The sequence below is a fragment of the Malaclemys terrapin genome, chromosome 5 (assembly GCF_027887155.1).
Source record: "Malaclemys terrapin pileata isolate rMalTer1 chromosome 5, rMalTer1.hap1, whole genome shotgun sequence".
Classification (NCBI taxonomy): Eukaryota; Metazoa; Chordata; order Testudines; family Emydidae; genus Malaclemys; species Malaclemys terrapin.
Window position 1 is genome coordinate 132,229,243 of NC_071509.1, and position 288,358 is coordinate 132,517,600.

Here is a 288,358-nt window from a genome sequence, read left to right on the forward strand (position 1 = left end):
TTCAACTTGCTGAGCTTCTTGCATCATTTTCACCCTTCTATTAACTTCCATGATCAGGTACGAGTGTTGTTTGTTTGTTTGTTTGTTTGTTTTTAAAGCTATTGTTAGGCTCTCGGTCCAGTAAAGCACTTAATCACGTGCTGAATTTCTGAACTTTAAGCCCTGGAGTAACCCATTGACGTCAATAGGCCTACTCCTATGTTTTAAATTAAGCGCATGCTTAAGTGCTTTGCTGGATCAGATCCTTATCTTGGTTCTGATTCTGTACTTCACACACACACACACACACACACACACACTCTGATGCTATGTCTACAACTGGAGCTAGAGGTGTGATTCCCCAGCTCTCATCCAGGTAGCGTGCTAAAAACAGTAGTGTAAGCACACGGGCAGTGGTGAGCAGTGGCCGTGCTAGCTGGCTCATGTACAAACCCACCAGGTAAGTACTCAGGACAGCTAGCTCGGACCACTGCTACCCATGTTACCATGGTGACACTGCTATTTTCAGTGCACTAGCTCAATGAGAGCTTGTAGGAGTTTGTCTATGTGAGCTGGGAATCGCACCCCAGCTTCAAAAGTCAACGTAGCCTAAATGTGGAGTTCTCCAATCTTCCTTTTATTGCTGTTTCATGGTGAAGTGAAACATGTTCACGCTACTAGCATTGCCTGCATTACAAATTCTACAAAGTTACTCACCCAGAGGCAGACCCGTGGCTTGTGCACAACACCCACACACTGCATAGTACTGGGATGAATTGCATGTATCAAGCACATCTTCACCTGCCCTCTGCCTATCTCTGCTGAGATTTTTGTCTAACATTCCAAACCTCTAAGCAGCTTCCAAGAACCACCACTTAAAATCAACAGAGAAGTGTTTCCTTCTTCCCCCCTGAATTATCTTGGTTTGAGGTGCTGACCTGTTGCATCCTGTCTGACATGCAGATTGTGAGCTCTCTGGGTCTTAGACTGTCTTCCCCTTTGTTTTTTGTACAGTGCCTAGGCCCCACTGTGCTATGTCCGTGACTGGTAGCACCTAGGTACTCCATAGTAACTCCTGTTACTAAAAATGCAATACTTTTGGCTTTGGGTGGTGTTTCAAGGAAATAAAAATCTCATCAGCTGTCACCCTTATGTAATCTTATTTCGGGATGGTAGAGAAGGTTCTGGTGAGACAGGTCTGGGTCTGTTTAGAGGACCCAGGTTTTCCTGATCCCTTCCAATGTGGTTTGCGAGGCAGCACGGTCTAGTGGGTAGGGCCACTGGATCAGGACTCAGGAGATCAGAGCTCTGTTCCCAGCTTTGCCACTCACCTGCTCTGTGACCTTGGGTGAATCGCCTTATTTCTCTTATCTCTATTTCTTATTTCTCGGTATCTCTATTTTCACCTTTTATCTGTCTTGTCTATTTAAAGGGAGATTGTAACTCTTCAGGACAGGCATGGGCTTTTACTATGCGTTTGTACAGCCCCTGACTCACTGGGGCCCTGATCTCAGTGTTGGCTTCTACTGGAATACAAATAAATGATATTTATAATAATTCACTATCTTGGACAATTGGTACCAAATAAGGGTTGTCTCTTAAAAAAAGAAAAAGAAAAGGAGACAGTCGTTCATATTGTCAAGGCTAGAAATGGAAGACTCCCACTGAGGAATAAATCATCCAGTGAATTTCTGAATAATTTAAACAAACTATTCAAAAACTATGCTTTATTAAAAAAATTATTCACCCAGCTCCAGTCCTGAGGTATCGGACTGTAGGACAGTGATCTTATTACAGACCAATTTTAAGCTATGCTAAACTATTTTAGGTCATATTTAGAAGTTTCTAAAATGTATTGTTCTCTTCCTTCACCATTTGGTGCAATGTGACCATTAAAACTCATGATAAAAAGTATTTGCCAAACTGTCATGTATTTTTATGCCACATATTTTACACATCATCCACTATGCTACATACAGTCTTTGCTTATTCATGGGGATTTATATTGCAATAGAAACATATTGAATATTGCAATTCAAATGAAATACAAGGGTATGAAGGGGGACACTCACCATTTCAGTGCCTCCTGTCAGCTGGGTGTAGCGCTTCAATCTTTTGTTCCTTCTTCTGGTGCCCCCTGTAGGTTGCCACCCACACTGCAAAAGTCTTCAGTGGCTCAGGCTCCCGCCAAGTCACACAGTCAAATGTATGAACCTCTTCCAGGATGCAAAGAGTTCAACACGCTGTCTGCCCTCACCGGGATCTACTGCCCTCGCTCTGGCCCTTTAGAAGCCCGAGTGCAGGGCTAAATTGAAACAAGTCTTGTCCCCTTCTCAGGGCTTAGGCTGCTTTCCCAGTGACTGGTGGGGAAACCCAGGCCCACCCACTACTCTGGGTCCCAACCCTGGGACCCAATAAACAGCAACCACATACCACTGCCTCCAGTTTGCTGCTGTTATTCCCTGGGCCTTTTCCCACATAGTCCCCTTCTCTTCACCTCGATCAGGACTGAAGTTCTCAGATCCTCACTGCATGACAATGCCACCAAAACCCATCTTGTAGTTCTGTTGAGCTCCTGTGACCAGTTAGGAGCACCCTTCCTTGTTCCTCTGGGTCCCAGCCAGTAACTGACCTGCTCAGGCCCTTGCAGCTCCTTTTATCTGAGCCTGCTGGGCTCTGATTGGCAATTTTATATGCATCCTTTCTAGGTAGGCCTGGGGGAGCCACCTTCACAGCTCCTTCCTGGGGCGGGCTGTAGGGCCTCCAGCAGTGGACCATGAAGGGCCAGGTACACCCTGTCACAAAGGGCTATTATATAAAACTAAAACAAAGCCGATTCCCTCACCCATACCAAGATCTCTATGCCTGGGGGAAAAAATTCATCTGCCATTAAATTTTCTGCACGTTTTACTTCTTTAATTAAAAAGTGTGAGAGAGAGGTTAAAACATAAACGTTCCTGTATTGTAGCTATAGAAGGCGCAGATCCAGCAAAGAGCACATGCATAACTTTAAGTATGTGAATTGTGCCATTAAAGTCAATGAGACTACTCAAGAACTTAAAGATATCCATGTGCTTAAGTGCTTTCTGGATCAGGGCCAAATTTCTCCATACATAGATTAAGAAGATGCATCTCACACTGGTTTTTAGAGTAATTTGAGAGTTTAAGTTTGCAAAATTGGTGGTGGTGGTGGTGAAATTCAGATTTTCCAACAAGTATGCCTGATCAGTTTTTATATCTACATAATATCTTTCATGTAATGCTCAACTAGGTATATCAGAAGGTTTCATTCTCCTCAACTAATGGCTAAAGCTATCTTGAACCAACTGACATATTAGGCTTATAAGAAAGCCATTATTGTACTATCTAGTGCAACCACCAAGTGGCTAAATGGATCCACAATGCTTTTCCTTTCCAACTGCATGCAGACTGAAAGGAACAATAAATGAGAATGACCCTGCAATATTACACTGAGAGGAATGATTGAAGTAATTTAGAGTACAGTCCATAATTTATACCCCAGCACTATGAAAAGATGAGAAGTGCTGATACAGAAAGCATTTTACACACTACAGTTGCATAGATTCAGCTATTTCACTGATTTCTTCCTTCAAAGCCAGGGAGCAATTTGTCAGAAAGAGCTTACAGTTCTGAATATAGTTATATTACATCAGGGTCCCATTTCCACCACCCCCCTTTTTGTTTTGTTTTGCTTCTTTCAACAACTGGATGCCTAGAGACTAAGGCCTTGTCTACGCTACGGGGTGTCGGGGGGATTGATCTCAGTTATGCAACTTCAGCTATGTGAATAACGTAGCTGAAGTCAACATACTTAGATCTACTTACCGCGGGGTCCACACTACGTGATGTCGACTGCAGAGGCTCTCCCATAGACTCCCCTTGTGTTTCTCGTTCAGGTGGAGCACAAGAGTCGACGGGAGAGCCATCAGCGGTCGATTTAGCGGGTCTTCACTAGACCCACTAAATCAGGGGTTCTCAAACTGGGGGTCACGAGGTTATTACCTGGGGGGGTGTCACAAGCTGCCAGCCTTCGCCCCAAACCCCACTTTGCCTCCAGCTTTTATAATGGTGTTAAATATATTAAAAAGTTTTTTTAATTTATAAGGAGGGTTGCACTCAGGGGCTTGCTGTGTAAAAGGGGTCACCAGTACAAAAGTTTTGAGAACCATTGCGCTAAATCGACCACGAGTGCATCAGTCGCCACACGTCAAACCCCTGGTAAGTGTAGACAAGGCCTAACTATTTATTTATACCTATCTTGGCTTTCCTCAACCTAGTTGAATAATGTATTTAGTTAATAAGGACTTGATTTAACTTGCCTTAAAATGAACTGAAATTCAAACAGTGATGGCTATGCTTACGGGGAAAACTAGTGAGTAAAAAGGGAATTATCTAGGGGCAATTATCCTCATCTCCTGGAACTTGCTTCTATAAGGAAAACTCAGGGTGATCTTGTGGTTAAAGCACTATAATGACTTGGGAAATTGGAAGAACTAGGAAATGAACCCACAGAATTCCTATGACACCTTGGGCAAGTCTTAAGAAGCTATGTCTATTTAGCACATCAAAGATAAGGTTAAGAAATAACTTAATCCCAGTCTATAAGTACTTGCCTGGGGAGAAGATTTTTGATAGTAGAGAATTCTTTAGACAAAGGTAGAACAAGGTCCAAAAGCTGAAGCTTGACAAATTCAGACTAGAAATCAAGTGCATATTTTTAACAATGGCAGTAATTAACCATTTACCAAGGGATGTGGTGGAATCTCCCTCACTTTAAGTCTTTAAATCAACATGGGATGGCTTTCTAAAAGTTAACTTCTGATTGAGCTAGGGCATATGAGTTTGATGCAGGAATTACTAGATGAAACTCTCTGCTACGCGGCAGGTCAGATTAGATCATCAGAATGGTCCTTTCTACCTTAAAATCTATAAATCTCTTAATCTTACTGTACCTGAGTCACCTCCAATTTCTAAGATGTTTCTCTACACCACAGGGATGCTGTGAAGATAGGTTCATTAGTGTCTGTGAGATGCTCAGAGTTCAAAGTGATGGGAACCATCTAAGTACCTAGAGAGATCCTGTACACAAGAGTCAGTCATTGTCTAAAATGGCTATTGTATTACAGAGCTGCAGGGTGAAGTATTCCACTCTGCATTCTCCAGATCTCCTGCAATTCAAAATAGCAAGGAGGGTTATTTTCAGCAGGTTGGGGTGTGTGTGAAGGAGGGGAAGAAATGTTGTATTCATCAATGACTGGTTGGTGCTTTTGTCCTGGTTTGTTAGAGGCTTCAGTCTTCCAATTTATATTTTGTGTAAAGAAATTTCTGTGGTAATGCTCTACATTGCCATGTGGGACACACAGATTTGGTATCTGGTCCAACAGTTTCTCTCTTGGGAGCGAATTTAGCTCTGCCCCATTTCATGTACGTGTTATACAGGGTGCCATTTATATGTGATCATACCGTTCAGACATCCTGAAATAGAAATATGGCCAAATGGTAACTAAATGAGTGAGAAGGGGCCTTAAAATGAAAGTGTGTTCAAGTGTATAGAGAGTATTAAACATCAAGGCCAGATAGGAATCATTTAGGGTTGTCAAGCGTGTTACAAAGTAGGAGTAATAGGATGAAACCAGTAAAACCTCTGAGTGAACTATTTATACTAAGGAGACTTACTGAACAGAGTAGAGTCAGAAAGTCTCCTTAGCGAAGTGGTGAGATCCCATTGTGTGGGGGCATTCAAACTGAACATAAAAACGGCCATACTGGGTCAGACCAAAGATCCATCTAGCCCAGTTTCCTGTCCTCTGATGTGGCCAATGCCAGGTGCCCCAGAGGGAATGAACAGAACAGGGAATCATCAAGTGATCCATCCCGTTATCCATTTCTAGCCTCTGGCAAACAGAGGTTAGGGGCACCATCCCTGCCCATCCTGGCTAATAGCCATTGATAGACCTATCCTCCATGAATTTATCTAGTTCTTTCTTGAACCCTGTTATAGTCTTAGCCTTCACAACACCCTCTGGCAAGGAGTCCAGAGGTTGACTGTGTGTTGTGTGAAAAAAATACTTCATTTTGTTTTAAACCTGATGCCTATTAATTTCATTTGGTGGCCCCTAGTTCTTGTGTTATGAAGAGGAGTAAATAACACTTCCTTATTTACTTTCTCCACACCAGTCATGATTTTATAGACCTCAATCGTATCTCCCCTTAGTCATCTCTTTTCCAAGCTGAAAAGTCCCAGTCTTATTAATCTGTCCTTATATGGCAGCTGTTCCATACTCCTAATAATTTTTGTTGCCTTTTTCTGAACCTTTTCTAATGCCAATGCATCTTTTTTGAGATGGGGTGACCACATCTGCAGGCAGTATTCAAGATGTAGGCGTACCATGGATTTATAGAGCGGCAATATGGTATTTTCTGTCTTATTATCTATCCCTTTCTTAATGATTCCCAACATTGTTCACTTTTTTGACGGCCGCTGCACATTGAATGGATGTTTTCAGAGAACTCTCCACAATGACTCCAAGATCTTTTTTCAGTGGTAACAGCTGATTTAGAACCCATCATTTTATATGTATAGTTGGGATTATGTTTTCCAATGTGCATTACTTTGCATTTATCAATCATATTATTTATCTATCAATTATGGATCAGAAATTGGTGAATATAATGGCAGGAATAATCGAACACTAGCAAATGGCCAGATCTGCCTTTTATTTCTCTGTTTTTAGCGTTGTTATAGCTGTGTTGGTCTAAGCAAGACAAGGTACATGGGACCATCTTTTGTTGGTGGAAGGGACAAGCTTTCAAGCTTCACAGAGCTGCTCTTCAGGTCTAGGGAATGTGACCAGAGTGTCACAGCTTGTGACGTTCTGTACCTCGGGGTCGGGGGGGGGGGGGACTTGCACCTCCATGTTCATCCTTATAATATGATTGTGTGGTATCCAATGCAAAGTTTGTCATATCAAGTGTCTTCGGAAAGCTGATGATGAACTGAGCATTGTTATGTAATGTTATAGTAATGTTATAGGTTGTAATTTCATGTATAGTTACGAGGATGAAAATGTGTCTCATAGCTTAAAGCAAGCTGAGGCAAAAACTCTCCAAGAGCAAAGGGGTAGTTCACACCTCATCAGGGCACGTATGGGACAAACCCAGCCCAGTCGCACAGGAATAAAGGACACTGGCCTAGGCAACAACAAAGGATCTGTTGGACTCTCGAGTGAGTCACCCCCCTTCCTTTGGTTAGTTTGGGACTGCAATGAGGTAATGCTCACCTGACTCTGAAGGAGGGGGTGGCAAAGCCAAGAGAGAAGAAAGAACATGATGAAAGGGAGAGATGTTTGCCATGCTCTCTCTACCACCTCCATCTACAGACATCACCACCAAGTGACTGAAGCGCTGATCAAATGGGAGAGCCTGACTGACGAGCAACCAGCCAGCCTGTGGTGAGAAGCATCTAAGTTTGTAAGAGCACTGAAAGTGTTAAGAGCAGCTTAGAATGCGTTTTGCTTTTATTTCATTTGACCAAATCAGACGTGTTGTGCTTTGACTTATAATCACTTAAAATCTATCTTTTATAGTTAATACATTTTTGTTTGTTTATTCTACCTGGAGCAGTGCATTTTGTTTTGAAGTATGTCAGAGATTCCCCTTGGGATAACAAGGCTGGTATATATCAATTTCTTTGTTAAATTGATAAACTCATATAAGCTTGCAGCATCCAGTGGGCATAACTGGATGCTGCAAGATGGAGGTTCCTAGGGTTGTATCTGGGACCGGAGATATTGGCTAGTATCATTTGGTTGCACAATCAAAGGAGCAGCTTACATGCCAGAGGCTGTGCGTGAACAGCCCAGGAGCGGAGGTTCTCACAGCAGAGCAGGGTAAGGCTGGCTCCCAGAGTCAAGGATTGGAGTGACCTAGCAGATCACCGGTCCAGATAACACCAGAGGGGAATGTCACACAGCTAAATAAAAGTTAGGACAGATTGTTAAGCAGGAGGCATTCACGCATGCTGTAGGAGACCACTTAAAAAGAAGTAGGTAAATAAGGGTTAGCAAGCAGTGGGCTGTGTTACGAATTGTTGTAATGAGCCATAATACCAGTGTCTTTAAGTCCATGGTTTTTAGTGTCTAGTAGAATATGAATTTAAGCTCCCAGGTTCATCTGTTGAAGGTGTTGTGCAGGTTTCCTTTGGGAACAAGGACTGGGAGGTCAGATATGCAGCGATTGCTTGGTGAAAAGTGTTCACTAGGGATGATGTGGTGTTTTTGTCTTTCATCATTTTTCTGTGACTGTTCATTTGAGAGCATAGTGATTGTCTGGTTTCACCCACACAGTTGTTGTGGAAGCATTTGATGCACTGGATGAGGTACACCACGCGTTGGGATAGGCAAGTGTAGGACCCATGGATTTGGGGGGGGGGGGCGGTATTGATCATCATAGCAGTTGGAGACATGTCTGCAGGTTTTGCATCTGTTCAGGCAGGGTCTGATGCTGCTTGGAGTTGATGGCTCCTGGTCTGTGGGGAGCTTGTTTCTAACTATGAGCTTGGCAAAGGTGGAGGAATTGTTTGAAGCCCAGAGGAAGGCGGTTTGGGAAAGAGTTCTTTCAGAATGTGGTCCTCATCAATTATGGGTTGTCCAGACCCTGGGAACAGCCTCTTCATGGGCCAAAGAAGAACATAATAAAAATAGGCAAATGTGCTAATTTATCATTGAAAAACTCTGTTGTAAAGTACCCATAAATCCCATAACCAGCTTCAAAATAAAGTACCACCTAAAAGAAAATTGCTATAGACAACTGAATAGTTTAAAGCAGTCCTGAGGCTCCTTCTAATGTACACAATAGGCAAGAGCCTGCCTCAGGATCAGGGACCAGGGGGAGGGCACAAAGGATTCTGTTACACGTGTTCTGTCTCTTGGTCATTGCTTTCTTTGTACTTTCATCATAGAAATGTAGGGCTGGAAGAGACCTTGAGCGTACATCTAGACTATCACCTGGTGCTGAGGCAGGCCCAAGTATGCTGTGTATGTCTAATGTAGGCTGTAAACTATTCAAGGCAAGGTCTGGTGCTTTCATTACTTCTCTGAAAAGAACCATGAGGAGTTAGTAGCAGTAGTAGGAGTCTATAGGATGGCTTTCCTGGCATGCCTCTGAGAAACATCCCCAGCTTGCAGGGAAATGGCCAGAAATATTGCTGGAAACATGCTCTTAGGGCAGCTCAGACGTAATCTCAACTCTTTCAGGTACATCCTTATTGTCCAGGGTGGCTCACTTTATCGCTTGGCATGCTGTTCATGGCTTTGCTTCACCTTATGGCGCCACTCTCTCCTTTCTTGGAGGATTCATGCTACAGGGCGTGGAGAGAAGTGAGGGGTTTGTTATAATGGGGAAAGCTGAGACTTCAAGTAAAGCATCCATTTGAAAAAGAAGAAATCTACCCAAGTGGTTGCGTGGCCTTCATCACTGTAGTGCTCAGTGCCTCATAAGCACTCATGAATTCTCTCCTCCCAACACGCGTGTGAGATAGGAGAGTATTATCCCTTTCACTTATGGGGAACTGAGGCACAGGGTAGATTAACTGACTTGGCCAAAGTCACACATCAGGTCTGTGGCAGAGCCAGGAACACAGCCGAGGTCTCCTGAGTTGCAGTCCAGTGCTCTATCCACTGGACCAACCTTCCTACCCCAGACGCCTTTGGATGTTCCTACAAAACAGAAAACTTCTCTGATGACTACAGTTCATTTGCCTACAAGGAAGTGTTCAATCATCATGTTTGATCACATTCCAGATGAGCTGCATCATGTAGTGGGTGGTGTCAAATACAAATGGACACTACTTGGACAGAGATTATTGCTTTATTTTCTACGTACAGGGGAAGGGGAAACCAATCCCGAATGAGAGACTGAAAGGTGATAAACTCCTGTCGAATATGTTCAGAGAAAGTTTTATGGGATCCAAAAACCTTAAAGCCCTTAATATTCTCTTGCAGCACTGCAAGCGTTATAGCTTCACCAAGAATTATAATAGCAAAACCACCCAGCAGAGTCCCTTCAGACAATCTGGGCTGTGCGATAGTCACAGGTTGATGCAGTTCAGCTGTGCTTAATGAGATGTGACTCTTCTTAAGCAAGGACTCGCATACAAAGATTCCTTTTCCATACTGGAGCATAGAAAAATATCTATTTGCTTTCAGCCAATCACCCTCCAGAAAGCTCCTATCTTGATTAAAATAATATATTCCTTCTGATGGAGCCTCTTTTCCTCTGACATCCAGAGAGCACAGCAAAGGAAGGAGCACCATGCCCCTGCAAGCTGATATTTTTACACAGACGTTTTCTGATAAAGCCGGTCTGTCCCCTAAATTATAGATTGATCCTGCAGGCTGATGAAAAGGGTGTGGAAAGCCAAAGCATTCAGGTCTCAATGTTCACTCTGCATTCCTGCAGAGCGGCTTTGGCACAGTGTGGAGAAATGTACGCACTGCTCAGCAACAGGACCAAAGCTAGAGGAGAGTGAGCTACTTGGAGTTTGGCACTGGAGAGCAGAGGCGGGAAGGAGGGCAGGGCCAACGATGGCAAGAGAGGGCGTAGGTGTTTCACAGCAATCCAGTGAATGGAAATGGTGTGTGCAGGCCAGCTGACGTTCTACCTGCCCTGCCGAGTGAGTTCCTCTGAAAAAGCTTCACCCATCCTGCAAGGGGTGTGTGTGTGTGGATTTTAAGTCTCCTGAGACCATGTTAGGCAGAGGATTCTTGCCATGTCACCTGCCTGCAATACCCATGCCCTTCAGTTTAATGGATGGTAACAAAGCACCACGTTAGGCAGCTGTACAAGTGTCTCACCACTGCTCTCAAGTCCTGCAAGATGGAGTCTTAAATTAGCATATCTGGCATGATCACTCTCAGAAGTGTAAACCCAGCGTGACTCCACTGAAGTCAGCAGTCACACCGCAGTTATACTGGTGCAAGTGAAATCCGTGCCCTTGGCCTCAGCAGCAGCTGTTCTGCCTAGTTCTGTATTTTCACAGCCTGATGACATGGATTTTTATCAACACTTGGTGCCTTTACAATATTGCTAGTTAGTCTAATAAACCCACTTGGTTCTGACACTGCACTTCTTCACTTTAATAATCTCTGATCGTAGCTTTTTACATGGAACTTAAAGCTTTTGTTCTTCCTTTCACTATGATTCAAGGGGCCAATTCATATGAAACCCTGTGATCCTAGAGAAAGGCTACTTGGGAAAATATAGGAAATGTATTTTCTTTGGGAAAAACAGGACTTTACATCCTTATATAGCTTCACAGCTACCTAAGGCTGGACATGCTCTATGTAGCTTTAAAATCCTAAAGTGAAAGGATTCTTCCTAAATTAGCCCTAAATGGTGCCCTGGTACCTTCCTAGGGAACCACTTAAGCTTTAGGGCATTCTGCTTACATAACCAGAGGGGAGCATGTGATCCAGGGGTTTAGTTTCATGAATTTCTCTCTACTGCTCTTCAGGGGCCAAAAGCTAATATATCTATCCCAAGGGAAACTGCCTGCTGTCTTGCTGGAACTGTGACAATTTAAGAAGATACTGTGTGGTAATGCCTTGAGGTTGCAAGAGACATGTTACGATTTATATTTTCCAATTAAGAAAGATGACCATTCCCAGCTATCACTCGGTTGCAGTCTCCACAATTGGAAAGAATTTACCACCCTTGTTATTGCTAATTGCAGGTAATTTATCCTAACAGTTTGAATGCTGGACTTTGATTAATCAGGCTTTTTAACATTCAAGTGAGGTATTTAACAAGTGTGAATCCTTTAAAAATAAATCCTTGTTTATGCAATTGTAAATTCATTACTCTCTGCGGAATTTTAATTCTAATTTGATGCTTAGTTCAGACTTATTTGCATTGGCTTAAAACCATCAGGATCATATTTAAGAACTATCATTCATGGTTGAATACAGTAGCAAATGACTTTCCCAGGTGATTATATGTTGAAGTGACTATAAATACATAAATCCAATGGTTTTAAGACTAAACCATTGCTAGTATACAACTAATACACTGACTAAGAGACATGGCCTCTTGATAGTTGCTTTTTTCTGATTTTGGCTTTTGGTAAGAAAAATCAGAATAAATAATTATAACCCAAATATTCCCCAGTAGAGCTAGTAAAATCAGGTGCAGATCAGTCAAGCCGCTCACCCTCTTTAATATATTCACAACAGAAACGTAAGGGAATTGTCAGCTGATCTCACTGCTTACATGCAGTCTTGCAACAGCCAGGAGCCGTCTCCTGAGGTTTGGGATGCAGTTCAAGACTTTCCCATTGGACCATGTTACACCACACATGGCTTGAGTTGTGTCTGCATTGCAGCCTATCCCGCTCACAAGCTTGGCTGCGTCCACACCTCTCATGCTGCCTAACCAGGTTTGTTTGAGTGCATCCTGCAGAAACTCAGGCAACTGTCTGCTCAGAGGCGGCACCTATGGAACACTCGTGGCACACCAGGTAATCTCTATTTGGGAAAAACTACATGTTAAATGAAATGCTGATTAGATGCCACACTAATGTTGAACTCATGACTTTAGAAGTGAACATAGTTGTGAAGGATCATCAGAATTTTGCAGGATCCTATTGGAATGGCATAATTTTAGGAAATTATATGACTTTTTTTCCCCATAGTTCATCAATCTAAACTCTAACAGCAAAGGAAATCTTTACCTCTGCAGTACCACAGGGTGCATACAGCAGTAACTATTCAAGTTTACATCTACTGCTTCCATGTTACGTTAAAGCCCCCACTGTGTTATCTGAGTACCTGTATTATTCATCACTGTCACTAATGAATGTACCCTCACTGCATTACTGTAAAGCACGGAAGTATTATCCACATTTTAAAAGGTGAAGAAGTGAGCAGCACAGAGAATTCACAATTGCAGTTATAAATCTTTACCTGTCAACTTAGAAAGTTGAGGATTATAACATCTAAAAAGCCTCTGATCATAACCCTTTTTTATTGAAAGTATAAAAAAGGGAGAAGTGCCAGAAGGCTGAAACCCACAAATGTACTTAGTAAAAAAAATGTTTTTGGGGGGGCAGGAACTGTTGTGGTGCAAACTTAGAAGCTCTACCTGGCCAGCTGAGAATTGTTCTGGCAGGGGATGGGTGGAGTAAGTTTAGAGGGCATGTCATAGTGGTAGGGGTGGTACATTAGTGCTTTCCACAGATTCTCAGCTGGTATATGGCCTAGGCCAGTGGTTCCCAAACTTTAACAACCCGTGAAATCTTGTGAACCCCCGCCTAAAAATGAATATTTCCAGGGATTTAAGTTTAAATCTCCTCAGTGTGATGCTAACAACCAACAAACTAGAGAATGAGACGATTCACTCACCTCTCACTGAAGCAAAACAGAAAATGAGTTAGTATTGAATTACTGAGGCACCTTAACGCTGCCAGCCCCTCCGCTGATTGGGGCTCGGCTGCGCACTCCATGGGGCTCAGGCTGCCAGCCCCAACTGCTCGGCGCTCGGGCTGCCGGCCGCTCTGTTGACCGGGGCTCGGCTGCCCACTCAGCACTCCACGGGGCTCGGGCTGTCTCCTCTGCAACTGGATCCCACCTGCTGCCTCCCATGCCTGGGGTCCTCTGGCCGCCATTAAGGAAATGTTTCTGGCGACTCCCCAGTAACATTGTGCAAACCCCAGTGTGGGAACCACTGGCTATGGTGACAGTGCAAAAAAACAAACAAAAACCAAACCAAACCAAACAGTGTCAGCAAGTCTCAGAGCCCAGGTCAACTGGCTCGCAGGACTCAGGCTACAGGGCTAAAAAGAGCAGTGATGTTTGGTGTCAGAGCTCTGAAACCCAGCAAGGGGGGGCCGGGTAGGTTTCCAGCCTGAGCCCATGCTATTTTCAGCTCTGTAGAACAAGCTCAACTCAGTTGATCCAGGTTCTGAGACATGCTGCAGTGGGTCTTTTTTTGCAGTGCAGCTGTACCCTTAGAGACCATACCTGGCTACTTAAGACTAGGCTCCTCTAACTTGCATAGGGGCTGGTACCTGTTGACCTATAGAGCCAGGGAGCCACACGCAGCCTCGTTCCCTCCTCTGATGAGCGGATCTTTGGACTGGAGAGGATCTGGCCTGACATCTTTTGTGACTGCTGTCTAGTTCAAGGTAGCCCAGGAGGCTGGCTGTGTTTTTGAATAGATTTAAATAAAATAAGTTCAAATTTGTATTTTACAAGAAGACAAAGAGCTTGATAAGGAAGTAAATCTGCCTCCACTTTGTGGGGAGGAAGCTTAAGCCAAAAACCAAACCACAGTACAGAGTGGCATGTTAAAGTTTTTATTGCTAGGTGCTCCCCAATACAACAAACAGTATCAGTAGTGTACACTTTAATGAAAGAGAAATTAGCTTGGTAGAAAAGAAAGCAAAAAGGTACAAGGAGTATCTACATCCATATTGTATATATGTGAAAGATAAAGAGAGAGAGAATTTGACTTCTGGGGAATTCCAAGGAAGCAAATACATATCCTATTGGTCTGTTTGAGTCTCAGGGATTGTCTGTACACAATCTATATAATGCTAATTTCTTTAGACCTTCAAAAGCCTTGCATAAAAGTAGCAGCAATTCTTTAGAGGCATCGAGTCAATACTTCAGTGGATTAGATTACAAACATCATAATGCAAGACAGCCGTGATCCTATTCTCTTTTGAGGGTTAATTTACTTACATTCTAGTTGACATTACGGTTTCCTGAAAGATTTGCATTCTAACGTCAGCTCAGCAATCCCACAAAATTACTACACACATTTCTTAGTCTGTTTCCAAAATGTGATCCATGGAGTCCTAATATATTTCATAGTGTTTTTAATGCTACAAATTCACTGTTTTATTAAACAGTTTGCTCAGACAGGACAAAAATTGCACATCAAACTTTAGTAAACTATTAAAAAACCTAAAGCTGTTTGTAATTGACAATGGCTTTAAGATTTTTTTAAAAAAGAAATTAGACCAACAATTCATCTACAGTAGTTTAGTTAGCTTCAATTTCTGTTCTATGCATATGATATAGCATGTACATGTATCTAATTACATCTCTCTATTTTATCTTGGCGAAAAAGTCACTGCTATTAGTGTAAATATTTCGTACATAAAATACTATCAAGAATTCAACTTTTAATAAATATCTTTAGTTCTCAATCCTATATACAAGTACTTTACAGCAACACGCAGGAGAGAGCATGACTGGATGAACTGAGAAAGATGGTTATTGACATAAATTACTAGCAATTATTGCAGTCAGATGCATTGTGGTTGTGGAGATTTCAAGGTGAACCATGCTGAAAAATAAATATCTCTCTTGCCTTTAAATCAATGCTTTAATCAGGAAAAACATCCATTTTAAATCTTGCCACAGCTACTTCTTATTAGTGCCTACTCTAGCTCTGTGATGCTCTTTCAGATTCAGAAGCAAACAGCTCATCCAGAAAACACAACTCACATTTGTCTTGTGAACAGTACAGTACTTATAACATATACAGAGTTACTTTTCTCACTTAGTACACTAGTCTGTCCCTCTTAGGCAAAAGGAGAATTCAGAGAAGGCACTGCTAGTTCTAGACCTAAACAATGCCTGCTACGTAGAGGGTAGGGGTGTTAGCATTGATTTCACTGGCACGTTTCGTCAGTTTCTTCTACCTGTGATTAAAATTGTTATGCTGCTGAACAGATTTTTTAATTGGTAGGTGATGAGTAGGTTTGGACCAGTAAGATGGCAGTTCCCCCTCTCCCCCCAAAAAGAAAGCATCACATTGTTGATATTAAAAATAAAGATCTTCCTAAGGTCAGTAGCTGTAATCTATATTAAAATGGAGCTCCTCTTTTAATTAAAATGCTGCTTTGAAAATCAACTCCTGGAATGTAAGGAAGGCAGTACTCAATGGCAGGCACCTAGTAAATGTCCAGAAATGTAACATAAGTAAACAATTGTTTGACAGCACAAAACTCTTAAAAATAATACTGATTTTTTCTGCAATATACAGTATATACATAACAGCTGAAAATTTGCTCATACAATATTTGTTTATATAGATAAATTAGCAATACAAGTCTTATGGATTCTGTTGTTCCACTGCAAAAATATTTTGTAAAAGTGTAAACTTTTGGTACCTCTTCTGGTGGTGGTGTCCCCCCCCCCCCCACATGTGATCTTTTAAAAATAAAAACAATTAGCTGATGTGCAAAATAGGCTCTGGCCACTTTTCCTATACTAGAGAATGACCACCACACTCGGCAACTTTCTTTCATTGATGTGAATATTCTTTGGTGCTTTCCTCCCATGCATTCAAGCTAACCAGATAATGAAGTGTAGGAGGATGGCAGCAACTAGAAAGTGAACCAGCACTTTGTTTTTTATTTACAACTAAAATGACCTGTAGAGAGTTCTGCTTCTGGAAAGCCGCATGCACCATGGTGTCCTGAACAAAAGATTTCTGTTACTATCCTCCTTTTTGCATTCACTTTTATCTTTCCACCGTGGACGATCTCAAAGCACGTCTCTTTTCAACATGCTGCTTATTTTTCCTTGAGGTTCTAGCTGGAGAAAGAGCACCTGCAGAAGTGTTGTTAACCGCTACCCTGGGAACAATGGCTGCCAAGGCTGATGCATTACGGGGACAGATTGCCAGTCTTGGTAGGTGATTGATATGGCATTGCAATCAGCCTAGAAGTCTGACTTCCTGCTTGGTAAGCTCTCCTCTGGGGTAACTCAGCACCTTTGGACTTACTATTTGATGTAGAAACAGGTACATCTATGTCCTCTTCCCTAGGAGGCACCCTGCCTACAGAACTTCTGTTCTCATCAGCGACATCTGCGTGCTGAGGTACTAAAGATGTCGGCATCGCCAAGGCCCTAGGTAGGTCACTAGGATGGAACATCACTTCCTCTTTGGTTTCAGCAGCTTCAGTAAGGTAAGGAGGCGGGAGGGTGCTGCTGCGCTTGCTGCAAGACTCACAGCATAGCTTGTTATAGGCAGGGATGGAGCAATAGCGTGCGAGCACTTCCATTTGACAGAATATTGACTTGTCTCTCAGGCAGGGCTCATCTGCAAAACAAGCACAATATTGACTGTAAACCTGGGGGAAGCATGCAGGGCAGCCTTTCGAAAGTTCAGAGTCCAAAGCCTATATTTTGAAAACTGCCTGATGACCGGGGGCCCAATCTGAGATGCTGGAGGGGGGGACCTGATTCTCGGAAAGTGTTCAACACCTGCCCTCTGAGAATCGGACCCTTTAAAGGGTCTCTAGTTGGCATGAAACTAGAGGGGCCAAACTGAGGGGCCAAAATCACGGGACACCTTTGAAAGTGTTGGCTCCCTTGCGCAGGAAACAGATTTCTCTGCATGTAGAAAAGTATGACCCATTCTTGGGGAAGACCAGATCCAGTACATGCAGAATATGCTAGTGTATAAAATTTGGCAGCTCTTCCACACCTTAGCAGATGCAGTCCTACACATCATCATAATTAGACTTGAAATGATCCCTTCTGGTTTTGCCCTCTATCAACAAGACTGGGCCCAGAATTGACTCTCTCTCGAAGGAAAGGAAATCCCAGGTAGTATCTCTGAAAGATTCTTTTCAGGTGTTCTTTAAAAATAATTGTTGGCAGTTAAATGAACCATGTTTTTGAGGTTTCAGTGACCTAAACATAACTGATAACCCAAGCAATCTTTTACCAGACATAAGTTTCCTCTAGGGTTGGTGCATGGGACGTACGTTCCTGGGAGGGCTCAGACAAGATGCCAGTTTTCCTTTGAGCATGCATGAGATATCTTATCAACAGAACAGGATTATTTAGCTAAAAGTGTAGAGGCTGTAGATACACTGGACAAAAATCGCATGATGGTTTGAAATTAGTGGAGGTCATTTTTTGTTTTGGCTGTTAGAAAGCAATCTCAATCTAAGACCCTGATCCTGGAAACTCGCATGCGCTTTTTGAGTGTGAATAATCCAACTGAATTCAAAGAACGTTCAGCGTTTGCAGACCTGGGACTAATCCTGAGAGGTATTAAATGTTGCAGTCTGGCATAATCAACCATATCAAGGTACAAGCAGCTCAGTAATTCTGTTAAGCTGAACCAAAATGCGACCATTAATTAACCTTTTAAAATGTTTGTCCTGTCTAGGGGCAGGAGCCAAATTCTTCCTTGGCTTATGCCTCTGGCAAATCTCTGTGAACATGAGACGGATAGCAGGGCAGAATTTGGCCCTAGGAATTTGAAATTAACAGTACTCCTTGGGGAGCTCAAAAATAAGGAGATGGGTAATTCTGCCCCCTCCCCCTGTATATCAGTCTAACACATTGGTAATTTCTACTCTACTGAATTGATATATAACAACTCAGAATTTCATAGGCATTGATCGCATTAATATTTAGCTTACGTGTAGGTGTGCTGTGAAATTCCAGCCTTTTTACCATGCTGATATTATAAAATGTTGTCCTCTGTAGCCAGAAAAATTATTTGAATTACACACTGCTGAATAGGCACTGGAAGCCACAATCCTGCATTGAGAATTATAGACCCTCGGCAGCCACTGGCTTCAATGGAACACCATATAGGCCTGGGTGCAGCTCACTGGGTCTAAGCCTGCAGGGTGCCGAGCATCTTCAGCTCCCACTGACTTCACAATGAGGGCACTCAGCAGGAGGAGTCCAGCACCTTGCAGGATTGGATCCCCTTAGGCTGAGAACTTACAAACTTACTACTGTTCTCGTGAACTATTTTAATGGAGAGACAAATGAGTTGCTTGGTGCCCTAAACGACGATTCCAATGTTGTGAGTGTTACCAGCACACAGTGTACGTTAACAGACTGCTTCTGATGTGCTGTAGTTTATTTGAAATGGTAGCGACAGATTTTGTTTAAATAGCAGAAGGCATAATTATAAGCTAGAGAGGTGACAAAGATAAAATTAAAAACCAAACTATCAAAAAGGCGTGTTAGCTTTTGGTCTGACAGTCGTAGTTAGTATTTATGTAGTTGGCATTTTAATAAGCAACAGATGGGGTATACAATCACTACTTAAATTTGCTGGCTGCACTGCGGTATTTTTTCATGAGCCTGTGGAAGTTACCTCACCTCATGTCAACAGGGTGCTGAACAGCCATATTTAAATTCAAAATACAAACTGTGGGCCAGATTCTCAGCTGGCTTGTAAATTAGTTTAGTTCCATTGACTCCAGTTCTGGTCTGCCCACACTTACAACAGCTGAGGAGCCGGCTTATACGAAGTCATGCCATTGACAAATTGTGCCAATATTAGCATTTTCATTATTCACTAGGCCCAATCCTGACATCCTTCCTTGATTAAAAACTTCCTTGCTTCCAGGCAAACCTACTGTTAAATCTACAATTCTAGCAGTGAACAATAACCCTGTCTGTGAAGCAGCATCATGCCTCTGTAAAAAAATTTTGAGGAGGACATCAGCATGGGAAATTAAAAGACCTTCTTCATAATTCAAACTAGAACACTAAAATCAAAACACAAATCTTTGCATGTACACAAGTAATTATTGATCTATGTATGCTACACTAAACAGCTTGTGCTTCCATATTATTAAAAGCACTTGCTTTGGAAAATATAGCAAAGTTTATGTTAAGAATACATTTATAATTTATGCACTTATTTACATCTAGTTTAAGTGCAAGTTCCACAGATACCCTTGAAGAAGTTGCCAAATACATCAAAAAGTACCAAGCAATTAATTTGTTTTTTAGCTGTAGACAATGCACTCGATCTGTTCCAATTTCTGACAACTGATGTAGGTTTTAGAGGGCTTGAATTTATCACATCCATGGTATAGTGCAAAGATTTGATTTTGTACTTATCTACTTCCAGTGAAATAAGTACAATCTTTGTGCTGTGTACTCACATAGTCCCTTTCTTTTACTTTCTAGGTTAATTCTGCACCACCTAGTCAACCATTTCTTATTCAGTATATAGGCTGTTGTATCCTTCTGCTGGTTTTCATGGTAAAAATTCTCCTTTTCACATTTTATTTGTTTCATGGTAACTAGGGGAGGAAGACGTGAGAAAGCATATCGGCTCTCTAAGGAATCTTTATCGCTACTATAGGATACTTTTAGTAGAGCCTAACAATTACCATAGAAGTCTTATTGGGAATGCTACAGGTATGTTGCAGATCAGTGAAAAGGCAGCATTGTCACAGTATATATAATACTCAAAGTTTGTACAGTACTTGCAGACAGTGTTCCCACAGGAAAATCTAACTAAATTCAGAAATAGGCCAGAGGGTATTTAAAGACCCTGAAAGGAGAAAGTTGATGGCAGATGTCTTAAATTATAAAATACAGAGGAAGAGAAATCAAAATGTGTTACATATAGCACTTAGGTGTGTAAACAAAATGGTAAGTTTTCTATGTTACACCAAAAAATCTTGAAGGGAACCCTCTGAAGGCAAGAGTTTTTAATGCTCAGAAAAAGGCGACTACTCCAATTTTAATTTTGATGGAATTATCTGATATTTACATAATAATTCAATATATCAAATGGCAGGAGTATAAAGAGTTTATCACATTCTATTATAAAATAACTGTAGTGCACAGAAACATAGCTATATAATGATTTGTAAACCATATTTAGAACTGGAGTGGAAAGCAGAGATGCTATTTGAATATTTGACCCAGAGGAATAATGAGAACTACCTACTATGGCTGAATGGAAATTGGGCACTTAACTCCATTTTGAACCTTTGAAAATCTTCCCCCTAGTAAAAATTATGGTCCACATTTTTGAGCTGGGTACACAGGCAGAATACGTTCCTGGGCACTCAGAGAAATGCAGCACACGCAGGGCTGAGGAATAGAATCTATACCAGCTGCTTCACTTTTGCTACAGAAGGGCATGATTTGGCTGCATATAATTATATATGCCCTACCACTGTATAATACCTTCCTATAGCTCAGTGCTTAGTGTAGATCTGCTTAAAACTGTAACGCTGCCCTATAGTTTTCTTTGCTAGTTAAGTTTTTGTTTAATAGGTGTTTCATCATGTTTTAATATATGTTCTGTCTATTCTACCTGGAGCATCAATCTAGGGATTTGTAAGCCCCCCAGTGACTAACCCAGACATGCTTCATATACTCAGACACCTGAGTGATGGGTGTATTTTAAACATTTATAAAATAAAAACAGAAAGAACTTTAAGCTGGGGTGAATTTCACCCCTGCACAGATGGTCACTACAGGGGCCATTCAAGTCCCACATAAGCCCATTTATGGGGACTTACGTAACACATAGGCCTTGTGCTGGGGATCTGCACAGAAGTGAAGTTCAACTTTGGGATTTAATTCTCCCAAGCACTGTATTGTATACATCAATCAGGATATCATACTGTGGTGGAGGTTCAATAATTTATAAGGCTGTGATGATTAACTGTTTCTGATGGATCAGATTTCATCATGGAGATGTACCGTAACAATAGAAATAAGAAGTAATCATCCTGCAGGGAAACTTTACAGCCTAGAAATGTTGCACCCTCTTATTACTGTTCAGGGGATTTAACTCTGAGAGGTTCCTGGAGGCTTCTATGGCTTTACCTTACATAATATTTTGAGAAGAAATATTCGGATTATACAAATTTCCTGGCCTGACATCTCCTCTGGGATTTTAGAGACTAGGCCAGGGCAGAAATGTAGGTGCTGATCCTCATTCTGCTGCTACTGGTTTCTCAATGGTTACAATGCTGGGTTGTATTTGAAATAAATGGCTGGAATGTTCAAAGGAAGTGAGATGCCCAAATCCCTCTGCCACCTAACTCACTTCAGTGCCTTTGAAAATCCCAGCCTACATTACGTAAGTCTATAATCACAAATCCAGGTACTCTCCCAAAATGGTAACATGTCGATCTCAGCCTCCCCTTAGAATACAAAGCTTTTTGCCTCCACATTTGCATGTCTGACTCTTACACTTTAAATGATCCACTTCAGAAACAGAAATGTGGCCCCCTACGCTGCAGTTACTCACATGTTTAAGAAGTCACTGGGACTACTCTTGTGTAAGTTTAAGCACATGCTTAAGAATTTACAGGATCAAAGCTTCATTCTTTTATTTTGGAAGTCTCAGTCTTTAAAGAAAAAAAAAAGTCACTTCATAAAGAAATATCTTTTCCTTAAGATACAGAAGAATTGTAATACTGCTTCTCTGTAGAGTAGCTAAAGCTCTGCTTCCCCCTAGTGTTTAAAGCAGGATTCTTTCTGGGTTATCCGTGCTAAAGCTTCTGTAATGGAACTTAGGTCAAAATTTTCAAACTCAATATTTAGGCACCTTCAGAGATGAGCCTGATTTTCAGAGTCATTGAGCACCTGTAACTCTCTCTGACAAGAGATGAGAGTGCTCAACATTTTTTGCAAATTAGGCCAAACTTGTTGAGGAGGCTAGAAGTGGACTTTAGACACTGGTTACTGACGATCTCAGCCATGTTTTTCCATATGGTCAGTTTCACAGTTGAGCTGTTTTTATGTCAATTATGTACAGGATTAAAAAGTGAGATAGCAGGAAAAAAATTCTGGTCTAAAGCACAGGATATATTTTGTAGCATGAGACAATTGAAAGGCAAGGTGCTCATATCAGTTTGTAGCAGCACCACCACACTGTATAAGCGAGGTATTCACAAAATTATTCATCTATTTGCAGTACTTGTACTGCATCTTGTCTCCAAAGGCAATGTAGTGTACACAGTAGCCCAGAAAACATAGCTGTGAAATTAAAGCTCTGTTAGAACTTCAAAGATCATTATCTTCTTGTTTTGTTTTTTCAGTTAATCCTAAAAGAATGAGATCAGGCCCTGGCATCTCTGTCTGCATATGCCCCCCTTTGTAGTAAGTGGGTATCCTACACTGAAACAGGAATTGTTGCTCCCATTGCCAGTGCAGTTATTCAGGAAGTTTACTTACCATTACAGGGAGCAAGCTTACAAACCCGCACTGATTCAGGTTTTTCTCCATCACACTGGTCACCAGCACGGCATGTGACCTGCCTGGACTGAGTTCCTTCCCCACAGGACACAGAACACTACAGAACAGATACAAGGTATTTTACTACGTTATGCCTGGCCCCAGCACCATGCAATTATCTTACAGGTATGTCACAAAGGCGACATTGTCTGGAATAGCCTGATACGGGTGACCTTCAGGGTCTGCTGTAAATTCCTTTTTGAGAGGAGTTTTTGTAAAGGTTGACATTTGCCTCAGGGGCAGCAGTTGGGCAGAGTGGGGTGTTCCTCCTTTCCTGTAATGTTTAATTTTTTATTGTCACATATTCTGAAAATCCAAGCATTAAGGGCTGGGGTATGAGGCAGCACAGACCTGCACTGCCAAAGGAGCAGACCGGGGCCGAATTGTGATTCTCAGAGCGAGTCAATTTGATTTTCGGTTTCCCCCTTGCTCTGGGAGAAAATAACTTGTACCAGACTTCTACTTAGCACAGCTTTCTTCCCCATCTGTGCTAGCTACTATGCTGGGAGGTGGGGGAGGAGACATAACTCCCCCTTGTTCCTTGCCCCACTCCTCCCAGCATACAGGCGAGGGGGGAGTAGCAGCCCACGGAGGTTGCTATATGTATCTATGGTACTTATTTGGCCCTCATTACTGTAGTATCTGAGCATCTCCCAACCTGTAATGTAGGGCAGTGCTATTATCCCCATTGCACAGATGGGGAACAGAAGCACAGATAGACTAAGTGATTTGCCCAAGGTCAGACAGGAAATCTGTGGCAGAGCAGGGACTTGAACCCAGATCTCCCAAGTTCCTAGTTGGCACCATTACTAGCAGGCCTCCTCCTCATACTGGGAGTCTCAATGTGGGAAGTCCACAAAGAGGGTAAGGGGGCATTCCTTTCCCAGGCATCTATTTCCAGCAGAAATCTAACCTCCGTTCGGTACAAAGTATGAATGGAACAGTAACACTGTGACACGAGCACAGAAAAGTCAAAGATCAAGATTATTGCTACAGCCATTATCTACAGGGCTCAGTTGGTTTTTATAAACCAAAAACTTCCAGAAAGTCTTGCTGCAGGCAAAAAGCAACTAAAAACTTCTGCTGTCTCAAAAGCATTGCTGAGAAGTTGGAGAACATTTTTCTCCCATGAAAATTCATAATGAAATTTTTCACCTAGGTTTGCAGGCTTTGACATCTTGGGTTTTTTTTGTTAATTCCAGGAGGAGTGAGAGCCCTTTTGCTTTCCAGGATTATGGAGACCTCAAAGCCTGTGTGCTTCCAGGTCACTATTTAAGACTCTGAAGTTCAATAAAGTTGCAGCCAGAGGCCCTTAACCCCAAAGACAGTGCAGGCACCTGGTACTGGCAAAGGTACAGCTGTTCATTTACTGCTAAGGAAATGTCTGTCAGCTCCAAAGGTATATGGTCCAGAGTACAATACTGCTTGCCTACCTCAGCCCAGGGTCCAGCTTTCCACTGCGCAGGGCATGGCGTTCTGTTACATGGCCTGCGGCTCTCAGGGCGATCCCCACTACAGTACTTGATATGGACCGAACGGTTTGCGCCGTCGTGAAGAGGTTGAATGCAGCGCACAGTACGGATGTGGTAACCAGAACTCCCACAGGTTTTTGTGCAGTATTCCCATTCATCTGCTATCCAACTGAGGGGGTTAAAAAGAAAAGTGCCATCAGACATTTAATCTATTTATCTACTGCACTGTACAGTAACCAACTAGGGATTGTTTAAATTCTGCTCTGCTTGACTTACATACAAGTCACATTGCCTCAGGGGCATACACTGGAATACTAAGCAGCTCTTATGGAAAAATCCAATCGAATTTAATAGAGAATCTTTATATAGAATTGTTAAAACCAACCTTTGGAATTCTACAGCAGGAGCATAATTCTGTTCTACCTACTGCTGCTTTCTATTGGACATTTCATTTTAGATAAATTCTATGGGACTTTTCCATCAGCGTTAACACACCCATTATTGTACTCTGAGCAACAGAGAAATGAGTGCTGCCAAGACTAATTTCATTTTTCCAAGTGCTCATGAAAGAAATGAAACTGCCAGCAAGGTAGACTGCATGCATCTGTCTACGCACAGAGGATGCAACTCACCCATTGTCAGCCAGTAAGCACAAGACCTCTGTACCACATAAATCCCATTTAACCCCAGGCAGTGCCACTGAGGGGAATTTCATCCAGAATAAAGCTTTCCAAGGCTTCCCCACTAATTTTTCTTAATCTTGACTTCAAGGGAGCACCTCTAAATGGAAGAGGGTAGTTTAAACTCTGTGCCTATTCATCCTTTAGCCTCCGTACTGAGCACGCCCCATTAGTGACAAGTGTCCACTAACAACTGAAATAAGACAACCATCAAATTCTTGGCAGCAAACCTGCCATGAAATGGAAACAACCTTCTGTATCCCAGCAGCAGTCCCCAGGCCCCTGAGCCGGGCCTGGGCAAGCTTCTACCTCCATCATCTGCCAGCCAGTACGCAGGCGCACTTAGATGCCCTGGCGGGCACCATGGCATCCACAAGCACCGCGTTGGGGACCCCTGGTCTAGATCGTCCTGACAGGTGTTTGTCTAACCAGTTCTTAAAAATCTCCAATGATGGAGATTCCACAACCTCTCTAGGCAATTTATTCCAGTGCTTAACCACCCTGACAGTTAAGAAATTTTTCCTACTGTCTCCTTTGCTACAAGTGAAGACCATTACATCTTGTCCTATCATCAGTGGTTACAGAGAACAATTTATCGCCCTCCTCTTTATAACAATCTTTTATGTACCTGAAGAGTGTTCTCATGTCCCCCCTCAGTCTTCTCTTCTCCAGACTGAAAAAAACTGGGTTTGTTTAATCTTTCCCTGGAGGTCATGTTTTTTTAGACCTTTAATAATTTTTGTTGCTCTCCTCTAGACTTTCTTCAATTTGTTCACATCTTTCCCAAAGTGTGGTGCCCAGAACTGGACACAATATTCCAGTTGAGGCCTAATCAGTACTGAGTAGAGTGGAAGAATTACTTTTCATGTCTTGTTTACAACATTCCTGCCAATATATCCCAGAAAGATGTTTGCTTTTTTTGTGTGTGCGCGCAAGTCTTACATTCTTGACTCATATATAATTTTGTGATCCAGTAAAATCCGCAGATTCTTTTCTGCAGTACTTCTTCCTAGGCAGTCATTTCCCATTTTGTATTTGTCCAACTGATTATTCCTACCTCAGTGTACTACTTTTACTGAATTTCTTCCTATTTATTTCAGACCATTTTGCATTCTAATTCTAGCTTCCAAAGCACTTGCAACCTCTCCCAGCTTGATGGTATCTGTAAACTTTATAAATGTATTCTCTCCTTCAACAACCTGAAATTCAAGAAAATCTCCTGGTTAAGCCAGGCTTGTCTCTTACCATACTTCCTATCTATTCTACACGTTGGGATAGTTTGCTCTTGTGCCCTTAATGATGTCTTTAAAAAAATTTGCCAACTCTCCTGAGCGCTTTTTTTCCCTTAAGACTTGCGTCCACAGGATCTTCCCTACCAATTTTCTGCGTTTGCTAAAGTCTGCCTTCTTGAAGTCCATGGTCTTTATTCTCCTCTTTTCCCTCTGACCATTTCTTACAATCATGAACTCTCATTTGAGACCCACATTTCATCCATCCATACTTACAGTGGCTGTGTGCATTCCTGCAGATTGCACATTCTACGAATAGGCTTTGGTTTTTTGCTGGCTTCACAGAAGCTGCGGTGAACCATTTTGTTATCACTTTTCCTTCGGCACCCATATTTCGTGTATTGGAAACCTTGAAAATATTTCAGAAAGTAACTTTGTGTGAAAATTAGTAACAATGTCCTGCCCCTTCTTAAACACTTCTGTTTAAACACAATGTTTGTGGACTATTATATTTAAATACTATTGCCCTTTGTTACAATGTCAAGCACAAAATGGTTTGGGGATATAAAATTCTGAATTATCTGAAGTAACTCTACAGTATACTATAGCGATAATGATGCTATTATTTGCATAGATTAAGGCCAGAAGGAACCATTACAATCATCAAATTCTGACCACCTGAACAACTCAGGCAATAGAATTTTACCCAAGGGAAACTGAGGCACAGAAAGGACTTACCCAAGTTCACACAGCAGGTGAGTGGCTGACCTGGGAACAGCACCCAGGTTTCTTGAGTCTCAGTCCAGGGAACTATCCACTAGGCCACACTGTAGTAATTCAAGTTACTGTGACATTTATGATACTTCCCATTCGGACTGTCAGGAGTACCACAAATGCCACAGAAAGTTCATACTGTATTGAAATAAACATCAAGATCTACATTTCCAAAAGTGACTAGCTGATTTTGGGTACCAGCAGTTTTTTAGTGCCCAATTTAGACACTTTCACAGGATAGAGTGCAACACTTTCCAAAAACCAGACATTTCAAGTGTTTCAACTTGGGCAACCCACAACTCTTTTTCTTCCTCCTAATTTAATATGAATCACTAGAAGCTGCTGCATCTCTGTTTACCTCCAGCACAAGGTTTGGAGCACTGGGACCAGCTCTTCAAAGCCCACTCAAAAGTATCTATTTCATCCTGAAGAATGTTGTTACTGTTGACAGTGGGTACTGAATCCTCATGAATGATGTATTTATAAGTCAGGCTAGATCTTGTGTCGTTCTCTTGAGGAATGACCTATAAAAGATCCAGTAGAAATGGAGCACATATTTATTCTTTTCTGGGTCAACAAACCAATATCTGGAAATGTAGGCGGTGCTTAGTAGTTGAAAAACTTTATTGATCTTTACCTTCAAATTTAGTACAAAAATTAGTAAGATCAACATAGAAAAATATGCCTCTAATGAGTCTAAACTGGGAGAGTTTACATAAGACCAAATACTGACCCTTCCTAGCTCTGGATTGCTGAACTACACAGAGCTGGATAGACTGGCTATGCTGCGTGGTCACATTCCTACTCTGCTTGGGGGAGGGGCTGGTCCCAAACATGGTTCTGACTCATATGGGACCTGATCCAATGGCCCTTGATGTCAGCAGGCACTGTACTGGGCGTATGGTTAGCTCGTTACTGTTCTATGAATAAATGGTGACGTAGTAGTGTGGACACTGCACACTACCTCTGAAAGCGAATGTCAGTAAAATTACTCTTACTGCTAGTGTGGGCAGAGCTGCTGCTCATCAGCTCTCTCAAAAAAACTTTACACGCATGCGCATTTTCCAAGAGATTACAGACTTATCCCACTATAAGATTTAACATTTTTTAATAAAAATAAGTAGTTTGGCCACACAGAAACACAACAATAATAATAAAAACCCCAAGCCCTTGACATAACCTACCAATATAACAACAGCATCATGCAAAGGGCCATCAGTATGAAGAGTTTCTATGTCATCTTCTATGTTGTATTCCCACTCCACACCAAGTTCAATGAAGGACCGTGACTTGGCCTCCTCCCCTTTCCTGTTCAGAATATAGTGTCCAGTAGCCTGGTTCTTAATGGCTAAAAGGAATCGAAAACAGTGGCAATTGTGCTTCTTGTCATGTAATCTGCAGACATTGGGGTTCACATGAAATGAGACGAGTAGCATTCTATAAAGCCCTTTTCAAAAATCTCTTTTTGCTTACTATTTTAAATGTTGCGTTTTGCAGTGGGTCCTTGGGAATTGAGGAGATTTTGCTATTCCTAATCCAAAAACACTAAAAGTCCTGTCTCTTCCATTCAACACTCCTGAATCCATCTCTCTCTAGCATGCCTCCTCCTCCAACCCAAAGAGTAGAGGCTTTGCCAAAAACTCATCATAAATCCGTGCTCAGGGAATGGATGATACTCCTTTCAAGGATCTAAAGCAGATCACCTTTGGCAAGTGCTACAACTCCATCAGCTCAGGGACTGGAAGCTATACCCAAAGCTGCAATTGCTACATTAAACTCTTACTGCCACCAAACTACAGACTGAGGAGACAGAGGTTGACAATGTATATACTGCCAATATCTGTATCTCCTAATGCAGGTGGATCAGATGAAGTTAGATAGATGTAGATATACATTTTATTTTACATAAACTTTGGCTTAATTCTAGACTTAAGCCAAACCTTTAAAATGGCCAATCCTATTAGAAAGTTTTGGAGGTGGCCTAAACAAGTATTTTGGGCATTGTAGGGCATGTTAGCATAATAGTAACATTATACGTCTTTGTAGTGCCATGGTTGTGAAATCTTTGGGTTTTGCAGCACAGTGATTACTAGAAAGGAAAAGTCAATATTACTTTTTGAAAGGTTGTTTTCTTTTGTATACTTATATTCTACCCACACATGCTGACTTTACAAACACTTTCCGCCTGATTCTGGGGTTCAAGGATTAGAAAAAAGGTGCAACAATCGAACCACCATTACAAGGTAACGGAGAACAGATGACACAATAAAACATCTGATAACAAACAGCTAAGATATTCATGCACTTTGGGAGATAGGTTAGTTTCCTAGAGTGAGACATGAATCATGATGTGGATGTTATTGTTATCCTGGAAGTGTATCGCTTACAAATCATTAGTTGTTTAGAGTTTAAAAACTAATCAGAGAGAAAAAGACAAATCATTTTTCTAACCACACAACAAAACTAGGACATACAATTAGAGAAAAATCTTGTAAATTATCATGACTACAGTAAATAAAATGCAAAAGCCATGCATCACGTATTTATTAGCTCTATGGAGCCTATTTACTATAAAGGCAGAGTAGCTCTGTATTGAAAAGGTACATGGTCAGGTCACAGCTGATCCAAAATTTAAGGTTTCTACAAATAAGCTTTCACAAGCCCGAAAACCAACAGAAATGTTCCCGTTTTTGCTTTATTCCAATGCAAAAATTTTTTTTTTTTTTTTTTTTTTTTAAAACAAAACCTTCCCTGCAATGTTTGCAACCTGGACACTGCAGCACTGTGTTAGAACCCACTCCAGAAACCACTGAAGTCAATGGAAAATTCTGCCATTAACTTAACTGGGCCTTTGGATCAGTTCCCTAGTGCATGAGAAAGGGGCAAGTGACCAGACAAAAATGACTTGAAACAAAAGTTAAATTGGTAGTCTCGTTCATTGGCCGAGAGAAATGTAAATGTAAACCAACAGCAAAAATATTTGAGTTAAGACTTCTTTCCATGTAATGACATAAGGTGTTGCTTACAACCCACTGTAGGTAAGAAATTTATAAGTGTACTAAATTATATTAATATAGTAATATCCTATATACTTTTTAGCCTGACAGTGTCCCTTTAAATTTACTAATAATCCACTTTCAGTGTGATCGATAGCTCCTTGAAGTGCTGATCAGGATCAGTCTGAGTTTCTAGAAAATTCAGATGAGAAACAAACATAATTACTAAGTTTGTAGAGTAGGATTCAGCCTTGTGAATGCAATTGTCAATACACAAGGAAGCCAGCAAAGCCTTTAGCTTGTTGTTGTCTTACCGTGCAATAAACACAATTAATTTGATGGTTCTCATTTTTCAGGTTCTCCAATGCATGCCCAATTGTTTGACATTAGCTTTCATGCACAAGGGCCAAACCTGAGGCGAGAAACACTTACCAAGAATGTGAGGAGAAGCCTCGTCTTCTTGGATAAACACATGTCTAGCACCCGGGGGGATATCAAACATCTTAAGGTACCCTTTGGCATGTGTAGTAGTCATTGAAGAAAGTAAAGAAGAAAACAAAAAGTAATAGCGAGGGTTAGTAGGGCACTATATTATCGAGCTTCGACTTGCAGAGGAGGGTATCCATTAACCTACAAGCAGCTTCAGGTAGGTTTGTAACGGATTTGATTAGTGTGTCTTGCACTTTTTTCTCTTTTAGGGAAAAAAAGAGACTGTTACAAACCTTAGCCACTTACTTTGTTATGTTGTTTTCAGACCATAACAATTAACAAATTCAGGCAAAAATTTGTGTTTCCTATGTTTCTCAGAATTAAAACAGGCCTTTCTGATTGCTTTTCTTTGTCACCTTTCAGCCTTACGACTTAATGGACTATGAGGTGTTCAGGTTTCGTGTATTTGCTTAACTCTGTGAAACTTTAAAGAGTTTGTCTACCTGGCAGGGCAAAATGCACCAAAGCGGTGTGATTTGTAAAGCACTCTAAATTGCCCCAGGCAGAGCCCGCTAGCACACTCTAAAAGGTGCCTAGTTCACATTAATATAGCCCTGTTTCAAATGGGACTGCATCTCGAGATGAGAATTGAAAATGCGTAGATTAAAGCATGTTAATCCCAGTGTAGACACACTCATACAGAAGTAAAGTGGTCTTCGGTCAATTTAAAAATCACACCTTAATTTAAACTGGTGCAATTCCTCCCTTATTGGTATGCTACCTGATACTTAGAGTTAAAAATTCTTTCCAAAATGATCATTGATGTTCTAAACTAGAATTCCTAATTAAATCTAACCCCAAGTGAATTGTTTAGGACAGTGTTTCAACAGGAAGAGTAATATTCTCAGCTTTCCACCAAGGGGGAAAAAACAATAAAAGTTATGGCCATTTTTTTCTCTACCCATGATCAAGAAGTTATGTTGCACCAGGGTTCAAATGAGAACATGTTTATAAGAACTGAATGTGAACAAATTTTATCATGTTTAAAAATGTCAGCCTGTCAATGTTTTAATACATAGTATTTTCATATTTCTTTGCCTACAATTTGACTGAGAGTTTGAACAACTTTAAATGGTACACTTGTCTTGATGTACGTACATTTAACCAAGAAAATCTTCTTAGTGGTAACATACAGCATATCCCTAAAATGTATCCATGTTTATAAAATATGCCATATAAGTAAATCTCTCTCTTGCTCACGCTGATATGCTATGTTTCCAAATAAAGTATATAAACTCCAATCCTACTATAGAATCATTGTAGACAGATGGGGAAGGAGTTGAGTTCTTATTTGCACCGAGCAAATAAAAGCTTAACAATTCAAGTTTAACAATCGGGACTTTCGGACCAAAGTTCCACCCGTGCTCTTGGTTCATGTATCTGTAGCATACCACAGATATTTGGAAAACGGGTGAAGGAAATGAAGAGCTATGAATATATAAATTAACACTATAGGCTGATGGATGACTGGTTTATACTAATCTGCACAAGCAGAATATACCAATCCTTTTACTTATCAGTGATCAAGCATATGAAACATAAAGCTTTGCCTGTTCTTACAATACGTGTAAGTGACTAGCTGGAAATGAGAACCGTAGCAAGAGTATTGCAGTTGTCATGGATGCCCATCTTTCTGCAACCAGGAGAAACTTACCCAGAATATTTCTAGACTCCCTTGTTTCAGAGAGGGAAATATTGCGAGCTCCTTTGGGCAAAGTGAATGCTCCTCTTGTCTTCCCTTAAATAGAATGTCTTTAATTAGTGTTCTGGGAACTGAGTCTTGCTGTTTCATTGACTATAATGTCGGCCAGGTGCATTTTACAAATGCAGAATATAAATTACATGGTTACAGTATGTGCTGAAGTTCAAAATGCATTTAAAATATTGTTAGAAATATCCAGCAAATTTTAATAGTCAATGAAAGTGAGCCTAAGTTTGAATGAAAAAATCAGGTAGGTGATTTTAAGTTGGATACTTGCAGATTTCATTTTCCAGCAACTTGAATTCTCTTTGGCACCTCTTGCTTAAATGTTTCCCTGTTGGAAGAGTTTAATTAGTCTTTTAATGACTATATTGCCACAATTACTGTAAAGCAATAGATGTTATGCTAGCATTGAAACATCAGTTTGGAGTTGAATAATTAGCTGCCTTTTCCAAACAGCCTCTTAACAACATTGATCACCCACAAGATATTTGAGTTTGACATCTGGAAGACTGTTTATGCTTTCTCACACAAATCATACCGATGCCACAGAAAAGTAAGTTTTTAAATGAAAAAATTGGGAACATTTTGACCATCTCTATTTCTGATTATTAAGAACTTAACTGTGTCAGAAATCATGAACTACTGCTGATTCCAGAAATATAGAGGGTTTCTTATATGGCTCCAACGTGCTGTTTTCCATCCCATTCCAATACACATGTGTTTTTGGTCAGTGTATGTATATTCCCTATGTCAATACCTTACACAAAGATTTATTTCCCCACATAATCTGTCTTGGCTTGATTCATCCCAGCCAGCAAAAGAGGTGGAGAAAACAATCACATTTTTAAATAGCATGTGTTTTGTAAGGTGCTTTATTAACTCATCATTTGTTTAAAAAAAACCACTGTCTTGCCTCTCCATTGGTCTGGAGAACAGATAGCAATGAGAATATTCCAAATGGATGGTGATAGTTTATAAATATTCTGCAGTGGAATCCTTGTCCCATTTTACTGCCACATACTTATTTTCATCTAATTTTAAGTGGGCTGTCTAGCTATTGACCAAATTCTGCAAGCACGGACGCTGGTGCAAATCTGGCACAGTGTCACCGGCGTCACTTAACAACATTTACACCTATGCAAATTCAGACCGAGATACACTACTCCTCCCCCTCCTTCAGCTTCCTCCCTGCTCCTTCCCAAACCCCTCTGTGCTGCCGAACAGCCAACCCTTGCACAGCTGTGCTCCATGGCATGCTTAGGATACAGATCCCCGTGAGGCTTCTCTCTGACCAGGAAGGGATGGGCAGGGCTTACCATTAAAAGAAGAGGTCTTACTTCATTTTACTAAAATATAAACAGTTTGAAAAGCCTTAAAATGGCAAACAACGTGTTGCATAATATACAGGAATAAAACTAACAGTCCCTTCATTTCCTTGTTACTCATAGAACGTTTCCTCTTTTAATCTTTAAATTTGGTAACTTTAGGGTTGGAGCTTACAATTTCACTCCCATTTTTAACACCTGGTTACAAAAAGAACTGAACCGCTTGGAACTGACTTGATGTATCTATGTGCAGCTGAGCGTTCGGTAATACGGACTCATTTGTGCCGCAGTCATTACCATTTGCTATCTTTATGCTATGAAACATCCCAGTAAAGTGGCGGTCTCATTTAAATGCACTTAGATAAGTACAGCTCCCACTGGCTTTGGTATCAGGCATGAGTACTGGAGGACTGAATTTGGCCTATTTTATTAAGGGGAGTGTGTCTCAACCTTGACATCTTTTCTGTTCAGCTAAGTGATCATTACCATACACACACTCCACTTCGTCTCAATCCGCTGCCTTTAAACATAGCCCAAAAATTACAAAAAAGATGAAGGTGCCACTGAAAACTAGCACATTCAATTCAGAATTACTTCACTTCCCACACAAAAATGGGCATGGGAATTTTGATTGTATTCATTTTTTTCCCCTTGGCCAAGGCGTTGTAATTTGGGAGTTTACTACACAAAGCCAGCTTGACACCAAACACACACACGTATTGACAGACCTCTAGATTTGTACACATGCCATTAGAGAAGCTTGTGAAAAAATATAAGCCCGCCCAGTTTTTTTTAAATGGTTTTCTTTAGAGAGGCTAGAGGGAAGTGTGTGTAATAGAGTGTTCTGGGGGAAACAAGTGCAAAAGTCACATTGAATACAATAAATATTACTCATTAAATGGTATTTTTCATCCCTGAATAAATGTTCAGACTTAACATGCTAAAACACATGTCACATTAAGGTCCCAATCCTCTACTACTGAAATCATTTGGGCCTGATTCTCTCATACACTAAGACCGCTAAGAGGGTAAAGAGGTGCTAAAGCATGGATGATTATACCTATACCCCCCCTTTATGCTGCCAGAGCGTGTAACTGAGAAGCAGGCCCAACAGCTGGCAATGATCTGGCCCTAAATCTGCTAACCAGGGACTTGATCTTTTTTCCATGTCACACTATTAGCCTTACAGGTTATTTTTGTTTAGCAAAAATCATATTTTTACCACTGATCAGAGCCATCGTATGATTGACTGAAAAACAAAATATGCTCTACACAGGGATATTAGATATTCTAGTTTAGCCAAGTTGTCTTAACAGGTCCTTCAAAAAAACAAAAATAATTAATATTTAGTGTTTTTAAAATATATGTATTTTGCTGTCAAAGAACTTACTATTTTTGTATACAGTCTTGCAACTTTGTTTAAGCAGGTGAGGATACCTTTTTCTAACCAGTCTATATTCATAAACACTAATGACAAGATGGAATGTATCTGGGTGCATGAAAGTGCTCAGCCTACCGGGCTTTTTGGGAGTTCGGGTAAAGGTCCCTTTGACCGTTCGGCAATGAGAGTTATCTCCACCGCAGACCCCACATTTATCTTCAACTTTGTTGGAACCAATTTCCTTGTCACAGCCCACTTTCTGCAGAGAGGAGAGTAAGAGGAGCATTTTTTCCGCCCATTATAAATATCACAGTGGAAAGGAAAGTTCACCCAACAATTGATGTAATTAAATATAAAAATACTTGAAAGACTGCAATTGAATAACACAGTGACAGCTCTGAACTGATTCCTGTATTGATTACATTTAGGGATTGTAAAAAAAAGGAACAGGCAACAGAGAAATTCAGAATTTATTTTCACTTAGAATCATAGAAACACAGAGCTGGAAGGGACATCAAGTCCAGCCTCTACAATCTGGTGGGACCAAGTAAATCTTGACAGATGTTTGTCCAACATGCTCTTAAAAACCTTCAATGATGGGATTCCACAACCTCCCTTGGAAGCCTATTCCAGAGCTTAACTGCCCTGAGAATTAGAAAATTTTTCCTAATATCTAACCTAAATCTCCCTTGCTGCAGATTAAGCCCATTACTTCTTGTCCTACCTTCAGTGGACATGATGATTAATTGGTCTCTGTCCTCTTCATACGAGCCCTTAACATCTTTGAAGAGGACAGTGATCAATTAAGCTGTTATTACACAGAAAAATATCAAAAAAGCAGTAGAAGCAACTGGTTTAAAAAGAATTATTTAGACAATGACAGTATTTGTAAGAAATAAACCTATAGTATAACTATGATTTTAATTAAAATTGGGGGATGCTGGAAAATATGATTTGGTGAACGTTTCATGTTCATATGCTGTTTGCTGAATACTACAGTATTAGGCCAGCTCTAATTATGAGTGTACAGCATTGTTGGATAATCAGCAAAACCACCAGAAGTAAATGTCACTCACCACACACTCTCCACGCACACAAATGCTGTATGGATCTTTATAAGAACAGCGAGTCCCGTCATGTGCCAGTTGTTTCATATAAGCAATGTCTCCAGTTTCTTTGGACTGGCAGTATAAGTGGCATCTTTTGTTGGCTGAATAACAGGGAAATAGTGTTAACTGTGTATATTTCAATAACCCAAACATGCTTTAGAAAACAACCAAACCCCACAAAGTTTTAAATCAGTAACAACAGGAATGCTGTATGGTATAAATAAAAAGGAGCCTTAGTTGTGAAACCTTGTGCCTGAATTCAGATGCTTGGTGCTCAATTCTCCACTGGAGGTACACTAATTATTATTATTATTAGCTTTCAAATGCGTAATGTTCCTAGTCCTTTGAGAGGCTACGCACCCTCAATTCTCATGGAAATCAACTCCCTTTGAAAGGATTGCACAGAACTGGGCCTGAAACTATTCCAAAAGCAGCTATCCGCTCTGATCCTAACTGAAAGCCAGGGTCAGAATAAGATATTGCTGGGCCAGGATTTTCAAAAGAGCACCTAACTCCCTTAGGTTCCTTTGAAACCCCCAGCCCAAACCACATTTCTAGATCATGCCATCTAATTTCATATTAAAAATACTATAAAACTGTATTCTATGAGATAAAACATATAGAACAAAATGAGAGCAATTTTGACAGCAACCCAGAAAGTTCTGTGGTACCTTTTGCTGGTCTGACAATCCAATATTTATATTTGCATCTGCCATTGTTCACTATAGTTAACCAAAAGGGGAAAGATTAACTGGTGTTAATAATAGACAAGGTCTGCTAGGCTCCGGTTGGGGGAGTATAGAAAAGTGGAAAAAATACTGAAGAGATGTTAAAGCAGTGCCATTAGGACAGCACATTTGTTAATTTTAGCTGCAGTGGATGAGAGCAGCAGCAATGGTTAGACAACCTGTCACTCTCCTGTAGATGGGAGGGAGGGAGGCACATCGGTGCTAGGAAGAGCCCTCCAGCATCTGAGCAGAGCCTTGTTACGCCCTAACCCTAACCGGGCTTGTGCTGAGTGCAATCAATTCCCACTGGCTCGCACAGCAGGAGCTCAGAGCCTTCAGCACTGTGCAGAATCAAATCCATACCAAGGGGAAAGGTGGGGGTAGGTTGGGGGGTTACAGCAGTGTTGGTGTGGTTGCACCCATCATCACTTCATTCTGGACCATCATTTTTCCTCTTTTTATTCTCACCTCCTTGCATTTTAAACACTTCTTATTTCTGGAAGTGGCAGCGTCCCAACACCACCTTCAAATCCCCATGTGCTGTACAGCAGAACGAGATCCCTGCAGGCGATGGGGTTTAAACACAAAAGTGTAACTTACCATCAGGGTGCTCATAAGGCAGCCAGTGGTGTTTGCTCTTCTGATGTTCGAAATGGGAATTACGCTGCTGACACTGCTGTGCTCGGAAGTCCTCAAAGCGCTTTGGACATTCTTCGGTATTGCAAAGCTGATACTCAAAATTGACACTGGCGCAATCTTGACCACCATTGACTGGCCTAAGGGGGGAAAAAAGTTTAAAAGGCTTTTAAAATCCTGAACATCAGGAGTGGAGATTTTCTGATGGAATGCACTAGTGAAAAACAGCTACAGCAAGAGCAGAGGAGCTTCCCACAACAAAGGGTTAATCTTATTTTTCAGGGCCAAATTGTCAAAAAGGCAGGTGGAATGGGTGAGCTTGTAAAAACACTGGGAGAACAAATAAATTGCAAAGCTATGCATTTGCACTTGCAAAGCAACATGTGTGTGTGCTGATCGGGTAACTAGACATCCAGTCGGCCCATGTGCATGCCCAAGCAGGAACTTTTTCAGATGCAATGGTGTGTGCACACCAGTAATGGTTGATTTATAATCAGATAATGTCACTGAAACACAGAAAATTCTTGCATTAGGTGTCATCGAAGAATAGGTCTTTCAGGCTGTAGATGCAATACTCCACCTTCTCTCCACTCTTTCACATTTCCTAATATCGTATAGATGTTTTCGGCAGAGGTTTCTGGAAATTCTAGAATTCTCCAAAGATGATCCCATCCTCCCAGCCCCCCGCAGAGAGTCCAGCTGCGGGGGGGTTAGAGTCAATGGAATAAAACGTCCAGTTCTTTGCATGGGGTCTGTTGTAGCTTTATAACCCCTCTATGGTGCCCGTACAAATCACTGGAATAGCAGAAGTGCCACCCCCCCTGCACACCCTCTGTACAAAGCTCCAGGTAATCTCTGACCCAGTAGCCACAACCCTGTCACTCCCTATGCCCTCCCCACAATGCTCCACCCACTGTCTTGTGTGCAGAACTGGCATGGAGCCCAGCTCCCCCGAGTTCAGGTGTGCGGCGTCCCTGTGTGCCCAATCTGCAGGTGTCCACCACCCCATGTGCCGTAAAACCGCTGCACTGCAGAACTGTGGCAGTCCCTTTGCCCAGTGCAAATGTCATTCAAGTTGCATCCTACACCTATAAAAACTCCAGACCAATGGGAAATGCCAGTTCATTAGAGACTTCCAGACTTACATTGGATTGTTGCACTGGCGTGTTCTGAAGCGAACGCCGGTACCACAGGTCCGTGAGCAAGAGCCAAACTTTGTCCAGGATCCCCAGTTGCCATCCTGTTTCAGCTGGTTAGCATTCTTCCACATACAGTGACCTTTATAGCACCACTGAGGAGAACCGGGCGAGAAATAAAAAAGTGGAATTACAGTAACATTACAAACAATGCTCAGGGCTAGATTTTACTGTATCACCCATAGTAAACGGCAGCTTGTAGATGCACTGCCCTAGGCACAGACTAGGCCTCAGACTCACAATTCTCTGGTGGAGGAACAGGGTTGAGGAGGAGGGGAGTAGCAGACCTGTGGAGGCTGCTCACCCTTTGTGCTGTGACGCACAATACAGGTAGGCAGTGCAGGGCAGTGTGCGTGTGCTGTAAGCTTGTTTAGAACCATAGAATATCAGGGTTGGAAGGGACCTCAGGAGGTCATCTAGTCCAACCCCCTGCTCAAAGCAGGACCAATCCCCAACTAAATCATCCCAGCCAGGGCTTTGTCAAACCTGACCTTAAAAACCTCTAAGGAAGGAGATTCCACCCCCTCCCTAGGTAACCCATTCCAGTGTTTCCTCCAGCACATAACGCTGGATACAATCCAGCCCTTAATTAACCTGATTGCTCTTTGTTTGTTTCTTTTTGGCTCAATCCCAGCCTGCCTCCATTCAGCACCTTTTAATTTTTGTGTGTGCAAGATACAGTGCCAAAGAGCAGCGTAGGACCTTTTGCTCATACTGTACGGTTTCTAATGTCCATTTACACTCAGAGGGTTAGTCATCTGACAGTGCACTTTTTGCTGTTGGCTATGGCATATTTGGATGGCATAAGCAGCTTCTCTGTATCTCAAAGTACACAGAATTTGCTAACCAAACATTTATAGGTATGTTAGCTGCTAATTAAAAATCACAGTTAAAAGCAGGGACCTACCACTGGAGATATTAAAAGAAAAACAGTTAATCCAGGCACATTAGTAGTCCGTTAGGCACAGGATGTCTGGACCGCAAGCACCAAGCGTTTAAGAGTAACTACTTCAATCCTAGAGTAAGGGCAAAGTCTGATACAGTGGTTTCCCACTGCTACTTTCTGGGCAGTTTTCAGATGAAACGACTCCAATAACGTAACCCAAAGCCCACAAGATGGCACTGATGCAAGGTTAGCTCTAAGGCTGAGCTTCGATCGTCTGGCTTCCAACACCGTTTCGTAAAGTACACCACACTCTGACTTGCTCCTAAGATGAGCCCTGAACCGTGCACATTGTATAGTTCCTCCTCCTTCATGACCTTGGCCTCATTCTTCCCACTGAAGTCAGGAACTTCTGGGATTAAGCCCCCAAACGAGATCTATCCTGACATTTTAAAATAAAAAGATACTGAAAACATAATATACTCACTTTCCCTGGGGCACATTCTGTACCATCGAGTGGAGGCCCTTTCTTAGTTTTACAGAAGTATGGATTATCTGGATGGCTACACCACAGCTGCTTACATGGGTCAAAGGTTCGAAACTGAAATGTATTAACAAGACCAAGACATTTATTAAATGAAATTAACAATCATGTTATTGATACTGTTCATAGCAACAATCAGGGCATTAACCATCATCACATTTCACTAAACCATTTCACTGGTTAAAACGAAGTTGACTACAATACTATCACTATTTAAACACACCACACTGATGTTCCTCCATGAGAATTACTATCAATTTTGGTAAAACTATGCATTATAGGCTCCTACATTTTCATGAAACCCCGGAATGATCCTAAATGAGTCTGGATACATATTTTACTGGCACTTCGCACCTTTACGCTGTTTCAATACACTCAGCCTCTTGCATCCCTCAAAAAAAATTATGACTACTGAAAAGGGTTGAAAGCAACTAGATAAAATGTTTTTAATCTTTAGAACAACCACTGCAGACATACCGCTGTGCACATTTTGTAACCAACACCAAAATCAAAGCGGCATTGTTCATCCATGGAATAATTGATTCCTGGCAGTTCAGGAAGTTTGGGCCAATCATGTTCAAAGGGGTCATCAAGGAGACAGTCATAGGAGCTGTGGGAAGAGAAACACAGAAAGCCCATGAGAATACTCAGGGATATTTTCCGACCAACATAGTTATTTCTGCTTGTTCTCATCCATTAGAATGTGTGATCACCACAACACAGGACTCTAACTGAACAGGGGATAATAATATTGTGAGGGTTCTCGGGGTACCCAGGAATGGGAGTCTCCTTGTTACCCTGCTTTCAGCATGAGGGAGTCTTGCTTGGGCATGGCTGGGAGTTAGCTCCCTAACACTACCAGCCTTTCAAGCACTCTCCTCTGGGCTAGGTCTTTGGCTTGCAGGTTAACAAGAGGTGCATCCCAGTCCTCAAGTCCCTTTGAAACATTCCCCTGTGATATCCAGCCCCTGACACAGCGTACTCGAGCACTTAAAATAAAACAAAAGTAGGTTTATTTAAGAAAGACTAAAGGTTTAATTAGAAATCAGAGAAAGTGGTGGAAACAAATGGTTACAACAGAAAACAAAATCATAAAAGGTAAACCTGGGTCTACACTAATAATTACCTTTCTTATCTCATAAAGAAGGTTTTCCTCCCAGAAATGGTTGGTTCCCCAAGAACCAGGATTCAAACTTTCATGAAAACATCCCTGCTCCAGAATGGGTTTCCTCAGTGAATGGATACAGAGAGCTTTGCCCGCCTCTGTATTATACTAAAAGCAGCCTTTAGTTTCTATTCACAGACAGGGCCAACCCCAGTCTTGTTGTAAAGTTACTTTTTTTAATCTCCAAGTGGTTCTGATTGTTTGAAGTGGCCTCCAATGGTTTCTCATCAAAAGTCCTAGTATGTGCAAGGGTAAACAATTGAGCCTTGCACTGCATCACCAGCTAAACAGGCTGGGGTGACAACTCTCTCCTGCCTGAATGGGCCATCACCACAACACATTATCCCCTGGTGACTAATTTTTTACTCCCAAGTCCATACAGCATACTGCCAGTGTAAATACATTGTTCCTTAAATATTACCCATACCTACATCTCACAATGATTATGAATCTTGACAAGTTACAAGCTTTCAGTAGATACCTTACATGTTACTCTTTATAGATAAATATCTGTAAGATATATTTGGTTTAGTGAGTTTGTCATGTCTCAGGTGAGATGTATTTGCAAAGAACAAAGCAGTTTGTGAAGCCCTTATCCAGTTCTCTCTCAGGCAATACTCCCATTTAGATCAGCGAGTCAGGACTGAACGGAAATTGTGAGATGTCTCAGGTATGCAACAGGAGGAGGATTAGGAAAAAATGTCAAAATAGCAATAAAATCACTCTCCATCCAGCTGTGCTTTTATATATATTGTGACAAAGTTCCTCCTCTACCTTGGTGGGTCCTGCGCTTATTGGCGGATTTGCTCGCTTCACAGATTCACCCTGTGGGTCAGGAAACAGTCCAGAGACCTTCCCCTCTGGTAGAAGCTATAGTCCAGGTCAATTCCTCTTGTGTTTGATCAGGAGTTGGGAGGTATGGGGGGAACCCAGGCCCACCCTCTACTCTGGGTTCCAGCCCAGGGCCCTGTGGACTGCAGCTGTTTAGAGTACCTCCTGGTACAGTTGCACGACACCTACAACTCCCTGGGCTACTTCCCCATGGCCTCCTCCCAACACCTTCTTTGTCCTCACCACCGGACCTTCCTCCTGATGTCTGATAACGCTTGTACTCCTCAGTACGCCTACTCACTCTCAGCTTCTTGCACACCTCTTGCTCCCAGTTCCTCACACACACTTCCTCTCCCTGGCTTGACTGGAGTGAGCCCTTTTATAGCATCAGAGGGACCTTAATTAGAGTCAGGTGCTTAACTGCCTCACCTGTCTCTTAGCAGGTTAATTGGAGTCAGGTGGTCTATTAGCCTGGAGCAGCCCCTGCTCTGGTCACTCAGGGAACAGAAAACTACTTATCCAGTGGCCAGTATATCTCCCTTCTGCTACTCTGTGTTCCCAACTGGGCTGGGTCTATCACAATATACATATACACACACATATATATATACATACACACACACACACACACAAATATTTTCCTCTTTCTCCAGCCATTTTGCAATTCCCCTTTTCTGCTTTCAGGGCTCCATCCTGCCATCATTTCAAATACACAAATTCCCACTGAGTCAAAGGGAGTTTTGTATTCGCTAGAATTTCAGAGTTTGCAAAATCTAGGAGCCTGATTCAAAGTCCACTAAAGTCACTGGAAAGATTCCCACTGATTTCGGATCTGGCCCTATGAGAGGAACTGTTGCTGTTGACTTAGCACTTCTTTAAAAAAGTTAAGATGGAAGCGACGAGGCTGCCAGAAAGGAGATTTGGAAAGTGACTTTTTTTTTTGTAAGAGATTTTTTGTACCTTGAAATGCAACTGTTGTTTTGGTTGTTGGTGTTCTGTTAAAGTGCAGGAGTATTCATTTGCGGTGGTGCATTTTAAGATTGAATTCCTATTTAAATGTACAAATCATGAGCATGAATCCATCTCAAATCCACTTACTTATACACAACTGTAGGCCTGTTACTCCTCTCCCCAGCACAGAAAGGATCTAAAGGGCAGAAAAGGCACTGAATCTCTGGAAAGAGACAGCAGAGAGGATGCAGCACGCTCCCGACAGCCATGCTGCCATTAGCCATGTGCTCCTAGCCCTCGCTATGCCATTCAAGGGGGATTAATACCTCACAGGGGGAAGATGGCATTGCAATAAGCATATCAACCACGCAGAGTTGCTCCATCCTTCCAGTAGCCTGACATCTCTCCAAAATCTCAGAAGCCCCAGTTCCACTTGTGCTTGCGGAAAGGAGCTTTTGCAGCTCGCAGGGGTCAGGGGATCATGTTGCTCCCTGGTGGTATGGGCTGGGATTTCCCTCTTTCTTTCCTCTGCTGAGTACAGTGGAAGGAAGCATGTGAGCTGACGGCACAAAGTGCTATTTCATGGATAACTACACTAGACACCAACAGGTCCTTACTGTATGTATCTTTTCAGTTCTTGGCCACTGCACCGGGACCAGTGGTAACGATGAAATGCAGCCTGCACCAAAGGAGCCATGACACTCCCCATAGCCGTCTCATCCCCACATCTGTTCCCTTGCCCGTCATGCTCCATTCCCAGCCTGAAACAAAGAGCAGCAACAAAATCGGTGTTATTCCTACCAAAAAAAGGATGGGGGAGACGGGGTTTAAACAATTCACATTTTCCATAGTTTTGTTAAAAGGGGATTTAGTTTTCACGTCCTACAAATACCATTAAGTGGGACTCTGTACTAATGACAAAATACCCATGGATGGACATTAAAGAGCTCCTGAAAGATTGTTTCTTTAATGCATCTCTTCATTGATTTTATTTTTAATTAACTGAACAGAAACCAAAGGGCTTATCTACACCTGAAAGTTAATTCAGATTAAGGTAGGCTGTGAATTTAAAGCAAAATAAATATTCCTCAGTAACCCATGTGTGGACACGCTTATTCTGGAATAAGAGTATGTTATTCCAGTTTAGTTAAGCCACAATGGAATAGCTATTCCTGAATAACTCCATGAGCAGACAAACCCTACATTTAGGATGATCCAGGCTTATCTTCTTGATATTAAAACAAATAGGCAAATAGAGATAAATCTCCATTTACCACAAATAGAGGATCACTTGTTCACAAATTCATGTGTCCACTTTTGCACATTCATTTACCATATGAGTGAGGAACCTGGTCTACTAATTTTAAAAATCAGACCCTCAGTGACATTAATTCATCCAGCTGGCTAAAGGAGATATTTTGTTGAACGAACCATTCCCGACTTAATTCCCCGAAACATGCCACATCTGATAAATATACAATAGCATTTAGTGAAGCAACAGGTAGAAGTCCATGTCACTTGACAAACCATTGTCACTGTTGAATGCAATGCATCAAGACAGTATTCAATGCTTTCCATTTTTGACTTAGATATAAAAATCCACCACATGGAATTTTACAAGATAAGATTTTGCCCTGCATTTACTTCTTAAAGATCCTGTGAATGCCAAAGGAATAAGAAATATAAGGAGATTTGCCATGCACATAGCCCCCATGAGAATAAAACTGTTTTGTGCGAGCAGGAGAATAAGCCCCGTGCTTTATGTTGCTCAGGTTGTAATAGTAAGACTTACACATGACCAGTTTCATGGGCAACTACAAAAGCTGAAGAAAACCCATCCTCATGGTTGAGAGTGCAGCTTCTTACAGGGTGACACATGCCAGTGACGGGAGCGTATCCTGTTGAGAGCAATACAGTTTGGGTTTGTTTCCTTTAATTTTTTTTTATTAGATAACCCATAAGATTGACTGTTTTTGCCTATAAAAGCCCATCATGAAGGAGTAGTTAGCTATATGCTTCCCTACTGCAAGATGAGGCTGCAAACGTCCACCTCTATCTGAGTGGGAGAGGAGGTTGATGAACTTCCTTTGGAATGCAATGGTCTTGGATTTCTTCGTAGTTATTGTCTTGATGTCCAATTTCTCCACCCACTTTAAAGCAGCTTTTCTCATTAAAATGATTACCACACAGATTAAAGTGCTGTGACAAACCTAAAAGCCATGACTGGTTTATTAGCAATGTACATTATTCTCTAGACACTTACATTTTTACCACCAAAATTCATGAAATGATGTTCCAGTCTAACTTGGAGGTAAAGTTTTCAGCAATAGCTTTTTTGTCAAGCTGATATTAGTATTTTCAATTTTAGTCTAGGTCCCTTTTCGTGTAGTCTATCTTTTTGTCAGCATCATGTGAAGTTTTCCTCAAGGGAGAAAATCTCCACCTTCATCTATTAGGATAGGCGTACACACTTAGGTCAAATTTTTCAAAAGCACCTATTAGTTTTGGGTCTTCCAGTTTTGGGGAGTCTGACTTGTGACACCTTAGTCTTGGTCGGGAGAAGTGGTGAGCACTCAACTCCAACTAAGGAGAAGGGCAGATGTTCAGCTCCTTTGAAAATAAAGCCAATCGTTTCTCAAGTTGGGCACTTTTCATGAACAGCTATGGGTACTGGAAGTGTATTTCAATTCCTATGGGTTTGTGGTCGCGGATAATGTGAATTTTACAAAGGAATGTACAATTGACACCACAGTGGTCAATTACATAAACCACATGAAGTTGGTCTTGCTCCATGACTGGTTAACATATGTAACTAATACCTTGTCTACAAGAGAAAGTTGCACTGTTAACTTGAGGAGTGATTTTAAACAGATTTAGTTGAACTGATGCAAACCCCACCATGGAAAATCTTATTTCTATTTAAGTGTGGTTTGTTACCATTTAGCTTAAGGTGGTATTGATGTTAAACTGGAATATGAGTGTCTTACAGGGGTTTGCACTGTTTTAACTAAATTAGTTCAAAACCCAATTTAAGTTAAACCAATGCAAATTTTTCACACATGCAAGGCCTAAGCAACAGGGATCATATTTCTCATTGGTATTCAAGTGTAAAATTCACAATTCACACTATTTACAATGCAATGCACAACTTAAAACTTGCTCAGTCAGTTATGTGCGTCAACCAACTGGGGAACAGAAACACCACCAGGTGTTATATACAGTAGCTAACTGAAGCAGTGCAAACTGTGTATCTGATGACAACATTCACAATATTACCATTTAACAGTCTGCCAAGCAAGAATCAGAGCTTGTTGGGAATTCTCCAATGGAACATTTTCTTGTCAGACAATGCCAATCTGGTGAAATGGATACATTCCGTGGAGTCAGTTCCATTTCAATGACGTTGCGACAAAACCCAGGCATGGTTCTGATGTTACCCTGCCTGAAAGTGCCTGATTTCCAGCCAGCTTGTCTGCCTGGGTCCACAGCAGCCCGCTGAGGCTCCTGGCTCCGTGGGGAGGCAGGAGCCTGGATACACCGGGGCAGCCCGACCCAGAGCCAAGTCTCCATTCCCTTGTGCGGAGCATTTCGAAAAGGGTGGTTTTCATTCCAAATACGAATGAAGCCAAATTTTTGAAGCCTGAAAATCCTCCACGATATGGAATCGCCCATCTTTACACAACTCTTTCAAGAGTTATTTGCTGAAGAAATTAATAAAATAGATCAAACAAGCAGCCTGCTTGAGAATTTCACGATCTGTCAGCAGACAATTTGTCAAAAGGCAAAGTTTACTGCCAGCTACTTTGTGGCTTCTAAGCAACTCGGCTGCACAGCTGTTGTGAGCAAATGCCCCATGCCAGGAAGGGCACTAGAAATACTGTGCCCTGGCATGCTGCAGATGGCTTCTTTCCTTTGCTGGAGTACAGCTCCACAGGCCAGTGCTACAGGTAGTCCATGCTCCCACCTTTTCCACACCCATTTTTAGCTTTCAGCTCCCCAGTGGACAGCAGAAAACATGCTCCCCAGACCACAGGCAGCACAGGAACTGCTACTGTGAGTGGTCCTTGAGTAGCATTCAAGGGGGACAAGGAACTTCTTGCTTGTCCCACGCAGCCACCCCAGGACCACTCATATTCTGGCCTTGAATAAATTATTCTACTAAAAACCCTTCACCCAGCTCTAGTGCTGACTACAGTGCAAGAGGTATCAATGAATGCTTGGACTGGATCGAAAGTTCGAGAAAAGATTCTGCATTATCAGTGCACATAGACTGAGGGAAGGAGAGACAAATTCATCACATTTGCACAGAGTGGCCCATTTTCAGGTCTTCTCATCATGACTTGTAGTTACTGGCAGTCACGTGGATTAAATCCTATACTGCCATTTTACTGCCAATTACCTCGACTGTTAGCTCCTAGAGGAATAATGAAAACCAGCACATGCATTAACTCATTGACAGGTAGTCTATAAAAAGGCTTCTACAGTTAATGACATGACAACAAAAAAACAAAGCTAAATGCGAAGTGCGTTAAGATTTCCTGTTTTTCCACATCAAGCAAGTGGATTGCTAATTACTAGAAACTGAAAACTCGTTGGAGAGTAACTTTACCATGATCCAGTTTGACAAGGGCTATCATTCCTCATTTTTCAGGACACAAACTGATCAGATGAAATCAGGAAGTAATTTCTCCCCATGGTACAGTAGTGCACACTCAGCAATTTGAGGGTTTTATACCTTCCTCTGAAGAATCTAGCCTTGGCCATTGCTGAAGACTAGATGAACAACTAGCCGGCTGCACAATAGTGCACACTCACACTTCTGTACATGCTTTTCTGAACAGGGATTAACTTAAGCAAGTGTTTAACTTGAGCGTGTGCCTAAGTGCTTTGCTGAATCATAACCTATGCTCATTTTTTTTTTTTTTAAGATCAATTAACACAACTTTCAAATCTTTTCCCTTTCTTTCATGCATTATTAAAAAACAAATAATTCTGCTACAGACTGGTTGCTTTACCTTGCATTCCAGCAGGCCCAAAATCTTGCCTGGTTAAAAAAATGGCATGATCATGGTGCTCAGAATGATTGGGATCCGATTTCTGTTGCTGGTAGGCCCAGCGGCAAACATTCTCCAGGCTTCTTGAGGGGTTTCCCCTTTCAATCAAGCTGACGGACTAGAAGAGAGTAATAAATTAGAATCAAGAGCTTAGTGGTGCATTCCCTGAACTTGGCATCAGGACATTTAAAACAATTATTTTCTCTTAAGATTTGCCTATGAGGTGAGTTAGTGAATGGCAAGCCAGGGTGCAAACCTATGGCACACTAGCTTGTTATGCACTAACTCACCATTTGGACTGTGCTACAGTGCACTAAAAGGTCTGTAGTGTATCAAAGCGCACCTTGGAGCTTTTAGTGCACTACAGCAAGGGCCAGACACCGAGTTAGTCTGCGGCAAGCTAGTGTGCTGTAGATTCACAGTCTGGCTCGTCACACACCATTTGGACAAGCCCTCAAGGAGCTCCTCTCTGAGCACTGAGCAATCACTCTTTTCACTCCTCCCCAGCTCATGCCAGCCTTTTGCCCTATCAAGTTGCTCCACAACTCACGTACACTATTCCCCATGGGCTCGATTCACCACTGTCTGCAACGCTTGTGCCGTCATTTGCCCCTGAGCAAAGTGGGTGCAAAAAGCCACCACATCAGAACAATGGCATTTTACAAGGACTCTGCACAAGTGATAATGACTACACAAAAACCAAGGTCCTGGGGAATCAGAGCAGCCAGAGAGAATCATTAGTAAGGTGTTTCCTCCCAGCTGCTAGTACCCCTGATTTGGTTGCAGGCAATCAGGCCAGTTTGTTGGTTTGCACGTAAGGGACTTTCCAGAAAACACCACAAGGGTTTATATGCTTTATAAAAATAACGGCATTTTTGTATAAAATGTAATGTGGAGGGAAAACACTCAACAAATGATACAGCTACTACAGCAGGACAATTTTAATCACACAGCTGGGAGCTGCTTATAGTTTAAGCCGCTGGAAGAGAATGTGCCATTTGGTTAAGATAAGCCAGAGTGCTGTGACATACTCAGTCTACGGTAATCTGCTAAGAAAGGCTGAAATAACAACGTACGGGACAGATCTTCAGCTGGGGCAAACCAATGTAGCTCCAGTGGACCTGCGCTGATGTACACCAGATGAAGATCGGGTCCCTCTGTGTCCTGTCTGGCTCCTGCTACACTATATACACAAACTCTGTATATTCGGAGTAATAATATTTAACCATTAAGGAAACACTGAAATGGCCTTTTTACCTACCTAAGTTTAATGTCCCATTGAAATGGAAGGATGTGAACTTTACCAAACATGGAATAGACCCGGATGCTTCCTTTCGGTCTTTGAATAATGTGATAAGCATTTGTTGCAAAGCCCTCTAAGTACTTTTTAAGAGGAAAAAAATGGAAAATATATTAAGATTACCCAGGGCAGACCATGGGGGAGCTCAGCATGATCCGGGAGAGGTGGAGGGGGCACAAACTGTTCTTGTAAAAAGGAAATAACTTCCTAATTATCAGCATGGCGGAGATATGCTGGCATGCTGCAACTGGCAAACAAGACATCATTTGCTTTGACAGCAATTGGCTTGATTCACTAAGGTCTTCTGCTGGCAGAAACTCAGTGTAATGGCATGGCACCTACATCTCGCACGTGCCCCTTCTGGTCGAGTGTGTCTCTGCAGTCTTTAAACAGTCCCAGCTCTGGTGTTGGGCCATACCCTGAGGGCTTCCTCCCTGGAGGCAATGGTTTTCCCCTCTTGGTCTGTTCTGGCCACAACTCTGGGCCACTTAACAGATCAGTTCCCCTTCTGGGGGTTTATCACTGTCCGATTATAGGCCACTTCCCCAGTTGCCTATGGGGGGCGGGGGACCCAGGCCTACACACTACTCTGGGTCCCAGCCAAGGGACCCTAAGAATAGCAGCCATGCACCACCGTGGCCTGTTAACTAAGCTGTTTTCAGTTCCCTGGGCCACTTCCCCATAGCCCCAGCCTTCACTGATGCTTCACCCTTGGCTCAGGGCTCCTCTGTGTTCAGGCCCAGCAGTCAGCCAGGAGCTCTTTCTCGCTCCCCCAGTCCCTGCCAGCACTGAGCTGTCCATGGTGCTGCAGTTCCCTCTCCCCAGCCAGGGACTGGCTCTGGCTCTGCAGCTCCTTTTTATAGGCCCTCCTGGGTCCTGACTGGTTACTCCCTACAGCCTCTCTGATTGGATAGCCTTTTGCAGCCTCCTCCTGATTGGCCTCCCCCGTCTCTCTAGGCTGCTCAGAGGACTTTGCTCCACTGCTCCTTTTCTGGGCTGGGTGTGGCAGGTCCCTGAGGCCTCCAGCAGGGGGCCTCTGGTTGTAGTCCACCCCATCACACTCGGGCGGCATACTCTGATGAAACAAAGTCTTCCCAGAGGGGGGGTTTGCAATGGTACAAGGCATATGCAACCCATTCTGCCAAGGGCGCTCTTGTACCCATCCCTAAAGTAGGTGGCACTGGCAAGGGAAGCACATAGACAGAACACATATTAGGAGAATCTCCCATGCAGCTTGGCTCCCATAAAGACTGTTCTCTCCTGGGGGCATATCTCTTTAGTCATAGCTGCCACCCAAGTATTAAGGAGGATGCAGACTAAAACCCCCAGCACCATGTAGGCCAAATCAAGCCCAGCATATGTAGCGTGAAGCAGAATTTAAACAAAGCGGATTGGTATCATAGGAGAGGGATATACTTCATAAGGAGCATTTCATTGGCTTATATCCTCCCAGCTTGGTAGAGACAAAAAGTTACCCGCATCTTCCAGCTGTTGGCGTTTGGTGAGAAATGAGTCAGGAAGGGGCACCAAGGACAGTTGTGTCAGCATCACAACAGGTGCTCTTGTACGCAGCCTCAGAGAAGGGCATTCACCAGATTTGGGCGGAGCTCTCAGAAACTGCCCTGCTACTGCCTGCGGTGCAGGACCCCCGTCTCCACTGCTGCCAGTCCAGCAGCACCCACCAGTACCAAATTAACTGACACTGAAATATAATTGTGAAGATTAAGATGCAGAACTCATTGAAATGCCTTTTTACCTTTGCATATCCCAGCATTATCATTCGCACCAGCACCACATTTATGTGGACACCAAGGGATTCATCGTGGTAAATTTCGTTCACCTAAGAATGAGGGGAAAATAAAAGATAGATAAAAAAAATCATAGAGAGAATATTAAAGTGTATATAGAGTTATATTTCCTCATAAGGAAGTAGAATTCAAGTCTTAAAATGTTTCTATGCACATTACAATTCCAGTTGTAACAAACCTTCTCATAGAGAACTTGATCAAAACCAACTGATGTCAATGGGATGGCTACAGTTGACTTTAATGGACTTTGTGGCCCATAGTGAAATTGTTCTTGAAGAAGAAAAAAAAAAGACTTTACTAAGTTCTGAACCTGCAAACACTTAAGCACATGCTTAACTTTACTCATGTGAGTAGTCCTATGGAAGTAAATGAGATTATTCACATGAGAAAAATTAGGCATGTGCAGGATTGGGGCCTATCAGAGGGTAGCACCGAGGATATTTTTTATTTTCTTTATTTTGATTTAAAACTCACTGATGGATTTTAAAACAAGTTTGCAATGATATAAAACAGTTACAGTCCACTGCCATAAAAATGGTTCATGTCACTCATCACTCACCAGTGAAAAAAATCCATCAACTGTACCTTATATCCCACAACCACTTGGTCCCCAAGCATCTTATAGAATAGACTGTGTATAATTCATATGGCACAAAACACCCCTAGGTATATTTATTGTTATTTCCTGGGGCTTTCCATCATTGTCAGTGTGGCTCTTCCGCTGCCCCAAGATTTCTTTCCCCTTCCAGTCCACATGGAGATCTCAAGCGTGCCATTTGTACTGAGGATGAGTTCCAGCCTCTGTCCCCAATTGCTTTGTCTAGCAAATGTCTAACAAATTAGGACATATGCTTTGGATTACTACATGAATTGGGAAAAAGCTTGCGTGTTTTTCATTTATTTAAAAAAATGCACTTTATTAAAATTCTACACCCAATGGGCCAAACCCCACAAACCTCACCCAAGCAAATCCTGTTAATATCTGCGTGAGGTTTTCCCTCAGAAAATACTTCAGGATTCAGCTTACTATCTGCTTCTGTCTGGAGAAAGACATGAAAAACTAGGCAGCAGCCCTACACACACTTATGCCTGTGCTTAATTTGAAGGGTCTGAGGAGTCCTGCTGACTGCAAACTAAGCTTAAATGCAGTGGGAAAAGGACTTCCAAATCCCCTAAGTGGCTTTGAAATTCTCAGCTGGAAGTTTTAAAGTCAACAGCATTGCCGAGAGAGAGAGAGAGAGAGAGAGAGAGAGAGAGAGAGGCATAAGCACTGCACCACAGCTGGTTTATCACTGATACCCTCAAATATCCTCCATTTCACTAAGTCACGTGTTCCATTTAAAAATCCTTTAATAGTATGAAAACATACAACATCTAAGCATTTTAGTTGGGGTTGGTTCTGCTTTGAGCAGAGGGTTGGACTAGATGACCTCCTGAGGTCCCTTCCAACCCTGATATTCTCTGATTCTATGATTTTGGAAGATGAGTTACTATATAAAAACATCCTCTGTCAATCTATGCAAACACCATAGGCATCAACTCTGTAGATGCCCTGGGACTGGAACAGCCATGGAAAAAAATAGCGGGCGCTCTGCACTCACCAGCCACCCGCCGATCAGCTGTTCGGTTGGCCCCGCCAATCAGCTGTTCGGCAGCAAGCACTCGGGGGAGGAGGCAGAGCAGGGGCAAGAAGAGGCGGAGTGAGGGTGGGGCCTTGGGGGAAGGGGCAGAGTGGGGGCAGACCCTCGGGGCAGAGTGGGGACAGAGCATCCACCTGGAAAAATGGAAGTCGGCACCTGTGGCAAACACCCATCCAAAAGTGAATCTCCTGATACCACAAGACTCCAGTTCCAAAGGGCAGTAGAAATTACACAGGGAAGAAGTAGTTGCATTGCTCTTAAGCACCCTTTGCAAAGCAATTTATGAATCTGCACAAAATGCCAAATTTTGCTCTTGGAGGACTCTAGTGGGAGCTGCACTCAAGGGCGGGATTTTGCCCTAATCATTTCTTTAGAAAGCTCATGCTCCAATATGTCTGTTAGTCTATAAGGTGCCACAGGACTTTTTGCTGCTTTTAAAAGAAACACTCCTGTCCATGGTTAAAGGTAAAAGAGGACAAAAATTTGGGGATGTGTCATGAACGGGATCGAGAATTATATAGGTGGGTCAACATTTTCTTTTTTCCTGAACCAATGGTATGTCTGGGAGTGTGGGGGGAGGAGGTCAAAGGAAGTCTTCTCCCACAGGTACAAATTATGGGTTAGAACATCTGCAGATCATAAATAAAGTTACTCATCCCCCTCAAATGAAATACATAATATGTTATGGACTAATTGATGCAAAATAAATAGCAGCACTCAGAAGGAGATTGGTATAGGTGTTCATAATTAAAGAGGTTTTTTATAGTCAGGCTAAAAAGAGACATTCCTTGCACAGGGGAAAAGAGTGCCATTCAGCATTGTCCCATCTGTGGGACCTGGCTCAAATATACAGTATGTGGTTCTAAAAAGCAAGACCTTTTAGGACCAGCTGAGAATGAATTGTTGGCAATGCACACAACTCACATCACCTGCCTTATGAAGCAGTTATTGAGGAGTTCAGGGATTTATTTCTCATATTCTCTCTCCTGCACGATGCAATATTATAACTTCCACAATGGATTTTTGTAGTGGAACAAAGAAAGTGTCCTAGTTTCACAATCACTGATAAGTGCACCAGCTGATGAACATTCAAGGGATCAACAAACAAAAAGTGACTCATGCCCTTATGCCAGGAGGTACAGGACTCCCTTCGCTGACTCTAGTACTGGTGAAAAGTTCTGGATTGACCTGGAGATGCAAGACCTGTATTTATCTACAATATAGATTTAGCACAGCCTGCGATAGTGCAAGATCTCCTCCCGTGTCCCTCTAAATGTACATTAAACTAACCTGAAGACACACCTGGAAGGCTGAGAGATTAGTTTGAGTGCCTGACCTTTCTGCTGAGTCTTTCAACAAGAGTAATAACCAGTGCCAAGCATGGCAGTGGTTTTGGTCATGTAAAACCAGTTCTCTAGGAAGTGGAGTTTTTTCACAGGCCACCAAACACCCGGGAGAGACTAATCTCTTTCTAAAATTACTGTTGGGGATGAGAGATAACCTAGACACCTACAGATGAGAGACTGCTTTGTCCCGTCACTAATTCTTGGATGCATCATCCATGTCCCTAGAGCTTGGGAAATGTTAAAGCCTTTAAAATGTATGCCGTGCTGTTGTAGCTGGGTTGGCCCAGGATATTAGAGAGACAAGGTGGGTGAAGTTATACCTTTTATTGGACCAACTTCTGTTGGTGAGAGAGACAAGCCTTCGAGCTTATTCACAGAGCTTTTCTTCAGGTCTGAGAAATGTACTCATTTTAAAATGGGGCACTTTAACCTGTGGAGGATCCTTCTGACATATTCCTAAAGAAATGTCATACATACATCACTTCACACTGATTTTCCTGGTTTCCTCTCACAGTTATTTTCCCTGTGCAGCGGTATCTTAGTCCACGAGCTGTCTCATTGAAATCATTGGGTGAAGTATTACTCCACATAAGCCAGAATGGCAGAATCTGGCCCCTAGAAGCTTAGCAATAAAGAGCCAGGTTGAACCTTTATAATGTGTGCTTATCTCAGGGCAGCAGTAGTTCTCTCCCCAGGAGCAGAGCAGGGAGGAAGCTGTGATTTGCCACATGAGTTGCAGATTACTCCCCCTCTGCTTTTGTTCAAGTATTTAAAAACAAAACAGGTTAGACGGATTGTAGCAGCAATATAAAGGGTCCTCCCAAAGCACTCCTTGCTGCTCAGTACTGGGCCCAATACCGGGACCAGAACCGGGCAGTGCCTGGATGTCCCATGCCTCTCATGTCTGACTTAGAAACCAGTGGGAGATTCCAAAAAGGCCACTGGACTAGTGGTGGGCCCCAGTGACTCCCTGACCATCCACAGGAACGTACTCCCACCGAACGTTCCTTAGCGGGGTAGTAGTGCCTTAGTGGAGAGTAGTGAGAGTTGCCACACGGCTGGGAAACACAGGCCCCAAACTGATTGAGAGTCGGATGACTCTCCGTCCACTGACCCAGGAGGGGCTGCTCCTGACAGTGCTCGAGACCGGTGCGGAGTTGCAGAAGGATGCAGTGCAGCCAAGATTGCAGGCTTTCCCCTCACCCATACCAACGGACGTGCAGTTTGAGGCAATGGAGGTTGACATGGTACCAAGCGCTGCACAGATGTTGCTGGCGCCCCGTCTGCTGGTACCGAGAGCGTGGTCTCCTGCACCCCTTTTGACACTGGCACTGAAAGGCTCAGCAGATCTCTTGCTGCCACAAGCACCTCCGGCGTGGTCAGTACCGAGATGGTCTCGGGACCATATTGTGCCACAGACGTAGAAGATGCTCCCTCAGGTTCTGGACTCACTGCCACCTGCCTGGGTGCCGGGGTCAATGGTGCCAACTTCTGCGGTGCCACACAATAGGAGTGCTTAAATCTCAACTGCAGTCTACTCTTATCCCAGGCCTCAATGACTTTAGTGTGGTGACCCTCACCCCTGGGTGGTTTACTTAGCGGTCTTATGCCTCTTCTGAGGCACTGCGGAGGGTGAGCGGTGTCAGAACTCAGAAGCAGCTTGAAGATGACATGTTCCACTTGCAGCGGTGACATTAACACCATGGACACAGAAGGTAAGCAAGAGGGGACTGAATACAAGATCCTGTCTTTGATCAGTGCCATCAATTCCTGTGCTAAGCTTTGTACAGTAAATTGGGATAATTGTTAATCTGTTGATTAGATTTTAACGTCCAAAAGTATTTAATAAATTTCAATTGGTATTCTATTGTTATAAGTGTGTTCATCGCGATTAATTTTTTTGAGTTAAGTACGATTAATTGACAGCCCCAGCATATATTTATCTGGAATCCACTTTGAGATGCCCATTTCCCTCTGTATGAGCTGAACTTTGCTAAATTAAAGCTGACTTTTTTCATAGTTATCATGGTACAAACACTCTGAAAGCTTGGAAATATACGACCAGCCTGGTGGTCCCCAAACTTTTTAGGGCCACACCTGCCCTTACCTCTGTCCTTGCCCCCAGAGCCGTGGCTCCTGGGGGAGGGGAATGTGAATGGGGTAAGAAGGCCAAGGTTGGGGGCAGGGCTGGGAGCCATGGCCATGGGCAGGGCTGGAGCAGAGCTGGGAGCAGAGCAGGGCTGGGTGGTTCCTTCCTGTCCCCTGTGGCAGCGCCCGAACAGGAGATGCCTCAAAGTTTGGGAACCTCGGGACTAGCCAGGCTTCATGAGAATATTACAGAGAACTTCTGGTGCTGCTTGACATGAATGCATCTTGGTCTGAGCTGTGCCCAACAAGCACGTTCAATTAAAAAATGGCAGATAAGCACCCCAAATGCCTAGTTTACCACCTCTGTACTCTAAGAATAGTTTATGGCCATAATTTCAAGAATGCAACATATGACTTAAAAGTGCTGCCTTACCAGGATTTTCCCTACCATGCTACTAGGAGCTCACATTCTCAGAAAAGGCTTCTCCAATTAAAGTGCTGGATTGTCATGTGAACTCTACACTAGCTGTTGAGGAGGGAAGCAGACTGTTGACAGAGAAATGCTTAAAAAAATTAGGGAAATCCTAGTATCAGTGGTACAGGGACTGATCTCCACGGCCTTGCATTTGTGTAGTCATTTAGAGCAGTGTAAAGAGAGAGTAAAATACTCGGTGTTTTACATGCACTTTGCACAGGTGAACGACAGGTGCAAAGCAGCAGGAAAAATCAGCCCCACCGTATTTTGTTATCAGCTACTACTCTGAGTAATGCAGACTACCCCCAAATATAATCCATATAGAGGCCCTGAATCTCTGGAGTTGGAAGAGTGAAGGGTTCAGCCACCTGAGTGTCTCTTGAATGCTCAGCAGTGCCCGGCCCTTAACATGGATTACAGCAGCATCAGGGCTGCCCGAACTTTCACTGCTATGACCCCCCAGGGACTGTCTGCCAGCTGAGAAAAGCGGGAGGAGAGTGAGTTCTGGTTTTGCCCCTTCTTATTCCTGGCAAACCCCCTAAACTGGGGGCTCGGAAGTGGGCCTGAGCAGAGACACTTCAAGAGCTTTACACCAGCAAGGGAGTTCCCCTTACACCAGGGTCCATTTCCAGTCCCTTTACACTGCTGGAGCAATAAAGGAGCTAGGGTGGCAGAGAGAACCAAGCTCCTAGTACATCTCCATTACTGACCACCTCCTTGCCCACTACTCTTTTGGCTTACAAGTCCCGCTGTGTACCCACAGTTTTCCTGGCACTGAATTCACAAGTCTAATCTCCTTATATCTCACCTCAATAGTTTGGGCCACCTCCAAATTATCAAAGAGGTGGGTGACAGCTCCCAGTCCCCAGCTTTCACATTCCTCCCAGGTGAAGCAAGGCTACACTGATAAGACAGGTAAGGCTCTCGAAGAACAAATGCCTATCAGTGGTATCTAACATTGCATTAACCTAACACTCCTCTTTCTGTCTTCACTATACCTGTTAGGGGGCGTGGATCTGTCTTTAATCCTCTGTGCCCCCAAACGAAGATGTGGCCTAGCACCTAGAGCACTAGATTGGGGCTCAGGAGAGCTGGGATCTATTCCTGGCTCTGCCACTGGCCTGGTGGGTGACCTTGAGCAAATCACGTCCCTGCTCTGTGCCTCAGTTTCCCCAGCTGTAAAAAGGAGGGAATGATACTGGCCTTTGCAAAGTGCTCTAAGATTGACTGATGCAAAGCACTCAATAAGAGCTAGATATAATTAACTACCAGCCCTTCATCCCTTTCTGCTGTGCACTCACACTCTGATTACTTTTCCAATAATCAACTTACTCTGAGGTTACATTCTTCCCCTTTCTGACTGACTATACAGAAGTAATTTACAAAAGTAACTGTGTTGAAGCATTCCTACTTCTGTGCACTTACGACCAATTCCACTCTGGTTCAACCACCTGTTTCCTTTGGCAGCTTTTTGTCTGACGACTTGGGAAAACCCAGTGTTAATGACTTTCAGTTCTTGAACTGTAAAAGCTATTGGCATTTCCTCCATATCCTCAGATTCCTTTCAGATAAAATACTGACGATCTCGCACAGAAAGCTACGGTTATTAATTAATAGGGTTAACTACAGGATAGTTGGTGATTCATAAATTGATTGATACCATCATTTAACTGCCTCCGTACAGCTCATGGCATGATGACATTTTTAAGAGGTTTTGACCTAATGTTCCTCTCCCACCATCCCTACTTGACAGTTATTAATCACCGAATTAATACAAAAGGTCAAAGTTGACTCTCCGTTACACCCACACAATGCCACTGGCTTCCATGACTATGAAACTGACGGCAGAACTGGGTCCACAAATATTTAACTCAAGAGTTTCCACAGGGTGATGGATCATGCATTGTACATGGGTGAAAAACCAGTGAGATGACCCTGGGACTCACACTCCCTTTACCATGCTGTTCTAGTACTTGTACAGGACAACACGGTCCATTTTTAGAAAGTTGGCTCTGAACCTGGGAGAGCTGCACAACATAAAGTACATTAGCAACAGCAACCCCCACGCATCACCAGACGGGATGAAGATATGATTACAATGATCGGGATTAAACTTCTGCTTCTATAAGACATTCCACTTGGTTGTAAGTCTGCCCATGTGTCAAATTCAGAGTACAATACCCCACAGTGTTGATCAAGATGTGGAACTATGAAAAGCAAAAGCAGAGAGTTTTTTCTAAAATATTACATAATATCTATCCATCTCGTGCTTACGAAAAGCCTGGCTGAGACACAATATTTCAAGGACTTTTAGTTACTGAACACAAATGCCTTCCTTTTCAAATTGCTATACTTTTAGGGCTTTAACCAAAGACTATTGAAGGCCATGAAAAAACTCCCATTGAGATTTGACTTCAATGAGGATCAGGCCATCAGATGCTGATACTACAAACACTTACACATATATGCTTAACTTTAAGACACAAGTAAATCCCACTGAAATCAATTATGCACATGCATAAGTGTTTGCAGAAATGGGCTTTCGTTTGGTTAAAATGTTGCAGTCTTAACTAAATTATGAAGGAAAAAATGGAAGTTTACCTGGGCAATTAAAAATGACAGAAAGCTACACTGGTGTCCTTATATGCATTATTTTCAACACTAGAGTCTATTGTATGTGAAGTTTTTATTGCAATTTCCAGTTTCACCAGCAAGTTGATTAAAAGATTCTTGTAACACTATTGTATCTTGACCTATCAAAATCTGGACTTCAAAGACAAGACTATTTAAAAACTTTTTTTATATTATAAGACAGTGCAGAGTCACAATATTTTGTATTATTTACGTAAAACTTTAGGGCAATGGTAAACATTTTAGTTAGCTGTATTCTGTATTAAAAGTATATTACCAGCAGATGGAGCTATCTACATTATAGAAAAGATGAAACTTGAAACTGTTTTGGGATATTAAAATCTGTTTACAAAAAGTTAAATATGTTTGGTTTAGAACTAAAAGTCAATGTTCTGAAGGCATCTCAAATTAATATTTACTATGGAAAACAACAGAACAGAGATTAGTTTCTGGAGTTCATTTGTGCCAACAATGCACTGCTATGATTGTTGCTGTAAACAAAAAGAATAAAATGAAAAGATTCCTTAAAACACTTTATATTTAATAATTAACTTCACAATATCATCTAACTAGCAGCTGAAATTAAGAAGCAGAAGAGATGCCAAGGTCTAAAAATGCAACTTATCAATATTGCTTATTTCAGGAATCCATATCTGGTAACATAACCAGAATAAAACTCAATCACCCATCAGGCAAATTCACATTAAGGATACCTAAACCACTTGATGGTAAAAATTAACCCAGGCAAGCATTGTAGGTTCTGCTAATTTAAGGAAAAACTTTGTTACTCACTAGACAAATGCACTAGTTTTTTATCTCAGGAGACCCAAATCCTAATTTGGTCATACATGTGGCAAACTCTTCCTAGTTCTTGTGATGCATTTCTCTGCATCACAAAATACCCACATACGTCAGCATGACTGGGAGTTGCTCCTCAGGAGAAGTCTGGGATTGGAATTTCAGAACGGTTTCAGCTCTGGTACACTGGCAGAGCTGTGAGGAAAAGCTTGGATTGTACCTGCCTGCCTGATGTCTGGCTTTACCCATTCACTACCATTAGACCTTACTTTCACAAGCAGCAAATGTATACAAAATTCCATATAAAGGAATGAGTGCTGAATGGAATACTACCCTTTAACTCAGGAGCAAGTGGGCAAGAGAACATATCAAGGGCACTTGTCCTCCATGGCGGGATGCTGAACCAAAGAGGGAAAGGTAGAACTGAAAGTATTTATTGGACAGGGTCTGGAAGTATTGGGCAGTAACTAAGGGAGAGGTGCCTTAGGTTGGGGGACCCCCTTCTGCAAGGATATCAAGCACTGAAAGAACACAGGCTACCATCCCGGTTCTGATTTAGTTACATGGGCTCCTGTGACATGTTGCTATTCTGCAGAACACAAGGTAATCCAGGTTTTCCCAACCACTGTTCTGTAGATACAAACTTAGAAAGCCAATTGTCCTATCTTACAAATAAAAGGGCAGAAGAGTTGCAAGTGTACATGACTGTCTCAACACAAAGCAAATAGATGGCAGAAAATTTCAAATACATCTGACAACAGGAATATTATTCTTTAAAACCTATGTATTGAAGTGTGGGAAACTGTCCAATGAGGTGTCACAAGGATTAATTACCCTTTTTAAGCCTGGTTTTAATTACTTCTATATTATCTGATTTTTTTTAAAGTACATTAAATTCAAGGTTGTCCCTTTTCCACTGTAACACAACAAGCTGTGGTGACACTTGACAGTGAAGAAAGGAATCATCAGTAAGGGCAAAATAATAATTCAAAGAGACCTAAGGCGGGATTTTCAAAAGCACCCAGTGTTGATCAGTTTCCACTGACTTCATTAGGAACAGAGCTGAACCCACACTGAGTACATCTGACAATCCCAACTCTAGAAATGAGAAAAGTATTTGCGCAGGAGATACAATTAAACTGAGCACAGGAAAAAAGTCCTTGCTAATACATCTATGGAACAGTAACCAACAGTTATTCAGGAGGAAGGAGATACTTGGAATGCAGCAAAGCTGATAAGGACCCAAAGTTGATAATTACCACCAAAATGGGGAAACTGGCACACACAAAAAAGAGCCCATGTGATTTTGGTCCGAGTACACAGAAGGTCACACCACTGACCAAGGAGTTAGTGCAAAAAATGTGCAAAATAATATAAACCCAGACAAGTCAAAATCTACTCAAAGGTTGCTCTCTACAACTTGAAACCCTGAATGTATATCGTTCTGATCAGTTACTTTAATACAGTGATACTTATCTTAAGTAACCAACCACAGAGTAGCAAGTATCAGTTGCCTAATTACATATCAAACAAAGTTGTATTGAAAACCTTAAGCTACTTCAAAGTGCTTACTTAAGATAACTGCATTTGCTGGTTGCTGGAAGTGATCATTAACGAAGGTTTCCCTGTTCTGTATTTCATTAACTACAAAACAAACTCTTACTCATTTCAACATTTAAAATGTACCCGATACCCTAAAGATCTTTTTCCGGTTGTTAACAGGGTTCTCCTATGTGGTGTGACGGGAGAGATCAGCAATGTAAACCAAGCTTCCCCCTTCATAACATTTCTGAGACATACTAGAATATCAACGAAGAAGTAATTATGAAGCATCTGGAGCACTGACCAAATCACAAAGTCTTGTCATAAAGCATTAAACAAACTAAAGTTAGTGAAACAGCTAATATGGACCGTGTTTCTCCTCGTTCAAAAAGCCACTTCTTAGGGATGTGCAAGATCATAAGGTCCATAAAGTTAAATCAATTAACAGTGTACTTGGCAGAATATCTGTTAAAGACTGTCAAACAATACATCCTTCAGCATAGCTCCTAGTCTTGCTTCCCATGTCAGTCTCATGCTTAAATGCAGCCATCACCCGTTCAAGTGCTGTGCAATGTCTGGATCCAACGGCCTTGGATCAGCCCCTTACTGCACGAGTGCCCTAGGAGGGAAGAGCTTCCTCTCCCTGCTCCACAAAGCAAGGCATGTCTGGATCCAACGGCCTTGGATCAGCCCCTTACTGCACGAGTGCCCTAGGAGGGAAGAGCTTCCTCTCCCTGCTCCACAAAGCAAGGCAGTACAACACCATCAACTCTCTGAGGGACAGTGAAGCTGGCCAATTCACTCCTGCACCAGACAGCACACTATGGGCCCGGGGAAGGTGTGATCTGAAGGTTAAAAGGTGTGACCCTCATCCCCAGCCAGTAAGTCTGTAAATTGCTGTCTGCAGTGGACAGTAGCTAGGGTGACCAATGCTGCGTTTCAAAGGAGCAGGAAGAAGCACTTCATCATGTAGCTAGGGCTGCCGACACTGAGCCGTCCGGACTCTATATAATTCTGCTCTACTCACTCTCACACGCTCATTATGGCTCCTACCGCGAGGGGGGGATTTTGCCGGTCAGAGGTAGCAAAGACAACTGTACCAGTCCAATTAAAATATCTTGCAGGTGTGTCCAGTTCACTTTTAAACACTTCATGAGAACCACACATGCAATATGGGCCTGATTCTCCTCTCACTCGGCGTACATATACTTTATGTAATCCCATTGGCTTCTGCGGATTTGTACCAGTGTAAGAGAGAGGAGAATCTGGCTTAAAGGCCTTCAATACAAATTTTGTACCAATTTTTGATGAGTATATTATTATATAAGAAATAATATTAAGAATTGTTATTTACTATGAGAGAATATTAATACATTCAGGGGGAAATTTGGGTGTTTCAGTGTCTCTAAAAACCAGGCTGTATAATACTTGCCACTGCTAACATAGTGAGTCGATGGCAGAGCCTAGATTAGAACCTAGAGACCAAATTCTTTGCATCGACTTTACACCAGCAGATCATTTGGCCCCAGAGCTTTTGACTCCCAGCCCTGTGCCCAATGCCACTTTTTTGTGAACACATCTGTTCCCGAGAGACTTCCAATCTAGTTTCTAAGCAAAGAGGTTTGTAGAAACTTCAGATAAACATCCAACCTTCTAAAGGTTCCTTTAGCTGAACTGAATCTTCAGATCCTTGGGCATTATTGGTCGTGGGGCCCACTACTGAGAAGTCTGTTGATTCCCCTCCTTCGGAGGGAAGGCTCCCAACCATTTTATAAGCAAGCTGTGGTCAGGCCTTACTCAGATAAACATTTCTGAACTCTAATCACATCACCAATTCTTTCCTTCACTTGCACTTCCCATTTTTAAGGAGGGTCATTGGAAAGGTGGTTAGAGGAGTGGATTTCACTGTTTCTTTGATCTCTTCTCAATTCTATTCACATCCGAGTATTAAAGTGATGGCCAAATTCATCTTTAGGGTAAGGCAGGTGCCGCTCCATTAAATCAATGAGGTTGTGCTTGTTTATTCCAATAGGGAAGATGTATTTTTCATAGGGTTAGAATGGTTCACCATCATAACCTGCCACCTGTTAAATAGAACACTCATTTGTTTAACATGTTTTATTGGGTTTTCCTTTAAAGATGTGTTGCTGGAAAGGACTTGTAGAGTCAAGTATAGTCATCATGACCTGTGGTAAATACGATAAATGAATCCTTACAATATTTATGGTAGTCCTATCAATGCGCATAATCGTGCTAGTTGTCAAAAGCTAGATTCCTCTTTGGACAGGTCAAAAGGGCACAGGATGGAGGATTTTCATAATTATTAATCTTATTCAATTTTTAAAAATGGCTATTTTCCTCCTAGATAAATTGATAGTAAAACCAGAGGGAAGTCCTGAGGTCCTTTGCTAGCTCTTACTCAGACAAAGCCCAACAAGACAGTGGGGACTTTTCTGAGGCTCTGCATTGGCACAGGGCGCTTCCTGCGTGAATTGATTTGTGGAATTAGGGCCCAATTGGTTATTTTGTGCATAGCAGACAGCTGCACGCAGGATCGATTTTCAGCAAGAGCCAAAGCTCAGAAATTCATGGAGACTTGGCAGAAGAGGTATATGCCTGTAGAAAAGTTTGTGATAAAAACGGATTAAAAGAAACTGAAAAAGGAACCAACATTTTTTTTTAAAAAGGCAATAGATTCTGATCATACAGCAGATACAAACGACCCCATAGAAGTCTGTGAAGCACCCTGCACAGTAAACCCCTGGTTCACAACTGGGATTCCTAGGTGCTACAGCAATACAAAGAATAAATAGATGAACACTGATAAATATTTTAAGGCTCATATTACATTTCAGAGGAAACAATGAGGACCTGTAATAGATACTCACTATGTTCATAAGGGTGAGGAGGTAGTTTTGAACATGTTCTTTGCCGTGGAATCGGACTACAGAATCGTCCACTCCTAGAAGCACCTCAATGTTGTAGTCATTGTCTCCTGCATGCCTGCGTCGTCTCAGCGTTTCATTTAGCTGCTGCTCCACGTTGCTGTACATGGAATCCAGACCATCCAGTCCGCCGAGAAGAGACGCTACAGAGAAACAATATGTTTTTAAGTATCAGGGGGTAGCCGTGTTAGTCTGTATCCACAAAAACAACAAGGGGTCCGGTGGCACCTTAAAGTCTAACAGATTTATTTGGGCATAAGCTTTTGTGGGTAAAAAAACCCACTTCTTCAGATGCAACCCATAAAAACTTATGCCCAAATCAATAAATTTTAAAAATCTTTGCCTGATAAGCACCCTCCTGTAAATGGGGGTACACAAATGTCATTCCTCTGGTTCGAATAAGTCCTGAGGAGGATGTAATTTCCAGCTCAAGTACACATACTTACGCTAACGTTCATCCAGTTACTGTGATAAAAACAGAGCAGCAGAAGGAGCCAGCTGCCCTATGTATGATCCCATCTGATACCCTAGGTATGTACTCGGGATGACAGCCTGTCCCCACTACCTGTGCTGCCATCGCTACACTGCTATTTTGAGTGCAGTAGCTTGATCAAAGCTATGGGTAGGTCTACACATGCTGGAAATTACACCTCTAATTCCAGTGTATCCTAGGTCCCAGGGGAGATGGATCAGTGGGCAGTGAGTTGGTGAAGTGATCAAAGGTACATGATAAATTCATCGGTCACGTGGCTCTGCAATTCGTCACATGGATCTCCCCTCCTCCCATCACCATGGTATCAGTGTGTGGCGTAAGTGAGAGGAGATTCAGGCCAATTTTTTTGTTTAAAAAACTCCGTAACCTGGAATCATTTTTCTGAAACATGAAAGCAACTCTCAGCACACGTGATGGTGCAGGGATGGTGTAATGGTTTGTTGGCACTAGTCTGGGGTGGTTTGCGCAACTCACTCGTGGCTTCCTCACGTGCGAGAAATGTGGTCATGCTGAAAAAAAAATTAATCACTCCATCGTGTATTCCCTTACACACACCGTCCCCTCCTGCATCTGAGGCAGAACCTTAACCCTGCATTGGAGCAGCACTGAATACCCCGTCCCAAATTTCAGAACTGTCAAATTAGAGGACAGGGGAAAGAAGGAAGCATTTTTCTGACAGGCTTGTTTTCTCTTTTTAAATAGCAGCTCTTTGAAACTGCCCTGAAGAACAGAGCATTGAAAGTGTTTCCGGAAGAGATGGGTTAGTGGGCAGAGGTTCAGGTGAAGCAGACAAAAATGCATGATAGAGTCCGCCATAAGGGCAGAACCACCACAGGTGGTATTATGTGCCTGGGCACCTACACACACAGGGACAGGTTTTCAAAGTGCTCCCACTCAGTAGCACCCACAGCACAGAGCTCTTCGGAAAATCCGATCCAGCAAGAGTAAAAAAATGCAAGGAATATGAAGACAGTAAGAGTTCAAGACCTCTACAAACACTGGCCACACAATATAGTATCAAATGACTGATGACTGGGACATTTCTGAAGTTAATAAACAGTAACACGCCTATTCTTTGTAGAGATTGTATATTTGCCAAAGTTGAATGTTTTTAACTCTATTGTTTAAGGCCCATACTTGTATGTTAGCCTTCTCAAAAAGAACAAAAGCTTCTACTTGATTTCTGAAGGAGGCATTGGTCTGAGCCAAGGTTTACAGAATCCTGTTGATTGAGGTTTTACAGAAGACATATGTTATAGTGCATCAGGCTTGCAGGTGCTTCAGCTAATGTCTGAAATCACCATAAAGGTATTTCTGCCCCCTCTTTATAGTAAAAAGAAACAACAATTGATTTTAGAAAGTTAAGGGAAGAACATGTCTTGGCTGACAACATAAAATATCAAGTTTTAGCCATATGACTCCACCAAAATCAACCCCAGCAAATCCCTAAGTAAGAAACAGACCTATAGCAACTTATCTGATATCTCACAATGCAAGTCATAGGCCAAATCTTGCAGTTCTTACTCAGGATTAGATTGTTCCTGGCTCTGTGGCTCTGGCACAGTGTCTCTCCTGCCCCCATCCCTGCACGTATGCACTCCAGACAATCAGAGTCCCTATGCTCTGGAGATGGCAGGGAAGGACTGCATCTTCTGAGAGTCCCCCAGGGGTGCAAACTCCCTAGAGTGGGTGGAGAGAAAGGAAGGGGCATGTCCCCTCAACTCTGGCCTGAATGTACAAGGGGAAGCCGAAGAAAGCAGGCTTTACTATCCCAAAAGATGGTACAGCTTTATGACCTATCTGTGTGCAAGGGACCGGAGAAGAGATTGTGCTTCCCTCCCCCATTAGACAAACAAGCTGGCCTTTCACATACTATTCAGGCAAGCCTTCCAATTAAGTCAATGGGAATTTTGCCTGAGTAAGGACTATGGGATTCAGGCCATTATTGCTAAATGTGCTGGACAAGTATACTGCAGTTCATCTTGAGCAGTCATTAGCTGAGAATTCTCTCCCTCCTAAGCATCACAGTGGTTCAAACAACACATAAATAACTCTCCCCACACCAAACAGCAAGGTTTCCCTTGAGCTGTTTTCAGAAGCTGTAAACCATCCCTGTGGGTGAAAGACCAGACCTGCAAACAGCTTTACAATTCAACCTCAAGTCCTTTCATTCTCAAGAATGCAAACACTGTGATAGCACACAAGTGGGAAATTCATACACGAACTCCAGTTCTAGAAATTGCTTCTGCTGGCAAAGCGGCCCGTGAAACATCCAATGGAAATATACTCAATGTCATCATATCATTACGCCGGCTGCATGAATGGAATAGTCTGAATAATCATTTCAGAAAGAACTTTCTGCACGGTACAGCACCTTGGTTTGGCTGCTACTTCCCTCCTTAAATAGGTGGTTTTGTGGTTAGGAGGAAGAGAATCCCTTTTTTGTGTGTATGTGAGCAAAAGGGCTGCTTTTCCCCCCTACTTTCCGTACAGTGGATATACAGTATGTGCCATTAGTCTCCTCATGGAGAATTTTCTTAGTTATGGAACCTCCTACAAAGCAAGAACAGACATCTCCCAGTCTAGAAAGACATCATCTTTGACAAGAATTGCAAAAGTGACCAGTGCTTTTGGGTTCCCAACATGAGACACTTAAAGGGCCTGATTCTCACAAAATGCTGAGCCTCCCACCCTTTGAAACAAAACAGTGCACGGTGTCTGTCTATATGTTTCTCTGTGCTTATTTGGTTCTGTCTTGTGAATATATTTTTTCCTGTCTCAGCGGGAGTCAGTATTTCTCACAGATCCTAGTTACTGCACGACTGCTCAACACAGGAAAACACCAGAAGGGAAAATAGTAGTCAATATGAAGGCTGAATTTGGCCATTCATCAGACAATAATGATGTAATTAGCATTGTGCTCTCTACTACACCCTCACCCTCCATCTCTGCGAAGCTTAAGACATGCATCCCCAGTGATGTCCTTAAATGCAGGCTCTGTAATTTGCCATATATTCTTTAAGATCCGCTGATGAAACATAAATCGTTTATACATTTTTCTCATTCGTTTCCCATGACACCGCATTTAATAACTCAGCAGACAAGAAATGAAAGCGAACTCAGAGCTCCATGTATTAAGGAAAACCCTGCGTTTACTAGCTTTGCGCACTACACTCATTGTCAATCTTACAAAAGACTGTTACGGCAAGTGTCACAGGAGCGTGATGTGTGAGCAGGGTGTCAGAGAGAGGGAGTATGTGACTGGGTATTCCATTCAGTAATTCTGTTTCTTCATGTCACAGGCCCTGATTCAACAAAGCACTTAGTCGCATGCTTAACTGTAGGCATGTTTGGAGAACCACTGAAGTTAATGCTTCAAGCTACTCACATGGTTAAAGTTAGACATATGCTTATATACTTTGCGGAGCTGGGGCCATATTTACTATCATTCACTTCTGCCCCCTTTGTTCAAGGCAATGAGTTCCTTCCAGGTCCACTGACTACAACAGGACTCGAGAGCACTCTGCACCTTGAAGGCCTGGGCCCTCTGTGGTCAGTCCAGGAGTGTAACTGATGGCATTCCATTCAGTAGATCACAATGACATTTTCACTACAATAAGTAGGAAATATCCAGGCTGCATTCTGAGCATTCTACACAGAAAGACACAGACAAGGGTTTGTATCCTGACTATTCCACTGAAAAAAAATGGCCAAGTTGCTTACATTTTGAACTATACATCATATTGGAAATAATGACAGCGCTTTGTGAGAGCTATGCTTATTTTGAAGCTAAAATGAAAAATATCTTCCACTTCACTTCTGTTTTGCCGCCTTCTCCCTTTATAAAGTTGGGATTTCCAAAAGACCACAGCATGTTGGGTTCCAAGCACTTTGGAAAATCTGGTCATAAACTGTCACAATGAGAGCCTGCTGGGTGCTGAGCACATGGGAAACCTGGCCCAGAATACTCCCTGCAAGACTTGAATTGGTACAACCAATAGAGTATGTAAACAGAATGAATTTTAATTCATGCAAATGTGGACATTTTTCACTTTTACAGATTACTGGTATTATTGACTATGTGTCCATTGTCAATAGCACTACTGGTATTCACACAATGAAAAGGGGCAAATTCAGTTTAGTATTTACTGCCCACAAACATTATTAATACGAGTTAAGGTTGACAGGCAGTGCCTCTCCAGAAGCTAGAAGGCAGCAGAAAACGGCAGCTATTAGCATGCTCCTCTCTTCTATGGGCTGAGGTCCAAGAGGAAATGCACAATAAGAACATAAGAACGGCCGTACCGGGTCAGACCAAAGGTCCATCTAGCCCAGTATCCTGTCTACCGACAGTGGCCAATGCCAGGTGCCCCAGAGGGAGTGACCCTAACAGGCAATGATCAAGTGATCTCTCTCCTGCCATCCATCTCCACCCTCTGACAGACAGAGGCTAGGGACACCATTCCTTACCCGTCCTGGCTAATAGCCATTAATGGACTTAACCACCATGAATTTATCCAGTTCTTTTTTAAACTTTGTTATAGTCCTAGCCTTCACAACCTCCTTACAGAGCTGTGGCAGAGCTAAGGAGCCTTAAAATGAGCATAAATGCCAAAGCAGCATAAAGGGAAGGGGTAAATGGCTGTGAAGGAGAATCAGGCACAGATTTTTTTTAAAGTATCCTATTACCTAAAAACAGGAGTTGTTTTACACCAGCTGTAAAGTAGCCCTGAACTTTACTATCAAACCTGTTAGACATTCCCCCACCAACTTTTTAATGCATCCTTTTAAACAGTGCAGGCAGATGGCACCAACCACCATAATAAAGTACAGATGAGGCACACTAACGGGATAAAAGTTGGAGTTTCAGGTCACTGTATGATACAGACAGAAGAGAAAATGTACTATAAGCAGTTTTCCCAGTCCTACTTCATTTTTATGTTAGACCAAATTCATGGCTATAAACTGAAAAAACTGAAACAATACATACATAATTTCCAAATTCTGTTCTCATTTGTACCTGCACAACCCCAGTAAAGGCATGGAGTCAAATTAGTACGTATTTGTTTCTCTGCCAAATAACTAGCTTAATCAATTGCTAGTGTCATAAAATGCACACCACAGAGCATCCAGGCTGTTTGATGCAGCCAAGCGAACGTTGCTGCTGGACCTGTAATGCTTGAGGAAAGGCAGACATTGTGACTTCAGCTGTGCACGAATGCCGGGTTTCACATTTAACAGACTTTAAAGAAAGCCATTGTCAAAGAGCAGAATGTCGCAGACAAGCCGGGCTGCCCCTGTAAGGGCTATGGAAAGCCCTAAATGCAATGGAACCAGTTACACTCCCCTGCGCAGACAGGGGGAAGGCTGCATGGAACATGCTTGTATCTGAACACAGAGGAGCTTTTGGTGGTGAGACAAGGGAGCTGGTTGTGCATCTGAGGCTATGCGGATTTACTGGCGAAGTCCTCCCACGGGAGTGTCCTACTGGCACCCAGAGGCTCTGGGAGTCTCTGTGGAACAGCCCAGCTATGGCTCTGCCACCAGGTAATGGTGGTGATGATCGGCAAATTCAGTTTCCCTCCAACACTCCAGCTGACCTCTCTGGACACCGTCCACATGCTTCAGATTCAGGCTGGAGGAAGGACTTGCCCCTTTTAGCACAAGAGTCACAGCAACTTACTCTAGGTGAACCATTCTAAATCAATCATCTTGATTGAAGTGTCCAAGTGGAAAAAACAAGGGAGTCCACAGAGCAGCTGAATGAATATTAAGTGCCTTTCTAAGGTAATGAAGTGAACTGGTTGCTGCCAGAGGGTATTTTTTATCACTTACCTGTAGAGAAGACTATTCTGTTGGTAGGCGGGTTTGCGGTAGACAGAGGAATCCCATATAACCTCATTCTGGAATTAGCTAGTTGATTATCTCTTGGTTTTTTGGATTCATCTGTCAATCAGGTGTAGCTGGGCTTTGTGTTTATGGACTGTTATCCATAAACAAACCAGGCAGACTCAAAGGACCAGCTTTAAAAATTCCAGTTCCCAGCCTCATTTACATAAAGATTGCCTCTGTCGGGGCAAGCTAGTCCCTGCTCTTTCATCTCTTTCCACCCTATGAAAGGGTTATACAAGCATTTTGATAAGGAGCTAATATACATCGCAATGTGTGCATACAAATCCAACTATCAATAGCACAGGGTAAAGTAAATGAGATTCTGTCTCCTCTGCACTGTGCAACAATTTGGTGGTGGTGGGGAATAGGAGGAGAACTGTCAGAAGCAGTAGAGCCAGAAATCCCATTCCCCTCCAATTCAGTTGAGGTTTCTCTGCTGGAAAAAGGCAGGCGGGACTCTGCGGGTTTAGGAAGTGAGGGCTGGAGGACAACCATTCTGCCATACAGAACATCATCCCCTGTCAAACCTGTGGTTGTTGACAGCATTCTGAACCACACCTAGGAACTTGGAAACTTGCTGCTGCAAAGTGGAGGGCAGGCAGCTTTCCCTTGGATGTCCAGACATCCGCAGCATTTCTCTGTGTGTGTGTTTAGAGAGCCATGACACCAGTCTCTCCTTCACGAGCCAATAAACTCTGCCTCCTCTTCACATGATTTGTTGGAAACATTGCCAGTTCCAACCCACCACCCATCAAGATTTGCAGCATAAATTCATCCCTCCTGTGGATTTTCTGCAGGAAGACATGTTTGCCACTAAGACTGTATCTGTTCTATTTCCTCTAGAATGTGAATTAAAAATTAGAGAAATTCAACCTCCCTGTCTATGATTATAGAAAAAACACAGATCTGATCAACCACCATGAGACATCACTGTAACTCCACTGACACGGTGATCAGTGGAGTTCTATGTGCTTAAAAAACCCCGAACCTTTCTTGTGTCATTAATCTCAGATTCGCAAAAATGGAAAATTTTAAAAATCTAAATTTACGTTTTACAATGTATGGGTCCAAATCTGCAACTCTTCCACCAATAGCACCATTGATTTCATTGGCATTACTTACATGAGTATGGAATACTTAAAGGGTTGTAAAATATAGATTCAAGTTGTTTCTTTGCTTTGTTTGAGATTCCCATTATCCTTACTCGACATCCATTATTTCATAAGAGTATCCTTAATTTCTGATGACAAAAAAGATAGTTGTGTTTTCAGAGAGAGGATTAATCAGGTTTTTTAATGTTACAGATGAATGCTTTATAATCCATTCACAAACCCCTGGGTTTACAACTGACCTATGAGTTCAGCCCACTACTGGAAAGTCTGAAATTTGTGGCTGCCTACTGTTCCGAAATCAGCTTTGGGCAGGAAAGATGCCAAATATGTAACACACGAGGTGTTTTCATAATTGCTGTTCAGTGCTGGAGTCCAGGCCAGCACTCAACTCAGCCATCATCACATTCCCTGATCAGGATAGATTCCATCATACACCTGTCTGCACCCAGTCACACTCCAACCGTATCTTCCTTCACGCAGGCATATAGTAATTTGACTTTCCATACAGCAGAACTCCAGCCTCCCTCTCTTCTGCGACCAGAAAACTGACCTCACCTTCCTCCCTTCGTACTTGGGGCCTTTTCTTAAAATGCAATTTGAGGGAATTTTGCAGAAATTAAAGATTTTTGTGTTTTCCACAAAAGCCCAGAATCTTGGCAACTTCTCCACTAGTTCTTAAGGGGAAGAGCATGATGTGCTGCCCCAGCAGGGAACTGCGGTTAATATTAGGCACTAGACGTACTACTTGGGTCTAAGTGACTTCTACTACTAGTAGAATTTCCAGCATTAGATGCTAAAACTGTTGTTAGACTCTAAATCTGCAAGTGCAGGAGGGTGAGTAGGAAGAAGCGGGGGACAGGTTTCTTTACTTCAGGTGATCAGCTCTTGGGAATTGAGCCTTAAGCAAACTAACATTCTGGCCTTTCTCTGCCATAGCAGGTTAATTCCTTTTGGACCATTTTTGCCTGTCATCCTCTAATCACTTTGCACCACTGAACCTCCACCTCTGTCAGAAGCTAGGATCAGAGAAGTAACTGCAGAGGAAACTGCCAAAATATGGGGTGCATAGAAATCACTGGGACACACATTTCCTAGTAACTGTTGTATTGAACTTAAGCATTCTTAGTGCTGATATAGCGCTCCTGCAATGCACTCAGTACGTGGGCTCTTACATCTGCAAGGTCCTGTGCAAACGCATATGAATGAGTAAATTAATATTTAGTATTTCTGCAATTAAACCACATAGTTTGCTAGCCTATTGCTTACATTTTTAAACTACAAATCAGAACCTATACAGAAGATTCTCTTCTGTGCCAACATCCAGTTGTCACAGAGGAAGTGGGGGGTGCAGATTTAGGGGAGCCAACTACGGCTGACTCTGAAGTTGCCCCAATCCCTGCTAGGTTGGAACATCCATGGGGCTGCTCTAACCTATGCCAGCTAGCTATGAAATCCAAGAGACGGTATGTCAGTTCAAAATAGATAAAGCTCGGGTACATTATTCTGTACAAACTGAGAAATTCCATAACAACAGTTCAAAGAAAAGATCCAGGCCAATTCATGATGTCACTTCTAAAGTTGCACTAAGTAACTGTTGTATTTTTCTACTTATTACCATTACACGATTCTGAGTTTCCATGATTGCTTTCTGCCCATTCTGGTTCCGTGATACTTCAGATTTTCTCAATTTTCAATAACTATGTTGGGGGGAGGGGGGAAGGCGGGGGATGCATGGGATTTCCATTAACGTTACCCTCTGCTTTCTTTGCAGTCTTAATGTTAGAAAGTTTAATGCTGGCTTAGGACCTATCCAAGGACATTCTTTTTTTGTCAGCAGTCAGAGTGTCTGAGTCTATTCTTTGGGAAAGGCGAAAAAGAGAACTTATTGAAGGCAGAAAATTAGGTTGCAAGCTGGTCCTGCAATCAAACGCTAGGAGGAAGGTTGGGGGGGGGGGAAGATGACTCACTTAGGAAAGGTAGATGTCAGTGCCAGTGGTTATGATATTACATACTGTAGATAATATGTTAACAAGTCGTGCAGACACCAAAATGCCTTGGGCATTCGGCAAGGTACAAGGTCAATGGCCAAGTGCATTCATCAAGTTGAACAGTGAAGGTACCTAGAGTAACGGCACATTATTTTTATAAAATATTTTTCTGTGACATACACTAGATACCTACACAATGGAGCTATCATGGAAAAAGAACATTTAAAATATACCGTACAGAACAATTCTGCAAGGCAAGACATTGGACTAGAGTACCTAAAAGAGTCTTTTAATCTCCGATTTCTATGATCATCAATAAATTGGGTTCCTTCTTTTATATAATATCCATTTTCTAATGAGACCTGATTTTCAAAGGTGCTCAGCACCCACTGTTTCCTGCTAACACCAATGGAAGCTGCAGCAATGGGAGATGCTCGTAACCTTTGAGTATAAGTTCAAAATGGATATGACAAAAGGCAGGAATGTGATTTACTGATGATTATAGAAATCAGATGGAAAAGTTCCTCTAGATCAGCTAGTCTCTGGAGTCAGATCAGTTAGCTACAGACCTCATATCAGTTATCAACCACACACATTCTATCTACCCCACATGGCAACTATTCCTAGCACTTACCACCACAGAATCTCTGCACTGACTAGAGAAAAAACAGAAACATAAGCAAGTGAGGTGATTTTAATAATTAAAAAAAAAAAAAAAAAAAGACCCAGGAAAAAGCAAGATACCTAACTACTCCACATTTTATCTATGCTACACATAGGGTCAGCTTTCCAAAAGTGCCCAGCACCCACACTTTAACCCAGATTCTCACATTTAGGTACCACAACACAATCTGGCAAGATTTCAGAAGAGCAGAGAGAACAATGGGAGCTGTTGGGTGCTGTGCACCTTTGAAAATGTGGTCCATGACAAATGTAAGGATTGTAGTGGGTTGTGTAGATATAACAAAGGTCAACATATTCACTGAAATAAATCTGTGAAAATGCTGAGAGTTTTTTCTTATGAGGCTTATGTGGACCCTTGAGTCTTAAAATCATTTGGGCCTTATTCTGATCCCACGGAAGTTAACACTCCCTTTTAATAAACTTCCTATTGACTTCAGTGAGAGCAAAATTTTGATGTTGGTGTCCAACTAGCAGCAATCAAAATTTGCAAAATAATAATAATGATAATAAAAAAGCCACCCCCAGTTGGCTATCTGGAAGGTGTTACTACAGGTATGTTCTGTTTTCTTATTAGTGAACCTGTGCTCCTAAATCTCTTAGGTGCTTTCCAAAAATCTTCTCTAGGAGTTAAGCTTTCTCTTGTTGTGCCTCCCTGGAGATTTGCAGGACACTGCGCATTACTGGAGAAATACCATAATGAATTTCTAAAAGCATCTCCACTGTTGGCTGCTTAATCAGAATGTGTTACTTTACTGATAACTTGTAAAGTTTTGATAATGCCATGGTATCTCTGATAGTACTTAAATTGCTTTCCCCATCCCACTGTTGTTTCCTCTTGGAAACTGAAAGCCAATTCCTTGCTGAATTTTTATTTTCCTTAATGGCATGTGATTACATGTTTGTTGCTGTTCTTCATTACTCAGCTCCTGCCAACAGGAGGTTGGGTTTAGCGGTTTGTTTTATAAACAAAGAAAAAGCTCTTGTTTTGAAGCTCCAATCACCAAAGGAAGGGATATCAAAAAAATGAGGTGTGAACACATCATGAGATCTTACTACACCCCTCAAAGGCATGAAGGTGCAGGTCCAGAACCAAAGGGGCACCTAAGGGGGCCCCCACATGATACGTCACCATACGCAAATCCTAACTGTAAAACAGAGATTGCTTAATACTTAAACAATACGGAGATTTTTTCAATTCATAGAAATATATTGCTATTATCAGGGCCGGCTCTGGCTTTTTTGCTGCCCCAGGCAAAAAAGCCTCCTGCCGCTCCCCGCCCCCTGGCGGGGAGCGCAGCAGGGGAGGGCGCCGAGCGCAGCAGGGGAGGGCGCCGAGCCCGGCCGCGGCCCCGCTCTCCCCAACCGGACGGAGCGCTGCGGGGAGGGCGGCGAGCCCGGCCACAGGCCCGCTCTCCCTGGCTGGCCGAAGCGCCGGGAGGAGGGTGGCGAGCCTGGCCGGGGCCCCGCTCTTGCTGACTGGCCGAAGCGCCGGGAGGAGGGTGGCGAGCCCAGTCGCTGCCCCACTCTCAGCCGGAGCGCCGCCGGGCGCCCCAACAGCCCCAGTATATTAAAAAAAAACCCCAACCCTGAGTGCCGCCCCCCTCCAGGTGCCGCCCCAAGCACATGCTTGGTAGGGTGGTGTCTGGAGCCGGCCCTGGCTATTATGTAAAGGGTGGCTGATAGAGAGGAAGCTGCGCACTCTCTCCTCCCCAAATAGTGCCACAGACAGGCTCCAGGAGGACCACTGTAGGCCTGGGAAAAAACCAAGCTGTCAAGACGGTGCAGGGCACGACTGCACTGACTGTGCTTTTTATAAAGCCTGGTCCAAAGCTTATAAGATCTGGGACAACACAAAAGGTAAGAAGACAGTGGGGAAAACGTGTTGGGTGAATTCTAGAATAAAGAAGGAACCGAACAGTGGAAGTGAGCCAGCCTCTCCCAATATACAGCAGGAGTACCTGAGTTTGCTAGGTAAGTCTGACTGCACCTAGTCTGAGAAATAAAAATGATGTCTGACAGGCCTGGACACACAACTCCACTTTGGCAGTATAATAAGCATGGATTGGGAATTCAGAGGAAAGAGGAATTTTCTTGAGGATAACTCCAGATAAATTTAGGCTCATACTATGTATCTAGGGTTGCCAACTTTCTAATTGCACAAAACCAAACACCCTTGCCCCGCCCCTTCCCCATCCTCTCTCTTAGGCTCCTCCACTCACTCCAGCCCCCCTCACTCTGTCACTCGCTCTCCCCCACCCTCACTTTCACTGCGTTGGGGCAGGGATATGGGTGGGGGTGATGGCTCCAGCTGGGGGTGCAGGCTGGGGCTCCAGGCTGGGACAGGGGGTTGGAGTTCAGGCTCCGGCTGGGGTGTGGGCTCTGGGAGGGGGCTCAGGCCTGGGGTAGGGAGTTGGGTGAGGGAGAGGGCTCCGACCTGGGGCAGGGGATTGGGGTTCGGGCTCCGGCTGGGGTGTGGGCTCTGGGGTGGGGCTAGGGATGAGGAGTTTGGGATGCAGGAGGAAGCTCTGGGAGGGGGCAGAGGGTTGAGGTGTGGGAGGGGGCTCAGGCCTGGGATAGGGAGTTGGGTGAGGGAGGGGTTTCCAACCTGGGGCAGGGGCTTCGGGGTGCGGGAGGGGGCTCAGGGTAGGGGCTCTGGGAGGGGGCTCAGGCCTGGGATAGGGAGTTGGGTGAGGGAGGGGTTTCCGACCTGGGGCAGGGGGCTCGGGGTATGGGCTCCGGCTGGGTGATGCTTACCTCAGGTGGCTCCCGGTCGGTGGCGCAGCGGAGCTAAGGCAGGCTCCCTGCCTGCCCTGGCTCCACACTGCTCCCAGAAATGGCCGCCGTGTCCAGCCCCTAGACGGAGATGAGGCCAGGCGGCTCTGTACTGTGCGTGATACCGGAGTCACCACCGCTGTGGGTGGGGGCAGCATGCCACCGCGCCTAGGGGCCAGACATGCTGGCTGCTTCCAGGGAGCTGCACAGATCCAGGGCAGGCAGGGAGCCTGCTTTAGGCTCAGCTGCGCCGCTGACTAGACTTTTAATGGCCTGGTCAGCGGTGCTGACTGGAACCACCAGGGTCCCTTTTCCACCTGGCGTTCTGGTCGAAAACCAGATGCCTGGGAACCCTCTGTGTATCTTTCATCTTATCTGGAGGATTAGTTAGTTAATTACTGCTTAGAACCTTATCTCTGTTGTTAGCCCTGCTCCTGTAGACCTGCTGCAATTGTCAGAGTTCAGAATACACTTCTACATCTGATTAAAAGAGGGTTTGAAGTGCTGTTTGTAGAAATAAAGGCCAGTGTGCTAATCCAATGGGCCATCTAAACACAAATATTATGTTACTTTACAACAGTGAGGGTTTACTCTGAAACGTGACTACAGCATGTGAAAATGGACCCTTCTTCCCTAGGAGATTTGCTCCCTGTGTAGTAAGAGTTTACTATCTTATACTCCCAAACAGCTCTGGAGAGCCAATACAGCTCAGAAAAAACAAGGATACTATTTTTCTGTACCATCAGCAGAATTGTTTGCTCAATTTCATTATATGGCCAGTTAGTTACATCTGTTCAAACCCAATGAATACAATATTGCTTCAGGTATAACTGAAGGCATAATTTGGCATACAGAACCTTCATTCCCAGTGATGATGGGTGAAAAGGAAAGACCACAGCTTGATTTTCAGGTCTTATGTTGCAGGCCTGGTAGTTAGAAAAAAAATTAACTTGTGAACTTAATATATTTTATAATGAAATCAATGAGAAACAACTAACATAGAACCCCTCGAAGCCACTTTCACAGAGCAGCTTTTCAGAACAGAATTACACTTGCAATTCATCAGAAGCAATTTTGGTCATTCAGGATGGATCTCTTTGGAATCAAGTCTAATTTTCATCAAAAAAATGTCAGGAATTATTCAAGAAACTAATGTGCTTAAGTTCGCAAATTTATTGAGACCCGTTCTAGGGCCAGGTACCCACTTGAGTCAAATTATCCAAAGTGGACGGCTAAAGTTATGCCCCATAATCTATATTTATGCACCCAAACAGCTGATATGTTTTTTCCCACACTGCTCCCACTGGTGAGTTCAGCACCTCTGAAAAATCAACGCAGTCATTATGGTGCTTAAATATAGACTTAGGGGCTTAACTTTAACCAGCCATGATTGATCAGTTCAGCCTTGGTGTTTGTGGTTAAATTTTGAATGTTCCTTTTCCTTCCAATATGCAGACTGGCAATACAAAAAGCCAAAGAAAAACTTCACCCACATCCAGAAGTCTGACTATTACAGATAGGTCATGTGTGAGCACTTGTCCTTTATGTGCAAAGATGCTTGTTAGTTTCTCCTATGGTACTGCTACAGTCAGACAATTCATAATAAAAGCAATTTTAGATTTATCTATAACGTAGCAATGTCCATGTCCTATAGTGATTCCCTAGATAGCATGTGAAAGATTGTTGGAAGTGTGAATGCCATAGGGAACAGCAGTAGATGAATCAATGCTAAAATTGGAAGCTTCATAGAAGATTTGTGGGTGGGGAGTATTATGAGGCACAATACCACTGTAAATAAGTGGATATAAAAGTCACTAAATAAATCTGCAGCCGTTACCTTCCAAACGCAGTGTGGGTCTGGTTAATGTAGACCTAGCAGGAGGAGTATGTGTGGGACATGCCAGTGTTAAAGACGGGAGTTGTTTTTAGAAAAGAATGAAGCACAGAGTATGTGCCAGATCTACGACAAAGAATGCCTATGAGATCATTTCTCAAAGGCCTGCTTCCATACCCCTGACATGATATAAACGGGTTTGTTATTTATGCCTGTTGGAAACTCCTTTGGTACATTTTATAGCTCGAAGTAAAAACAGCTAGCACCACTGCCAACCTGCAATCCGAAATACAACAAAAGATTTGTATAAGGCGCTTTTCAGGTTCTCTTTCTCTCTTCCACACACACACACAGCTCCAGGCGCATTCTGAATTAAAATACCAGTAGTCTCAGATACCGGAGGTTTAGTTAATGGCAGTCAGAAGCATGACAAATGAGCAGTGGGGTTTAACAATCTTGTTTGCTAGTATGTCATCATCCTTTATTCAAAGGGTACAGACCTCTCCTCTGACAGCCTGGTGGAGACTCCAAAATCACAAGAGAACAGTAAGCAAACTCTTCTGAGCTCAGAGTGCAGAAAAAAGGGGAGACAGACAGCAAAAGTGAAACCATCCATTTCCTGACTGATAGAAATGTGTGTATGATACACATGAAGTGCCTGTGCCCAAGTTATTCATAGATTCATAGATTATAGGACTGGAAGGGACCTCGAGAGGTCATCGAGTCCAGTCCCCTGCCCGCATGGCAGGACCAAATACTGTCTAGACCATCCCTGATAGACATTTATCTAACCTACTCTTAAATATCTCCAGTTCAAAGTTCCTACTTAAGAGATCGTGTCTGCTGATAATGAATGAATCTCTCTGTCCACAGCAAGATCCTTGCTGCCCCCCGTAAAAAAGCAGCTCTCTAAATCAGACGCATGCAGGAATCGTTCCACAAAGAACAGCTCTCTTCTTGCTTTCAGACACCAAGCTCCCCTACCAAAAGGCAGCTTTGCGCACAGAGACATCCATCACAACTGTGCTCTTTGGCTTATTGGCAAGCTCCTCCTGGTCTCATCCACTGGAAGAGAGACCTTCCCCCAAGTCAGGCGGTTGAGCCTCCTTTTGAACTGCAGGAATTAAGATGTAAGTGAAAGATGTATTCCTTGCAAAGATAAACATAATTTGTTATTGTTTCCTATTTACAATATAGAAACCATAAATAAGATAAGGAATACAGTTGCTTTTCATTTATTTTACAAGACAACTCTTTTCTGGAATAGGTAAAAGGACACCAGGAGAGAAACCAGCACACAGCATCACATTGTGACTAACAATAGCATTGACTTTGCTGTGACAGAACAGAGCCCACAAGAACCAGACTATTTCACTTGGGTAACTAGATATTACTTAGAAGCAGCTTGGAGATGACATGTTCCACTTGCAGCGGTGACATTAACACAGTAGATGCAGAAGGTAAGTAAGAGGGGACTGAATACAAGATCCTGTCTTTGATCAGTGCCATCAATTCCTGTGCTAAGCTTTGTATAGTAAATTGGGATAATTGTTAATCCGTTGATTAGATTTTTTTAATGGCCCCGAACAATAAATGTAATGGTTTTATCAGCTTAATGCAATGAACTGGATTTATTGCCTGTAGTAACTAGTAAATTGGAGCACTCATAATTTATGCAGCAGAGGACCACATTAACAGCCTGCCAGGTCCAGACTGCTACACTTTATGTGCACAAAGTGAAAGAGATTACTTACATTTTCTTTGTAGGTTTTCAAGTGATGGAACTATACAATATTCATCACATTGTGTTGTGGAATCTCAGAGGAATTCACACAAATCCGAGCATTGTGTTTGTTACTCGCAGACATCAAGCGCACAATTTTCCAAGGTATTGTCTGCAGTGTCTTTGTTCTAGAAATCTATACAGTGTTCTACATGTCCTACTATTCTCTCTGCAGGTTACACACTAATACAGTAAAGGTCAGAGTGGCAGTTAGGAACATTGACTGTAGAGGCTTGCAGGCTGTGCATTAGATATACATAAAGATTTTTTTTTTACGTTATGCAACATTATAACTTTATCATTTAGAAATTAATGAATTACAGTGATGTTACATGTTAGCTTATTACTGGAAGTGGAGCTAAGTAGTTGCACACAACCACTGCACACGCAAAACAAGCTGCTGATGGCACAGTCCATCTCTGTGTTTGCAGAACACCTAGCCTTAGCTTGGTTGGTAACCCCAGGTGGAACTATAATCCAAGTTGAAAAATAATAAAACCCCACGTGATGCACACAAATCAGGTGAGTGCATAGCTAAAAGTACATCTACATGCACAATTATCTGATGCGTACAAATATGCACAAAAGCACAAGTCAGTGACTTTTTGTGGGCCTTGATCTGTGTCGTAACGTGTAACAAACTGTGTTGGAATGTGTGTAGGATGCACTAATAAGTTTTCTCAGTACAAAGTGGTGAACTCCTAATGCGAAAGTGTTGGACTATTCAAAGCATAGTGTAGAGTGCATGACTTTAGAAGTGAGACACTCTCGTTAACGATGACGGCAGTACTCATGGCTTCACGCATCAGTGAAGCCATTTAAACATCTCATTTTTTGTTTTAAAAGATCATATTTGAACAAAGATATAAGAGTACTTGGATTTCCATATTTTAATAATACAGGAGGCTTCAAAAAAGGACAGTGCCTCTCATAATGTGGACTCCCTTTAAGACTGCTACACTTAAGGTGTAGGTGCTCTACATATATAATTCACGAAATCAAAAATATTCAGAAGCGCTCACGATTTTGGGTGCTCTCCATTTTTGCACTCTTATCTTGAGATACCCATGGTCAGGGACTCTGGGTTCTCAAGTTGGTCACTCAAAATCTCAGGCACAGAACAGCAGTCTCTACTTCTGAAAGTTTGGCTGCATGACAATAATTTGTGTCTTCAACAACGTGCAAATAGTATCACAGCCAGTACAAATCATTGTGCCTTATATTTAGAGTTACTCTGAAAAGTAACTCTGTAAAAAGAGCATTAAGGGGTTCCATGTTTATTGTGTCTCAGTGATTCCGGATTAAAAAAAAAAAAGTAGGGTATGTTTGTTTTTTTCTTACTGTCAGCCTTCCAACCTCAGCCAGGGTTCTGAGAGTTAAGCTGGGTTCTCTTCTTCTCCTCATACACTTCCCTATTAAATGAAAGATTTTGTGGGCCAAATTATGACCTCAGTTACCGCTTCATTGGAATTGCACAGCAAACTGATTTGGCAATGGGGAACAAGTCTGTTGGGACAGATAAGAATAGATTAAATCCATTTGTTGTGAGTAAGGTCAGAGTACAGTGGAGATGCTGACAGACTACTATTACTACTGAGTGCTGAAGTGCTGCTATCATAGGAGCGACCAAGACAAAGCAGCGTGGAGTTAGATTCATTCTGTAACATCATTTTAAAATGGCTTTCAATCACTGTTTGGAGGAGCTACTCTTGCGTACCCTATACAATTTCTGCTAGCTGTTAAAAAAATGCAGATAAACATGACCTCAAACATCTTAAAAGAAAAATTTGTACAACCAATTTGCTATTTACCTTAAATTGGTTGGAAAACCTGCTATTCCTTTCTTGCACTGATCTCGAGCACAAAGACCCCAACTTATGCAAAGTTTTATAACAAATGAATGCCTCCCGCTATTATCTGGCTCACCATCCTGATATCAGAGTTTCTTTCACGGTCACTAAAGCACATTTGTTTGTTTTTAAGCACCTGTTTCCTGACAGATGATGGATTTCTCAGCTCAGTCCAAGTCAGTCTTTCAGTCAGTATTTTTCATGTATTAAACTTCTGTTTGCTAGCTGGTTTGTTTTAAGGAAAGCATTGGCAAGGGTCCCTACAATATACAAATTGTTTCCATTTCCTCAAAAAGGACACCTCTTTCATTAGCTGTGGGCCACAGAGAATTCTCCAAGCAAATCAAGTGTAGCATCTCTGAAGCAGTGACAGTTGGCTGTTTTCCATTCTATTGTTTAAAACGATCTCCAACAAGTCAAAATGTCCTTTTAGTATGATGTTATGAGATCTAAACTTCGCTGCCGCCACACCCTCCACTTAGATGGACATCCATAGCTGCACATTTTGTGCACCTGGAAAAGATGATGAACACACTCAGTTACCAGATATGCCCAGAACAAGGTGGTGTGCAGCCATAATATTGGAAGGACACAATGAGTCCTCTTTTAGGCTCACTATTAGTCTTGAAGTTTGTGAGCTAGCTGAGTTTCTGGGCTTCAAATGGTTGTACTCTCAGATATGGCAGGAGTGGTGAAGCAACACAAGAAAATTCTCTACCAGACAATAATTGAAATTCTAAGCAGCACAGAGAAGTGGATAACTCTAGGTGGCAAGAGAAAGGGGAAAGCTAACGTTAGGAATATAAGACTTTGTTAATCTTAAACTACCAAAGTGTAAAAAAAAAAAAAAAATCTTGGCATGGATGTTCCTGATATTTTTTCCTTATGCATCATTTTCTCCCATTGGTGTGGTTCTTCCACGCTCTGTTTTGCTGCACTCATCACACGTCTTCAGTTATTCTCTTTGCTCAAATGGGGTGACTGATGTGTTTACGTACAGTTGCTTAACATGCTGTGAGAGGGGTTTGTTTCTGAACATGTGGAACCTGTTACTACAATATTAAATATATAACAGTGGTATGGAATGGAGGGACTGTCTTGATCTGTGCTACTAATCACAGTCATTATCTTTAAGGAGAGGCTCATTGTCTACCCTCAACTGCATTTTTTTTCCTAATCATCTCTTTATCTGCCCTAAGCCTCTAAGATGCTGCAAAGCCAACCAAACTGTCCAGACATAACAGCAAGATAGAATGTAACTACACTGGACTTTTAAATGTTTAGAACAGGGAGATTTACTTGGCCAAAAGCAGAAGAATAGTAAATAAGACAAAAAGCTGTTCAGGTCTTGTTCTGCAAGATCTTATGATTTGATAAGCACCTTTCACCACTTTTGTATTCTATAATTTTGATATTTAGCTTTCCCTCTAGAAATAAACATCTTAAAAATCTCTACTTTGGGCTGGATCCACAAATGGTGTACATTTATTGCAAAGGGACTCCACAGATCTAAAGCACCTCTGGATCTGGCCTTTCATGGTCAAAATCTACCATCATCAGTTCAGGAAAGGTTGGGGACCTTTTACAGCACAGTTTGTATGACACCCTTCCACATTTGGAGAAACAGAATAAATGTACTTTTGTTGTGGCAGCCTCAGCCTATGCATTTCTGCCACAGACTGAGCCAAAATCCTGTACTTTGCTATCTAGTTGCAGAGAGGAGTTGTGAAAAGCTGAGATAGCATGACTAGGTTTTTCCATTAATGTAATTGTGAATAGCGAAAACACAAAAAAGAACCCCAAGAGAAAAAAAGAAGTCAAATTGTGAAGAAGTGAAGCAAGGTAACAGGAAAATCTATATTTCTAAGAATTCCAAAGCACAAGGACATTTAATTTGACAACATATTTGAAACCCAGAAAAGTACTTGTGTTGTGAGAGGAAACAAATATACCTGAACATACACGGTAATTTATACTGTTTAAAGTCAACTGCAAATACAACCTACGCCCAGATTACCTCGGAAAATACAATTAAAGCAATTCAGAAAATGCCAAGCTTTAAACATGCACATAGTTAATGTTGGCTATTATATATTTCCACATATCTTACAAGGCTTCTTCTGATGACCGTTGTCAAGTATTGTGGTTGAACAAAGAAAGGGCCAGATCCTTCACCAGCGAAATCAATGGGAGCACTCCTATTGACTTCTCCAAGCACAGGTTCAGACCCAGATCCTCAAAGATATTTTGGCTCCTAATTTCCATTGAAATCAGTGGAGCCTAAACACCTTTGAAGATCTGGGCCTTTCATCTTAATCATATCCTAAACAGGGATGTGTTTTAGAGCCAACCTCACAAGAAGTATAAGGATAAAAGAGGACATTCCATCCAGATCCCAGTTCACACATAATATTGAGGCTCATGGCTCTAATTGCAGTGAAAAAACTCAGATGCCTCTTTTGCAAGAACAGTACAACACACAGGAAGAGTTCTGAGAGACCAATGACTGATACAGCTGCCCAGATGGACAGGCTATATGGAGGAATTAAAAACAAGGAACTTAAAGGACTTGAAAGAAACTTTGACGCTCAGTGCTAGTGAAACGTAACTACTGCCATGCACGGAGAACAAGAAGAAATATTCTATAGCCCTAAATGTAACAGAAATTCGTCTTGCTACATAGAGATGCTGTAATTATCAAATTTTCCCTTTACATGGACACAAGTTTCTAGGAAGCAGCAGAAAAATTATAGAGATTAAAAATGAAATAACGTAGCAAGTTATGGCACTCCATCTGCCTTAAATGTAGAAATAACATGCCCAAGACTCTAGTTACTGCTATCCATGATTTTGGCTGAAATGTTTCCTGTCATCCAGTCAGAAAGAGAAAAAAAAATCTCCGTCAAGGTGTGCGTGCTAAAAGCTTTGCATACATCTCTCCAAATAATTTTTGTTGTTCCAGATTTGTGCCTTCATCTATCAAACAAGTACAATATGGGCAGTGGCTGGGTACGCTTCCCAACAATGACCTATGAACATGCTTCAGTTCTGTGCTGAGGGATCCCTCTTTAGGGGTAAGGGAGGAACTTAGTCTCCATGACCGTGGCCTCTTTTCTGACCTCGCTGTAACAGGTTACAATTATAACAGGTTTGCTGGCCAGAACCTGCCCAGTATCCAGCCGTACACAGTTGCAGTTACATGACATTCCAGCTACATTATTCAATAGAGTCTCCTGCTCTGCAAGCAAAGCCTATGTGGGGGCTGAAGACAACTGCCGTGGATCAAATCAGAGGTGCACATTAACTCTGTATATTTTATTTCTTATGTACCTTCTGAAGCAATGTTTGTATTATCTTGAATAATATCACTACAGAAAGTTAGTATTTACAACAGTAAGGTAGCTTCACTAATTAGCCGTTTTATTGGCAATACATATGGTAGTGATAATTATTCATAATGATGGTCGAGGATACCCTTCCGGACATCTAGCAAGCTGGGTATACCACTAGTTCAGTCATATCTAATCCTAACTAGTAGTGAATTTCTGCTTAACCAATATTGTTTCACCGGTAACTGGGTGCATGTAGATTTCACAGTCTAATCTGACCTCTCCCCCTTTTTTCCTCCTTACTATGGGATTTAATGTAACCAGTGCAGCCCCATTTCTTAGGAAAATTCTGTTTCTAAAAACAAAACACCACAACAACAACAAAACACCACACACAAAACCTTCATCAATAAGAAAAAAACAAACAAACAAACAAAGGGAAACATACAACTGAATTGGGTGACTGATAGAAAACATTTAACAAAGAAAAAGCAATGTTATCAGAAATCATGGGAGGGTGACCAGATGTCCCGATAAAATCGGGACTGTCCCGATATTTAACTCTTTGTCCCAGGTCCCGATCAATGTACGATGTACGATCGGGACGCCATTTGTCCCGATATTCAGGAAAGGAGGCGAGTGGGAGGGAGGTGCCAACTCCGTGGGTGCTTCAGGGTTGGAGCACCCAAGGGGAAAAATTGCAGCCAAGCTCCCCGCTTCTTGCCTCCTTCTCCCTCCCTCCCCCCAGCATGCCACATCCCTGCTCCTCCCCTCTCCCAGCGCTTCCTGCCGCCTAACAGCTGTTTCGCGGCGCTTATCGCTTTCCAGGAGGGAGGGGGGAGGAGCGGGCTCACAGTGTGCTCAGGGGAGGAGGTAGAGAAGAGGGGAAGGGGAGGGATAGCTCAGTGGTTTGCGCATTGGCCTGCTAAACCCAGGGTTGTGAGTTCAATCCTTGAGGGGGCCACTTGGGGATCTGGGGCAAAATCAGTACTTGGTCCTGCTAGTGAAGGCAGGGGGCTGGACTCGATGACCTTTCAAGGTCCCTTCCAGTTCTAGGAGATGGGATATCTCCATTAATTTCTATTTCTTAAGAGGCAGGGCAGGGGCGAGGACTTGGAGGAAGGGGGTGGAATGTGGGTGGAGTGAGGGCAGATGCTTGGGTGGGAAGAGGTGGTGGATGGGCAAGCACCCACCCGGCAGAGGGGAGTCGGCGCCGTAGGGGTGAGTGGCGGACAGGGGGGTGAAGAGGCGAGTGGCGGGCGGGGATGGTGAAGAGGTGAGTGAGCTGTGGGTGGGCGGGGTGAGGAAGCGAGCGGTGGGTGGGGGACTGAGGAGGGACGCAGGGAGCTGGGGGATGAGGAAGGGCGCGGAGGGGGAAGGAAGCTGAGTGGAGACGGGGCAAGACGCGGGGCAGAGAGGGGGCGGAGCCTGGGAGGAGCGGGGGTGGGCTGTGGGCGGGGCTGATGGCACCCCAATGTGTCCCGATATTTTAGTGTTGTGATTTGGTCACCCTAAATCATGGTACTGTACCACAATATTGTAGCTTAATAAAGGTTCCCAAAAAAGTCATTCTTGAGCCTTTTTTTAAAAAAATGGGAGGACCTTGACCTAATCACTAATACACCTTTGCAGATTTTCAGACTTTCAAAAACTTTTAGCAACTGCTTCATTCCAACCACTGTGAGTGAAGAATAAGATGAATATAAGAAAGTATCTAATTAAGAAAGTTTCTTCTCTGAACAAGTTAAAATAAGGATCCATTTGATCATTCCACTTGAAATATTCAATAGCACATTAGTCTTAAAAAAAGAAAAGACAAGGGAAAAAAGCCTTGTAAGACCCACCCAAAGTAAGTCATGGAATGATGACATGGAAAGTACATCAAAGGGTTTTATTAAAATTCATCATGTCCAATATGTTTTAACTTTCTCCTTGTATTTCACTTAATGACATAATTTTTGAGAAAAAGTTGGGTGTAAAGTAACTTAGTTGGAAAAGTCCAGGTCATATATCTGGATTTCATGCCTTGGTGAACTTTATTTTCAATGAGTCTGATTTACTACTTCATTACCAATCAAAACTCCATCCTAAGGAATACTTTTCCAGAGTAGATTTCATGTAAACTGGTATTTTCACGTCACGACTCCAAGCATGTTTTCCTACCATTGCCATGAGGGTAGCCTAAAGCCAAGAAAGGTGAATATAATGGGCAGACTCAGCTGTCAGATGGCTTAGGCAGAGATAAACATTTAAAGGAGACAGGAGAAAGGAATTCACAGTATTCAGTTACATAAAAGAAAGAACTGTGTGTGTAAAACTAGAAAAAAAACTGTAGGGAAATATTTCTGTCGCCCATATTACTGAAACAAAGAGAACTTCAAACACCCTTCCTATGATGCCATGACTCACAGCTTACTCCGGTGCTCAACGATGGCTCATTTCCTTCCAATGTCCCACTACTGAGCTCATCATTAGTGTAGTTGAAAGCGTCATTGTCCTTAATTGTTCAGTTGTCACTAAGTGGATTCCACCCTTCTGACATTCCAAAGCTCAAGAGACGTATTTTGGAGATTGGCCTTTCAATGAGCCCACGCACCTGCAGAGACACTGACCCAGCTCAAGATATGGGTTCCTCAATTTCTAACAACCAAGTGCCAGTCAGCATCAGGAACCAGCACTTCGATAAAAGTCTGCACACATGACAGGCCGTTGAAGATTACAAAGCTGTTTGCTCAGAACATGGACCCCAACATATGGCACTTAGAGTATTTTTGGCAACAACAAAAGCTAAAAATTTACTGAATAGCTGAAAATCAGTTTCTCGGCTGTTTAATCTGGGATGTGGTGATTTCTGCTTAACAGTCCCCAGCAAACGAAGGGCTAGATGAACTTTTAGGTCTGTGGCCTTACTCCAAAAATCTACTGAAGTCAATATAAAGCCACCTGCTGACTTTGGGCTTGTCTTCATGCACAGTACTCAAGCGACGCAGCTGCACTGGTGTAGCGCTTTGGTGAAGATGCTGCTGCGCCAACAGGAAAGCTGCCCTCGGTACAGTCAATCCACCTGCCCGAGAGGAGGTAGCTATGTTGACGGGAGAAGCCCTCCTGTCGACATAGTACTGCCTACACGGGGGTTTAGGTCAGTATAATTACATTGCTCAGGGGGGTGGATTTTTCATACCCGGGGGCGATACAGTTATACCAATATAGGTCTGCAGTGTAGACCTGGCCTTTGGATCAGGGCGTACATGGATGTATGTTGTAAGGTATAAGTGCTGTGTTCAGGGGCGCTGGAACCATTTTTATAGTGGGATGCTGAGAGCCATTTAACCAAACTGTAAACCCTGTATATGATGGAAACCACTTCAAGCCAGCACTCCCAGCAGCCCTAGTTCCAACACCTATACCCAATCCAAGCAGCTCTCATTTGCTACTAAATCCTGCATGTTGTCACTATTACTCCATTTTAAAGAAAGAAACGAGAGAGAGAGAGAGAGAGAGAGAGAGATCGTGTGTATATATGAAAAAATAAAATCTAGTCTACACCCCACCAATGGAGAGCAATGGTAATCTATATACACACACATGCACTCTTTTGGTTCTGTAGATGGTTTACATTTGTCCTTGAGTGCATTATGGATTCTAAACCCACCTTTGTCCTTTAAGTGTCAATAGCACCGACCAGAAAGTGCATACACAGTCTGACTTCCTTCTACACTACTGGACATGGGAATATCCCGCTGACATTATACACATATACACACACACACACACACACACACAGAGAAACATTAGAGCTGGCTCAAAAAACTTGCATGGAACCATTTTCTATTGTAGAAACCAGTTCTGTTAAAATTGAAACACTGTGAAATTGAAATACAGTTGCATCTGATGAAGTGGGCTATAGCTCACGAAAGCTTATGCTCAAATAAATTTGTTAGTCTCTAAGGTGCCACAAGTACTCCTGTTCTTTTTGCGGATACAGACTAACACGGCTGCTGCTCTGAAACCTGTGAAATAGTGTCATTTTTGCTGAAATTTTGTTTCAGAGAAAAGAGGGGGAAGTCCTGTTTTGCCCTTTTTAGAATGAAATGGGGTTTTTTGTTTTTGCTTTTTACAAAATCAGAAGTTTTGATCTATCCAAAACAAAACATTTTCTAAAGGTTCTTTTGTTTCAGGTTTTGTTTTGAATTGAACCAAAAAGGAATTCCACAATCTCAAAATCCTTTTTTGAAATGAAATTTCCATCCTCTGCACAGCATTAATATATATATATATAAAATGAGATAATATTTTTTCATATGTATGTTGTTATAGCCATATTATATACACACTGAGAGGCATGTTTATAAAACAAAATAACCAGTGGGGAAACAGAACAAATGTGCATAGTAGTCTTGGTTAAAACATTAAAGCACAGGTGTAATGTATTAGCAGACAAGAAACCAGCTCTATAGATAATAGATTCATAGAAAACTCTTTAGTAAGCAGATTTTTAAACAAACCAGTTCTCTATAAGTCTTAGTACTTTCTAGGGTGGGATAATCCACTAAAGGCCCCAAACCCCATTACTCACAGTGGGTACAAAAGGAATTATTTAAAATATGGGTTCATTACAAAATGGCATATTTTCTCCTCCATGATAGACTTTTACACAAGAAAGGCACTTTTCTGTCAACTCACCAAATTCCTCCGAGTGAGTCAACCTTGACTGAGCCTTGCACAGATGTGTTATGAATATAAATCACAGTGTTTCACACGGGATATTTTGATCAAAGCAGGCCCCCACTGCCCCTACCAAATGCACAGTAATAAATTCTCCCATTTCAATGTCCGTGTTTTCCTGGCCTGAAAGATGGTACCATTTAGGTTTGCTTGAGAAAACAATACATATGCACAGAGCCTATTTTCTGATATGCCTATATTATAGTCTGTGTGTTGTGCCTCTTGAGAGACATATAAAGTAGTGTCAACTGCAAAGAAATCTGTTAAGAACAATGATTTTAATACTGCATACGAAGATACATCTTTTATCCCCAGAATGAATTTTCTTCTCCTTTACTCTCTCAATTATTTTCCAATTAATAAGTTAATTTTAAGCACACTCAAAATTGCATATTTCTAACTAACTGTTATATTCAACCTAATAGCGGGAAATCTCACCACACCATGTGAATATCTGCTGTCACATTGGAATTTTGCTCATTTGTGGCACAACATTTTTAAAACTTTGCTTGCCCTACATGACACTTAAATAGTGCACGCTCTCGATGAAGCTGTTCCTCGAAGCCAAGGAATTTCCCTATTCGAGGATAACTGGCAACTTTCCCTGTTTGGCCAGGAAGGTCCCATTCTTGAGACTCCCTCTTGATTTCCTGTACAGTATTTTCTAATGAGAGCTCTAGTCTGGTGGAAAGCTGTCATACTGAAAAAAAGAATATCCTGGGATGGGAGGAGACTTGGGAGGAATTTTCCATGGAACACACAGTGGACACATTTATAAAAACAACAGAGAGGTACAGCCCTCGCCCCCCCCCCCCCCACACACACATGAAAAAGGAAGATTAAAGGCCAGAGGGAAACCACTCGTAAAACATACATGGGGTGCGGGGGGGGGGGGGGGGGGGAATTGGCAAGCATATTATAGAAACATGGGTTTTCAGGGTTTTTTTTAATGTACACTTAAAAAAAAGTACCTGAGGGACCAAATATACAGTAGCATTTTTTAAGCAAAGGCAGTTGGGTAAGAGAACCCTTTAATGAGTGAGAACTGTAAAATATGTTTTTCTAAAAGATATGCTGTAGGAATTATTTTGGAGAAGTTCCAAGGCCTGTTATACAGGAGGTTAGACTAGATGATCACAACGGTCCCTTCTGGCCTTGAAATCTAAGAATATGATGTTAAAAATTTACAGATCATCTCAAACTCAAAAAAGTACAGGTCCAGTTTAGGCATCATTTTAGCAAACACCACTTAATCATCTGGCTTTTTGTTACATTAATATATGAAGTATTAGACATATTGAAGAGTTTACTATTGTTAATTGACAATTAATTGTTGATGAAAGCAGGTGATCATCAGTCACCAGTAAACCTCACAGCAAAATTATGGAGAGAGAAAATTAATTAGTTGGATATTATTTATTTGTATTACAGTAGCACCTATCAGCCCCAATCGGAGACCAAGGCTTATTTCCGTATTGGGTGCTTTGGGGCCCCTGACCCCAAAGAACTTACGCTCTTGGTTAATGAAAAAGATGAAACAGGTGGAAGAAACACACAGATGGGAGAGGGAGGATGCGGTAATTGTGAAGTGACCAAGATCTGCAAAGCAAACAGTAATCAGAGCTCGCTGCCTGCCTAGCCATATTACAAACTGTAGAGTAAGTCCTGGCACCATGAGGCAGAGAGCAACAACCTGGTTTTCATTTTAGGTGTTTGTTTTTTAACATAGTTGCCCACTAGCTTTTTCAAATACAATGCAAGAAAAATCAAGATACAAATTCAGCCCTGTCTCAGGTGTCTAGAAGCAGTGAAACATTTGCCACATACAGGGTCTGATGTTGGGACCAGGTCTCCCAAACCAGCAGGGGCCTGGGAGTGCTGAGGGTGCAAAGTGCTTAATCTCTTAGGGGCACTGTCAAATAGCTTGAATACTGGCTATGATCATACATTAAGGGTAATGATCAATGGCAAGGCATCAACGCATCAGATTAAGGGGAGAGGGGATAGTGCAGGAATAAATGTTGGGACTTGTTTAACATCTATATGATCTGTACTCTCTGTGTATCCCTCATGCTTAAGTAAAGAGCAATAATGTGTTAGAATCTTGTGCAAAGTCGGTGTGTGTGTGTGCGCGCGCGCGCTATACCTACCATGTGCCTCTTGAAGAGGTACTCCAGAATTAGGGACGGCGTGTTTACAGTACTGGGAAGTTGGAGGGGGTCAGCATTATTTCTAGGCGCTGGGCAGGGGACTGCATGGCGTAAGCTCTCAAGAGGGCTGCTAGACAGAGGATCTGCACCCTGAGAATATGCCCAGGGATCCTAAGACAAGGACAGTGTCTGTGCTTTGTTCAGACTCCAGAAGCTTAAAAAGACAGGCAATTCAGTGGCTGGGTCCCCTTGTAGTACTCTGGGGAGCAGGCAGCAAGGGAAGTCCCACCGGATCCGTGACAAGGGCAAATAGCAGGTTAATAAAATTCAAAGGTAACCATACATTGGAAGCAGTTGAAAAGACCAGTGAGGACTGAGAAATAAAGAGACACTAGGGAAATTTGAAAAGGGGGCAGAAAATAAAAATGAAATTTATGCTAGAAAAATATAGGCTAATACGTCTGGCGAAATATATCTGAAGCATTTATACTCAGTGTGAGGGAGAGTCCTGGGACAAGTAATGGTGAAAGAAACCAAGAGGTGATGGTGGAAATGATCTAATTTATTTTCTTAGTTAGTCCACAACATAATGATCATAATTTTTTTAAAATTAGAAATCCAATTTCCTTCAAAATATTTATATGGGTTTTGGACAGTCTCAATGCGAACAGTAATTGTATTACAGCTTCTATAGCTTCATATATCATATTTAATGACAGATTGAAATGATCTCTAGTGTGTCACTGCTAAACATAATACACCTCTACCTCGATAGAACGCTGTCCTCGGGAGCCAAAAAGTCTTACCGTGTTAGAGGTGAAACCGCATTATATTGAACTTGCTTTGATCCACTGGAGTGCGCAGCCCCGCACCCCCCCACCCCCTGCCCCGGAGCACTGCTTTACCGCGTTATATCCGAATTCGTGTTATATCGGGTGACGTTATACCGAGATAGTGGTGTATATTACTGATGAGCATATACACCGAAATATTTCTGATGAGCCCAGAAATAGAACATTTCTCACTCAGCAATTCATGATGCACTTGCAAATTGCACACAAAGTATGGGCTAGGGGATGTTGAAGAATTCAACTCTGGTGACTTCTTTTAAACTCTTTTAACTCATCACTGAAGCGAGAGCGCTGAGCTGCTGTAGTATGGCCCCTCCACCCTTTGCCAGTCTTGTCTGTTTAAACGGGAAGGTCTTTAGGACAGATTGCCTCTCATAATGAGGCCATAAATCTTGATTGAGGCCTGTAGGTGCTATTGCAATACACATAATACTACTAATTTAAATCAGTTTAGTGTTCCCTTCAAGTAGCCCAGGGATACGGGACTAAGATATTTTTAATCCACTATTTCATCCTCCCAATTCTGGGCTGCTCCAGGGGTACTGAACCACCCTACAGCCCTGGGAGGCTGCAGAAGTTATGCCAGCTGCGCTGCTCAGAATCCCCACAGTATGAAGTGATGTAGCTCTTTCCCCTGGCACCTCCACAACAGCCCTCAGACCTGGGTTTGCATGGCAGTCCTGAAGACTGCCTGCATCTGTATTCCTTACTAGTTGTGCTGCAGTGATTTCTCTCATGGCTGGACCTGGGGCTTTCAGAGGCCTTTTACACTGCTGTGTCCTGCCATAAAAAGTCCACAGTGAGAGTAAGAATCTCACTCCTACTTTCTCTATTGAACATTTGTCCACATGACAACAGCACTGCTCATACTGTCATTTCAAACAGGAACACTTTGCTTAGGAGAAGTTTCATAGAATCATAAAAAGAAGAACAGGAGTACTTGTGGCACCTTAGAGACTAACTAATTTATTAGAGCATAGTCTCTAAGGTGCCACAAGTACTCCTGTTCTTTTTGCGGATACAGACTAACACGGCTGTTACTCTGAAACTTGTCATAGAATCATAGAATTTCAGGGTTGGAAGGGACCTCAGGAGGTCATCTAGTCCAGCCTCCTGCTCAAAGCAGGACCAATTCCCAACTAAATCATCCCAGCCAGGGCTTTGTCAAGCCTGACCTTAAAAACCTCTAAGGAAGGAGATTCCACCACCTCCCTAGGTAACCCATTCCAGTGCTTAAAGTTTAAGTGCTAATTGTGATCCTATACATCAGGAGAACGTACGTGCACAGACACAAATGTCTGTTTCACTATTTGGCTTTTGCCAGTTTTATCAGTTTGTCACTTTTTCAAAAGCATTGAGATGTAGCCAATAAAAAGCAAGGCATAGTATTAATTTGTTGGTAGCCAATAGAAGGCAAACTTTTCTGCTATTTTACAACAGAAGAAAATTGGCCAAATTTTTAATCTCAATTAAAATCTAAATCAGATTAATGAATTGTGAAACATCTCCTTTTTCAATCCATTACAGAACAGCATAGATACAAGCAACAATACTCAAATCATGTAAAAATACGTAAAGATGGCCCACAATTGGAATTTCAATTCTGTCTCAAAAGTTGCCAAAATCTTCTAACAGTTTACTTTTTGAGACTTCTACCATTCAAAGTGATGTAAAGGTAATGAACTCAGACAATATTGCAATTTTGCTGCTCGTTTGTGTAATACCTCACAAGATTTCAGCACTGTCAACTTCAAATTCAGATCCTAGCCCTGATTCACCTGCAAATTAAAACACTAGCCTAACCTTAATTTCTATCCGGATCTGAAAATCCACCCAATTTAGCCAGTCTCTAAAAGCAAGCTGAAAAACAGTTGAGTAAAATAATAGTGACAGCCACTGGCCCACTCTGCTAGAAGAAAAGCCTATTTAATTTGACCAAATAATGCAAGAAATCAAAGGAGGTAGAAGTGAAAAATAAAAAAGGTTGCACTGCAGCAGAGAATACTTGGTGGGGGTGGGGGAGCCCACATATTTAAGTGTTAGTCATCATATATAATAAGCCTCCCTCTGTCTCACACACACACCCATTCTAAGCCAATTTTTGTTTTGAAAAATTCCACTGGCATAAATCTAAAGGAAAAGCTCCAACGATGAACTATTACTGAAGGCTGCTGAATTCCGAGCCCTGCTTTTTTCCACAACTAAACTGTAAGTTAGCATTCCAAGACCAACAAAAGTCTCCAAACCTCAGCAATTTCCAAATCATGTATGTACTATGTTATCTTCCCAGATAATGGCAAAAATATGTAAAAAGCCATTTTTCTCCAACACCGAATAAGAAAAAGTCAGTGCATCAACAAAACATGTTGTTCAGTTCAAATAAGGTCTTGGTTTGAACAAATAAGGAAACAATAGACGCAGTAAAATGACTAAGCAATAAGTTAATTATATGTTTGAACTGAAAAATAAACACTGAGAATTACATTCTAACAGCGTACACACAAAGTAACTGTTAACTCCAATTAATCACATAGCAAGGTGCAGGTAATTACTCACCAGGTCCTACAAGATATCCTTTTCTTCATTTTCTCAGCAACAATGTGATAAGCTTTTCATGGGTTTCCTCATTTAATTGCATTTAATGTAATTAAATAGTGGCTGGAATCTCCTGCCCAGTTAATAGGAGTGTTACATTTTTTCCCCAGAGATCAGCACTAACTTATTCTAGAGTGAAATCCTTCATGCTACTTTTAAACAAACTATGCAGATTTATTTTATATCAGCATTGGAAATATAAATAAGCAAAATCAAATCAAAGTGCACACAGCACATGCAGACCCAATATGAAAGTATGATGATAAATGATTTTGGAGTGCACAGTGCATGGGATGTACCATGGCATCACAAATTATAGTTATGTCAATAGTAACTTGTAACTGGCTTTTATAGTTTTTTCTTCAAAGGACAACTTTTGTTTATTATAGGAATTACAGCAGCACGCAGTAACTGCAATCTGGGTCAGGGGGGCACTGTATAACCAAAGTAAAAGATGAGGCTGTGCATGAACAGGTGACCAATGCTTATACTAGGGCAATATTAGCTCCGGTGTACAAAACTGTAGAACGCTCTCAAAGTTTAAGGCATGATTTGAAAAAAAAAATTCAGCAAAGCAATTAAAATGGATAGGTATTCAACAGTAACAAAACCCCAATGGAATCAAAACCCATCCTTTTAAAAAGTCTCGAAACTGGCTTTAGATTTGTCCTTACAATGTCCATCGCAGAGATTCCAAGCACATCAGCAAAGTACCTTTAGCCTAGGCCCTAGTGCAACAAGGGGGAATTAGGAGTCCTTAAAACAACTGCAATATAACCCCTTTAGAGCACGATATGAGCACCTATGAGCATGTCTCAGATTTTATGAGCAAGGCGGCAAAGAAATCTTCAGAAAGTTGGAGAGGTTATGGGAAATCCTATGGGATATTATGAACAGCACCTGTGATATACCAGGGGAGGCTGTGTCACCCTTGCCCTGCAAACCCTTACAATGCCTTGCAGATGTAGCTCCCACCGGGACTGCTCACATTCTTCCACCATGCGAGCCACACCCTGAGTGTCTGTCTGTAACTGCAGCCTGTCAGCCACACCTGGGTTACACTCCGGCTCTCACCAGCCTTGGTTATACTGCAAGAGGATCCCACCACACACCCAGTCTCAGATTTCCCCCGAGAAATGTATGTCGTGTACTGCCCGACGCTCTCTTAAACAGTACATATATTTTAAGTCTGTTATTTCTTTAAGGGAATAACATGCCAGCTTATTATCTCAAATAGCTATTCAAACACTTCAATTTAAACACACTGGTTTAGATAAAACAGTAAAAGAAATTTAACTACAAAGTGAGAGATTTTAAGTGAGTACAAGTAATGAGGCATACAAGTCTGAAAAGGGGTGTTTGTCCCTCATTTTTACAATTTCAGGCCCTCGCTTGAAAAACATTTCCAGCTGGGCACTAGGAGACAAAGAATCTATGTGGAAGGATGTTCCCTGCTGCCTTTTTCCTCTGTCTGAGCTTTCTTTGTTTGTTTCCCTCCCTGCTTAAATGCAAATTAAGCAGAGCACACATTCCTTTATTTAGTTTCTTCTCTAGGGGGGGCCTGGGGTGTGCCCATGTCGTTGATCATCCTATGGTCTGAGATGACAGTGCATGGGCATCACAACCCCCAGCACATTCTGAACAGGTGATACAAGGGGCATTTCCTGGCACACACTCCCCAGCATGCAGAGGGCATTATCCCATTACAAGATATAGTGTGAAAATGTCACAAGTGCCATAGAAGTCTAACTCACATTGAAAGTCAATAGGATTTAAGCTCCTAATCACTTAAGTGCTTTTGAAAATTCCACACATAATACCTCCAGCCACTGCAATTATGCACCTCTTCTGCCTTCCCCTTAAAGCTGAGCCTTGAAAGAAGCTAAATTGACCTTTTCATCATACGGAAGGCCATGTGAATGTCTTTGCAAGGGCTACTGGTTGTCATACCAACTACCAGAAATACCAAAGCAACATACTAGATGATTACTGTGTCACAGGTATTCAGATTTATGGCCAACCCTGCAGCCCTACTCAAGTGAAACTTTCACTGAAGTCAAAAGGGTTGTGCCTGTGTAGGGACATCAGGAGGTTGCCTGGTTCTACTCTCACACTAAATTTGACACTGTTGTACTGCATTGCTTTCAGCTGAATTATTCCCAATTTACCCCAGTGTAACTAAGAGTAGCAACAGCCCAGTATATCTCTCTTATATGAGTGAACTATACTTGATTTTATTGCAACCCAAAGCACAAGATTAGATGAATCTCAACATTTCCCCACAAAAGTTCTCCAGTGATTTAAGGGCTTTTGTTTAGGACCTTCTTGTCCAACACTACTGTTCCAAGGAAAAGTGGAGAACTGAGTTTCCCTTCCTAGAGAAAGGAAAAAAAGACGATGTGGAATAGGCAAAAGTTGCTAAGAAGAAAATGATTAATATGTTCTCCTGGAGAGAGCTTTCCACCCATTAGCAAAGAAACTGGCTCTCTGTGTAGGAACTTAGCTTTCCTCCCCAAAGAAAGCCATCTGCTGCCTCAGTGTCCCCTACATTAGGGCCAGTGGAAAAAAACCCTCCACCTCCCACCCAAACACAGCAGCTTAAAATATGTCAATGAGCAAAGCAGCTCACCCTGTGAGAGACAGAGCTGATCAGGTTTGCACAACTTACTTCACGTGGCAATTTATATAAATTTTGAATGGGCTAATTTGCATAGTTCTGGCAGAGACTTTGTTCATCCTCTTGGTTATCTTATTTCTAAATGGAGAAGAATAGCAAATCTGGAGGTAGGGATAACAGGCACTGGTCAAGAATAAGGGTTGCGAACTGTAACAAAATGTGAATGCTAGTTAGAAGAGGTGAGGCCAGACTACATGGGTTCCCATCTCCTAATTCACTGCACCTTTCCCTAGGTTAAAGGGTATTCAGTGAAGGAGACTCTCTTCTTCCTCTCTCACTTCACCTTGGATAGGGACATACCTCTCAAATGTACCTCTATTTGAGGACCATCACTCATTCAAATCCCAAAGTCACCTATATTCCACAAAAAATTTGGTGTCCCTTTGCTTTTATTGTTGAACATCAGGAATGGAGAACCAGGGAATTAGAGATTATAAAAAAATTATTTACATTCACAGAATGAATCTCACAGTATTTTGATTTTGCTATGTGCCCTCTTCTTTGGGTCTTTGTCAGATACAATGTCTGAGACTTGGGATGAGACATGGGCAGGTGTGATAGGGCTGCCAAATGCAGACTTGTCACAAAAGATGCAATGCTGGTCAGGTGTAGAAATAAAGAAAGATGTAGCCACAATTATCCTCTGGTAAAAAGTGTCATCTACCTGGAATCACAGATTTTAATACTTCTCCTGGGGAGTCAGATGGAAATGTTATCATCAAACCACCAGAGAATCTCATATTCAAACATTTCGAAATCAGAATCAGTGCTATTCCGCGTGGTCAAAGCCAGTGTGGAAGATTCCATTCTTTAGAGCTGAAGAAAAACTGTAACCAATTATTCAGTCTATAATATGGAAAAATAATTAACAATAAACAGCAAAAGGAAAAAAACATAGTAATTGTCATAGAGTGGCTTCCCCTGTCAGGGGAAATGCGGCCAGCCCTGCCAGTGCTGTGATTAACTGCATCCCAGCGTGGGGGACTGGACTAATGGGGTCAGCTGTTAATACCCGAGTCTCATGATAAAAAGGCTTATGGGAACATATCCAGCGGAAGCCGTGATAGGAACCATAGGGAGCTGCTTAAAATCCTGTGGGAATCCCTAAGATAGGGCCTTTAAGAAACCAGAGAGTCCCTGGGAAAAGCTGTTGGAGTTCCTGGAGAGGGAAGCCACGGGAAACCTTCTAGGAGGAAAAGCGTTTCCAGGAAGAAGGCTCCAAAAGCAATGCTCAGTTAAAGAAGCAAAGAAGAACTCTGCAGGCCCACAGAAGCAGGGGCAAAGTGCAGGGAACTTTGGTAAACCATTGGCTGTGAGGAGGACTCCAGGGAATGCAGTTTGAGAGTTAGCTCTCTGTAACAGAGCTGGCTGGATGTAAAAGGTAGCCCAGAAGGGGCAAGAGCTGATCCCAGGAGATGGGCTGGAAAATAGCCCGAGAGGGACAAAAGCCTGGTTTGTCTGGATGTTCTGTTTGACGTTTAGTGGGACTTTTGTTATCTCAGAAGGGGACTGAACTTTAAGCGGGTATCTCTACCCAGTCCATGGCAGCAAGTTTGGACAGACTCTCGAGACCAGGGCTCACATCAGTGCTCTAGAAATAGCTGCAGAGACAGGGCTTTGAACTTGCAGCTGAGGCTGGAGCCTGAGCTCTGAAGTCTAGGGAGGAGGTTTAACCAGTGTGCGCTGGCCAGGGGGAGAAGCCTCCCAGAAGAGGAGCACGACAGAACCAGATCAGCCAACAAAAGGGACCTCTAGAAAGAATTCCTGCAGCACTGCATTCTGGCACAAGGGCACTCCAGTGGTGAGTCGCCCCAGGACACTATTTGGCAGAGCAGGAAATAAAAATTCTAGTGAAAAGTTCAAAGCCCTTGTTTGGAATAGATTCTTCTTTGGGGGAGAGAGCAGGGACAGAGCTGTTGCGTGATTTAAATTAAAGGCCAAACCCTGCAAGATTTGGCTGATAGTGTGGTTTCCCTGATAGAGAAGGGTGATCCTCCAGTAATAGGAATTAATGCTAAACAGCACCAAAGTAAATACTGAATTAAGAAATACTTAGTATGTTTGGTTTTAAAATAGACTATTGAATTTCTATGAAAAATATTAATACTTGAAACAAACACAAACAAACACACACACACACACACCAAAAAACAAACTTTGTATTTAATTATTTATGGCCCAGTCACTCTTTAAAAAACCAAACACTTACATTAACTTCAGTTAGAATTGAGATTGCACGCAAGAAATTCGGACTGGACTCTAACCATACAACTCTAAAATTCATCAATATTTCTATTAATCTAGTTGTTTTTTTCCACTTGCAATGTAAAATTCCACTTGCAATGTATTGCATAAGATGACGAACAATTAAGTCTTAAAAAGGCTAACGTAAGAGATGCTGTTGTGGAAGACAAACAAACAAACAAACAACAACAGAACCAGGTAAATGCTAAAATTAAAGTAGCAGAGATTTTAAAACTTCAGCCAAATAGTAAGTGATGATCTAAGGGCAGGTCTTCACTGCAGGGAGGGGGGCGTCAATTTAAGATACGCAAATTCAGCTACGCGAATAGCGTAGCTGAATTTGACCTATCGGAGCAGACTTACCCCGCTGTGAGGACGGCAGCAAAATCGACCTCCGCGGCTCCCCGTCGACGGCGCTTACTCCCACCTCCGCTGGTGGAGTAAGAGCGTCGATTTGGGGATCGATTGTCGCGTCCCGACGAGACACAATAATTCGATCCCCAAGAGATGGATTTCTACCCGCCGATTCAGGCGGGTAGTGTAGACCTAGCCTAAGTCGGTACTGTAAGCAGAAATCTACTTCCACATCTAAGGCTATGTCTACACTACCACCTAGGTCGGTATCACTTATGTCACTCAGGGGTGTGAATTAAGCCACCCTCCTGAGCAACAGAAGTGATACCAACCTAAGCACTGGTGTGGACAGCGTTACGTTGACGGGAGAACTTTTGCCGCACCCCACGCCCCACCTGGGGCCTTCCCATTTGCTGGTGCCTGTCCAGCTGCAAATCCCAGGAGACCCCTGGCAGATCTCCCTCCAATAAGCCCTCGTCAATTCGGGAGCAATGGATAATGTTATGGATGCAGCTACCACTCAGGCTCTAAATATTCCCTGCAACACAAGGCCATGCCAGACATGACAAACTATTGAGGCTCCCCACTATCTTGAGGTCCAGTTCTGGAGGAGACTGTCCCCCTGGAGGTCATTATTCAGGGACACAGAGAGATGATTCAGTTTGGCATGATCCATTACCCACATTTTTTCCTGATCCTCAGCATCTCCTGGCTAATCATTCGAGACCCTTTCATTCAGTGGCGGGAAAAGAAGATCATTTTCCCATTAAAATTCTGCCAATGGCATAGCCAGGGACCAATGAAGGTTGCACCCAGACCCTAGACGGACCAGACCCAAGTAGGTTTAGTCACCCGCATCGAAACTCTTACCGAGGAGACTATCGAACTGCCCCCACATACTGTGACTATGTGGACAGCTTTAAAAAGAAGAATACAGAGAGCCTCCCCCTACATCAGGACTATGATTGCCCCATAGAACTCCAGCCAGTTGGGAAGACACCATTTGGGCAGATCTATGTAATGTCAGAACCTGAACTGGCAGCATTGCGGGAATACCTCCAAGAAAACCTGTCCCAGGGTCCATCCACAGGTCAACCTCACCCGCCAGTGCCCTAGTTCTTTTTTACAAAAAGGAAGATGGCAGCCCCCATCTCTGCATTGATTACCAACCCATAAGCTAGGGAACTATCCAGAACCATTATCCACTACCCCTGTTCCCCAAGTTGTTGGACGGTGTGGGGGCCACCCGCATAGTCACTAAATTGGACGTCCAGGGAGCTCACAATCTCGTCTGTATCCGAGAAGGGGAGGAGAGGAAGACTGCCTTCTGAACCCACTATGGTCCTTTTGAATATTTAGTCATGCCATTCGGACTAACCAATGCCACAGCAACATTCCAGCACTTCATTAATGACTTACTACAAGGCCTACTGCACCAGTTTTTAGTGGCACACTTGGACGATGTATTGATCATCTCAGATAATCTGAACCAACACACACCACTCATGTCCGCACAGTCCTGGAGAGACTACAACAACATGGTCTCTACGCTAAACTCTAAATGTGGGCATTCAATCAGACTTCGACTGAGTTCTTGGGTTCCATCCTCTCCTGAAAGAAATCAAGATGGACCTGCACAAGGTCCAGGCTATCCGTGACTGGGCAGCCCCCTGAAATGTGTGCAACCTACAATGTTTTCTAGGCTTTGCAAATTTTTAATGAGAGAGTCATCTCAAATTTTTCAAAACAAACTGAGCCACTCACTGCCCTACTCTGGAAGCCACTCACTGCCCTACTCTGGAAGAATGCCCAATTCCACTGGTCACCAGAGGCACAGCACACACTCGAACAGCTAAAGCTTGTCTTCACCACTGCTCCAGTACTGGCCCACCCAGACATGACAAGTTTTCACTGTGGAGGCCAATGCCCCACGGATCCAAGCAAGTACTGCACTCCATTGCCTACTTCTCAAAGAAGCTTACCCCATCTGAGAGAAACTATGAAATTTTGGACAAAGTTCTTGGCAATCAAGATTGCCTTTGAAGAATTGTGACTCTACTTGGAAGAGGCCCATCATCTGGTCCAAAAGTTTACTGATCTCAAAAATCTTGAGTACCTGCATAAGGCCAAGGCACTAAACCAACGACAGCTTCAGTTGCGTCCTGTTCTTCTCCCCGTTTTACTTTACCTTGCCCTACCACCCTGGAACTAGAAACGGCAAGGCTGACACTCAAAAGTACGGCCCTGATCCACGGGGCCTCAGTCCAGAATCAGCTCATTCTCAAATCTCGTATCTTCCTCAGTGTGACTCACTGCCAGAATCTGCTCACACTAATCCACTCTGCCTCTGGGATTCCACCCAATGAGATGGCCATTATCAACCAAGAACCACGTGACACCTGGGAGGGGATCACGTTCATAATGGACTGCATCTATGCTCCCACCTCCCCGTCCTGCGAGATTGGCAGTTCTTTAACTGTGCCATTCATCCATCCTGGCCGGACACTTGAGGCAACATAAAACCTGACAATTAACATCCCAGTACTTATGGTGGCCCTGTATGCACCCACAATAAAGAGCTTTGTTGCTTCCTGCCAGGTGTGTGCCCACAACAAGCTGTCACATCAGAAACCCTGAAGCCTCCTTCTACCCCTAGGCATCCCATCTTGGCCCTGGGAGGCGATCTCCTTGGATTTTGTGGTGGAACTACCTGAATCCAGTGGTTTAACAGCCATCCTGACATTAGTGGATTGCTTTTCAAAGATGGCCCATTTCATTCCCTGCATGGGTCTACCCTATGCAAGGGAAACCACCTGGCTCTGGCTAACCAATGTAGTCCATCCTCAAGGCTTCCTGGATCACCTCACCGCTGACCAGGTACCCCAGTTCACTGCCGCTTTTGGAATGAGGCTCTACGCCTGTCTCTGTGCACCTGCCCTCAGCCTCTCACCCTCAGTCAAATGGCCAAATGGAAAGAATCAATGAAATCCTAGAGCAATAGCTACGATGCTACACCAACCATCACCAGGACAACTGATCTGCACTATCACCACATGCCGAGTTATTGTGTAATAATGCAGACCATGCAGGCACAGGCCACAGCCTCTTCTTTGTTAACTATGGATATAACCCCCGAATTCACCCACAACTACCGACATCTTCCCCCAACACGTCGGCCTTGGACTAGTACAGCACATCCATCACACTCAAGAAGAGGCGAAGGAACACCTTGAGAAAGCAAGGGAGGACTACACAAGGCAAGCGGACATGCATCGGCAACAAGGCCTGGCATACTCCGTGGAACAAAAGGTATGGCTTTCTACAGAACAGCTCCGCACAGACCGACCCTCTCGGAAACTAGATCACCGGTTCTTTGGCCCATATCAGATTAAGCGACAAATCAACCTGGTCACTTTGAGCTCTCACTCCTTTGATTCATTGGTCCACCCTGTATTCCATGTCTCACTCCCAAAACCCTACACTGAGAACACATTTCCCCATAAAGCCCAATCTCCAGCCCCACTAGTGCATGTACAAGGTCAGGAGGAATAAGATAGTCCATGAAGTCCTTGATTCCAAGGTCAAGCAGGGCAAACTGTGGAACCTGATTGATTGGGAATGTTACAACCCAGAGAAACGCACTTGGGAGCCAGCAGAAAATGTTCATGCTCCTGCTTTGGTTCAGGCCTTCCATAGGAGCCACCTTGAAAAACCTGCCCCCATGTTGCCCAGAGGGTGGCCCTAGGGGAGAGGATGATGTTATGACCCACATGCCTGGAACCTGGGTCCACAGGTTTATAGGAGGAGTCATGCTGCAATCCTCTATTTGGCTGCCTGCTGACAACTGCTAACCCAGGAAGCCCAGCCCTAGTTTGAGGCCCCGCCCCGACCTCCCATTGGCAGATTCCCTGAGGATCCAGTTGGACCACTGGCCCTACTTAAGCCAGGAACAGAAAACTATCTGAACAACTGGGATCCATCTTGCTCTGGACTGTGTATCTTGTGCTTCCTGCTCCTCCAGCTTGATTTCCCTGGCATCTTGACCTGGCTTGGCTCTGGACTTCTGTCCTCCTGGTATCCTGACCTGGCCTGATACTCGTTACTGACTTGTGGTTCTGATCTCCAGTCTGTCTCCTACTTCTGACCTTCTGGTATCCTGACCCAGCTGACTCCTGACTGTGGACTCCAGCTCATGACCCAGCCCAACACATGGGGACTGCAAAGGAGGTTACTTTTATCGTTATTTTGGTTGATACAGAGAAGAGAGACTATGGAACAGATTCTGATTTCACTTTTGCATTGTTGTGAGGGACACTAACCTCAGTGAAAATTCTCCTGATTTACACTGCTGAGAGATAAGAATCAGGCCCATACTGTTTAAAGTGCAGTTCTGTGCTGAAAAATAAAAATGGTTTTCATGAAGTTCTCTCTCTCTCTCAATGACTTCCAGACATAGTTTGCATCTTTTTCACTTGTAAAACTGAGTTTATTCTGACTGCCAGCCCTGCAAACTCAACCTGGATTCTTTCTGGTTCAAGCAGCATTAAACAATAAAGATTCTGATATTTGAACTGGGCTAACAATTTTGTTGATGATGTGGAAACCAGAATAGAATCCAGATCACTCTCCCATTGCTGTGCTGGCCCTGAAGTGCTGACAGGAGCGAAAAATAATGAAAACGTATTTTAGCCACTAGAATAAACAGGTAAGATTCTGAATATACACAAGGAATGGGGGTTCACTGAGTTAAGAAGTTTTCATTTGTTGACAATCACTTTTCAAGTTAAAACCACACTTTAAGCTTGCAATGGAATGGTAAATTATCACCTAAAAAGGGAACAGAATTTTTGTTTCTAGAGGTAAACCCAGTTAACTCAGGGCAGAAGAAAAGCAAAACACTTTACTAAAGAAAAATATTGATGAGGCTTCTTTTTTGTATTCTGTAAAATTGGATAATCATTACTTGGAGAAGTCTTGTATATATATTGAGATGAAACAGCAGTTAAAATATTTATAGAATAAATAAGGACAGGGAAATGTCTGGAGGGGGGAAGTCAGTGAAGACTCAGGTGGTTAACTCTTGATGCCAAGTAACTAAGAGAACAAATACTGAAAATACTTTCTCTTTATTTAAATATGGCATTCAGACTCATAGCCCAAGAATACTTCACTTAATTTAGGACATGATCCTGCAAATCATTACCCGTAGAAGTCCCATTGATATCCCATATGGGGCTGCAGAAGGACTGTTTCCCAGTAATACGGGTATGCAGGATCCAGTACTGAGGCCTCAATTCTGCTCCTCTAGAGTTTATAGGAGTGCAGGGCTGGCTCCAGACACCAGACGAGAAAGCACGTGCCTGGGGCCAGGGCCAGCTCCAGGGTTTTGGTCACCCCAAGCAGCCAAAAAAAAAAAAAAAAGCTTCGATCACGATCTGCGGTGGCAATTTGGCGGGAGGTCCTTCGCTCTGAGCAGGAGTGAGGGACTGTCCGCCAAATTGCCGCCGAATAGCTGGACGTGCCGCCCCACTCTGGAGTGGCCACCCCAAGCACCTGCTTGCCAGGCTGGTGCCTGGAGCGGCACATTGTAAGGGGCGGCATTCTGGCCAATTTTGGGGTGGCCAGCCCAGCCCTGCAGGGGCACAAACTAGCGATCCCCGCCGCTCACCGTGCCACCAGGCTCCCCAGGACGCACCACTCCCCACCGCCTGCACCGGCCTCTGCCTCCTGCGCCGCTCTGAGCCCAGCTCGGCCAGGAGAGGCACCCCAAGGCCGGAGGGCTGCCCATGGGTGGAGGGAGCAGGCGCCCTCCACCCCCCTGCAAGCTGCCTTGACCGCCCTCCACGCGCTCCCTGCAGCTGCCATTTTTTAATTTTGTTTTGGCAGTCCGGACGCCGTTTTTTTTTTTTTTTTTCCCCCGCCTGGGGCAGCAAAAAAGCTAGAGCCAGCCCTGTAGGAGTGTGACCGCTCAGTTCAATGGGAAGAATATCAGCCCCTTTGTTTGCAAAGTACCATGTAAATACAGGGTGCTAAGTAAGCAATTAATAATAAATACACCAACTATATTATTCATTGTGCTGTGTTCTTCTAAAGTTAAACTGGCATTTATCAAATATCTTCTTGTTGGTTTCAATGATCAATTCAGAAGCTTCAACCTGGTTCATTTTTAATAAGGCTCAGATTCAATGTGTAATACTTCTGAGATCAATGATGATTTTTTAGCTAGTGAGTACCAGTCTCCAGCTTCAGCAGTGAAGGAGCTACAGTCTGAGACCGAGAACCAATAACGAGGTTTAGACAGGGCTCCACATCTGAAGAATAATTTTGAACCAACCTGAGTGGTAAAGAGTCAAGAATATAAGTGGTTTGCTTTGTAAGTATAACATGCTTACTCGGTGAAGTAATAAAAACTCTGGAAAGCTAATTCAGACAAATTAAGATAAAGATGACCCATAACCTGAGGAAGAATGATGGCTTCATTCTACTTTTTAAATTTTTAAAATGAAAAAATACTCACAAAAGGATAAACTATAAGAACATTATAGATACGTGGCTAAAGAATATGATCAAAAACAGATATTTGACTTACAACATATCTAGAATTTACTTTACCACCACCAATTATAATTTTGCTCCCCCCACCCGGGGGGGGGAGGGCGGTTGTGGAGGGGAGGAGAGGAGGAAAGAGCATGCCTGCACATTTCAGCACCAGTAAGAGGTTCCTAATAATGATGTAGATGTTTCCAAACAGAAAATTGATTGGAAGCCCAGATGTGTTTTACTGTCATATTTTTCCAAGAAGCTCGATACATTTCAGTTTTTAAAAACGAATATAAATAATGATTGTGCTATGCCAGCAGAAATAAGAAGCATGTCTGACAAAATAGCGAACAGCATATCTACAGAGATAAGAGGTTTTCAGACTGTGTCTAATTAAGCTAGCACATAAGCAATCCTCCAACATGTAATGGCACTATAAGGAGTTCTTTGGGAATTTAACTATATATTAGTCTCCGTTAACGGATTTATTCCATCCTCTGGCTCCCTATTAAAAAGCAATTGTCAACTAAAAATAAACAAAATTAGTTCCAATAATTAATGTGTTGGGTACTATCAACTTGGAATCATTGAAGTGCTGGAAGCAGCGAAAGTTTATGTTACCATGATGCTTGTGTAGTTTTGCCAGGGAAAACTTTGCAATATGATTAGGACATGGACAGAGGCTCTTAAATGAGTCAAGATGTATCTGAGTGGGAGCAACTGAGGACTAAAGTTAAAAAACAGAGCAAATAGAAATGTAGACACTTGAGGGCATGTGTGTGAGAGAGAGAAAGACAGACAGACAGAACTGGATTGAGTTATGTGGGACACCGCATATAAGGTTTTTAGAGGACAAACTGTCTATCATTATAACTACAAATGAATTCTCATGTCCAAGTATTTTTTATGAATGCTCACAAAACAGTGGCTTGGTAAACTGAGTTTCAGCCTATATCATATCTTTTACAAAGAAAACTAGACCTTACAATAAAAACTAGCAGAACCTCGACTATTGTGTCAGTAGAATATATTCACTGAAATATCTGCCATTCATGCTGCATTATCATTTCTCTTATTTATTCAATTACACTGTATTTTTCACACATTTGCAAAGTGCCTCATACCTAAGGTTGAACTAAAGCAACAAATGTGCCTTAAAATTAGTCTAAGTTTGAATGTAGCAATTGGATCTGCTGCAGATGCACTATACTGGCCTTTGGTGAATAAAGTAAAGAAGATTTGAAACAAGCACAGGGCAGGTAAACAGAGAATAGAAAACACTATGGCAGAAAGGAAAAAAATGTAAGCAAAAGCTGCAAATACTGTATATTGAACCTGACACGAGGTGTATCTTGTTCTTTAAACGAAAGAGGATTAAACAAGTTTAAAGGAAGGCGCTGGACATCTAACTCAGGCTGCTGAGTTTTTTATCAACTGCAAAACCAGGAAGTATAAGAATAATCAAGCCAAAAGTGTGTTTCAATAGTCAAATAGTAGCACAACTTCAATTAAGCTGAAGTGCCCAGAAAACCCTATATATTTTAGGAATATTGAAATAATGAAGTTTAAAAGATTTCAACATAGATTTAGGCAAAGTCCTAATTTGATCTAAAATATAAAAACATAAAGAACTATTTATTTGGACAAAGCAACAGCATCTCCATACTGGGGTCCTGCAAAGATAGCATAACCACAGTGAGGAAAGAACCAGGACAATTCACCATATTGCAGCCCACATAAATTCCAGAGTAGGCAGTAGTCACATACTGTGACGTGCTGCACACCCTTATTCAGAGTGGAGAATGTCACATCTATGATGTTCAACTCCAATGATGGCACTGGGTATGAAGGACCAAAGATCACAAACTCATTACATAACACTGGTCTACAATTTTTGAGAAGTTGTCTGCTTCAGAAATAAAATGTGCTATTTATTATGTATTTTGATGTGCTGAATTCAAATATGACAATTAAAACAACTGATTGGCTACTGTTTCTAAGATATTTAAGTTTTTACATTTTATGTCTATGTATATTGTGTAGATAGTAGAGTTTTAATCATAAATTGTAAACCTAGCTCTTATCATGTGTTTATGGTTGCTTTACATGATAATATTTCACCTGTCCTGTTTATGTAACACTTTAAAAATCAGCAAAAGGGTTATATACATAAAATGTATTATGAAACAAAGGGCAAAAAACTTATGTACATAGTTTAGTCCTATTCAGTGTCTACTCGGCACTTCTTGGCTTGTCTCTTGTATTCATTAAATGGAGCATTTCTTGTCACTGTCCAGCACTAGTCTGCAAGCATTGATGGGCTCCATTTGCCCCGATAGCGTTTCTCCGTTGTTGCAATGTCCTCGTGAAATTGCTCGCCGTGCTCGTCGCTCACTGCTCCGCAGTTCGGTGGAAAAAAAAATCTAGAGAGTGCAAAACAATGTATCTTTAGTGACATGTTGCAACCAAGGCTTTTGTATGCCTTGAGGAGGTTTTCCACCGACAACCTGTAGTTGTCTGCCTTGTTGTTTCCGAGAAAATTTATTGCCACTAACTGGAAGGCTTTCCATGCCATCTTTTCCTTGCCATGCAGTGCATGGTCAAATGCATCATCTTGAAGAAGTTCACGAATCTGAGGACCAACAAAGACACCTTCCTTTATATTAGCTTCACTTAACCTTGGAAATTTTCCACGGAGGTACTTGAAAGCTGCTTGTGTTTTGTCAATGGCCTTGACAAAGTTCTTCATCAGACCCAGCTTGATGTGAAAGGGTGGTAACAAAATCTTCCTTGATTCAACAAGTGGTGGATGCTGAACACTTTTCCTCCCAGGCTCCAATGACTGTCGGAGTGGCCAATCTTTCTTGATGTAGTGGGAATCTCTTGCACGACTATCCCATTCGCAGAGAAAACAACAGTACTTTGTGTATCCAGTCTGCAGACCAAGCAAGAGAGCAACAACCTTCAAATTGCCACAAAGTTGCCACTGATGTTGGTCATAGTTTATGCACCTCAAAAATTGTTTCATATTGTCATAGGTTTCCTTCCTATGGACTGCATGACCAACTGGAATTGATGGCAAAACATTGCCATTATGCAGTAAAACAGCTTTAAGACTCGTCTTCGATGAATCAATGAACCAGTCTCACTCATCTGTATCGTGAACGATGTTGAGGGCTGCCATCACACCATCGATGTTGTTGCAGGCTACAAGATCACCTTCCATGAAGAAGAATGGGACAAGATTCTTTTGATGGTCACGGAACATGGAAACCCTAACATCACCTGCCAGGAGATTCCACTGCTGTAGTCTGGAGCCCAACAGCTCTGTCTTACTCTTCGGTAGTTCCAAATCCCTGACAAGGTCATTCAGTTCACCTTGTGTTATGAGGTGTGGTTCAGAGGAGGAGGATGGGAGAAAATGTGGGTCCTGTGACATTGATGGTTCAGGATCAGAAGTTTCATCCTCTTCCTCGTCTGACTCAAGTGAGAGTGATTCTGGTGCATCAGGAACTGGCAGTCCTTCTCCATGGGGTACTGAGCGTATAGCTGATGGAACGTTTGCACAGTCCACTTTTTCTTCTTTGACGCACCTTTCCCAACTGGAGGCACCATGCAGAAGTAACAATTGCTGGTATGATCTGTTGGCACTCTCCAAATCATTGGCACTGCAAAAGGCATAGGTTTCCTTTTCCCGTTCAACCACTGGCGAAGATTTGTTGCACAAGTGTTGCAGCACATGTGTGGGGCCCACCTCTTTCCCTGATCTCCAATTTCGCAGCCAAAATAAAGGTGATAGGCTTTCTTAACCATAGTGGTTATACTGCGCTTTTGTGATGCAAAAGTCACTTCACCACAAACATAGCAGAAGTTATCTGCACTGTTCACGCAAGTACGAGGCATCTCTGCTCACTTTGGCTAAACAGAAATGTGTCCCTTTGCAAAATCAAACACTGACAAATAAGAGAGCACCACACTATGATTTCTAGAGCTGATATAGGGCAATTTGTTCAGCAGAGTGATGTAAGCTTCATTATGATTGCATCATCCATGACTTCTAGGAATAACATGATGCAATTCATATCATGTATGACGCAATACCGGCTTCAGATTGCATCATTCATTGTTTTGCCTAAAAAGCAAGTACTGTCCAAACCCAGTCATAGATTTATTCATAGATCCAGTCAAAGATGTATTTTAGTCATTTCTGGTTTAAATTGAGATCCCTTCCCTTTATAACTCACTTATCCTCCGCCATTCCCAAGTCAAGGGTCGTATATACTGACCCAATAGCATATCTTGAAAATTAGAGCCAATCAACAATTTTAAGCATCATTTTTGTTCTCAGTGACCCAGAATTAGTAAAGTTTGACTACATTTATTTCAGAAGCATTTTGGCTGTTGAGCAGTGTAATAGGAAACATGTTGGCATAACATGAGCTTTTGTAGACTAAACTTGGCCAATTCCTTCAGTGCTGGAGAAAATCTTAAAGACATTAGGATTAGGATGAAATTATATGCAAGATTAAAATTGTTCTGAAGAGATAATGCAAGATTTTTGAGCGCAGAGAATGGCTTGTGTACTTGTCAGGCTAATATGTAACAAACCCCTGTTTTACTCAAAGGAAAGTAAACCCTCAATTGGGAACTGATCTTACAGAAAAGAGAGTTTCAAACCTAAGTAATCTCTCCCACTCTGGCTCCTTTTGCATCTAGGAAGCTAGGAGCAATCCTTAAAGCACAATATCTCAAAAAAAACTAGAGCAACCAGAAGACACTTCTTTTCTAGCTGAACTCAGTGAATCAGAGCTCAAACTGACAGACAAATAATATAAAGGAAGACAAAAAAAAAAGAAAGAGACAAAACATCATCCATATTATTATAAAGGTAAATTTTGAAACAGTTTGAAAGAGGGATCTATTCATCACAAAACACTCGTTGGAGTCATGAGAATCACAATCAAATATAAAGGAATCAAAACAGCCACAAAGGCATGATAGCTCATAAGAATTAATAAAAGGAATTAAGTGTTACCTTCACAACGCTCCTGAACAAACTAAAAGCACGCTGTCAATGAGCAGTTTTGAACAGCTCCGGAACCCCAGTGCAGGCCTTAAACTGGCAACTCTTCCATTTACTTTTATTCAGATATATAAATGCTGTTTCAGTATTTTACAACACATGGGGACATATACAGAGAGCAGTAAATACCTCATTTAAACTAAAAAATACACTTAGCTGAACGCACTTTACTGACAAAACACATACGCTCTAGTGATTTGCTGCCTCCTGTAACTAAAGATTAACACTTTCTGTTTGAGGAATAATAATAAATTATTATTATTATTATTCTATTTGTACATTTACCTTGTTAATCAGATTCCATAATTCTTAAAATATAACCTATTAGATTATAGGGGAGGGAGGAGGGAAAGCTCAGTGGTTTGAGCATTGACCTGCTAAACCCAGGGTTGTGAGTTCAATCCTTGAGGGGGCCACTTAGGGATCTAGGGCAAAATCTGTACTTGGTCCTGCTAGTGAAGGCAGGGGGCTGGACTCAATGACCTTTCAAGGTTCCTTCCAGTTCTAGGAGATAGGATATCTCCATTAATTTAATTTATTTAATTTAGATATTTTATACATATCTTGCTTCTGGTCTGCATGGATCAAATTTCTCAATAATCCTTCATTATAAGTGGCATTCTGAGTTGAGATTTTATCTTCCCTTCAACTCATGTAGGTCAGCTGTACTCATTTTTATTGCTGTAAACACAAACTAGAATTGCTAGATTTGTAAGATGTTACAGTCTATTTACATTAAAGAAATAAATCCCACAAAAATGCCAAGGTCTCCATGTTATTATTGTTCTCATGTCCTTGTTCTTCGGTCTTTGTCCCATATTTGGGAAGTTGAGACACATGGGACCGATGTCCACTTCCGTGGAATATCTGAAAACTGCATTTGATAAAAAGACAGTGTCATGGTTACAGGGCTAGCTACATCTCTGACCCTTTTCTGGGTCTTTCTAAGTGCATCATCTGAGATATCAGACCTGATGTCTTCACCTTTCCCAAGGTGGATTTCCACCTCTCTCCCAAATCCCAGTCTTAGAGCAGGGATCTACTTACCCAGGTCTGACTGAGTCTGGAGACCTGTGGTTCTTCCCTTTGGGACTTTGCAGCCAGTGGTATACCATGACCAGACAGCCTTCTTCAACCAAAATACTGATTATTTTGCAGTAAGAACAACGCATTAGAGACAAAAGTATTTTAAAACGAACAGTCTACATACACATCTGTCTTACCTAAAGGCTACCACGCCCTAATGGTCATCTGGTCAGGCCTAACTTCTTCAGACACCCTGAGTGGGTGTCTGTGTCTTAGTCTCGTTCCCCAGAACAACTTCCCCCCTCTTAAGAGAGAGACCCATTTTGAACTTGCCAAAATTCTTTGGAACTGTGTGCACAAGCCTTTTCCTGTTCTTGAATTGCCCCTTAACAATCCTCAAGTGTTCACTGAGAAGTGGCTTATTTTGAGCCATTCCTTTTCCTTTTTGTCCAGCTTTCCTTACAGTTCCCTACTAAACTAAACCAATATAGTCACACAGTAAACACCCCAATAACCAGGTCAACAAACACTATTTGTAAATTACAGAGCAGTTCCCATTCAACCACAGAAAGCACATGGGCATGATCCTGCCTTGAAGAGAATGGGCCCACTCTGGTCCCTATCAGTTACTGGCATGAGCAAAGACTAAGAAGGGGCACTAAAAAACTTATCTAGGGGAGTGTATGAACAGCAAACTTTTCCCCAGCCAAAGACACTCTAAAGCCACAATTTCCTCAGGGCAATGGACAGAGGACAGGCATTGCTACCCAGGCCTGGTCTACACTAACCCCCCAATTCGAACTAAGATACGCAACTTCAGCTACGTGAATAACATAGCTGAAGTCGACGTACCTTAGTTCGAACTTACCGCGGTCCAGACGTGGCAGGCAGGTTCCCCCGTCGACTCCGCATAATCCTCGCGCTGAGCAGGATTACCGGAGTCGACGGGGAGCACTTCTGGGTTCGATTTATCGCGTCCAGACAAGACGAGATAAATCGAACCCAGAAGTTCGATTGCTTACCGCCGAACCAGCGCGTAAGTATAGACAAGCCCCTAGAGTTCTCTGCCTTCCAGAGGTCTTTGACACTGCTGATCAGGAGGTGCTGCTGAGATGTCTGTATTAGTTGCTACAGAAAGTTAGAATGGTCTTAGAGTGGTTCTTCTCATGCTGTTACAGTTCCCAGAGAGTGTGATGGGTAATAAACTACCCCTCTTCTCCAAAGCCTTCTCAACTCTGAGCTCCTCTCACCTCTTCTGTCCCCCTCTCTACATAAAAGGTGCGGAGAGAGACTGGGAGTTGAGACGGGCTGAAGTGCCAGCAGCATGCTATTGATAGGGTAACCAGACAGCAAGTGTGAAAAATCAGGACGGGGTGGGGGGGGTAAAGAGGAGCCTATATAAGAAAAAGACCCCAAAATCGGGACTGTCCCTACAAAAATCAGAACATCTGGTCACCCTCAGCTCTGCATCTCCTTGTTATCCGACCCACACACTGCCTTTGCCAGGATCGCCTGGCAGCGATCAGGATCTGGTTGAAAGTTTAAAATCAGACAAGATGGAGATGACACGGATCAGCAGGGACAAACCATTTTGAGAGTCCAGCGTAATCTACAACTACCCCAACACCTGAGGCTCTACGAGGCCTATGAAGCCAATGCTTTCTTATGCAGATACCAGTGGGAGCCCATACTAACAAAGCAAGGGGTCAAACGGTAGCAGTAGAGTTAGGGAGGAGCCTGGAGTGCCAGTGAATGCACAAAAGATGACGAGGATCTGGAGGGCTTTGGCAGTCTTTATCCATGAATCCATAGCTTAAATCTGAATGATAAGATCATGCCCACTTCAATATGCTTTATCTCCTAATACAACCAAAAGAAAGAAGCAATGTAGTCACCCATCTTTCAAAAGCCCTGGATCTTTTAAAACAGGCTCTCCCATTTAGGCACAGCAGGATAGGATATTGTCCTAAGAGCTTAGCTATTGATCCCAAACAAGATTTGCATTGCTACACGACATGTTAAATCAGCTGTTGTACACTTGTATCTGTATTTAGTAGCATGAGGGTCAATTTTACAAGATGCATGGACGCGGCCATCTGTATTTTTTGGTCCTGGCTGAGCCCCAGAGAATTTTCATGAATTATTAGCTCACCCCCACTAGATCAACTGCAGCAAATAAAAGTGTTGAACTATGAAACTCAAGGGGAACTGACTACACAATAAACTGGTAAACTACTGCTACATTAACCTTCATCTGGCGGGGGGGGGAGGGCTTGGGAAGCTCAACATGAAGCCCAAAGGATTAATGAGTGCTGCAGGGTAGGAAACAACCTTAAATCTGTCATTGCCTATCACACCACTGTTCAAATTTCATAAATAATTAACAGAGTTACTACCATTGCGTTAAAATCTGTTTAGAGATTTATTGAAACCCATTTTTCTTCCTGAAGTTACAGCCTTTTCTTTTGCTGGAACATTTATTCTGCCCCAAGACAGCTGGCAATCAGATTGTACCAGCCCTGCAAGGGCATATACATGTTTATTAGAGGTCACACTGGTTATATGACCACTACACTTAACACTGCAAAACATTTTGATGGGCTCAGAACTTTCTTAAAACGGTTACCTTTTTAGCTAAAGCTTTCCATGCTTGTTGCCGGAGTAGCAGCTATTTTTCAAAAAAATCTGATCAAAATCTCTATGTATGAGAGGATAAAAAATAAATATTCCCATTGTAAATAATAACAATGCCTCCTGTTCATGTGACGAGCAAAAGACTACTAAAAGGACAGAGTCTGATGCCCTTACTTTGATTTAATACTTTGCTTCTCAACTAGTTCCACTGATGTCAGTGGGACTGCTCATGACTTAAGGGTATAAAAAGCTGACCCTACATTTGAAATTTCAAAATGAGGGACTAGAGTCTAGCCCTTCTACACATGCTGACCATACCTACCAGCAGGTACGGTCCCATGGAATTCAGGGAGGCTATTCATGGGGTGACTCAGTGTGTGAGTGCATGAACCGAAATCTGGGTCCTGGCTGGTAAATAGGTTTTAATGAGCTGCATGTTTTCTTCCAGGTTTTTTTTGTTTTACGTTTTAAAAGAAAACTCTGAACAGCACTGAGAGAGGCTAGCTTGCGACTTCAGCACAATCCTGCAGCATCCCAGAGACACAAACTGCATCAGAGGGGCATGTCGGAGTCACTGTTTCTCCCCTTTCCTTCTGCCCTGCTCCTGGTGGTGGGATAATACACTACTGTCCTGAACCAGCATCACATTGTACTGCTTGCTCTGGCTCAGATGGGTGAGCACACCTTAGAGGAGTATGTGGACAAACAAACCCAATTTGCTCCTATGTGCCTGGACCCAAAATTTAGGTAGCCCAGACAGGAGCATGGGGGAATCTTCCTCTCCCTTATGCCCTTTTGCGAACATGCAGTCCAAGCCACAATCCAGTGCAGAGTGAGCAGTAACTGCAGAAAACTCTTGCCTACACACTTAAGCCCTTATCCTGCAAGGCCTTGGATAGCGTAGAAGGTCGTTGCACCCCAGCACAAGGGAAACCCCAGCTGGCTATTTAATTCAGCTCTGGCAGTGCAAAGGGGATAGAGAAAGAGCAAAGATCTGGCCCAAGGACTGTCCTTTATTTTCCCACAGGAAACAGCATATTCAAGGAAAGATTCTTGTTTCAGTCACAAAGGCCTCTCGACTGGGCTGCAGTTTACATAGGAAACATTCACATAAATAAAAGTGTAAAAACCACAAAAGGACAAGAAAGATAAACACAACCAGACACCCTCCTCAGAACCTCTACTCACAGCTCTGCAAAGACTCTTTCAGGGAACTGTTTTAAATGCACTGTTGATCATATTACAGAAAGGAAAACAAGCAAAAAAGCCACCTCACATTTGTTTAATCTCTTGGGGGGGGGGGGGGGGGGGGGGCGAATGAAGTGGTTAATCTTCTGCCAGTCCATCTGAAGGAAATCGGATAAGAGCCACAAACCTCTCCATAACTCAACAGGGAGCAGCTAGCGCAGGGGTTCTCAAACTGGGGTTTGGGACCCCTCAGGGGGTCATGAGGTTATTACATGGTGGGGGAGGTTGCGAGCTGTCAGCCTCCACCCCAACCCCAACCCCGCTTTGCCTCCAGCATTTATAAAGGTGTTAAATATATAAAAACTTTTTTAATTTATAAGGGGGGAGGGTCGCACTCAGAGGCTTCCTATGTGGAAGGGGTCACCAGTACAAAAGTTTGAGAACCACCGAGCTAGTGTCTTTCTGACCATATCAAATTTGACAAAGAGACACGATGTTATCACGTTTCGGCTTTCCTTCTGCATTCTGAAGTAAGCACGATGGTAGTGATGTCCTGGTAGCTGCTTCACAAAGACGATGGGTCTCTCTCAGCCCACAAAGACGGCAGACTCAAATGCCTTCTGATAACCTTCAGCATACTAACCATCTTGACGGGATTACCCCACGTTATTAGAATACTTGGGAGAATTATCCAGTAAGGCATTCTGGCAAAAATCGCTATTTTCGTAGCAAACAACAGCTGGGTCACGTTGTTCCGCTGTCGTGTCTTACCCTTGCGTTTCAGAAAGATTTATGCACTTCTGTAACCTACAACACGGAGCTGCAGAAACAGCCCACTGGGAGCAAAATAAACTGCGGAGATGATGTTCTCACGTTAGTCATTTCCATATGGATTCCTATCGGATCGCATTGCTCAATACTGTGATATCCCACATAAGACAAATAAGATACATTTGCTCTTACTTATAAATACACAGCTTATAAACACAAATTGAAATGTCACAAGAATTCCAGGAGATAGCTTAGTGAAAAATGTACTGATCACAGTAAGCAATACTGTACAAGAATTCTGTGTGGCCCGTCCAGCAATAAAAACTGGATTACAGATTAGGGGCAAATCTCTTAAAATACCTAAACTGCTCATCTGCCAAGTATGAATAAGTACATCTTAAGAATCTAGGTACAAAACAACAAAAGACTATGGGGGGGAAAATAGAACAGAAGTGATTTTTCTAATGACTGATGTTAAGCACAGATTTTCAAAAGTACAAATGGAACTAAGGTGTCCATGGGAACTGGGTGCCTTTATAAAACTCCCTCTTTAATCTACATTGTCTATTGCACTATAAAATTATGTAGACAATAGCGCTGCAGGGGGGGAAAAATAGAAATTGCCACAGAATCACAAGTGTAGGGATAAAACTCCATGATATTGTTATTGTAATTTCTCCTAACACATGATGATCTCATGCTACTATATAAACAGCTACATTTTGTATAAATTTTCCATAAAAATGCTGCTCAGATGAAAATACTTGAACTGTAAAATAGAGAGTTTGACAAGACGACTGTTTTCTCTGTGTGGTATACATATATACAGGGCATATACACCTCTACCCCGATATAACACGAATTCGGATATAACACGGTAAAGCGGCACTCCATGGGGGCTGCGCGCTCCGGCGGATCAAAGCGAGTTTGATATAACGCGGTTTCACCTATAACGCGGTAAGATTTTTTTGGCTCCTGAGGACAGCGTTATATCGAGGTAGAGGTGCATAGGATTACCACATTTGAATATTAATGCATACAATGCCCTGTAAAGATATGAACAGCTAGTCATCATCCACAATCTGTTTGAGGCTTATTTTCTTATGTTTTGGACTGCTGGTTCAAATGCATTCATTTTGATAAAGAGTTTTATTTTTTCCTCCTTCTAATTTTTGTTTTCCCAGGAAGGCTCTGCATGGATACATGGTTTGGTTTTCAGCAAAGCCCTGCTTTTTGTCTTGAAGTGACTGAGGCACATGGGAGGTCAAATGACTGGCCTGAGGTTAAGGAATAAATCATTCCTTCAAGCATGATTGGAAGCCAGGATCCCCCTGACTCCCAGTCCTTTGCTCTCACTGCTATGTCACCCACCAAACTTCAAAGCATTTTCTACTTATTAAGCTCAGAGAGCAGAGGAAATATTTCTGGCTCTCAAACAGGGGTAGTGCTTTTTTGTCCAGAATATTTAATCTGACAGTTCAACTGCATTAATATCATCCCTCCATACAAGGCATATTAAAATAAGGAAGTAGTGTGTGTGTGTGTACATACACACACAATTGGAGTTGCACAGTATTCCCAACCAGAATTGTTCAAAAATCACAAGTCAGACACCCCAAAAAATAAAAGATTGGCTAAAAAAAAAAAGTCAGGAGATTTTTAAAATAGAACCAAATTATTTGCTTCCTGGCGTCTGAACTGTCAGAGTGTGTGCAGGCCACATTTTCAAGCCTCTCTTTACAATCAGAAGGGCTAGAAAGGTACTTTTTTTATTTGTAATGAAAGCTGAGGTTCTCATGTAATCACTTGCCTCCAAAAGCAGAGGGGCTTTAAAACACCAAATACTGCAAGACTTGCAATAAAATGACAGGAGTTGGCAAATGTGGGAACAGATTGTGACGAGCTCTTGTGAAGGTGCATGAGAAAGGGAAGGCTGCAGAACCCTCGTTTCCCGCAAAGCCTGTGTAAGAGCCAGTCGCAATCACAGAATCTGCTACCACCGTGCAACTGGGGCACACAGCACCCCAAAAGAAGCAGGAATGACTTGGGGCATGGATCTATAGTCCCCTGCACAGAAAAGTGGGACACTTTGGAAGGGATTCAACCTCTTCCCTTAGCAATCAACCTACCAGGTCTTAAGAATAACCATATGAATATCACATTGGGAATTACTATGCATTAATTCCAACAGAGTCCCCTCAGTAATTATCAAATATTGAGAACTGACACAGGTCAGGTGTGTGGTAGATTGTGTGGTTTCGGGGGAAAGCGTGAAATCACATTTAAGGTTTTGGAGCATACCGTGAGGAAGATCACCTATTGTGTGTACTAAGCAACAGAGAGTCTTGTGGCACCTTTAAGACTAACAGATGTATTGGATCATAAGCTTTCGTGAGTGAATACCCACTTTGTCAGACGTAGTGTACTGTTTCCTTATCAGTAGGGGGAAAAAGGAAGATGCTTGTGACCATGTGGAACCTGTCACAGTCAGTGAAAACATGCCGTGGGAGCACCAGGGTACAGCTAAGAGGTATCCCATAACTTGGCATTTCCTTGTTTATTAGGGTTTGTGTTGGAGGGATGTCACATTTAAATAAAAATTCCTTTTAAAAGGGAGTAAGTTTGGTTTATGGAATATTTTAACCACCCCCAATTCTTCAAATATTTTCTCTTTCTTTCTTATCTACTTTGGGAGTTTGAGGGATTTTATCAGAAACATTAACCCTAGAATTGCTGTTGCTGCATCTTTGCATTTGGCTTTTCACTTTTTGCCTCATACAGACTTCGCCTTTAAGTTTTTCAACTCTGGCTGTGGGTACCTGGGGCGGGGATCATGTCTTTATCCTTGGTCTTATTTAAGAATAATTTTCCTTTGTTATTGCCAAGAATTAAAGATGACTTAAACAGATGGAGCTCCCTATTTGTATCCTGGGGAGGTAGGATTAACCTATTTGAGATGGAGATGGCATCCCAGTCTCTTTCCAACACCTCTTGAGTCAGATCCACGCAACAGATTTTCTGAGTTTTTTTTTTTTTTTTTTAATTTTATTCTGCTATAAAGTCTGGATTTTCTGAGACTCCCATTGCCTTGAGTGGGAGCAGACTGACACAGAAGAGGGAGAAGATCTTATACTTATTGACAGTTTTATTACTGGGGTTTCTTATTAGGGTTCAGTGATGGTCTAACCAATACCTTATCATCAGCGTAGTCAAACTAGAGCCGTAACTCTGATGTGTTACGTCTGATTAATCTGATCCTTTTGGAGGAATCTGGTATATAATTTGTACATGTCTTAGTGTCTATAATACAGCTGTATACACTCAGTGATGTATTCTCTGGACTGAACAAGGAGCAATGGTCTCAAGTTGCAGTGGGGAAGGTCTAGGTTGGATATTAGGAAACACTATGTCACTAGGAGGGTGGTGAAGCACTGCAATGGGTTACCTAGGGAGGAGGTGGAATCTCCTTCCTTAGAGGTTTTTAAGGTCAGGCTTGACAAAGCCCTGGCTGGGATGATTTAGTTGGGAATTGGTCCTGCTTTGAGCAGGGGGTTGGACTAGATGACCTCCTGAGGTCCCGTCCAACCCTGATATTCTATGATTCAATTAACAGGATTCCATTCCACCTCTGACACCGACCTCCTAGGTGACCACGGGCAAGTCATTTACTCTGTGCCTACCAGCAATAGGCGGGGGTTTTTCAGCTACTTCTCCCACACAATGCACATTTATCCTTTCTGTGTGAATACTTTACAGTATTACTGAATGTTTCTTTTTAATGTGTACTCTTTTTGCCTTCAAAATTCAATTATTTTAAAAAAATGAATATGATGTGGTCTAGACTATGTTTAGCCCTGTTTGTGTGTGAAAGGTAATGACAAAAAGAGGGGTGCGGGTACAAGGTGTTTATCCACTTTGTGCCTCAGAGAGGGGCTAAACAAAATCCTGAGTCTTGTGCACGAATGGGGAGATTCCAGCATGAGCATGAGTGATGCCGGCTTCCCCATAGGGGCCAAGGAGGGGCAGGTAGGGAAGCATATACAGAACCCTTTCCTGGCTTCTCTTTCTGCTTTGAGAGAGAGTACCTGATTCAAGGACTACAGAGCTGGGCCTTCAAGCTTTTGTCTGTGTCTCAAACTTAGACTTATAAACGTAGGGCTTGGATTTTTTAAAAACTTAATTTAAGGAAGGTTTTAAGACATATTTTTGGAGTGTGTTTCTAAAAACATGGTAAATACCATGATACCAGGACTCATCATTAAATTATAGCTTCACTGAACTATGGCAAGTCAAGTCAGCACTACTAAGTCTGTCCCTCCAGTGGATCGAATATCAGATGGCAGGGAGAGCACCATATAACCAGTCTTTCATGGCCTAGTATCATAGTTCACACCCCTGGGCCTGACAACAGTTTTCTTTATTTCAGGTTTAGTCTTGTCTTGTTTGCTTTTCTAAGTGCTAAAAGTGAACTAAAAACTGCATGCCAAGTTCCAATCCAGAGCAAATGTGTAATGCCAAGCAATGAATTCTTAATGACAAATGATACAAGCCCATAACTGCAACACGGTGGGGAAAGATGCTGTATTCTTGACTTAAGTATGTTGCTGATTGTTAAGTGTTATGCATGTGCTTAAGCCCCAGTGTTAGTCCTCCACTTTAGTCAGTAATATTTTCTACCATACTTAAAGTTACACAAGTCCTTAAGTGCTTTCCTGGACTAGGATCTCACTGCATTTCCTTTTACCCCTATTGCTCTCATCTTCCCTTTCCCCCCCCATACATTCTGAATATACTTTTTGTCAATACACATTTTCCTTCTCACTGACTTGAGCTGCGCCTATCTGGAAAATCTCTCTGTTGCCCATCTTTCCTCTGATAAAGTAAATACTAAAAAAGCCAAAACACTAGACTAACAACCTCATTGTATCTTGTAATAAATGTTAAGCAAGGTTTATTTGTAAGCACCCTTGGAAGAATTAGATTTTGTTATTGGTAAATGTCTATTTCACCATACACAAACCAACAAAACTTATTTCCATCAATAATAATCTAAATTTACAGATAGGTTAAGTTAGAAAAATGCTGCTTGAGAACTTGTTAGAGCTTTCACTTTTTGAATCTCAACGTCTACTGACAATAATTATTTGCTGACACCCCCATAATGTTGCACACCTGAAAATTTAAAATCAATAACAGGATTTAAAATGCTTAACGATAAACAGATATTATCCACTGAAATTATATTAAAAAAAGAAAGTTGAATTCTGCCAAGTCTACTTATAAACAAAGTTCTAGCAGTTCTAGATAATGGGAAAACTAAATAAATTGGATCAATATCCTTTTCAAACAAAATTGTTTATAGTTTGTCACACCTACAATCATAAAGAACATGTGAAAAAGCATTTCATTGCCCACTACGCTGTGCTGAGTCCCTATAAGAATCAATTACATCTTCCCATTTACTGTTAATAATAATAATGGAGATATCCCATCTCCTAGAACTGGAAGGGACCTTGAAAGGTCATCGAGTCCAGCCCCCTGCCTTCACTAGCAGGACCAAGTACTGATTTTGCCCCAGATCCCCAAGTGGCCCCCTCAAGGATTGAACTCACAACCCTGGGTTTAGCAGGCCAATGCTCAAACCACTGAGCTATCCCTCCCCCCAAACCCCCCATAGTTACTCACTATTAAGTGGTATGCGGTGCTGTATCCAATACAAGTGTGTTCTCGAAACACAGGCCATGAAAAATTCGGCATAGAAAGAGTTAAGCCACCTACTGGCCAGGCTATTCCTTTAAGGAACATTGGTGTGCCTGAAAAGAGGACCTGAGGCTCTCAGAAATAGGCAATAGTCTTCCCATTCTTCCTACTTCTGTTCTATAGTTTCATTCCCCAGCAACCAGGAGCAACTCCCAAATCATTTCTTACTCCTACATGTTTCCCACCTGGACAAAGACATTTAACCCTACTGCCATAGCAACCACAACAACCACACAAGCACTTTCCGTTCTTTAGGGAAAATGAAAATCTTGAAAGGAAGCTGGGAGATAAAAGCTCCCAATTCCTTGTTCCTCATTTTAGGAAGTAATTACAAAAATTACTTCAATGCAAAGTGCTTTGTGGATGAACAGGTTGTGCTTTAACAAAAGAGAAAAAAAGACTGTGCAGAGGAGGGTAAAAATATGGAAGTAACTTTTACGGTGTTAACATGAGTTTCAAACTAAAGGTCAGAACCACCATTATTCTTATTAAAAAGAATCAGCACCCAAAAATGAATGAATCGTAGGAAATATAAATCAAACTCTCTGTGAGCAGCTCAAGGAAAGGATGACCCGAAGCCCACCTCCATAAGGGTTCAAAGCTCACTCCTTATTGGGAGTGGACCACATCTACCCTGACTGAATTGACCCGGTCCACACTGGTTCTCCCCTTGTAAGGTAACTCCCTTCTCTTCATGTGTCAGTATATTTATGCCCCTAACTGTAATTTTCACTCCATGCATCTGAAGAAGTGGGTTTTTTACCCACAAAAGCTCATGCCCAAATAAATCTGTTAGTCTTTAAGGTGCCACCGGACTCCTCATTGTTATTGACTCAATATGCCGTGGGTCAGGTCCCTAATTCCTGAAATATATTACTTGGATTTTGTTTTGTGAGACTACTGGTTTAGGTTCAGAAGAACTTATAAAAAAGGCTTTTATGGCTAAGCATCATGGATATTTATCCTTCCTGCATGGGTGTGAGACATTCTAAATCTTTGATTCTTGGCCACCCTCTGTTGTTTTTGATGTGGAAAACAACTAATACCCAATGAGGCAGAAAGAAAACAAATCTGCATATAATATAATAGGGTATGAACTTTCACTTAACCCTGAAATATAGACCTGGGAGAGCCAGAAGCCACAATTAAATGCTTCCAAAAGGAAGAGGTGAATAAGTTCATATATCGTAGTCATGTTTGTTTGTGTTTCAATGAAGAAGAGGATATTCCTTTCACCCGATCCTGGCAGAGTGATATTATCATTACTCTTTCAAACCTGCCAAACCTGCCAGGTCTGTAAACATTACTTTCTGTTCTCAACTGAAAAGCTGTTTTGCTGTCAAAATATTAAAGATTAATAATTTGAGGTTTAAGATTTTTTTTAATGCAGCAGCCTTATAAATTCTTGTCTGCTGCTTCCTTAATCTTTTTGTGCACAGACTATGAAAACAGCTGATATTCTCTCGATCTCTCTCTCTTCTTAGTTTCATATATTTTATAAATTTGGGGATTTAAAAAAAAAGATTTTGGAATACCTTTCCTGATATAAAACCAAGGGCCTGACCTTGGGAGGTGCTGAGCATCCACAAACACTGACCCCAAACAAGAGTTGCAAATAGTCAAGAGTCTCTTCGGATGAAGCCCTAAGTTGCTAAGAAAGTCGAGCATGCCTACACCATATCATCCTTGGACCCCTGCTATGGAAAGGCCAACAGGAGTAGAAAAATTCTTCTGCAAACTCTTCTCATGGAGTTTCCAAAATATATCACCTCCAAATGGAGAGCAGGTGGCCTGAAAGATCTACCAAGTATGGGGACCCACACAGTAAACAAAGCCCAGTGGCACAGATTTCCAGTCATCCACACTATGCTGAAGGCAGGGCCCCTCTTCTTCCCCACCGGCATGTGCTCAGTTCCCCCTGGACCTCTCACTAACCTGTCCCGGGGGGTACAGAAATTTGAGCTGAATAACACCTATTGGGTAATAGCTCATCCTGCAAGAATCTTTCTCAACTGAAGGATATATCATCCAAATACAGGATGCTTCTCATTTTAAAATATTACACTTTAACTATGTCATTGTTTTTTTTCACGTTAAAGCAGAGGTTGTTACACAAATTAAAAGCACTCTAAGTAGTTTTCTATCACATAGACACACAACTGTTCCAATGGCATCTTTTATTTTTAAATGCAATTCTATTTTATGAAAAAAATCGATGTTAAGTAAAAATAATGTTTACTCCCCAAAAGGATATATCTTTCCATATCAAGAATGGCTACAGCATTGAAAAGCAAAGCAAAGTTCTCATCCATCAATGTGTGGAACTATTCTGGAGGCTTCTTGCTTGATCGCTCCCAGCAGACTGACGACTGACTTTTTAGCACTACATTATACAACAGTATGCTTAGATGAATAAATATAGTATTTTTGGCACTCAGTCAATTGCTGAGCTGTTTTGATACAAGAGGGGAATCTTTATTGCAGATGTGGATTCTTGAACTGGCTTGAATTTAATACCAGGACTAAATGCGGGTTGGTTAGATTTACCAACAAGATTATTATCCTACTTTCTCTCTCCGGGATATATTCACATCATGCTGTACAGGGATTTAACAACCTGACTCCCACTGAGAATCAAGGCACTGTCTACTGTACACATTTCACCCAGGTTGTGGCTGATTCCACAAATGGTTAGTATGGTCCTTAACTGTGTGGCTTTGTGTTTCAATCCTGTTTGTGAGGGCTCTAAGATGAAGGTTCTAACTAGGGTCTTTCACTATGTGTATCAGACAGCCTAGCCATTTTGGTGTAACGGAGTTAACTATCTTCCAATCCTCTGGGACAACATCCAAAAATGCATCAATCTACTACTCATGGCTTCAGTTGTGGAGGAGGTAGGGGAAGGCCAGCTGCCTAGATTTCCCAGAATGCAAGGACATGCAAACGTGGCTGTGCATCAGGTTGGGTGTCAATGGACAAGCCCAGCTGACACGTGGATGAACTGAATGCTGTTCATCTCAGCCTTGTCCCATCCCGGTTACACTCAGGCTAGTTGTCTCTGTAGTGTAGGTGGCGGCCTGAGGGGGCTAGCTTCCCACAGACCGTAGTGAAAGTGCCCCCCTTAGAATCTCTGTTCTGAAGCAGGTTAGTCAATTGGAGCCTGTGAGGTTGTAAGGAAACCTCATTCTGGGTTGGCAGAGAATCACAGAAATCATGATTCACACAGTAAATTCACTTTAACCACAAGACAGACAGACCAAAATGACACATTTCAAATTCAGCCACTCACAGCTCATCACTTGAACTGAAGCTTTCTATGTACACATTCTATACAGTGCCTGAAAACAAAGTTCCATTAATCTCTCTTCCAGAGAGCCTCAGTGCCTGTGAAAGTCACAAGCTACCGTTTTGCTCTCCAGTCAGATGCTTTATAGCAGGGGTGGGCAAACTTTTTGGCCTGAGGGCCACATCCAGGTATGGAAATTGTATGGCGGGCCATGAATGCTCACAAAATTGGGGGTTGGGCTGAGTGCTTCGGCTGGGACGAAGGGGTTCGGAGGGAGGGAGGGGGATCAGGGCTGGGGCAGGAGGTTGGGGCGCAGAAGGGGGTCAGGGGTGCAGGCTCCGGGCGGCGCTTACTTCAAGCAGCTCCCGGAAGCAGCGGCACGTCCTCCCCTACAGCTCCTATGCGGAGGCTCAGCCAGGCAGCTCTGCCCTGTCTGCAGGCACCGCCCCTGCAGCTCCCACTGGCCGGGGTTACTGGCTAATGGGAGCTGAGGGGGCAGTGTGCGGAACCCCCTGGCTACCCCTACGTGTAGGAGATGGGGGGGGGGGTTGTGCTGCTGCTTCCAGGAGCCACGTGGAGTGGGGCAAGCCCCCGACCCCACTCCGTGGCTGGAGCTCGAGGGCCAGATTAAAATGTCTGAAGGGCCAGATACGGCCCGTGGGCCGTAGTTTGCCCACCTCTGCTTTATAGACAGTGAAGAATTCCCCTGAAATTTTGCACTTGGTGATACACACTCCACTTTTCCTAGAGATAAATTCAGCTAGCTGAAGCCATTTTTCTTCTGGCCATTTCTGTTTGGATCCCGCCCTTTTATAAAATGGGACTTCCCAGTTCTTCAGCCTTAGCTATCATCCTGCAGGGAAGGAAATTTCCTTCAAGGGCCCTGTTTCCTTACATGTGGATAAAGGGGTTTCTTTAGGCTGTTTTCCCTCCCTCTATTTCTCTGTTAGAAAGAACTCTCCTGATTTCCTGGCTCTGATCTGGCCAGTGTGGGTAGCAGGCAGCGATTCTCTTCCTAACCAGCTACTCCCCTGGGGAGCAGCCTAACCCAAAACAATGGAGACAGCAGGCTCTCTCTTTTTTTCTTTTTTGGTTAAATTTTAAAATGAATTTGTGCAGAGGGAAACCCTATCTGAGGTTTAGCTAGACTAGTGGGGGAAATAGCCCCATTGGTCCAGCAATGGTCAAGGACGTCCATCCACTGCAGTAAAACAGTATGTGGAAGACCGAGAATGGCTGGCCCGCTGAAGAACAGAAAACAAAGCCTGACATAACTAGAAGGATTAGCCATATGGTATCTAAGACCACACATGTACCCACAGGTAAAGGCAGCAGGACAGAAAAGCGTAGGGGGAAAGAGTTCTGTGGTGATCTGGTCATATTGCTTTTCACTTCACCCCTGCAGCACACTAGGAATTCTGCCTTACGACACCCAAAACATTCCTAAGAAGGAAGCTCAAGTCACAGGACCTCCATTCTGTGGCTGAACAGAGGCAAAAGGCTAACCCCCTTGCTGCTTGTATTCTAGGCCCCTAATTTATGCCAGCTTCACTCCCCCACAAAGAACTAATTTCTTCCTTCCATTTTACTTCTACTTAAAATAAAAACAGTTGAAGAGATATTTTGGCCAGAGACATTGAAATATACTTTTGGTCTAAGGCACCACTTAAATGTAGAGGGTGATATCCTGGCTCCACTGAAGTCAATGGCAAAACTCTGATTGACTTCAGTGTGGCCAGAATCCCATCCAGAATGTTCTCACACAGCAGCAAGGCCCCTGATTTGTAAAGTCTCATCTGGCAGTCCGACACCAAGTGAAATGCTCTGAGCTCAACATCTACCTCTGAAGGACAAAATACCTCAGGCAGAATTCAAACCTGGGGCCCTATGAAGTCTAAATTTTTCAAAATTGATTCTTAGAACACTAAATCCTCTCTCACCCATCCATATGCAAACAAACAGTTAAGTTGTAAAGTAAAATCTAATTTTTAAAATAAAATTAAATACAAATAATCACTCAACATCAATTTTTCCAAATAAAAAATAATATTTTGCATTTTTATATTTGAGGAGCTCAAAGCACTTTGCAAACAATAACCCATATCACATACCACAGGTAAATATTATTCTACCCATTTTACAAGTGGGTAAATGGAAGCACACAGAAATTAAATGATTTACCAAAGGTCACACAGTTCATCAGTGGCAGAGTTGGGGATGGAATCCAAGAGTACAGACTCTCAGTCCTCTACTTTATCTACTGGACATTATTGCCTTACTGCATTCAGAGATTTTATGTTATACATGTAAGTTATTAACTGGAAAGCATAAAAATAAAGTATGTAGGATACTGCCTAAAAATGTACAGCAAGGAAGACATCTATCTACTGTAGGAAAATTTGTATTTTTTATTACACTCTCTTAGAAGCGGGTATGCATAGTTTTAAAAAACAGTGTAAAGATCCAGCATTATTTTGATAGCTCTTCCAAACACTACCTTCATAAACATAATAAGAATATTGTTCTACAAATATAACTACTAGTCACAGGTTTAGGGGTAGGAGACTCCATCTGCCTAGTATAATCAACTTTCAGATGAGTAAACAGCTTTCCGAAATGCTCAGTACAAAACTCCCACTCATTCCTCCTCAGGTGACTTGACCGCCTTAACTGCAATGTCTATTACCGTAACCCAAAGCTGGACCAACCACTTGGCACTCTACCTAATAAATAAAAATCTGCTTATAATGGATTTACCCTGGGGACATTTCAAATGATTAAGGTAAATGCCAGTGCTGAGGAAGCCTATTTAATACATTCTTACCTTTTCACAGACTTGTTAGTTTTCAGTTGCTTCTGTAAGAGTACTGTCTCATGCATTTAAAATGAACTGAAACATTCAGAAGCAGCATGAACTACTCTAGATTCCAAAACTCCCCCCCCCCAAAAAACCCCTAGTTCAACAAAAGAAGCATTGGAATTTTCTTTAGGGTTGAAACACTAGTTTTGTAAAGCATTGGGCCCTGAATTTGAATTGGGGGGGTGAAGGAGGGGGGGGTTCCCAAGCTTTGAAAGTGAAACCAAAACATGCAATAACCTTAGAATAGGACGAGCTTGAATGATAAACTAGATGATTGAGAACTAATTGACACCAAAAGCCACAGTCCTGTGTTTGCGGCGGGTGTAGAGCTGTACCACCCCAGGGGGAGCACGGGAGGGCTTATGCACCAGGGAGGCACTCCCAGAGCTTCCCAGTTACAACGAGGGGGAAAATTTCCTACACCTCCTTGAAGAGTGCAGAATAATTCCTTGCACAACCAGTCATCTCTGCTGGCTGGTACGAAAGGGAGGACAGAGCCAGGATTCCAACTATGCCCCCACCATCCTCTTGTTCAGCCAGTTGGTCCCAAGGGGGCAATTGAGAAGCATTCCTGATCACAGAAGTTATACACTCCTTATGCCTTCCTTTCCCATTGTGAGCTTTACCCACGATCTAGGTTAAAAAAATATGCCTCTTACACTGCTAAAGTCACACTGGTATGCATATTACATTGTTTGCACAGCTCTCCCTGTAGGTTCTGGGGGAGGTGGCTGTGACAAGAAAGCCTAGGTTGCCTCCTCTTCAAGGGAAAAGCGAAGGAGTAAAGAATTTAGCAAAGATTTTCAACAGCAGCTAGTGATTTAGTTGCCCATTGGGACACATTAAAGAGGCCTGATTTTCAGAACATGGGTGCTCAGCTCTTTCTGAAAGCGAGGTCCCTTCACGGTGTCTCAAGGTGGACCCCCCAAAATGGAGGCATCAAAATAACTGGTCACTGTTAAAGTCTTGGCCTTTGTTTGTTCTCCTTTTCTCCCATTTTCACTCAAGAGAGGACCGGCTGGATAGAGGGAGCACAGTCCATTCTACCAGTTGCCACTTCTTTTCCCTGCTCTCTCTAGCGCAGGGATGCAGGAGAGGCCCACCTGAGAATTTAAACAGGTTTGTAACTCTAAGGCATTCAGCAAATGTTGAAACAGCAGTATCTTGGGGGTTTGATACAATTCAAAAGGAAAGGGATTTACAGGCAGAAAATAAGTGATCAAAATACTGTAATGTACAGCATATCCTGGCACCACTCCCCAAAGAGGCTATGAATAGCCAGGGACAGCGTAATCAGGAACCAGCACAGGGTATTGCTTCGATGCTTTACTGGTGCAAGAGTGCTCACAAACATTATCTATTAGCTTTAGACATCATTAGTTCTCCTGTAGAAATACATTTTGAATCTAAGGCGCCTACCTTTCTAAGACATCTGACAATTACAGCTGAAACCCAGTGTACCTGTAGTGACTGTCCAAAAGAATAGAGACACAGATACATCATGTATTTATGCCGACTAGGATGAGAACACTAGATATTGATAATTGCTAATATCATATACTCACAATCTCCTTGTGTACTTTGATTTATATAGCAGGCTATGCATTAAGCACCTTACCATTTGTCTTGTATTTACTTCATTATCAGAATAAAAACTAAAATGTAAAATTCTATATAATATAAATAGAATACTGTTTGCCCTGTGTCAGGTCTGGCAATTTATTTTAAGACATTTATGCTTCAATCCTGACCCTCCTCCCCCGAAATAAATGGTCCTTTTGCTGTTGACTTTATTAGGGTCAGTGTTTCACCTTTGGTCTCTTGATAGCTTCTAGGGATATACTATTCTAAATGGAAAACTTAAAGCTATTATGACAGCTGTTTTATGTTTAATCACCGGCACCTTAGTTAATCACCCTGCATCTTAATGAAAGCATTCACCCATCAGTTGGATATTCTCTAACACCTGCAGGGGGAGGAGGGGGTTTCCACAGGACCTTCACAAAAATTGTAAGGGTTTTCATTCTATTGTTTTTTAAAGCAGATTTGATATTTCTTTTCCTAGATTCCCTTAATCAAAAGGTTTTTATTTTCATTACTTTTCCAAAATGGAAAAACTTTCACATTTTGGAATACAGATTGGGGGGCGGGGGGGGGGGGGGGCAGGAGGGGAAGATCAGGTGGAAGTAAGAGGTCTGAGGAGGTTCTAAAATGACAAGTTTTGAGTTGAAAATATCCTTCCATGTGACCAAAGATGGCAGTGCAAAATCCAAACCCAGAAAATACCCCATCAATTGACAGTCTTCATTTTTTGCCAACAGTTTCCATAGAAAACTATCAAAAGCTTTTTAAAAAATCTTTAAAAAGTCTTTAAAATTAGAAAAAATTTGACCAGCCCTACCAGTATCTTTTATTTTGCACTTTTTATATGTTTAGATAAGTTGTATCATCTTCTTTAAAAAAAAAAAAAAAGATTATGGTAATTCGTCTGACAAAACCAATCAGTGGGAATGCAAGTATGTTAAAGGTTAAATTCTGCCTTCTGATGGATAGATCTGAGAAGCTTTTAAGGAAGTCAGTGGGAAATATGCGTGCATATCTTTGGGCAGAATTTGGCCATTACAGTTTAACTCCATGCTACAGTCTCTTAGGCCAATTTCACAGGTTTAGGGGTAGGAGACTCCATCTGCCTAGTATAATCAACTTTCAGATGAGTAAATGCTCAGTACAAAACTCCCACTCATTCCTGGCTCATTCTGGCAGCACCAGTCAATAGGCTTGGGAGAGTATTGCCACTTTCCCCCAGTTCCCAGTCAAGAAGGACTCAAACCGAAGGAACCTAACAGAGCCCCCTCACCCCAAAGGGGAACCAAGCTCAAGAAGCTCATTGGAACATGCCAGCCTCACTGAGGGGAAGAGGAGCACGAGGAGCTCAGTACAACCCACATGTGCATTCAGACCCTGCTGAGGAGAAGCGAAGTTCAATCAACGCAGATCGCACACGTGGTCATGTTTTGAACATCTGTGCAATCTACTGTGAGTAGCATCTCATGTGGACCGAGCTTATTTTGTGGGCGGAGCTTGGAGGAGCACTTTCCCTCCCCGTCACATCTGACCCCTAGATACTGCTTACACAATTGCCCAACTTTTCCCCTCCTATGGGAGCAAGTTTTCATTCCTTCCCAGCTGGGGACTGTGGGCTTCTGAGAAGTTCTGAACATACAAAGTAAGAACTTCAGGTCTGGGGGGAAAGGAAGGGATAGTGGTTTTCCCTGTCTGACTGACAGCCAGCTAGAGGAATCTTAAGTTAGGCAACCCCATCACCACCATCTGGCAGTCGGAAAGGAGACAGGCTGCAGTACACTACCCCCAGGTGTCCCTCACTGCCTCCAAATGAAGCAACCAATTTCCCAGTTTATTTAAAACAGAGGGACCCCAGTCTCTATCCCCATTTCCCCTCCTCTGGCAGCAGCTGCATGGAGTGGAGTTTACTGCACTCCTACTCTTGCAACAACCTGAGCTAGCACAGGACTTGTATGGATCATGCCTAGCATCCTAGGAGGGCTGCCTGGGGAATGCAATGCTGAGCCTGTTTCCATAAGCTCACCAGATGCAGCTGCTCCACATCTTGCTCCTTTAACATCAAGTATGCATTGGCTCTGACCCTCCTCAGATTCAGTCAGACTGGTTTGCAAATAGTTTACAATACAATGAGGTGCTGCTGAGCTCTGTGTAAATCAGCCTGTGATGCTGGCTAAGAGGTAAGGTGCTGTTCAACTTGGTAGAAACCAGCTGGGATTAGGTATAAAGCTGCTATCTTTTGGAGAGAAGCTGCCAACCCAAAATGAACAATTTAACTCTGTGACGACTTGTTGTGCAGCAGTGTTTGTTTTCTGCCTGCCAAAGATTTTACCTACCTTGGTTTTTCCATTTCCATAAACAGTACCTCTTATGGCTTCTTGGTTAATTACAAGCATGCCTTGTTATTGGGGTATGGGTGCATAGACAATTGGGGGAGGATGGAAAACTGAAAGATGGTGGGGAGAAAAGTTAGAGCATTGAAAGGGAACAAGTTTTCCCTACCCTTTAATAAGAAAACTGTGGTATCAAAATGAAAATAAGAATCTCTTGAAGTTTTCAAGAGGGTCAACTTGAGATCACCACTATCCTTCCATTCCGTCCATGAACATGTATTCCACAGCTAGACATTTTAACAACCGGTGGTTTAGAGCAGTGGGTCTCATCCTTTCCATACTGTACCACCACACAACTTACAACCGGAAAATGTCTGGGCCCCCCACCTTCCTCTAAACATTAAGAAAAAGTGAAGTCCCAACCCCTTGAAACCTGTTCTCTACCCCGCCCCCCACCCAGGTTGAGAAGCCCTGGATTAGACAGCTCACTAATATCAAAAAGCTGTTTCTCTGATACATCTGAAAAACAAAAGCCTTTTTTAAAATCTCCAGCCTGTGCTCCACCTCAATGTTTCCAGTCTTATTTGAAAAAAAGTTGCTATTTGCTCCTCTATGTCTTGGGCCCTCCAGCATTTGTAAAAAGTTAAAGAGAAAAAAACTCTAACGGACAAGACTGCACAATAATTATTTTCAGATGGACCAACCACATTGGCTTGAAAATTGAGGGCAACTCTTGGTTATGTAAAAACATATCCTATCAAACCAATTATTTTGAAATTGCATTAATCACATTCAGGAGAGGGTTTAAAAATCACAGCCATTTGTACAACATAGCCATCACTGGGAAAAGAAACAAAACCCCAAAAGTTTAAACAAAAGTTTTGTAAGCTGTGTGGGATATTCAATTTATGTGAGTGATCATTTCTAGTTACATGAAATATCCCACAAGATCTTCTCACGTTATGTAGAGCGCATTGCTGCTTCCGCTGAAGTCAATAGGAATTTTGCCATTGACTTTAATGAGAGCAGGATCAGGCTTCTAAAGAGCAAAGTATATTGCAACATTTCTTTTAAAAAAAATGCATGGCCAAGTTCTGCTGTCAAATATGCATGAACACCTGTTGTCGTCGTCATCAGGGCACACTGTGTATATGTAACCGAGGAAAGATTTCAGTGCCACATTATTTTATTTTTCATCTACCTTAGTCAAAATTGCTTTTTTCAAAGGTTAATGGAAGAAGCTATAGCTATCTGGAATAGATTTCTAAGCAACCATGGACATCTGCTGTACCTTCCGTATGGAAGTCTAGGAGCATGTCGCCGGGATCTTGTGTTACAGCTGATCTCTTGTAGACCACGTGAATTCTTCCTCTCTCTTCTTCCATTTGTTTGCCTCTTTCCAAAGGTTCAATGAAATATTCATCCTTATCAGTTCTTATCATTCCAGCCTGGTGAGGAGGGAGGAGAGGAAGAGCACAAAGTATGTCAAAAATCCATTTTCCTGACTCGATACATTGATAAGCGTCTACTGACATTTTAAAGATGTGTGAAGAGTACAACTGCCAGCAACTGAACGTAACACAGATAGATTACTGAGCCGTAAAATAAAATCATTGTTGGGTTTGTTTTTATTTGGGCTTTACACTGGATCCAGAATATTTCGACCTGTGCATAGACAAGCTCTCAAACACACACACACACACACACACACGCGCACGCTTAAGGCACAAGTTTTACAGGAATTCTAGCATTTGTATGCAATGAGTAAGACTGATATTTAATTAATACAGATATTTATGACTTGATGAATGCAGTGCCAAGTGTCTTCAATTCGTCTGTGCTCAGCATCCCACAGGAAGTGCTCAACACCTTACAGGATTGGGCCTTAATTTTACTGGACACTCCCCCTAAACAACTGCATGCCATTCAACCTCCTAATTATTGATTCCTGTGGATGAACAGGACATTCAAACCCCTCCTCTCTGTACCTTTCTCTTGGAAGGGCTGTGAACTGGACTTACAGGTGTAAGGCTTAACTCTGCTTTCACTGACACTAGTATTAACCGGGACTAAACTCACTGGAATCATTTACATCAGCATAAAACAGGAGTGAAAGGAGAATCAGGTTCATGATCACGTAGTAAAAAGTCATCTTCTGATAACTTGAATGTAAATCACAGCAACCAATGGTGAGAAAAGTAAGCAGTGTAATCAAGGGGAAGACAGTCTTTAAACAATCCTCTTAGGGGGAAAAAAAAAAGCCTTGAGCTTTCAAACTTCCTTTAGCTCAGAGAGTAGCAGCCTATATTCTGTTTGGCAGAGTGACTGGGCACAGTGAACATGTGGAAAAAACACATATGCAGACTATGTGTTTTTTCACTGGTATCACCAATGGGATATTATATTTTGAGCAATCTGCCACCTACTTTCAAAGGCATAATAAAAACCATCAACGCCCATATAAAAACGTATGTACCAGGCAAGAAGGTGACTATAAGCCATCATTATGCAACCAATCTTTCTTCAATGTTGTTCAATATTCTCTCCCCTATGGTACGATTTAGTCACTTTGCATCCAAGTATCTGAGTTACACAGAGACATCCCAATGTGGGAATACTGGGCAGGCCGTGCGCGCGCGCACACACACACACACACACACACACACACAGCCAAGTGCAGAGGGGCTCTCTGCTCCTGGATCACAGTGCTTCCTTGGGGAGTGAGGGGCAGAGGACAAACCAGCCACCTCAGCAGCACCATCTCCCCTCCCAGCTGAACTCAGCACAGCCCTCTCCCCATGTGGGCTGGGGGGGGGGGGCGGGGAAAATGGGCTCCAGATGAGGCAGGGTTCAGGTGGTAGGATGAGAGGGTTAGGAAAAGAATACAGGGAATACAGCCCCAAGTACAACCTTTTCTGCACAGCCTGCCCAGCGTCCCTGGGAGCTGCTGGGGCTGGTAGGTGTATGACCAGCAAACCCCTCGCTGCATTTCTGAGAGCTCCCCTCTACAAGTAAAGCCTAATATTAGGCGTGCACAGAAATGTACAGATAAGTACAGAAGCAAACAAGCAGCTGAGCAGAATCTCTTACATTAATTCCCAATCAGTCAACATGGGTGCAGCCTTCTGCATCAACTCCAGATACCAGATTCGGATGACAAGTAACCCAGTCTATAATGTGTAACATTGCTGTGATCCACACTGAACATATACTGTATGGAATAAGATGAGGTTTAGGGGCAGACTTTCAAAAGTGCTCAACACCCACAACTGGGTCCAGATACTCACAAGATCCTGGCGCATTGAATGGGAGCTGAACTCATAATCTGGGCTGAGAGCCTAACCCCCTGGTCCAAGTTGGGCAAAAGGACCAGAGCAGCATCAAGAGGCTACAAAAGCCCTAGTTCTCACCAGGGATCTGCTTACAAGGCCTGGTGTGAGAAGTCTGTCGGGACTGGTAGGTGCATTGAAGATTCCGGATCCCTTTAAGTTAGACAGGCCCCAGGGAGTTACATCAGGTGCCTCTTCAGCCGCCGGAGCAGCACAAGATCGGGAAGGCTCAAAGGCAGCCCCTCCCCATCTGTAATTTTGCAGACATGCATGGGGACAGAGTTCCAACGTAAACCAAAGCTTTGCATTTCAATTCTGAATCATAACGACACTATGGGCTTTTGTACGAAATAGAAAAATTATTTCAGCTCAGTCTCAATAGGTCAGATGTAAATGAACTGTGAAGGTTTAAAATGCAAAAGTTACAAATTTAAGAAGTCATCAAAAAAATTCCCTCAAAGTGTCATGAACACTATCACCTACCACTGCTTTTTTCCTTAGAATTTGAAGAATGGGAGGTGTACTGAAAAGTAGCATTCTTATATCCATAAGAATGTACAGCATGCTGGATCTCCTACTTGGTTTTCGCTGCTGTACCTTGAAATCAGTGGATTTGCCTTTAAACAGCAATACGTACTGTCTAGGGTCACCAACCCTCCAGGATTGTCCTGGAGTCTCCAGAAATTAAAGATTAATCTTTAATTAAAGATTATGTCATGTGATGAAACCTCCAGGAATACGTCCAATCAAAATTGGCAACCCTTGTGTCCAGTAGTATCAGGATTGGACCCTACGTTATAAATTACTGGAGAGAAATGTCTAAAGGAAATGAAAGGTGATATCAATTGCAATCATCAATAAAACTTATCTGAAATATCTATGATTCCCAATAGCATTCATACTGAGCAACAAAGTCATTGTGATTTTATTATTCTTATAGATAGCTTTAGTTTCCAAAATGCTTTACTGCATGAAGAATATTTACTTCAGTGGGGTCAGGAGCCAAACCACATATTTTGCCTACATCATTCTTTCGGAGGGGTGGGAGGGTGTTTGAAACAGTTTGACTGAATTCACTTAAATAATAAAATAATCTGTAACCATCATTTATTCATTTTGATGGTTAACACATTACTTAAATATTATGGAATTTAAGTAACTGTAAATACTACTGTTTCATTTTTCCTTTATTTTTATTATATGAGTGGCAGTAATCATTGTGATTTTTAGGCTGGAATAAGTCAAGTAACATCACACAGTTTTTTCCCTTTCTTGTGGATAACCAGCATTATTAGACTGGGAATGAACAAGTCCCTTTGCATGTTAATGGTTTATTTTCTTGCCATTTTTCTGGCCAAAAGTGAGTTTGTGCCTACAGTTGCTATGTTACTGGTGTAAGACCTTATTTTGGCACACACATTTTGTTTAAATAACCCAATTTCTACAAAGCTGTTTGCCTTCAGTTTGAAAGTAGCTATGTCCAAAGGCAGTGTGAAGTCCAGAAGGTAACTCTGGCTTCCCTTCCCTGCTTTAATATGTGTTTTTTCTTTTCTGTGTTAAGTCTACAAAAAAGAAAGGAGCCCATAATTATGTTATTCATAATGTGTGTGCCTTTTTGTACAAGGAATAGCAGAATAAGTTGCAAGAATTAAGTGAAATTTCCACGGTTTTTTATATGTACAGAATATAAACCATGTTTTTAAGACAGACCTACCACAAAAAACCCCAACTCATTTACTGTACCTAATAACACTCCCCTTAACTTAATCTTCTGCCACCCCAGTAACACTGCTATTTAAAGGGGGGGGGGGAAGGTTCATTTAAAACCAATTAATTACTCTAAAGCCAACAGTACCCAACGCAAGTGTCCGATTTCACACAAGCATGCAAAATTAAACTGAGTTGATATTATGAAATGCAAATTTAAATAGTATAAAACAGAGAGAAGAAAATGGCATAGGTTCAGGATGACTTGCCATGCAAAAATACCTGGCAAAGCAGAACAGCTCAATTTAGAAAGCATATTCTACTCTGACTGCATTATCATCAGGCACAAACTGTAGCACACATCAGATTTTCCATAAAAGATGTATAATAGTGTTCTTGCCTAGACATACATCTGGATTGCACACAAATAGTTAATGCAGTGTCCTTGATTTTGAGTTAGTAATGCAATCTTGATCAATGAGAACATGTTACCTTTTTATTATTAACATTTCCTGGCATTTAATGGCATCCTATGGATGTGTTCCTGATCTAACAGTTAATATTGAATTACAAAGTCACTGAACAACTGGAATGGGTGGCAATAAACACAGAACCTGGTAAGCCTTGTATGCATTCCTACCTTAACAGGTTCAGTATCCTGTTTTTATAACTTGATACTGTGTCAGTCCATGATTGTGTCACAGTATTGGTAATGGAATATGGAGCCTTTCCGCTCTGAATCACAGTTTCATATCCATTCTGGGTCAGTAGTGACTGAAAGCCATTACCATCTAATTACCTACGAGAAATGAGGTCACGGGCTCAATCCTGTTCCACATCAAAAAAACATCTTTGCAACCAGCACTCTTGCTGGGGACCTTGGCGGAGAGGCTAAGAACTGAATAGCCAGCCACGCATTCCAGATCATTCCAGAGAAGGTTTGAGGTACATTGATGGAGCCCATTGAAGAAGCTTATATACTGCTGCTACTTTTTCTGTGGATGAACAAAGGACTTCATTCTCCAGCATTTTTAAGTGTTTTAAATTCACTTTTTACATTTTTTAAAAGTGGAGGCAGACGCCTCCCATGCCAAAGCACTTCAGCCACCTCTACACTAGAGAATTCTGGGACGGCAAGCCTCTGCCCGGCTTGTTGTAACACACAACAGTGTTCTCCATCGTGCGATGGCCCACAGAGCCATTATAATGGTACTTTGGATCACTCGCAGCTTTGGGGGCAGAAGCAGACTGGTCATCAATGGCAGCATGGGAAACGTCCCACCTCTGAAGTTCCCAACAGCTCTAATACGGCTCCACAATAGAAGCCAGGCTCAATCAGACCTCTCTGTGGCAGAGCCTTTTCTGAGAGAAATTCTACTATTTTACTTCCAACTTCTAACAATTAATCTGAACAATCTGCCTGCCTCATTCCCAGTCATGTTACTGCATTTGCCTTTTAGGGGATTTTACTCCAAGGCACTGCAGAAGCTGCAGCTGGTGCCGAAAAAGCCAAAGGCCTAAGGAAATGTCTGTCGTCTCCTTCCTCCCCAATACAGTCTCTTATTGTAGAAATCAGCCTTCTCTGTGGGCAGAACACAGTTTCACCTTCATGGCCCAGTCCAGGTGGGGTCACCCCAGCCAACCTTCCCTCAGGAAAGGGAAGCCAGGCAGGACTGGAGAGTCCAGCTCTGGGGTGGCAGAACCCAGGAATGATTGTTTTTGTAATGGGAATTAAAAAATGTTAATTCATTTACCAAATTCTCTAAGGGAGATTGTACCAGTCTCTGTGTCTCTACAAATTTCAGGCTATATTACAAGAAATAGGGATTGAGAGACATGGTACCAAAGAGTACATATCCTAACGTCATCTTGCTGCCTAGCCCCTGTGGGGGAACTTGGGAGGAGGTCATGGGATTGCTTCAAGCAAAAATGAGGTGCAGGTGCTAGGTTGGAGACTAGCAGATTATATGGAAACCAGGATAAAAAGATGTGGTTCAGTATGGTCACGCAAGTTACCCCTCACAAAATCAGGACAGTCGAGGACCAATGGACCAATCAACTCAAACTAAACTGGGCATGTGTAGTCTTGAGTCAAGAAGCTTGAGGGGGTCCTCATAACAGCCTTCATGTATGTTAAGGGCTGTTATAAAGAGAACAGTGATCAATGGTTCTCCATGTCCACTGAAAGTAGAACAAGTAGTAATGGGCTTAATTTTCAGCAAAGGAGATTTAGAAAGTTTTTGTAATATCCAACTCCAAGGGTAGTTAAGATCTGGAATAGGCTTCCCAGGGGAGGCCGTGGAATCCCCGTCCTTAGAATTTTTTTAAGAACAGATTGAACAAACACCTATCAGGGATGGTCTAGGTTTACTTGGTCCTGCCACAGTGCATGGAACTGGTTTAGATGACCTCTTGAGGTCCCTTCTAGTCCTGTATTTCTAGGTTTCTATAATCCAGAGATAATGAAGGAATAAAAACTGAAAGCAAGACTCCCTATTGACTGAAATGGGAGCAGAACAAGGTCCTGAGTCAAAGTAAAAGGCCACTAGGAAAGTGGTCAGTTTTACTCTGGTACATACAGCATACAGAGGCATCTCTCACAGGCTTGAGCAAATGTACTACTAGTACTACATTGTTTGCTGGTAAACCTCAAACCTGGAATATTGTGCACTTTTTAACCCCAAAAAGACATTGAGGCAATAAAAAAACCCAACAAGAAAATCCAAAATGATACAAAGACTAGAGAAAATAACCTAACAAGGAAAGTTACACTAAGGAATTACATTTATTTAGCCAAAATCAACAGCATTTAAGGGGGAACATGATTCTATATAAATATGCAACGCATATTAATGTAAGAGAGGAAAGGGAATTGATTTGGAGCAGTAAAACAAGACGATATGGACTGAAGATTAAAAACAGATATGCTTAACTTGAATATTAGGGGAACTTTCTGCGTGGAACTTTCAAAGGCATTTGAGGAATTCTGATGTTCAACTCCCCTTGATTACAAAGACAGTTGGGAGCATAATTCTCTTTGAATTTTTACAAAAGCCCACCCTCCAGCCTCTGACGGTGAGGACAACCAGAGAGCAGAACAGCTCATGTAGCTAGCTAGCACAGTTATAGTGGCTACCATTATAAAGCCAAGATTTGCCAATGGTATCTATGATACCTGGTTTTCCCTAGCCTTAGAACGGGGAAAAAGCAAGAGTGGAGGGAGGTTGGCTTGAAGTGTGCATAATGTGTCCATTCCATGAGATAAAAGTTGTTTATTTCAGCTTATAGTGGAGAAAGTGTTTGTAAGTGTTGAATGTTTAATGGTGAGCATTGTACAGTATATCAAACTCATTCAAAGGTGCCCACGCTCAGATTACAGAAGATAGACATCAGCGGTCTTCCTGTTTGGATCAGTGAATTGGGCCTTCCAGCCTCAACCCTGTATGTGTAATAAGCTAAATTCAGAGAAGAATCTTAGGGTTTGGCTACACTTGCGAGTTACAGCATAGTAAAGGAGCGCCGGGCGCACTAGCTCACTACCCGTCCACACTGGCAAAGCATGTAGAGCGCTCTGACAACGCTGCTGGTACTCCACCTCGGCGAGAGGAATAACATCTGCTGTGTCTTGGCTACAACACCCGGGCATCAGTGTGAACGAGGTGTTGCGTTACTGCGCTCTGATCAGCCTCCGGAAACGTTCCATAATCCCCTTAAGTCAAGTGGCCACTCTTGTCATTGTTTTGAACTCCTGTAGGAATGCGGAAATGCCCTTTCAAAGCTCCGTTTCTGACAGCCGGCATGCAAGCCGTTACTGTGGAATGCTGAGAGAGAGAGAGAGGCCTGCTGCTGTCTGAACTTACAAGACAGCATGCTGACATGCTCTCAGCCCCCCCCCCTCAAACCCACTCTCTCTCCCCCCACATACACACAAAACACTCCCTGTCACACTCCACCCCACCCCTCCCATTTTAAAAGCACGTTGCTGTCACTTGCATGCTGGGATAGCTGCCCATAATGCACTGCTCCCAATGCCACTGCAAGTGCCGCAAATGTGGCCACGCCAGTGCACTTGCAGCTGTCAGTGCGGACAGTCTGCAGCGCTTTCCCTACTGTGCTCTCCAAAGGCTGGTTGAACTCAAAGCGCTCTACATCTGCAAGTGTAGCCATGCCCATGGAGTCCAAATGTGCAATCATTAATCGCATAGGTGAGTGTAGTATGCTGAGTGGGACTGGGAAAAGTCAGGATTCGGGAGAGACCAAGTTTGGTGTGATCTTGGGGGCTCAGCACTGCAAACTGGTGGCCAGTCTGCTAATGGACAAAAACAGGCCTCTTAGCATGCAACAATGGCCTCCATGCATGTTCTTCCTGCCTGCCACAGCACCTATTTCTAATAAAACAGCGAGCAGTCACATGAGCAGGGCTACCAAAGGCAAGAGGAGGGCTCATGTGAGTAAGAGCGCCTCAAAGTCAGAGGTGCACTATGTGACTGGGTCTCACACAGGCTTTTCCCGAGAGAGCATGAATCCTCCTCTTTCTCCAGGACCAGCCGACCAACCCTGTTGCCCAGGCTGGTTACTTCAATAGATGTTGTTTGTAGGAGTGCCACTGAGCAGTACCAAGGAAAGACAGCTAATTCTTAAGAGGTGCTAGATATAAACCACAAAGAACTGGGACGCAAGACAGAGATGGAGGCTAGAGGAGAATCAGAAGTGGTTTTTTGCTTTCTTATCACCCATGAATGCTGAAGTAAGCCTTGTCTGATGAAAATCCTGCTTTATTTTTATCATCAGTTCAGCTGAGGACAGTGTTGTTTTGGGGTTTTTGGTCTGTTTCTTTTTTGTTTACTGTGGATGAGAAAAGTCTTGTCTCTCTCTCTCTTTGGCTTTAAATGGACAAGATACTTTTCTATAACATATTATTTGTGAATTAAACTGCATCTCACCGCTGCTTAAATTCTATTCCATGAATACTGAGTCTCCTGCCTGCCTTAGCAAACACTGCACCAAAAAAGTCTATAAGAAAGATCCAATCTGAGCACTACCTCTATGCGTGGTGCTGATGTGCCACTGAATTCTGTATTGACATTTTCTATGAGCATCAGTTTCATGTCACTATGACAGCATACTGTCCAGACAACTGGAGTGCTCCAGAATTGTATTTAATGTATCATGTAATAAGAAACTACTTTCTGCAACTCTTTTCTCCTCAGAAATGAAATAAAAGACCGATCAAATAGGTGCATGATGTTGAAAATTATCTTCAGTGATAACAGCTAAATATTAGGGCTATCGATTAATTGCAGTTAACTCACATTAATAACTCAAAAAAATTAGTCACAATTAATCACAGTTTTAATCACACTTGTTAAACAAAATAGAATACCAGTTTAAATGTATTACATATTTTGGATGTTTTTCCTACATTTTCATATATATTGTAGTCTGTGTTGTAATTGAAATCAAAGTGTATATTATTTTTATTACAAATATTTGCACTGTAAAAATGATAAGCAAAATAAACAGCATTTTTAAAATTAACCTATTATAAGTACTGTAGTGAAATCTCTTTGTCCTGAAAGTGTAACTTACAAATGAAGGGGTTTTTTTTGTTACATAACTGCACTCAAAAACAAAACTATGTAAAATTTCAGAGCCTACAGTTCCACTCAAACAAGAAGTAGGCAGCATTATCTCCTGCAAATGTAAACAAACTTGTTTGTCTGAGCAATTGGCTAAACAAGAAGTAGGACTGAGTGGACTTACAGGCTCTAAAATTTTACATTGTTTTATTTTAGAATGCAGATTTTCTGTACATAATTCTACACTTGTAAATTCAACTTTCGTGATAAAGAGATTGCACTACAGTACTTTGTATTAGGTGAATTAAAAAAAAACTTAGGTTTTTTTTTGCAGTGCAAATACTTTTAATCAAAAATACATATAAAGTGAGCACTGTACACTTTGTATTCTGTGTTGTAACTGAAATATATTTGAAAATGTAGAAAACATCAAAAATTTTAAACAATAATATAATACCATTTATTTAAACAGTGCAATTAATGGTGATTAAAAATTAATTGCAATATTAAAAAAATTAATCACTTGACCACCCTACTAAATATGTACCTTCAGTAAAAATACCAGTAAAAGCCAAAGTAATCCAAATAAAAGCCATTTGGATCCCTAACAATGCTCATCTTCAACTGTTTTTTTGTTTTGTTTTTTGAAAAACCAACTTAACATTTTCCTGGAATCTTGGAGTCATCTGCGCTCTTGTGGGTTTTAATGAACCTGTCCCAAAGCCAGTGTTAAAGCCCAAGGAAGCTGCATGTCAGCTGTGTTCTTAAAACTGACCCTGTTCCTATATTACTGTATAGAAGCATACTCTGAAATTTAAAACAATCCTCAGTATCAAGTTCTACGGAACTGAGATGTTATTAATAGCCTTCAGTTACCATTCTTCAAAGCAGGCTCAGAAATAAAAGGAATGTTTATATATAAACCAGAAATACATTTATAAATTATGACATGGCAGGTCCCCAACATATATAGCATGCCTTGGGGTCAACTGCAAAGAGGTAAGGACTAAGATCAGCTCTGCAGCCAAGATGGTGCTACCTCCCAGTCACACAAGGTCTCTTCTTTTTCCTAAATCCCTTCATTGTTTTTCTCTATAAAAACAACAAAAATATGATTCCTTGCCATCAGGGTATTACACCCAAGACAGTATTTGTGCTCTCATTACCAGGGCTGGCTCCAGGGTTTTTGCTGCCCGAAGCGGCAGGGAAATAAAAAAATTTTTAAAAAGCTGCAATCGCGATCGGTGGCAGCTGCACCACACCGCTTCAGTCTTCGGCAGCAGGTTCTTCCCTCCGAGAGGGACTGAGGGACCCGCCGCCGAATTGTCAGACGTGCCGCCCCTTTCCATTGGCCACCCCAAGCACCTGTTTGCTGCGCTGCTGCCTGGAGCCGGCTCCACTCATCACTGCCTAACAGCCCTCCTGCTCCCTATGCTTCAAAGGATGTGTCAGAAAGAATAGTCTCCTTCCCATGCCAGACTTTGGACCCGGTGCATACTGCCTTACATGCCTGGAATGGGCAATACATTGATGAATGCCAAACCCCGACACTCTCCTAAAAAAGTGTGTGTATAGACTACATGGCACTTCATGCTTGTTATCTTTGTGTTGCACTATACAATACCAGCTCACACTCTTAGACTACAAACTCTGGGACATTATCACCATTTGGTTGCACGCAGATGCCTCTATAAGAGCACAGATCCATTGTGCGAGGGAATAGACAATAAATAGGAAGACACAGTCCCGGACATTTCTTGCTATTTTCATGGAAATGGAGCACATTTTAAAGATGTCACCATCATCAAATATGTACTCAACCTTTATAGGGACTCTGTGCTGGTGGATGTGAATGAAGAGGATTCAGTTTCAAAGTAAATTTATAGCATGCTCCCACATCTCTCAAGAGAGCCTCTATTTAATGTATAGAGTTTCTCATAAACAGCTCTGCAAAGCAAAGTTGATAGGTCCTCTCCTGGATGCACTGCAAATGAGACACCTTGTAATCCAAAGAGGTAATTTTGGGGCACCAGATAGAGTGCTTATCATATGAAGAACTGAAATATGGAATGACGAACAACTAATGAAACTCTAAAATTCAAATAAAAATGAAAGGTGCTCAGTCCCCAAAAACTAACCTTAAAATGGAACAGATTATTATTTTTTTTTATTGATGCACTAAAAACAGATTGACAAAGGAATAATACAAAAAGGGCCTAGAATCAGTCAGGAAAGTTAGGTAAATACAGCGCATTATGTATGAGGTTGAAGTGCAGGATCAGAAGAGATGGGGTGCCTTCTACCAAGAAGCCTACAAGCAGCTTAAATGAGGAGCCTTAACTTCCCGGGCCCAATTCCTCACAGAATCAAAGTCCTTGGACCTCTCTGACTACAGTTTTATGATTGGTCAGGTATCCAAGGAATACTACAGACGGTCATTCACTGGAGACAGGTGGAGAGAAATTGCATAAAACAATCTCCTGATTCATGCCAGAGGACACCATTTGGAGAAAGCCTGATATTTTGACTGAATGGCTGTTGGTAAATTTACATGAAAAATCTTTATGCTATAAGATTAACAACTAACTGCCTTTGTGAGATCACCGATGAACTGAGGATGGCTCCAGTGCCTGTCTGTGGAAAGCTGAGTCTATGAGCTAAAGCAATCAGAACATAATGAGACACGACAAGAGGGCTGGTGGTTGGAATCTGTGAAGGTGAGGGGGCAGGGAACCACAGTTCCATCAGATTGCAAAACCAGCTGTGAGTTGCCTGAGAAACCAGCAATTAGAGACAAGCCAGCATCGCTTGACATTCAAAGAGATGGCAAAGATCTGTGGAGGAGTGCTCCCCTATCTTGACATCAGGGCTTGGAACACAAAGAAGGAAGCTCTGTCCCCTGAGAGGAATGTACTATGACTCACACCATGCATGAGCCAATTTTTTCCCCGTTTGTGCGATGGCTGGTCCCCAGAGCAAGATTCTCTGACCAAGACAGTGGAGGCAAATGGACCCCAGAGGACTTTGGAGGTTTGGTTGCTGAGTTTTCTGACCCATGTGCTTTTCAGACAGGGAAGAAGAGAAGCAGGATACTGGAGCTGGCTGTGTGTAAATGACAGCATGACCGGGGACAAAGCATGATGTGGTATTTAAGCTTGCAATAAACTGTCGTATATGATTTTAAGGAGATTTTTTTCCAGAGGGTCCTCCAAGTCCCTCTATTCCCTCCCCCCCACACCCTTACAAGTTCTTGCTTTTTCGCCTGAGGGGGGCTGGACTTGGTTCTGTCTGGAGAGTATCCATAGCACAGTTTTGGTCACAAGGGTCATTAGATGGCAAAGGAAGGCACTCCTAAAGCCTGCACAGCACACACACTTTCTGCCAGACGAGAATGAGGAACCGAACCTGACTCCCAACATTCTGATTTCCCTATATGGTAATAAATGGTGATACTATCAGACCACTTCACCTGCCTTACAAATGAAAGAGAGATGAAGAAGATTACACATATTGCATGTATTTTACAGCATAAGCCTGACAGTTGGGAAATCTGGTAACTATTCTCACCTCCACAAACCACTTAGCTACCCCACGTCCCAAGCTGAGTGCCTGTAAAAGAGGCATGATGATAATAGGAGGTTGAAATCTCATACTGAAGTATACAAAGTGCTTTGAGATCTCTGGATGGATGGCGGGAACTAGGGAGCTGCAAAGCTTTGTTTTATAAAAGCCTGCTGAATACAGCTTAACTTTGTAAAACAGACGTACATTTTGGAACAGCACATTTTACATATCTTCTTTCCCAATATACGACAAGATAGAACTACAAAACTGGATTGTCTGAACTTAATTAGTTACACCCACTGCAATCATTTATTTCACCTTCTGCAGACACTGGGTGGAGCCAGAATACTGGCAAACAGATACCACAATAATGTAGATGGTCCAGCCTTTTAACAAAAATGTTGCTACTTCCCAAAAAGTGCTTCCCTCGACCATCGTTTAGGAAATTGAAAATGCTCTCGGGACTTTTTCCTCTTATTTCTCTCTTTTCCCTCCATTGGACAATTGCAGGTGGCTGACAGAACTCTATCCTGCCTCTAACTAAAAAGAAGCCCCAATGAAAAGCATTAAGAGCTCTGTGTTCCATCAATTTAATATCCCAACGCCAGCCAAGCAGACACTGCAGTCCTGCCAAGACAAACATATGGGACTTGGCAGAAGGGGGGGGCCAGTTTTTGGAGACAGCCCTCCAGTCTAAACTTCTTAAGGAGTTGGTATAAATGTGCTTTTATAGAAAAGGTGCTGCCTCGTCTAAAAACACAGATTCAGCTCAAAACACTACCACCTTTCACCCTCTGTTAGTTTAAGGTGTGTTCAGTTCAGTGACTGTGCAGAACCTGCGTCACGGCTACCTGCTGCTCGCTTTTTTAATCCAAAGACGAAAACTTTTTGGAGCCACACCGAACACTGGCTGATTTATTGAAAGAAAAATAAAAGCAAAGAAGGATGCTTTGCCTGCAGCACATTTCCCTCTGCCTGCCCCCACCAAAATAGAGCTCCAGTAAGTGAAAAATTGATTATAAGTTTCCTAAATTTGTACCTCCAGGGATGTATCTTAAATTCACTGTGTGGATATTATTTTTCACCCCACATGGATATATTTTGTCAAGAGTCAACTGTTTCTGCTAATTTCTTCTTTGAAAACACGGGGAATTTAAAGAAGAGCAAAATATTCGGAACTATTATTCCGGGAAATATTTTAAGCTGCGTGGTTTGTACCCATTAACTCATTAGTAAATAATTAACAAAAAAATTATATTTAAAGAAGCACTTTCCTGTAATAGGTAACTATAAAATATCTCCTCCAATTAATTTAGTCAGGAACACATTTGAAAAAGGAAACAAAATGTGTGATTTCTTTACCAGTAACCTCTAAATAGATTTATGATCTTTGGATGATTCTGTCCTCTCCGTTGTGAGGCATGGACAGGATGAAATATCAGCCACAGTGCACATCCTGCATATAAAATGTAAACCGTAGTATATTTTATGGCATACATTAACAAGGGGAAAAGCAATAGAAAAGGATATATGGGTCTGATCCAACGCCTAATGATGTCAATGGAAAGCCTATTACTGACTTAAATGAACTTTGGATCAGATCCTGTGTGTGCAATGTGGCTGAGTTAACATTGCTGAAGCAACTTTACATTTTGCAATCTCCTGTCTTTTGAGTACTTAATGCAGCATTTAGGTTATGAGATCAACTCTAGTTTTTTGCATTTAATTTGTAGTTATTTTATATTATTTTATTTTAAGGGGGGGGAGGGAAAGAGACTCGAAGCAATAAGCATTTGCAGCTGACAAGTACCACTGGCTTGACCAGCAGACCCTGTAAGTTCTTTCACTCAGCAAATGCACACCTAGGCCTGGTCTGCATTAGAAATTTAGGTTGACATAAACCACCTTGTGCTGACTTAGTTGTATGCATGTCTACACTTCAATTTGTCTCCCACCAATGAAAGAGCCCTGTTATGCCCACACAGCAACACCACGCCATTTCCAACAGTTGACAAGAAGGTGTGAGTATCAGCAAAAGGGAAAATTACTTTTTGTAGTGACCCATCCACTCCCAGTCTTTATTCAGGCCTAATTTGATGGTGTCCAGTTTGCAAATTAATTCCAGTTCTGCAGTTTCTTGTTGAAGTCTGCTTTTGAAGTTTTTTTGGTTGAAGAATAGCAACTTTTAAGTCTGGTATTGAGTGTCCAGGTAGATTGAAGTGCTCTCCTACTGGATTTTGAATGTTACAATTCTTGATGTCTGATTTGTGTCCATTTATTCTTTTGCATAGAGACAGTCCGGTTTGGCCAATGTACATGGCAGAGGGGCATTGCTGGCACATGATAGCATATTTCACAAGTTAGGCATCAATAAAGACTGGGAGTGGAAGGATCACTACAAAAAGTAATTTTCCCTCCACTGATACTCACACCTTCTTGTCAACTGTTGGAAATGGCCAACATCCACCTTGATTACATTGGCCTCATTAGCACTACAAAAGTAATTTTCCCTCTCTTGATATTCACCCCTTCTTGTCAATTTGCAATAACTCATGATTCTCCCAGTCCCCCAAAACAAAGTCCAGGCACCTATCCTCAATCCAAATTTAAAGTTGGAAACTTCATCGACTTTCGCTTGCTTAAAAAAATTAGTTAGAATCTTTACAGTGGGAACAGTGTACTTTCACCAAACTCTTCTGTAACCCCAAAAAGGCTGAAGCGATTTTGCTTAAAATTTCCCCATTAAAAATAATCACACCTGGGCTGAGACCAAACATGGAAAATTTCACCTCAAGAACGAACTTTTTAAAGACCATGTTGGAACATATAGTTATAAAGGAAACTGTACTGCAGCATCAGCAACTTGCAGGTGCCCAATTTCCAAACAAATGTAATTTCAGCGGTTGTATATAGGTTAACATTGAATGCACATTACAAATTTAGAATGTGTTGGCCTTAATATTCTCCTCTCCAGTTCTGTCCTTCCTTGCATACAGGGTAGCTTTCATTCCACAAAATCTCCCCTTCCAAGGTCACCATTAACCTCTTTCTGGCCAAATCTAAGGACATCCTTCCTCAACCTATCCATTGCCTTTGACACGGTTGATCACATATTCCTCTTGAGTTCCATCTCCTCCCTGGTTGCTGTGACTTATCCCAGTTCTCCTCCTCCAACTCCAGCTTCATTGCCACCTCCTCCACAGTAGTCCTGAAAAGTTCCAGTCTCTTCTCCCTAGGCAACATCTCCTCTTGTAACTGACCCTGCTTGGGCCAGGAGCAGGATTTAAAACCAGGACCTAAAATGCTACACGCATGAGGTTGAGCTAAAGGAGTAATTCCTTTCATTAACAGCTGTAGTAGACTATTAATCTCTTATGTGGACTAACCATTATAGGGAGACAAAGTCCAACACTCTCCTGGTGTGGGTTACACTCTCCTGGCTATCACCACCATTATGTTCAATATAGAGAGAGCCACCTCTCCACTCTTCACCTCACCCTTGCACATCTGATTCTCTGACATCTCATCCTGGATGTCCCACTGCCAACTCAGGTTGGACATGGCATAAAATAAATCTGTCTAGATACCTATATCACCATAGGGCATGTACCTCCAAGTTTCCGGTCACCTACTTGGGCTTTTCATCAATGAGTATACAAAGATGGCTCTGATATTTGCTTTATTCAAAACAAATGCACTTGTGTGAAATGGAACAGGACCAATTGGTGCAGACTGTAGCACAGTAAATGCTGCTCCGTTAGAGAAGCCCCAGTGTAGACATGCCAAATCTGTTTAGGAAAAGTTCCCTCCTTTATTATTAAATGGAGCAGGAGTAAAGGGAGTGAATAAACTGGCTTTTCAGAGCAGAAGTGCACTTTAATGCTTCTCACAAAAACTGAAGAAAGGGAGGTCCCCCCAAAAAATCAAACCACCCCCAATTCAATCTTGTAAGGTGGTGAGCAACCTGCTCCCAATCCAGCCAGGAAGTGCACAAACTTAAGCATGTGTTTCAAATGTTTTGTTGCATCAGGGACAGAGGGCTCAGCACCTTGCAGGATCAAGCTTTAAAAAGGGTTACAACTCAGGAACAACATAAGAGTGAAAGTGCAGCACTCAGATAAACCACTCACTATAACTAGAGGGAAAAGGAACTGACTTTTAACAAACAAAAACACCAGCAGCACCTCAAAGCGATAAAAACAAACAAAAATGCTACTAAAATAGGAAGAAACAAAGAAGAATGAATCCTTTCGGTCACAAATGTCAGAGAGAAATAGCAAGCAGGTGCGTTGTGGTGTTGGTGGTCTTGTGGATCTATACATTAATATGTGTTGAAGGACATACATGCATAGGTCTATAAAAAACGTACCCATGTTGTGTGTTACTGGATGAGCTCACGGAAATTAAAAGCCTTTGATAGAACATCCAGAAATGTATACATGTAGGATTTGACAGCCCAGCAATGTATATGTTCTTGTTGGATAAAAGACTTTTCTATATCACTTCAATGGAAAGAATTATGTTGCAGAAGAAAATAACTCTTCAAAAACACCTTTCAGATCTGGACAAAAATGAAGGGTCCTGTCATTCTCCGAGGATCAGCACATGGCAGAGACCTTCCATACACAGACCTCACCACTCCCGCATGGAAGGAGGTGTCAGACTCCTTTATATCATATAACCCCACCTTACACCTCAAAACGGGATGTCCACAGGTTCAGATGGTGAGACACACACCATTCTCCCAGCAGGGAATACTTGGGAAATTTAGTACAGCCAGAAGCTCTAACTTGCCTGCATGGCCTCTCTCGTGCTACCAGCTCTCTGTTCCCATGTGGGTCCTGAGACACTAACTGCAAATGTAGGGCAGGAGGAACCAGGGTATAAGACTTTACCACCGATGGCTGTGACTCACAGGAGCATCCTCGCTGACCTCTGAAATTTCTGAGGACAGATCACCTGCTTCTGACACTGAGGATCAAACCCTCTTACTTCCACTCCTGTCCCCTAATATAATAACTCAGAGGATGGCACGGAGAGCATATTGCTCTTCCACAAACTAGGGTGTTAACTGTGGTTAACATGGCTACGATCTCGGTTTTGCATCACAGATGACCACTGAGGTGAAACAACATTCTATTCATGCCTGATCCAAGTAAATGGACTTGCGGAAATCTGAACTGTGACTACAGTTAAACCCCCTAGTTCATCACAGCACTAAAGCATATGTTCAAGTCCCACTGAATCAGGGTCATATCATCTAATATATACATACATGATTCTATTATCTACTTTCAAAACAATGCTGGCAAACTAGGGAATGCTGCCCTCCTCCGAGTCATAATGATAGATGTATTTGTAATGCTCACCTAGTTTTTAAACTTTTTAAATACAGAATGTATTCTTTCCCTTTTGTCATTGCCTAATTTGTTCTAGTTTGTCCAGTTCTTGTTGCTTAATTTATCATTGGTCCATCTATATCAGTATTAGTAAAAACAAGTTGAAAGCAGTTACACAGCCAAAATCTATGATGACATTCCAGACAGGAGAATGCTGAATATTTTTGGACCGCTTACAGATAGCAGTACAATTGTACAGGTAAAGGTACGTTTGTCCATTTGCTGTGTTGGCTCACTGAGATGATACTCACACCTACTGGTACAAACAATACAGTCTTCTGTCTTTTGTAATGCACACCAAGAATACAGTGTTTGGCTAGGTCAGCTCTGTATTAATTTCACCTATGTTAGACAAATGCAATAAAGACATTTTAAAAATAGGAACTATGTAGCAGATATTGTAAAATTATAACATTTGAAATGTATGTCATTTACAGTGACATTATGAATTCAGACCACTTCCATAAATGACATTTGTTTGAAAGTGCAAGCAATTAGACACGCAAAACTCTAAATGCAGAAAATAGATGCAAAACCTTAATCTCATTAAAAAAAAATACTAGGTGGTATAATTCCCTTTTCTCTTGGAGAGAAGCCACACATTTAAAGAAAAGCAAACATCCAATTTAATAGAGATAACTAGTCATCGTATTGTTCTCCGAATTCCAGTCCAGGCAGTAGAGTTTATCTTGTATACCCTATGGGGGTAGAGATTAGAGACCTGAAACTGCTACTGTGCGATCACTTACATTACCAGCATCATTCTTGCACGCTCTTTGGAAGGGCAAAGAGATCACGAGCTCTCTGTGAAAACAATCCCAGGAGGAATTCTACACTCTACATGAGTTTCAGTAACCAAAGCTAACTAAATAAATCAAGGTGTCGGCAAATTAAATGAACAAACAACTCAGTGGAAAGAGAGCAGGCAAAGTCACTGAAAAGAGAATTACAAGTACGAAGCACATACAAGGAGCTAGTGACACAAACTAAAGACACACACACACACACACACACACAGATACTGACACGACTGACCCTTGCTCCATAGGAGCCCTTCCTCTTCCCACGGGCATTGGCTTGTTCAGCTAAAAATATTGTGTCAAGTTTTCCATGATGCTGATACAACTGTGTTCCCAGTGCATTTTTTCAGTGGTTCAAGGTGCACACTGAATAAAGCAAGTTCATAGCAAAGCAGGATGCAGCCCCAAATCCATTTAGAGACTTGGTGGAGTCTTCCTCCTTATAGCACTCCTGGGGATCTAGGGTTCTTCCACGACTTTGCAGCCAGGAGGTCTAACATAAGGGTACCAGGAGCTCCAATACAGCCAATGGGTGGGGTCATATGGATATAGCCAGAGTGCCCATGGAGGGTACCATTGGTCCCAGGCCTGGTACTGTACACTGTGGGAGTGAGAGGGTGCCCAGAAAACTCTGGAAATTATTGGGACTCATCTCCACACCTCAGGACCATTAGAGGAACCGTTGCTTTAGCCTCCGCTTGTCAGAGGAATACAAGTCCTCTGATTCCTCAGGCAGAGCTAATGGTACTGCCTGTCTTATGGAGCCATGGCTGGTGGAAGGGATTAGTGAATAGCACATTGATGATGATGTAGGTGCACCCATGCCACAGCTGCTCGACAGAAGCATCAAACAACATGTTGTTGGTGTAAGAATGTCTCTGGACACTATTGGATCCAATAGTATCAGTAACTCTGGGTCAGTGCAAATCACCAGGTCCTCAAAGATGGTATATTCAGGCCTAACCGAATGGTGAGCAGGAGGGTCCCCTGCCTCTAGGTGGAGCAGATAATGCAGGTTTGGGTTGGACAGGGAGCACTGGCACTGCTGTGTCAGTCTTCTTGCGGTGCAGTACTGTCGGTACATAAGGAGACTGTTCCCTTCTCTTCCTTGGTGCAGAGCTTGGTCATGCCTCTTGTGCAGGCAGTTTCAGAGCACCCTTGGCTCTCGGTACCAATAGTGCAGACCCATGCTCCCCGGGAGCTCCAGACAAACCCCTACTGGGACATGGAGTGTTAGTAGATCCCGAAGGTACAGGAAAGGCAGTCCTTATCTTAGAGGACTTAAGAGTTAATTTCTCCGGTTTCTTATATGGGAGCTTGCCCTTACCCTGCTCGCATCTCTGTTTGGACAAGTCCTTGGGCCTGACCTCTGATCATCCGGAGCAAGACCGCACCAGGGCCGGAGGGGCACTATTTGGTAGCTCCGTCTGATGCGTTGGAGAGCCAGAAGGCCCAGGGTCGGATTGGACCCTCATAGAAAGCTTCATTAAGTGCCTACGGATTTGGAGCTCATGAGACTGCTGGGATAGAGGACAGAAAGAATGACAGATCTTGCACTTAGAAGAAATGTGCGACTTCCTAAGACAGCTCTCCTAAAGATCACTAACAGTGAAAACTCAGGGGCAACTCACGAAGAATTTGAAGCTGGGGATCTTGGCATATGAGGTGCCGCTAACATTGGAGGTAAAATGAGAGAAAAAAACCCAACACTATCTAACTAATACTAAAAACTATCTAAACAGAAATTACTTACAGCAAAAAACATGAATTAGAGCAGGAATGCTAGCAAAGCTGCAGACCAAGAAGTTCCGTATCAGACTACAAGCGGTAGAAATTAACTGGGGAGATGGTCGGTCTGCGCCACCCTTTATGTCCTCGGTTCAGAGCACGAGAAGGCACAGACTGCAGGCACGGAGCAACAGACACTGCTAGTGAAAAATCTTCCAGTCACAGATACACAAAGCACATGTGAACCCACAGTGAATACCCAATAGGACCATGGCTAGAAGAAACCACCTTTTGTTTTGATTTTTACGTGCTATTCAATACCTCCACTCCCTAAATCATTTCAGCCCCAATTCAGGAAAGCACATAAGCATGTGCCTGTGACGTTGCACTCTAAATGATTTTATGAAAATACATGAATGAGTTTGAATATAATGTAACTGGAATATGCTTCATGCAAAAGGTCTCTTGTAAGGTATCATTACAAAGCTTATAATCTACTGAGTGTGGTCATCCTACTTGTATAAATGTACCACTTTTGTATCTGAAACTAGAAATATGAAATATAACTCTGAGGGCCTATTGTAATTATGCAAAGTGTGGGTCATTAATGGCGGTTTGGAATCTTGATGGCTCCCATCAACCAGGCAGGGCCGGCTCCAGGCACCAGCACAGCAAGCTGGTGCTTGGAGTAGCCCATCCAGATCTTTGGCAGCGGGTCCGTCAGTCCCTCTCGGAGGGAAGGGCCAGGCGCTGAATTGCCACCGAAGAATGAAGCGGTGTGGTTGAGCAGCTGCCAAAGTGCTGCCGATCGCGGCTTTTTTTTTTTTCTCCCTCTCTCAGCCACTTGGGGCAGCAAAAAAGCTGGAGCCGGCTCTGCAACCAGGACAATTGACTGCAGATGGCTCTGTTTTACTTGTAAGTTTTCCTATGTACGTGTGTGCTGGCAAGTGGGTAATGAAATCTTACAATGACATGTGATTATGTCACCTGAACTGGAATCCATCTTTAACCTGGTGCTTTTCCATTGAGAAGGAGGGGGTGGGAACCCAGAGAGGGACAAAGGATTCTCGCCTTATGCAAAAGATATATATAAGTGGGTGGAACAGAACAAAGAGGCAGCCATCATGAGAAATCCCCTACCTACCACCTGAACTGGAACATGGGCTGTACCAGGGGAAAGGAGTGTGCACAGAATAGGAAGGCATCCAGTCTGTGAAAGAAACTTATTGAAACATCTCTGAGGGTGAGATTTTATCTGTATTCAGGTTTATTACTGTACTAGACTTAGACTTGTGTTTTGTATTTTATTTTGCTTATTAATTCACTTTGTTCTGTCTGTCACTACTTGGAACTCTTAAATCCTACTTTCTGTATCTAATAAAATCACTTTTTACTTATTAATTATCTCAGAGTATGTATTAATATCTGAGGGGGGGCAAACAGCTGTGCATACCTCTCTATCAGTGTTTTAGAGGGCAAACAATGTAGGAGTTTACCCTGTATAAAGCTTTATACAGGGTAAAACGGATTTATTTGGGGGTTAGACACCATTGGGAGTTGGGCATCTGAGTGTTAAAGAGAGGAACACTTCTTAAGCTGCTTTCAGGTTAAGTCTGCAGCTTTGGGGCACGTGGTTCAGACCCTGGGTCTGTGTTGGAGCAGACTGGCATGTCTGGCTCAGCAAGACAAGGTGCTGGAGTCCCAAGCTGGCAGGGAAAGCAGGGGCAGTAGTAGTCTTGGCACATCAGTCAGCAGTTCCCAAGGGGGTTTCTGTGATCCAACCCGTCACACCTAACTTTAAGCATGTTTTTACATCCCATTGATTTAAAAGTAAAATTGGGGTATGATCAAATAGACCAGAAAGTGTCATCATTAGGTCTGCATGAACATGACCCAATGTATCCAAGGACCCAGAGGTGTATCAATGCTTACAGAAATTAAATGGAAATGGAAAATCATTTTGTATGCTTATAAGATGGGTCACAAGCTTGGAAAGCAGTGACTATGAAAGGGACTTACTGGTCATGACAGGAATTAACTGAACATGTGCACCAAGTGCTATGTAGTTGCTAACAGAACACATGTGATCCTTGGATGTATAAGCATCAGGATATCAAACAGGGGTAGGGAAGTGGTATTACCTACGTATGTCACATTGCTGAAATGTTGTGTCCAGTTCTGGTGTCCACACTTTAGAAAGGATGCTGACAAATTGGAAAACATTCAGAAAAGAGCAACAAGAATGATCTGAGGACTGGAAAATCTGCATTATACAGACAGACTAAAGAAAATCTATTTCACTAATTCAAGAGAAGATTAAGAGGTAACTTGATCGCAGTCTACAAATCCCTACATGAAGGGAAGATTTCTGACAATGAACAATTGTTTAATTTAACAGATTTAGACATAAGATCCAGTGGCTGCAAGCTGAAGCTAGACAAAAGCAACCTAGAAATAAAGTGCAATTTTTTTTGAAGTGAGGTAATTAGCCAATGGAACAATATACTTAGGGATGTAGCGGATTCTCCAGCACTTGAATTCTATAAATGAAGACTGGACATCTTTCCAAAACATATGCTCTAGTTCAACCAGAATCTGACACAAAAACAGTACCTTCTGCCCTTAAAAAAAAATCTATTAATCTATTTAGAATGTAGGATTTGGAATTTTAGAACATTTGTAATTAGCAAGATTATGTTTGAGATGGGAGGCTGTAAATTAGAATGACCCCTTGTTTTCCCATGCTCTTATTTATTTTGTGTATGCAATGATGACACTAATTAGATTCACCGTAGTAATAAAAACATTAATAAAAAGAAAAACAGACCCTTATTATAACACATGGAGTTAAACATGTTGCTCCATGTGCATAAGAGAAAAGGAAAACTGCAGTATATTACTGTGTCATCCTGCAAGGCTAAAGTTAAATTAAGATGACCACCTCACTAACCTCCTACTGGGGACATTCATAATCTTTACTACAACACACACAAAGTCTTTGGGCTGCAATTTCTCATAACTGGTTTAAATCCAAATATGATTTTTTTTTTCTTTTGGAAATTCCAAGAAAAATCCATTGAGTAATTCAGAGAGAGGGGAGAAGAACTTTTGTTTTATGTGGAAAAAAAAAGTCTTATTGTTTGTGCTTGAATAACTAAAACAGATTAATTTTAAAGCTACAACTATGACACACACATTGTCCTCAAAGGAGGAATTTGGTTTTAAAATCTCAGAGTTATGAAAAATTGAAAAACTATGTACTTCGCGTGCTCACTACGGTCAGTTTTCTCACTGAGCCCAGTATCTATCTATCTTTATAGAAGTACACCTGTGTGACAAATATGGCAGCAGCTCTGTGTGACAGATATGGCAAATTTCATTCAATATCCTGGACAAACTTTACTGAATTAAGCTGAGCAGCAGGTCTACACTACAGAGTTGGGTTATGCCCTGTGAGATATAATTAAGCCATCCTAAGCCCCAACTGTGCTGCCGTAGCGTTTCTAGTGTAGACATACCTTAGGTATCTTAGAAGTACATTTCCAAAAAATGCAAACATTTGTGTTATTGTGGGATTCTATATAATGTCTTTAAATGGGAGACAGGACTAATGTAAACCCTGCAAAATGTTATGACCATCAAAGCCTTCTTTAAAACAATGGGCCAGACAAGATTGAACTTTTAGGTGAGCGGGTTTCCTAGGAAACAGAGGAGAATGCAAATTACCCACCTGTGGACTCATCCTTTTGAAGCTGTGCCCTGAGGAGAAACCCACTGCTGGTCACCTGTTACACGAGAACAAGATCAGAGGCCCAAACTGGGTAAAAGAGTGACTCTCAGATTCATGGATGTGCTTGTTCTGAGCTAACAGCTGTGATGAACTTGTAACCATAGAAAATCCCCTTGGTGGGGTTTGAAGCACTGTTCACCAGCCAGAGTGTGATCTCTGGTAAGCGTATTAGCATGCACGCAAGTTCTTTTATAGATTTTAAATAGTTTCTCTCTATAATGCTTTTACCTTAAAATAAATGTTTCTGCTTAGAGACCGATGTATGCTAATTTATAACAGTCTGACTTTGCTGGGGAATTTATAGTGTAGGCAGAGAACTGTGCAGCCTAAAATATCTCAGCCAGGAGGGAGACAGTTGTGTGTCTGCCAAAGACAGGTAATAGATGGGGAGCCAGAGGCCTGAGAGTGGGTGCATTGGCCTTACCATGGAGGAGGAATACAGGCGCAGTTACCCCAATACTGTGAAATATCTAGTGATGTAGTGTAAGATGCTACAGATCTACAGGCAAATGTCATCCCACGCAGAAGGCCGCTACAAGGCCTATAGCACCACCTCCCACTTAAACATTACCCTATACATCGGCTGTCTGCACACAGGGTTGCCAGCTCATGATTTTATCAAGAGTCTCACTGTATTTGGCATTTTCACAGACCGGACTCATGGGATTGTGAGAGAATCATGAGATTGCATTTCAAGTAAAAAAAAATATTTATGGCCCTCATGGAAGTATAGAAAATCTTGAAAACATGAACTTGAAAGGTTCCAAAACTAGGAAGGATCAACAAATCCAAAAATATTATTTATTAAAATCTCATAATTATTTGGCATAACTTGTGATCACTTGGGGCTAACAGTACCAGATGTGGGCCCTCAGCACAGGGGTGAATTTACTCTCTTGGCAGTATACAGACATCTGTTCCTTCACACTGGCAACGAATCTGGATGTTCCATCATTTATCTGAACATGAATATACAGCCGTGCAGCCTTAAAATTCCTCCTGTCCTGGGGGAACCCACTGGTATTCACTCTGTAAGGCAGCAAATCTCATGCAAGACAGGTAAAAGTGTATGGCTCCAGGACTATGCTGACATACTGCATTCTTTTACAACTTATGGCAAGGATTTTCTAAGGAAGTTAGGCACCTCACTTCTTTGGGCTCCATTTGAAAATCCAGTTTATACAATTAATACATATTATTTTCATATACTATATCCATATAAAACTTCCTGGTATCGTTTTCACTGGCTTTAGAGGAGAGCATGCTGCATAGAGGTTGCATCCTGGCTTTGCCTTCTCCATAACTTCCCATTACTGGGGTTTTTGCCCCTTCCTATGGAACACCTATTACTGGCCACTTTCACCTGATACAGGACTAGATAGATCATTGAGCTGATCAAGCGTGAAAATTAGTACGATTAGTATTTGTATTACCGTAACACCTAGCAGCCCCAGTCATGGACCAGAACCCCATTGTGCTAGGTGCTGTACAAACACACAACAAAAGGATAGTAGTCCCCGCGCCAAAGAGAAATTCTTATGATTTTAAAAGACAGTGGGGCAGTGGTTAATTTTGCTCAATGGTTTTAACGGATCATTTCACTTGTGCCAAATTACAGTGTGTTTGTAGCCTCTTCCACATGAGTTGTCCCTGTAAGTCACCTAGTCTTCCAAGAATATAGGAACTGAAATCCTGGAGGGTTTCAAAACTTTGGCTCCCTTGCCACACAGTACTTAATGTTATCAGTAAGCTACTGACTCAGTTAACAGTCTCAGCCTTTAAATATCAGACTTTCAAAGATACTATACGAGTTCAATCAAAAGTAGGGGTGAAAAAAACATATCCTGTGAGACAGATTTTCTTACCAGATTATACTGAATGGAGGAATCCCAGGACTCGAACAGCCAGAATGCTAGGAGTTGGCAATATTTATGAACCCACTGGTATTGTATACCTTTCCATCTGCTCTACCTCTGGGGGAAAAAAAAGGGTTTTTCCCCCCAAAGGGACCAAGAGCAACACACCTACACAGGTTTCTGCACCCTCCAAAAGTAACACAGTTTTGCACTTTACAGATTTATATCAGATTTCATCAAATAAAATGGATTATCAAGACAAAGGAAAAACAGAGAGTGAGTAAGGCAAATAATTTAAGGAAGCTAGTCCACTGTATGTTTGTTGTTGTTTTAAATTCACAAAGTCTTTGTAATTTATCAAATTGTATGCAAAATTCCAATGGCATCTTCCAAAAATAAATGTTGGATTAAAACCTACAGTTGAAATTAAATTCTCTCACCCTATCAACAGGAACTTATTGCTTTCTTGCTTCCTCCCCAAATAACCCAGCATTACATTTCCTGCCCATTTCAGTCTTGTTCTTGCTCCCTTTATGTACCTCAAACCATGCGACTCTGAGGTCAAATTCCAGATACAAGCAAGTACAGCACTGAATAAACAAGGAACATCAAAAAAGCTATTACTGAATATGGCTTCTGTATCTCTACTCTGCAAAATGCAGTTTCAAATTCAGTACAAACACTACAGTCAATAAGAACTTTGAGAGAGGTTACAAGGATTAAGTTGTGAGAACATTGACTATTTCAGTATCTATTTACTTTCTTTTACTGGGACACATACTTCACCACATGTGATATGTGAAGGAAGAACGTGAATGAGTGCCCGATTCATGTGTAGTATGTGTATGCGCTATCGAATCCCCATAGAAATTAAACAAGCTGTTATTTATTACTGAAACTATTTTAAAAAGTTGTACTTACTAATTTTAATAAGCCTGGCCCATTTTAACATACTGCTACTTGTGAGTTTAGAAAAGGAGAATTTAAGAAGCAGATGCCACCTTTTGTGACAAAAGCAAAGATCCAGAAGGGAAATGTCAAACTGCCCTAAAACCAGTGTTCTGAAAATACATGGCCAAGGATAAAAGGTGTGATTCAATGATAGCTCCAAAACATATACCCAGAAAAGCATCCAATCACCACCTACTTATTCCAGTTCATTTTTTTTTAAATCACCTGCACCGAAACCAATTCCCCTTCATGAGCTCAGATGTAGTATTACTCTACCACCACTCCAAAAATGGGCTAGTCTCTTACATTTCACATAGAATATGGGGTATTGAGTTTCATGTAGATTTTGCAGGTTGATTCATGCATTAAAGGGGGGGGGGAAGGAAAGTAAGCACTGCTCCACCATGCCTGGAGTTTGGAACTTATGGACAAGGGTGACAGTGGGATTAGCAGCCCAATTCTTAGGTTTGGCAGAACACTTTTCTTTGCGTTAATGAACCAATGAGTGTTTCTCAACATACTTTAGTCGTTTCAAATATGACATCACATTAGTGCATTAAACAGATTCTGAAGCAGCAAACGAAGTCTCCAAATCTAACATGAAAAGGTCTGAATGAGAAAGCAAACCACATAGTCTAATCAGGTAAAATTTTCAACTCACTGTCAGGGAGGTAGGAGATGAAATTCACAAAGGATTCAAACTATTCATAAACCTAAAACTTTTGACATTCAAAACTTGCACATTTTATTTTTGTGATGGAGGTGGTTATTCTTTAAGTACACCAGATAGTTCATATTGGCTCCAGTTCCAAAGAGCCCATCATATAATGCTGGTAATATTGACCTGAGTAGAAGAACTCCACCTTGTGGATTATCATAACCATGGCAGCCAGAGTTCACCTGTCTGTCTATGCTCCTCGTCCCCATCTATCCTGTAGCAAACTGTTTGCTAAGTCTCTTCAATTAGCTGTGATTTCTTCTGTCCAACACTAAATCCAAAGAAATGCATCAAGGGGCTGGTGTAACATTATTGCATGTGCCTCTTTGCATGGAATAGTAAAGTATGTTTCTGAAACTGCACCCCATTCACCAAAAACACTCCAAATGTCACAGATTTTAGAATGTTATTATTATTATTTGAAGTGGCATCTAGTAGCCCCAATCCGGATTGCAGCCTCCTTGTGCTACATCGGGGTCGGCAATCTTTCAGAAGTGCTGTGCCGAGTCTTCATTGATTCACTCTGATTGAAGGTTTCGCGTGCCAGTCATACATTTTAATGTTTTTAGAAGGTCTCTTTCTATAAGTCTACAATAGAAAACTAAACTATTGTTGTATGTAAAGTAAATAGGGTTTTTAAAATGTTTAAGAAGCTTCATTTAAAAGTCAATTAAAATGCAGAGCCCCCCCGGACCGATGACCAGGATAGTGTGAGTGCCAATGAAAATCAGCTTGCATGCCATAGGTTGGCTACCCCAGTGCTAGACACCGTATATATGCAATTAATGAAAATGCAGTCCCTCCCACACAGATGTCCTTACTTTGTACCAAGCTTAGAGGAAAGTCGAAATTGTTGCCACTTTCACCTTCTTCCTGCCCCATGTATATCACCTCACAATTTGTCCCACTGAGCGTAAAGGAGGGGAGTCCAGGTAACTGACCTGTTCCCTGAAGAGAGGAGAATGACAGCAACTAACATGAGGCCATGAGTACGTGATCAACTTCCTTCTTTGATCTGTATTGTCTTCAGACGCCTCAGCACGCAAGCTACAGCAACTTATGTTGCCTTATGCCCAAGTGCAAAATGTCACTTACATCTCCGTATGCAGCAATTCTGAATTCAGCCCTTTGCCTCTGGTGAACTATTATTCAGTTAGACAAAAAAAAGATATGCCAGTTATTTTAAGAACATGTTATGCACAGATGCTCATTCTGGAATTTTAACTTTTTAGAATCCGATAAATTGTTATGCAAAGCCCATTTATGGCCCATCAGTGTCCTTTTCTGAATTCCACATAGGACACCTGTTTTGCAAGTTTCCAACAACGTGCTTTTATTGTTCTTATTTATTGTGGAAAAAAATATTATTTTTATTATTTTCTTCAAAACACCCCTTTACAGCTACTGCTACTGTAAAGACACTGTGAAATCCTGGGGGGGTTGGGGGGGTAATCCATAAAATCCAAAAAACAGCCATCTTATCTCCTCTTAATCAAGAGACCAAGACTTGTGCAGAAGGGCTGTCAAAGATCAGCACTAAATTCATCCTTATTTTTAATTATTTAAGATTCTGCTACCACCATCCTGAAAGGAGAATAAATAGAGACCCCATTTCAAGATAAACCTCCCAGGCAGTACCAAACTTTGCTTGGCAATCCCTATCTGCATGTACCCATTGTGTCTACCATTCTTGCATTTCCTCCTGCATCAAGAACATTTTCAGGTGTTGCTTCATCCTTGCATTGCCTCTTAGGCTATCAAGGTAGTAGTGTTGATGCCTTTTCATTTAAGGAAGCTACATGCTTTGCTCTGCCTTGCTGACTAGCTCATGTAGGCTCTATCAGCTCAGATGGAGGTTTGGGAGTTGGTGGAGTTACTTCCTCACCTGTTTATTATCACCTTGAGAAGAGAACTAGCCCCCCTCAGAAATAAGTCCAGTTGGCAGCAGTTGTAATCGAGTCCCAGGAAAGGATTGGCAAGGCAGTTTCTTAGCAGCCCTGATCATGAAGTCAGATGCTTATCTAGTCAAATGGATCTTCTGGCTTCTGTGTTTTGTGACTTTTACCGTTCTGGTTCATTGGGCCAAGAAACACAATTGGCCTCTGCTTCACTTTCCTCTGGCTCAGAACTGCACATGGAGATGTACAGGGCAATATCAGCCTAACTTTGGCTGTCCAGCTCTTCTTAAGATACTGGCAGGACCACTGTGAACATCTCCTGGATCTTAGGGAGAAACCCATCTCTCTGGAACAAACTCCTCTGCCTGCTGCTCCCTCTGGAGCTGCCCACCTCACCCCAGGATGAAATCCACAGCATGCGGGGGGGAGGGGAGTGAGTGTGTGTGTGGCAGGTGTGAAAGTTCTGCAGATTCTTCACAGCACTAGTGTGGAGACAACATACAGTGCAGCTATTTTCCTTCCCTCTCCCACAAATCTCTTAGCCCATCAGAAGGCTCAACATGTGATCAGAGTGAGGGATGGTGCCGTGGAGGTAGCTGATGTTCCCCCATCCCTTTCCATGAAGGCAGGGGGACATCCATGCGTGGAGATTGGCCCATATCATCCTGTGAGGATCTAAGAAAATGAAGAGTGATCAAGGGAGTACTTTCTAGCAGATGCTTATAACTGCGAACACTTGTGAACTTTGAGGTATAGTTTTGCAGCACTTAAACCCCATCTACTTTGTATAGGCCTTTGGCAAGAATGCATTGTTGCATCCTTCAAACAACTGTATTCAGTTCAGCTTGCCCTAGAGAAAGACTTTTTGTACTTAAAAGCCTTCATGAAGTGGTACCTATGGATTTAGTTTCAAGTGGGATTACTTCTCCCATGCTGCACAGAAAGTTACTCTTACCAGCAGCACTCTAGATAGATGGTGGGAGTGGAGAAGTAAGTAATTAAAAGATTAGACACTAAGAACAGTTTGAAGAAACAGAGATGCTGGACAGACTGAAAAATATTTTTAAAGGGAAGGCTGTCAGAAAAAATGTTTTTAAAATACACAGATCTCCTCTCACCCGGTGGCATCAATTACCTTGCTTTACAGACACGACTGATTGTCAGCTTTAAATCATGGGCTCTTTCTGTAGGCCTCCTTTTAGCTAGTTTTCAAAGTATCGCATGAAATATATTTAAGAAGTCAGTATTCTAATTTCTTTTGATATATAGATGTGGCTTTTGTAATGAGCATTTTGAAACTGTGGCAGAATGCAAAAAGATCTTAAATACAATGGGGCCTTGATTCTCACTTACACTAAGGCCTCTGGTAGCGAAAGGGGGCATTAAAAGTGGGTATAGATTACTTAACACCTATATCAGGCTCTCTTACCCTGCTAGGATGGTGTAAAGTGGCCTTACTACAAAATACTTATCGGGTGCAATGCATTTAATTAATGTGCTAAGGCCTCACCTTAGGAGGTTCTGTGCATCTTTGCAGACTTTAAATAGGAGGTGATGCTACTCAGCACCCACTAATGGATGCTTTCTCGAATATGTGCTCAGTTAACAAACAGCGTAGCATGGGAAATATCTTTTACATCTTTAAAGGGTGTGCCTTTTGATACAGTAATGCTTTCATCGTCAGGTTGGAAATGAGGTTTTGTTGGCGGTTAATGGGGGAGGTTGCATTTTGTGATGAGGAGGTGTTATTCCAAAGTGTGCAGGTGATTAAAAAAATTCCCTACTCTCTCATCTGATTAGTTAGCTTGCTTGTCTGCTTAGCACTGAGAGTCTCCAGTAGGGTGAACCGGCCCTCCTTTTAGTAAATGGAGAAGTGTTCTTCTGGACAAATGGTCCGTTCTTAGAGGCAGCCCTCCAATGCGTATAAAAACTGAGGGCCAGATTGTACCTTCCTCCTTCTCCAAAGGGGAAAGAAATTCCAAGGTTTCCTTTGTTCAGTTTCCTGTGCGTCCTTCCATCAGGGAATGGAGTTTTGCCCATCAGCCTGGGGAAGAAAGTGCGGGTCTGGCCCACCAGGCCTGAGGGTGCACTAAGTTGCATTGGCTGGTAATGGACACACAGAAGTTGTTTCACCATCTTGGCATTGCATCTGCCACCGAGGGTTTCTTGTTGCCCAAGAAATCCCCTACCAGATTATTAAGCTAGCTCTCCTCCTGCTTTGTCAGAGTGGAGAAAACCATGTGGCATTAGGGGGCCTCTGAGCACTATTGGAAGGTTTGGACTCCAGAACGGAATTATTTCCATGTTGGGAGAGAAATAAGAGACACAGACAGTTTGCTCTTATGGTAGTCAAACAGGGGCAAATCCTGACCCTTCCTCCACAGAGCATCCAGGCCACAGCAACACCAGTACAGGTCCACAGCATCGGTGACGAGCCGGGGAGACTGCACAGGGGTTTAACCCCCACTTGCCTACCACAGAACTCAGCCTGATAGGGACTGCAAGAGTGGTTGTAAAATTGCTTCCAACCAGGACCTGGGGAGGACAAAGTTTCTATGCTTCCCATCCCCACACCAAGCCTATCAATTTGGGCTTGTAATTAGGGAGAGGAGTTCGTCCTTTGGTGTCCGTCATTGGTTAGGACTAGAATGGAGACAAACAGGAAGAGCAACAGAAAAAAGAGTGCCCAGAAATCCAGCACTCCCTGTCCTCAAATTCCGACCCATATCTGTGCCTTCAGTCCTCTTCAAACACACTACAATCGATCATTTTGTAGAAACACGTCTAGAGTTTTTAATCAAAAATCACCCAATCCATCCAGATGAAGGAGTCATTCATCCTCAGGTATTTATGTCCCCAATTACCTGTTTCATCTCTTTACCACATTTCTACTACGTATTCTGTTTTCCAGTGAAACGGCAACAACAGGTGATATGGAAAGGATGACTCAGACATGTTTCATGCAACTCATAGGAAACCTCTAAACAAGAATAGATGAAATTGGGAATAATACTTGTACACCGAAATTTCTAGTGAAGCACTGAATCAGATTAAAGAGTGTGAGATGGAAGTTCCATACCATATGAAACTGATAAATACTATGTAAAAATGTATTTGCTATACAACACTTAAGAAACATAGCAGACTAAACTGGATTATAAAAGTGTCTCCAACGTGCTGGAGTGTGGAACTTGGAATGAATAGAGCCTAGAAAAAAATACCCCATGGTCCTGCCCCAAACTCAATATCAGAATAAGACAGAGGATGAGACCAAGGAAAGAATGATAAATCCAATGTAATTAATTGGAACTGAGACTATATTGGGGTTGGTCCCTGAGGTTGGACATTCCGGACTGGATAGGAAATTGCTCAATATGTTAGTGCTTCAAGCACAATATTCTCCAATAATGAAATGGAGACAGAACTCTCTCCCACCAAGGAAAGCTAGTGGGCATACGTATGGAGATGTAAGATTAGTTTTAAAATGTAAAATAAAACAAAAAACCTACAATCTTCACTGCAGACACAATGGTTTTTATAACACGCGGTCAGTACAGTTATCCAAGTTTGAAAAAGACCACTGTACAACTTAATCCTGCACGTTGCTTATGATTAAACCTATGCTACCCACTGATTTGGATCCCATTTCATAGAAAGAACTGTTTGTGCTGCTAAATGTATTAGTGAGTGAGTGAGTGAGTGTCTGAGAGAAAAAAAACACACATACCCCTCAATTATTAATGTAGACATGTTAATAAAACAGTTCTTCTTCTTCTAATGGGATATTAAAAACTAAATGAGTCACAACTACAATACAAACAGTCTCTGTTCATCAGCTCAAACAAGCTAAAGAACCACTCCCCCAAAACAGAAGTCCCCTGTAAATAAGTGGTTACAAAACAATCAGAAAAGAGAAGAAACAAACAGCACTTATACCACTGACATAAACCAAGACAGAATTTGAAATTCTCAACTAGAACGCCTCACACAGGGAGGCAGGAGATTCTCCATCACCTTGAAGTATTTTCTAAAAGAACTTCTGTGTGAGATATAGCATATATTGGCTTAATATAGGAATTACTAGGTGAAGTTTTATGGTCTGTGACACGCAGGCAGTCAAAATATATAATCATAATGGTTAAAATCTATGAATAAGGTCCCAATTCAAGAAGGCGTTTAAGCACATGCTAAAGTCTATCCCTATTCAGGACAGCAGTTAAGCACATCCTTAAATGCCTGGTCTAGAAGATACCACCAGAAATGTCAAGTATCGGGGGGTAGCCGTGTTAGTCAGAGATGCTTAGTTTTGCAGTTCTCAAACTGTGGATTTGTGTCTTCAGAGATAACATGCTTGTTAACAGTAAAAATGTTTTTAAATAAATAATATATAGAGGTGAGAAATAACAGACCTCAACTCTGTTGTCCTTCTGCAAATTTGTGTACACAGAGTCAATCCCTCACCTCTCTTTAAAAGTGCAAAGTTTCAAAAAGTTCAATGAATAGAAGATTGTTGGGGGTGGAATATATCTGGACAAGGAGAAGTCTTGAGTTAAATGTGAGAAGCGAGGGACATATGCTTTTTAAAAAAAAATTATTATATGTTTGCTCTTGAAGAAAAAAATCCAGTACACTTAAATTGTTCTAGTTAACTAAAACAACAATGTTAAGTGTCTGTCTGGTGATGTTCTCCTCCTAATACAGCATGGCAAGAAAATCCTCCAAATATAAATGATTAACCTGTTGAATTGGAGATAGTTCACCTCCCAGTGACTTCATAAATATCTGCTTCAATTACCTCTGGTAAATGAAATAACCAATAAGTTTTACACCTATTCCAGAAAATGGATTATCTGAAAAGTTTTCAAAATAAATCACTGTTTAAAAATGTATAGTGTGTACCTTCTAAAAATGAAACCTACATCTAGCTCTGCGTTGTGAAGAATATATATCAACGTTGTAACAACCAACAAGAATGCATTCTTATGTAGAAAACCCATGATTAAATTGAGTCTTCCTGACTAGTGATTTAAATCAATTTGATTTAATCCACCCTGCTGAAGTCTGGCACATTGTGATAGGATAGGTGGTCAGCGCTCTCTGGGCTCCTAAAAAGCATTTCTCTGCTACCCTATCTATGGTCAAACTTTATTTCAAATGCACACAAAACTAAAAAGAATATTGCATCCTACATTCATAAATGTTACTGGTAGGCTGGACCACAAATGGACTGTTTGGGATTTCTCAGAATTTATACCGGTGAGGTGCACGTGACAGATTTCTTTTTCAAAGCAGATTATAATTTTCACATAAAGAGCAGCATATCTAGTGATCAAGGCACTTTGGGGAAAAGGAAGTGCACACTCCAAAGAGAGAAGACAACAAAGGAGGCAAATCACCAAAACAAACAAGTTGCTGCTCCACGGAGCAATTCAGCCTCACTTGCCCCACATATTGGATTTAAAACAAACAAGCAAACAAAACAAACAAACAAGGCACCAGTCACCCTGCAGTCACACACAGCCTGAGAGACACCTGGAAACATATTATGGGTATGATCCTCAGCTGGGAAATCAGTATAGCCCTAACCATTTAGGCTGATGCCCAATTCCCATTCATCTTAGAATCTTGAGGGATTCCAAAATCCCTTAAGAGGCTTTGAAAATTGCAGCATTCGATACCACAAATATAGTTTTTATGCTTTAGAATAATAAAGAGGATAGTTTCCATTTCAAAGTCATGGCGGCTTTTATTTCACAAGTTTTAAGTAAGGGCCATGTGACTTTCTATAAGCATATTTTTGCATTACAGTACATCTGTATATTTCATAATAGCATTATTAGCAATACCACATTAAAGTACCATGCTAGATCCATGCTGCCAAGATGGGCATTTTCAAATACAGCTTTATTATTTCTGCTACTACTTTCACCCCAATGGGCTTGCATAACCATTTTTCTTCCTTATTAATCTTCTCTACATCAAGTTTTATGGTCCTGCTCAAGGCAGTTGCTTTTTGGTCTCCCCTCTTCTCTGGCAAAACAAACTTTTCAATGTCATGAGGAACCTCAAAACACTATTAATTATTAAACATTCATTAATAATTAGGTATAGTTTACTGACTGAGAGGGCCTGCTCCTGCACCACTGAAGTCAACAGAAATTTTGCCATAGACTTCAAACAGGAGCAAGATCATTGCCCTAGGCTGCAACTCTGACTGGGACCAAAATGGCAAGAACAAACATGATACTAGAGGAGAAGTTACAATACATGATTTCAGGGCCTGGGCACTGAAAAGGGAAGGTAGGGGTCTCAAGGTCAGAGGGAAAGCTGGAAAAGTGGAGGACTGGGCTCTCGAACTTGAAGATGGATACTGCAATTGTGAGTTCTATTTTAGAAGGCAGGCATCCTTTATACTCCTCGACAATACTATCCAGATGCATGTAATGAATGTAGGCAACATGTCCATAATGCATTTTACACCACTGCTGCCTCCTGCAGCGTTTTCCCCAAGCCTCCTGCATAAAGAATGAAGGAGGAGGACGTGCTATTTTCTTGATATCTATTTCCCTGGGTTGATGACTAAGGTATAACAAATACCGATTGTCAGAACTGATGCTGAAACCCTGTATAGTCAGGTGAAAAGTAATCCCCATGACCCCACTGTTAATTCCAAGCCATTTAAGCACATGTACATAGCCAGCCCACATGTCCTTACATGTTCATGTATTTCTGATACCAGAGGAGAGGAATACTGTACAGACTGTTCATTGTGAGTTGAACAGGAGAAGGTGGTGTATACATAAACACATTTTTAAAAGCCAGAATGGAGTCACATCTATTTTTGTATGTGACTGTTAAAACTAATGTTATTGTATACAAGTACCCCATTATCTTGAAGAAGACTGTAGAAACTAAAGCCAACCTGAGCTAGACTGTAAGCTCCTCTATGCAAAAATCCTGTCTCTGCATGCATTTTGTAAAGCACTGTGCACAATTTTGCATTCTATACTTTGTTTTTGGATTAAGACAAACCTAACATACCTATCATAGTACCGGAGTAGCCGTGTTAGTCTGTATCCACAAAAACAACGAGGAGTCCGGTGGCACCTTAAAAGACTAATAGATTTATTTAGGCATAAGCTTTTGTGGGTAAAAAAAAACCACTCTTCAGATGCATCATACTGCCTCTGCCTGGTACAGAAATGAATCAAAATCTCTGTTTGGTATTTTTAAAAATATGAAACCTATTTTAGTTAGCAATGCCCACACACACACACAAAATCAACCTATGCTCATTTATAAACAGTAATAGGCCCAATCCTCACCCTTTCAAATGAAACCCTGAGTAAACAGTAAGTGGGAGTTTCAATGGTGAACTCCCACTGATTTCAACAGAAGCAGTTACACAAGCGCTAAATGCTTTTGAAAATCTCACCCCTGGGCTTTATCATGCATGGTGAAAGTTACAAACCCAGACTCTTTCAGGCTGATGGTGGAAAGGCCAGGGCTCTCCACTGAGTACATCCTTCCCAGGCAAGGTTTTAAAGAGCAAGATCAACCATCATGAGGGCAGCATCTGAGAAGGAAAGATGCACTCTCTTGGCCAGCTATTTTGACCGCCAACAATAAATCCAATACGACAATGACTGCAAGCAATCTTGACAATTGATAATCTGTACTTTACAGTGAGGCAACAACAACAACAACAACATTCTCTGCCCACAAAAGAATTATCTTTGTCTTAACCACGAGTCAGGAATCTCTTCTGATGTTTGCTGCTGAACATGTTTATATATTAAACAAGTATTCTGAAGTGTGAAGAGAAACGCATTTTTTTTTAAATTGAATCATCCTAACCATTATCTTATGGAACCATTATCTTTAGCCCATTACAAAGGGTAAAATGGAAGCAAGCACTGCAAATACTTCCTCTGAGTCTGTCTGGCCCCCTGCTTCCCCAGAAAAGCACACAGAGGAGGACCAAAGGAGAGGAAATCGTCTCTCAGATTTATCCTCAATCACTTTGGCAGCTTTGTCTGCCTGCCTTGCCCAGGAACAGGCTGCTGGACCAGTTCCCAAACCCAACGGCTATCCAGAGGCTTGCCTTGTCTCGTCTCAATGGGAGCCATGCACTTCGGGCTTCTGCAGGCTCTCCACGACAGGGGCAGTGCAGCAGAAAAATACCATGGTCCAGAGGTGAATGATGCTCATGAACCCTGGTTGCATCCCTGACACGCCTACTGCCCACCTGCCCATAGTCTATGCACTCCCCACTCGTGAATCATTACATTGCCCCCTCTGGACGGGGGAGGGATACACTGCAGCAGGCCATGGCTGACTTCTCCCCTGTCCACACAGGAGGGATGGGATCTGTGCAGAATGGGTTTCGTCTGCATGCTGCTCAGAGGATACAGCCCATTGCTATTATGCTCCATTTTAAAACTCCGCAACTTCTTTCCATTTGCAAAAACAATTATCTAAATCGATTGCACATTTCAATGCTCTGAGAGAATTTATGCAGATCCCTTATACTCTGGCCTGAATTAATCTAGAGTAAGATCACAGCAATACTACTGTATATCAGTTCAGTTTTTCCTATGACCACACAGCTCCTGGAACAAACAGGGGGAGGGAGCATTGCCCCCTAAGATGATCATTATTTCAGAGGACAACTTGGCTGGTGAATAACCCTTGAAAACAAGAGGAATACATCTGGGTGGAAACTCTGAACATCTTTCCTTTTTACTACATAGTCCAGAGGTTTCCCCACATCAACAGACAGCCAGGAGACTGCTAAAAATAGACTTCTATACCCACCTGCTACAGTAAAAAGTCTCTCCTGCATCCCCTCAGAGAGGGACTTCATTTAAGTTTTTGGGGTTTAATTTTATTTCTATTGGGGGTTGGGGAACAATAAGCTACAGGGTTTTTTTATTATGCATATTATAGTGTTATGTATTACTTAGATAGCACTATTGGCATGCACATCAGTTTAAAGTCCAATACTAGAAAGACAGATCCTCTGCTATGAAGAGTCCATCTCAGCATTCATTTAGGTATGCCCAAAATTCCTAGTCAGTGGAAGTTTGAGATGCGCAAAGAACACAGGATCACACCCTAATATAGGGCTAAACATAAACAAACTGATTAACAAAAACACAGCAGACAAGGGGCAACACAGCTCCACTGATTCACCTCCGTTGAAGATCTAGCTCAAGGTTCCTGCTTATAGTCCAACAGACGTGACTTCAGGTAACCATTCAAAAGACTGGCAGTTGGCAGAGAGGGCTAAGAACAGGACTAGACGATAGCAGACCTGGGTTCTTCTCTCAACTCTTTAACTTAACCTTGTGCAAGTTCTCTCCAAAAGGTGTATTCTTACTCCCTATGGTACCTACCTCACTGGGGTATAGCAGGTGCACAGTTTGCAAAGTGCTTGGACATCTTCCTCTGAAAGGAGCTATCCACGTGTAGGTTATCAACACACATATCGATGTGACTGATGAGGATGTCGATGTTGGATGGCTTCACAAAAATACAAAGAGTGCTTTGGAAGAGAGACCCATAGAACCCTAGGACTAGCAAAGACCTTGATAAGTGATCTAGTCCAGCCCACTCCATCGAGGAAGAACGAAGCATTATCTAGATACTGACAGGTGTTTGTCTAACCTGTTCTTAAAAACCTTCAATGCAATTCCACAGCATCCATAGGGAACTTGTTCCAGTGCTTAACTACCCTGACAGGTAGGAAGTTTTTCCTAATGTCTGACTGAACTCTTCCTTGCTGCAATTTAACCCCATTGCTTCTTGTCATGTCCTCAGTGGTTAAGGAGAACTTATCACCCTCCTCTTTATAACAACCTTTTGCCTATCTGAAGGCTGTGTCATATCACACAAACACACCCCACCCCCCTCGGTCTTCTCTTCTCCAGGCTAAACAAATCCTTTTTTCCCCCCCAAATCTTCCCTCAGAGATCATGTTTTCTAGACCTTTAATCATTTTTGTTGCTTTCCTCTGGACTTTCTCCAGTTTGCCCACATTGTTCTCAAACAGAGCAGTGCCCAGAACCAGACATAATATTCCAGTCGAGGCCTTATCAGTGCTGAGTAGAGCAGAAGAATTACTTCTTGTGTCTTGCTTTCAACACTCCTGCTAATACATCCCAGAATGAGGTTTGCTTTTTTTGCAACAGTATTACATTGTTGACTCATATTTAGTTCATCATCCACTATAACATCACTTGGCACACAAGTGTAGGAGGCAGCAGGCCCAAAACACGAAGTGAGAGGAGGACACCAAAAGCCAATAATCCGGGTCCCATTAAAGTCAATGGCAAATCTCCCACTGGTTTCAATGAGATCAGGATCTGGCCCAAAGAGAATAATAAGGAAGCAGCAAATACAAAATCTCAAGAAGAGGGAAGCTGGAGAAAACACATCTAGAATTACTCTATCCACAGGTTGCAATTGGCTCTGAATGACAAAAGGAAGAATCCAAAACAAATGTCCATTCTCCCTCCCCCATCACCAGCACCTGTCACCACACACACTACCTCAAAAGCATATTTAGGGTAAAAACTTGAAGTTATCCATCAGAAGGACAATGGATTTCTTCAAGTATAATGGTTTGCATAAATCTGGATGGAAGCTGCTAAATATTTAGAAGGCTCTTTTGTGCCAGATGTTAAAATACTAAAGAAGCCTGCGTGGATCTGTAGAGCGTATGTCACATGCTGGGGAGACTATAGGGGCGAGAGTAAAGAGCTCCAAACAAGCCAGGATGATGGTGACTCTAGGTATTTGCTTAGTCAAAGCTTATTACAAAACAAATAATTAAAAAACGACAATTGAAAATCCATTTTTAACAACTGATTTAAGTCATGATTAAAACAAATTATTTAAATCAATCTACCTTGATATTTCTACACTTAAAGTCTAGTGAATTCCATTACTTAGAAACTTAAACTCTTAGAAAGCTGTATTTAAAAAGCACTGGAGTTATTTAGCTATAATTTTTCCACCATGCAGGGTAAAACACTTATTACATCAGGCACAAGTAAATACGAGAAACCTGTCTCCTGCAAATCTGCTTTGAACTGATTAAATTGTACCTCTTTGAGAGTCTTGCAATTATGTTCCAACTCTGTTGCACCACATTTCTCCAGAGAATGATACTCTCTTAGCAAAAGATCTTATATGACCAGGTAAGGTTACATCATTTTTGGATGGTTGGACCACTAAGTCTACTGTAAGTGCCCAATTTCTTAGAGTCAGACCTGTCAAATGTATAAAATGACCAGTACAACCTCAGGGGCATATTCCTCTTGTTTTAAAGGAAGTGAAGTTGTAACTATCATACTTACTAACATATGTTACAGTCAACACTTCATTTAGCCCAGAGGTGAAGGTACAGTTAACACAGTTTGACAGATCAAATCGGGTATGTCTAAATTAAGCATTTTCTGAACACTCATAGGACCTGTTCTCTCTCTTCACAGACCAGAAAAGACAGGATAAACAGAAAGAGGGGGATAGGAATTGTGGTGTCAGTGCTGACCTGCAGAGAGAATAGAGAAAAGGGAACACAACAAGAATAAGGGAGTATGAATGTGTGATGGGAAATTATGTGTACTTGTCCTACTAAATGTAGTTCTCGGAAACATTTCTGGAATTATCAAACCTATGCAATACTGCAGGGGTCGGCAACGTTTGGCACGCGGCTCGCCAGGGTAAGCACCCTAGCGGGCCGGGCCAGTTTATTTACCTGCTGACGCGGCATATCCCTCAGCCCGCGCCGCTTCCTGCCGCCCCCATTGGCCCGGGACGGCGAATCGCGGCGAGTGGGGGCCGTGATCGGCCGAACCTGCCGCGTCAGCAGGTAAATAAACTGGCCCGGCCTGCTAGGGTGCTCACCCTGGCGAGCCGCGTGCTGAACGTTGCCGACCCCTGCAATAGTGCATCTTTGTTTTAACCCCATTTAAATCATTTAAATTAGTTCTATCTTTAAATCTTTAGTAAAGCAAGTCAACTGAAAGAAAAAGTGAGGCATCATTTCTTCTACAAACGGAGTTAACCTAGACTGCAGTCAGCGCAACTGTAACTTATCTATTGATCAAAGGTAGTTCGGGCTTTTCTGCTTTGTCCTTCTCCGATGACAGAGATCACAGGCTTTTCATTTCTCAAACCCACACAGCTGAGGGATGTTGTTATAGTCAGCTTATTAATGTCAGCCTGGCACAAGGATAAATCTCTAGAAAGGATATCAAGTTTTCCCCTAATAGTCTTCCCAGTTTATCCCTTCTTCCCACTGATCCTTTAACATTTCTGCTTTAAGGCAACCTAATTTTAAGTTTAAGACACCGCCTTTCCACATATTTTCCATTAAAGCTTGTCCCTGCAAAGGCAGACAGTGTTAGCTATACATGAGGATCTGCAGGCCAAATTCTGCCTGGACTTGTATCCCCAGACAACCCCACTAAATTCAATAGGTTTGCATGAGGTATAGATCAAGGCAAAATGGGGCTCCAGGCTACTATGCAAAATCTGAAAAAATTTACTTTGCACTGTGAAATCCCTTGGTAAGTAAAACACAGTTATAAGCTTTGTTGTAACTCTGACAACAGTATTTGACAAACTATTAATAGTGCAGTTTGCCACAGTGATTGAAGCAACATAGGGAATATACCCTCAAAACTTAAGGAAACTGTTTCCAAAAACAAGGCCTCAACCCTGCATTGTGTAGCAAAACTAGCGTTAGGCAGTATTGTGGATCCATTTTCCCTTCTAAACACATCTCATTTCCTTTAAAATCACTCAGAAATTCCATTTTCATGTCAACAGGCTTTACAAGTTACAGATTCCCCATTAAATGCTCATGTTTCATAGTACTAGCCAGCCATTCACAAACCTAGAATTATAAAATATAACTTTCAAATATGGTCCTAGAAAAAATGTGACAGCTTCTACTATTACTCAGGTGCTTTTTTCCCTAAAATTACTGGTTATACATGTATTTTTGGGAACCAAAAAAAAAAAAAAAGGATTACCTTTCAGAGACATTACATAGATTTGTACATAAGACTTTTCCTTGCAATGTTAAAACAAGCTGTTAATATCTTAACTTTTATGCAATGATAGCTAAATAAACAATTTTGTACAGAAATAACTCTGATAATTTGTCAGTTTTTTTAAAATGCAAATTCAGATGCAGGAGGAGTCCAGAGGCAAAGTTCTGCTTTCAGTTCCCCAGTTTAAACCCAGAGTTCTCTATACATTGATGTCAATGTAACAGAGCACAATTTGGCCACATTATTTTCTCGACAGCAATACAACCTTACTGCCAACTCTGAAACCTGGTAATAAGCCAATATAAATTCTAGTAATGTATATACAAGTACAATTTAATGAAATACAGAACGTGCCCAACTACCAGCAGGTATCTTACAATTTATATTGAAGTTTTTATTAAAAACCTCCTTATTTCAGATTACTTACTCACAAAACAAACATTTGCCAGGACGTTCATTGACTGGTAGCAAGCCACGTATTCCATTCTAGTTACTCATGATATCAAACTTACCTTATAAGCTACACAGTCAGTGAATTGTTACCACAGTGATTCATTTTTTTCGCCCTAAGCCAGAGGTGGGCAAACTACAGCCCACAGGCCACATCCGGCCCGCAAAACCCTCCTGCCCGGCCCCCGTCCTCCTGCCCTGGGAGGCTATCCCCGGCCCCTTCCCCACTGTTCCCCTCACCTGCAGCCTCAGCGCTCTGTGCAATGCTCTGGGCGGCAGGGCAACGCAGCTGCAGAGCCTGGCCTGACCTGGTGCTCTGTGCTGCGTGGCTGGCTCCAGCCAGGCAGCGCCGCTGCCTGTCCTGGTGCTCTGGGCGGCACAGCTGTAGCACCACCAGCCACCGGTGCTCCAGGCAGCGCAGTAAGGGGGCAGGTGGGGTTGGATCAAGGGCAGGGGAGTTCGGGGTGATGGTCAGGGGTGTGGATAGGGGATGGGGCAGTCAGAGGGCAGGGAACGAGGGGGTTGAATGGGGGCAGGGGTTCTGGGAGCGGTCAGGGAGAAGGGGGGGTTGGATGGGGGGGGCAGTTGGGATGGAGGTTCTGGGGGTGGTCAGGGGACAGGGAACGGGAGGGGGGGGTAGATGGGGCAGGGGTTCCGGGGGGAGGGGTCAGATAGGGGGCAGGAGCCAGGCACAGCCTCCACCAAACCGATGCGGCCCTCAGGCCAAAAAGTTTGCCCACCGCTGCCGTAAGTGATAACTCCTTTCTGGAGGCCAGGGACTGGGAGTGGCAAAGCAACAATACTGACCCTAAGATACCCAGAGATTCCCATTACGCAGAGGGAGTCCCTAGGTAGCTGGTGAATCCTGCTTTGTAGAGTAGAGCAAAACAGCTGGTGGGGAGGTCAGGATCTGGTCCCTGAGGGTTTTAATAGACAGCACAAGCAAATGAGGCAAGCCGAGGGGAACATGAGCCAGTACTAACAATAAATTATCAAAATGGGGTGAGTGTCAAAAAAGGGATAACAACAAGGAAGCAGAGTAGAAAGAGTTACTTTCACATGCTCTGTGAAGCATGTACCTCACATCAGGGATACAATTCCCCTGTTCTATACTGAATTAGCATTGCCCTCCATTTTTTATACTATCATTAGATTTTTTTTTTTTTTATTACTTACTGGTAATAAAAAAGTCCGAACACACACAGATTTATGTAATGAATTAATCCACACTTCACCGCCTGCTTTACTGGAATGTCTCAATGTAGGCTTTCAGGGCTTCATATTTCAGTTCTGTATTTGAAAGCTAAAAACTACTTTCTCAGTCAGATTTCAAACATGGATTGAATACTATAGCTTGTAGGGCTTAATTTTAATCCCATTAAACTCTACAGCAAAATTCCATTGACCCCAATGGAAAAAGGATTTGGCCCTATATTCACAACATGGACCAAACTGTGCCATCCCACATAGACATACGTGGGAAGGGTTTCTGAGCGAGCCCAGAAAAGAAATTTTGCAGAGTTCACTTGACTTTCCCCACTCCCGAGGAATGAGTTTAGGAAGGAGGACTACAGAAGCATCAGAACATATGGATTCCCTACTACATAGCTTTCCAGGATCCCAAAGGTAGATACTGAAGGTGTTTGCTCAGTGGGAATCTCTGACCAGCCCCACCTTGGCAGGCCACTCACCCCTCTACAGGATCCCAGGGAGAGAGAGAGATGCAGGCATGTGGCCTGAGTTAGCACTGCTCCAAGCGGTGGCACTTTAGGTGCAGTTATCCACTCCCCTTCCTAGGTTACCTAGAAGGCTAAATACCATTCAGAGCATTTCTTCTTGGCCCATCCCCCCAAAACCACAAAAAACAAACACTTTAGGAGGAGCTTTCCTGGAGTCTGTGGGAAAGGGCGAGATCATGCCACAAAACCATTAGCCTCCTAATTTTTCATTTAGGACCCCACGTTACCTACCTTCCTCTGCTTATGCAAGTGGAGGTTAGCAAAGACAGCAACTACTCCATTCCAATTAACTCAACAAGGGCATCTTTTCAGCAACACGTCTCTCTTTTAGGGTGACCAGACAGCAAGTGTGAAAAAAAAATCGGGACAGACGGTGGGGGGTAATTGGCGCCTATATAAGAAAAAGCCCCAAATATCGGGACTGTCCCTATAAAATCGGGACATCTGGTCACCCTACTTTCTTTGCCTGTGTGGCCACACACCTAAATCTAACTCTGTCTAATCCAATTTATTGTCTTGAAGCATTACTGATAACACATAGCTCCCAGCCTCAGTGGCTCATTTATAATGAGAGCACTATAGCCAATGCTTATATGGAAACACACACTTGGCTCGAAAGTCTGCATGTATCTTTGTAAATTATGCATACTATTACCAAACTGGATTAAAAATAACACAAAACAAACAAACAAAAAACAAACAAAAAAAACACACACACCAGCAATTGATCATATCAGCTATAAACAAATGTCAATTATGAACATTTCCTTTCTTTAAATTAACAAAAGTTCATTAACCCAGGGAGTGGTTTCCATGAAATAAACTATGCACAACTTCACCTTGCATTCCAGAAACAGAGGAGCATAGCTGGCTAGTACCTAAGGCAGAATGGGATCAAATCATTTACGTGTCTGGCAACCAAGATGGGAAGCTCTTTCAAAGAAGGGACATCTGGTGTTGCAGGCCTGCTCATACCATTTCTCTCTTGAAGAACAGTATATAAAAGCGCTATATTAATCTTCCAGGAAGTTGCAATTATGTTTATGTTTCGTTGTACTCGTTAAGTATTATTAGCTTTCTTTGCCACATGAACTGAGTTAATGAACTGCATATGCAGTGACTACATGTCCAATCTTTACAGACAGCGCTGCTCAATCTACGCTGACATACTTCAGTCTGACATAATAACCAGGCCAAAGTACCTTCAGGACACATCACCTATAAGTATTGTGATCCAGCTGATGCTTTTAAAGAGTTAGAATAGTACAGAAAAACAGGGGTCTATTTTTTTTTCCTAAAGAAACATGCCTGACTATTTTTAAACTGACATTGTTATTTTGGGGGTTCAGTGTGTGAATTTGCTGCATCTCAAAAATATGCACAATAATATTGGACTTGGATATCTATTTATTTATATTTTTGTAAGCTCACTGACTTTAAAACTGCTAATGATAACTTAACATATCACAAAAACCAAAATACAACACTAGCGGGTTTGATTTGTCTCTCTCCTACGGTGATGTCAATAAGGGATAAGTCCAGCAATGGAGGTATTCCGCCTTGAGGCCCAATGATTCCACATAAAACAAGTTTGCAATTTCTAATGGATTTTGGAAAATGAAATTAACCAAATTATATCATAAGTGTTGGATACTTAACAGTAACTAAAGCTTTGTGGAAAAGGGATAAAGATCCAAACATATATGCCATGGAATAAATCTTACCAGACCATCGCAGTTGCTAATAGCAACAGATGCTCCCGGAATATCAGTGATGTCTCCAACATATGCACAATTGGTCCATAGAGTCTCTTTTTTCCATATCCGCTCTGTTGCGCTTCTAGTCTGACTTTCGTTACCAGCCTCAGTTCCATTTCCAGTTTCCACAGAGTCTTCATACCATTCCACTACAGCCTCTGGAGCCACCAGATGGGTGTTAGGCCTCAGCCTGAGATGGAATTCCCTTCCAAAAGCTGTGATGTTAAAATACAGTTGTTTGGGGCTTTGGGATACATCCCTTGTTAATCTTCTTTGGTGATTTGCAGAGAGAATATTGGAGATGAAGCTTCCATCCGCATTGGTGCTGATCGGAGTCACTAGCCCATACAGCCTCGGTCTGATTTTTGGTAAATCTGTCCAAAAAAACAAACACACACAAAAAAACCTAAATTAGAACGAAAGTGTAAGAACAAGTTTGGAAAATGGAGAATAGTTACATAGCTACAGAACAGGAAGCCACCAAAATAATGATGAGCAAAGAAATTCACTTACAGCTGTGTCATGGACTCATCCACTGTATTTAAGTATTGTAGATTCTTCCATGATTAGTAGTATGCAGTAGACACCAGAAAACCAAGGAGAAATAAGGTGAATAATGCACTTGAGGCCTAAATTCAGAGGTGATGCAAGTTTGAACCTTACACACTGACATAGGATCCCTTAGTACTACTTACATTCACTCCTCTGATGTATAAAGGAGTCTATCAGAGGAGCCAGAAGATATAAATTAAAGTATGGTTGGGGGTATTTTAATTTACGTCTATAAAATGGGTTGTGCTCCCCACACCGGCCCAGAGAGTGTGGCCAGCTGGGCCCAATCAGCCAATTGAGCTGCAAAGAGAAGGAGATTTAGGCTATGTGGAAAGCACTTCATTAGAGGGAAGCTCACCTGTGAGGGAACAGGCAGGGCTTCTATAAAGCCAGGAGGCTGGCAACACTGCGAGGCAGCAGGGAAGAAGCCTACACTCTCTCTCTTCTTGAGGAAAGGGAGAAGGAAGTGGGATAGGAACCCATGTGGAAGAGTTTACCTAGTAGCCCCCGGAAAAACTGTGCTGACTAGGAAAGCTCATGGAGAAGCTTAAAGCAGCACAGTAGGAAGTAGTCCAAGAAATAGAGCAGTAGGTTTGGTGAAGTCCCAGACCTTAACTGCTCACTGTAGGGCCCTGGACTAGAACCCAGAGTAGTGGGTGGCCTGGGTTCTCTCCCATCCACTGCAGAGTGGTATTGGTAGGTACAGTGAATGGGAAGACTGCCCGAGTCACTGGGGAATGACACAGCCAGGGGAGCGGGCATGAGGACTCTGAAAGACTTCCCCAGAAGGGGAAATCATAGAGTGACCTGGACAGAGGGCTGAGCCACGAAGCAGCCATACTGCAACAGAAGGTGCCACCCAGTGGTGAGCAGAGAACCCAATGACCAACTGCTTACAGAACTTGAGTTATGCCAACCTAGTTTCCCTTTTATAGAGATAGAATGGGTGTAAGCAGGCAAAGTTAGTCTAAGGGAATCTAATTTACTCTGACCTCAAAGTCAATTTCCTTCCTTTTGTGCCACAGTCAGGTCTTTACTGTTATTCTAACACAGCAATTTTAACCACAGAATTATTTCTCCCCCCCGTACATAAACATGAAGCGATCCAAACAGAAAGAGAAAATGTATTCGATGGAACACTGCCCATCATGTTATGTATTTAGAAAACAATTTCAGCCAAAGCCCAGTCTTACAGATGTCATCAGTTGCAAGATTTCCAATGACTTCAATACAACCAGAAGTTGGCCCTTTAAATGCATCATATTTACTCCTCCTATTACATCACTTCAATTCTAAGCACAGAGATATTATTACAATGATCTGTATAAAAAGCCACAAATGTTTAGTACCTTCATGTGGTAGCAATGATGTTTAAACTAAAACAAAACAAACAAAATTGAACATGGGCCCATTGTTCAAAGTTGGGTGAACATATGAAGATATGCTCGGATAGGCATCTTGACTGTAAGGCTCTAGGGTTTAAATTGGGGATGTGCAAATGTATGTTCCCAATTGCATATGGCCCCCATAAAATTTAGACTTCATACAGAGTAGCAACCAAAGGCCTGAATTTTTTCCATTTCAAAGTACTCAGGAGATTCCATGCTCTTTATGTTTAAGTTCCAAAATAAACGACCACCTGTTTGTTCTACATGTGCATTAAACAAAAGTAGTTTGTTTCCTTGCACTGCAGCTTTCCAAAGAAAGTGTCACGTTTTGTATTGTAATTGGCAATCTCAGAAAACTGATTTACAGTGTAAAAATAAAACCTGAGGGATTCTTAGCTAGAGTCATCCCAGCAGATGCCACTGCAATGATTCATCATGTCAATGTATTAACACAGCCGAGTAGATGGGAATCCTATGGGCTCTGACTTTTCCCTCTGTGGCTCTCCAATTAATGCCTTTTTCACCCACTGACCTACTCTCTCCCTTCCTCCTCCTGAAACCTGAAGTAGAATATGATCAAAGATACAGGAGAATGGAGAAGGTGACTTAAAACCTACTTTGAGAGATGCTAGGCAAGATCCTTGACCCTGCTCCAGTGATAGAACAACTATAAAGCCAGCACATCCAACACCCTGTGAATTCTACCTCCATGGCGGGGGGGGGGGATCTGCTTTGGTGGCTCTAGGTCATCACTGCTCCCTGCCCTAGGCACAGGGCAGAAAGGAGGCATGATTAGGATGCCGCTATACATTGCTGAAAACCCCAGCTGCCTAGCTGTTGAAGCTGTGTAAGTCAGAGTAGTCCTGGGGCAGATCTAACTTAGCCCAGGCATCCACCAGGTAAACATGCCCAGATTGAAGGGAGAGGAAAGGTGGGTTAAAGCCACTTTTGCCTACCTGCCCCCACTGGTCAAAACAGAGGATTTGAGCCACAATTCCTACCTGATAAGCAGCAAAAGTACCTGATCTGTAGGCTTTAAACTGGTTTCTAGATGCACATATTTGCAGGAGTAAAATATAATGCTCAAAGGGTGCTAGGATGACAGTCCATGAAATGCAAGTCCTGTGTTTGCTGTGTAACAGGTACAAGACAAGCAGTGGCAGTGCATGCTACCCCATAGTTCCTCACCAGTCTCCTGGAAGAGCTACTTAGTTGGGAGAGGGTAACTTTTTCCCCTCTATTCCCATTCAGTCCTTTGTCTCCTATGAGACTGGCAACAAACTTGCTTTTTAGTGGTATTTGGATATCTGTCTGGTAGGAAGTTAAATGACAGCTATGACTTATTTCAAATAAACCACCTAATGGCCAACCAGCCTGAACTTAAACCTCAAGTGGACTATGGCTAAGTTACCCAAGGGAAGGTCTCCATTTCTTTACTTCCCACCATATTTCCTCAAACAGGACATACTGGGGCCTGCTATTTCTCCACTTCGTACTGATTTTACACTAGTGTAACACCAGGTAAGTCAGTGGCGTTAAATCTCAATTTGCATTGAGCATCACTGAGAGGAGAATCAGGCTATTAGATGTCCAGGTCTCCTCCTGTGATGGTAGAAGGAAGGGCATTCTCTGTGCAAGGGCAATGATTCTGGACCAAACTGCTGCAGGACATGAGTCTGAGCATAAACCTCACCACCATGCTGTGAGGCACACCTGGTTCAAGGCAGAATTTCCTCAAATGATCACACAATAAAGACAGCCAATGCAAAAAGAATTAACCAGTCCCAATTCCTATAAAGTGGGTGGCGGAGGAGGTAGAGGGCAGCGCTACCTTCTTGGTAGCGTTTGATATATCTATTGAGTGGCTCAGATGGTGATGTGTGCCACAGACATGCCTCTAAATAAACATACTTAATTAAATGCATTAAAACTTATCCATTCTCAACCTAAAACAGATTTGAATGAATAACAGAGGTAAAAAGGCTCTTGTATCCAATATCAATCCAATGAATAATCCAGAACTTATTTATGCAAACAGACTACCCAGTACAGATAATGTAATTGGAAAATTCTCAATTGCTACATTCAACCTAGTTTTGCAGCCGAGTTGATTCTGCATTAACATCTTCAATTTCTAACTGATATTACTAACAGTAGAGGCAGTCAGGAAAAATAATGTACAATATTAATAGCTGGTGTTTGGAAATGGAAATTCTTCAAGCCTGTTATGGAGATATTGCAGTCAAGGTTAGTGAAAACAGCCTAGTCATTCATACCACTCATTGTGCTGAAAACTACTATGCATACCACAATTAAAATTACCAACTCACAGTGCGATCTTTCCTGAAGGAGGCATTCACTCTCACCCATAATCAATACAGTCACATCAGCATTAAAAATGCTTTTAACCATTATGCGTACAATTTTAGGGCCTGATCCTGTAATCCTTACTTACGAAAACTCCCATTTAAAAATCACTGGGAATTTTGTGTAAGGATCAAAAATTTGAATCCTGAGAGTTAGAGATGGAACCAAATCAAAACCCCAGATTCCACTTTTCCCTGAGAGTATTTGTTTGTTTTTTGGAGTAGGTAGGGAATGGGAAGCAAAGAAGTTGAAATCTGAACACTTCCAAGTTTTGTCACTGGGCCCAATCAAAACTCTGGATCCTAATATCCCCCAAATCTCAGTCGGGCTAAAAATCCAGGTCCAAATTTCACATCTTAGGATCATTTCTATCTAAAATTCACTTACAGATCAATAAAACACAGGTGATTTCTTACTTTTACCCCCAACAGAATTTGTGTATTTTTCACACAAGCAGATATCCAAAATGTACAAATTTCAGCCTGACAATCAAAGCCTGAATTTGCAGCACATCTGAGAAGTTACTTTGTACTTTTTAATGGTAATGTTCCCAGATTTCAGTTTGTGGGGGCAAGCAAGTTGCAGTCATTAATAATGAGAACAGCCAGCTGACCACAAAGAGGTGGGAATGAAGGGTGGGAAGAGACATATTAACGTTTTTGCCATCAGCAAAGGACTTTCCAAGGTCTGTAAATGTTGAACTGGAAAAGGAAGTCTCCTTTGTTCAAAGGCAATTAAAATTAAATGTGACAAGCTTAAATACTGAAGAGATCCAAACTCCTCTGCTGACTTCAGCCATCCTTTTTTGTAGACTGCAGTTTATGGAAATGCTATTCCATCTGTAGGTGTCCTTTTTTCCCAATTCTCTATTTTCAAAGCTGCACTGTTTTGCTAATTCCAAGTTTTACTAATAATCAGTGAAAAGCATGAGGAGAAAGAGGTGAAATTTAAGTTAAAAAAATTCTCATTTTTCAACTGACCTCAAAATTTTTGCTACAATTGTACATTGTTTACAAAAGTACATTTATAAAAATATCACATTCTTTTATTAAGTGTTCCAAAACACAATCAGGTAAAGGATGCATCTGTAAGAAAAAGATATCCATAATATTTTTTTTAAATCTAAACAATATTAAAGCTTTAGCACGGCTGACCGACACAAATTGATATTATTTACCTTACTAGAACGAACCATAATTAAGATTATAATGTCCTACACTTTCTTTGTACAACTGCATCTGAAAGAGGGATTGTATCATTATGGGAGATTTTTTCTTTTAATAGAATGTATTGGCCAAATTTTGGAACCTGGGGAAAGTAAAGCTCCAAATACACAGATAAGTCCACTTATTTAGGTGTCTATTTTCTGAAATGCTGAATGCCTAAAAATTCCAAAGGCAATGAGTATTTAGCACCTCTGGAAATCGGGACAAGTTATTTAGATGTCTAATTAAAGGTAGTCAGTTTTTAAAGTTCTTGGTTTAATATTTCGGATGTTTCTATTTGCTAATTATTACCAATAAATAAGTGTTTAAACAAGGGCTTCTATCCTCCAACTTGAATCTGCACTGAGGTTGTAGGGCACGTTCTTCCACTTGAGTAGTATCGGACTACTTGAGTCCCTTCACTGATTACTTTGAGCAGTATCTCGTGCCAGTCAGGGTGGCAGAATCTAGCTCAAAGTGATGAATTTATCATAACACGACAGTTATAGCTTCTCTGCAGGATGAAATACAGTAGCTACCATGTAATATTCAAAGGCAGAAGTAGCAGCTTGGAAACCTGCAGGGATGTGACATGATGTCTGTCAGCGTTACTTTTACCACAAAGATGTGGCTCCTTTGCTTCCACCGTAACTACTGTATGTTTCATACTACCTAAGTTGACAGTATCCAATACTGGAGAAGGTAGTTATTTGGTCATTTTATCAGTAAACACACTATACCCACATCATAGGAGAAGGATAGTTGTAACAAAACTTGGATTTGTGTACAGGAAGTACCCTCCAAGCTAAAAGCACCAGCGCAGCACATTATCTGCTTGTTGGGCACAAAGGGGCAGGCCATTTTGCATACTGTACTATATCTAGGGTGGGAGCATCCAGAGCCAATTTTTTAAGTGAAACACTGGGAATGAGTCTTAAGAAGTCTTACGCTTTCAGAAGAAATAAATGGTTAACCCCTAATACAGCTGTCACTTTATCACGGTAGAACAGAGACTGTGATAAGCCTTATAAAGGGCAGAGGCAAAGAGGGCTGCTCCAGTAGTTTAGCAAAGTATTTCTCAACACTGAGAAGGGTAATGATACGATGCGAACTAGGGACTCAATCTTACTCCCCCTTGCCTGTGTTAAGTGTTGAGAGCCCTAAGAAGTTAGGAAGCAGTTTTGGTTGCCCTCTTCTGACCAGTTCAGCCAAGTCAGAACCATCACACACAGGCTTCAGAGGGAGCTGTATCTGGCACTTTTTGGCCAGAAGCAAGGACTGAGTGAGTGAAAGCAGAAGATGGAATAAGAAAGATACTCTCAGGAGTCCCAAATGGGTCAGGCATCAATTGGAGCTGTGGTTGTTCAGCACTTCTAAAAATCACATTCAAGGTTTCTCAAGCTGGGTAAACAAAAACTGAGGCTCTCAAGTTTAGTGGCTAGTGAATTATTGCCCTCAATGCCCCCATTTCCTGTACTGTGAACTTGACACGGTGCTATTGGCAACTCAAGTATTCCTTTCCTGAGTGTCCATACAGGATTCTTTCTGGTATTTTCACAGTTCCTGTAGCACGACAGATCCTTTGCATCCCTCCAGTGAAACTGTTTTATCCAGATAAGAAGACAAGTTGTTCAATCTCTCCAAAGGCAGCCTGCCAATGTCATTTCAGAGTTGGAAACCAAAGCATCCTTCAAGTGGTAGCATTAACAGCACAGTCAATTCTCAGCACGTACACATTGTGGAATTCTGGAGCCCACAGAATGGAGATGTTGCACCAAATCGAGTTTCAAAACCATCTCACGAGAATGCTTTTCTAATTCCAATATCTGAAATAGTCTTATCATTCACAATAAGATTTCTGCTTGACAATTACTGTGCACCTGCTCATCCAATTAAGTTATGCAGTAATGTAATACATTAATTTAGTGCAGCTCACTATGTTTATACATTGTGTGGATGTATTTAAAAAAACATCTATACAATTAAACACAGGGTACAAGCAAAGATCAGCTGCTTAATAGAGGCAGCCATAGACTAAAGATTAAAAATGTATAGGAAGCTGCAAGATGATACTTGAAAGTGGTTACCTATTTGGAGAGCGTTCTAAGACAGGTTTCACTGTATGTATTTAACAGCAGAAACAATCAGATTTCACAGTACCAAAGACATTTTAAAAATAATGGTTTAAAAATGCCCTTTCAGTACAAATTAGGGCAAAAACCAGTACTTTAAAAGCTATTAGATATGTTTTAAATGCAAAAAAGTTTCCCCACCAAGACACTATCTATTCAGGAAAATGCAGTAGGTAAAGCGAGTCACTTACAATCTTTTTTGGTAAGCCTCCTCAAAAGCAGAAGATTGAAGAAGCTTATTGTCCAAATCTACCAGCCCAAGCAAGAGTCACAGAAGAGCCTGAAGGCAATGAAATCAATGCAGTTCTCCTATGCAGGAGAGAGTAGGCTGCAGTGAGCTCTCAGAAGATGTCAAGCACGATGCTGCTATGCTTAACAGGAGCTCCAGCCATACCGCTGTGAAAATAGGTTTGGGTACAGGAGCAGACTGTGAGTAGGCCCAGAGCCGTCCCTTGGGTATGGCGAATCGAGGCGACCGCTCCAGGCCCCATGGTTGGGGGGCCCCACAGGCCGGTGCTATTGGCCAAAGCGGTTAGTCCCAGAACTAACTGACGGGTCGGTCCCATAAGTGACGGATTCATCGCTTCCACCCCAGGCCCCACACCCCGCCCCTAGGGATGGCCCTGAGTAGGGCCAGTGAATCCGTAATAGATTACTAAGGAAGCAATACAGCAACTGCAAAGGCTCCTATTACAACCTCCGGATTAAAAGGAGAATTCTATCCTAACCTATCCCCTATGGAGCACACAGCCCAGTTATGCCCAGCTATGCATAGGGATACAGATTTGGCCCATGTATCCAAGATCGTATCCCTAGTCTCTGTGGGTGTCTCAAGAACATTCCCAAACTGTGGCAACTGAGCCACGAAAAAAAAAAAAAGAGAGAGATCTATTTTCCAGGATAAGCATTTTTTTTTTCTGAAGTACGATATAATTTCTAAGAGCAGCATTTCCATATAGCTTATGGTTACTGAAATTCAAAAACAATCCAAATTGCATGTAAACAACCAAAAACACAATCACAAGGCCAGCACATAGTCGGGGGGGGGGGGGGGGAGAGGGGAAGGGTTTGCCAATTAAACGTAAACCCACATAAGTGCCTCACTTCCCATTACTCATAGGTAGTAGTGGAAATTAACCTCAACACACTAGAATTCAATGCCAGAATTGAAATTAAGAAAAAGAGCTCCACAATTCAGGAAAGTGCTCGAACTTGCTTTCAGAACACCTGGCACACACTAGAAGGTTAATACTTCAATTTGGGAGAGTTTGCTGGGGTGGAAGCATAACCCTCCTATATAGCACCTTTCACTTGAAAGTTTCAAAGCACTGTACACAAACATTAAGTAAGCCTCATAACATCCCAGGAAAGTATTATAAACCCCTTTTCACAGATGGGTAAACTGAGAAATGCATAAGATGACACTCCCCAGGTCAAATACTAACCCAAGAAGAGACTCCAAGAGACCAGACACCTATTCCTATATTCTGCTAGCTAGAAACATTCCCTTCCATAAAGATAGAGGACCAAATTCTGTACTGAAATCGATGGAACTGCTCCCATTTGCACCAGCAGAGTATCTGTTCCAGAATTTCCAGTCTCTTTTTTTCACCACTGTCCCTTGAGAAATGTAGTAGTTCAAAATTTAAATTTGTAATAGAGATGGTAAGGTTTTAAAGTGACCAATGGATACTGAGGGAGAAACCTTTTCTTCAGGTCTCTTATTCACCCCGTATTCCACAAAGTCATCATAAAAAAATATTTCCAGCTTAAAAAAAAATGTTAAATACTTACACATAATATCAAGACTGTCCAAAAATGTGTTTTGCCCTTCCCAAAACTGAGTAGGTATTCTTTCCTTTATTCAAAAAGTATCCAGACAAAAAGAATCCCACATATCTGATTTACCATGAGATTTGAACGGCTGGTTTGAGCATGCTCCAATTTTTAACTTTTGTTGGTTTTGTTCTTTTAAAAGGGAAAGTGTAGATTTTGCTGAAGTGTGAGGGTGATAATGAGAGGGCATAAAGACAAATTATATTACTGCAGATCTACACATTTCTGCTGGAAGGAAGAATCTATTGCTCAAGTGTGAAAATGTTGTTAGTCTGCACATGCACTAATAGTGTCTTCTTCAAGAAAAGAAGTTTAAATAAACTGACTTATTGAACTTCTTTATTTATTTCACTTTTCCTTTCAGGAAAAAAAAAATGGTGCTTACCTATTTGGATTGTTCCTTCTTTACCAGCCTGCAGAGGGGAGGGAAAAAAAACACATACACACAAAACTGTTAGTTTAATTATTATGTGATGTGTTACTGCAAAATGTATGTTTCTGGAAAGTGGAAAATCACTTGGTTTGTATTGCACTGTTGGTAGGTTTCTGCTTTTGGTTTTCTGAGGTGGCATTTTTCCCCTAACTGAATAACCAGCTGTCCCCACCAATGTACGAATAGACTCCATAATAAGTTTAACATAAATAGAGCAGCTAAGAAGCCCTAATTCTGAATGAACCATTCTATAACTTGTGACACTGTGCCAAAAAATAATTCCAGTGGCTAAAGAAAGGCCTTAAAATTAATTAAAGCTATGATTCCTGAAGAGTGGGCGTGTGAAGGAATACTCGGGCATGTATGCTGACAGTTTGGATACCAGGGAAACCAAGGAAAGCAAACTACCCTTCCCTACCCACAGGCAGTTAGGGTTCAGGCTGAACAGCTCATGCAGAGATGGGAGCGCTACATACACAGGATTCAGACAGAGCAGCCTGCGGCAGTCAATGACAAAACTCCCAGCTGGCTGCAGGATGGGACTCAAGGTAGCTGCTGCCAGACTAAGGACTCATTCAAGTTTGGGGTTTACTTTGCTGGGGATAGGAGAGAGGATACTGAACTCTGCCAAAAGAAGGGGGAGGAGGGCAGAGGAGAGACAGGCCCAGCAACGGAAAAGGGAAAAGCCAGGAAACGCTCCCACCACCTCCCCGGATCTGTCAAAGCAAACTTTGCAGCAAAAGGATTGTGCAAGCAATTTCCTTCTGACACGTGCATAATGGATCGCTCTCCCCTAAAGCCGAATTATTTCTCTCCGCAGCCCACGAGTTTCCTCACTGGCATGAAAGAGACCAGAAGACAATTACAAGCGCCTTGAAAAGAAAACCCCTCTTTGAATGGATTTCTTAAGGGATCAAAATGAAAGGGGGGAGATGAGAGAACAAGGTTCCAGGTTCATTCATGATTCCACATGGCCCGGGACAGAGGGACGGTGACAGATGCTAAAACCAACAGAGCAACTCTGCTGCTGTTGGTAATAATATTCTTCTCTCTCTCTGCTGATATTACTTCACTGGAGAGACTAATAACTGTTTAAATGATGGGGGAAGCGCCTAGCTTTGGCAGCAATAATTCCGCTGAGATCAAGCAACGTAACACGTGCACTCAGTGCCAGTCCATTAACAAAAACTACATACAACCAACCAAACGTTACCAGGGGTGGCGGGTGTGGGTGCAAATAAATGAAGTTTTTGCTAGTACGCTGTACAGCGATTTAACTGGAGGGAGCTCTGTGGCAGCAATCTTCCCTCCAAGATCAAGCACTTTAACAGTCGGTCCGTGCAAGTAAATGCATAAAAACCAACCAACCAAGTTCCCCCCCCCCTGCTATAAAAGCCGAGGGAGAAATAACTGCATCAACTGTCTGGGGCAAGGGGTGTACAAGGCTATGGAGCCAATATAGCCACTTACTTGTTCATCCGCTGAAGTCCGAACCTCTCCCAGCGAGGCTGCTACTAACAGCAGTGACAGGAGAACCATCCCGAGTCCAGATCCCTCCCGAACACACACTGCAGGATCCCGCGAAGCGAAGCGAAGCGGAGCCAAAGGCGCGCGCAGGGTCCCTGGGCTGGGGATCTGGGGTTGCCCCGAACGGGAGCTCGGAGCGTGTCTCCCGCGCCGCTCCCTTCCCACCCCGGGCCGGGCGAGGGGAGGTGACCGCACCGCCAGCCCAGCGCTCCTGCAGCCCGCGGGTGCGCTCCCCGTCTCGGCTCCCTGCGGGCGGGCGGGCGGGCGAGAGCCGGGGCCGCTGGGCTGACAGGAGCCGGGGGAGAGTCGCCGCGCGGCCGCTTGTTGCTCGCCGAGCCCTGCCCGCTCCTCGCGCCTTGCGGGGCTAATAAAGCTGCCGGCAGCAGCAGCCCCCGGCTGGGCTCCTCCTCCTCCCCCCGCGCCGCGCGCGCCACCGACGTCAGGGGCTCCCCTGGCGCGAGCCGGCCGCCTCCCCGGGCTGCACGCGCGGGCTCTGCCGCAGGTTCTCCGGCATTCCCTGGGGCAGGCAGGAGCCCGGGCATCCTCCCGCCTGCCCCTTGGCCCCCCTGAGGAGCGGAGCTGTTCCTGGGGGCAGGCCCCGGGGCCTGGTCTGCACCCACCACTGCCACACACTGCTCGCGTGCGAGGGGGCTACAGCACTCACAAACCAGTCCTCAACAGGGAGATTTTTCTGAAAAGCAACCAGTAAAATGTATGCACTGGTAAACAACAGAGCATCTCCCTTACTCTGCATTTAATGACATGGACCCTTAAACCTGCGTAAACAGTTATTTTATTGAAGTGGTCTGTCACTTTTATCCCTAGGGGGATATTTTTATTGGTATTGTTCGGTCACTTCTTAAATCCTTTCCTTACTTAGTTTAAAGTGATAAATCTACAAAGCAAACAGCTTTCAGCCTGTTGATCATAGATCCCCAGCCTCGTCCATGCTCTGATGCCCTTTCATTGCCTTTTTTGGTTTGTTTTTGGTTGCCCTGCGAGGGCCCAGACCCTGCAAAGATCTACACCCCTGCTTAACTTTATGCACAGTAGGTAGTCTTGTTGAAGTCAAAGGAATTCTACTGTATTGTGAGTCTTATGGAAGGTGAATTCTACTGAACTCACAGTCTGCAAAGTTAGGCATCTTTGCAGGATCACGGTCTAGCTCCCAGGCTGGTGGGTACAAGGGTCCACCTACACAGTATTGGGGCCTTAGAGTGGTAGACCCTCTCGCAACAATCGCTGTTGTGTTCAGTACGCTTGACGTTTATAGTTGCCTGGAAAATGCCTTGCACTTGCCCCATACAACACCAACACACTGATTGATCATTTATGCAACCAGGTGCATCTCAAAAGCAAAACGATTTACTCCACAGACGTAATGAGAGACAGGGATAGAAGTCTCCCCCACATCAATAGTCACAGAGAGAGATGAATTTCACAAGAGTCAGGATTATTCAACCTGCTCACCCACCTTCTGCATTTTAAACATTGTGTGTATAAACATACCACCAAGGCATCTTATCACCATTTCTTGATCCTGCACAGAAGAGGGAAAGACCGACATGTCTTTAATAGAGCTGGTCAACATTTTTCTTTATTTCTATGAAAAGTTTTGATTAAAATTAGTTGGTTTTTTTGCAATCAAAATTTTTCTTGCAAAATGTTTGGGTGTTTGATGAATCCCCCATAACTCAAAAAGTGGTGGTGGGGAGGGAGTGGGATTGCTGAAAACAAAACAAAAACATTAGGCTGAGAAACACTTTTGGACAAAAAATTTCAGTTTTTCAGTATTTGGAGGTTTTGGTGAAAACCAGATCAAATTAATGGAAATTTCTGTATTTTCAATTTTGAGATAAGACATCTTTGTTGAAAACAGATTTTGAATTAAATAATTCAACCAGATTTTTTTTTTTTCTACTACCTTTCAGGAGTATATGCTCAGAGAATGGGCTGGGTTTTTGTTTATCATCTGTTTACTTTGGTGTGTTATATTCTTAGGTATAAACAGTAAACAGGACTTAATATGTTTAATGATACAAACTATAACTGCTTACTACTGGCCTTGATTTAGCAATGAGTTCCATGCAGGCAGATCCTCATGCCTGTTTGGAGACCCAATGAAGTCAGTGCATGGAGCTCATGGCTAGATTGCAACCATGGTAAGTCTAACAAGTATCATGCAGGTGAACTCCTGCAAGATGGGGCCTAACTCTATTAAACCATCACATTTACTTTAAAAATGAAATGTTGGTTGCAACTTCAGTTCTGCTCAATCCAAGCTGCTTTAACACCAGCAGTTAAGATATTCTAGGACTATTATCTATGCTTAAGCCCCTTCATTTTCAGATTAAGCCGATTTTTACTGAAAAAATCCTGCGTTTTACAAAAGATGTCTTCCCCCCCCCCCAATTTTCACCCTATTTTTGTATCATTCAAATATATAAAGATTATTGTATTAGGATAATATAATACATTGCATGAGCTATATGTATTACAATAATACATTAGTCTGTGTGTATATGCAAAGCTTTTGATACGGTCTCCCACAGTATTCTTGCCAGCACGTTAAAGAAGTATGGGCTTGATGAATGGACTATAAGGTGGATAGAAAAGCTGGCTAGATCATCGGGCTCAACAGGTAATGATCAATGGCTCCATGTCTAGTTGGCAGCCGGTATCAAGCGTAGTGCCCCAAGGGTCGGTCCTGGGGCCGGTTTTGTTCAATATCTTCATTACTGATCTGGAGGATGGCGTGGATTGCACCCTTAGCAAGTTTGCAGATGACACTAAACTGGGAGGAGTGGTAGATATGTTGGAGGTTGTAGAGATAGGATACAGAGGGACCTAGAGAAATTAGAGGATTGGGCCAAAAGATAGCTGATGAGGTTCAACAAGGACAAGTTCAGAGTCCTGCACTTAGGACGGAAGAATCCCATGCACTGCTACAAACTAGGGACTGAGTGGCTAGGCAGCAGTTCTGCAGAAAAGGACCTAGGTGTTACGGTGAACGAGAAGCTGGATATGAGTCAGTGTGCCCTTGTTGCCAAGAAGGCTAACGGCATTTTGGGCTATATAAATAGCCCTATTCAGCATTGGTGAGTTCTCATCTGGAGTACTGTGTCCAGTTTTGGGCTCCACACTACAAGAAGGATGTGGAAAAATTGGACAGAGTCCAGCGGAGGGCAACAAAAATGATTAGGGGTCTGGAGCACATGAGTTATGAGGAGAGGCTGAGGGAACTGGTATTGTTTAGTCTGCAGAAGAGAAGAATGAAGAGGGATTTGATAGCTGCTTTCAACTACCTGAAAGGGGGTTCCAAAGAGGATAGATCTAGACTGTTCTCAGTGGTATCAGGTGACAGAATAAGGAGTAATGATCTCAAATTGCAGTGGGGGAGGTCTAGGCTGGATATTAGGAAAAACTTTTTCACTAGGAGGGTGGTGAAGCACTGGAATGGGTCCACCACCTCCCTAGGTATATCTCCTTCCTTAGAGGTTTTTAAGGTCAAGCTTGACAAAGCCCTGGATGGGATGATTTAGTTGGGGACTGGTCCTGCTTTGAGCAGGGGGTTGGACTAGATGACCTCCTGAGGTCCCTTCCAACCCGGATATTCTGTGATTCTATGAAAGCTGCCTGTTGACGTAAGGCTACGTATTAGTCTAGAAGTTACACACAATAAACAGGCATGCACACAACCTTCCCCCCCCCTCCAAAAAAAAAAGTATTACTTCTTTTCAAAGAAAAAATAGTAAACAATGTGATACCTTTGTGGGCCAACAAATAATTTAAGATACACAGACTTTATCTGTGTCGCGCACTCACCAGCAGCGGCAGGAAGCGGAGCAGCCCGGCCCCAGCCCACTCCACTCTGCCAGCTCCCAGCCACGGCACTCCGCTTCCACCGCTGCCAGTGAGTGTGGAGAGATTGGGGAAAGGACGCCCTCCGCAATCACCTGCGGCGGGAAGCGGAGCGCCGTAGCCCCAGCCCGCTCTGCTTTCCTGCCCCAGCCGTGTCACTGGCCGGGGGGGGGGGGTTGGGGAAAGGTCCTGCACTCACTGGCAGTGGGAAGCAGAACAGCCCGGCCCCAGCTCGCTCCACTCCGCCAGCTCCCAGCCGCGGCGCTCCGCTTCCCGCCACAGGAGTGTATGGGGGGCGTCCTTTCCCCAATCTCCCCGCACTCACCGGCGGTGGGAAGCGGAGCACCCCGACTAGGAGCTGACACACTGATCCGTGGGAGCGTTGCTTTACCGCGTTGTATGCGAACCCGTGTTATATCGGGTCGCGTTATATCGGGGTAGATGTGTAGTTGATTACTTTGTTTTCAGCCTCAATATTGTATAGTATTTTTGGCCAACAAATAGGCAAGTTTATTTAAGCTCAGTATTAATAACACATTATAAATTACCAAAATATCCTTTGTTATCATGAAATCCTAGGAGTTCGAATTGGAAAGGACTTACCAGCTTATGGAGTCCATCTCCCTGCGCATGCACAACTGTTACCTACAGAACATTATTTAGTATCCACTGTAGTTTTAAATGTCTCTAGTTGGGAAGATGATATCACTTTCTTAGCAAGACTATTTCAAGCCTAGCAGATCTCAGAGTCAGGAAGTTTTTCTGATATTCAGCCCCTAATTTTCCCTTTTTAAATTTCACTCTTTTTTCCTAGTTATTCCTCCAGTTTAAATAATTCCTGTCATTAAATACACTAAATACACACCTCTTAATTTTCCCCTCCGACAATCCCTCCAACCTCTGATTGATTCCCCTCCCCGCCCCCCCTTGGCAATTTGTTAATGTTTTTCCTGATAAAGAGGTGCCCAGAACTGAACAAAATATTCCAGGTCTGGTTACTTTTAACATATAGGACCTTATCTTGCTGCCATTAAAATCAATACAGAGAGACAACCACTCTGCTCCTTGACATGGCAATTCTGCTCATGCTTATGCAGTTCGATATTGCAATTGCCTTTTTGCAATATCACATTTAACATTGAAGTCTAATTTGCTTTCCAAGCATCTTTAGGCTTCTTTATTACTATTTCCAAAACTGCATAATGTAGCTTTCCTCCCCTCCGCCCCCACCTCCAAATTACTCTTTTAATAGGTTTACTGCAGCAATACAAAAAGGGATTTCAGCTAAGAGGTCAGACAAGGATTACTAAACACTACTAATGGAAGCACATTGTAAATGAAATGCATATATTTTCTCTTTCCCAATACTTTAAAAATGAAAATATTACACTGCATGTCCTATGCTTAATTGTTTTTAAAGATACTATTAATCTAACAGATCATTAAATCAAGAAACATAGTAGACCTATTATTTTACAACAGTACAAGATTTATGGGGTGGTGATTTAATCACAAAACACAAAATTGCACTTCAACACTGGAGAAAAATGTGGGACATGAAAATTAAAGTTGTAAACTATTTTACAAGAAATAAAAATCGGGGAAAAGTTAAGGTAATTGAAGAGGCAGTGCATGGGATCACTTTGCATAATAGTTACATTTCATAAAATTGTTCTTATTATAAGATGGTTTATTTGGAAACGTGCCAAATCAATAGTTCAATTAACACAATCTAATCATTAAAATAAATGAATACAGCACATAAAAACTTATTCTAAGAATAAGCTGGAATAGAGACCAAGCAAATCAGTGCCAGAGATGCTGATGTATCAAAGCAAATTGTGTGTGGTATACAAATAAGAAAGGACAACAAAATTTACTATTCCCATCCCCAAAATAGAGTATATTGTAAAATGATAATAGCCACTGGGCTAAATTCAAGAAACAGATTATATACTGGCATAAACTCTATCCTCTACGTGTAAATTGTAAGTATTACCACTGGAGTCAGTAGAAACTGATGCCCTATCATTTACAACCCTCCAGGTGTCTAGCGAGGACATGGAATTTCACACTGTTCAGTGGGGATAGACTAGATTACCCTTGCAGTCTCTTCTAACCCTATGATTTTATGACTGTTTGAATATTATGTATGCAGCACCCTGCATGCCAAACATCACAGATAAAGCATGGTGCAAGTATTCTGGTTCCTGAATAAGAGGCTGCAGTGTTAGGGATGACCATAAGGGGGCTGACCTCATTTACTTCAGAGGGTTGGGGTATGTGTGCAAAACCAGGGTGTGTTTGTAGCGTGAAAGTCACCCCTTATGCAGGGGTACAGCATGAGACCTATGTAACACTTAAGGCCTCATAATAGGTTTTAAGTGGGACAATATTCTTTGTACTGACCCTCTTCACAGGGGGAATATCACTCTGTATGAGCTGTGCATTAACTCACCTTCTGTTTCCCACATTAAGTGCCTGATTTTGACTAGCACACAGGAGCCCTGCCACATAATCTGTACAGCAGATCCAGCGTATGTGGTGTGTTCAACTGAGTGAATACGCATGTATTCCTTTGTGATTATTCTAAAACACACAGCTGTAATAACGGGTTTGTGTTATCTATCCCCCTCTCCTAGCACCGTATTTCTGGCCACCAGCCTTGATGTCTAACCCTCTTACTTTTCATCTACGTGCTCCTCATTCTACATAAACATAGTGCAACCAAGTGGCAAGTTGTGCAGCCTATGGGAGTCTATTACAGTGGGTATTTGAATACAGAGATGCAAGTGCCTACACAACTCTTGTTACCCTTGTTCCACAAACACGAGCCAGTCAGCGATTACTGGTCTGCATAGATCAACATTCAGAGGTCTCAACATGGGTTGTATTTGCCAAGAATTTTTTTCTCAATTGCCTGCAAAACTCCCGGACAGTGGCCTCTGTGCATGCCTATGATCCTGCATGCTGCGACAGTCTGGTTCAAACCCTGCCTCAGTCCATCCACCTGGCAGCTCACGGGGTGGAGTGATTGTCCTAACATCCTGTGTGTGAAACTGTGTGGAGGGGCCCGTGGGAGCTTTGCGGCATTGGCTGGGAGTGTGGGCGGGTGCTTCGAGTCACATCTGTATGAAGTACAGAGTTAGAGATTTCTGGTTTGTGGGAAACTGATATTTGGAAGTTTGATTTCATTCTGACTTGGAAGCCTGTCTGTGATTTGACAAAAAAATCATCTAACCCAAGATGTTTCCATGAGACATTTCAGGTTCATCACAGTTTCATCAGAAAATGCTTTAACTGGAATATTTCTCACGAGCTCTAGTGAACTATAGTCTGGGAAAGCTGTACTTTACATGGATCATTAGACTCTACTCTGGTGGCTAGCAAAAACAATGAACTACCTCATTTGCAACCCGCCCCTTACATGTTCCTTTTATTTAAGTAATGCCCCTTTCCTCACCCCTTACACCACCATAATTAATGGGCAGCAGGTTTAAAACAAATAAAAGGAAGTAGTTCTTCACACAGCGCACAGTCAACTTGTGGAACTCCTTGCCTGAGGAGGTTGTGAAGGATAGGACTATAACAGTGTTTAAAAGAGAACTAGAAAAATTCATGGAGGTTAAGTCCATTAATGGCTATTAGCCAGGATGGGTAAGGAATGGTGTCCCTAGCCTCTGTTTGTCAGAGGGTAGAGATGGATGGCAGGAGAGAGATCACTTGATCATTACCTGTTAGGTTCACTCCCTCTGGGACACCTGGCATTGGTCATGGTCGGTAGACAGGATACTGGGCTAGATGGACCTTTGGTCTGACCCAGTATGGCCATTCCTATGTTCTTTCCCTGCCCTATCTAACTCCAATTATATCTATCTGTTTGTACAGATTTCCTTTCAGGAGCATTTTATACCTCTGAGCCCATCACATTTTTGTACCATTATATGTTAACATGACAATTTGCACCCGCAGTTGTAGTGATTCTGAATATGTCCTATTAGTGTTATACTCCCTTGAATGAGCGGAGTAACATCTTCCAATGCAAACAATAAATAAATAAAGAAATAAAAATTAAAAAACAACAACTCTTTAGAAAGATGAAAAAGGCAGAAATAGCTGCTCAACTACATTCATGACAAGATGTGATCTAAGTCAATGGGGGGTGGGGGAGATGTGAAAGCAACTGAGAAGAACACACCACAGAATAAGCAATGGAGGAGGGGGAGTTACTATATCTGAGGACAAACAATTAACTTTGGGGATAGAAGTAGAAGGCAAAAAGACACCCCCTTAAGCTGCACCTAGGAAGTAATCAGGCAGTGCAGTTACATTCACGAAAACGGGATCTCAACCAGGCTTGACTGAAATGCTGCAAAGGACATTTGGGGTGAGATTAACTTCCTCAGACAGGCTAGCTTGCTAAATTAAGTTTAATCTCTTTAGAAATCATGTTATGATTTTGTTTTTTATATAACCCTTTTGTTTCCATTATCTTTACACACTAGCATTTGAATCTTGAACCTCTGATGATATTTATAATGAAAACAAAAATAAGTTTCTTAGTACTGCAGTATTATACAAGTTTGAATCATTGGAGATGGAGTGTCTGCCTTTCCCTTGGGAACGGAAAACCTGGACATCCCAGGGGAAAAAAGACTGGGACTTTTCAGCTTGGAAAAGAGAGGACAAGGTGGGGGGGAAGGGATATGACAGAGGTCTATAAAACCAGGAATGGTGTGGAAAAAGTGATTAAGGAAGTGTTATTTACTCCTTCACATACACAAGAACAGGTATCACCCAATGAAACAAATAGGCAGCAGATTTAAAACAAAACAAAAGGAAGTTGTTTTTTACACAATGCAGTGTCAATCTGTGGAACTTGTTGCCAAGGGATGTTGTGAAGGCCAAAACTATAAGGGATTCAAAAAATAATTAGGTAAATTCATGGAGGATATGTCCATCAAAGGCTATTAGCCAAGATGTTCAGGAATGCAACCCCATGCTCTGGATGTCCCTAGTCTCTGACTGCCAGAAACTAGAAGTGGATGACAGGGGGTGGATCACTCAATGATTGCCTGTTATTTTCATTCCTTCTGAAGCACCTGGCCACTGTTGGAAGACAGGATACTGGGCTACATGGACCATTGATCAGACCCTGTATGGCCATTCTGATGGCAACACTTCAAAGGGGTTCGGCTGCTGAGATACACCTAGTGTTAATCTGCAAGGTAAAGTAAAGGCTTGCAGAGCCCAGAGGAGATTGTTTGTGTGGCTAACCAGCTAGCAGGGTCAGGGAACTGACACCCCAGTTACCCATAAGCAAGTTTCCCTCTTACTAGAGGCCAGAGGAGGGAAGAACAAGGTGATTTACAGTTCTGGGCACAGGGAGAAGCATTACACAAGAGAATTTTGTTTCCTACCTATGCAAAAATGATAGGATTGCTATCATTATTCTGCCTATAAAGTGACTTCTTTCTGAACCATTTATTGTAAATTAAGTAGAAGAATGATTGCACATATTTGAATTTCAGGAATTACCACAGTAAACCATTCTCTTAGGTCAGCCAATCAGGCTTTGGGACCTTTATTTCAGCAACACTGAATTCCCAGGACTTCATAGCTGGTGAAGGTCAAATAGTGACGAAAGTATGACAACTGTTGCAATGTTGCTAAAGTCTTGGAGCAACCATTAGAGACCAACATTTTTGGTCATTACTAGAACTGACTATTGCCAAATCAAAAAGTCTGAATATGTTTCAATAATATAATTTTTAAGCCAATTTAAGCTGGAATGTTTGCATAAATAGCACAATTAAAGCAATTATTGAAACAATTAGTGGAAGCATTCTGAATATATAAATGTGAGAATTTACATTGGAAACCTGATTTTAAGAGTAATGCTCATTCATTCAGGGAACAGAAATATACCATGTAACCTAAAGTCTGTGTGCAGTCAACAGCTCACATATTGAATATTCACACCAACTGCTTTTGAACAAGCTGCTGACAAAGAATAAATATAAAAAAAGAAAAACAATCAAGAAAAAAAAATCACTTTGCTTTCAAACAATTCATGAATAGATAAAGAGGCAAACTTTGATGAATAATTGTTCACCCATCACCAGTGTAGGAAAGACCTGACACCTTGATGCAATGGGCTATTAAGCGTTTCCCTTTACAAATCCACTTTCCCCTCCAGTTTCTCTTGATTTTTTTTGAGCATTTAAAACCATGCCACACACTAAAATGAAGTTGAAATATGCCCTAGTCCCATAGAGTGTGCAACGTAAATTCAAGTCGACAACTGAGAAGGGTCATCAACTGACAAAAAGGAGGGAAGAGTGAGAACAAGGACACCAATAATAATGAAGTCACAAGGTTCCTCAGTAAGGGCCAAGTTCCAATGCCCTTAGTCATGTGAGGTAGTACTTTACTCCATGAGTAATCCCAGGTACATCAAGGAGACTACCAATACTATACTGTGACTGAGGCTATCAGGATCTGGCCCTGAGGCATGAATACATCTGGCTCACTCCAGTAACTATGCGTTTTACCTTTGCCATTAAAGCCAAAACCACTGTTTAGAGGTGATAAATCACATTTCTAACTGGGGGGAGGTGGGGAAAAAGAGGACCTCTTATATTTTCCATGAACCTGATTTCTTTTCCGCCACTGATTCACACAAATAAAAGGCCCAGTAAGGAGATGGTTTACATGAATCTAGGCTGACATTTACCAGTCATGAATAGAATGATCAACTAGCCAAAAAAACAAAAAACCGTAAGAATAAAAAGCTACATTTTACATTTCCATTGTGAAGTTTAAAATTAACAGTATCAAGCTAATTGGCTTCCTCTATGTTAGGATATGTCTTTCGGGACAATAAAATGGAACTTCCCAGTCACTGGTTCAGCTGCAATTTGAACTTCCCTATTCCCCAGGGTTAGGATTTTATCTAAAGCCTAGCTCAAATGATACACTGGCTGTAGCCACATCAGTCATTTTTGTTGCTCCTATTTCTTTGATTTTATTACCAAAGGTCATATCATGAGTATAAAAATAACCTAAGGCTGGATGCCAGTGCTCTTATGTTGTAAGCATTTTAATATTGACCACAGCAGGAGACATGACTATTCCTGTAAACTACTAATGGCTCAAAGAGCATTTTAAACAGAGAGAATGCAAATCTGCAAACTATGCTCCACATTCAGAAGTCTTGCATGATATGATGAGTGCGTGTTTGTTCTAAAGAGATTCAATAATTTTAGAAAGTTATTTTTGCACTTAACAGACAATGCATTCTGGCTCCAATCCAGCCAAACATTTACCCACATGCTCAACTTTGAGCACTTGAGCACCACCATTGAAGTCAATGGAGATTTCAGCCACTTAACAAAAAACCAAAACCGGAGAATAAAATTTAAATCAGCTGTTGATAACATTTCATGCTGAACCAAATCAACTCCAGTTACCACCTATTATTTCACCTCACTGTTAGAGAAGAAAGCACAAAACGTGACATTAGTTTCAGTTTAAGGAAACAAGAACCTCAGAACACTAATGAGGACTCTGCCCTATTTACAAATTCTCAGCTCTGAATTGATTACCTACTGTAAATCTCTCCCCCAGTATTGGCAACAAAGCTGGACATAACACAGCCAATCAGGGCCTCTGTGACTCTGGATGTTTATTACTTTTTCAGTGTTATGTGAGATCCAGCCACACATCTTTCATTGACTTCAGGGGGTATTGCATAGCTAAAACCTGTGTAACCCTTCACAATGTGAAACTCTATATGACTCCATAGTTGGAGTGAAACTAGCTTTATTTTCAGTTGCTTAAAATACTACAGGATAGTCCCTGTTAAAGAGCTGATTTCTACTCAAAGTGCAATGTGGCTGAGCTGTGTTTCTGCAGTTGCAAATGTTAGTTTTCATGACACATTCATTCTAAAACCATGCTTATTTGTCAGGCATATTTGAAGTGGGATTCTCCATAGCAAATGATTGAAATAAAATAATCAGGGACTAAGATTTTAATCAGTTAAATATTGCAGTGAAGGTGTACATTTAAGCCAATAGGCATTAGTCAGCATCAAGCATATACATCTGAATTGGGTAAATAAGACAAGTGTCATCCTGGGACTAGTGGGAGAGACAGGCTCAGTACTAGCATTACTAAATAACCCGGATTTCAGATGACCGTAGAAAAGCTATTCTCTGACACAGACCACATCACACATTGAAGATAGCTTTGGTTCTTTGTTTATTAGACTGTCGTACAAAGAAATCTTGTATAGTGTCATGCAGTCCCACTACTCTCCCATACCCCCAAACAAAATGGGAAGGGAGACTGGGTTTCAAATTAGAGGACAAAGACTACAATGGAATTTGCACAAGGAGAAATGAAAGCTTCCAAAGTTGTTCAATTCAAGTTGTTTATCACCAACAATCAGCAATATTTTGCTGATTAAAATCTTAGTCCCTATTTATTTATTTCAAATCATTTGCCATGGATAATCCCATTTCAAACATGCCCGATATATACATATGGTTTTAAAATGAACAGGATATGAAAATTGACATTTGCAACTGTGGTAGCATAGTTTGGCATATTGCACACCGAGCAGAAATCATACCCTTTTAACATAGCAGACAAACAGAGTAAGACTATAGGAAAATGCTGGTGACATAGAAGAACATTAAACCCATACTAAATAATATTGCTTTAGGATTCAGTAGCGATATGCCACATGTATATCTATATATAGATGTTATTACTCTTCTTTCTAACCTTTGATAGATAGATATAAAAAGTTAATATAAACCAAATCTAAAATATTGCAGATGTCACTAACTAAGTTGGAACAAGATACTGTGTTTATTTATTTGGAGTGACGAGATACATAGGCTGCAGTATTATTGGGAGTCCCCAGATGTGGTTAGTACAGACTGTCTTACAAGTTCTGGTTCACTAAATGGATATGGTTCACATAGATCTTGGAGAAATGCTGGTTGTGGTGCAGTTTGTTTTAGAAGAGGAGCATATCATCAGTATAGGATGTTCATGACCCTTGCTGCATACTCATGCTTGGGGAGTCATAGAGCATAAGTCCTCTTGTTCCACTGCACTTGCCACCTGAATTGTGGGGCATAGCATCAGGAAGAGAGCAGTCTCCACTGGGTCATTACTTCTCCTCGCAGAAGGAGGGGGCAGAGCCTTGGCTCCAACCCTCTCAACGTGCCAGCTAGTGCAGCTAAGCCAGCATGAAGGGAGAAGTAATTAGTACCAGGAAAAGGACTGGCACAGCTTACTTCTATCTTGGAGCAAAGGGGAAGCAGCCTGAATTGTCTGAATCACCATTCATCTCCTGCTCTGCTCCTGGGCAGCTCAGCTGTGGTCCTACAACCTGTCCAGAGAACAGGGCCGGGTGTAAGACCACAATCTAACCTATCAGATTGTATCTTATACGGTAGTAACTGCTTACTAAATATCTTACCTAAAACAAAACACAATTTAAATACAAAAGCTTCCAAACTATTCTGCACACAGCCTGCTGTCTTTTCATGACTTCTCCAACAGCCTGTACTACAGAGGTGAGGAGGACTAGCAAGCTAAAAAGCCACAGGCTGGGGTTCTCAAAGCAGCCTAAGGGAGTTAAGGTGCCCAACTCCCATTGTCCTAAGTGGCACTTAAATGGTGCCTGGGCCAATGGGAGTTGGGTGCCTAAATCCACTTAAAATACTTTGAAAATCCTAGCCACAGGCTCCATTTCATCTCACTATACAGACCAAGGAATCAAGTCCATGACACTTCACAGTGGGTAGATGGAGGAGTGACACTTCTGTTTCCAGGAGGAATTACCATGAGTGCTTTGTCCTCGCAAAGCTGCTTAAACTAAAATCCTGACACTGCTTGGGGCCCTTGCATGGCGGGCAATGACTGTTAGCTGTTAAGCCACGAAAACAATAAGGTGAGATGAAGGAGCAACAGTGTTGAGCAAATAAACCTTTGGTCTCATTTCTGGGCTTCTCTTCTCCACTCTCTATCCAATAAACACCCATCTACTTTAAAAGATCAACAAATCCAAGTAGGCCAATTCAGAACAGGGGTTAAAAACCACAAGCTTAAAATGAAAATGAGAACTAAGCTTCTGACCCCGCCGAGGGTAATCTTACCAGGGGAAGGTTGGGGTTATTTCTAGGGCAGCAAGCAGAAGCTTTCACTGCGGCTGCTTGTACTGTACTTGACCGGGAGATTAACACATGCCTTCAGGTTTCCTATTCTTGCTGGTCTTTATACTTCAGGAGAACACATGAAGGAATTCTTCTGAAACATTAAAAAAAGAGAAAGGCAATTAACCCTGTGAGCTTTAGACAGCCCAGTAGAGAGTTCAATTCAACAATAAAAAGAACAGGAGTACTTGTGGCACCTTAGAGACTAACAAATTTATTTGAGCATAAGCTTTCGTGGGCTAAAACCCACTTCATCAGATGCATGCAGTGGAAAATACAGTAGGAATTTACACAAAGAACATGAAACAATGAGCGTTTCCATACACACTAACGAGTGTGATCAGTTAAGGTGAGCTATTACGAGCAGGAGGGAAGACAATAAAATAAAATACAGAAGGCAGTCAATAAAACAGCAAGAACAAGCTCTGCAAGACTGAAGGGAAGAAGGGGTGGCTCTGTTGCACACTTTCCCCCTTTCTAGGAGTCCGCAGAAGCTTCTCTTTGGGAACGCCACATCTTCTGAGCGAGCAGGGTAGTCAAGCAAAGGCTGGGACCAGGGAGCAGTCACCGTACGCAGTATGGTCCTCTGCCTACACAGCCGTATTCCATTGAATTTTCAGACCGGTGTTAATGAGGTTAGAAGCAGCATTAACTTCCAGCATACGGCAGTGGGGAGTGGGACACAAGCATAGCAGTGATAGCTGAGGCCACAATCCTGCAAACAATGATGCACATGCTTAATTTTAAACATGTAATTAGTCCAACTGAAGTCAACAGGGCTACTCAACATGCTTCAACCTGAGCATATGCAGAAGAGTTTGTAGCATCAGGGCACAAGTCAGCGAGCTCCTTCAGAAGCTATGTGACTGGGGGAGGGGTTCCAGAGACCACAGTGGGTCATGCCCTCTTTATGGCTGCCCTGAGATCCAGCCAGCTGGGAGTATGGTTTCTCACTGATCCACAGGTTTAGAAGAATTACACTCTTGGCCTCTCCACGTGAAAGTAATCCCACCCCATGGAAGAGAATGTATGAGGTGAACCTCAGAGAATCTCCAGAGGCTTTTTTCGCCCCGCTGCAGGACAGCATATATGAACCAACGTCATTATCTAGATTTAAAAAAAAACGTTACAAAACATGGTCATTAATCTTAAAAGTACTGTACTTTTATTTTAGGATAGCTCTGGATTTATTTCCTTTAAATTATAGTTTACTGTCCATTAAAATAGAATGGTGTCTGTGCAAAATTAAACTTATAAAGTTAGTGGTGTGTGTGTGTGTGTGTGTGTGTGTGTGTGTGTAGATATAAACACATATCTATAGCTATATACACATGCACACATATATATGTAAATACATAAATTCATACAAAGGTACACTCTTCCTCATTGTTTATTTCTTCTTTACTGTCCCTTAACACAGTGTGTACATATTTATAGACCACATTCTGCCTAACACACACACCCACTATGTAAAGGGACAATAAAGAAGGAATAAGCAGGGTTAGTATTTCAGGTTAGTGAAGGATCAGGAGATAAATAGCGTTTTTCAAATCCAATATTTGAATGTACCATTGCTGACTATGTCAGGAAAGTGAGGATTTTCATTCAAGAAAACAGAAGGTGTGCTGTCTAAATAATGTTTGTTTGTTTTTTTTTTCCAAAAACACAGAATGGACCTGATTTTCCATTGCCCTGCATCCTATATAGGCATTTACACAGTGCAAAGCTAATGTAAAGTGGGTTAATTGCTTCCCTTCTGCACTACTTTGCACCAGCATAAATGATTACACAAGACCACAGAAAAATCAGACCCCGAGTTACCATCTATGTTTAGATATCAATGATAGGGGGCCTATTAAAAATATCAGCTTGGGTTTTCAACGGGGTCTGAATTTCAATGGAAGTTTGGCTCTTAACTCCCTTAAACTCCTTTGAAATTGCCAGACATCATATACTTTAGATTACCCTAGATGACACAGGAGGAGTTCCTTTCCAATTAGGCCGGCACCATACCCAGGTCAGTCTGAGTAATGTGGCCTTACTTCTGTCTTTTCTGGACTTTTTCAAGAACACCACATTCATTTCACAAAGATAAATAAATGAAAACAAACAAAAAAAAGTAAATGTTCCCACTCACAAGTAATTTCCTTTTCATGCTTTTGCCGAACACAGAATACCATCATAAAATGTGTGCAATACTTAATTTACTAACACATTAGTCACAGATAACATTTTACCATGGAAGCAAAATACAGCACATCATTTTAGAACTAGTAAGAATACGGAAAAGTATTTATATAGTGGTGAGAACTTCAGGTTTGCTTCTAGCCAACATTCTTTTAAGTAGTACAGCAAATGTCTAGGTCAACACAGGTTAGGAATATCAATCTGTCTTCTATCTGCTTCATATTTCATCGACAGTAGTCAGACAACAGGAAACTTATTAAAGAGTCTGGGATAGTTATTCTTTGTAGGAATAGCAAAGGAGGATAGCAAATGTATATCCACTATAAACATCCACTATAAACTGTGCATTCTGTGATGTATTCACTGGCTGCAGAACAGTTTTCACAAAACCTTTAACTTCAGCTCACAAAGTCCTGCACAGGTTTGCAAGACTCCCCAAACTAAACTCCTAAAGCAAACTAGTTGCAAAATATTTGGTCTTTATGCTTCAAACAACGAGGCCCCTTTTTGACCGTATGCCAAAGATCTATATACTAAACCTACAAATTAATGGGTTTTGTGTGTGTGCGCATCCTGCATAACATTTTAAAAACTAATCCACGAATGACCTTTTTACTACAAGTTTGATTTGTCCTTAGCTCTGAAATGTGAGGCTATTCTAATAAGTAGGGACAAGGGAATTCATTTTCTCTGATTTTGAATCCCCTTCTGTGCTCGAAAATTTGACTCAGACCTTTTCCACTTCACCTAGGAACCCTGGGAGAATAGAAGCAAAGAATGGGGAAGAGAGGGAAAAAAACACAATGAAAAATAGGGTGAAAACAGAGCAGAGGGTGGGCAGAGTAAAAAGCTGTAAGTCATGCCCCCCCTCTCTTCACCTCCTACAAAGCGTTCAGGATGGGGGGGGGGGGGAAGACATCACATGGATGCAGAAGTGTGTTTTTCACTCCTCAATGATTCGGTCTAAGATGCTGAAGATGGGGCAGTAGCTGGAGATGTTCTCAGCTGACTCTCTCAGGATTGGGTAGCGTATTGACTTTTCAGTTAGGCTGGTGGGTTCACGTCTTTGAAAGTGTCATTGATCATCTACATTAGCAATGGGCACAATTGTTCTTTGTGGGCTTTCACCAGCTAAGATGGGCTCTCCAGGTGGTAGCTCAAATATTTCTCAGGACTTCTTGAGTTTCATTCTATATGATAGGGGCAAAACTGGGTCAGGTGTTGCATGGTGGATAATGCCAAGGTAGACAACTCTGACCCTGACAAGATGGCAAGTTTTTCCTGCACTCAGTGGATCTTCCTTCAAAGCTGGATGAGAACTCTTTGTAGCAACATACTTGGGACCCATGTCTGGATTATGCAGCAGTATATATATAGCACCCATTTATGGCAGCCTAGTTTTTAGAGTGTTGTTCTAGCTACTATGGTGAAAAGCAGCTTGTTATTCTAATGCCACACATAGCTCTTCGAAGTCTTGAATGTAGCTGCTCTAAAGTCTGTGGTCTAATGAGTGCTCCTCTCAGTCGTACTCTGCAGATCTTCAAGAATGAGCATTGCATAGCATAAGTCTTCTTCCAGCTACAAAAGCAAGTTTAAGTGAATCACATGGGGTGGATGGGGAGAAACATGGTTTTAAATGACAGGAAAACATAAGTGTCAGGTGAAGCATCACTGTGCTCCCCAGGTGAGGTCTGTAGGAGGGACTCTTGTAATGAAACACATGAGTCCAGAATACAAGGAAGAATCTTTATTGTAAGCATAGAGCTCCCTTTGCTAACAGTAGCTTAGTAAGAGAAGAGCATTTCTTTGATGCAGAATATTCCTACTGGAAAAGAGCTTTGAGGAAAGTGTCTAGAAGAAAGACATAGAACAAATCGAGACGCAAGAAGTTTTGGCTCCCAGTGGGACTACTCATGTGCACAAGTGCTTTAAGGACCAGGTGCTCAGACTGTAATCTCTTTGAAACAAGGACAATGTGTACAGTGGCCAATGCAGTTGGGCCTCGATTGGTGCTTCTGGGCACTACTACAAAACAAATGAATAAAATAACGATGAAGTCAAAATCTCAGTTACATAAAGTTTATGCAGCTGCCAAGAAAAAACTAACTACTAAAAGATAACCTAAGGAAACTAAGGGGGTCCCCTATGACTGGCTGAATAAGCTTCCCCTCTACAAGCAGATCAGGAAACTTTTGCTGAACATATGTGGACTGTTTTCATAACATATGAAAGCATCAAAATATTCCCACTACACATGCAACAAACACTGGGGGGGTGGAAGAGTGGTCCAGCTATATGAATACATTTAATTATTATTGTATTATTTGTATTACAATAGTGCTTACAGGCCCCAACCAAGGTCCCAGTTTGCTAGACTCTCTGCAAACATACAGAGAGAGACAGGCCCTTCCCTGAAGAGCTTACAGCAGTGGGTCTCAAACTTCTTTTTACTGGCCACCCCTTTCACATCACAAGTCTCTGAGTGCGACCCCCCCTAATAAACACCCTTTTAAATATATTTAACACCATTATAAATGCTGGAGGCAAGTAGGGTTTGGAGTGGAAGTTGACAGCTCACGACACCCCCCTCCCCATGTATTGATCTTGTGACCCCCTGAGGGGTCCTGACCCTCAGTTTGAGAACCCCTGGCTTACAGGTTAAATACACAAGACAGACAAAATAGGGGCTATGACACTGCATCCCATATTCTTCATAGAGATTATTATATGAATATGACAATCATAATGTATCTTACGCAAGCTAGGTCATGTGAGATCATTGGAAAGGTTATGATTTACTAAATATGATTATACAATTTGTATGCATGTATCATTTTTGTATCTGAAAGTTAGGAATATTGACTATATCTATTACAAAAGTGTTTACGCCTGGGGAACACCCACTAGGCAAAAGGCGGTCAGTCTAGATGGCTGGCTGGGAAGGACCCATTCAGGTTAAAGGGCCATTAGGTGAAAACAATAGGCTTTAGAAGCAGCTAATCTCCCACCAGGAAGCCTTCCTGAGGACGCTGTAAACAGCCTGACTCATGGCTGCTATGACATTACCAGGTCATCTGGTACTGGACTCCATCTTGGAATACCAGCGTTTTTCCACTGACTGGGTGTGGGAACCCAACTTTGAGACAAAGGGTTCCCGCCATATGCAAAAAGCTATTTAAGGCAGGGCAGTGACATATCGGTTCTTCACTGACTCCCCACCCAAAGAGACGCCTGGAAACACCTGAGGAACAAAGACTGAACTGGGGGAAGTGCTGGACCCAGGCTAAATGGATTTTTAGCCTGTGAATGGAACACCTGGGGTTTTGAAGCGGTAAGCCTGTGCAGCTTGCCCCGTAAGAACTTTCAGCCTGCTTGGCACATTTCATGAGCTTATGCTGTACAGTTCCATGTGCAGCACAAGGTGGTATAATTTTGGGTTTACACTCCAGATGGGGGTGCGTGCCTTAGGAATTGGGAGGTGCCTTAGCTGTGCCTTCTCATGCAGGGGCTGGTTAAAGAACCTGTGTGTATATAACTGCAGCTGGGTGTGTCCCTACCTGTATGTGTATTGGAGAGGGCTGAAGGGTCTGTTACAGCAGTGCAGTGTAAAGGGAGCCTAGGCTGGTGAGTGAGGCGGGATCAGTGGACCCCAGTTCCAGGTGGCACCCGGGGGGGGGAACCCATCACAGGGGCATAGGGAAATGGTGACCCAGAGATGAAGAGTCTTGCTTAAGGTCACACAGATGATCAGTGGCAGAAGAGAACCCAGATCTCCCAGTCCTGCATCCTGCTAGCTTTAGGTCTGTTGCTAAATACAGGCATCATCAATGTCGGTAGTGGAGCTGAAAATTAAACTCAAGTCTCCTGAGTCCAAATCCTATGTCTATGCCCCCACACCACACTCTCTCGCTACATCAGCTCTCAGCTAACATGAGAGATGCTACTTAATTTTATCCTTCCCCTATTCCAAAGAACATCATTTGCCTTTTCAGATAAGGATGTGGGCATTGAGAGACTTTGGCTGGTATTGTCAAAGGAGCCTAAGGGACTTAGGAACCCAAAATCCCATTGAATTTCAGTGACAGTGGGGCACCTAAGCTCCCTTAGACTCCTTTGAAAACACTGGTGTTTGTATATTCTTTTTAGCCATTCATCTATAACCCAACAGCTACCAGAAAGGTGCGCTTTATCATTGTCCAGGCTTTCCCTGGGCACGTGAATAACCTCATCTGTATTAATGTTAGGAGTTTAATTACTAGCCAAAGCCTCATCCTTGTTATAGTCTACATTGGCCATCCATTGAAAGCTTGCCCAATATTTCATGAAATCATTCACACTGCCGATAGATCTTTTCTATCAGACCATCTACGCATGCATCCCATTAAAGTAGAATTCTATCCTGCAGAACATTTTTCTAACGTATTGTCCAGTCTATTCTTAAAAGCCCCAAATGCTCAGGATTTTCCTGGGCAACTATTCCACAGCTCACTAAATCCCGTTGTCACAAATTTGATCCAGTGATGGGGTGTATAGATCCCACACTGAGGAGGGAGTTGCCCAAGAGGCTGCGGGAGCAGGGCTAGCCGCACCCCTCCAGCCTGGTCAATCATGTAGGATAGGGAGGAGGTCTTTAAAAGGCAGTAAACTGCAGTCAGCTGGGGAGGGGAGGAGCAAGACGGCCCTAAACAGGAGACGGTTGGCATGACTCTTGGATACACAGGAGGAATGCCCATCCAGGAGATCTTCACCCCAGGAGTGCAGTGAACTCCCAGGAAGAGACTGATGAATACCTGCAAGGAGTAGGGCCCTCCTCCCCCCATGTAAGACATAAGGATGCTGGAGCCACCCAACACAAGTAACTGGGCATAGTCAGATTCTCCCACCACCATCTGGGAGACAAATCTCAGGGAATTCCTTTACATGATTAATTTCTTCCCATTACTCCTAGAGATTCCTCTGTGCTCCAAACTAAGTGATTTCTCTCCCTCCTTGGTGTGTACACCCTTCAAATAGATGTATTCTGAGATCACGTCTCCACTTTGTCACCTCTTAATCAATCTTGGTCTATTTAGTGCTTGTAATCCTTCCTCATAAATCAGTCCCTCCTGCCCATCATTTCTGTTGCTCCCATACATTTTCCTTATTAAAGGATCATGGCACCTTTTCTTCCTGGCTCAGCCTGCCCTTCAGTTTTGTGGCCAAATAGTTAGCTCACATTCCCAGGCAAATCAAAATATCCAGAGAAGCAGGGCATTCGTTTGTGAGCTACAGTGCCCACCTCTGCAAACACTAACTCACACATCATGTCTTCAATTACTTTAATAAACCTTAAGGGCCATGACTTAGGTCCCATTTCACTTAAGCACATCTGAACTTAAAGAACATGCCTAGAGGTAAATGCAATCTTAAGCACTGGGCTGAATCGGCACCTATGCCATGCTTTTATATCAGGGCTAGGTCCTAGTGTTCGGATAATGTAAGCCCTATGTGGATCTTTTCTCTCAGGTGGCTAACGCAGTAGGTGTGCATTAACTTCAATAGGATAAGGCACAGGAGTAAGACCTGCACTCGTGAGTTAACACGATCCAGCGTCAACCTGGAAAGAATGTCATCTAGGGACAGTCAATATGAAAACCTAAAAATTTAAATAGCTGGTTATGTGAAACTGATTCATTCAATCCCTTCGTCACTAAACCATGCCTTCCTTTGTCTGTTATAGTGTCCTTTCAGAACGGTGTTCAGATCTTTTCTATGTGTTGCAATCATACATAGCCTTGCTGTTTACTGGATCAGAAGATTGTCAATCTGTAAGTGTCTAAATACACGAAACTGTTGAAAACCTGGGTTTCCCAAAGCAAAATGATTCTGAGTCTCAAATACAAAAATGATAAGATTTGCAGTAAACAAACAGTCTTGATGGAGGAGGATGAGATCAACCAATAAATACCCAACACACAGGACCCTCAAAGAAAAGAGTCTCCTAAATTTTCTTCCCGAGGAACTAAAGCTATATGACATCTAGCTTGAAACATACAGGAGAATTCAAATTCTTTGTTTTTCCCCATTCCAAACATATACCACCCTCCTTCATAGGTCTTGTTTTTTGGGAATCTATGTTGCCATCCGAAGTGTGATTGCAGCACATGTAGACATGTCAGCTATAATCTAGCAGCACGAGTACCAATAGCACTGAAACCACAGTGGCATATACTTCAGCAGGGGCTAGCTAAACCAATTTAAATTGTGCACATGGAGAAGTGTAAGCTCTTCTCCTCCTGTTTTCTTCTTTCATGTGTTTCAATATTTCTCCAAACAAAAGGGAAGACATTTGGAGTTTTATTTTTGGCTAAGAAGGTTGGGAATTGTATTGGGTTCCAGAAAATGGCCCAGGGAGGTTCACATGAATCTGAAACTAATAGCAAATTCTGGGAAGTAGCTCCAAACCTGCCAGGAAAAAAAAAAATGAAATCCAGACCACCTCCTCACAGAAGGTTTCAAAAATGTACACACTGGCAGCAAAAAAACACCTGGTTTCACTTTCATTGTGGGTTTCATACACCTCAGTTTTTCACTTATGGCTGATGTTGGTAAACTGCCCATTTTATAGTTTTCATGACTCACCTAGGTGCTTACTACTGTCAGACCTGTCTTTCATTAAAAACCAACCAGCCAAACAAAAACCAAGATACTCTGCTTTTGATGGCAGAGCTCAACTCTCTCTCTCTTTTTTTTTTTTGCCCATGGTGGCATGATACTAAGTACAGAATGTGTGCTCTAATATGCATTAAACAAATCTGTCTCTCATTGACCAACTGAAAAGTATCCATTCATAAATACAATAATTCATTTTTTCCTCTTTATTTTTCAGTACCTGCCTGTAGAGGTCTCTGAATGACTAAAAATCAGAGGCCTATTTCTTTAGCATTGGCCTGCTAGACCCAGGGTTGTGAGTTCAATCCTTGAGGGGGCCATTTAGGGATCTGGGGCAAAAATCTGTCTGGGGATTAGTCCTGCTTTGAGCAGGGGGTTGGACTAGATGACCTCCTGAGGTCCCTTCCAACCCTCACATTCTAGGATTATTCTATAAACCCAATTAATTAATTGAGGGTGGTGCCCTATGAAAGCTGGAGAGACCACTGAGACAGATATTGCAATCACATGCAATATCTTTGGGGACCATATTGTATTAAATCTATGAATGGTTTATTTAGGATTGTGTTTTGTTCCATGGGAGGGTTACCACAGCTCCTACAGGAAATAAAAACAGTGGGAGGTGATTAAGGTGAGTCACTGAGACGAGACAATTCTAGAGAAGTAATACCCCATAAAGTGGTTTGCTTATACTGGTTAAAGATGGGTTTACTGGAGACTAAGCGACAAAGAAAGAGCTTTTGCTATAAAAGAATGAGCTTGAACTGAGGGCCTTCTTTCTGATCCAGCAAATGAACAGGACATTCTGTCCAAGGGAGGGGGAAGGCAACCCTCACAGCAGGGTTGGAAAGACTTTGATGTACCAGGGCTAAGACTCATGGATGACCTCTGGTAAGCTTTCAGCATGCAACATACGAACATTTATTGTTTTTAAATATGTTTCCTCTGTAATGATTTTACCTTAAAAATAATAGTGCTTGCTTAGAAAGAACTGTGTGGTAACTTGTAATGGCGGGTAATATACTTGTCATAGCCCTCAGAGAGAAAGCCGAGCACGTGTGCTTGCAATTAGACAGACTAGGTTGATGGCGATATAACAGTGTACAGAAGGGAGCTGTGCAGCCTTAAAATCCTGGGTCAGGAGGGAGAAACGGGTGGGTCTCCATCCAAGACAGATAACAGCTGGGAGCCAGCTTAGGTGTGTTCCCTTGAGGGACCGTGGGGGGAGGAGGGGAGAGGAGCGAGAGGGGGTAGGCAGAAGAGATGTAGATGTAGTTACCTTGAAACTGACAACCAACCAACATTTATAAAGAACAGCACATTTTCATTTTCAACAACGCCTGCAAACTTTTGGCAGACACTATCTGGACCTTTAAATTACGTACCCGTTCGACATGAAGACCAATCCCTTCAAATAATAATTTTCTTTAGAAAGAAATAATTCTAACTCTACTATGAAGAGCAAGTATCCTAAATTTTGCTGTGAGCATTGCATACCTTGAGAGAAAGGTGGAAGATTCACCTATCAGGAGATTTCTAGACATGGAAGGAACCTTTTTATTATAGGTATTAAGAATAATAGGTTACTAACTAATACCTTATGCCTTACAAAGTGCACAAAGATCATGTTTTTACTTTGTAAGGGATCATGGGCATGACTAAAGTTTCAAGATCCATGGAATCTGAAAATATAATGAAAGCTGCAGAATTTCAGCTCATTTTGCATTGAAACCATGCGAAACCACAGATTTTATCTTATTTAAATTAATCAGACCAAGGTCACTTGACACTTTCAGAAATCTTAGCACACCTTTTGATGAACCAGGTCTGAATTTTGAGTTTGTAATGTGATCTAAAATAAGGGCACATGGTTTTTAGTTTCACCGTGAATATTTTGCACATTTCTAGTTGCTAACAACTAGTCACACAGTGTAATCTTTCATTTTATAGAAACAAACTCCTGTATAAATTCAAAGAGCCAAATGTTCAAAGTGTTTTTCTTTCTTTTTTTTTTTAAATGTAGGCAAACCAGCAGTTGCTTGCATAAACTTCTCAGCCAATATTTCCAATGAAAATTGAATCGGTGCACTTCTTTAGGATTTATGTGCACAAATACAGCTTTTGCGTGTAAATAAGGAGGCATATATGCCAGTTTTGCATACACACAAAAAGGTGGTTTTATTAATTTGGTCAAAAAAGTCTAATGAAAACATACAAGGGCAAAAAATTACAAAATTTAATTCCTTCCAATACTAGAGAAAATTCCTAAGTCAGCACACAAAGATATATGCACAACTGCATGTTTACATTTGAGAATGCAAATGGGGTGGTGCTTATGAGTTAGTTGCATGACCAGCCATCTCCTTTATACAAATGGTTGTGGTAAACGCAAGGCCAAATGAAAAAAAAAAAACAAGAAACCAAAACACCCAGAGAAACACAGGGAAAACAGAGATGAAAGTTTGGGGAAATTCTGCCCTCAATCCCCAACCTCATCTCACCCTTTTAAAAAAAAAAAAAAAAAAAAACTAGAGAGACTTGAAATTTTTAAAAAAATATGAAAATTGTTTTCCTTTTTACCTGAGTATTTTTTCCATTAGCTCATCTGGCTTACCAAGTATTAGTGACACCTGAGATAGTGGGGAAACGTCCATCATTACCCAATTGATCAAGTTAAATTCCCCACAAGCTCTGCAAATTCATAGTGCTTCTGTATTAGACATTTTACATCTTCATTATACTATATATACTTGATCATAAGCCGGTTCGTCTATAAGCCAACCCCCCCCAAGATGGATAAGTAAAAATGGAAAATTTTTATAACCCAACCCTATAACTCAGGGGTCAGCAAACTTTGGCTCTTGGGCCATCAGGATAAGCTGCTGGTGGGCCAAGATGGTTTGTTTACCTCGAGCGTCTGCAGGCACGGAGGTAACCCGGAATGCCAGCTGCTTACCCTGACGGGCCGGGACAGCAACTGGTGGGGACATTTTGGGGGGGGAGGGAGAAGCTGGGAGTCAGGGGAGTAACCCGTGACCAACCCCCACATGACCCCACCCCTAGCCCGGGACCCCCACACTCTCCCCATTCCATCCCTTCCCCATCTTATCTGGGGAGAGCCAGGGGAGGATGTCTCTGGCCTGGCTGGAGCTGCTCCAGCAGGCTGGGCGGCGCAGCCACAGCCTGCTCTGGGGGGCAGGACCGAGCGGCATGGCTGCAGCTTGCCAGCCCCGGAGCTGCAGCTGCTTCAGAGGCTCGGGGGAGAGCAGCGTGGCCAGATGCGGAGACACTCTGGCCCCGCCTCTTCCCTCCTGGCTCTGCTGCCTCTCTTTACTGCCTCTGTTGGGGGGGAGGGGCTCTGTCCCACCTCTCCCTCTCTATACCCGTTCAGAAGCCGACCCCCTTCTCTGGTGCTTCCCTTTCTTACTAAAAAAAATTCAGCTTATGAACGAGTATATACGGTACTTCCAGATTGCAGTGCACATACCTTGCAAATCCAGTGGTGCACCTCCCTAAACAATTGGATGGAGCAATTTTGAGAGATTGAACTGTTTGTACTCTGGTAGGTATTATATGGATTTGGGCACCAGTATCTAGTTTAAACTTAACTTCCAGCTAGCCTCCAGTTGATAGAGAGCTGGTACAGTAATTCAATTCCATGATCGGGGGGCAGCTCCTGAGCGGTGGAAGTACAATGCTATCAGATTTCCTCACCTTGCAGCCCTGGCTTTGTCTTTTCTTGTCATTCTACCCAGCAGGTAACCCTCCCAGAGGCTCTGAGGCTATGCGGAGGTGCTGATATCCAATGATTAATGTGGGCTCTTGCAGAGAAGCAAAAAGGCTTGTCTTTAGAGCTGGTTGGAAAATAGGTCAACATTTCAGGAAAGTTTTCTAAAAATGTTCCTTTTTCATCAAAATGCCAAATGAAAATTTTTTTTCTTTCAAAATTTAATTTTTTGGACCAGATTATAGCTACTCAAAAATAGGATTAATTTGTACTGAAATTTTTCATGAAAACTCTACTTATTTTTCTGATCATAATTGAGAAGGAGTTTTTGAAAAATGTAATTGAAATTACAAATGTCAAGGTATTGTGACCAGCTCTATTTATTTATTTGTCTTTACAAGTACACTCTCCCTTATCTGATTTATGTTACATTGGTTACTACTTGTGATGATCATAGACAGATTTGTTTCACCTTACTAAACCACTTGTAAGGGATCAGATAGCTCAAAATTAAACAAGTTTAATATAATTACTTCTACAATGCAGATTTCAACTAACATTTTAAAACTATGACGTTCTCACAGCTATGCTTTGCAGAAAATAAATATAACTTTTAGTACTTTTTCCAATTAAAATGTCACTATTTTATACAAATTGCATGAGGCTTTTTTATTTAAATTTGTACTAGGTATCTGTCAAAATATTATCACAATATTTAAGTATCTGACAACTACAGAAAAAAAGGACGCATCACATTTAAGTAACAACGTTTAAGAAATTAGTTACTGTTGCTGCATGTCCAAGTATGTAGCTGATTTACCAAGGTATATGCCAATGCAGATTGTGTACTAGAGAATACTGCATGAAGAAAAAGAATTGTGCAACTATAACTGGAACTTCTAACAACAAAATAACAAGTTGAGTCAAACTCAGACCTGGTGTAACCTGATTTCAGTGGAGTTGCAGCTGCTTAATCCAAGGCTGAATTTGTCTAATATCTTGTCTTGCTACCATTTTAATTTGTCACATCCCTCTTACAGTAACAAGGCTGATGACACTCCATGTTTTACTATCCAATACTTTGTGTATAAACTAAGTTTGAGGATATTGTGGCTGCCACATGTTGCCTACCAATTCACTGCTCTGTATTTAACACATTACTGCATAAAGCAATTAGGGAATGCCTCAAGTATGGAAGTTTCCATATAAAAATTAAATTCTAACTTATGTCTTCCTGGAAATAAATTTCCCCCTCTGCCTAAATCTTCCAGTAAGAAAACAAAATATATGTTAATGGATCAGGAAGGAGTCCTGTGGTTCCATCCCTTGCACTGAGGACTTGACTGTGCCATTTGCTTGGACATGTGTCGTCTCTACCTGCAGTTCACACTGCAGTGCTGCCAGTCAAAAGCCTTAAAGAAATGAAGTTATGGTTTGGCATCAAGGTAAGTGGTATAAAAAAAAATATTACCGTCTATAGAAGCACTAGCTTTCAACTAGCAACACTGAAAAGGAAACCAACACTGAAAATATGCTGGACACTAACAGTTACGTTTGTCCAATAAAATATTTGTTCTCATGCTCAAAATAGTTTCTAAAATATCTAAAGAATAAGAGATTGCCTGAAAATACAAAAGGCCCATTTATGGCTGTCTATGGAAACTAAGTTGTGTACCACACTATGGGCCTATGAACTTCAATAGGCTTTGGATTAATCCCTGTCACCATATTCAGGTGCTGACAGTACAATAATGTTTTACTCTCATTTTTATTGGTTCTACTTATCATTCACAGACCTTTTCCTGTCCTGATCCAGCATCCTCTCACTCATTTATGTAAGTATTCCCTGATCTCATCCACCCGCACTTCAGTTCTCTTCCAATTGGCACAGAAGTACTTTACAGACTTAAGGTCTACCCCAGAGTCAGCAATTCCTTGCTGGCATACAATTTGTTTTTAATTAAATTTTCCCAGGATCAATACAGTTATATGGATCAAAGCTACAATCTGAAAAACAAAACATTACCGAATTATACTATACTAGAGGGTAAGATCCTGAACTGATGTAATTTGGCAGAGCTCCATTGAAACCAGCTGGCCTACTGAAACTGACAAGATGTGACTTCCTACATTGAGGGAATTATAAGACTTCAAGTCAAGCACAAAACCCTGATAAGTAAAACAAAGCTAGGATTCCTTCAAGTTTATTGACAGAAACAGAGTAAAAAGAAAGTGAGATGGTGGGAGAGGGTAGAAAGAGAAGGAAAGAACAGTACCCTAATTTAACATACCCACACCCCCTAAAGGCCTTGAAAGATAAAGCAGTCTGGCCCCAATCTAAAACCCATTGAATTTAATAGGAATTATTCCACTGATTTCAATAGGTAGTGGATCAGTCCATCATGGAAGGATGCTGTCTTCTCAGTATTAAAATGACTGCAGCTCTCTTCAGCATCTTCTATTATTTCAGAGCTATTTTCTTGACAGTAAGAATCTTTCTAAGCAGTTATAACATGGTAGCATATTGTTTTCAAGATATTATGGGAGAGATTATACCTTTTCCATTTTGACATTTTACCTTTTTGCCATTAATTAATACCCAGACTATTTGTAGAATACATTTAGTCTAAGTATAATATTAATATTGGGAAAATATTTTCCCAGTATCTCCCAGTGCCCAGAATCTCTAAAACCTAGGTACTGAACTCCCAGAACTGGGACTGCCTCTTCAACCGTTTGTCTGAGTTAATGATTTTTGCCTTCAGCATAAGGGGAAAAGTAACTTCTGTTCATGATTTTGAACTGGAGAGGTCTCTGTCTCGCATTAAGAATGGCTATTATTACATTCTTATTAACTTCTTTCCATACGCCATCGCCAGTATTAATTTTTCATTCCTTTTCCCAGCCTTCTCTTCCCCTATATTTAACATTCATGTGGGTTCTCAGTTGGGCATAAAACTTGGATAAAATATGGACATGCAAAATGGTTTTCTGGATGTCTTTTTAAACGTAATGTCCCCAAGCCATTAGGACAAACATGTCAGTTATTGAAAGCTTCAGGCTGGCTTGTGGAAGTCCAGTCAGTCAGTCCCCCACAAGGGGGGAGGGTCCCAGACCTGGGCTCCAGCCCGATTGTCTACACCACAATTAAACAGCTCTTTAGCCAAGACCACTGAGCCAGAGCCAGCTGACATGGACCAGTTTTTTTTAAAACTGTGGTGTAGATATATCCTTACTGCTCTGCCCTGGGCAACGTATGATGCCGTACTGCCTCACTGGAAACACTGGCAGGTAATGTGCTTCAGGGAGGAAATTGCTTCTTGGAGCTCCTGGGGGTGCAGAGGGAGAATGCCTGCTGTGTCATCACGAAGGCAGGCAGGGTGTGAGATCCCCCATGCAGACAAACTTTTTGTTGGCCAGTGCAGGAAGGAGAGGAGTGCATAGCCCACCTGGTCCCTGCCCTTTCCACTGCTTTTGGATGGCTCTGTCAAGTTTTAAAAACTTAACATTAAGAACATATACAACAGTGTCGTTTTCCCCTTAAGGGCTGGAGGCCTGGAGCCAGCCAACCCCGATTTCTGAAAGAATTACTCCGGCCCACCTGTGCCACCTTAGGCTAGTTGGAGGACAGCAAGAAGCTGCAGAGATGGGGAAGCTCAGGAAGCTATGACAGAAACTGTGAAAAGGCTCCTGCAGGGAAGACCCTGAGACCAGGTGAGTTGAGAAGTCACAGCTAAGAGGCTGAACTCTGGGAATTCCCCACCTAAAAGGGAGAGAGACATTGCCCATGCAAGCTCCAGATGAAAAGAAAGCGAGACCTTGAATTGGTACCAGCTCCAAGAAGAAGGGCTGAGGACTCCGTGCCAAGGGGAGAGAGAGACACTGAGCCAAGAATGAGGCCTGAAGGGCCAGTGTTTGTGAAGACTAAGTAAATTGGATTCCAGAAGGGGAGTGTTTTCATTACCTTTTGGACTGTGATGTGGAGTTATAGAGCAAGCAAGAGGGGAAACAGGCAGGGTGCTGCAGTGTCCTCTGGCCACGAGGGGGTGCTGAAGAGCTGGCCAACCCTTGTTACAACAGGGTTAAGTGCTATGCTGAACTGGGGCTTTCTTCCCCATTGTGTGGTATAATGGTTATACAAGTACTACACACTCTCTCTCCAGAAACTTTGTTTAAGTCTCTGTTTTGAGCAATAAAATATCCCTCTCTCAGGAACAGAAATATCTGAGCTAAAGAAGGGCCTCACAGCTGCAGAATTTGGAGGTGGCTCCAGATTTTGGAAACCTCCCAAAGGGCTTCGGGAGTGCAGGGACTTGGGGTTCTGATTCAGACCCATCACTAATTTAAAGTACATCATCAATGAATCTTTACAAATTACATTCCCGCCACCACCATCCCATGCACTAATTATTCAACATATAATGAACACTGGATTTACAATTCAAAGATCATGTTAGTAAACCCAAAATGGATCCATTCTATCTAAAAGCATAAAATAATCTGAAATCTGTTTGTTCTGGGTACACACTGTCCAGGAACTAGTTAAAGTCACTGTCCTTATAAATCTAACACCTGGTCTTTGGCTTTGAAAAATAGGGGAAGGGGGGGAATGACTAAATTGCCACTGACTGTTCATAAAATATATCAAGTATTTACTGTAGCTGACCCAGATTCAGGCAAGCATGTGAAACCATTGAGATGTAAGCACACACTTAAAGTACTTTCCTGAATACTGATGACTTCAGACCATGCTTTCACTGCTCTATTGAATCATGGCCTCTGTGTGTTGAGAAAATATTTAATAAGAGTAGTTGATTCAACCCTACCTATTGTAGTTACTGTATGTGGCATGAATTTGATGTCCCAGATTATGTCCTATGAGAAACCGGGCATTGAGATTAACCAAGAGGGAAATATACTCCTTTGAGTGTAGATTTGGAACCCTGCTCCTTCAATCAGATTGACAACACTCAGGACCCGAGCAGGAGGCAGAACAACCTCTGTTGCCCAGCATGCAGAGGATCCATCTGCAGATCTCCTGGACAGCTGGATTTCATCCATATAACTGAATATGAATAACAAAAGGGACAGTCCCTTTGATTCAGCTCATCACTTCTATGGAAAAAAGCTAAGTGGGAATGACATGCAAACCTGCCTTCCATATATGGCTCCACAAAATACTCATTCATTTCTATTCCTCAACATCGCTTCTGCAATCACATCATACCATTTGCTAATACCACTCAAGCCTTCAGGTTAGGACAGTGACAGGTTTTACAGCTATAGAGATATACAGAGCCAAGGAGGCCACCTAACAAAGAGAAGGCCTCTCCTCCACTGGCTTCTAAGCATAACTTGTGCATTAGATTCTGTTTATAAGCATCAGAAACCATATTTTCTTGGGCCATCTGCAACTAGTTGTTTGCATTTCCACATCACAGGCAATGAGGGAAAGATTTATTTATTTGTTTTTAAAGAGACAGCTACCAGAAGGCTGAATAAGAAGGGATTAAAACAGTGGTGCCTAGAAGCTCAATCAAATAGGGTTCCCATGCACAGATCTCTTTCTTGTTTGCCTTGATGCCTCTTTCCTAAAAGATCAATATGACCACTGCTAAAGCATTAGTGTGGGCTGCAGCTTTAGTGGGAATTTAGCTGAGATCACTACGTGACTTACTTGAGACATTATCAAATATTATTGAAAATATTTTTTCCTGTGTCTTGGGGCCTTGATTTGTACTACAGCTAATTCAGATAAACTAACAAGCCCTACTCTATTTATTCCTCCTCTGATGTAGCCAAGTTATTACTTTTTCCTGGGAGAAATCGGCACAGGTGTTGATTTTTCTTTTTTAAAAGAATCATTCTAGTCTCCATGTTATTCTTCATAGACTAAATTCTGATCTCAGTTCCACCTGGCCAAGCCCACTGATTTCAACACAACTGCCAGCGTGTAACTGGGAACAGAATTTAGGTCCATGACTAAAGTTCTCTTAGTATGCTAACAAAACACAATTTGAGTCATGAGGAGATTCCCCTCCCCCCCACGCAGATGTTTTAGATGTACTCTGCTGTAGTAAAGAAGAAAAATCTCTTTACCATAAGTCACTGAACCTACTGGCCTAGGCAGGTTAGGTTTTTGTATCAGGGATTTTATTCATTCTCAGGCATATGCCATCTCAGCAGTTCACCACAGACTAGACAGAAACATGAACTCCCCACCATTGTACTGTTGATGTTGGCTGTCAGGCTACCATGAAACCAGCTCCACAGGAAAGTCTAATATTTGAACTTTTCACTCTTATTTCATTTGATTAGACAGCAGTGAACATTAGCTTTGTAATAAAGGCTGAGCTTCAAACTTCAAATGTTGGTAGTCAGACCCAGCATTCCTATCCCATTTCTCCTTAAGAAATGTTTCCTCCAAGTGGACCTTGCTTTTTAATACATTTATGGGATAATTAAAAGCTTGCTGGATGAACAGGTGCAAAGCCTGAGGAAAGTTATGAGTACAAAAAGGGACCACCCATATACTTCTGGACTTTCCCCCACTCTTTTAACTACATATTCACCCTGCAACTAGTATGACTGAAAGCCAGAGCTGGGATTTTTAAAAAGGTGAGTAGGAGAGAGAAGCAGCCCAAATCCTGTTGAATTTCAATGGGAGTTAGGCATCTAATTCCCTCCAAAAAGGACAGGATACCATACTAGCCTTTGGAGACATCTCCACCCAAAAGAGAATGGCCAAGATTTTCAAAACCAATGAGCAAAATTGAGCACTCAGTGTCACAACTTGAGACTCCAACAAGTGGAGTGATCTCTCAGAGGACAGGTGGCTCCGTGCTTTCTTACAATCAGGCCCTATACAGTGTCCCAGGTCAGACACCCAAAAATGGAGGGAGCCAAAATCATGTCAACTTTCGAAAATCTTGAGGAAGAGGCTTAGCCCCTTTGTGCTCTAGCTCATTTAGGTTAAACACACTCCTATTTATCTTTTTAAGGAAAAAGACCGTCACCGATTGAAAATCAATACTGAATGGAAAACGACAAAGCACCAAGGTCCAACCTTGATTACACAGTGTTATAGAACATATTGAAGAAATGGCTAGTCAAAGGGAATTTTCCACATAATTAACAGACATTAGGGACATGACCCATGTTTTGGATAAATGGGATCGTATCGTAATATTTATTTGTCATGGGTATTTCTTGCCGATTTACTACCTAAGGCCTGGTCTACACTAGGAGGTTATGTCGCATTTAGCAGCGTTAAAATTGAATTAGCCCTGCACCCGTCCACACAACGAAGCTATTTAGTTCGACATAGAGGTCTCTTAAATTCGATTTCTGTACTCCTCCCCAACGAGGAGATTAGCGCTAAATTCGACATGGCCATGTCGAATTAGGGTAGGTGTGGATGGAAATCGATGCTAATAGCTCCGGGAGCTATCCCACAGTGCACCACTCTGTTGACGCTCTGGACAGCAGTCTGAGCTCGGATGCTCTGACCAGCCACACAGGAAAAGCCCCGGGAAAATTTGAATTCCTTTTCCTGTCTGGGCAGTTTGAATCTCATTTCCTGTTTGGACATCGTGGCGAGCTCAGCAGCACTGGCAACGATGCAGAGTTCTCCAGCAGAGGTGACCATGCAATCTCAGAATAGAAAGAGGGCCCCAGCATGGACTGATCGGGAAGTCTTGGATCTGATCGCTGTGTGGGGCAATGAGTCCGTGCTTTCGGAGCTGCGATCGAAAAGACGGAATGCAAAGATCTACAAGAAGATCTCCAAAGCCATGAAAGAGAGAGAGAGAGAGAGAGAGAGGATACAGCCGTGATGCAACGCAGTGCCGCGTGAAAATCAAGGAGCTGAGACAAGCGTACCAGAAGACCAAAGAGTCAAATGGACACTCCAGATCCCAGCCCCAGACATGCCGTTTCTACGAGGCACTGCATTCCATTCTAGGTACGGCCGCCACCACTACCCCACCACTGACTGTGGACTCTGAGGATGGGATATTGTCGATGGCCGCTTCCTCGGAGATGTTAGCGGACAGGGAAGATGAGGAAGGTGATGAGGAGGACGAGGCAGTCGACAGCGCTTACAACACTGATTTCCCCCGATAGCCAGAATCTCTTCGTCACCCTCACCGAGATCCCCTACCAACCGTCCCCAGGCGTTAACCCGGACCCTGAATCAGGGGAAGGATCAGTCGGTAAGTGTTTTAAACATGTAAACATTTATTTTGAACAGAACAGAAATATTAACAATGGGTTTTTCATGATTAGTTTGCCCTAGGCACTCTACTTTTTAGTCCTTGGCAGTGCAGCTACTGGAAAATAAGGTCTATATGTCCAGGGACAGAGATGAAATCCTCATGGGACATCTCCATGGAGCTCTCCTGGAGGTAATTGGAAAGCCTTTGCATGAGGTTCCTGGGGAGAGCGGCCTTATTGTGTCCTCCGTGGTAGGAAACTTTTCCTCGCCAGGCTATCATCAAGTACTCTGGGATCATTGCCTTGCAGAGCATAGTGGCATATGGCCCTGGTTTTTGCTGGCTTTCACGCAGCATGCGTTCTTTCTCGGTCTCAGAAATCCTCAGCAGAGTGATGTCGCTCATGGTGACCTGCTTAGAATTAGGGGAATGTTACTATGGGGACTTCTTGCCTGTTGCTTTACAGAACTGTAACCAGTGGTTTACAGGCATGCGGTGGAGGCGGGAGAGGGGCAGCATACAGGGATCTTTCCCGGGGACAGCCGCCAGGGGGTGGGACAGGGGCAGAGTTCATGCTTGCCGGATTGCCGGCAGCAGGAACTGGCCAACGCTAGGAGCATTGCTTTGAACATGAAAGGAGGGCACTGCTATAATTTAAGTTTTAAGCAGCCAAAAGTCTACGGCTTACCATGTCAGCCTGCTACCCGAATTCCGCTGTCCTGCCCCGCTTGTCTGATCTGCACTGCAAGACCCCAGGCACTGAATGCGAAGGCCGAAAATTCGACCTTGTCCTGAGTGCGCATGTGATAGGTGCTGTGCACGGTCTTGTTCACAGAGAAAGACTATGTTCATTGTTCAAAAAATTATCTTTGTGAGGAATTCACTCCCTTTTTCCCATCCCACAGCTGAGACTGTCTCCCTCCCTACCCTGGCATCCCCCTCCCAGAGGCTGGCGCAGATTAGGCGGAGAAAGAAAAGGACATGGGACGACACGTTCTCAGAACTTATGGGCTGCTCCCGAGCTGACGCGGCCCAGCAGACCCAGTGGAGGGAGAACATGTCGCAATACCAGTGAGCACACAGTGAACGGAAGGAGAGGTGGCGGCAGGAAGACCAGCAGGCGACTCAAACGCTGCTTGGACTAATGAGGGAGCAAACGGACACGCTCCGGCGCCTTGTCGATGTTCTGCAGGACCGGAGGCAGGAGGACAGAGCCCCGCTGCAGTCTCTCTCTAACCGCCCTCCCCCGCCACAAAGTCCCATACCCCCCTCACCCAAAGTCCCAAGAAGGAGGGGCAGCAGGGGCCGTGAAAACTGTCACTCCACCCCTGCAGACTGCTCAAGTACCAGAAGGCTCTCATTCCCAAAAATTTGATAAGTCCTTTCCTTCCCGCCTCACCCAAGCCCCCGTCCCAGTTTCATCCCCTAACTGTGTAGGTTACGAATAAAAGATACGTTTCTGTTAATTACTGTTTCCATCATGTTCTTTTAGGGGAGAGTGTGTTTGAAGGGTTTGTAATAGGAGAGGACAGTCACCTTTACCAGGGTACAGACACGGGGGCAGGTTCAGCAGAAGGTCACACACACATTGCAGTCACTAGGCACCTTGGTCAGTCTGCGAGGTGGTTTTCATGTTCTGTGTCGGGGGGGCTATGTGACTTTGTGGCGGGGGAGGGCGTTTAGAGATCTTCTGCAGCAGTCCTTATCCTGGATCACAAAGCCACGCAGCAGGAGATCTGTAACCGTCCTCCCCCGCCACAAAGTCACATAGCTCCCACACACAGAGTCCCGAAAAGGAGGGGTGACAGCCTCCGTTGAAACAACCAGTCCACCACTGCGGACCGCTCTAGGAGCGGGAGCCTGTCATTCCTCGAGTTTAGAAGCGTTCTTTCCATCACTATGTCCACTCCCCACCACAGTCTGCATCCCAGTTTCAACACTTTACCGCGAAATCCGTAATAAAGAAAACGGTTTTAATTAACAAAGTTCCATCTACTTTATTTTTAAACCTGTGTTGGAAGGGGGGAGACAGGATGAACGGGGTATGTAGCTGAAGAGGATAGTCAACATTAACTGGGTAAAGAAACGGGGGCAGGTTCAGCTTCTCTTTAAACAAACGTAATAGTCACAGGTTACCCTGCTCACTGAGGAACCTAGCTTTCAAAGCCTCCCGGATGCACAGCGCGTCCCGCTGGGCTCTTCTAATCGCACGGCTGTCTAGCTGGGCGTAATCAGCAGCCAGGCTATTCGCCTCAACCTCCCACCCCGCCATAAAGGTCTCCCCCTTGCTCTCACAGAGATTGTGGAGCACACAGCAAGCTGCAATAACAATGGGGATATTGGTTTCGCTGATATCAGAGCGAGTCAGTAAGCTTCTCCATCTCCCCTTGAGACGTCCAAAAGCACACTCCACCACCATTCTGCACTTGCTCAGACAGTAGCTGAAGAGTTCTTTTTCAGTGTCCAGGGCGCCTGTATAGGGCTTCATGAGCCAGGGCATTAGCGGGTAGGCTGGGTCCCCGAGGATCACTATAGGCATCTCCACAGCCCCAACAGTTATTTTCTGGTCTGGGAAGTAAATACCTTCCTGCAGCCGTCTAAACAGACCAGAGTTCCTGAAAACATGAGCGTCATGAACCTTGCCCGGCCATCCGACGTAGATGTTTGTAAAACGTCCCCTATGGTCCACTAGTGCTTGCAGCACCATTGAAAAGTAGCCCTTTCGGTTAATGTACTGGCTGGCCTGGTGGTCCGGTCCCAGGATAGGGATGTGAGTTCCATCTCTAGCCACACCGCAGTTTGGGAATCCCATTGCGGCGAAGCCATCTATGATGACCTGCACATTTCCAAGGGTCACTACCTTTGAGAGCAGTAGCTCAACGACTGCGTTGGCTACTTGCATCACAGCAACTCCCACGGTAGATTTGCCGACGCCAAAGTGCTTCGCGACTGACCGGTAGCTGTCTGGCGTTGCAAGCTTCCAGAGGGCTATGGCCACTTGCTTCTGGACAGTCAGGGCTGATCACATCCGGGTGTCCTTGCGCTTCAGGGCAGGGGACAGCAACTCACGAAGTTCCAGGAAAACTCCCTTCCGCATCCGAAAGTTTTGCAGCCACTGTGATTCATCCCAGACCTGCAGCACTATGCGGTCCCACCAGTCCGTGCTTGTTTCCCGGGCCCAGAATCGCCATTCCACAGCATCAACATGACCCATTGCCACCATGATGTCCACGGCGTGGGGTCCCGTGCTTTGTGAGAGGTCTGTGCCACTCTCAGACTTCATGTCCTCACCGCGCTGCCATAGCCTCCTCGCCTGATTTCTCATCATCTGCCTTTGGAAAAGGTGGATGATAAGATGCGAGGTGTTGACAACAGCCATAACTGCAGCGATGGTCGCAGCGGGCTCCATGCTCGCAGTGCTGTGGCGTCCACGCTGTCACTCACCAGAAAAGTGCGCGAACTGATTGCCCGCCGGCGCTTTCAGGGAGGGAGGGCGGGAGTGACAGTTGGATGACGACAGTTACCCAAAACCACCCTCGACATTTTTTTCCCCAGCAGGCATTGGGGGCTCGACCCAGAATTCCAATGGGCAACAGGGACTGCGGGAACTGTGGGATAGCTGCCCACAGTGCACCGCTTCCAGTGTCGACGCTTTCCCCGTTAGTGTGGACTCACAATTACTGTCCTTAGTGTGGATACACACGTTCGACTTTGTAATATCGATTCCACATATTCGATTTAAGTAAAATCAAACTACTCTCGTAGTGTAGACATACCCTAAGACCCTAGGGCAGAAAAGAATTTGAAGTACATTGGGTTTGATGGGACTGCTCATGTCCTTAAAGTGCATAAGTGGTTTGCTGAATTGGGGCGTCAAGGACTATGCGTACACATTTTTAAAATTCTATTCCAACTTGGAGTTTGTGTGGAAAAATAAGGGGACAGAAAAATGAGTCGTCATTTTTAAACTGTCTAAATTGCATCCATGAAAGGGATTTTTAAAAACTGCTTTTAGAAATATAAGAGTTTCCTTTGGGAGACCAACTATAATAGAATTTGAGGTATATACTTAGTTATGCCACATGTACTCCCAGCCTCTGCTATTGCAGCAAGAACCAGAAACTGGAGCAGCCCAGCAGGGAATATGTATGTGCAGACAACACTGCTGAAGCCAGGAGACAAGAGTTATAAGGTATACACACTTAATGTGCCATGACATCTCCTCCTCTTCTCATTAAGATTGATCCTGAATTTCTTGCACACCCAAAACTCCTCAGGAGTTCAGAGCAGGATTTGGTTGACTATTTATAATTTGTAAATTAGAGAGTTATTTTCAATTTTATCAGGTCTCTGGAACCTGAAATCTTTCCTTAAAATCAATGCATGTCCAAGTTCCAAACACCTCTGTGTTCCTCGCACTTCAGGAACATGCATTGCAAGACACACAATGTTTTCTTTTTCTTTTAAATCCATCCATTGGGATGTGTCAAAATGTTCTCACTGGCCACTATCACGGTTTGATTCTTTTGTTCTTAATTTTTCTAAAAGCACCCTCCTTCTGTCACATGTACACACATACATTTATAAAGAATGGGTATTCAAAGAGGATAAAGGGATGAAAAAGATATGATAACTGGCATTTCTAAGTTGCTACTAGCTCTTAGGAGAGCCAGTCTTCAAAATAAAAGGACTAATTCACTATCAAGCAAATTCTACTTTGTTACATCTATGAGACCGCATTGAATTCTAATGACTTCACTAGACCTGTACTGCTATATTTAGCCCCCCTCTTTTCTAGGAGAAATTGTATCATGGATAAAAAAAAATTAGGTGGAAACACCAGATTAATCACCTATGTTTCTCTAGAGATGGACAGTATTTTGGCCCCTTCTTTCCATCATAGAATGGTTCCCTACCAAACTTCATTAACCTATTTCCAACCAGTCTAGTGAGGTCCCTATAACTTAGAATTAATGGAAGTACCGATGGTCAAGAATGGCTTAATATATCCCTTAGATCTACATTTTTCTCAGATAACAGGGTTTAAACATTTTCCCTCTATTTTTATATGCACTGTGGTTAAGCTGTTCAGTGTTCATTCAGGATCCAGCGCCTGACTAGCTTATGTGATTGTTTAAACATCAAAGTAGGTTATTCCTTTGCATAATGTCATTACCAGTAGACAGAACAGGGCTGGGCTCTCTCTCTCTTCCTGCAGTGAGGCTCCTGGGTAGTTTGTACCAACATACTGAACATTCCTCTGTGATTTTATTTGTTTGATTGTTGGCGGACACAATATCTGACTCTCTCATTGCTATCAACAGAATGTATGCAATGTGTCTTTCAGCTCAAACTAGTCCTGCTTGTATGGGGGACTATAGAACATGTTGCCACGGAGCAACTCATTTTTTGGTAAGGACTTTCAGTTCCCATTCTGGAGGTGTTTAAGGGTCTCTTGGGGAGGATGCTGAACAATTCAAGATAGTTAAATACAGATCAGACCACGAAAAGTTACAAAGGGATCTCACAAAACTGGGAGACTGGGCAACAAAATGGCAGATGAAATTCAATGTTCATAAATGCAAAGTAATGCACATTGGAAAACAATCCCAATATGCACACAAAATGATGGTCTAAATTAGCTGTTACCACTCAAGAAAGATCTTGGAGTCATTGTGGATAGTCCACTCAATGTTTAGCGGAAATCAAAACAAGCTAACAATGTTGGGAATCATTAGGAAACGGATACATAGTAAGACAAAAATATCATATTGCCTCTGTATAAATCCATGGTACGTCCACATCTTGAATACTGCATACAGAGCTGGTTCTTTTAAACCTGCTGCCTATTAATGTCATTTGGTTGCCCCATCTCAAAAAAAATGTATTGAAATTGGAAAAGGTACAGAAAAGGGCAACAAAAATGATTAGGGGTATGGAACAGCTTCCATGTGAAGAGAGATTAATAAGACTGGGATTTTTCAGTTTTGAAAAGAGACAACTAAGGGGCGATATGATGGGGTCTATAAAATCATGGCTGCTGTGGAGAAGGGGTAAACATTACCACCTTATTTACTCCTTCTCAATAACACAAGAGATGGGGTCACCAAATGACATTAATAGGCAGCAGGTTTAAAAGAAACAAAAGGAAGTATTTCTTCAAACAATGCACAGTCAACCTGTGGAACTCCTTGCCACAGGATGTTGTGAAGGCCAAGACTATAACAGGGTTGAAAAAAGAACTAGATAAATTCATGGAGGATAAGTCCATCAATGGTTATTAGCCAGGAGGGGAAGTGATGGTGTCCCTAGAGACTCGGTTTGCCAGAAGCTGGGAATGGGAGGCATACGATGGATCACTTGACGGTTACCTGTTCTGTTCATTCCCTCTGAAGCACCTAGCATTGGCCCTTGTCAGAAGACAGGATACTGGGCTAGACAGACCATTCGTCTGACCCAGTATGGCCCTTTTTATTCTCTACAATGGTCCTTGAAGACAGCCTCACATCTACACTCCTGTCTGGAAATTAGGATGCATAATGGTGGGCATCCATGATAAAATAAGCAAGAGTATTAAGGGATGGAGAGTTGGAGATGCAGAGTGGTGCAGTCAAAGTAAGATGCCATGCTAGCAAGACACCATGGAGGGACTAGATCAAGGGATATGTTCTTGTATAGAATACTTCAGCACTTAACTGACTGAGCGGAGAGGAAGAAGGCATTACCCTTCAGCTTTGTGTATAAATGCAAGAAGTTATGATGAATACTACTAACAATATGATTATTTAGATATTTTTAGAATTAACTTATGGGTACAATTTTCAGAAGCATCTAGGTGACTTAGGAGCCTAAATCCCATTCCCTATGAGACTTAGGCTCTGAAGTGCCCAAGTCACTTTTGAAAATTCTATGCTATGTCTCCAATTTTGTCAAGAGCTACATGGACCTAAACTTTGAAGTGTTATAACTCAACTAAATAGAGCTGAAGAAAAAGGTGCAATTACAAAATCAACCACAAAAAGGAATAGTTTTTAAAATTATTCTAAATCCTAAAGTTCTGGCCAGATTTATTACCAGCTTTACAGAAAACTAACTCTCAACTCTAAAAGCTGAGGTGGACTCCTAATACTCAATTAATATGCATTGCAAGACACTCTACATGAAAAAAAAAAATACATTGGGATGTGTCAAAATATTCTAAATCGCCATTGTCCCAAGGTATTGCTTGAGTTTTGTTCCCCACCCCACCACACACACTATTTCTAAAATATCTGTCAATTGCTAGTGGTGCTCAGAAAGAACTAGTCTTCAAAACAAGGGAATAAACACTATGGACCATAATTCTACCCTCTGTTAGATGTGGCTTCGTGGATGTATTGTTGTATGCTTGGCACTGATACATAGAACTTTTTGAAAATCTTGAGTTGAATCTTGTTATAATAAGTTACTAGTGATTTTGTGTGCCCAACTTGAGACACCTTTATGGGGTCTGATTTTCAGAGGCTCAACAACTTCTGAAAATCTTGACCTTAATAACCATTATAATGGCAAGTCTCAATACAAATTTAACAATGGTCACTACCAACATCTTCAGAACACAGACACCAAGAGTACCACGAACATGGATTGAATCTACTCCACCCCACACATGTACAGTAAAACAAAATAAGTTTTAGCAACACCCACACAGGTCTTTCAAATTCTCATTTTATCTCATTTCAGTAAGAGCCATGGATCAAGATTTTTTTTTTAAATAAAAAGGAAGATTAATGTGAGGCCTTTAAGTAACCAACCCAGTTTTTCTATAGTGTTAAGCACCCTGCAGTTCCCACTGAAGTCAATGGGAGCTCTTAAGTCAACTTTTTTGCTCAAAACTTTTGAAAAAAAATCAGAGCCTAAAATTTCAAAATAATGATTTTGAAGTTCCAGGGGGGAGGTACTTAGCAATTTTTGAAAATAAGGCCCTCTATAAAACATGTCAGGTTAGTCACCCAAAATCTGAGGCACCCAAAAATCACTAGTCACTTTTGAAAATCTTGATTCTCCGCTTACTAATTTAGCAGTCCAGATAAGGAATTCGGCTCCTATTTTTTACTGTCTTGGCCTTGAGTCAGCCCATCTGTTTCTCATTTTCTTCAGGTATGGCTATATCGCCTGCCAAAGCATGACAAGGTACATTTCAGGCTGAAAAAGCAGAAGGGACCTGATTACAAGACTTGACTGTTTACTTATCCTTTCTCTTCCTGCTCTGAAATCTTCTTGAGACCGAGATGGTTTGCACAGTTTATCTTTACAAATTCCTGCCAATATTCCACAGAAAGAGTAGCTTCTCTCAAAGTGCTCATCAAGACAGAGTCCTGACCTACAGCTGAGGGGGACATTGTTGACAATTTCTGTGGGTATGTCTATACTGCAGTGCAAACAAAAAACCACACCTCGACCCAAGGCTGGCAATGTGTCAGCTGACTCAGGCTTGCAGGGCTATAAAACTGCAGTGTAGACATCTGGGTTTGTGGGGTCCCAGATCCTGGGCACCAGCCTGAGCCAAAACATCGACACTAATTTTATAGCCCTGCAGCCCAAGACCAGCAAGCCCAAGTCAGCTGACATGGGTCAGCTGCAGATATTTTATTGCAGCCAGGGATGACTGGTGCCTGCTGATAGTGGGGGGGGGGGGGCACAATTTAAGGGTTTGCCCCCTCCCAACAGCTTGAGACACACACATCCTTACGCTTCATGGCCCCTCCCTGCAGCTCCTAGCTGTTTGCTGCTGCTTCTCCCCACAGAGAGAAAGCAGCAGCCCCTCCTCACGTGTCACTTCTGATGGCAGTGTGGACATAGCATGTCAGGACACTGGGCATACTCCCATGACAATTTTACATCCTTTTCTTGAGGCCAGACAGAGTTAAGGGAAAGAAGTTGTTCAGTGGGGGGGGGGGGTTGAGAATTGTATAAAGTGTCTCACAGGTAAGCTGCAAATTCCACATTCGAGGCATAAAGCAAGTAGACACTATCAAATATAAAATCAGGCTATGCTTTAGTCATGAAATCCATGACTTCCAGCGACCTCTGTGACTTCAGCCTGTGGTGGTCAGGAGTTGCAGGGTCCCCTGCCACCCACCGGGCAGGGAGAAGCAGGGTACCCCTGCTGTCTCTGGTGGCCTCTGCAGCTCCCAACTGCCATGGGCCCCAGAGCTGCGGGCGATGGGGGTATCCGACAGCTCCTAGACCCCATGGGAAGCAGGGAACCCCGAGCTGCAGGGAATCAGGGAATCCCACAGCCCCCAGGAAGCAGGGAATCCCACAGCCCCCAGCTGCTGCGGGGGGTCCTAGCCCCTGCACAGCTGCCCTGCTTCAGGTGGTGTGGGGAAAAGCAGATCCCCATTTTGTCACGGATATATTTAGTAAAAGTCATGGACAGGTCACGACTTCTGAATTTTTCTTTTTTGCCCGTGACCTGCCTGTGACTTTTACTAACAATATCAGGGACAAAATCTTTGTCTTAAATATAAAGGTCCTGAATCACTGCTGTATTACTCCCGTGTGTGACTTGATTGAAATAAGTTGAGTGGCACCAACATAAAACTGGAACAACATAGTGGTAAATTTCAGAGTAGCAGCCGTGTTAGTCTGTATCCGCAAAAAGAACAGGAGTACTTGTGGCACCTTAGAGACTAACAAATTTATTTGAGCATAAGCTTTCGTGGGCTACAGCATCCGAAGAAGTGGGCTATAGCCCATGAAAGCTTATGCTCAAATAAATTTTTTAGTCTCTAAGGTGCCACAAGTACTCCTGTTCTTTTTATAGTGGTAAATGAGATCCTAAGATTCAAAATTCTAAAACGATGCCAGCCTTCCAACTGGTATTTTTTGCTATGTAACAAACATTTTCTAAATTGCTATGTGGCTCATGTAGCCATGTGATGCAGCCATGAAAAAAGGCAAATGCAATCCTAGAATTGCATCAGGCAAAGTGTTTCCAGTAGAGATAGGGAAGTTTTAATGCCTTTGTACAAGGAACTAAGCCCCTCACCTGGACAACTGTACAATTCTGGTCACCCATATTCAAGAAAGATGAATTCAGTCAGGAACAGGTGCAGAGAAGGGCTATTAGGATGATCAGGGGAACGGAGAGCTTGTCTTATGAGACGAGACAAAGAACTTGGTTTGTTTAGCCTAGCCAAATGAAGGCTGAGAGGGGATCTGACTGCTCTCTATAAATACATCAAGGGAGTAAGACATCAGGGAAGTAGAAGAGCTATTTAAACTAAAGGACAATTTGGCACAAGAACAAATGGGTATAAACTGGCCAGGAATTTAGGCTGAAAGTTAGAAACCTTGTTCTAACCATCAGAGGAGTGAGATTCTGGAACAGCCTTCCAATTGGAGTAATGCGGGTAAACAATCTCAGTAGTTTTAAGATGGAGCCTGGTAAGTTTGTGAATGGAATTATAGGAAGGGGTTGCCAGAGATAGCAAAGTAATGGATGAGATACCCAAGAGGTTCCTTCTAGTCCTAGAAGTTCCAAAATACATGGATGGAGAAGGGGAATTTATACCACGTAACGTTTACACATTTTGGAGTAACATCCCATCCCATGTGATTGTTTGTATTACAGAGTCCTAGTGGCCACACCAGATATTAGGGCTCCATTGTGCTAGGCACTGTGCATAAACAGTCAGATTGTGTCTTGTCTATTTAGGTAGCTGCTGCCCCAAGGAATTTAGACAAAGGATGGGTGAAGCATTATCTATAAGGAACGGCGATACAGAGGGATTAGATGACTTGGGCAAGGTCACTTAGGTAATGTGTGATGGAGCTGGGAACTGAAATTAGACCTCCTAAATCCCAGTGCCTTTACCACAAAGAGCTTTCATCCTCTCGAATCTGAAATACACACACACACACACACACTTAGTTTAGTTTAGTTTAGTTTGTGACCTCACCTTGAATGGCAGTGTGTGTTCATGTTGCAGACTGTTCTATCATTAGTGTTTAAACGTGGAGGTGGAGTCCGAGCAGGGGAATCATGACCCTGCACATCCTTTTTTGTATATAAAGCAGTACGTGCACCCTGGAGAGTTCTCAGAACTCGTCAAGTTTGATCCCATACTGAATGCACTTCAGGGGTACAGACTCACTGTTTAAAAATAATAAATTCTGCTCTGACCTGTCTATACCAATAGCAAGTGTTCTACTAAAGGTTGTCATATTGTTATACTTTGTGAGGGCAGTCCAGTGTTCAAAGAGTTCACACTGACACCGATGCTCCTGTTATTCTTAGGTCATTCAGGTTCATCCCCTTTGTCTCGTCCATTTACAGGGTCTGACTCAACCTCCATTGATATCTATTGAGCATCACTAAAAATTGCCTGCTGCTATCTGGGTTATTATGTGCAGAGTAACACAGTATTAACTGCCACAATCCTCTGGCAGAGAACCAGTCAGAATCAGAGTTTAATGCCCTCACAAGGTCTATGATAGATGAGCCAGTGTTGCATCAGTGAGCTATTTTTATTTTTTATGGCTAAATTACACTCCAAACTTTGTTTTTGCTTCTATATCTAACTTTATAGAATCACACTACATTTGTCTGCAAAGGCAAAGCATCAGAGACGCTGTGTTAACACTAACTCCTATGTCCCTCAACTTTTGTGGCTTTCAAATCTCAAAGTTAGCAATGTATTCACATAGGACTGTGTTTAAATTTGAGCCACTGTGTTAATTGTGTTTTCCTTGTTCTTCAGAATGGAGAGCCCCTCCATACACACACAAAACCACCTCAAAAAAGTTGGAATAAAGCAATTCAAAATGTATGCCTAATTAAACTCCATTCGTCAAACTAGATTTGTTTAGCTGCTGTTTTATTAATTTTGTTTTACTTAGATTCTAAATTAAATAGAATCAAAAGAACACAGGATGTGACCTGACTATGGACTCTGGACAAGCTCTGAGCTGGAGGAAGTTGGTGAAGCACCAGAGCTAGGCCAATTTACTCTAGTTGAGGATCTGGCCCTATGGTGTTACATTATTTTGGTGATAACTGCTAAACTCTCCTCTCCTAATGATGGCTTCAGGCCACAAGGTGTGCAGTTGGATGGAAGCAAAAAAAGCATCCCTGGAACAGTCTGCTTCAGAAGAGAATGGATTTAGTTGTTAGAGGGGGAAAAAATCCTTATGCAGCATGTCCAAAGCCAGACAATTGTTGGGTGGTTTCAGTCTAGTTCTCAGCAGACCTATGTTTACATCGGGGAAACCATCACCACAATTGGAGCTAACTAGCACCCTCAGTGGCAGTCTTAGAAGAGAAGCCAAGGAGTGACCAGGCATGGAGACTATGCTAACCTCTCAGCCCTGGAGAGAGCGAGGAGCATGTTAAAAATGCAAGCAAAGCTAACAGATACAACTGTTTTCCTTACTGGACCAAATTAATCACTGGTGGATGCAGGCACCACTCCAGCTGGCCTAATTTGGTATATAGTTGAAATACAGTAAGAACAACCAATAAATTCACTAAACACAGGCTAACTCATAGCTTTGCCACCAGCCACAGAAGAAGCAGCACATAGTTGCACTGCCCCGGGATCAGACCAGGAACCCTACTGGAAACAGAAGTTGCCACCTTGTTCCAGGGTGAAGCAATCTGCACCAGATCATCCCCTCCACACCAGCACTCTTGTGCTGAGCCACACAGTGGGAAGCAGAGACTGGATTCCACCCATTCCCCACAAATAGGCATGAAAGGGGGAAGCAGCAGCCCAACAGAGGTCACTCTCCTCTATGGAAAACTGACAAATTTTGTGGAAATTCTTTTGAAGTGTTCACGTTTTCCCAAACAAAACCCGAAAAGCAAAAACTGAAGAAATGTTGGGCTTTGGTTGGTTTCAGTCTTGCACTAAAAAAAGTGAAAAATGTCCATGAAAATTTTTGGAGAAAAGGGGCACATTTTCATATATTTGTTTTCACTGAAATACCATTTTCCTAGATTTAGCTGAGTGGGAATGGTTAACATTATAAACAGTCCTTAATAAACAGGGACTAGATATAGGTATATGACAGCTGGGAGGCAAAATTCTCCCTTATGGTATTTCTACAGTATCTCACCAGATTTAAAAGTCTTACTTCTGCAGACCTTTCTCAAATGAATCAATCCATTAGACTACCCACATGAGTGAGTGCTGCAGAATTGGACACTATGCTTAAATAAAAGGGCAGAAAATCATAATTTATATAATCTTAACACTAGTCTGCTGAACTGGATATAGGGGGGGGTGTGTGTGCGCGCGCGCTTGCATGCTTGTCTAGTCAAAACTAAAGTTAGATCTAGTGTTTTACTTTGTGTGGCCACAAACTCAATAGGGCAATGCATCAGTCCTGATTAGGGGGATATGTGTATTATGGGGATAGCTGCTTTTGCAGTCACAACTGCTAGGAAACTTGGATTCTGGAGAAAGAATAAGAATCAACCAGAAGAACTGAAGACCCTATGTGTCCCTTCTGAGCCCATAGGGGATTTCAATTCATAAGGCAGGTCTACACTACAGCTGGGATCGACACTCTGAGATCGAGCCACCGGAGGTCGATTTAACGGGTCTAGTGAAGACCCGCCAAATAAAGAGCAGATCGCTCTCTAGTCAACCCCTGTTCTCTACTTACCTTACTCTTCTTGTGGGGGTAGACAGGAGAGTTTCTCCCGTCGACCCCACCACCGTGCAGACCCTGCAGTAACTCGACCTAAAGTATAAGGTTGCTGGAGTTGCATAGGTTGACTTACTGCGGTTGTGTAGACCTAGCCTTATTCTACTACCCTTTTATCAGTGGCTCTCAACCCGCGGCCCGCTTGCGGCCCAATCAGCACACTAATGTTAATAGACAAACCATGGACACAGTGGGACCAGAATACAAGGAGAATTTTGTTCTAAACCTGACATTTTCATGTCTTTTGATTGCTCATACCAACAAGACTAGATGTTATCCTTGCTGTATATACACCATCCCTCTGTTACCATTTTAACCATGGTTTATCCTTTTGCATCATGAAGCAATTCAGTCTGAAAAAAATGCATCCTTAAATGAAAAAACTCTGATTTTTATTTCTGTTTGGAAAGTGAGACTTCAGCAAATTAGGCACGTTACTTAATGGAGTCACTTATCAAATGGCTACATTGATTAGATTGCAACAAGAATGAGCTGCAGAGCTGAAAATAGCCAAAATGCAAAGGAAATAGGAAACCTTTGAACTGTTTGACATTGTGGTCTAGTTATGGAGCCAGCTAATAAACCTAAGGGCTGGAAATGCATTATCCTGCTAAACACAATTATTTGCAAGATCTGAGTTTGAAAAGACTGAATCTAAAATAGATGTTAGAATTTATAATCTATTTATTTTGTAATGGATGTTGCTTACCCACTGTCATGATCTGTTGCAGGCCTCTTCATCAAATGATACTGATTATTTAATCTATTTTGCTGTAGGTTACATTTGCAGACAATAGCCTGAGGACATTAACCTATTTAAATACATTCTTATTGCTTTACTTGTTTCTGTGCTAGGTTGCGAGGTGTCCAGTTTTCAACCGGAAAGTCCAGTCAAGAAGGGGACCTGGCAATGTCAGGTCAGATGTACTAACTGGACACCAGAAGTCTGGTTACTGCAGGAGGCTCCTTGTCAGGCTGCAGCAGCTCCCATTCCAGCCCCCGAGCAGAGAGAGCCCAGGTTGGGGGAGGGGTGCGGGAAGAGAGAGAGAGTGGAGAAGGCGATCCAGCAAGTGACAAGGAGAGGAACGAGTGACAGGGGTAGGGCCCTGGAAGGGAACAGGCAAAGCAGGAGCCTTGGGGGAGCATGGGGGGGGGGGCAAGAGAAGAGAAGATGGAAAACAATTGGGAGCTCGGGGGGAGGGGGGGGAGAGAAGAAGTGAAGAAAGGGCGATGCCTCAAGGATCCGGTTACCACCAGTTAGAAAGGTCGCACTCCTAGTCTATTCATCACTTGACTCTAGTCTTCTGTTGGTTACCATTTACAGTAGTGATATTGCCAATATGGTAGGTAGAGCTGGGTGAATAACCAGGGTGGATTTGATTTAAATCATGATTTGAATCACTAGTTAGGAAGACTCAATTTAATCATGGATTTCTACATAAAAGTGCATTCTTGCTGGTTGTTATAACCTTAATACATATTCTTCACAACTCAGACAGATGTAGGTTTCATTTTTAGATGGTAACACTATACATTTGCAAAGGGATTTATTTTGAAAACTTTTCAGATTAGTTTACAGCTGTATCAGAAAATGGATTGTTTAGTTATTTCATTTACCAAAGGTAATTGAAGCAGATATTTATGAAGTCATTGAGAGGTGAACTATCTCCAATTCAAATAGGTTAATCATTAATATTTGGAGCATTTTCTTGCCATGCTGTATTGGGAGGAGAACATCACCAGACAGACATTTAAATTGTTTTATTTAAATAAAACCATTATGTATTCTGGATTTTTTCTTCAACAGCAAACAATATTTTAACAAGCATATGAATTTGAATTTAGTTGAACGTTCAAGTTTTTTAAAATCAGGTTTGTTTCTGTTAAGTATTTTTACATGGGGGGGTCGCGAGCTGTCAACCTCCACCCGAAACCCTGCTTGCCTCCAGCATTTATAATGGTGCTCAATATGTTTAACAAGTGTGTTTAATTTACTGGGGGGCGGTCGCACTCAGAGGCTTGCTGTGTGAAAGGGGTCGCCAATAAAAAAAGTTTGAGACCCCCTGCTAGACTGAGCACTGAGTCCCATTGGGTAGATAGAAAGATTAACCGAAATAATCCCCTGGAATCCAAGAAGATTGGGTCCCTAATCCATGATGAGGAATCTTTGATCTATAATGTATCTTAAATACTATCTTTAGATAAAATGCTTTTTGAGGGGAAAAAAATTATAAAAAAATTTGATTTAAATAAAAGAAATTGGATTTTTTTTTAAATAATTGATTTTTACCCACTCAGTGAATAACTGAGTTTTCAGTTCATTGGCAGTAAAAAAAAAAAAACACCCACACACCATAGAATTTTTGGTGAAATGGAAAAAATTCATTTTGTTCTGATAAAATAATTAAATATTGACTGGAGCAGGGACTTCAGCATGTCTCCCACACATTCCAGTGTCCTAACTACCAGGCTATAGAGTCTCACACCCAACAACTACTCATGCATTTTATACAAAGTGGAACAGCTACAACATGAGAGACAGAAAGAGACCCACCCAGAAAGACTAATACCCTGGTGGTTACAGCTTTACCCCGGGAGACCTGGGTTCAAATAGGGGGTTATTCCATATACGGGCACCACCAACTCCTCCTCCAAAGATGCCCAAGACCCCTTGCGAATCTAGCTCTTCCCACAAAATGTGTTGACCAAAGCAATTCAGCAAATGTGGGAAAATTTGTAAATAGTTTCAGTCAACCTGAAATTGCAATTCTTGTTGAATAAGTTATTTGTCTGAAAAGTTTACCCAGCTCTAATGATAGCTAATTGAAAGGGTCCACCCAATGCACTGCTATTATTAAACAAAAGTATGGCCTATGTCTCAAACAAAATTAATAGGGGCACTGTTGTTATAATTGGACCTACAAAATTATCCTAATTCAAGATCAACAGTAAAAAGTGAGTGGAGGTTTATATAAAGTGTCACAATAGCTTATAACAATAAACGTTGATGGGAAAAGGTGCAGAAAGGGAGACAGAAATGCAGAGAGCGTCCAAACAAAAAGGCCTCCTGATATAATTGTAGGACTGTGTTAAGATTATGCCTTATAAACAAGAGAAGTGTGGGACTGGAAATTAATGGACCAAACACTGGTGTGTCAGAAGTTAGGCCTAATTGGTGAACAAAATGATCAGAGGGTCCTCAAAAAGAGACCTTGGAAGAGGCGATCACAACGCTGATTTACTGAAAGATGAGAGAAGGGGAAAGAGCAAGTTTCATCATCATTGCTGCTGATGCAGATGCCCCACCATCTACTGGGACCTCAGACCTTCTTCATCCTAATCCTGAGAAGTGTCCTGACCAGATTGGGCCAAAAAAGGGAACCCAGATGACACTGCCACCTAGACAGCTAAATCCCAAATACCACCTTTGTCTTCTCTTCTCCCACCTCCCCAGCTGTCTGTCTTTTCCTACCTTATTTATTCTCTTCCCTTCTGTCTAAAAGAGTTTGGTTTAGAAAAAAAGATGGATTTGTTTGGCTAACAGTGCTGTGAACTTGTGACCAGAAAGGCAGCTTAAAACAATACCTTAAATAGCCTGATGCTGGTAAAGGTTTACTAGATCTTGGAGCGGCTTATAAGACCACATGCTGTGCTTTTCCAGCAGCTAAGCTGCAAGTGAAAGTCAACACCAGGAAATATCTACACTGCAATGTAAGCCCAGGGTTAATAGAACTCAAGTTAGCAGACCCTGGGTTTATTAATCTAGGGCTAGAGTGTCTACACTCATTTGTAACCCCAGGTTAGGAAATGTTGAACCCTGGGTTTCAACCTGGGCTCCAGCATCTACATTGCATTATGTGGGCCCGAGTTCAACCGCCCATATCCCAGACTGTGTAGTGCCCTCACAAAAGGTGGCTGTTTTAGCCCTTTGTTTGTGGTGCAGGGAGGGAAAACTTGGCAGTCCACCAAACTTGACTGTCCTGAGGACAAAGAGTCAGCCTATGGGTTTATGGGATACATTTGGCAGACTCCCAGAGCAGGAGTCCAGTGGAGCTGCACTGACATTGCAAGGCAATAGGCCTTGAACCCTGGGTCTCAGCTCAATTCAGGCTGGGACACTCTACCCACATGGAGTCGGGAACCCTGGGTCAGCATGATTTGTATGCAGACGGATGGGGGAAAGAGTCTTGAGTCTCAGTTCAAATCCCAGGCTTACAATGCAGTATAGACATACCTGTAGAGACAGATGCTGTATTTTCTTCTTCTTTTGTATGGGTTTGTCTTGTTTTACCTGCCAGGAAATGGGATCAGACAACAACAAACAGCAACAATGACAACTGCAGCCCATTTCAACTAACTTCTTCTCTTCCCCCCCCAATGCCCCTTATCTTTAATAAAAAGAAAAATCCCCTTGTCTGGCAGTCTTCCTTCTAAAGACTCTCCAGCTAAAAGGAAAGGGAACAAGGGTGTTAAAATGAAAGCCTTACTTAATATCTTTAATAAAGGATTTAAAAGAATTTTAATGGTGTTTTCTCCATGGTACTAAGGAGGCTGAGGTCTCTAAATACCAAACCGCAAACTTTTTTTTTTTTTTTTTTTTTTTTAACTTTTTACACTATTTAATGTTGGACAGCAATAGGGTCAAGTTAACACTTTGATCTTCGGGCCCATTTATTCCATCTAAATTAATAAAACAGCACACCAGCCTGGAATTTGTCTAACTAGGTGTAATAGGTATCCATTGCAGTCTCACACAACTGCAGAGGAAAAACATTTATTTAAAATAAGGACAAGTGGCTGTTTTAAATATCTGTGGCCTGGTTCTTATCTCACGAACAATGATTTTACACCAGTGTAACTAACTTCAGTGAAGTCACTCCTGATTTACATTGGTGTACAAGAACAGACATGTAGAAACTAGGGGCTAGTCTAATTCTTAATGCCAGTCTCGGATTATGACCATTTAATTTCTAGGCACAAGGAGATCATAAAAAGAGGCAAATCTCAGTGGAAGTAAAAGGAAGATCAAAAAGGCTTGGTACACAATTATGCACAGGTAGTTACAGGTCTCTTTAAACACAGTAATTACATGTGCAAAACATACAAATCAGGTGTTTGCTTATGTGCAAGGCCAATTGTGGTCATTTTTACACAGACACCACATTTGTACATGCAATCACAGTAGTTACACAAGTAAAATTGGGTGTGCAATTGCACACCTAAACTCTTTGAAAGTCTGTCCATATATGACAAAAGATAGAGACAAGCAAACTTATGGAAATGTTAGCCACAAAGACAAAAAGAGCATTTACCATTACATGGCTACTGTACAAAAATATTGTGTAATAGTAAAAAGTCATGGAACTCAAGAAATGTAACCCATGATGTACCCCAAACAGGGAAATGCTACTTGGGCCTAGGTTCAAATAAAATAAAATCTCACTTTTGGATAGTTACCATTCACTGAAATTACCACCAAGGTAAAAAACACTGGGATGCACAGTATATCACAACAAACCAAAACCGTAAGAGGCTGCACGAATGCAGATTCAAACCTTCAAAAAAAAAAACCACACACACACACAAAGAAAGCATTCCCAGTCCATGCAAACAATAAATACTCAGAAAGGAGCTCCTGTAGGGCAAACAACATAAGCCACATGGCTCCAACCTACTTCCTGCATTTGTAACATTGATCAGTGGATGCCGGATTAAAGTGGTTAGTTATTTGAGCGTGCATATGTAAAACATCAATAACAAACAGAGGCCATTTCAAGTCAGGATCACATTAAGGCCTTGTGCCTATACTCAAATACATCCATCTGATCAGCACAAGAGAGTTTTGCGCCTTCAGTCTTTTCCCATTAGCCCTTAAATGTCCCTAGTGGATCTGGCGGTACAGCTAGAAGCATTTAATAGTCAATATATTATACGCTTTTTAAGTAGCAGGTTTCCTCCGATGGCACAGATTATTCTGTGGGTTGAATACTCAATACGGTGTCTGCTTTTAAGAAACTGATCATTTAGGTACCGAGAAAATGTCTCTCTTCCTTTTGGTCCAAGAACAGGAACACCTCATTCTGAATCACATGTTCAATGCAACTGGTCCTTTGTTGTTTTTTTTAAATCCTCTCCAAATTCTGAAGCCTAAAACTAAAAAGTAGACTTGATCTGCCATAGCAGAGTCAAGGCTAAACCTTTCAACATCTTCACTACATCTTTCAGTGCCACTTCTTAACAATCTCTATTATTTCTAGTGAGGGCTTCATATTCGGACCTGAATTAAGATGAATTAAGGCCTGAATTGAGTAATTCCAGCTTTACAAGTTTCACAGACAAATTTTGTTTTCTCTAATAAGAGGTTGAAGGCCAGATAGAGTGACATCTGTTTACACCAGGAGTCTCAAACTCAAGTGACCATCAGGGCCACATGAGGACTAGTACATTGGCCCGAGGGCCACATTACTGACACCTCCCCCCCCCCCCCGCCACCCTCAGCCCCGCCCCCACTCCACCCCTTTCATGAGGCCCTGCCCCTGCCCTGCCTCTTCCCGACCCTTCCCTGCCCCCATTCCAACCCCTTCCCTGAAATCCCCACCCCCAACTCTGCCGCCTCCCTGCCCCCAGAGGGTGCAAGAGGGGTGCAGGGTGTGGTGGGGACTCAGGGCAGGGAGTTGGGGTGCAAGAGGAGTGCCAGGTGTGGCAGGGGGTCGGGGTGCAGGATGCGGCAGGGTGCAGGGTATGGCAGGGGGTCAGGGCACAGGAGGGGTGCAGGAGGGGGTTCAGGGCAGGGGGTCGGGGTGCAGGGTGTGGCAGGGGGCTCAGAGCAGGGCTCAGGGTGCAGGAGGGGTGCAGGGTACAGCAGGAAGTCGGGGTGCAGGGGGGTGCAGCATGGGGCTTAGGACAGTGGGTCGGAATGCAGGAGGGTTGCAGGGTATGGCAGGGGTTGGGGTGCAGGGTGCGGCAGGGGGCTTGGCTGCAGGAGGAGTTCGGGGGGTAGGATCTGGCCTTCCCCACGTTCCAGCCTCTTCCCGGAGCTGCGCAGGGCAGGGAGCATGCCCTGCTACCGGTGCACGTCCGGCCGCCGCTCTGGTAAACACTGGGGTGGGGGGGACTGCAAGAGGCTTGCCGACTGCAGAAAATCAACCCGTGGGCCACATGCGTCCCATGGGCCACGTGTTTGAGACCCCTGGTTTACACCATCGGAGGCTATTGACTTCAATGGAGCTATGCAGATTTGCACATATTGAATATGTGGGGTTTGCCAGACCTGAAAACAAGCTAATGTTTGAGTGCCTTTGTGGTTTAAAGTTGCTGATTATGCATGGTGCTATTCATCTCTCAGTAGAGAACACAGTCATTAATTTCCATGTGACTAAACCAAATGAACCTCATCAAGAAACAAAAGGAGATGCTTTTTAAAATAGACAGCTTGCATGTTAAATTTGGAATAAAAATAATTCTGCGCAACACCCTCCAACCCTAAGTAAAAAGTGTGTTTGCTCAATTTTGTAAGAATTAGGTACCTTTCCAGTTTTTATATTCAGTCCTGTACTAGTCTCAAAGCCACTGTAAATCCAGATAGATATCATATTCAGCAGCATAAGGTCTTCAAGAATCATGGCCTTTCAGCTATATGAAGAAAGGGTCTGGTTGGATTTATTGCTATATGATTTACTACCACATCTGGCAACACAGGGCTAAGGGAGGTTTATGAGGAAGGAAATGCTGCTTGATGCTTTTATAATTAAAACAGACAATATGTGGACAGTGTGCACAACATAATTCTGTTCTTTGTGAACATTTAGTTCAAACCTGGGCCAGACTAGAGAGGAGACTAAATCCAAAAACTAAAAACTAAACCACAGATTGTTTTAGAACCTCATTTTTATGCTTTTCATCACCCTGAATGGTTCATGGGACAAACTGAGGTACATTTTCTTCTTTAAATTCCGACTTTGTCCGAAAGAAATGACCTGAGGAGACGTCGTCCTTTCCAGGAAGAGTAATGAGCAAGTCCTTCCAGGAGTATGGAAGCTGCAGTGATAAATGAAGGTGAAATGTCACACACATCCAGTAATCACACTTTATGGCCAGAATTTTCAGAAGAGCTCAGCAATCACAAGGGCCATATTTTCAGCAGACCTCAGGAAACTTGGCCAGAGATGTCCGAGTGGAAGTGGCTGAGCAGTTTTGGAAATCTGGCCCAATTCTGGGTGATGAGCACTTGAAAATCTGGCTCACTGTTTTTTCTGAAATGGACACATTAAAGGTGGGTAACACGAATAGCGGAGCACAGAAAGAAAATGCTCATCTTCCCCTTCACTAAATCCTAGGAAAAGAAAAGGAAAAGTTGGCCAATGATCAAATGTCTAGCTGGCAATTTGTCATTTGCACATATGCTCACCAACTGCTCATCTGGCCCCCAGTACACCATAATGTCCTGAGACATGCCTGCAGCTATAGACAATTGGCCTGATCTAGTAGGACTTAACTGGAAGATCTGAGCCAGTGTGTTTACTAACACAGCAAGACTAGATAGGTTGGATTAACACGCTTCTAAATATTTAGATCTGTGACTCTATTGAAGAATAAAGTGCTGCAGTTGGCATGAGAAATAACCCTAAGAAAATTAAAAGATGCATACCATAGGTTATGCCTGCATATGCCCTTGTATGTGTATCATTTAGTATCTAATTCTATGGAGAGACCCTCACAGGAGTACAGCCTTTTCATTGACTGCACTGGGATTTAGATCAGGCTTCTGCTCCTGTCTCCTGCTTATGCAGGATTGTCCTAAGAACACGGGATATATGACTGGAAGGGGCTAGGTGATTGAGTCTGGTCCCCTGCTCTCACAGGAAACCTTGTTATATAATCTCATTCAAAACTTTATCAAGCTCCATTTTAAAACTAGTTAAGTTGTTTGCCCACAGTACTTCTATTGGAAGGCTGTTCCAGAACTCCACTCCTTTGATGGTTCGAAACTGGTTATGTTTCACAACATACAAACAGAAATTAGATAAAAACATAAAATACTCTTGCTGGAAGGCTGCAACATAACACAACACACAAGATCTCCAAAACAGAAAGAAACAAGGCAGACTGCTCCCTAAAGCAGAGAGCGCAACTCGTCCCACCTTACTCCAGGCTGGTTGTTTTCAAACTGGCTACTGCTAGACCCAGATCACACACTCCCTTACAGTGGGCCCTAGCCTGCAAGCAGGACTAGGTAAAAAACTCCTGAAAATTAGAGTGACCTGCTACAATTTTAACAGAGTTTTCAAATACACCACAAACACTGTCGTCTAATTTTCAACCTAAATTTATTCATGGTCAGTTTATAATTTTCTTGTACTTTGTTCAGTCTACGTTAAACAGCTCAACAATGGTAATTCTACAATGTCTCTTAGGAGACTACTCGAGGGTCTTATTGTCAGAAGATTTCACGGTTAGAAAGTTTGCCTGACATTCTAGTAGATCTCCCTGGTAAAGGGCTTTCCTCATATTAGTCTACATTTAGGATTGTTGTGTGTTGCAGAAAGGCCTCAAATTCAGGCTGGAGTTCAGGCTCCCCTTTAGTTAAAGATGTAAACAAGAGTTCAGTATGAAACATTGGGGGAGGAGGAGGAGGGAAGAGAAAGAGGAGAAGGGGGCCCTTAGAGCCTTTGGAACAGAAGCTCTAAAGGTGATCCTGGGTGTTACAAGAGCAAGCCTTGATTCCATCTCCCATTTTTTGTTTGTTTTTTTTTAAAACACCAATTACAAACTAAACACACACACACACACACACACACACAGAGTTGGAGTTGTCCTATCATAGCTAGTCATTTTATTACTCTAAGGATTAACCCGTGTCTCCATTTGACTAAGATTCTTTGGATAAAGGAGAAGTGGTATACATACATTTTTTATTTGGACTTCAAAACATCCTTTGATAAAGTACCTCATAAGAAGTAGCTAAGGAAGCTAACTAGCTACCTGATGAGTGGTAAATACCATCATAAATCAGAAGCTGCTAGCAAAGAGATAGGACAAAGTGTACAAATAAGTGATCATTTTCAATAAAACAGGTTGATTGTGTGGTGTCCAACTGATCTGCATTAAGGAATGTGACAAATATAGGGATCTGTTAGTTTGGATGTGTAACTGAAATATCATTTCCATGTCTCAGCTGTGTTTTAACAGGCCAGAAGGTGTCCAGAACTGGCAGACAACTTCAACTCAGAGCAGAAAGGAAACTCACCATCCCCAGAGCGGGAGAGATTACTGTGGACGAGAGTCACCATAAAACAATATCAAGAGCTATTCACCTCATTGACACTGATCAAAACTCCTAAGTACTGAGACCTGGGGTACTAGACTCCCTGGAGATATAGTCGAGGCACAGAACAAGTTAACAGATTTTCATCTGGAATAGTCAGGCTCTTAAGGAAGACGCAGGGTAACTCTAGAAGGCAGGAGACAAAGGTCTAGAGTGCTGGTTGCCTGATGACCACAGACAGCTGAAAGTTGATTTTGCTCTCCCAGAGAATGCAAGTTCCTAAGTTGTACACCGTCTCTTACACTTTAAGAGGACACCGCCTTATCTAGCTTTCCTTTCAAAAAAGTCTAAAGCTTAGCTATGACAAGATGTGTGTTTAGATTTAACCATTTTTTCAATGCTTTTGAACATTTAAATAAATGTACTTGTTTTAAAGAACTGCTGAGTTGCCTTGGAAAATTCCCATCTGTCCCCAAAGAGAGGTCAATCCAGAGGCAGCCTCACACAAAGGGGCCTGCAGAGTAAGGGAGGCTGTGGACCCAAGTGCCTACTCTTGTTTCAGTCTTGGAGGTCCAGGATCACAAGATCCACCAAAGGAAGGAAGGAGTTGCAGTCAGTGGGAAACAAATCAGGAGCAACCAAGAGACCAAGGGAAAGCAAGCAGTGCAGCACGCTTAAAGAGAACAGGGAAATGGAAACACTTTCTGACAGAGAACTAGTGTTTGTGGTTCAGTCTGGAGAGGATTCAGAAGCAGCTATTGCAGGGCCAGATTGTATCCTTCCACTGGGAAGTCTGCAGGAGGTGGGGGTCGGGGGGAACCCACCTCAGTGAGGTTCTCCCAATAGATTTCCCTTCAATCTGTTCTGGCAGGTGAAGGAGAGTATCACCAGCAGGAGGACCAACAGAATCTAGTGCAAATTCAAGCCACCACGTTAGCCAGGCAGGAATTTAGGATCAGAGGCCCAATGTCAAAGTTTCTATCAGGTCATCACCTAAGGATTCTGGTTTAAATGTCTGTACAGTCACTTTCAGGGCAATGTAAGGATAGGGGTCAGGCTGGGAGACAGTGTGGTCTTGGGACTGGAAGTCAAGAGATTCATATTCTATTCCCAGCTCTGCCACTGACCTGCTGTTTGACCCTGGATGTGTCACTTCAACTCTGAGATTGCTTCCCCTCCCACACTATTCCTCTTGTCCATCTAGATTGTAATTTCCTTCAGGCAAAGCCCCACTGTCTCTGGGTGTTTGTACAGTACCTAGCATCATGGAGCCTCAATCTGGTTTAGGCCCTCTAAATACTGCCACAACAACAGGTTGCTAGTATGGTAATACCAATGTGAAGTCTGAGTATGCCCACTGTATTTCCAGAAGCCTGAACCGCAGCAGGCCAAGCTGAGTGCTTGTGCTGTACCATCTCTCCTTAAGAACCTGACACCACAGTGTTTATTCACTGTTGCAATAGGTAGAAGCTTAGCCAAGATAGTATGTTTTATCTGGACAGAAATGAAGCCTAATATACTGAAATATACAGGAATAAATCTAGATCAACTGAAGCATTTTGGACTGTTAAACTGTATTGAAGGCTTCTAATTTCTCCACTGAATCATAACAGGCCTACGCATACTTCCCATATTTAGCTAAGAGTTCCATTAATGAAGTTCATATGGGATTTGTATGTGTTTCACATTTTAAAATATCTTAAATAAATACATTATACAGAAAGCTTATTAATCTTCAGAAATACTGGACATGTTTAAAAAAAAATCTAGGAAACTGAAACAACAAAAAAGGGAACAACTGGAAACAAAACGGCCTAAGCATTGTCCTAATGCAGATCTCTTTCACACCTTGTCGGAGTGTTACACATTTCACTTGGATGTTTCTATTAGAAACGTCTCAGGCTGCTGACACATTACAATTGTCAATTCTTTTCTGGATCGGTTAAGAATTTGTACTGACCAAAAGCATTCTCAGAAATACTTTGACTAACTCTTTGATTGCTGATGAATTTTTAAAGACCTAGAGGTAGGAGCTGTGTGTTTGACAGAAAGTGTTTGTACCAGATGCTAACTGTTGCTAAAGTCCAAAGCATTGAAGCCTTTTTCCTATCAGAAGGGGAAGTAACGAAATGCTTAGCTCAATAGGTTAGCAGCCCTTCCACAGATAAGTAATGAATGATCTGGAGGATGGTGTGGACTGCACTCTCAGCAAGTTTGCAGAGGACACTAAACTGGGAGGAGTGGTAGATACGCTGGAGGGTAGGGACAGGATACAGAGGGACCTAGACAAATTAGAGGATTGGGCCAAAAGAAACCTGATGAGGTTCAACAAGGACAAGTGCAGAGTCCTGCACTTAGTACGGAAGAATCCCATGCACTGTTACAGACTAGGGACCGAATGGCTAGGAAGCAGTTCTGCAGAAAAGGACCTAGGGGTTACAGTGGATGAGAAGCTGGATATGAGTCAACAGTGTGCCCTTGTTGCCAAGAAGGCTAACAGCATTCCGGGCTGTATAAGTAGGGGCATTGCCAGGAGATCGAGGGATGTGATCATTCCCCTCTATTCGACATTGGTGAGGCCTCATCTGGAGTACTGTGTCCAGTATTGGGCCCCACACTACAAGAAGGATGTGGAAAAACTGGAGAGAGTCCAGTGGAGGGCAACAAAAATGATTAGGGGACTGGAGCACATGATTTATGAGGAGAGGCTGAGGGAACAGGGATTGTTTAGTCTGCAGAAGAGAAGAATGAGGGGGGATTTGACAGCTGCTTTCAACTACCTGAAAGGGGGTTCCAAAGAGGATGGATCTAGACTGTTCTCAGTGGTACCTGATGACAGAACAAGGAGTAATGGTCTCAAGTTGCAGTGGGGGAGGTTTAGGTTGGATATTAGGAAAAACTTTTTCACTAGGAGGGTGGTGAAGCACTGGAATGGGTTACCTAGGGAGGTGGTGGAATCTCCTTCCTTAGAGGTTTTTAAGGTCAGGCTTGACAAAGCCCTGGCTGGGATGATTTAGTTGGGAATTGGTCCTGCTTTGAGCAGGGGGTTGGACTAGATGACCTCCTGAGGTCCCTTCCAACCCTGATATTCTATGATTCTAACAAAATTAAGGACTCAATTTTGCCATTCTTACTCATATTGAGTAACGACTTACAGTGTGACTACTCTCAGAGTAAGGTACTAATCAACATGAATAAAGGTGTCGGAATCAGGCTACGTTTGAGAGTTGACTATCATGACGATGGAAGGTACCAGAAGTCATTTCCAAGGGCGGGAAGAGAGAAAAACCCAAGGGAGAGTATTGGAAACAGAAGGAAAAATAGGCAAGGAGGGTTAATAAGTGATGAAGAATACAGGACAGGAGGAAAGAGGGAGAGAACTAAGAAAAAAATGAAGACAAGCAAGAAGAGGAGCTTCTAGTATTCCTGACTATAGAAGAATTGAAACATTAAACACACACACAACACACGTATAGCTTAGGGCTACCTGATTGCCATCTATAATTGGTGGACAGGATTTTCAATTGGACTCCATCTGCTACCATTGAAGTCAATGAGTACTGAGTGCTTTTGAAAAAAATCTTATCCTGTGTCTAGATATGCTTCATAGCAACTGGTTCAAAAATCCAAAAGGAAATTAAAAGGAGAAAGAAAAATCTCAGGCTTTCCGGTCATTTTAGCTGGTGGCCCTCAAAAGGCAAGATTCCTGCTGGAGTCTTTCTAATTAGGATATGATGACAGAGGACATCAGGAATGCTACCTTACATCTGACAGACTCATCAGCTCTTGAATATGCACGACAGTTTTATTTGCACTTCATTGGGAGCGTGTTTTAGTTTAAAGCTTCTTGGCAATGACGAGAGGACTCAGGAGGCTGCTAATGGTGTATGCAGCCTTTCATCTCGCGGTCAGTGGTCATTCTAGCCCAGCAAGAGGAATGACTGAAAGCCTTAATCTAGTGACTATTCAATAGTCTAAATACGTTGAGTTGGCAGGCTCAGTCCAATTCCTTTTTGGACAGATATCCACCCTGCACATCACAGAACTAGTCAGAACATTTAAAAATTTTAAATGGACAATTTATCCACATGTTCAATGTCAATTTAAAGGATAGATCAATATTTTTGTGAGAATTTCATCCCATTTCTTTCCCAACTTCACACAAAAGTCACTAGCCCAGTTACCACTAAGGAGCACTGGGTATTTGCCAACCAGACTGAACCCTCCCGAGATGGCCCTGGCAGGTGAATGTTGAGGCTCACTGGTTCAGCAGCATAGAGAGGCTTGTACTGCTGTTGCCTGTTCTGTAGATATATAGAGGATTAGTGTCCACACTGTTGATCCTTACGCTCATAAGCTGAAAGTAATTTTCAACAGTTTTACCAATAGCTCTGCAAGTACAGTCAAACCTTCTAGGGATATATCTGCAGAGAGAGAGACCTGCAACAGAGCCTAAATTTAGAGATTCAGGATCATGACACTAAAGATAGCCATATAAACATTTGGGTTCGGACTGGAGCTACGAAGCCCGGGGTGGGTTTCAGAGCCTGAGCCAAAAAGACAACACAGCTATTTTCAGCACCAGAGCGCCTGCCCCATGGGCTAGAGTCGGTAGACCTGGTCTTTGAGACCCACTGCCGTGGTGTTTTGAGGGAGGGGGAGGTGGGCTCTTTTTTGCACCAGGTAAACATGCCTTAAGTGCATTAGGGAGCTTAGATAAACAGATATCTCCCTTAACTTTGATTTTACAAGGCTGGTGCACAGATTCCACTGCTCCTCTTGGTTATGGTTTGTTACACTGCAGTCATTACCTCACAAATCCTGGTGACAGCAGCTCTGCTGGATAGAAAAGTCAAACTAAGCCAACATTTCCAATTAAAGTTACCATGAAAAACAAACAACATTTTCAGTGATTCTCACCATTTTCTGACCAGCTCTAACAGTTGACTATTAAGTCTTTTGCTGGGTCATGGCCATAGGTACTTGCATGTGCACGTATCTTTAAGCAGAAAGTAGGCCCATTGATTTCAGTGCAACTACTTGTGTGCTTAAACACATGCTGAAGTGCTTTGCTGTTCACAAGTGAGGGCAGCCCCCAGCCAATCAATAGAATAGAGCTCTCCTGAATAAGAATGTGATGCTGTCTATCTTCCTTGCATCCCCCAGCTAACTATCCCCAATTTCAAAATCCACTATCCTTATTAATTCATAAGACAAGGTTTTCCCACATTTCTTACCTCATACATACTCTCCTACAGCCCAGCAACAATTCCTTTTCCTAAAGCACCCTGGTCTCCCACACCATTTTAAGTTGTGAAGGCCTAGTTCTCTTACCAATTTATAAAAATACAGAGAAATCAGGACAACAGAACTCATATGTCTTTAGGGATCACCCCCAAAATATCCCCAAACATAGGGGCTTAGCTGTGACTATTAGCCTCAGGGAAGTGCAGAAGCAGCTTCTCCCCAAGCACTGCCCGGGATAGGGAGAATCACAACAGTAGTTTCCTTGAGCAGGAGCTGTTTGGTCATTGAACCTTCCAAGCAATACATCACCTGGAAAAGGGCAGAGAGGTAAAGGGGGTCACAGCTCTTCACCATCCCACACAGCAGGACCAACACCAATTCTTAAAAATAGACAAGGGCCCAGGAATACCCCCAATGAATTCAAGTGCCAAGGGGTGCGATTTAAGCACTGTTTTATCAAAGCTACTCTTCTCAGATTACAAGAGACTCCCCTCATCTCTATCACAGGCCCTTCCAGTCTGAGTCACTCACCACAACAACTCCAGGTCTTCTTAAGCATCACCACGCTTTATTCTATGTTATATTTACAGTCAGTAGCCAGCACTCCCACCTCCTGCTAGAGGTGCTATCTTCCTTCAGAACCCCTGCTCCCCCACAGCACAGCCTTCCTGTATGCTGATATAATTCCAGCTGCTGGGAGGTTGCTGCCTCCTGCATTAGCCCCTCAGCTGTAGCTCTACTCAGTTAATTGGCAGCCTCTGTCAACTGCTGTCTTCCACTTAAATCCCAATCAATATAACCGGTGTGAAGCTGAGTGACAGGGTTCTGAGTTAGCTCCTGACTCAGCACACCCTATTACACTCCCCTACACAGTGCCATGTGCAAATTGTACAGTCTAGACCCTAATGATATGTCTACAGTCAGCTGGGAGCAAGCCTCCCAGCCCAGGGAGACAGGCCCCTGGCTAGCAGAGCTCAAGCTAGCGTACTAAAAATAGCAGTGTGGACACAGTGGCTTGGGCTTTCAAGCACAGAGGGTCAGATGGGTCTGAGAGCTCTACTTGCAGACTGCCATTTTTAGCACACTGGCTCCAGCTTGCTAGCACCAGCCTGTCTACCCCAGCTGAGAGGCTCTCTCAGCTGCACTGCAGCCATACCCAGTCTATTCCTCCCATATCAGAAAACCACCTACATTAAACAACACTTTTCTACCAGTCCCTTGGGTGATCTTTAAGATAGGATTTGCCAAGCTGATTCAGATCTCTGGTCTTTCTAGTCCATCTGTTGTCTTGATTCACAGCTAGGGTTACCAGGTGTCCGGTTTTCGATCAGAACGCCTGGTCTAAAAGAGACCCTGGCAGCTCTGGTTGGCACCAGTGATCAGGCCGTTAAAAGTCTGGTCGGCGGTGCAGCGGGGGCCTAGGGCTAAGGCAGGCTCCCTGCATGCCTTAGCTCTGTGTGGCTCCCGGAAGCAGCCGCCAGGTCCTTGCCTTTGGCCCCTAGGAACATGGGCGGCAAGGGAGGCTCCGTGCATTGCCCCCGCCCCTAGTGCCGGCTCTGCAGCTGCCATTGGCCAGGAACCGTGACCTGCACCCCAAGCCCCTTATCCCAACGGTGGGGAGTGTGGAGCAAGCGGGGGCGGGGCCTCGGAGAAGGGCCGGGGGCGGGGCAGGGGTGTTCGGTTTTGTGCGATTAGAAAGTTGGCAACTCTATTCACAGCAGTAGCCAATAGTAGATGCTCTTGAGAAAGAAGAAAGTCTCTCATCCTACACCTACAGTAAGGGATTTGATTACCTTCATCATTGGGTTAGCTTGCATCAATGTTATTAGTGGTCATAAAATCAGCCAACCCTTTTAAAAATCTAGCCACACCATTTCCTCAGTGACTTCTTGTTTCAGTGAATTCCCCAAAGTAGACTATATGATATATGAACATGTATTTCCTTTTATTGATCTAAAGTAGGGTTGCCAATTCTCGCTGGACATATTCCTGGAGGTTTCATCGCATGACGTAATATTTACTTGAATATTAATCTTTAATTCCTGGAAATTCCAGGACAATCCTGGAGGGTTGGCAACCCTAGTGTAAAGCCTACTGCTCTTTCACTTAATCAAGTGTGTCTTTGTTCTAATCTTTCAGGACATAAAACAAATCTTAACAGGACTCAAGCACTTTCCGGAACTTTAGCTGCGTCATTCACATCCCATCTAATATTTATCCTTTCCAGGATTAGTAACCATAGTTTTCTATTCTCCTTTGTCTCCACCTGCTCAGTATTTCCTAATCCTGTCTTCCCGGCAGTGTCCCAAAAATACAAAATAAAACCATTTGGCTTTATTGGTTTTTTTCTCATAAATTATTCCATCATTCCTGATCCTCTTGGCTACCCTGAGGTGTTGAATTTAGCCCTCAGCTGCAGCACTTGTCTCAGCCAGCTTGGGTGGTCTGCGCTGCAGGATGAAGTCGAGCTGGGAGAAGAGACAGGAATATATTATTTCTCTGTTAATACATTAATGGCTCCATTGTTATCATCATCACAAAAGTATTTCACACAGAGGCTAAGAAGCATAACAGAAGTGACACCTCTATTTTCCTCCATAATAATCCAGTAATTCAGCCCCAAACTTCATCTGCTTGTCAAATCAATTATTGCCTTGTAAAATGTCCTTTAATGGGCCCTTCCCATTGTTTGTTAATCAACCACTCGTTATCTTCTGACAAAAACGTAAAGTCCTAAAGGAGTTCTGCTGTCCACTTGTAAATGTAAATAAGAGGGCTTTGGAGTTTCTCCTTCATAGTCAGATAGTTTAATAAAGTTACAGACACGAGATGGAAAAAGCCCTTCAGGACACCTAACCCATCCTCCTCAGCCAGTGCAGGGATCTTTCCCTATAATCCCGAATACTTTATCCACTGCAGGTCTAAGCGAGGCTTTCACAATGTCCCGTAGGAGCCCATGCTACTGTCTAAAAATTCAGACCTTCGAGCTGGAAAGTTTTTCATGATAATGAGGCTAAGTTTTACCTTATTTAATTTCAGCCTATAACTCCTATTTATACACTACCTTGTGTGTCCAATTAATTGGCCATTTCCCACTCCCACTGAAGTCAAAGACAAAACTCTTAATGACTTCAAGGGGAGCAGGATCTTACCCAATGATTCCATTAGTGAACATGAATGAAACAAGTAACATCTCTAAAGAACCAATGCGGTAGGTATTCTTTAACCAAAGGAAACTGTTCTTTGCACAAACAAGGATACAGGTATTGCCACAATAAAAGATTTAATTATTATGAAGTAATAATCCTTATTAGCAGGCAAGAGCACAAGCCATTTCATTTTCTTGTCCCCAAGGCTGATCTAACTAAAAAAAACATTATGCTAATTAAGGAGAAGCCTGTGCTATATTCAGAGAAAAGAATAACCCCTTGTTCTCATGGGAGCTCTGTATATAAACTCCCATTGACTTTAATGGGGACAGAATTTCAATTATGGAGTTTATTTTTTTCCATTCATTTGTGTTTCTCTCCTCCCTCGCCCTCACAGTCCCTCTGTGTTTATTTCTTACTCTTCCTAATCTCTGCTCCATTTTCCAACCCTATTGTCTCCCATTAGATTCTTTTCTCCCTGTGATCATATGCCTCTGGAATATGAAACCAATAATATCTGAGTTGGAATCGAAGTTCCCAACCAAGAATATTTGAATGGGTTTGAAATTAGGGAAAACACCTTCAACACATCGCCAGAGCAGATGTGTGCGATTTTACGGAAGACATGAAACACCTTGTCTCCTTAAGACTATTAATCTAAATTAAACTTTGCAGTTGGGAAATGTGAGTGACCCAGAATGGTGGAGGGGGGAAGGAAGAGAGGGAGAGGTTCGAGGAGTTTAGGATACAGAAAGGAAGGAAACACTATCTTCTAGGTATATGAAAAATTAGATTTAGTAAAGACAGTGGTCCACGTTCCCCCTGCACTAAATTCTGCCGAGTCTCCTCCGCAGCTGCTACTGAGCAGCCCCAGGGAACTCAGCCAGTAAGAGCATGAACCATAGGGTGACCTCAGTTCCCAAAGGGAAAATGGGACACCCCCAGCCACTTGCCTGCCTGCCCCCCACTTCAGACTGTTGCTGGAACCCTGCCTGCTCCCCATGTGAGGCTGTTGCTGGAACCCTGCCTGCCCCCTTTCGCCCCCCGCAAAGCTATCGCTGGAACCCTGCCTGCTCCCCGTAGAATCATAGAATATCAGGGTTGGAAGGGACCCTCAGGAGGTCATCTAGTCCAACCCCCTGCTCAAAGCAGGACTAATCCCCAGACCATGTGAGGCTGGAACCCTGCCTGCCCACCTTCGCCCCCCGCAAAGCTATCGCTGGAACCCTGCCTGCCCCCCGCATGCTGGAATGCTACCTCCCCGTTCCCCCGCCCTGCTGACCCTCCCCCCCCCCCCCGCATGGCACCTCCGCTCGCCCCTAGCATGTTCCTCCACACCCCACCCCACCTTTTTGACAAAAGTGGACATTTGTCCCGTTTCCTCTTGCCAACTGATCAAGTCAAAAAGAGCAAACTGGACAAAAGCCCACTTTTGCAAAAAATAAAAGATAAAATAAAATAAAAGAAAAGAAAAGAAAATAAAAGTTGGGATGTCTGGTACAGGGCTTAAAAAAGGGACTGTCCTGGCCAAAAGGGGGATGTATGGTCACCCTAATGAACCAGAGAGTGAGGGGTGGGGTAGCAGTGGAGCTACATGGAATGGCAGTGATCCGGGCACGATGGCTCTTGTCTTCACATGCCTGTCTTTTACTTCCGTTTCCCTGGGCCTGTGGAGTTAGGACACATTACCCCTTTCCTCTTCTACATCCCCACAAGCCCTTCTCCATTAGAGAAAATTCCACATGGGGAATTTTGCAGTTTCCATTCCCTCTAGCTCTCTCCTGTGTGCTTCTCCACAAGAGGGAACAATGTGGTCCGGGGATTAAAAGTCAGACAATTATAACCATCCATGTTTTACTGACAAAGCTCAATTTGCTGAGCAGAGGTATGTACTTAAAGCCCAGTGTGTCGTCTAACTCTGGCCTTAGGAATATTTGTTTAACTCAAGGAGCTACTTGGCAACTATTTTGCAGAAGAAGGGGGAAAAAGTTTGTAGTTCCTCCATCTCATTCCTACACCTGCCAATTTTCTTTTCAACTTCATTCTTCCTATCCTCCCACTCCTTCCCCCACTTCATAGCATGAGTAATGCTCATAAAGTGTCTGCTACACGTTTAAAGTGTCTGTCTGTTATAAGGAAGGAAAATTTATTGAATGTAATTTTTGATTTGGGAGATCTCATTTTGTCTGTTGTAACCAATTATAAAATTCTAACAAAAATATCTGCTTGTGTGTTTTCCATTAAAATTAACTGTAGATGCTTCCAATGCAAAATGTAATGAGCCAGTCACAAGGAAGTACCTGTGAATCATCTCCAATGTGCTGGGCCTTTTCTTATATGGAATTAGTTAAAATAATTATACTTATTGATCCTTCAAACTTTTTTTTTAAATGAACAGACCAACCTTCCTGCTACAGATTTACATTTTGAACAAGAATGTGAAATGTTTTCTTTTTTCCATAATGCTTGAATGAGGGGTTGGCAAAGTATTTATAAAGAGGTTTTTCTTTAAAAAAAAAAGTCAGTGTTCCAGGATAAATTAGATTAATACATTAAGCTCTTTTCTTGCCAACTGCAAGATAATTTCTAGTATCATTAACTGAATTCATAATTTTAATGATACATTATCTGTAAATGCTGCCTTTAAAAAAATGGAGAAGGCCATTGTTAACAAAAATTCTATGATCTACAGTGACCTGCTGCTCTACAGATCAAATACACAATGGTTGTTGGCTCAGCATCAGGTAAATTCAAACCATTTGATTTATCATTTTGGGCATTTCATTCCATTATTTTTTCCCTGAGTAAGTCTCCTGCAGACTCTGTTACCAACAACTGTAATGTAAGAGGAACATTCTGTCACTAACACAGACAGTCTGCAAAAAAGAACTATGTTGAAAGGCTTAGTGCTCTAAGCTCAATCTGATGCTAGTGCTCCAGGTTAATTTGGTATACAAAAATTAACAATAGCAGTCATGCATTTGACTCACGTCAAACCTTGACAGTGAGTATTGTTGATGGTTCTCTCTCTCTTCATAATAGATAGCACAATAGTAACTGGCATCCATAAGTAAAGTTATGGAAGTGGTGTTTTTCCACCACGTCACGTCATTGGGTCAGATACTCAGCTGATGTAAATCAGCCCAGCTCCATTGACTTTAATGGACCAAAGTTGATTTACACTAGCTGAAGATCTGGCTCATTGTTTCTACAATCTGGAATTTGGGAAGGAACGTTCTACTGTTTGTTGCCTTAATATTTTAATATCTTGATTTAAATAATATGAAGAACCTGACGACGTTAAATGCCAGGAAATTTTTTACTATTGTTTTTTTCTATTCCCCCCCCCGATTGAAAGATTGTTAATAAATTTGCTTAGTTTAGGGGCATTAGTGAACTATTGTTGTAGTGGACAGTGAGAAGGTTTCAGTGAAAAATAAAAAGTTGAGTTAAATTTAGGATGAGATTTTTGGAGGTCAATCTTACCAATCTTGTTATGGTTGGTGTTTCTCCTAAAGATGCAGTCAGGGCCTGCTCTAGACACCAGCAAAAAAGTATGTGTTTGGGGTGGCACAATTTCAGGGGCGGCATTCCGGACACCTTTTTTTTTTTTTTTTTGCTTCAGCAGCTGCACTCCCAGAGGTGGGGTTTTTTTGTTTGTTTGCTTGGGGTGGCAAAAAACCTAGAGCCAGCGCGGGACCAGTCTCTCAAGGCAAGTGATTAGGTGAGACTCAATTGCTACAAAATTCCTAAGCACAGACTAGTGTGTATGCTGTAAAGGCTTGGCCTCAGCCTCTCAAGAAATTGGTCCCTCCAGAGCGATTTAGGGCAGTGAAGCCCTACATCTTGAATTTCACCTCAAAGGCAGCTGACAAGTGAAGAGACTGGATGCAATATGCTCTCAACAGCCCACCTTGCTCAAAAGAAGGCAGCTGCATTTTGAACTGAATGAAGCTTCCACCTAGGCTAGAGGCAACAAAGGTCTGGAAGGCAAGTCTGCCCCGAGAGGAAAGGGTACAGTCTTTTGCTCAACCAAAGGTCAATACAAGTCTGTACGTAGGAGGACAGGCCTCGGGATGTTGCATAGGAATGTAGGGCTGATCTGGGACGTTACCCCTTTTTGACACTTGACTAAAGATGCTGGGTAAGTAATGCTGAATCATGCTGGCAGCTGATCTAGTCAGTTCTAACCAGGATATAAGAGGGACTAGAGCAATCATACTCCGACTGAGGCTCTCGAGCTGCAAGTGGCTCTTTGCAGCACATGATATTAAAACACGGTGTGATTGAATATATAGTACTATAGTAAATGAAACAATGAATCCACACTCCTGTGGCTCTTTGGGGTAATGTTGATCACTAATTTGGCTCCTGAACCACTGAGGTCTGAGTATCACTGGACTAGAGACTATGACAGAGGCAGTCCTGCAGGGAAGTCACTACATTTGACAGCAGCTTAGACCAAGGTTTATTTTTATTATTACATAAAAGTTACAAATACAGCCAAACCCCAGAGTTATGTATAGTACATATGTAGACTCTGTTCACAACAGGATGGACGTTTCAGCTACTTACAAGGTCTTTTCTGACTAACTTGGAATCCAGGAAGAGAGGTGAATCTAAAAAGGATTGTGACCTACTCTCCTAGTGGGTGGACCCGGCATCCTAAACTGAGGCACTGATCTGTGCCATTGTTACTAGAAGGACTGCCTTTGCTAATCAACATCTTCTCCAGATTGAGTTTACACTCGCCAAGACTGTCTGTCTCACTGGGACCATAAACAATAAAGTCCTCTGTCTATGTCCAATGAAAATGAGTCAAAAAGCAAGGTGTTATCGGTACTATAAGCTCATATAACCTCAAGCAGCTTTAACAAAGATGTTGAACAAGAGGGGTGACAAAATTGAGCCCTGTGGGACTCCACATCTGAGAGCTTTGGAGGAGGAAGAGCAATTGCCCATCTCCACAGTCTGAAAACTCTCTGACAGAAATAAACTCAACCATTTCAAAGTGATTCCTTCCAGCCCTCCCAAGTACCACAGACATTTCAACAACACTTCGTGGTCAACATTGTTGAAGGGTACTGAAAGATCTACTACTGTTAGCAAAGAACTCTGTGCTCTGTCCACTGCCCAGAAATTGCCCACCACCCACGCTAGCGTCATTTCCATTAAACCTGACTGGTTGGCATCCAAAGAATTAGAGGATGCCAGATTCTGTTGGAGTTGGCCTGCCACCATTTTCTCACTGATCTGTCCCAGACATGGGAGGTTAGAGACCAGGCAATAGTTGGCTGGGATATTAGTGTCAGGAGAAGATTACTGAGCAGGGGCCAGACCACGGCATATTTAAAGGTTACCAGAAGTCTCCTGTGAATGATCACTGTCACTAAAATGACCAACTATTCCCTGCCCATTTCCACTACTCATGCCAGGGAACTTCTCTCAATGTCTCCAGAAGCTCCAAGTGGGACACCAAATGAAATCCAATCAAGGAAAATGAGACTTTGTTCCCTTGTGCTTTTATCCCTTACTACCAGGGTTCCGGAATGACTGTCCAAAATTCACAGGAAGCAGACTGAAAGCTTCTCACAGCAAGACAACCTATTCTGAAACTGGCTGGAGGCAGTGCAGGGCAGTTCTGCTGATTAGGACTTTGCAGAGTCTCTGTCAGAGGAGGATGATCTCTTAGCCTCCGTCACAATCCTGGCATTTGAACATAAAAATTCCTTATGTTGCAGCTGATCAGATTCATTGCCAAAATTCTGCCAGTGCTGCTACAGTCTCCAGCTTCAGCTCATCAATGGTAAAACATGGTTATGTAGAAGGACAATATACATGGAGGAGTATCTGGGGCTGGGACATCAAGGGCTGTGGACATGAAATTGCTGTAATACCCCACCAGGATGCGCACACTTTTGTCTGAAGGAACAAAAGCAAAAACTGAAGGTTGTCAGATGCTTGCAGTGCCAAACCCTAATCCAGGACTGACTGATGAATGATACAGTAGATGTAGGCATATGAAAATAAGAAACTAGGACCTACAATCTTCTCATATTATACATTTTGGTAAATGACTATTCAGCCATTAATATTTTGGAGGGAAATCTTACAGTTTTGAGGCCTGGCTACTCCAGTTCTTTTCCTTGGAATCAAAACATACTTGAAATAAAAATATTTTTGTTCTAAAATTTGGAAACGTGGGTAAGAAATTAGAATTTTACATGAAGTCTGTATTTCCTGCAGTGAAGCCACACAGTTTAGATTAAAACTATATTTATCGTTTCTTTTGGAAACAGCACTGAAATAAATTCCATAACTGCAAGAAGAGTAGAAAAAGCGCCTTTCTGATCCTTTGTTGTAGTAACACATGCAAGAGTATCTATTGTAACTTGTTGCCCCCACTCAGGCTAACCTCCTGTTGACTTCAGTGGGAGTTTTGTCAGTCAATATAGTAGGACAGAATCCTAGGTTCAAAAATTTGACTAAACATCTCAAAGTTCAGATAATTATCCAGACTTATAATAGGAATAGCCAGATCTGATGAGACCCAATGTCCGGTCTCCTGTCTCTGCCAGCGGACAGTGCCAGCTGTTTCAGAGGCAGTAGGTCATTCCATTACTGGCCCTTTGTTATACAACAGTGGTTCCCGAACTGGGGTTCACACGATGTTACAGGGGGTTCGGCAGAAAGATTTCCTTAATGGCGGCCAGAGGACCCCGGGCATGGGAGGCGGCAGGTGTGACCCAGTTGCGGGGCAGACAGCCCGAGCCCTGTGGAGCGCTGAGTGGGCAGCCGAGCCCTGGTCAGCGCGGGGCCAGCAGTCCGAGTCCTGCAGAGTGCGCAGCCAGGCCCCAGTCAGCAGAGACGCTGGCAGCGCGGATTCCTGTCCTTGGCAGATGGGAAGTTGGGTGGCATGAGGGGCAGAGTGAGCAGGGGCCACGCTGTCCGTGGGGGGTGGTCCAGGCTAATTTGTCCCTCATGAGGCACCCTCCTAGGGATGGACCTGGTGGTGGAAGATAAGGTGTTTGCACGCCAGACCAGCCAGAACCAGGTAGTAGTCAATGTAGCAGCATTCAGGTGCCTCAGTAATTCGATCCTAAGTCATTTTCTCTGGAGTGCTGTTTTGCTTCAGTGAGAGGTGAGTGAATGTTAGCATCACACTGAGGAGATTTAAACTTAAATCCCTGGAAATATTCATTTTTAGGAGGGGAATCACAAGATTTCACATTTTAGTGAAAGGGTTCACGGGTTGTTAAAGTTTGGGAACCACGGTTATGCAATAATCTGCTCACAGGGTAAATTTCTTAACCATCATCAGGTGAGGTTGGCTTATGCCTTGAAACATGAGGGTTTATAGATCACTCTTGAGTCTAGAAAATGGGCTAGAAATCTTTACTGGCTAAACAAGCTTCTTTTTCAAGATTTCTGGTACAGTATTTCCAGTTCAGGTTAGCAATTGCCACAGAGTTCTGTAGAGCCCTCATGATGACTTTTGGATCCATGTTTGATAACCAAAGAGTCACAAAAGTAACATGGAATCATAATGGTGATATTAAATATTGTGATTAAAGTACTAATTCTTCCTGATCTTGCATTATCTACTCAGATACAGAAGGATTTTTTTTTGTTTACTTTGCATTCAGAATTGTTTCCTTTGGGTATTACCTGCCAAACTTTCTGTACTTCTTGATCATTAAAACATAGCTTCATAACAATAAAGCAGGTGTAAGTCTTTTCTAACGACCAAATTGCAAAACGAAAAATGTCTCAAATAGGGATAATGTAGGTACCTCTGACTGAAGACTCATATTGATTCTATACTTCCTAAACATCAATAAGCTGTATGAATATTATCTTCATTATACTTATATTGCAAAGTGCAATATTTTACACAAAATGTTGAAAAGTCAACGTGAAGCAGAAGTGTTCAAGGTAAATCCAAGCAAAGTGTATTATAAGAAGTGACTGAACACAAGTTTTGTTAACTGCTTGAGCAGAGATGAGATTTCAGAAGCAAAGCACTGGCTTAACGTGACTCCTCAACTAACGTCCATGGAAGATTTATCATTTTAAGGGGAGCAGAGTCAGACCAATGCTGAGGACTTTTGAAAATGCCATCCATATTGTATTAACACGACATGCAAATTTTGGGAGAAAGCCATATAATTCCATATCAGAACAAAAACTACAGTGTGTGCCCCCACCCTGGCGCCCCAGCAGGGATGGATGGGGGTGGGAGGCCAAAACTAAAGTCTGAGGGCTTCTTCCCCGAATGGGGAGACTGTAACCTGAGCCCTGCCACTTAGGGCTGAAGGCTTCAGGCTTCGGCTTCAGTCCCAGGCAGTGGGGCTCGGACTTTGGCTTCAGCTCTGGGCCTGAGCAAGTCTAACACCAGCCCTAGTGACCCCATTAAAATGGGGTCATGAGCCACTTTGGGGTCACGAGCCACAGTTTGTGAATGGCTGGTCTAGACTTATCAATGTTGGAATTCTCCATAGACGAGATCTCAGCCTTCTCATTGCTGGGTAGCCATATTAACTGGCTGCAGACAACAACAGAGGCTGGGTCATATTCCACATGATCCTCCCCCACAAAGGCAACATGCTAAGAAGCTGTAGACAGTTCATAGGTTCATAGACTTTAAGGCCAAAAGGGACCATCATGATGATCTAGTCCAGAGGTGCCCAAATTGTTCCTTTTGCACTCCCCTTTAGCAGTAATGGAATGTGTCTGTGCCTCCCTGGGTCGTGAGCAGAGTTGCTGCCAGGCTGGGGGCTGGGTGTGGAGCCATCACTGGGAGGGTGGGGGCCAGGGGCAGGGACTGGAGGCCAAGAGCAGAGGCCAGGGGCCTTTTTCATGGTTGCATCACATTGGCAACGCATAGTCATCCTGTGATCAACCAATACACCCAGGTCTTTCTCCAACTCTGTTACTTCCAACTGATAAGTCCTCAGCTTATAGCAAAAATTCTTGTTGTCAGTCCCTAAATGCATGACTCTGCACTATTAAATTTTATCCCATTTCAAGGGCATCCAGATCTTCTTGTATGATATTCCAGTCCTCCTCTGTTTTGGCAATACCTCCCAACTTTGGGTCACCTGCAAATTTTATTAGTACTCTCCCACTTTTTGTGCCAAGATTATTTTAAAAAAATGTTAAATAAGGTTGGTCCCAAGACCGATCCCTGAGGAACTCTGCTAATAACCTCCCTAGAGCCTGAGGGTTCACCTTTCAGCATGAACCTCCCCTTTAACCAGTTTCTTATCCACCTTTCAATTCTCCTAATAATCCCCATATTCTCCAATTTAACTAATAATTTCCCATGTGGAACTGTATCAAATGTCTTACTGAAATGCCTTACATAAAATCATGACTGTGTGGAGAAAGTAAATAAGGAAGTGTTATTTAGTCCTTCTCATAACACAAGAACTAGGGGTCATCAAATGAAATTAATAGGCAGCAGATTTAAAACAAACAAAAGGAAATATTTCTTCTCACAATGCACAGTCAACCTGTGGAACTCTTTGCCAGAGAATGTTGTGAAAGCCAAGACTATAACAAGGTTCAAAAAAGAACTAGATAAATTCATGGAGGATAGGTCCATCAATGGCGATTAGCCAGGATGGGCAGGGACGGTGTCCCTAGCCTCTGTTTGCCAGAAGCTAGGGATGGATTACTTGATGATTACCCTATTCTGTTCATTCCCTCTGAAGTATGTGGCACTGGCCACTGTCAGAAGACCGGATACTAGGCTACATGGACCTTTGGTCTGACCCAGTATGGCTGGTTTTATGATTTAAAAAAATCCATTATCTTCTCAAAGAGAAGAGAAGAGATCGGATTGATCTGGTATGATTTATCTTTTGTAAAACCACATTGTATTTTATCCCAATTACTGTTTATTTCTACATCCTTAACTACTTACAACCAATTTTGAAAGAGAAAGACCTTGCATACTGTTGAGGTCAAATTAACATGCTTATAGTTTCCCAGATCACCTTTTTCCCCTTTCTTAAAAATAGGTAATATATTAGCAATTCTCCAGTCACGGGATATGACCCCTGAATTTACAGATTCATTAAAAATCCTTGCTATTGGGTTTACAATTTCATGTGCCAGTTCCTTTAATATTCTTGGATGGAGATTATCCGGGCCCACTGATTTCGTTCCCATTAAGCTGTTGGAAATTTCTATTTCCACATCCTCATTTCCATTAGGCACCCTGTCTTTACCCCTAAGTTCCTTGTTACCCTTATCAAAAACTGAGGCAAAGTTTTCATTTAGGTATTGGGCCATGCCTCGATTATCTTTAATCTCTTCCCCATCCCTCAGTGCTTAGCGGTCCCACTTCTTCTTTCCTTGTTTTCTCTTTATTCATATGGCTATAGAATCTTTTTCTAGGGGTTTTAATTTCCTTTGCAAGGGCCAACTCTGCTTGGCTTTTGGCAGTTCTCACTTTATCCCTACACTTTGTGACCTCCAAGAGGTAGCTTTCCTTGCTGACCCATCCCATCTTCCATTCCTCATAGGCCTTCTGGTTTCTCTATACCCAGTTACAGGTGTTCTGAGCCTAGCTAGTGAGCATGTAGATACTTCTTGCCCCTAATCATCTGTAGAGCAAGCATGATCCAACCCCAAAATAACAAAAACTTGTTGATGTGCTAAGATGCTAGACTACATCCATAAAAATAAAAACAAAAATATTGCCAAAAACGCAAAGTCTGGAGCTGCTTTGTGTAAAATGTTGCCAGAACAATTAATTCTGAAATATAGTTTGAAAAAGGCTCATGCATACGGGTGCTGTAGTTGTACATTTGTAAGGTCTTATTGCGAGAGTCTGACTGTAAACTCAATACTTGTCTGCGTACTTAGTTTTCTTTCTTTATACAGTGGGACCCTGTGATAGGAAAGATTTTTATTTTTACAGACAAAATATCGCACAAGTGAAGAATGTCTATGAAAGAAGAGGGCCTCCCTGGTTAAACGGCACCTTCCTTATCATCTCAGGAACGATCCATTTGCAGAGAGCACTACGGAAGCTGTGCAGAATCCACTGGATAGCCATAGCTTCACTCCCTGCTGGGAACAGCTGCAGCAACACAGCGAACCAGGTTAGTCCTCCTTACCCGTATCCCTGCAGTACAGCAAGAGGTCTCCTCCCTCACCTTGCACGTCAGTGCACGATTTTGCCCCTCAGCCAGATCTTCAGATGGTATAAATGGGCACAGCTCCACTGACCTTTATGGAGATCACTGGTGTAAATCAATGTAGCTCCACTGACTTCAGCAAAGATATGCCCATTTATCCTTCATTGGAAACCCTTGCCCAAATCACACTTGCCTTGAACTTCAGGAAAGTTCAGACCCAGAACAAAATTTACAGCTCAGTCTCATCTCTGATAATCCAAAACCATAGGTCCAACCATCACCAAACTTTGGGGAAGTTCAGATGTTGATTCAATTCCCCACCTGAAATCTATGGTACAGCCCCACTGCCAATAAGATGTAATAAATAGCAATTGTTCTGTGTGCTTTTTTGATTTTTTTCTTTTTTTTTTTTCATTCTTACAATCACTGGCATTTCAAATAAAATTAAGAAGGGAAAGGAGCAAAGACATACAGCATTAAATCATCTTGACCATTTATATTACTAATGATCAGCCTGGCCCATTCTTCAAAAGCATTCTAAATAATCTGGAAAGAGAGGAGATGGTAGAGAAAAGACATCTGGAAGACAGAAAGGAAGAGAAGCCTCAAAATATAGCTTCCTAAAGGTTTTGTTCAAAATGAATCCAAGTTGCCAAGAGAGCTTTTCTCCACCACAGTTCTCCAGTCATTGAGAAAAGACTTTTCAGCTAGAATTTTAGAAGTGCTCAGACCCCATTTAAGGACATGGATGAAGTCCAGTGAGTACTAGTGGGTGCTGAGCTCTTTTGAAAACTTAAGCCATTTCAATTTAGGTGCCTAAATGCTCTTTTGAAAATCTGGCCCTTTGTGAACATGAAACAAAACACACAATATTGGGTGTAAGGACTTATTTTTCTTTCCCCGGGCATGAAGATATTTATTTTGTTTTCTTAGATCTCAGAACAGAGTAGAGAGACATTTCAATTGACTCTGGATCAAGATTTACTGATTTAAGATTTGCACATAATGAAAAAGGAAATAACTAGAGAGAAAACTGGCTTTGGCGATGGTTGCTATTCCTAAGGGCTGCAGGGTTTGTAATATCATGGGAATCTAAATTTGAAGCATTGAGTACCACCCTGTTGCTCTCTTTTTTAAGGGGAGGGTATTCTCCAGGAATAGACATCCTCACGAACAGTACCGTGTAGAGTCCATGACCATTCCACACAGGAGGCACATGCCCACACATCCACGTGTCATGCACTCGTATTGGAAATCAGACAAGTGTTCCACTGCAGAAACTGTAGGTGCCACATTGTATCTGCATTCTGGTGGCAAGTGCATGCAGCTGGGAACATGCTGAATTTGCCACATGGCTGCTCAACTCATTATGCATGGCTAACAAGTGGACTTGGTCCCACGGTTTCTTTTTGATATTCTAGAGAGCACTGCCACAATATCTGCGAAGCAGCTGCACCCACAGACCAACCCCTCCTCTGTCCTCACATTTACTCCTATTCTACACCTGTTGCTGTTTCCCCCTTTCTTCCCCATATAATTTATTCCATCACTGAGCTGAAATAAATTAAGCCTCTACATGATAGACCCCGTGAACCTTCACGAGGAGATCTCAATACACAGGGCTTGGACATTGGCATGGCTGTAATGTATTACCGGCAAACTGACCGACTTTTGCTTGGTTCTCTCTCTCTCTCTCTCTCTCTCTCACACACACACACACACACACACACACACACTTTTGCATGGGCAGGACAGAGGTGAGAATTTGACCCGATATGTAAAACTTTCAGCCGCCGCATGGCAGATATAACCAGTGTAGTTTGCCATGCAAGCATACCACCTTGAAGCAAACTAGGGATGGGTCTCTGGCCAAAACCAAGAGCAATCCTGTCCACTCCTGTTAATTCAGTCAACAAATAGCCTACCACTATGCCAAGAGTTAAGAGGAAACAAGAATGCAGAGAGTTAATAATACCTAACTCTTATATAGTGCTTTTCATCAATAGATCTCAACATGCTTTACATAGCATCATTATTCTCATTTTAGAAGTAGGGAGACCGTGGCACAGGGAAGGCACTTGTCAGAGTTTACTGAACAGGTCATTGGCAAAGTTAATAATAGAACCCTAGTCTCATGAGTCGCAATCCAATTCTCTGTTCAGTAGGCCATATTGCACACAGCAAAGCCCCTAAACCACCAGACTTGTACTTGGTGGTATTTCAATTTAAGGCCTATAAATCAAGGTTTTTATTATAGCATCAAACTGAAATAATTCCAAATGCAACTGTCCAAAGTACCTCTAGAATACAGTTCAGACAGTAAAGTAAGACTGAAAAGTCAGAAGGAGAAAACTCTTGATATAGAAGAAAATATAATGTTTGACTTTCCCACTGGAGGTGGGAGAAAATATAACCTGCAACCTTGAAACAAGGAGGAAGGTGCTGCTTGTCTGCATGAAACGCCATTTTTACCTTGTGGCAAAAGCCCCCAAAGTTTAGTATATGAAGCGTGGATAAAGAAAAGAGTGAGCCATAGCAAGAAAGAAACTCACGTTGGAACATTTACCGTTCAAGCACCACTTAAGCCCATACATTCACTACAGCAATCTCTCCTAAAGACTGGTACACACCATTTTTGTACCAATTAAATATCAGTTTAGAAACAGATAGTAAATTTTACAGAAATAAGCTCTACCGACATAAGCACCATTGTAGCAGTATATCTGCGTCCACACTAGGGGGAGGTACTGCCTTAACTATATCCATTTCCAAAACAATATAAAACAGAACAAAAATTGCCTAAAACCAACCCTACGGCTTGAGAAATCTTGGAAGCTAAGCAGCAACGGGAACTCAGTATTCAAGTGGGAGACTTGTATTAGTTATTCAATAGGTGACACTGACTTTTGACTTAATAATGAGCCAGTGGCCAAATACAGTGATGGTATCAACCTGCTGCAGGACATGGGTCTGTTTCTCTTCTCACTTGCATTAGTTTTGCTCCAGAATAACACCACTGATGTAATTAATTACACTGAATTGAATTATTCCTGTTTTATTCCGACGTGATCTTCGTGGCACAACAGATTCAGGAGAAGTGCAGAGAGCAACATCAGGAATTGCTCATGGCATTCATCGACCTAACCAAGGCCTTTGACTCTATCAATCATGATGCCCTATGGAAGGTGCTGTGCAGGTTTGGCTGTCCACAGAAATTCATTTCCATCATCAGACTACTCCATGATGGGTTGACTGCCACCATTCTGTGCAACAGCTCAGAGACCAAACCATTCATCATTTGCACTGGTGTCAAGTAGGCCTGTGTCACTGCTCCAACACCCTTCTCCATTTACCTTGCTGTGATCCTGATCCTCATCTGCGACTGCCTTCCTTATGGAATCGGGATTGAGTATCATATGGATGGCCAACTCCTCAATCTTCAACATCTCCAAACAAAATCTAAGATCACAAGAATTGGCATCACTGACCTTCAGTATGCAGATAACTGTGTCATCCTCGCGCGCACACACAGGCAGACCTGCAAAGCACCCTACATCTTTTTGTAGATGCCTATCACAGCCTGGGTTTCTCTCTCAACATCGGGAAAACCAAGGTACTCTACCAGCCCTCACCTGCACAAAACTACTCTTCATACTCCACAAATCAGCATCGGTGGAGAGACCTTGGAAAATGTCGATCATTTTCCATACCTTGGAAGTCACTTCTCCCAAATAGCCAGCATTGACACAGAAATCAAATACAGGATCCGCTGTGCCAGGACATCTTTTGGAAGACTACTCAAAAATGAGCCTTCAGTGATAGGGATCTGCTAACAGGTACCAAGATCTTGGTTTACAAGGCAGTGGTCATCCCCACCCTTCTCTATGGGTGTGAGACCTGGGTAACCTACAGAAGACATCTCAAGCGGCTGGAGTGGTTCCAGCAGCGCTGCCTCAGGAGGATTCTCAGGATCAGCTGAGAAGACCGACGCACTAACATCAGTGTTCTCTCTGCAGCCAACATCAGCAGTGTAGAAGCGCAGGTCATGAAACACCAACTCTGCTGGGCTGGCCACTGTGTACGTATGCCTGACACTCGCCTCCTGAAACAAGTGCTCTTCTCTCAGTTAAGTCAAGGAAGAAGGGCTCACGGAGGGTAGTGGAAGCACTTCAAATACATATGAAAGTACACCTTAAAAAGGGAGGCATCAGCCCAACAAACTGGGAGGACTTGGTGCAGAATAGAACACAGTGGCACCACACTATACATGAAGCCACAGCTCACTTTGAGGAGACCAGATGTGCTCATGAGACAGAGAAGTGACAAAGGAGAAAAGAAAGGACACAACACTCCAGCCAACAACTATGTCTCCTCCAAGATCACACCTGGCACTTCTGTGGGAAAACCTGAAGGGCACGAATTGGGCTCCTCAGCCAGCTATAAACCCACCAATGAACCCCCTTGGCAGAAATCATCCTCTCATCAAGGGATAGCTGAAGTAATAAGATCAATAATCAGGCCCACAATATTTAGGGTAAGATGATATGCCATTATTGACTTGATTAGTTCAAATTAAAGCATAGTAATTGTAAAGATGACTAAGGGCACCTTCTGGCTCAAGAGATCTTCTCCCCTTGAATCATATCAATCTACTTTTCTGATAGAAACAAGTTTATTCATTTTATTCTAAAAGGACGTCTGTGCAGTAGGCACTGCAGAGTTAATACAGCTAGGGAAAACTGAGCTGGGTTAATCCACAGAATTGTGAACAAAGTTTCAACTACAGAAACTTTATTGCCAGTGAGGATACACAAGCCAGAAAGAACCCAGCTTGACTTTAAGACCCCAGGATAAATTTGCAGGGCTGGCTTTTTTCTTTTCTTTTTAAATACATCTTGTAAATTATGTCTTTTTAATTTGGAGTAAATGAAAAACAATGAATATTATATAATACTAAACCACACTGTAACAGTTTTATATAAGAACTTTTTGAAATATAAGCATATTTTAAATAAAACATTCAGCTACTGAGAACAGGAAATATAACACAGAATTTGCTGTAGAGGGTCAGACCACTGATCCATCTAGCCCAGTATTCTGTCTTCCAACAGTGAGCAATGCCAGATGATACAGAAGGAATGAACAGAACAGGGCAATAATCAAGTGATCCATCCCCTGTTGTCCAGTCTCAGCTTCTGGCAGTCAGAGGTCTAAGGACTTGCAAAGCATGGGGTTGTATCCCTGACCATCTTTGCTAATAGTCATTGATGGACTTATACTTCATATGATGGACTTTGGGAAATCCTTTGGTTCATAGATCCAATGCAACTCCTGATACTCAGAAGTAAATTAGTGTGAGCCAAATTCTGTTCTCCATTATATCTGTGTAAAATTGGAGTAATTATTAACTTCACAGTGCTACTCTGGATTTACAGCACTGGTGCAAGTTAACACACACAGCCATGTCTAGCCTAGTCTTTCATTAAGTTCCTGAACATCTTAGCTTCTTGAAGATGGGGGAAAAGAGAGAGATATCTTTTCATTAAAGTAGGCATTTTCAACCTGCATATGAACACTTTGAAAGGCTGACAAATTGTGAACTCCCTCTTGCACATTCAAATCGACACATTCGCATATTACAGAAAAGAAGATGCGAGTCCAATTTCAAAATGTCAAATGAATACATTTACTTCGCTCATGGGACAGATGTAACTGCTCAAGGTAAGAGACAGCATGAAGTGGATTCATAGGAATGGCAGTTAACCAAGCAGCTCTCTCTAATTATATCACTGCTGCAGCCACCCTGAACTATCTTTAGTTAAACCAGAACAGATGTTTGGAGGAAATCTCCAGGGATCAAGGATCTCTTGAAGAGACAAGATACATCTTGAAACCATCCGGCAAAGGAAACGAACACTGATTGAAAGAGAACTATTGGCAAATTAAATACATTGGGTTAAACAAGCTTTCCTAAGGTTACAACTCTAGATTTTCTTTATGCTTAGCAACTTGCCATTGGCCAGAAGAGAAAATATCTTGAAATCAGTAAATATGTTATATTAATGAAAAATATGATCACTGTCCATTGTTTTAATATTAAATTTGAATAGCAGAACTATATTTTTAAAACACTAGAACTGAGTGGAAAACAGTTTTCCCATCCCACAAAAACTGGGGAAAATTAGAAAATTTCTCCCTGTCCTGAATCAGGAAAAAAAAAGTCATAATCGCAAAAATTGTTGTGAAACAAAACAAAACAAATTAAGTTCAGGTCAATCACAACAACTCATTTCAATCATTTTAAAATGTTTCACTTAATTTTTGACCTTTTTCAACCTTTGTTTAATTTCATTGGCTTACATTTCAAAACAAGTCATTTCAAACAAAACAAAAAAATAAACCCAGAATTTTCACTTAGAAAATTTTGAAACAAAACATTTTGATAATTTAAAATTGTTTTTTCAAAAATATTTCAAGACAGGAGATTTGTTGAAACCATGTTTCAAAACAGTTTTGGTTCTCATGAATCAACATCTGAATCTATTAAGCATATATTCATACATGTATAGCAACATTATGTGTATGTTGAAATGTTTAATGTTTGCCGTTAAAATGATATACACCCATTTGAAAGTAATTAGTGTTACTGAGGTATTAGTTTAGGGAATAGCTACACCATCACACTTTTAGAGATAATGCAAGTTTCAGAGATATTCCCTATATGTAATAGCCCAATTTAACAAAATACTTGGTCGTGTGAATGTATGGGCTGGGAGTCAGAAGAACTGGGGTCTATCCTGGGCTTCACCAGTGACTTGCTGCACAACTGTAGGTTTCATTCAAAGGGAGCATTCTGAAGTGCAATCAATGCTTTGCAAAATGCTTAGATGGAAACTGCTACATAAATCCTAAATCTAGTATTACTGCTATAAATACAAAGAATAAAAAACAAAAATGAATGTAAACTTTACGGTGTGCATTTATCCAGCTTACAGCATCAGTGTTAACTATAAGGGCATACAAAAAGTTTCAATCAATTAAGAACCAGCCTTTTCATTGACCCAAGAAGTCAAACCAAAGCAGCAAACAAGTTTTGTTTTGGTTTTGGTTTTTGGAAAGTTGAAAGAATTCAGGAAACCAGAATGGCTATTCTTGTTGAATTTCCAGCTCAGCCAAAATCCGGGTTGGAAATCTTGCTCGGAAGAAATTTCCAGCATGATTTCTCTACCTCAGAGGTTTAAATAAACGTACATATAAACTCCATCCCGAGTGAATCTCTGAATTACAACTATGTCAATGCATGCAGCAAAACTGAAAAAAACCCCAATGGAGTATTATATTTATTTCTACTGTCTGGGTGATTGGGGAAGTTTTTAAATTCCAAACATGGTTGGTTGGGACTAGTCACATGGTACGGAGTCAGGTTTCCTGACTGGCTGAGTCTATCTCATACAGTCAGGAGTGTTAACAGGACCATTTCAACTGTTCCTCTAAAACTAGGCTACTGCCTGTAAGCTATGTTTAAAAAAATTGAAACAAAAACTGGAGAACTGATAACAATGGTCTACAATTTTTGAGAAGTCGTCTGCTTCAGAGATAAAATGTGCTATTTATTATGTATTTTGATGTGCTGAATTCAAATATGACAATTAAAACAACTGATTGGCTACTGTTTCTAAGATATTTAAGTTTTTACATTTTATGTCTATGTCTATTGTGTAGATAGGTTTACAATTTATGATTAAAACTCTACTAAGTCTTTTCATGTGTTTATGGTTGCTTTACATGATAATATTTCACCTGTCCTGTTTATGTAATACTTTAAAAATCAGCAAAAGGGTTATATAAATAAAATTTATTATGAAACAAAAGGCAAAAAACTATTATGTACATAGTTTAGTCCTATTCAGTGTCTACTCGGCGCTTCTTGGCTTGTCTCTTGTATTAATTAAATGGAGCATCTCTTGTCACTGTCCAGCAATAGTCTGCAAGCATTGATGGGCTCCATTTGCCCTGACTGCGTTTCTCCATTGTTGTAATGTCCTGGTGAAATCGCTCGCCGTGCTCGTTGCTCACTGCTCCGCAGTTCGGTGGAAAAAAATCTAGATGAGAGTGCAAAAAATATATCTTTAGTGACATGTTGCAACCAAGGCTTTTGTATGCCTTGAGGAGGTTATCCACTGACAACCCGTAGTTGTCTGCCTTGTTGTTTCCGAGAAAATTTATTGCCACTAACTGGAAGGCTTTCCATACCGTCTTTTCCTTGCCACGCAGTGCATGGTCAAATGCATCATCTCGAAGAAGTTCACGAATCTGAGGACCAACAAAGACACCTTCCTTTATCTTAGCTTCACTTAACCTTGGAAATTTTCCACGGAGGTACTTGAAAGCTGCTTGTGTTTTGTCAATGGCCTTGACAAAGTTCTTCATCAGACCCAGCTTGATGTGTAAGAGTGGTAACAAAATCTTCCTTGATTCAACAAGTGGTGGATGCTGAACACTTTTCCTCCCAGGCTCCAATGACTGTCGGAGTGGCCAATCTTTCTTGATGTAGTGGGAATCTCTTGCACGACTATCCCATTCGCAGAGAAAACAGCAGTACTTTGTGTATCCAGTCTGCAGACCAAGCAAGAGAGCAACAATCTGCAAATCGCCACAAAGCCGCCACTGATGTTGGTCATAGTTTATGCACCTCAAAAGTTGTTTCATGTTGTCATAGGTTTCCTTCCTATGGACTGCATGACCAACTGGAATTGATGGCAAAACATTGCCATTATGCAGTAAAACAGCTTTAAGACTTGTCTTTGATGAATCAATGAACAGTCTCCACTCATCGGGATTGTGAACTATGTTGAGGGCTGCCATCACACCATCGATGTTGTTGCAGGCTACAAGATCACCTTCCATGAAGAAGAATGGGACAAGATCCTTTTGACGGTCACGGAACATGGAAACCCTAACATCACCTGCCAGGAGATTCCACTGCTGTAGTCTGGAGCCCAACAGCTCTGCCTTACTCTTGGGTAGTTCCAAATCCCTGACAAGGTCATTCAGTTCAGCTTGTGTTATGAGGTGTGGTTCAGAGGAGGAGGATGGGAGAAAATGTGGGTCCTGTGACATTGATGGTTCAGGACCAGAAGTTTCATCCTCTTCCTCGTCTGACTCAAGTGAGAATGATTCTGGTGCATCAGGAACCGGCAGTCCTTCTCCGTGGGGTACTGGGCGTATAGCTGGTGGAATGTTTGGATAATGCACAGTCCACTTTTTCTTCTTTGACACACCTTTCCCAACTGGAGGCACCATGCAGAAGTAACAATTGCTGGTATGATCTGTTGGCTCTCTCCAAATCATTGGCACTGCAAAAGGCATAGATTTCCTTTTCCTGTTCAACCACTGGCGAAGATTTGTTGCACAAGTGTTGCAGCATATGTGTGGGGCCCACCTCTTGTCCTGATCTCCAATTTCGCAGCTGAAAGAAAGGTGATAGGCTCTCTTAACCATAGTGGTTAATACGGCGCTTTTGTGATGCAAAAGTCACTTCACCACAAACATAGCAGAAGTTATCTGCACTGTTCACACAAGTACGAGGCATCTCTGCTCACTTTGGCTAAACAGAAATGTGTCCCTTTGCAAAATCAAACACTGACAAATAAGAGAGCATGACACTGTATGATTTCTAGAGCTGATATAGGGCAATTTGTTCAGCAGAGTGATATAAGCTTCGTTATGATTGCATCATCCATGACTTCTAGGAATAACATGATGCAATTCATATCGTGTATGATGCAATACCAGCTTCAGATTGCATCATTCATTGTTTTGCCTAAAAAGCAAATACTGTCCAAACCCAGTCATAGATTTATTCATAGATCCAGTCAAAGATGTATTTTAGTCATTTCAGGTTTAAATTGAGATCCCTTCCCTTTATAACTCACTTATCCTCCACCATTCTCAAGTCAAGGGTCGTATATACTGACCCAATAGCATATCTTGAAAACTAGAGCCAATCAACAATTTTAAGCATCATTTTCGTTCTCAGTGACCCAGAATTAGTAAAGTTTAACTACATTTATTTCAGAAGCATTTTGGCTGTAGAGCAGTGTAATTAGATATGAAATATTGTCTCTTACATTATGGATGACCATGTCCTAATGTGGGCAGCCACCCTCCATTTCTGTTCTGTTTGTCAGACTCTACGCCATTAAAAACAGGCCCAACAGTTACAAGGTTGAGGTCTGACAGACTAATGTCTTGATGAGTCCCCTCTTGAACTTATTGACTTGTGTTTCATAGTTTAATTCTCAGACATTTCAGGAAAAAGATGGCAGCTTTCCCCTCTACTAGTTTCTTTAGGACTATTTGGTATAATTAAGGCCTTGCATATACTCTAGTATTCCGCTTCTTACGCCACACCCATCACCGGTTGTGTTTAAGAACTTTCTGGAAGTGCAGTAAGTGAAATGGCTAGCATTTCAGGCATGTGGTTCCTTACCCGTCCCTTCCTCTGCCCAGGAGGAAATTATTGTGATTGTTATTTGAGGGTATTAAATCCATCGTATATGTGTTTCTATTGGCAAAGACAAGGTTGAAGAAGTGGGGCTGAATGCTAAATACCCAGGACTAAGGGATAGCTCAGAACATGAGGCAGTGTTCTGCACAGCACTGGAGCAGCCCTTCAGTCCACACAGACCTGACAGCAGGATCAGGGCTGCGTCCCCAGTCTGCATACATTTTACATGAATAGTCACATTGACCTTAATGCTCGTGTCCATCAAGTTGAGCAGGTGGGTAAGTGTTTGCAGGATTAGGGTCTAAATTTGTATCCTCTTTTGTAAATAAAAGCCAAAGAGTGTGTGTTTCCCTTATTTTCCTCCTTTCAGTCTCACTTCTGTATAATATTTTGCATCTATGAGGTTTGTTTAGCTTTTTCCTTTTAAAAATGATAATTATTGTCCTCTTCACCTCCAGGAAATCTCGTCACTTTTTATTTTTATGTCAATCCATTAGATTTGTATTTGTGTTTTTTGTTATGACATTATTTCATTCCAGATTGTTTCAATAAGTTGTGTCCCTGCCTCTATTTCCATAGTCTTCTGGACTTTTCTTTCATATAACTTATTTTCAGTTTGCCGGATGCACAGAACAAACAAATCCGCAGGAGTACTTTTAAGTTGTTTCCTCCATCCCTCAAATTTATCTTTGAAATCTGTTTTGGTCTTTGCTCAGTCACCTTGTCATTGTTTGATTTCACTTTGTTCTCCTGTTATTTCATGTCACTCTAGTATTATCTCATTTTGCAGGTTTCTTTGTCTTTCATCTCCTTCAGCTGGGGTTAGGGGGAGCCCTGTGCTTTGGCTGGAACCAGTACAAATTAGTGTGAGGCTATCCAGCCCTAAAAAATCTCTACCAATTAGATAAGCACTGTGTTTTAAAGACTTTTTCCTATCACCAGCAGAGGCTCCTTAGGGGAAGGAAAATGAGCTTTGCTGATCTTTACCTGCTCCCCTAAATTGGATGTACGTTCGCCTACCTATGTTCACATGTCACCAACGTCCACTGGTGGAATTCTACCATAGTCCAGTAATCCTGCCAGAAGAAGGGTAGAAAGAGGCTGATTGCTGGGTACTTTCCTCATATACCGTAACTGAAGTCCCCCCAGCATGCACATTAGGGGCCAGATTTTCAGAAAGAAATATCAGCAGGGAGCTGCGCCTGATCTTGCAAAATCTGGGCACAGGAGTCCCAATGGGAGCTGCTGGATGCTGAGCCGTCTCAAAATCTGGCCCTTATTTCAGTGCTTCAATGGGAGCTGCGATCTCATAAATAGCTGTCCCACTTGTGGGTGCAGAGCTCTTGAAAATTCATCCTTTGGATCTATTTAGATCAGATCTGGATCCGGATCCAAATGTAAATTTCCTCAAAAATCAGCAGTGGGCAAATCAGGTGTATCTCCTCGTGGTATATCAGAAAATGAAAGAACCAAGAAGAAGTGCTCACTTACTCTTTGTCCTACCTAAACCTCCTTTTAATACTGGGATCAGTTCCCTACTGGTATGGCCATTCTTAAATATGAGATGATCCATAGCATGGTTTTAGAACGCACTGGAGAAAAATAGTTTTCCACACTGTTTTCCCAATCAATGATAAAACCCTGTTAGCAATAACTTTATTCAAACAAAGCTGTTTGTCTTTATAACTATGTTAACCTAAATTAGGCTTAATGAATCTCAGAAAAACATTTTGTATTGTTCCAGTGATGCAAATGGGTTTTTTCTGAGCACAAAACAGTAAAATAGGCTTATGTAACTGTACAAAAAGATGAATATGGTTAAGATAAAGAATTTTTGTCCATTTTGATGATAAACTATAAATAATTCAGAATTAAAAAGACAGATAGTATATGTTCTTTTTGAAGTCTGATGTGCTTTGTGTCACTAATGCAAAACTTAGTGCATATACTATAACAACTGTTTATTGTCCCCTTATTATCTCAAGATGATCTATTTACTTAGTTATTGTTGCAAGTTTCACAAAAAATATTGTTGTACCAACAAGGAAAAACAATATGCTTCCCAATATTTGTTTTGATATTCCTTAAATTGTTTTTATTTTCTTAAACAACAAAACAAAAACAAACAGCCAAGTTGTTGATGTTTTTGCCCTTAGTATGGAGAGGTCATAAAGGCCTACATTTTCATAAGAGTGTTTCAGATTTTGAGTCCTCACATGGACATTTTAAAGGGGCCTAATTCTCAGAGTGTGGGTGCACAGCACTTTCTCAAAGTCAAGCCCCTTTATGATGTTTCAAGTTGGGTAACAATTAACTGAGGCACCTAAAACCACTGGTCATTTTTGAAAATTGAAGTCCAACTGCATAACAATGAGGAAACAATCATTTTCCAGAAAAACATCACATGAGGTACTCCAATTTTTAGCTGCCAACAGTCATCATTATCAACTTGCGTGGCGTCTCTGCCCAATGGAAGTTTTAGTGTGATTGACCAGTGCAAGTTGGCCATCATTACTAAGTCCCGCTAAACTGCTACTTCACTGATCACATTAGTAGCAAGTCAAAGCAACCCTCCTCAACAGAATACAGTTAAGGAAAAGCAATTTAATCTCCTAGCTGGACATTCCTAACTGACAGATCTCCTAAGGTAACTGTTCTGCTGAAGTATTATATGAGGTCTGAGTCTGAAACTAACAGGGTGAAGAGTGACACCCAATGGTCAGATGTATAAAGGATCTGCCCGTCTGGCCACATTATTTTTGCCTTCAATTGTTTTTTTTTTTTTTTTATTAGCTTGACTTTTCTTTAAAAAGAAGACCCCAATCAAATGGTGTGTATAACACATCATATATATTTCTGAACTTATTAATGGTTAGACTTGCCTTATCCTACACAACAAAAGAGAGAAATTTCCGCCATGTGTCACTTTAAAGGTAGTTTTCCCCTAGTATTGCAATAAGATCTACTGCAGGAGAGCAATGTCATGAGAGATTAATGATCCCCATATAGGTACTACACAAGCAGAAATGACATTTTTGTAGATCTGCTAGGTTTTATTAATGTACAAAGATAAATTAAATGGAGGTCAGTCACTCCAGTGCAAGCCTCCTTCTTATATCGCTGCTATACATCTACATGCAGCGTGCAGCAGTGTAGCTACATTGATGCAAAAAAATCTCTAATACAGACATGCCCTAACCTAGGGACAGAAAGATAATCCATTAAAATACATGGTATCAGCATGAAGCCTACTTAAATAAGTATACCCCACTGACAGCATGCATACCCTAAACCAGTGATCCCCAACCTTTCAGTGTGGCGGGTGCTGGACGACTAGCCGCCAAAATGCTGCCGAGGTGCACGGCCGCAGGACAAGCAGCCGCCAAAATGCCGCCGAGAAGCGGCAATGCCAAGAAGCATCGCCGCCGAAATGCTGCCGAGAAGCAGCAGCATCAAGAGGCGTCGCCACTGAAATGCCGCCGAGAAGCAGCGGCGTTTCGGTGGTGACGCTTCTTGATGTTGTTGCTTCTTGGCGGCATTTCAGTGGCTGCTTGTCCGGCGGCCGTGCTCCTCAGCGGCGGGGCGCTCCCTTGTCAGTAGGCGGGTGCACATAGATGCCATGGTGCCCGCGGGCACTGCATTGGGGACCACTGCCCTAAACCAAAAAGACAGTGGGGTTAAAGTCAATGACAGCTGTAGGCAGGGCCGGATTAAGACCTTTGGAGGCCCTAAGCACTGAAAAGATTATGGTGCCCCTCATATGTAATTCAAAATAAAAACAATACTATACCGTAAAATAAAATTTTATTTTTTGAAATGATACAAAACTTACATGTATGCTGAAATTAAAATAGCTTCTTTCTAGATTTTCTGATTGCAAAATTCTGGATAAGTTCATCGAAGCTGACTCGACGAAGCATGTCCACTTCCATACACAATAAGGAAAGTGAATCAAGTCTGTCCTGACACACTGTTGTTTTCTGAGGGTTTTTTATTCTTTTCAGCTGAGAAAAAGAGTGTTCTGCAGAGCAGTTAGTAATCATCAATGTTAGAAAAATACGTAGTGCAATCTCTACATTTGGAAATACACATTGTATTCCGTCTTTCAATATTGTGTCATGAAGGTCAATGTGACTGAATTTCATTTTTCTTGTTTCATTAAACATTGCGCGCATATAACAGTGGAACTGCCGTTCTTCTCCACAGAGATTCATGTTCAAGTCAACAGGGTATGAGTCAACTAGCTTTTGGGAGCCTTGTGAATATTCATCAGAAAAGAAAATCTACTTGATACTGCTTTGTACACTTCACCTCTCCTGCTAAAAATGGGTCAAACTGAGCCACAAGCTCCTACAATCCCAAGAAATGTCCATTCTGCAATGATCCAAATGTGTCATTTGATCCCCGGAAAGTTCAGCTAATGTTTGAATAACAACTATATCACACTGCAAGGCACGTTGCCAGAATTCACGCTCCCCTTTAATTTGTTCTTCCAATTTTTGTGTCAATCCAAAGTCCTGTCTTCGATTTAAATAT

General features: G+C 42.3%; 1 protein-coding gene across 1 annotated transcript; it reads right to left on the reverse strand.

The window, feature by feature from the left end:
- Window positions 1-14,334: 14,334 nt before the first annotated feature.
- On the reverse strand, window positions 14,335-195,304 carry ADAMTS3 (ADAM metallopeptidase with thrombospondin type 1 motif 3). The gene is given in 23 exon segments (XM_054030728.1): window positions 14,335-16,677; window positions 16,679-17,112; window positions 22,983-23,100; window positions 24,476-24,683; window positions 26,700-26,832; window positions 27,556-27,721; window positions 28,382-28,545; window positions 30,626-30,706; window positions 35,229-35,352; window positions 36,170-36,303; window positions 37,531-37,706; window positions 38,712-38,857; window positions 40,133-40,246; window positions 40,667-40,799; window positions 43,754-43,897; window positions 44,929-45,034; window positions 48,152-48,308; window positions 51,247-51,330; window positions 64,707-64,906; window positions 136,450-136,606; window positions 183,458-183,864; window positions 193,356-193,383; window positions 194,874-195,304. Coding segments are annotated over 23 exon segments (3,630 nt in total). The 5' UTR covers window positions 194,943-195,304; the 3' UTR covers window positions 14,335-16,530.
- Window positions 195,305-288,358: the final 93,054 nt, after the last annotated feature.